This window comes from Salvelinus alpinus, chromosome 22 (genome assembly GCF_045679555.1).
Source record: "Salvelinus alpinus chromosome 22, SLU_Salpinus.1, whole genome shotgun sequence".
NCBI classification, from domain to species: Eukaryota; Metazoa; Chordata; class Actinopteri; order Salmoniformes; family Salmonidae; genus Salvelinus; species Salvelinus alpinus.
The window spans coordinates 11,831,086-12,092,029 of NC_092107.1; the positions used below are offsets into that span (position 1 = coordinate 11,831,086).

At 44.1% G+C, this 260,944-nt stretch overlaps 13 protein-coding genes and 4 pseudogenes across 27 annotated transcripts in view; 12 read left to right on the forward strand and 5 right to left on the reverse strand.

Annotated features, from left to right (window-relative positions):
* The window catches only part of LOC139549741 (numb-like protein), an 84,602-nt gene extending 34,160 nt beyond the window's left edge, over positions 1–50,442 (forward strand). For 2 of the 4 annotated variants that reach the window (XM_071360455.1, XM_071360456.1), the window contains exons 2-10: positions 22,412–22,609; positions 26,000–26,150; positions 34,080–34,154; positions 39,026–39,100; positions 41,039–41,179; positions 41,617–41,824; positions 44,246–44,509; positions 46,424–46,603; positions 47,055–50,442. In XM_071360455.1, the coding sequence (XP_071216556.1) occupies positions 26,025–26,150; positions 34,080–34,154; positions 39,026–39,100; positions 41,039–41,179; positions 41,617–41,824; positions 44,246–44,509; positions 46,424–46,603; positions 47,055–47,974 (1,989 nt within the window). In that variant the 5' untranslated portion in view covers positions 22,412–22,609; positions 26,000–26,024 and the 3' untranslated portion in view covers positions 47,975–50,442. The remainder of the gene's footprint in view (positions 1–22,411; positions 22,610–25,999; positions 26,151–34,079; positions 34,155–39,025; positions 39,101–41,038; positions 41,180–41,616; positions 41,825–44,245; positions 44,510–46,423; positions 46,604–47,054) is intronic. The other 2 variants (XM_071360454.1, XM_071360453.1) reach the window with 1 other exon arrangement.
* Positions 50,443–58,336: 7,894 nt separating this feature from the next.
* LOC139549006 (zinc finger FYVE domain-containing protein 1-like) lies at positions 58,337–80,838 on the reverse strand. The gene is made up of 11 exons (XM_071359041.1): positions 80,628–80,838; positions 65,280–65,784; positions 64,682–64,902; positions 64,344–64,450; positions 63,649–63,757; positions 63,289–63,386; positions 62,960–63,077; positions 62,424–62,594; positions 61,915–62,104; positions 61,342–61,440; positions 58,337–61,086 (listed from the first exon to the last, which is right to left on the reverse strand). The coding sequence occupies exons 1-11, from the start codon at positions 80,742–80,744 to the stop codon at positions 60,854–60,856; spliced, it is 1,968 nt and encodes a 655-aa protein (XP_071215142.1). The 5' UTR covers positions 80,745–80,838; the 3' UTR covers positions 58,337–60,853.
* Positions 80,839–88,432: 7,594 nt separating this feature from the next.
* On the forward strand, positions 88,433–137,759 carry LOC139549007 (zinc finger protein neuro-d4-like). The gene is given in 13 exon segments (XM_071359042.1): positions 88,433–88,495; positions 88,497–88,549; positions 106,166–106,195; positions 106,813–106,973; positions 107,893–108,000; positions 108,362–108,489; positions 114,065–114,160; positions 115,506–115,584; positions 116,051–116,182; positions 131,740–131,859; positions 132,120–132,232; positions 133,706–133,787; positions 134,141–137,759. Coding segments are annotated over 13 exon segments (1,236 nt in total). The 3' UTR covers positions 134,212–137,759.
* A 3,689-nt stretch (positions 137,760–141,448) lies between these two features.
* On the forward strand, positions 141,449–143,085 carry LOC139549009 (endonuclease domain-containing 1 protein-like; annotated as a pseudogene).
* LOC139549008 (TRPM8 channel-associated factor homolog) lies at positions 143,074–154,132 on the reverse strand. Of its 3 annotated transcripts, XM_071359046.1 has the most exons (9): positions 153,997–154,124; positions 151,605–152,367; positions 147,848–148,503; positions 146,601–147,592; positions 146,287–146,381; positions 145,919–146,132; positions 144,800–145,036; positions 144,003–144,340; positions 143,074–143,818 (listed from the first exon to the last, which is right to left on the reverse strand). In XM_071359046.1, exons 3-9 carry the CDS (start codon positions 148,477–148,479, stop codon positions 143,576–143,578), a joined length of 2,751 nt encoding a protein of 916 aa, XP_071215147.1. In that variant the 5' UTR covers positions 148,480–148,503; positions 151,605–152,367; positions 153,997–154,124; the 3' UTR covers positions 143,074–143,575. The 3 variants fall into 3 exon arrangements, with proteins under 3 accessions (XP_071215147.1, XP_071215146.1, XP_071215148.1); XM_071359045.1 differs by lacking the exon at positions 151,605–152,367 and having other exon boundaries at positions 153,997–154,132; XM_071359047.1 differs by lacking the exons at positions 151,605–152,367; positions 153,997–154,124 and adding an exon at positions 151,441–151,581.
* Positions 154,133–159,210: 5,078 nt separating this feature from the next.
* Positions 159,211–163,431, forward strand: LOC139549011 (bifunctional polynucleotide phosphatase/kinase-like). Of its 2 annotated transcripts, XR_011669814.1 has the most exons (13): positions 159,211–159,465; positions 159,784–159,830; positions 159,951–160,238; positions 160,428–160,694; positions 160,962–161,041; positions 161,184–161,241; positions 161,377–161,484; positions 161,614–161,685; positions 161,928–162,020; positions 162,146–162,242; positions 162,323–162,384; positions 162,469–162,849; positions 163,126–163,431. XR_011669814.1 is itself a non-coding variant. In XM_071359049.1 (12 exons), exons 1-12 carry the CDS (start codon positions 159,285–159,287, stop codon positions 162,601–162,603), a joined length of 1,488 nt encoding a protein of 495 aa, XP_071215150.1. In that variant the 5' UTR covers positions 159,211–159,284; the 3' UTR covers positions 162,604–163,431. The 2 variants fall into 2 exon arrangements, 1 of the variants encoding a protein (XP_071215150.1); XM_071359049.1 differs by having other exon boundaries at positions 162,469–163,431.
* Positions 163,432–163,455: 24 nt separating this feature from the next.
* Positions 163,456–164,970, forward strand: LOC139549012 (endonuclease domain-containing 1 protein-like; annotated as a pseudogene).
* Positions 164,959–176,013, reverse strand: LOC139549010 (TRPM8 channel-associated factor homolog). The gene is made up of 8 exons (XM_071359048.1): positions 175,879–176,013; positions 169,739–170,394; positions 168,482–169,473; positions 168,168–168,262; positions 167,804–168,017; positions 166,685–166,921; positions 165,888–166,225; positions 164,959–165,703 (listed from the first exon to the last, which is right to left on the reverse strand). Exons 2-8 carry the CDS (start codon positions 170,368–170,370, stop codon positions 165,461–165,463), a joined length of 2,751 nt encoding a protein of 916 aa, XP_071215149.1. The 5' UTR covers positions 170,371–170,394; positions 175,879–176,013; the 3' UTR covers positions 164,959–165,460.
* Positions 176,014–181,277: 5,264 nt separating this feature from the next.
* Positions 181,278–184,674, forward strand: LOC139549015 (bifunctional polynucleotide phosphatase/kinase-like). Its single transcript, XM_071359057.1, has 12 exons — positions 181,278–181,533; positions 181,852–181,898; positions 182,019–182,306; positions 182,496–182,762; positions 183,030–183,109; positions 183,252–183,309; positions 183,445–183,552; positions 183,682–183,753; positions 183,996–184,088; positions 184,214–184,310; positions 184,391–184,452; positions 184,537–184,674. The coding sequence occupies exons 1-12, from the start codon at positions 181,353–181,355 to the stop codon at positions 184,669–184,671; spliced, it is 1,488 nt and encodes a 495-aa protein (XP_071215158.1). The 5' UTR covers positions 181,278–181,352; the 3' UTR covers positions 184,672–184,674.
* Positions 184,675–185,523: 849 nt separating this feature from the next.
* On the forward strand, positions 185,524–186,999 carry LOC139549016 (endonuclease domain-containing 1 protein-like; annotated as a pseudogene).
* Positions 186,988–196,581, reverse strand: LOC139549013 (TRPM8 channel-associated factor homolog). Of its 6 annotated transcripts, none has more exons than XM_071359052.1 (9): positions 196,467–196,581; positions 192,637–192,748; positions 191,768–192,423; positions 190,520–191,511; positions 190,206–190,300; positions 189,838–190,051; positions 188,719–188,955; positions 187,922–188,259; positions 186,988–187,737 (listed from the first exon to the last, which is right to left on the reverse strand). In XM_071359052.1, exons 3-9 carry the CDS (start codon positions 192,397–192,399, stop codon positions 187,495–187,497), a joined length of 2,751 nt encoding a protein of 916 aa, XP_071215153.1. In that variant the 5' UTR covers positions 192,400–192,423; positions 192,637–192,748; positions 196,467–196,581; the 3' UTR covers positions 186,988–187,494. The 6 variants fall into 6 exon arrangements, with proteins under 6 accessions (XP_071215153.1, XP_071215152.1, XP_071215151.1 ...); XM_071359051.1 differs by lacking the exon at positions 196,467–196,581 and adding an exon at positions 195,284–196,111; XM_071359050.1 differs by lacking the exon at positions 196,467–196,581 and adding an exon at positions 195,120–195,274.
* A 4,702-nt stretch (positions 196,582–201,283) lies between these two features.
* Positions 201,284–207,138, forward strand: pnkp (polynucleotide kinase 3'-phosphatase). Of its 2 annotated transcripts, XM_071359059.1 has the most exons (18): positions 201,284–201,406; positions 201,719–201,842; positions 202,161–202,207; positions 202,328–202,615; positions 202,805–203,065; positions 203,330–203,409; positions 203,552–203,609; positions 203,745–203,852; positions 203,982–204,053; positions 204,477–204,525; positions 204,697–204,767; positions 205,089–205,181; positions 205,307–205,403; positions 205,483–205,544; positions 205,629–205,738; positions 205,922–206,009; positions 206,286–206,353; positions 206,649–207,138. In XM_071359059.1, the coding sequence occupies exons 2-18, from the start codon at positions 201,719–201,721 to the stop codon at positions 206,767–206,769; spliced, it is 1,797 nt and encodes a 598-aa protein (XP_071215160.1). In that variant the 5' UTR covers positions 201,284–201,406; the 3' UTR covers positions 206,770–207,138. The 2 variants fall into 2 exon arrangements, with proteins under 2 accessions (XP_071215160.1, XP_071215159.1); XM_071359058.1 differs by lacking the exon at positions 201,284–201,406 and having other exon boundaries at positions 201,520–201,842.
* A 9,003-nt stretch (positions 207,139–216,141) lies between these two features.
* Positions 216,142–225,701, forward strand: LOC139549020 (membrane frizzled-related protein-like; the record flags this gene model as incomplete). Its single annotated transcript, XM_071359063.1, is given in 12 exon segments — positions 216,142–216,250; positions 216,633–216,797; positions 216,960–217,179; positions 217,509–217,639; positions 217,759–217,884; positions 218,088–218,164; positions 221,723–221,871; positions 223,915–224,045; positions 224,346–224,480; positions 224,619–224,715; positions 224,717–224,744; positions 225,176–225,701. Coding segments are annotated over 12 exon segments (1,593 nt in total), but the record flags the coding sequence as incomplete, so codon positions are not given.
* A 199-nt stretch (positions 225,702–225,900) lies between these two features.
* LOC139549018 (uncharacterized) lies at positions 225,901–229,098 on the reverse strand. 3 transcript variants are annotated; one of them, XM_071359061.1, is made up of 5 exons: positions 228,870–229,098; positions 227,199–228,089; positions 226,871–227,003; positions 226,584–226,661; positions 225,901–226,490 (listed from the first exon to the last, which is right to left on the reverse strand). In XM_071359061.1, exons 1-5 carry the CDS (start codon positions 229,061–229,063, stop codon positions 226,305–226,307), a joined length of 1,482 nt encoding a protein of 493 aa, XP_071215162.1. In that variant the 5' UTR covers positions 229,064–229,098; the 3' UTR covers positions 225,901–226,304. The 3 variants fall into 3 exon arrangements, with proteins under 3 accessions (XP_071215162.1, XP_071215163.1, XP_071215161.1); XM_071359062.1 differs by having other exon boundaries at positions 228,699–229,068; XM_071359060.1 differs by having other exon boundaries at positions 227,199–229,068.
* Positions 229,099–239,364: 10,266 nt separating this feature from the next.
* On the forward strand, positions 239,365–240,163 carry LOC139548697 (E3 ubiquitin-protein ligase TRIM47-like; annotated as a pseudogene).
* Positions 240,164–242,409: 2,246 nt separating this feature from the next.
* Positions 242,410–248,332, forward strand: cbln20 (cerebellin 20). The gene is made up of 5 exons (XM_071358435.1): positions 242,410–242,421; positions 242,827–243,148; positions 247,384–247,479; positions 247,612–247,752; positions 247,905–248,332. The coding sequence occupies exons 1-5, from the start codon at positions 242,410–242,412 to the stop codon at positions 248,330–248,332; spliced, it is 999 nt and encodes a 332-aa protein (XP_071214536.1).
* A 4,936-nt stretch (positions 248,333–253,268) lies between these two features.
* Positions 253,269–258,878, forward strand: LOC139548699 (uncharacterized). The gene is made up of 5 exons (XM_071358437.1): positions 253,269–253,447; positions 257,342–257,487; positions 257,677–257,856; positions 257,964–258,095; positions 258,235–258,878. Exons 1-5 carry the CDS (start codon positions 253,269–253,271, stop codon positions 258,537–258,539), a joined length of 942 nt encoding a protein of 313 aa, XP_071214538.1. The 3' UTR covers positions 258,540–258,878.
* The last annotated feature ends 2,066 nt before the right edge of the window (positions 258,879–260,944 follow it).

Below are 260,944 nucleotides of genomic sequence, written 5' to 3' on the forward strand. Positions count from 1 at the left end.
GTCTGTAGTTAGAGATAGCATTAGCCTCGGTTATTATTGGCCATAGCCATTTCAGCAGCTGTCGAAACTGACGGGGCGTCTACTAGCTTATTCCAAGAGCTTATAGTTCTACCAGCTGTATTAGCCCCCACGCCCATATGGAGCAGATTAGAGTCTCAGTTGATATGCCAAAAGACCCAACATTTCTTTATGTGCCGAGTGTGCGGCATTAAATGTTTAGGGATGTTTTCATAGCAGAAAAGGATGACTCTTAGTCATCTTACCACTACCACAGAAGAACAACAAGTAACGCCAGCAAAAGCCATGTAGCCAAGCCAAGTTAAGCAGCCACAGGAGGAAAGCAGAGCTGTTTTTGTCTGTTTGAGTGATTGGCAAATGCAACACTTCTCTTATGTTGAGACGAGAGAGAAAAGAGAGGCGTTTTTCACACGTTGTTTCCTGTGTGTGGTGTGTGTGTGTGTGTGTGTGTGTGTGTGTGTGTGTGTGTGTGTGTGTGTGTGTGTGTGTGTGTGTGTGTGTGTGTTTGAGTGTTTGAGGAGGGTGAAATGTGAGTGCTGTCTGCACACTTGCTCTTGTCTGAATGACTCCTTAGGATTAGGCAGCCTGTGGCGGACGTCGTGGCGGACGTCCAGCCTGGGTCTAGCCTGGGTCTAGCCTGGGCAGATAAGGCATGGTAAAGAGGAGAGCGAGGATAGCATGCTGATAGGTCTGAGTGGTCTTCACATGTCTGCCACAGTTTTACATTAGCCCTGGGAGTGACCCCCCCCTACACACACACACACACACACACTCACACTCTGGACCAGCTGGATCGACCACGGCGGCCATACCCACTCTCTATCTCTCTCTGCCCGCCGCCAAGGGCACAGGGGGATTTAGGCGTTTTTGTTGTTAATCTCCATGTCTTTCATCGGGTCTTGGAGCAAACACACACAGACAAGCTTGTGTATCTCATCTTCACTCAGAGGCCCTTGGCTGAGGGCTTAGCCTGTGTTTGTGAAGAAAGGGAGGGACAGAGGAAAGAGGAGTGTGACAAAGCTATGAGGGCACAGCTGTGTGTTGGGGAGGGACATTAAACAGTCTTGGGGTAGGATTTACCCCACCCACACAGATAAGTCAAAATATTCTGATTTTGTAGCAGGTCTATGAGATGAGAAAAGATGACATGGCACATAGGTTCCACTTGCACCATATGGCTCGGTGCCCCTGGCATAGAACGTCTTACCTTCACATTGCAAACAGATACCGTACCGTATTACCGTTACCCTTTAGCTTGTTATTCCCAAGCCTTAAAGCTCCCTAACAGGTCTCACTGTGGCTGCGTCCCAAATCAGCACCCTATTCCCTATGTAGTGGACTACCTGGGCCCTGGTCAAAAGTAGTGCACTACATAAGGAACAGGCTGTCATTTGAGACGCAGCCACGTGTCTCTCTTTCTCTCGGTGATCTTATCCGAAAGGCAGAGACAATACTGGATCTTTGTTGGTCTCAAGTTGCTCCTGTCCTGTTTGACATTAATGTCCATGCTGAGTCATCGCTTTGACTTGGCAGAGATGCAGGGAAGTGATTGTGAAAGCAGATTGATTCGTGGCTTGAAAATGAAATGACACTGCTTAGACTCTGCTGTTGTATCTTTACTGTATATACATTATGATAAATGCTTTTTGATAAATTGGCACTAAATACTAATGACCGTATTAGGAAGTCAGCTTTCTCTCTCCTAGTTAGCAGTATGCATGCTTGGCAGTACTGGTCTTGGTGAGTGTATGTTTGAGAACTGGAAAGTCACTATGAAAATTCCAACTCGGCCTTGGCAGTTGGCACACTCACTCGACCACTTCTTCTTCTTCGATGATGGATATACAGTGGGGAGAACAAGTATTTGATACACTGCCGATTTTGCAGGTTTTCCTACTTACAAAGCATGTAGAGGTCTGTAATTTTTATCATAGATACACTTCAACTGTAAAAGACGGAATCTAAAACAAAAATCCAGAAAATCACATTGTATGATTTTTAAGTAATTAATTTGCATTTTATTGCATGACATAAGTATTTGATACATCAGAAAAGCAGAGCTTAATATTTGGTACAGAAACCTTTGTTTGCAATTACAGAGATCATACGTTTCCTGTAGTTCTTGACCAGGTTTTGGCCCACTCCTCCATACAGACCTTCTCCAGATCCTTCAGGTTTCGGGGCTGTCGCTGGGCAATACGGACTTTCAGCTCCCTCCAAAGATTTTCTATTGGGTTCAGGTCTGGAGACTGGCTAGGCCACTCCACTCCACTCCTTAGTTGCCCTGGCTGTGTGTTTCGGGTCGTTGTCATGCTGGAAGACCCAGCCACGACCCATCTTCAATGCTCTTACTGAGGGAAGGAGGTTGTTGGCCAAGATCTCGCGATATATGGCCCCATCCATCATCCCCTCAATACGGTGCAGTCGTCCTGTCCCCTTTGCAGAAAAGCATCCCCAAAGAATGATGTTTCCACCTCCATGCTTCACGGTTGGGATGGTGTTCTTGGGGTTGTACTCATCCTTCTTCTTCCTCCAAACACGGCGAGTGGAGTTTAGACCAAAAAGCTCTATTTTTGTCTCATCAGACCACATGACCTTCTTCCATTCCTCCTCTGGATCATCCAGATGGTCATTGGCAAACTTCAGACGGGCCTGGACATGCGCTGGCTTGAGCAGGGGGACCTTGCGTGCGCTGCAGGATTTTAATCCATGACGGCGTAGTGTGTTACTAATGGTTTTCTTTGAGACTGTGGTCCCAGCTCTCTTCAGGTCATTGACCAGGTCCTGCCGTGTAGTTCTGGGCTGATCCCTCACCTTCCTCATGATCATTGATGCTCCACGAGGTGAGATCTTGCATGGAGCCCCAGACCGAGGGTGATTGACTGTCATCTTGAACTTCTTCCATTTTCTAATAATTGCGCCAACAGTTGTTGCCTTCTCACCAAGCTGCTTGCCTATTGTCCTGTAGCCCATCTCAGCCTTGTGCAGGTCTACAATTTTATACCTGATGTCCTTACACAGCTCTCTGGTCTTGGCCATTGTGGAGAGGTTGGAGTCTGTTTGATTGAGTGTGTGGACAGGTGTCTTTTATACAGGTAATGAGTTCAAACAGGTGCAGTTAATACAGGTAATGAGTGGAGAACAGGAGGGCTTCTTAAAGAAAAACTAACAGGTCTGTGAGAGCCGGAATTCTTACTGGTTGGTAGGTGATCAAATACTTATGTCATGCAATAAAATGCAAATTAATTACTTAAAAATCATACAATGTGATTTTCTGGATTTTTGTTTTAGATTCCGTCTCTCACAGTTGAAGTGTACCTATGATAAAAATTACAGACCTCTACATGCTTTGTTAGTAGGAAAACCTGCAAAATCGGCAGTGTATCAAATACTTGTTCTCCCCACTGTATATAATGGAAACAGAGAGCAGAACATCACACACACACACACACACACACACACACACACACACACACACACACACACACACACACACACACACACACACACACACACACACACACACACACACACACACACACACTGAAGCGATCCCATCCACATACACACGCAGAAGGTTATTTTGACCTGTAGCCTTACAGAATAGCAAGACGTAGTTTACTGTGCCACACATTTCAATAGAATCAGGAAGAGCTCTGAGCTGTAAATTTGACTAATCTTCTGGAGAGAAAAATGCTGCCTTTGCACAAACAAGGCATATTTAATGCCTTTCAGCGTTATGACTTATGCATTTAATATTTGTTTGTTTTTTTGCACCCTCCGTCACACTAGCTGTTTGCGCTTGAAATGTGTCTCCACGGCCATAAATAATCAATAACGTGACAACTTTAAACGTATTCCCATGACTGTGTTGTTAGGCGTGTTCAGTACTATTATGGTGTTCTATTAGTGGGTTTGTGGGACTACTTCCAGAGAGTCCCACCACCTCACCTGTTGTCGTGGTGATGCACCTTATGCATGTACTTGTGCATGGCCGTGCTTCTACACCTGCATTGCTTGCTGTTTGGGGTTTTAGGCTGGGTTTCTGTACAGCACTTTGAGATATCAGCTGATGTATGAAGGGCTTTATAAATACATTTGATTTGATTTGATGTACTTTATATGCTGAGGAATCCCAGAGACCAGCAGAGCAGAGCAGTGTGAGTGACAGGCAGTCAGAGACCAGGGCAGGGCATCACTCATTATACTAACTGACTAACTCACTGACCAGCCTGTGGCTCAGTCTAATTGAGTTCGGGCCTTGGACCTTCTAAGCAGTGGTCTTCCCAGAAGCCCCTCGGCCTGTGGCTTCTTCTTCCTAATTGCATTAGATCCACAGGAAGGGCTGACTGTGTGTCGCAGCCTGTTTAAAGCAAATTATGTTCGTTGCCATGCCGAGGTACATTACATCAACTACTTGACCACCCGAACTGATGCCCTGTGTGTTCTGACTCCCACACCCATCCGGGTCAAGGATGTTTGGAGGTGTGGGTGAGAGGGGGGATATGTGTGAGTATGAGTGTGTGTATTAATGTTTGTTGTTCCCTGTGGTTGTGTTGTGTCAGAGATTTTACAGTGAATTCGGAAAGTATTCAGACCCCTTGACTTTTTCCATATTTTGTTACGTTACAGCCTTATTCTAAAATTTATAAAATTGTTTTTTTTCCCCTCATCAATCTACACGTAATACCCCATAATGACAAAGTAAAAACGTGTTTTCAGACCCTTTATTCAGTACTTTGTTGAAGCACCTTTGACAGCGATTACAGCTTTGAGTCTTCTTGGGTATGACGCTACAAGCTTGGCACACCTGTGTTTGGGAGTTTCTCCCATTCTTCTCTGCAGACCCTCTATAGCTCTGTCAGGTTGGATGGGGAGCGTCGCTGCACAGCTATTTTCAGGTCTCTCTAGAGATGTTCGATCGGGTTCAAGTCCGGGCTCTGGCTGGGCCACTCAAGGACATTCAGAGACTTGTCCCGAAGCCACGCCTGCGTTGTCTTGGCTGTGTGCTTAGGGTTGTTGTTCTGTTGGAAGGTGAACCTTCGCCCCAGTCTGAGGTCCTGAGCACCCTGGAGCAGGTTTTCATCAAGGATCTCTCTGTACTTTCCTCCGTTCATCTTTCCCTCGATCCTGACTAGTCTCCCAGTCCCTGCCGCTGAAAAACATCCCCACAGCATGATGCTGCCACCACCATGCCTCACCGCAGGGATGGTGCCAGGTTTCCCCCAGATGTGACGCTTGGCATTCAGGCCAAAGAGTTCAATTTTTGTTTCATCAGACCAGAGAATCTTGTTTCTTTAGGTGCTTTTTGGCAAATTCCAAGCGGGCTGTCATGTGCCTTTTACTGAGAAGTGGGTTCTGTCTGGCCTCTCTACCATAAAGGCCTGATTGGTGGAGTGCTGCAGAGAGGGTTGTCCTTCTGAAAGATTCTCCCATCTCCACAGAGGAACTCTGGAGCTCTGTCAGAGTGACCATCAGGTTCTTTGTCACCTCCTACCCCCGCCCTTCTACCCCCGATTGCTCAGTTTGGCCGGGCAGCCAGCTCTAGGTAGAGTCTTACATTTACATTTACATTTAAGTCATTTAGCAGACGCTCTTATCCAGAGCGACTTACAAATTGGTGCATTCACCTTATGACATCCAGTGGAACAGCCACTTTACAATAGTGCATCTAAATCTTTTAAGGGGGGGGGGGGGGTGAGAAGGATTACTTTATCCTATCCTAGGTATTCCTTAAAGAGGTGGGGTTTCAGGTGTCTCCGGAAGGTGGTGATTGACTCCGCTGTCCTGGCGTCGTGAGGGAGTTTGTTCCACCATTGGGGGGCCAGAGCAGCGAACAGTTTTGACTGGGCTGAGCGGGAACTGTACTTCCTCAGTGGTAGGGAGGCGAGCAGGCCAGAGGTGGATGAACGCAGTGCCCTTGTTTGGGTGTAGGGCCTGATCAGAGCCTGGAGGTACTGGGGTGCCGTTCCCCTCACAGCTCCGTAGGCAAGCACCATGGTCTTGTAGCGGATGCGAGCTTCAACTGGAAGCCAGTGGAGAGAGCGGAGGAGCGGGGTGACGTGAGAGAACTTGGGAAGGTTGAACACCAGACGGGCTGCGGCGTTCTGGATGAGTTGTAGGGGTTTAATGGCACAGGCAGGGAGCCCAGCCAACAGCGAGTTGCAGTAATCCAGACGGGAGATGACAAGTGCCTGGATTAGGACCTGCGCCGCTTCCTGTGTGAGGCAGGGTCGTACTCTGCGGATGTTGTAGAGCATGAACCTACAGGAACGGGCCACCGCCTTGATGTTAGTTGAGAACGACAGGGTGTTGTCCAGGATCACGCCAAGGTTCTTAGCGCTCTGGGAGGAGGACACAATGGAGTTGTCAACCGTGATGGCGAGATCATGGAACGGGCAGTCCTTCCCCGGGAGGAAGAGCAGCTCCGTCTTGCCGAGGTTCAGCTTGAGGTGGTGATCCGTCATCCACACTGATATGTCTGCCAGACATGCAGAGATGCGATTCGCCACCTGGTCATCAGAAGGGGGAAAGGAGAAGATTAGTTGTGTGTCGTCTGCATAGCAATGATAGGAGAGACCATGTGAGGTTATGACAGAGCCAAGTGACTTGGTGTATAGCGAGAATAGGAGAGGGCCTAGAACAGAGCCCTGGGGGACACCAGTGGTGAGAGCACGTGGTGAGGAGACAGATTCTCGCCACGCCACCTGGTAGGAGCGACCTGTCAGGTAGGACGCAATCCAAGCGTGGGCCGCGCCGGAGATGCCCAACTCGGAGAGGGTGGAGAGGAGGATCTGATGGTTCACAGTATCGAAGGCAGCCGATAGGTCTAGAAGGATGAGAGCAGAGGAGAGAGAGTTAGCTTTAGCAGTGCGGAGCGCCTCCGTGATACAGAGAAGAGCAGTCTCAGTTGAATGACTAGTCTTGAAACCTGACTGATTTGGATCAAGAAGGTCATTCTGAGAGAGATAGCGGGAGAGCTGGCCAAGGACGGCACGTTCAAGAGTTTTGGAGAGAAAAGAAAGAAGGGATACTGGTCTGTAGTTGTTGACATCGGAGGGATCGAGTGTAGGTTTTTTCAGAAGGGGTGCAACTCTCGCTCTCTTGAAGACGGAAGGGACGTAGCCAGCGGTCAGGGATGAGTTGATGAGCGAGGTGAGGTAAGGGAGAAGGTCTCCGGAAATGGTCTGGAGAAGAGAGGAGGGGATAGGGTCAAGCGGGCAGGTTGTTGGGCGGCCGGCCGTCACAAGACGCGAGATTTCATCTGGAGAGAGAGGGGAGAAAGAGGTCAGAGCACAGGGTAGGGCAGTGTGAGCAGAACCAGCGGTGTCGTTTGACTTAGCAAACGAGGATCGGATGTCGTCGACCTTCTTTTCAAAATGGTTGACGAAGTCATCTGCAGAGAGGGAGGAGGGGGGGGAGGGGGAGGAGGATTCAGGAGGGAGGAGAAGGTGGCAAAGAGCTTCCTAGGGTTAGAGGCAGATGCTTGGAATTTAGAGTGGTAGAAAGTGGCTTTAGCAGCAGAGACAGAAGAGGAAAATGTAGAGAGGAGGGAGTGAAAGGATGCCAGGTCCGCAGGGAGGCGAGTTTTCCTCCATTTCCGCTCGGCTGCCCGGAGCCCTGTTCTGTGAGCTCGCAATGAGTCGTCGAGCCACGGAGCGGGAGGGGAGGACCGAGCCAGCCTGGAGGATAGGGGACATAGAGAGTCAAAGGATGCAGAAAGGGAGGAGAGGAGGGTTGAGGAGGCAGAATCGGGAGATAGGTTGGAGAAGGTTTGAGCAGAGGGAAGAGATGATAGGATGGAAGAGGAGAGGGTAGCGGGGGAGAGAGAGCGAAGGTTGGGACGGCGCGATACCATCCGAGTAGGGGCAGTGTGGGAAGTGTTGGATGAGAGCGAGAGGGAAAAGGATACAAGGTAGTGGTCGGAGACTTGGAGGGGAGTTGCAATGAGGTTAGTGGAAGAACAGCATCTAGTAAAGATGAGGTCGAGCGTATTGCCTGCCTTGTGAGTAGGGGGGGAAGGTGAGAGGGTGAGGTCAAAAGAGGAGAGGAGTGGAAAGAAGGAGGCAGAGAGGAATGAGTCAAAGGTAGACGTGGGGAGGTTAAAGTCGCCCAGAACTGTGAGAGGTGAGCCGTCCTCAGGAAAGGAGCTTATCAAGGCATCAAGCTCATTGATGAACTCTCCGAGGGAACCTGGAGGGCGATAAATGATAAGGATGTTAAGCTTGAAAGGGCTGGTAACTGTGACAGCATGGAATTCAAAGGAGGCGATAGACAGATGGGTAAGGGGAGAAAGAGAGAATGACCACTTGGGAGAGATGAGGATCCCGGTGCCACCACCCCGCTGACCAGAAGCTCTCGGGGTGTGCGAGAACACGTGGGCGGACGAAGAGAGAGCAGTAGGAGTAGCAGTGTTATCTGTGGTGATCCATGTTTCCGTCAGTGCCAAGAAGTCGAGGGACTGGAGGGAGGCATAGGCTGAGATGAACTCTGCCTTGTTGGCCGCAGATCGGCAGTTCCAGAGGCTACCGGAGACCTGGAACTCCACGTGGGTCGTGCGCGCTGGGACCACCAGATTAGGGTGGCCGCGGCCACGCGGTGTGGAGCGTTTGTATGGTCTGTGCAGAGAGGAGAGAACAGGGATAGACAGACACATAGTTGACAGGCTACAGAAGAGACTACGCTAATGCAAAGGAGATTGGAATGACAAGTGGACTACGCGTCTCGAATGTTCAGAAAGTTAAGCTTACGTAGCAAGAATCTTATTGACTAAAATGATTAAGATGATACAGTACTGCTGAAGTAGGCTAGCTGGCAGTGGCTGCGTTGTTGACTTTGTAGGCTAGCTGGCAGTGGCTGCGTTGTTGACACTACACTAATCAAGTCGTTCCGTTGAGTGTAATAGTTTCTACAGTGCTGCTATTCGGGGGCTAGCTGGCTAGCTAGCAGTGTTGATTACGTTACGTTGCGTTAAAAGAACGACAATAGCTGGCTAGCTAACCTAGAAAATCGCTCTAGACTACACAATTATCTTTGATACAAAGACGGCTATGTAGCTAGCTATGTAGCTAGCTACGATCAAACAAATCAAACCGTTGTACTGTAATGAAATGAAATGAAAATGTGATACTACCTGTGGAGCGAAGCGGAATGCGACCGGGTTGTTGAGTGCGGAAGTTCTATTCGGTAGACGTTGGCTAGCTGTTGGCTAGCTAGCAGTGTCTCCTACGTTAAGGACGACAAATAGCTGGCTAGCTAACCTCGGTAAATTAAGATAATCACTCTAAAACTACACACTCTAAACTACACAATTATCTTGGATACGAAGACAGCAAAGACAACTATGTAGCTAGCTAACACTACACTAATCAAGTCGTTCAGTTGAGTGTAATAGTTTCTACAGTGCTGCTATTCGGTAGACGGTGGACGTTTGCTAGCTGGCTAGCTGCTGGGCAGATAGCAGTGTAGACTGCGTTAGGACGACGAAATACGATAATTACGCAATTATCTTTGATACAAAGACGGCTATGTAGCTAGCTAAGAAGAAATTGCTAAGATTAGACAAATCAAACCGTTGTACTATAATGAAATGTAATGAAAAGTTATACTACCTGCGGACCAAAGTGCGAATGCGACCGCTCGCCCCAACCCGGAAGTCCATCTTGGTGGTTCCAAACTTCTTCCATTTAAGAATGATGGAGGCCATTGTGTTCTTTGGGACCTTCATGCTGCAGAAATGTTTTGGTATCCTTACCCAAATCTCTGCCTCAGCACAATCCTTTCTCGGAGCACTACAGACAATTCCTTCGACCTAATGGCTTGGTTTTTGCTCTAACATGCATTGTCAACTGTGTGCCTTTCCAAATCATGTCCAATCAATTGAATTTACCACAGGTGGACTCCAATAAAGTTGTAGAAACATCTTAAGGATGATCAATTTTAACAGTATGCACCTGAGCTCAATTCTGAGTCTCATAGCAAAGGGTCTGAATACTTATGTAAATAAGGTATTTTTAATTTGCCAAAATTATGAAAACCTGTTATTACTTTGTCATTATGGGGTACTGTGTATAGATTTATAAAGAATAAATATAATTTAAATCCATTTTAGAATGAGGCTGTAACGTAACAACATGTGGAAAAAGGGAAGGGGTCTGAATACTTTCTGAATGCACTGTATTTCAGTATAACCTACCTCACATCAGAGTCCACAGTCCTGCTTGTCGCCCACACTGCCATCACAGCCTACGCAAGGCATGCATGGTTCATATTACCGTGTTGGAGGGTGATTGAATTACGGCATGGCCTTACTGACATGAATGTAGATGTGGAATGAGAGAGAGTGTCTGCTGGAAGAACTATGAGAGGGGATGTAGAGAGAGACAGGGACAGAGAGGGAGGTGCTATAGAGTAAGTGTGAAGGTGGAATGATGTATGGTGGGGATTGAGGAGAATATTATGATTTATTTTTTAACCCTTATTTTACCTGGTAAATTGACTGAGAACACATTCTCATTTACAGTAACGACCTGGGGAATAGTTACAGGGGAGAGGAGGGGAATGAATGAGCCAATTGTAAACTAGGGATGATTAGGTGACTGTGATGGTATGAGAGCCAGATTGGGAATTTAGCCAGGACACCAGGGTTAACACCCCTACTCTTAAGTGCCATGGGATCTTTAGTGACGACAGTCAGGACACCTTTTTAAAGTCCCACCCGAAAGACGGCACCCTACACAGGGCAATGTCCCCAATCACCGCCCTGGGTCATTGGGATATTTTCTATAGACCAGAGGAAAGTGTGCCTCCTACTGGCCCTCGACTTGCAATGTTTAGTTACACAATGATGGGTGAGAGAGTGGTGCTATGTGATGGATGGGGGTGCTACAGGCTGTCGCTAGCATAGTGACAGTGGTGGAGAGCGCTGTGTTATATTCATAACTTCTAGTTCCTCCCAATCCCGGATCCGGGAGCACCCCCCACAGTAAAAAAGCTGACTAGCATAGCCTAGCATAGCGTCACAAGTAAATACTAGCATCTAAATATCATTAAATCACAAGTCCAAGACACCAGATGAAAGATACAGATCTTGTGAATCCAGCCATCATTTCTGATTTTTAAAATGTTTTACAGGGAAGACACAATATGTAAATATATTAGCTAACCACGATAGCAAAAGACACAACTTTTTTTTCTCCACCATTTTTTTCCTGCATGGGCAGCTATCACAATTTCGACTAAATAAAGATATATATAGCCACTAACCAAGAAACAACTTCATAAGATGACAGTCTGATAACATATTTATGGTATAGCATATGTTTTTTTAGAAAAATGTGCATATTTCAGGTATAAATCACAGTTCTACATTGCAGCTGCAATCTGAAATAGCGTTAGAAGCAGCCGGAATAATTACAGAGACCGACGTCAATTACCAAAATACTCATCCTAAAACATTTCTGAAAAATACACAGCATACAGCAAATGAAAGACCAACATCTTGTGAATCCAGCCATCATTTCTGATTTTTAAAATGTTTTACAGGGAAGACACAATATGTAAATCTATTAGCTAACCACGTTAGCAAAAGACACCACTTTTTTTTACTCCACCAGTTTTTTACTCCATCAGTAGCTATCACTAATTCGACTAAATAAAGATATATATAGCCACTAACCAAGAAACAACTTCATAAGATGACAGTCTGATAACATATTTATGGTATAGCATATGTTTTTTTAGAAAAATGTGCATTTTTCAGGTATAAATCATAGTTTACCATTGCAGCCACTATCACAAAACTCACCAAAGCGACTAGAATAACTACAGAGAGCAACGTGTATTACCTAATTAATCATCATAAAACATTTCTTAAAAATACACAGCGTACAGCAATTGAAATACACAGATCTTGTGAATCCAGACAATATTTCAGATTTTCTAAGTGTTTTACAGCGAAAACACAATATATCGTTATATTAGCATACCACATGAGCTAACATCACCCCAGCATTGATTCAAGGCAAAAAGCGCGATAACGTTATCACCACCAAAATATATTAATTTTTTCACTAACCTTCTCAGAATTCTTCAGATGACAGTCCTGTAACATCATATTACACAATGCATATAGAGTTTGTTCGAAAATGTGCATATTTAGCATCACAAATCGTGGTTATGCAATGTAATCTGTCAAAACATGGCATGCATTCTGGCCGGCGCCATCTTGGAAAGGCACCTAAGTTTACGATTATTTATCGATTAGATTGACTAAATAAATACAGGTTGGACAGCTAATGAAAGATGCATTAGTTATTAATGCAACCGCTGAGTTAGATTTTTAAAATTAACGTTACTAGACATACAGTGTGCGTTACAGCCAGACTAGTGCCGCAACAATGGCCGACAAATGCGTTTACATTTTTCCACATAAATACGGAATAAAATCATAAATAGCTCTTACTTTTGGACGAGCTTCCATCAGTATCTTGGGCAAGGTGTCCTTTGTCCAAAAGAATCGTTGCTTTGTTGTAAAACGTCCTCTTCAACTTCGGAACTAGCAGCTAACAATAGCTACGTGGCACACACATGTCCAAATCCTCAAACGCAATACTACGAAAATTCAGAAAATAGCAATATACTCGCATAAACTGATATAAATCGGTTTCAAATAACTTCGTTATGATGTTTCTAACACCTATATCGAATTAAATCACAGACGGATATATCTTAGGCCGATAACAAGAGCTTTTCAACATGCCATTCTGATGTCCTCTCTTGCGCCTTGGCGAGCGTCCAAAAGAACGGACATGTCACTCCATTGCCTTTTATAAACTCTGAGAAATACGTAGAGACTCCATTCCACTTCTCATTGGTTACTGACATCCAGGGGAAGGCGGGTGCAGTTCATTTCGATCCATAGGGCACAAACAGAGCTTTAAACTGATCTGAGAACAGAGACTATTTCTCTGACCTTCGCATGTCCTGTCATGATTTTCGCTGTAGAAAGAGTTCTGGTTCACCCACAGACATAATTCAAACGGTTTTAGAAACTAGAGATTGTTTTCTATCCAATAGTAATAATAATATGCATATTGTACGAGCAAGAATTGAGTATGAGGCAGTTTAATTTGGAGACGATATTTTCCAAAGTGGAAACAGCACCCCCTGTATTGAGAAAAGGATAAGGACACGTAACCATTTTTTTTATACAGAAAATGGAAATGAGCATTTCTTATTGTAGGTATTCAGGTATTCCCTCCCTGTTTCATCCTGTGTTCTTCTCTTTGGTGTAAAATGAATAGGACCCAGGGCTGGTGAACTGTGGATGAACAGGGGTGATGGAGGGTAGAGAGGAGACCGTCCCAGGCAGACAGGAAGTCTGTGCTGGTTAGAGAGAGTGTCAGTACGTCAGGCTGAAGACTGCCTCTACACATGACAGCCTCTGTTCCAGCTGTCTCTCCACATTAGCTTTCACACACGCACGCACACGCATGCACACACACACGCACCAGCACACAGCCCACGCTCATTGTAATATGCATAACCATCCCATTCCAGTACACAGGCCTTCCTACTGTACTGTAACCACCAGAGCATTACTGTTGTATTTGTGAGTGTTGCCAGTACAGACTACAGATGATGGTCTATTAGCAGTGTTCCTCAACAGTTCTGGCCTGTCCTCTCCTCAGGGGTTTCTCTGTATCAAATGAACTATGGCTAACGTGACATCAGCAGAAAGGGCCGCTGACCCCAGAGTTGCGTATCACAGGAATGAAGTGGGGCCGACCTCTTCTCCCAGGGTCAGACAGCAGTCAAAACACTGCTGCCCCCGTTTATGTGGGCTTGGTTCCGCTCCCTCATTCCACAACCAGACACACACAGAGAAGGGATGGAGACAGGGGGAGTGGAAACAGCCGGGTTGTCGTGGGGATGAGCTGACTTTTCTTGCTCTGAGTCTCTCAGTATTACATGTTTTTGTCTGCATTGTCTGCAGCAATTACAGCCATGCAGACCTTTGGCATTCTAGTTGTCAATTTGTTGAGGTAATCTGAAGAGATTTCACCCATTGCTTCCTGAAACACCTCCCACAAATTGGATTGGCTTGATGGGCACTTCTTACGTACCATACGGTTAAGCTGGACAAAAAATGCATTTTCTTTAAAAAACAAGGACATTTCTAAGTGACCCTAAACTTTTGAATGGTAGTGTGTGTGTACATCCTCCAGCATGACCGGTTTGGCGGTGGGTCAGTCATGGTGTGGGGTGGCATTTCTTTGTGGGGTCGCACAGCCCTCCATGTGCTCGCCAGAGGTAGCCTGACTGCCATTAGGTACCGAGATGAGATCCTCAGAGCCCTTGTGAGACCATATGCTGACACATGCACATTTGTGGCCTGCTGGAGGTCATTTTGCAGGGCTCTGGCAGTGCTCCTCCTTGCACAAAGGCGGAGGTAGCGGTCCTGCTGCTGGGTTGTTGCCCTCCTACGGCCTCCTCCACGTCTCCTGATGTACTGGCCTGTCTCCTGGTAGCGCCTCCATGCTCTGGACACTACGCTGACAGACACAGCAAACCTTTTTGCCACAGCTCGCATTGATGTGCCATCCTGGGTGAGCTGCACTACCTGAGCCACTTGTGTGGGTTGTAGACTCCGTCTCATGCTACCACTAGAGTGAGAGCACCGCCAGCATTCAAAAGTGACCAAAACATCAGCCAGGAAGCATAGGAACTGAGAAGTGGTCTGTGGTCACCACCTGCAGAATCACTCCTTTATTGGGGGTGTCTTGCTAATTGCCTATAATTTCCACCTTTTGTCTATTCCATTTGCCCAACAGCATGTGAAATTTATTGTCAATCAGTGTTGCTTCCTAAGTGGACAGTTTGATTTCACAGAAGTGTGATTGCCTTGGAGTTACATTGTGTTGTTTAAGTGTTCCCTTTATTTTTTTGAGCAGTGTATATACTGTATATACAGTATATATTTTTTTGTTTGTTTGTTGTAAATATACAGTACCAGTCAAAAGTTTGGGCACACCTACTCATTCAAGGGTTTGTCTTTTATTTTTACTATTTTCTACATTGTAGAATAATAGTGAAGACAGCAAAACTATGAAATAACACATGTGGAATCATGCAGTAACCACATTGTTTTTAAACAAATCAAATATATTTTAGATTCTTCAAAGTAGCCAACCTTTGCCTTGATGACAGCTTTGCACACTCTTGGCATTTTCTCAACCAGCTTCATGAGGAATGCTTTTCCAACAGTCTTGAAGGAGTTCCCACATATGCTGAGCACTTGTCCGATGCTTTTCCTTCACTCTGCGGTCGAACTCATCCAAAACCATCTCAATTGGGTTGGCGTTGGGTGATTGTAGAGGCCAGGTCATCTGATGCAGCACTCCATCACTCTCCTTCTTGGTCAAATAGCCCTTACACAGCCTGGAGGTGTGTTGTGTCATTGTCCTGTTGAAAAACAAATTATTGTCCCACTAAGCGCAAACCAGATGGGATGGCGTATCGCTGCAGAATGCTGTGGTAGCCATGCTGGTAAAGTATGCATTGAATTCTAAATAAATCACAGACAGTGTCACCAGCAAAGCACTCCTACACCATCACACCTCCTCCATGCTTCACGGTGGGAACCACACATGCGGATATCATCTGTTCACCTACTTTGTAACCAAAATCTCAAATTTGGACCAAAGGACAGATTTCCACCGGTCTAATGTCCATTGCTCGGGTTTCTTGACCCAAGCAAGTCTCTTCTTATTGGTGTGCTTCAGTAGTGGTTTCTTTGCAACAATTCGACCACGAAGGCCTGATTCACAGCAGTCTCCTCTGAACAGTTGATGTTGAGACGTGTCCTTTACTTGAACTCTGTGAAGCATTTATTTGGGCTGCAATTTCTGAGGCTGGTAACTCTAATGAACTTGTCCTCTGCAGCAGAGGTAACTCTGGGTCTTCCTTTCCTGTGGTGGGTGTCATGAGAGCCAGTTTCATCATAGCGCTTGATGGTTTTTGCGACTGCACTTGAAGAAACTTTAAAAGTTCATGAAATTTTCCATTGTGACTGACCTTCATGTTGTAAAGTAATGATGGACTGGCGTTTCTTTTTGCTTATTTGAGCTGTTTTAGCCATAATATTGACTTGGTCTTTTACCAAATAGGGCTATCTTCTGTATTCCACCCCTACCCTTCTTTATCATTTCCCCCTTACCCTACCACCCCTCCCCTAATTGGAGTAAACTAATGGACAACAATACCTCAATGCTTCCACTTCCAGCTTATACATACTACATACATTTCACGGACAGTATGATTTACATTATTTATCTTTTGTTTGTTTTTAGTCCCAGCTTTCAGCTACTCTCAACCAATGTTCCCTCTAAGCTGTGTGGGACTACCACGCACCTCCCCCGGGACTGCCTCGCAGAAGAAATCTCAGCCCACAGAGAGAACCACGAGATTGAACTTCACTCAACTTTCTAGAGCAGTCGATAGCGATCTACTGGTCGATCTCCAAACATTTCTGTAAAAAATTCTACGATAAAGCCTGATGTTCCTATTTGTTTTTATTCGTCTCAGGCTGTTGGCATTATTCAAATCAAATCTTATTTGTCACATGCGCCGAATTACAACAGGTGTAGACTTTACAGTGAAATGCCGAATACAACAGGTGTAGTAGACCTTACTGTGAAATGCATACTTACAAGCCCTTAACCAACAATGCAGTTTTAAGAAAAATAAGTGTTAAGAAAATATTGACTAAATAAACTAAAGTTAAAAAAAATATCAAAAAATAACACAATAAAATAACAATAAGGAGGCTATACTGTATATAGGGGGTAGGAAAGTGTATCTATAGGCTTGCATTGTTGTTATTATTAGCGGCTTGTGTCTTTTTTAATATCGAGGATTATTTCACTTTCTCTGTTCATAGGAGTAACAACATGAATTTGTGCATGAGGCTGGAAGACGGTGTCCATTTGATGAAAGGGAGAGTGGAGGGATGTTGAGAGGCAGACCTTCAGTCTACTGCTCTCTCCCTCCGCTGAGACAGACCCTCAGTCTACTGCTCTCTCCCTCCGCTGAGACAGACCCTCAGTCTACTGCTCTCTCCCTCCGCTGAGACAGACCCTCAGTCTACTGCTCTCTCCCTCCGCTGAGACAGACCCTCAGTCTACTGCTCTCTCCCTCCGCTGAGACAGACCCTCAGTCTACTGCTCTCTCCCTCCGCTGAGACAGACCTTCAGTCTACTGCTCTCTCCCTCCGCTGAGACAGACCCTCAGTCTACTGCTCTCTCCCTCCGCTGAGACTGACCAACAGTCTACTGCTCTCTCCCTCCGCTGAGACAGACCCTCAGTCTACTGCTCTCTCCCTCCGCTGAGACAGACCCTCAGTCTACTGCTCTCTCTCTCCGCTGAGACTGACCCTCAGTCTACTGCTCTCTCCCTCCGCTGAGACAGACCCTCAGTCTACTGCTCTCTCCCTCCGCTGAGACAGACCCTCAGTCTACTGCTCTCTCCCTCCGCTGAGACAGACCCTCAGTCTACTGCTCTCTCCCTCCGCTGAGACAGACCCTCAGTCTACTGCTCTCTCCCTCCGCTGAGACAGACCCTCAGTCTACTGCTCTCTCCCTCCGCTGAGACTGACCAACAGTCTACTGCTCTCTCCCTCCGCTGAGACTGACCAACAGTCTACTGCTCTCTCCCTCCGCTGAGACTGACCAACAGATGCAGGCACCGTCTGCTCAGTAAAATAAAAAATGATGTGATCATAACCCTACCTCAAATTTTTTCTTTTAAATTTACAAAAATGGCCCGATCATCAATGCATTGGCAGGGCAATTCAAGCAAAGCCAATATGCGGTGATAATGTATAGCTTACTGCAAAAACATTACTGTTTCTAATTGGTTAATGTTGCATAGGCTTACATTTTTTTAAACTGATGTTAAATAGAATCTGAGCGGTAGATCTCGGCTTGCATTTTGACTCAGAAAGAGATCTTGACTCAGAAAAGTTTGGTGACCACTGTTCTAGAGTTTTCCCTGTTAACACTATCAACGTTTCCCTTTACTGTGGCAATTGTGATTGAATCAACGCAATGTTAGCCACTTTCAATGCAACATACCAAAACAAAACAAACTATGCAAGCGATATTGTTGTAGGCAGAACGCATCGGAATACGATTCTATCGCATTGACACGCACGACTCAGCCCATACTCTACACAGACCGGTGCGGCATAATCAATCAGAGCTGCAGGAGGCCTATATGCAAATAGACCATTGTCATATATGGATCTGTGCCATTCCCTTTGAACTGGACTGTGTTTACAGCATGAGCGGTTGAGTAGATGCGCTTGTTTTGAGATCAAGGTGAGAGCTGCATGTAGCCACGTGTGCACATTTTGTTCATATCCTTTGCTAGTTAGTGAGTTATTAGCCCAGTTATAGATCATTTGTAGGCAGCAATGGGGGAGTGATTGCATCCTACAAGAGCACAAAACGTGTACATTTCTAGACATCTTTGAAAAGTGAGTCAGGTAAAGAGATTTTGTTGTCTTAAAGAGGCAGTGTTGTATTTTGAGACAGGCTTGAATAATTTTGATTTGATCTGATTTATTAGGATCCCCATTAGCCGACGCCAATAAGCTAAATAGCCAATAGGCAAAGGGTAGCATAATTTGTCTGATTCTCTGTAATAATGGTATGAGAATAATAATCAATTTTATTTTGTAAAGTGGTATCTTGCATCAAACAACAACAACATGTCCAGTCACCTCCTTGTCTGAAGGACAAGTGGATAAAAAGGTTAATGTCAAGCCCTGCATGTTTCTTTTCAAACGTCTCCTTGAATCTAGGCCTACTTAGAACACCACACATTGGCTGCTACTATAGGCTGAACGATAGAACAGCTATTTCCATGTTAAAATGTTATGGGATGAATTTTCTCCATTGTTTTTGATGGTAGGCCACTCTGGTAGGCCTACATTATGATCAAATAGCCACAGTAGCCTACTTGGCCACTGTTAAAACTGTCACTTAAAGCGGGTACAGACTCAGTATTCACAGTAAACAAATGTTCACAACGTTCAAGTTTGAGCTCAGCAGACCTGACATTTTCTCAGTGACAAAAAAAATTAGAGGGAACATTGCGAAACATTGCCCTCAACCCCTCCCAACGATCTCTGAAGGCCATCCAGTTTTGATTTCTATCTGCCACATATTTTTCTGCTGTGCTGTGATGTTTCACAAAAGTTCTGAACCTTTCTATTCTCATAGTTTCTAGAGATTGTAAATTAAAGATAAACATATTTGCTAAGAGTATTATTATATTATTGATCGATTGACTATGACTTTTCAGATCACCCAGCAGTGCTATTTGCAGAGTTAGCTCCAAATACATGTTGCAATTTTTCAGCCATTCCTACATATGGGCAGTACCAAAGCAAGTGATCTAATGATTCTGTCTCTTCGCGGAAAAATCTGCAGAGCTGGGATGGTTGTATCCCCCACATATAGAACATTCTATTGGTTGCAAAATGTAAAAAATAACTCTAAGTTTTGAATCCGGCGTCGTTTTGTATATCAGTTCATAAACCATGTGTCATGGAATCGGTACATCGAAAATCTACTCCAAACTAATTTGCAACCTGTATGGCGCAGCTGTCAATTAGGTCCTTAAATGAAACTGGTATACTTTTTTATTTATCACAATTTTCTTAAGCCAATTTTGGTCTTTAATGCAGGTCCGACAGACAAGTTCCTTACCTTCTCCCCTTTCCCCTTGCCTCCTACATATTTGCAGTAATGCTGCAGTCAGTTGGTTGTAATTTTGGATAGAGCAGACATTTCCATATATTTTTGTTAACTGCATGTGTAACATAACTCCACCAGTCCTATTTATGATATTATTAAAAAAATAATCTAAGATAATGTTTTTTTATCGGTTAGTATATTTGAGTTTAACCATAATATTTGTTGTAATATTTGTTCTGTCTTTTCTGGTGGATGAAACTGTAACTGCAGCCAGCTCTGTATTGTTTGTTTTAAAAATAGAGATATTTTGGAGATGATTTCATTTGCAAATAACCGAAAGTGAGAGGCTGTAATCTGAATAAAGGGAAAAAGGCCATTCTTGAACACGGAGTGAGCCATTCTTACTAATCTGCTGGAGAACCAGTTCAGATTTAACTATAGTTTTTGTATGATTGAAGCCTTTCGTGAGAGGTTCAATGATTTAATGTTTAATCATTTTTGCCCTCCAACTTCATATTCATTATATAAATATCACTCAGTATTTACATTTGGTGTCTGAGAGGTCCCGAAAATTGGGTCATCCTGAGGCTGCATCCTGTGTGTGTGTGTGTGTGTGTGTGTGTGTGTGTGTGTGTGTGTGTGTGTGTGTGTGTGTGTGTGTGTGTGTGTGTGTGTGTGTGTGTGTGTGTGTGTGTGTGTGTGTGTGTGTGTGTGTGTGTGTGTGTGTGAAGGTGCATTGTGTGCGTGTCTTTTAATAAAATGTCTTTCTCCACATCAAATACACAGAGAAAGGCAGAGAAAATAGAATGGAGGTAACATCATAAAGATGCTTCCTGTTTTTATACATTAGAAGTTTTTTTCCTCACTACTCACCATTCCTCACCACTCTCTTTTTGACATGGCCGGGGAACGTTCCCGCAACGCTCCCCGACCTCCGGTAGAATCTAATCATTAGCTGTCTGTCACAGTGCGGCAGCGGCTTACCCCTGACGACGGCTAGTTGGTCTATTTCCCATTAGCTTTGCTAAACGTTTTCCCTGCTCCCTGCCCCGTGGTCAGGCTTTTCTAACTGTGGGAGACCATACTACTTATATTAAGAGAGAACTATATTTCTCTCTCTGAAGGCTGTGTGAATGTGAAACTCTGTTGTGCATCTATAGTTCTACCATTACTGAACGAACTAGTCCAATGTTCTGCAAACCTAGTGAGCATGTGGAGTGGTTTTGTCTCAAATTGTTTCCACAGGCTAGAACAGACGTACATTTTTTCCATAGTCAAATTGAAAGTAGGGGCCCTCTCAATTTAATTTAGGACAGTTTATCCTAAATTCACTATCTGTGTGTGTGTGTGTACTCTGATGTTCCACTATTGAGTGGCCTCAATGCTGTGTGTGTATGTGTGGTGGCCCAACTCTGTTTTACTGATGTTTTACTCTGCTATAGTCCATCCTAGTTTTATTTGGCTGTGTTTCACCACTATCTGTCTCTCTTTGTTTCTGTTCCCTATCCTCCCACTCCTCCTCTCTCTCTCACAATTCTCTTTCTCTCTTTCTCCATATGTTTCCCATCGTTTACCCCCACCCACTAATACACACACAGACACACACACACACACACACACACACACACACACACACACACACACACACACACACACACACACACACACACACACACACACACACACACACACACACACACACACACACACACACACACACACACACACACACACACACACACACTCCTGCCTGCTCTACTTCTCTGATTCCTGTTGTTAATATCTCAGGGGTTTATGTGCACTGTGACTGAGAGAGAAAAGAAAGCCCATGTAGCTGTAATCTAGTGCTCTGATTCCAGGCTTGTATATCTGTGGCTAGAGCAAGGTGAAGCGAGGAGGAGGGGATGGAGAGATGCAGTGGAGGAATATAGGTCACTGACAGAGATAGAGGGAGGAGGAAGGTTGATTAAATCACAAAGGAGAGAAAACCTTAGAAAAGGGTATAAAAACAGAGGTATTCAACACGCCATGGTTTGTATGACAGATGCACAGAGAGAAAGGGAGACATTCAGAGAGAGGGAGAGAGAGAGAGAGAAACAGGTTGTTTATGCACACCGTCACACACTAATACCCACCCCCTAAGCCAGCCCAGTCCCATGTTGCATGTGGAGACTGTCATATGAGGTGGTATGTTGCCCTAATAGCTGTGTGTCTGGACAGCTCAAGATAATGCTGGTAAGGTAAACACAGTGGGAGAGGACTGTCACTTTCACAGCTGCAGCTTGACTCTCTCTCTCTCTCTCTCTCTCTCTCTCTCTCTCTCTCTCTCTCCCTCTCTCTCTCCCTCTCTCTCTCTCTCTCTCTCTCTCTCTCTCTCTCTCTCTCTCTCTCTCTCTCTCTCTCTCTCTCTCTCTCTCTCTCTCTCTCTCTCTCTCTCTCTCTCTCCTCTCTCTCTCTCTCTCCTCTCTCTCTCTCTCTCTCTCTCTCTCTCTCTCCCCTCTCTCTCTCCCCTCTCTCCCCTCTCTCTCTCTCTCTCCCCTCTCTCTCCCTCTCTCTCACTCTCTCTCTCTCTCTCTCTCTCTCTCTCTCTCTCTCTCTCTCTCTCTCTCTCCCTCCCTCCCATGGAGCAGGATCAGCTCTCAGGGAGACACTCTTAAAGGGACAGGCCACTGCTGCATCTCCCTCCTGCAGCCTCAGACACAGACACAGGAGAAAGGAGGAGGAGAGCGAGGACATGGATAATCGAGAGAGGAGAGAGAGAAAGAGGGAGAGATAGAGGAGATGGAGAGAGAGGGGGAGAGAGGATAGTCCCTGCGTCCCTGCGGCTGGTAAATGGACATTTATAGCTGCTGTTTTGTGTTGATAAGGATGACAATGAATAACAGTAATACTATTTATTGGCTTTGAATGTATATCGGAAGCCCATCGTGCCTCACACTGTACAAGACAATACACATTAAGATGCGGGTGTGTGTGTCAAGTGTGTGTTAGGTGTGTGTGTGTGTGTGTCTCCATTAACTCTTGTGTGCCGAGCTGGGTTGGCTCTGTGTTTATTGGCCAGCTGTGTGGCGGCTCCTCCTGGTTATTTTGATTGGCTGTGATTGGTGCAATGATAGTCTGTCCTCAGGCTCCAGCTGTACCCTGTTCTAATGGTGCTGCTCTGGCTGAAGGGTGCACTCATCTCACACACACACACACACACACACACACACACGCACACGCACACGCACACGCACACACACACGCACACACACACACACACACACACACACACACACACACACACACACACACACACACACACACACACACTCCTCCCGCCAATGTAATAACTCTTATATTGTTGCTGTTTCATTCAAAGGTCTCCGTTGCCAAACATGGAGTGCTGTGCGGAATGTTTACATTGGTCTCTTAAACAGTGCTGTGCAATATTTTAGTAGTGTTTAAAAAACATGTTTCCTGCCTGATTAGTGTTGTGAATGTGAATCTCAGAGAGACCGAGAGAGAGAGAGAGAGAGAGGCTGAGAGAGAGAGGCATTAGAGAGAGGGGGAGAGATAGACAGAGAGAGAAAGGCAAAGAGAGAGACATGAAGTGAGAACCGGGACGAGGGAGGGGGCAAAACGGGAGGATGACTTCAGTCTACGGTAAACAAAAGAAAGACAAAAAGCCGTAAGTCATTCCCCGACCAATCGCACTTTCCCGTTACAATGTACTCCAGATGTGTCCATATGTAGGGTGGCAGATAGCCTAGTGGTTAGAGCGTTGGACTAGTAACCGAAAGGTTGCAAGATCGAATCCCTGAGCTGACAAGGTAAAAATCTGTTGTTCTGCCCCTGAACAAGGCAGTTAACCCACTGTTCCTAGGCTGTCATTGAAAATAAGAATTTGTTCTTAACTGGCTTGCCTAGGTAAATGAAGGTAAAATTAAAAAAATTCTTTAAATGAAAATATTGGGTGAGATGAAACTTGGCATGGGCCTATACAGTGTGTGTGTGTATGTTTTTGTTTTGTTTTACTATCCTTCGCCGATCCCCACAATGAAAAAGGCTCTTTTAGGCTCAGGGGCAAGGGTTAGAAGTTAGGGTTAGGTTAGGGGTTTGGGGTTAAGGTTAGAATTAAGGTTAAGGTTAGAGTTAGGGTTAGGGTTAGGGGTTAGGGAAAATAGGATTTTGAATGGGAATCAATTGTTTGGTCCCCACAAGGATAGTTAAACAAACGTGTGTGTGTGTGTCTGTGTCTGTGTGTCGGTCTGTCTGTACTCAGCCTTGGAGATGCATGTTTTGTAAAGCTACAGGGGTCTAGGCCTATAAGAAGTTAGACGTGAGAGGTTGGGGTGTAAAGGGGGATGGGGGATGTTGTCAAGGTTTCCTTCACTGCCCTCTGGCTGCAGTTTGGTCTGGCAGTGCCAGTGTGCCAACCTCTGAATGCTGGGTCTGTGCTGACTGGAGTGAGTGGCAGGGCGCTGGGTACAGGGGGTTGACACCCTGGCAGAGAGAGGCACGCAGCAACACTGGGACCTCAATCAGATGAGATTGAGATTTCAAAGTCCCCTCCCTCCCCCTCCCCCCTCCTCCCACCCCTCTCACCCCCATCTTCCCCTCTCCTTTTCCGACACTTTACCTCCCGCTCTCTCATTCTCATTCCTTCTCTGTTACCCTCTCTTACACTCCTCTCCCGCTCTCACTCTCTCCGTCTATACTTCTCGTTCTCTGTCCCTCTGCAGCCTCCTTGGCAGGAGCTCAGCCGTTAGATCACATGACCTCATAGCAAGTCGATTAGATCAGCCCTGAAACTGGAGCAGAACACCCAGAGCCCTGGCCCCTGCCTGGGCTGGTCCCCCTATGTCTCTAAGCCCACTCCCCTGCTCCTTCCCTGGGGAGACATCTGACGCCAGCTGCCCCTCGCCCCCCCCTCCCTGCACCTGTTCCAGTGGGGGCCGCCGGCCAGGTGCCGCGCTGCCAGCATGCTGCCCAGAAACACCCTCCCGCCTGGCCTCTGAGGGACCTGCCGCTCTTGGCAGAGGCCACATGCCAGCAATGCCAGCGACACCAGGCTCATTTCAACGCACCACGTAAACAGATCCCAATGTGCGTGTACACACACCCAACCTTACCCACACTTTCACTTCCGCCGTGCCATGCCTCACACCTGCTACCCATCCCGTAAGATGACAGAGCTTATGGGAAGCGGTGAGTGTGTGAATGTGTGTGTCATAGGCTTATCTAATAACAGTGTGTTTGAGTCAGTATATAAAGCTTGGACCGTGTGTTTACGGGAGGAGAACAGTTCTACAGGTCTGACAGATTGCTTTGGAAGAGATTTGTCTAGAACAGCTGATTATACTTTCTGATCATACTGTTGGAAAGACTTCAACACACCCACCAGACAAATACTTAGTGAAAGCCAGGAGAAAAGAATGCCAAAGCTTGGGGCAAGACCGCCGAGATGCCCAAGATGGTAAGATCATTTGAGAGGATGTCTGTTCCGCTTTAAACTGGGCCGTGCGATATTCTGAGATGTTTCTCTTTCTCTGGTTCAGTGTTCATACTTGTACAGCGAGAAACTGACTCCCACAAAAAAAGACTCATTAGCATTTTTAAACAGGACTTGTTTTGATAGTGTCATCATGTTTCATTATGAAGACGTTGAAATTACCAATGCAAATGAGGTATTCAGGCTGAATGGCCTAATTAAGTGTGTGTGTGTGTGTGTGTGTGTGTGTGTTTACATCCGGCAATAATTCCGATGTTCAAAGCCCACAGGATGAAAGGACTGTCTGGGCTTTGTGGGTTAGCTCTACCTGTAACCCTAAACATTGATGGAAATGTGATTAAACAAATTTAACAGATATAGCTCTGTATAGATATTTAATGATGATAATATGGATTAAATTGCTAGGTTGTAAAGGATAGTAGCGTTTTCACACACCTATCATTCATTTATCTCAGTTACAGCGTTGTCTACGGTGGCCCATAGGGGCAAACGCTTTCTTTCTTTTACATTTACATTTAAGTCATTTAGCAGACGCTCTTATCCAGAGCGACTTACAAATTGGACTTTAAAAAAGGGTTTGCCCCTCTGGGCTACCATAGTTGTCTCTCCCGCTTTCAGAGCAGAGGTGTCATTTCTTGTCACTGTCGTTTCGCCCACATGGCTGTCACGAGCACACACTTAACACATACTTACCTCGCCCCCCTGTCTGTCTCGGTCTCCATAGCAACAGGGAGCCCCAGACCCCGGAGATGAATAAGCTACGTCAGAGCCTGCGCAGGAAGAAGCCCACCTACGTGCCGGAGGCCAGCAGACCCCACCAGTGGCAGGCCGACGAGGAGGCCGTACGCAAGGGCAAATGCAACTTCCCCGTAAGGGTAAGACTGAGACCTCTGTCCTGGGACCTGGTCTTAAACTGACTCTTAACTCAACCTCAACCTAACTATTGTTACTCTTAATCTTTTGGTTCAAAATGTTGAGGTATAAGATTCAATTGGTTTACTATCTGGGACAGCAGGGAAGGAAGTTGTATTTCGTCTTACAAAATCACACCTAACTCTAGCCTTAGATCTAACTTAGTTCTGACTTTTACTTTTACACTTATCCTAAGTCCCGTGGCAGTGTGATCAGTGGAACAGAACAGAACCTGACAGTAATGATGATACTAGTTCTAGTGATGAGACTTAGCTGTCTCTAAGTCTTTCTGGAGGCCCAGTGAATGGGGAGAGATCAATAGTGAATAGTGCCTAAGGGTGGATGAGGAGAGATCAATAGTGAATAGTGCCTAAGGGTGGATTGGGAGAGATAAATTCTACCTCCTCCCTGGTGAAACTGCTGCGTGATTCTCTTCCACTCCTTTGTCTGAGGTGATTTGCCTTATACGACAGCCCAACTGCATTGTGGTATATAAGCACGCTCTTAGTAATTCCACTCTGGTTCCCCAAAATCAGCTGTAGTCTATGCGTAGGATGGATGGATCCTTATATGCAACTGTAAAGAACAGAATAGTGGAGGAGTAGATTCCTACTATCAGAGTGCTGCTCTAGGGTAGTAGAGAGGGGAACAGTAAGACAGAAGAGACAGAGAAAGAGGGACACAGGGGAAGTGAGGGACGAGGGCAGCGATAGAGAGGGTGAGTGAGATTGAAAGAGGGGGGGGGTAGAGAGGAGGGAACATTTCTAATGGAAAAGACCCTTGATGGCATGCTTCAGATCCCCAGCAGGAAAAGCTAGCAGCAGTCATTACCCCACTATCAACGCCTCTCTCCCCCTCACCAATCTGTCTCTCCTAGCTCTTCAGCTGCTTCCTTCAAAACAAGACTATAGTTTACCCAATTGTATGGCCCACTAGGTTTCAATTAATTAACATAGTGTAGTTTTAACGAACCGCTAGCTTGTGCAAGGCACATATTATCGACCTCATGTTGTGAGCTAGCTAGTGGTTTGTAGTAAAGCTAGCTGCTAGACTATACTACAAACGCTACTGGTGACACTTTGTGGGGATCATTTTGAACTGCATTTAATTACACCAGGATGACACATAACATGAAGCAAACAAATTGCAACTTTATTTCAAGCAACATGTATTTTGAAGTGACATCAAATGAACGTTAATATATTCCTTTCTGCACTACCTGATGATAGTGATATTTGCTAGTAATGTCTCTGACCTGTGCATGTCATCCTTAAGGCCTACCTTCATTACAGCCCTGACATTCTGAGTATCATTTGTGTTAGACGCTATTCATTTAACTATTCAATCAGCTCTTGTTTTGGAGTAAGATTGACGTCTAAACCCACTAACCATCTACTGTACATAGGCGTTCTTTGTATGATATGAAATAAAGTGTTGATTCTTTGAATTATGTACAGTGTATTTTTTGGTCATTGAACTTTTCCTGTTTGTCTGTTTTATTTGGTTGTCACATGGTTTTGGTAGGATAATGGACCCTGCTTTGTGGGTATGAAGTGCTGTTGTGGACAGGGTTTGCATCCTAGGTCAGCCATAAAGGGATTGTTACACCCACACCAATGATCAAGGACATCAGCTTCAGCTGCAGATCTGTGCAATATCATCAGACAAAATGAGTGACAACCAAATAAAACAGACAAACAGGGAATGTTCAATGACAAAAAAAACACACTATACTTAATTCAAAGAATCAACACTTTATTTCATATCATACAAAGAAGAAAGTTAAATGAATAGTGTCTAATACAAATAATCAGCAGAATGTCAGGGCTGAGCTGGAACCGAAACCTGCACACCCAGTAGCTAGATCTCTAGCAGCAAGGTTGGCCATGCATGTTCTAGATTTATGCATTGTTATTTTTAACAGTATTTTTGTAGTCTTACAACCAATTCTAACAGTAAACCAATAGTATACAGTACCAGTCAAAAGTTTGGACACACCTACTCATTCCAGGGTTTTTCTTTATTTTTACTATTTTCTACATTGTAGAATAATAGTGAAGATATCAAAACTATGAAATAACACATATGGAATCATGTAGTTACCAAAAAAGGGTTAAACAAATCAAAATGTATTTTATATTTGGGATTCTTCAGTGTAGCCACCCTTTGCCTTGATGACAGCTTTGAACACTCTTGGCATTATCTCAACTACCTTCATGAGGTAGTCACCTGGAATGCATTTCAATTAACAGATATGCCTTGTTAAAAGTTCATTTGTGGAATTTCTTTCTTTCTTATTGCATTTGAGCCAATCAGTTGTGTTGTGACAAGGTAGGGGTGGTATACAGAGATAGCCCTATTTGGTAAAAGACCAAGTACATATTATGGCAAGAAAAGCTCAAATAAGCAAAGAGAAATGACAGTCCATCATTACTTTAAGGCATGAAGGTCAGTCAATACAGAAGATTTCAAGAACTTTTAAAGTTTCTTCAAGTGCAGTCGCAAAAACCATCAAGCGATATGATGAAACTGGCTCTCATGAGGGCCGCCACAGGAAAGGAAGACCCAGAGTTACCTCTGCTGCAGAGGATAAGTTCATTAGAGTTACCAGCCTCAGAAATTGCAGCCCAAATAAATGCTTCACAGAGTTCAAGAAACAGACACATCTCAACATCAACTGTTCAGAGGAGACTGTGTGTATCAGGCCTTCATGGTCAAATTGCTGCAAAGAAACCACTACTGAAGGAACCCAATGAGAAGAAGGGACTTGCTTGGGCCAAGAAACACGAGCAATGGACATTAGACTGGTGGAAATCTGTCCAAATGTGAGATTATTGGTTCCATCTGCCTTGTCTTTGTGAGACGCAGAGTAGGTGAATGGATGATCTCCGCATGTGTGGTTCTCTCCATGAGGCATGGAGGAGGAGGTGCGAGGGTGTGCGGGTTCTTTGCTGGTGACACAGTCGGTGATTTATTTAGAATTCAAGGCACCCTTAACTAGCATGGCTACCACTGCATTCTGCAGCGATATGCCATCCCATCTGGTTTGCGCGTAATGGAATTTTAATGTTTGTGCTTTTCTTATAACTAATTTCTGTGTTCTATTCATATGCTGTTCTATAAACCAATTTCTGTGTTCATGCAAGTGGCTGACTGTACAAATCCTCACTATCAGTAGCTGCAATTTGGCAGTACGCCCAGACCTTGTTTTGTGAATGAACGAAAGATATCTCAGTTTCAAGATCTCAGCTTAGAGAGAAGAAGCCTCGTGAGGTATTTGTCTGTCACATGTTATGAACCAGTATTGGTCTGTCACCTGGATGAATGATTAATTATGCTAAATCATACAAATATAACTTGTCTGTGTATAGCCGTATATAAGACAACTGCTGGGACTGCCCCGGCAGAGCTCCTGATTGACATGTGTACTATGGTGCATTGAATTTGTTGGAACCTCTCCAGCGTGCTGACAATAAACAATAATTAATGGTTGACTTTGAGTGTGCCTCCGTAAGAATTTCCACGACATTTGACGTCACGACATTTGACGTCACAAACCGGATGATTACTTCTGCCTGCAGAGCTTTCCAGTGGGGGTCTGTCTGCGAGGAAAACCAGCGGTGTTTTATGAATCGTGAGGGAAATTCCTGTCTGACCAACAGAGGACGGGGACCCGCCCAGACCCGACTCTTACTGTGAGCTGCCCAGGAGGAGACGCATCATAAGAATTTCCACGAAAGGACTATCATTTGTTTTTCAACAGGACAATGACCCAACACACCTCCAGACTGTGTAAGGGCTATTTGACCAAGAAGGAGAGTGATGTAGTGCTGCATCAGATGACCTGGCCTCCACAATCATCCAACCACAACCCAATTGAAATGGTTTGGGATGAGTTGGACCGCAGAGTGAAGGAAAAGCAGCCAACAAGTGCTCAGCATATGTGGGAACTCCTTCAAGACTGTTGGAAAAGCATTCCTCATGAAGCTAGCCAACTGACGTTACCAAAATAGATAGTTAACTTCATAAACACTTTGCCAGTGTGCTACACATCATCCCGGCGCCACATCCTCCCGTTGCTAGCTTTACTATCCATGCATGCAATGCAGCCCGCTGCGATGCTTCTTTGGGAAATCTATAAACATTAATTTAAAAAAATAGATTAAACCCTGGTCGTCAGGACCTTCCCACTTGCAAATACTATGGTAATTCTAACTTTAACCTTGAGAAAACAACTAGACCAGGGGACTCCAACCTTTTTCCAGCATGAGAGATACTTTTAAAAAATTAAGCTAGCTACTCATTTTTCATAGCTTTTAAATAGGCACATTCTTCTCTTCTACTTTACCCTGCAACTTATCTCCGGGTCCTTGGTGTACAAAAGATGCCATTATAACTGGTAAAATAATGGTTAATAAACAGTATCTGGCATGAAAGGCCCCATGAAATTAGCTTTTGTATATTCCCAAATTCTGTTTTCGCTGCATTATTTTACCTGGTTTAGAATTGTTTTTATTTTTGTTCCTCTCAACAGTTTAATTATTCATAGAGAAATTAAACGAAAATGGATCTTCTGAGTCCACGTCAATGCGTAAATCACATCAGGAGATTGGATTTTTGAGTGTAATTCCCCTTTAATTGTGCATCTAGCAAGAGAGGAATGTGTTGGCATAGGGTTTCTAAACACAGAGGCACAACATCGCAAGACTTGCGGGAACACTTGTGAAATAGACCAAACAGACCAGGCCAGGGTTTGGGGTTTGAGAAGGAAATGAGAGAAGTGAAAAACTCTTCCTTAGAGTTGTTAATTGTCTTGAAATCTAAAGGCACATCCTAGATTCGACCCAATGTCTTAAGTAGTTGAACATGTTATTACTCCAACCTCGTGAGTGACAAACTGACACGTTTTCATTTTGGTCCAAAAACTACTTTACATCGAAATAGTGCCTTTAATTTGATGGCCTGCACATGTGCAGTTCGGTGTGCGATGACCGTTAGAACCGATTACGTATTTCTACGCATGAGCTTAGCTACCCAATGTCGCCATGACATCACCTACAAGTGTGTTCGGGGAGTCTTATCGGAGAAGCAGATTTAGCTTATCTTCATATTGGACTGTCTTTGGTGTCGGTCTAGCAATGTTTATGTTGCTAGGCCTACTGCTGCAGCACATGTCATGGCAGAGTTAAAAAAACAATGCCCACTCAATTGATATAACGAATCATGATATAGTTCTGTGAGGCAAGCCTACTTTGCAGTTATTGGGGAAGGTCTTTCTGTCTACCCACAAAACGGTTATCATTAGCATCGCTGTCTGGCTTCATGGAGTGATAATCAAACGCTCACACAATACAGACAGTCGGGCAATATTGCTGGATATTAATTGGCAGATATTATTTTATGTTTGGGTTTTTAAGCCAATAGTGGCAAACCTAGGGTGGGATAATGTAAATGTGGGTATGATTGGATAATAGCTGTGAGTTTTATGTTTATGACACAAATGAATGGTACATTGTAATGGTACAAATGAAAAAATGCATGTACTTTCATAATTGCTTGGCGAGCTACTCATAGCTGGGCTGTGAGCTACTGGTAGCTCGCGATCTACCCCTGAACTAGACTAAGTTAGCTGGCATAGCTCGCTTACAGCCGCAACCGAACAGCTGTTGTTTACAAACGCACCGCAAGTTCTTTGGGGTCCTCGTCAGAAAGCTGTTAAAAAGGTCTATAAAATTCTTACGTTTATTGGTCGCTTACACAGATTTCCAGGTGTTATAGCAGGTGCAGCGAAATGCTTATAGAGCTAGAAACAAGGCGAGCGTGTCTTTCGGTGCCGTCTTGCTACAAGAGCATAGTAGCAGTTGTTTGGAGCACCTAGTAGTAGTGTTTGGAGGATGGCCAAAGGCTACACAAGGTGTCTCTCTCAATTCAATTAAATTCAAGGGGCTTTATTGGCATGGGAAACATATGTTAACATTGCCAAAGCAAGTGAAGTAGATAATATACAAAAGTGAAATAAACAATACAAATGGACAGTAAACATTATAGTCTTGCTTAGGGGTCTCTTCTCCAGGTTCATCTCTCTGTAGGTGATGGCTTTGTTATGGAAGGTTTGGGAATCGCTTCCTTTTAGGTGGTTGTAGAATTTAAGGTCTCTTTTCTGGATTTTGATCATTAGCGTGTATCGGCCTCTCTCTCTCTCACTTTCTCTGTCTCTCTCTCTTTCTCCCTCTCTTTCTTTCTCTCTTTATCTCCCTCTCTCCAATGTTCCCTCTGAACTGCACGTAGGCACAGAGTTCTCCAGGTTGCACAGAATAAATATCAGCACGCGTGGAGTAGCATGCCCCTTTACTGTGGGAATTGTGATGGAATCAACCCAATATTAGCCACTTTCAATGCCACATACCGAAACAAAATTAAAAGACTGTATGCAAAACTAACTATACAAGAGATTTTGTTGTAGGCAGATCGCATTGGAGTAGGATTCTACTGCATTGACAAGCACATACTCTACACAGACCGGTGCAGCATAACCAATCAGAGCTGCAGTAGGCCTATATACAAATAGACCATTGCCATATATGGATCTGTGCCATTCACTTTGAACTGGACTGTTTTTACAGCATGAGCAGCCATGAGTAGATGCACTTGTTTTGAGATCAAGGTGAGAGCTACATGTAGCCACGTGTGCACATTTTGTTAATGTCCTTTGCTAGTTAGTGAGTTAATAGCCCAGATATAGATCATTTGTAGTCAGCAATGCTTCCTACAAGAGCACGAAAGGTGTGCATTTCTAGACATCTTTGAAAAGCAAGTCAGGTAAAGAGCTTTTTTTGTCTTAAAGGGGCTGTGTTGTATTTTGAGACAGGCTTGAATAAACTAAGTAGCCAATAGGCAGTAGCCAATAGGCAGAGGGTAGAATCTTTTGTCTAATTCTCTGTAATAATGGTATGGGAATAATGATGCATTTTATATTTTGTAAAGTGGTTTCTTGCATCAAACAGTTTCAGTCTGAATGACATTTTCTCCATTGTTTTGATGTTTAGCCACTCTGTTAGGCCTACGTTATGATCAAATATCCACAATAGCCACTTGATCACTGTTAAAACTAACTTAAAGCGAGTACAGCCTTTGTGTTCCCAGTAATCGTGCACCGAAAGTTGCACAGAATTTTCACAAGTGTTAAAGTTTGTGCTCAGAAGACCTGAAATTTGCTCAGTGATGAAATCTTTTTGATGGAACATTGCCCCTCTCTCTCTCTTTCCCCCTCTCTCTCTCTCTCCTCCCCCTCTCTCTCCCCCATCCTCTCTCTCTCTATCTCTCTCATTTTCTCTGTCACACACTCACTAAGCCACACATAACTCTAAATTGGGTAAATAAAGTGACTCATGCTTTCAAAAGGCCTACCGGTATACGGAAAGATAGTATACAATCTATTTGAGGCATCTTTTCGGTATGTTTTCCACTCTGCTGGCTTGGCTCAGAGGAATGGGTTTGTATTTGACAAAAAACATTCTGGCAACCTAATTGTCTCTCCAAGGGCCTCCGACGCACCACAGGGAACTCTGGGGGACTGGAAATCTAATCCTGTAAAAGGACTCTATCCTCCCTCATTCATCCTCATTATTAGCAGCTGACACAGTCTGGTGGCTCACTTTGGAATGGATTGACTTACACTGTTTTGTGATCATGTGAATGCAGAGGAGATTAACTACATTGCATAGGGTATTTGGGCATATTTGTGTGTTCATGCAGTTTGTAGAAATCTTCATAACAGCCTTTGCATCTCTGAGTTTTAATGTATCTCTCATTCTCTCTCTTTCTGTCTCCATCTCTCTCTCTCTCTTTCTCTCTCGCTCTCTCTCTTGCTCTCTCTCCATCTCTATCTGTAGTACCTGGGTCTGGTGGAGGTGGAGGAATCCAGAGGGATGCATGTGTGCGAGGAGGCTGTGAAAAAGCTCAAAATTGTAAGTATCGCTCCACTCTAACCCCCTGCTGATACCTCTCTTTTATGTATGTTTATGTAAGCTGCCATGTTTTGTTGTATAGGCTGGTATTCTTATCCTGGTGGAGTTATAAGATATCCTGCACCTTATACAGTAGTCCAACACACACATGCACACAAGCACTCACACACGCACACGCACACGCACACACACACACACACACACACCGATACCACTGCAGTCTCTTGCTCCCTGTCTTAGATTTTGTCTGCTTTTTTCATTTCACCTTTTTCATTTTTTCCCCATTCCAATTCCCACCGTTCCCTTATTCACCTCTTACCTCTTATCTCCAGATCCATATCTCCTCTCCTCTTCAGACCTCTACCTCTATTTTGTCTTGAAGCTCAGCCCAATCCCACCCCAATCATCTGCAGTAAATTCCTAATCTAAGCCCCTTGCTTCTCCTGTCGGGGCTGAGCCCTCCTTAGAATCAGTAATGAGCTCAGCTACTCAGACCTGACCATCCCCGTACCACAGCTTTAGAACAGACGCCTTCCGCTTGGCCCCCTGGGAAGGCAGGCTCGCCCAGGCCGTGCGAACAGTGTGACACAGAACAGGCCGGGTCACACAAGCACAAGCTACAAAGAGTGAAAAAGCGACCATAGCATGTGCTGCTGCCCGGGCCAGTGCTGCTGAGAAGCCTGGTATACTAGACAGGGTCTTGGGGATAGGGTGGCATGCAGTCAGAGTGGGGTCAGGAAGGAGGTGACACCCCCCTGTCAGCTCCCAGGCTCTCCCGCCCTCTGGGCTCTGTCTTTAGGGAAGGAGTCGGGACAGCAGGCCTAGACCCATGGAGAAGCCAGAGACGGCTCCAGTGTTTCACTGTCTTGTTTGTTTTCCCAGCCTGACTCCTTTTTCCCCCATCGTCTTCCATGGGCTTTGTCCACTGCTCAGCAGGGTAGTTATGTGTGTGTGTGTGTGTGTGCGTGTTCGCAATCTAGCGTGTGTGTGTTTCTTCTGTCCTTTAGCCTTTTTCCCTTCATCAGGAAGTCTGCTGCACCCTTGTCGTTTCCTTGGTCACTTTTTTTTAACCTGTCCATACACTTATTCCCCTCCCTCTCTCTCTCCCTCTCTTTCTCTTCATTCTGCAGTATAGCGATTGTCTGTCTGTCCTTTGGCTGGTAGTCAGGGAGGAACGCTTAGCTTCTCACAGAGGCTCTCCTCTTCCTCTCCCCCTACCTTCTCTCCATCGCGTTACCTTGTTTTTCACACGCTTCTCTATCTTTTACATCCTCCTACTCCTCCTCTCCTCTGGTTCATCTCTATCACTGCCTCAACTCTCTTCCTTCCCCTCTCCTTTACTCTCCCCTCGCTCTGTCTCTTCAGGATTATGCAAAATACTTACGCTTTATCGGTTTGCCACGCTTTTTTTTTCAAAGTCATTTCCTGCAGCACTCAGTCTCCCTCGTCTCTCACTCTTCCTCTCTCTCTCTCTCTCTTCCTCTCTCTTCCTCTCTCTCTCTCTTCCTCTCTCTTCCTCTCTCTCTCTCTCACACCCACACACACACACACACACACACACACACACACACACACACACACACACACACACACACACACACACACACACACACACACACACACACACACACACACACACACACACACACACACACACACACACACACACACACACACACACACACACACACACCCCCTCAGTTGGAGTGCAAGAGCACTGCTCTCCCAGCTACCCTCTCATGTTGATGGTATTTTTAACCTGGCCTTGTTCTGGTGCCCCCTGCTGAATAGATAAAGAGGCTTGTGAAGTGAGACAACCAGCTGGCTCCCCTCAGTAGGATACCCTCCTCTATTTCTCTTTATCTACTGCTTCCTACAGAGAAACAGAACAACTGGGACATGCATTCCACTATTGCCACTTGAGGACAATGAAAACCCTTAGATCTACTACACAGCCATATGTTTTAGGCCTCTGTTGATCTGACAGCACCAGCCCTGCAGCATCAGTCACATAAGTTCACAACTGCGGATGCCGGGCCAGAGTGACAGAATGGCTCTGTGGTGTGACTGGAAGCCCCTTGGTGCTGCCAGTGCCCCTAGTGTTGCAGCAGGGCTAAATCCCAGCCCCAAGACCAGGGACCACTAATAATAGACCTAGTGTGAGGATTACACTGCCTTACACCTGTCCTTTCTCTCTCCTTCTCTATCACTCTCTCTCTGTCTCTCTCTCTTTCTCCCTCTCAATTCAATTCAGTTCAAATTGCTTTATTGGTATGACGTAACAATGTACATATTGTCAAATCGTACTTTGGAAATTAAGTGATTCATTTACAATATTAACATAATTAAAATAATAATAATCAAGATTGTCAATGTGACAATCAGTAACAACAATAACGATAGCAATGGCATAGTGGACATGTTGGTTGGTCTGTCAGACACTGCCCCTCATCTTATGGCAGGCAGCAGTGTAGTGCACTGCCAACCCACAGCTCTCTGCGTCCTCCCCCAACTTGACAGGTAGCCTATTTTCATCAGAGAGGTCTTTGAAATCTTGAATAAGAGTTTCAAATTTGTGGAAATGACTCATTGTTTTATATTTTTCATGTTTTGTCAGGAAATGCAGCTCTGTCTCGGGTTCTGCTGTGGTTCAGTGGTTGCACAGCCTTTCCTCTACAGGGAGCCAGGTTTTCCTGTCTACCCTTCTCAATGGCAAGGCAGTGATCACTGAGCCTGTACTTTGTCAAGGTTTTGATCAGTAACCATGGCCAAATAGTTAGCCACGGTGTACTGTCGATTTAGGGCCAGATAGCACTGTATTTTGCTTTGTGCTGTGTTTCCCAATAGGTCATGTAGATTTGTTTAGACTGTATTGTAATTTGGTTTATTCTGATTGATTGGATGTTCTGGTCCTGAGTCTCCAGTGTGTTAGTAGAACAGGTCTGTGAACTCAGCCCCAGGACCGGCTGGATGAGGGTCCTGAGGCTCCAGTGTGTTAGTAGAACAGGTCTGTGAACTCAGCCCCAGGACCGGCTGGATGAGGGTCCTGAGGCTCCAGTGTGTTAGTAGAACAGGTCTGTGAACTCAGCTCCAGGACCGGCTGGATGAGGGTCCTGAGGCTCCAGTGTGTTAGTAGAACAGGTCTGTGAACTCAGCCCCAGGACCGGCTGGATGAGGGTCCTGAGGCTCCAGTGTGTTAGTAGAACAGGTCTGTGAACTCAGCCCCAGGACCGGCTGGATGAGGGTCCTGAGTCTCCAGTGTGTTAGTAGAACAGGTCTGTGAACTCAGCCCCAGGACCAGCTGGATGAGGGTCCTGAGGCTCCAGTGTGTTAGTAGAACAGGTCTGTGAACTCAGCCCCAGGACCGGCTGGATGAGGGTCCTGAGTCTCCAGTGTGTTAGTAGAACAGGTCTGTGAACTCAGCCCCAGGACCGGCTGGATGAGGGTCCTGAGTCTCCAGTGTGTTAGTAGAACAGGTCTGTGAACTCAGCCCCAGGACCGGCTGGATGAGGGTCCTGAGGCTCCAGTGTGTTAGTAGAACAGGTCTGTGAACTCAGCCCCAGGACCGGCTGGATGAGGGTCCTGAGTCTCCAGTGTGTTAGTAGAACAGGTCTGTGAACTCAGCCCCAGGACCGGCTGGATGAGGGTCCTGAGTCTCCAGTGTGTTAGTAGAACAGGTCTGTGAACTCAGCCCCAGGACCGGCTGGATGAGGGTCCTGAGGCTCCAGTGTGTTAGTAGAACAGGTCTGTGAACTCAGCCCCAGGACCAGCTGGATGAGGGGACTTTTTTTCTTCTCAGCTCTTGACATTGCAGAGTTTGGTAATTATATGAGAGGGGTTAGCTGTATTTTAGATGTTTCTAAAACTTAATTGCTCTTTTTAATTTTTTTTATTGTATTATTAGTGGATATTAACCTAATTCTGCCCTGCATGCATTGTTTGTAGTTTTCCTCTGGACATGTAGGAGAATCAGAACTCAGCATGCAGGGTTTCAATGGGGTGTTTGTCCCATTGGGTGAAATCTTGTGGACCCCACACCTCGCTGCCATAAAGTGCAATTGGTTCAATGACACAGTCAAATAGTTTTAGCCAAATTTGAATAGGTATTTCAATTTGGAATTCGTTTTTTAATGGCATATAATGCCCTGCCTTTCTCTCTTAGTTAATTCACTGCCTCATTTAGGTGTCCAGCTGAGCTTATTTAAACCTAAGTAATTGTAGTGTGTGCAGTACTCTGTATTTTGTACCAATTGAGAACTTTGGTCTAATTCCCTGAGATCTGGATCTTCTCTGGAAAATCAATATTTTAGTATTTTGGGGGTTTACTGCCAGGGCCCAGGTCTGGCAGTACTGCTCTAACAAGTCCAGGCTCAGCTGTAGGCCATGTGCTGTGGGTGACAGCAGGCACAGGTCATCTGCGAAGAGCAGGCATTTAACCTCTGAATTGTGGAGAATTAGACCAGGAGCTGAGGATTTGTCTAGAATAGTGGCCAATTCTTTGATGTAAATATTGAAGAACGCAGGGCTGAGATTGCAACCCTGGCAAAGGCCTCGCCCATGGTTAAAGAATTATCTTATTTTCTTGCTAATTTTGATGCTGCACGTATTGCCAGTCAGATTTAGTTGTCATATATTTTACCCCCTACACCACTTTCTTTGTAGAACAGTCTTGTATGGGTGGAAATATGATCAGTCATGCAATGTTTTGGTATAAATCCAATTTGGTTTTTACTCAAGACAGTGTGCTTATTAAGGAAGCTTGCATTTATAATACTACAGAAAACTCTCTCTCTCCCGCTCTCTCTCACTCTCCCTCTCTCTCTCTCTCCCCCTCCCTCTCTCTCTCTCTCTCTCTCTCTGTCTCTCTACAGAGTGGGAAGAAGACAGTGAAAGCAGTTCTGTGGGTGTCCGCAGACGGTCTTAGAGTGGTGGATGACAAAACCAAGGTAAGAGTGTGCCTGCAGGGCTGTTAGCATAAACGTGTGTGCTAATTATACATACAAACAAACACAGTCTGCTTCCAGATGTAAACAGTGGCTAAACATGATACAGTAGCCTGGAACCATAGATACCCCTGCTCGTGGTCTCTAGCTCTGTAAGTCCAGATTTCGTATGACAGAGCAAGTGTACAGAACTTTGCAGTATATTTGAGGTTTAAAAAGGCTTCTGAAGTTTGCAATTTCCACCTTAAAATGTCAGACTTGATGTTCCCTTACGAAAAATGTATCAACCCCTACAAACATTTCCATTAATTATAATCCACATAATAATTACCATTTCCTGTTGCTGCAGGATAATTATTCTGCTGTAGCAAACTGCCTCAAATTAAGATCCTACGTCAGTAGTAGGAAAAGTATGTTGGAAAGACAAAGAGAGAAAACTGCTCAGCAGGCGAGAAGCTGACAGTCACTCCCCAGTTACTCCCTCTACCTTCTCCCCCCTTCGGCTGCTGCTCTCCCGCCTCTCCTTACACACCCCGCAGGTCTCTCTCTACCCCAGCCCTTTCCCAGGTCACCTGCCATTCTCAGTCTGGCCTGAGATTGATGATGTCACCCTTCAGGCTCAGTGCAAAAGGGCCGCACCGCGTGCCTGTCCCGATGACTGTGTTTATCCTCGCAGGCCAGATTAGACTTGCTTTAGACCGGACTGTGAGTTTTCACACTTGACATGTGTTACTGATGGATGTCAAAGGGGGCTTTGGGTAGGGGAGGGAGACAGTACACACACACATAGTGTTTTATTTTTATTTGACAAACACACACAGAAACACACACACACCTCAGCAGGACTGTCTGGCCGCTAGGGGCCCCTATTGCGAGTGCAATTACCCACCTTTCTTTTCAGGCCAGAGAAAAGAAGGGGGGGGAGAAACAGTCCCACTAAGCAGTCTTTTTTGTTTCCTGTGGCAGTAGACAAATGGACCACCCCCATCCTCCCTCAGCATCCCTCCACCTCCCCCCTTTCTTGTAATCCCATCTCCTGGTCCTCTCAAAGTCAATGTCAAAGAACACCACCGCCACAGAGAAGAAAGCCCCATTTCCCTTCACCTCTGTATCTGACCCATGTGACATGACTCAGCACTGTGCCCCCTTTCAGTTTTTCTGTGACATGCCTCTGAGTGATCCTCCACCCCCCACAAACCCACACCCCTCACCTCTATCCACCCCTAGGCAACCCAGCACGCACGCACGTATACACACACACACACACACACACACACACACACACACACACACACACACACACACACACACACACACACACACACACACACACACACACACACACACACACACACACACACACACACACACACACACACACATAACCAGACGTTCACTTCCCCCACCAGCCTCTCTTCATCTACTAATTGGCTCTGAATGAAAATACTGTTATTTATTCCTTGCCCACTTCATTCATTCCCCTCTTCCTATTCCCCGATAGAAGAGTGGAAGGAAGTCCCTGGATGAGTGTGTGAGCCCCATTTCCCTTTCATCTTTTTGTTTTCCACTCTGACTCAAAGGGTGTCTGGGGCCACTAGTGGCATGGGGCGGGGGGGGGGGGGGTAAGAGAAGGGGCCCCTTCCTCACCCTATAGTCACTAGCCAAGACTCCTGAACGAGCTTGATACAGATTCTGGAACAAGAGAAAAAGTGGTTCTCCATGTTTTACAATATGTTTTGTAGAGCTGTAAACAAGATTTAGTACTTGAGAGTAACAAAGGTTGATTCTCGGGAGATTATCTTTCCTCGCCAAGTAATGACATTTTAGTAGGAGTGTTTTAATCACATGCATTCTCTGTAGGCTACCATGTTATGTGTGATATGTTTCATTTATGACGTGGTCAAATCAGCCTTCTCTAACACGCCATCTCTTTGACTTTAGGACCTCATCGTAGACCAGACCATTGAGAAGGTGTCCTTCTGCGCGCCCGACCGCAATTATGACAAGGCTTTCTCCTACATCTGCCGTGACGGCACCACACGCCGCTGGATCTGCCACTGCTTCATGGCCCTGAAGGACTCGGTGAGGGTGTGTGTGTGTGGGCCCAGGCCCAGCGACTAGATTAATCCAATCCCTGCATCGCTCGCCCAGAGATTAAGATTAGGATTACTCTAGGGTTATCTCTATCTCAATTGCTTCTTGGAGCGCTATCGACTGTGACCTTCTGGCACTCTGAGCCACATTTCCTCCAGGGTGATAACCACTTTTATAGCATAATGGAATGAAAACGGAGTGCCAAGTCATCCCTCACAGACATGGTTCTGGTTTGATAAAGCATTTTCCAGTAGGGAAATTGACTGGCTTTAGGCTATGTTCAGACTTGTCAATTGTGTATTTTTTTGTATTAGTGCCCATTCACACATAACAGAGTTTTACAGACACCCAAACACGCCCACGTACACAGACACACCAAAAGGGAATTGAGGAGGGGTGTTGACCGGGTGTGTTGTGGTCACCAGGGCGAGCGTATGAGCCACGCCGTGGGCTGTGCCTTCGCCGCCTGTCTGGAGAGGAAGCAGCGGCGCGAGAAGGAGTGCGGCGTCACAGCCTCGTTCGACGCCAGCCGCACCTCCTTTGTGCGCGAGGGCTCGTTCCGCGTGACGTCGTCCAGCCAGCAGGGTGGCGAGCGCGATGACATCATGAAGCAGCTGCAGGACAAGAAGAAAGGTATGAAGAGCAGCACAGACACACAGACACACAGACACACAGACACACAGACAGAAACATCTGTCACTCACATTCTAATGTATTCCTGGAAAGTTACTGGAAAGTCAAACGTGTCCTGTGTTATCGAGCTAACAGGAACAGGAGGATTCACTCACTGTTGATCGTTGTTGTTGTTCATCTCAATCACTCTGAAGTGTAACAACACATATACTGTATGTTGGCAGGTAGTAACCTTTATCAGTGTTATTGGCTGTAGTGGTTACTAGTTGTAGTCCAACATTAACCCAGGTCATTATAGTCCAACATTAACCCTGGTTATTGTAGTCCAACATTAACCCGGGTCATTATAGTCCAACATTAACCCGGGTCATTATAGTCCAACATTAACCCTGGTTATTGTAGTCCAACATTAACCCGGGTCATTATAGTCCAACATTAACCCGGGTCATTATAGTCCAACATTAACCCTGGTTATTGTAGTCCAACATTAACCCGGGTCATTATAGTCCAACATTAACCCGGGTCATTATAGTCCAACATTAACCCTGGTTATTGTAGTCCAACATTAACCCAGGTCATTGTAGTCCAACATTAACCCTGGTCATTGTAGTCCAATGTTAACCCAGGTCATTATAGTCCAACATTAACCCTGGTCATTATAGTCCAACATTAACCCTGGTCATGGTAGTCCAACATTAACCCTGGTCATTGTAGTCCAACCTGTTATGGCTGCAGCCCGACGCCGGTACACCTATGACAACATCCAGCTCAAGTGCAGGGCGCGAAATTCAAAATCTATTTTTTTTTAATATTTAACTTTCACACATTAACAAGTCCAATACAGCATTTGAAAGATAAACATCTTGTCAATCCAGCCAACATGTCCGATTTTTTAAATGTTTTACAGAGAAAACACCACATATATTTATGTTAGCTCACCACCAAATAAAAAAGCACACAGCACAAGTAGGATGCAAGTAGCATGCACAAGCCAACCTAACTAACCTAGAACCAACCTAAATAACCTAGAAAAAACTACCTCAGATGACAGTCCTATAACATGTTACACAATAAATCTATGTTTTGTTCAAAAAATGTGCATATTTTAGCTATAAATCAGTTTTACATTACTGCTACCATCATAGCTACAGTCAGAAATCGCACGGGAGTAGCCAGAGAAAATACAGACACCAACGTCAACTACTAATTACACATCATAAAACATTTCAGAAAAATATATGGTGGATAGCTAATGAAAGAGAAAGATCTTGTGAATAGAGCCAATATTTCCGATTTTTGAAGTGTTTTACAGCGAAAACACAATATATCGTCATATTAGCTTACTACAATAGCTAACATCACAACAGCATTGACTCAAGGCAAACGGTAGCATAGCACAGTTCGACAGATATATGAAAAAGCATCCCAAATTGGGTCCTTATCTTTGTTGATCTTCCATCAGAATGTTCTCCAAGGGGTCCTTTGTTCAGAAACGTCTTTATTTCGATCCAGAACGAACAATTTCCCTCTTGAATTAGCAAGCACACTGGCAGTGCGACGCTAACCTCTCCATCTTGAAAAAATTCTTGCGTCGCATCACGTCTAAAGTCCAGAATACATTTCAATAATATAATTAAACTATATTGAAATAACATACTTTAGGATGATATTGTGACATGTATCAAATAAAATCGAAGCCAGAGATCATATTCACCTTTACAGAGTGTTTTCCAGGAGCCGAGTCCAGGTCCTACTTCGCGCCCAGAAAAAAAAATAAAGTGCGCACACCTCACTCCAAGAGGTTGTGTTCAATCCCAGGACGAGATAATCAAGTCATTTCTGCTCTCACTTCCGCATGACACCCAGAGGAAGGCGTATGACGTGTTTCTACAGTCCTAAGTGACATGCCCTTTTATAGACAAGGTCTTGAAGAGCGACATCGATTTTGGAAATCTCACTTCCGGATAGGAAATGGGCTGTAAAAATAGTTCTGTTCCACTTAGAGAAATAATTAAAACGGTTTTAGAAACTAGAGACTGTTTTCTATCCAATAGTAATAATAATATGCATATTGTAAGAGCAAAAATTGATTAAGAGGCCGTTTGAAAATTTGCACATATTTTCCAGTTTTTCAATACGCCCCCTGCAGCCATAACAAGTTTAACCCAGGTCATTATAGTCCAACATTAACCCTGGTCATTATAGTCCAACATTAACCCAGGTCATGGTAGTCCAACATTAACCCTGGTCATGGTAGTCCAACATTAACCCTGGTCATTATAGTCCAACATTAACCCTGGTCATAATAGTCCAACATTAACCCAGGTCATGGTAGTCCAACATTAACCCTGGTCATTATAGTCCAACATTAACCCAGGTTATGGTAGTCCAACATTAACCATAGCAAATTGTACTCTCCAGAGCCCCCGTGTACTATCCCAGCCATCCCCCCTGGCACCTCCTCACCCCCTGAGGGAGCGGCCTCGCCTGTGGGGCAGGGAGTGGAGCACGCAATCCCGCGGCGCCACGCGCCCATTGAGCAGCTGGTGCGGCAGGGCTCCTTCCGGGGCTTCCCGGCCCTCAGCGGGAAGAACTCGCCGTTCAAGAGGCAGCTCTCGCTGCGCCTCAACGACCTGCCTTCCAATCTGCAGCGCAAGACCGCAGACTTCCAGAGCAAGAACCCAGGTTAGCTTCACCTCTTTATGTTAGCTTAGCTAAGTCTCTGCATTCTACGATCTAGGACAAAGAGTGGTTAGCCTCACCTCTTTATGTTAGCTTAGCTAAGTCTCTGCATTCTACGATCTAGGACAAAGAGTGGTTAGCCTCACCAGTCTAGGACAACATAGTCCTGCAATGCCACCCTTCCATGTCGTGTTCATCACTCGGAGGAAGCCTGGAAATCAAGGCTAATGTCAATCAGAGCCTGGAGTTTTCCTGTCTTCATGACCTGACCAAGGATAATTCAGGACTTTTTCCTGGTCAGATCATGGGCCAGGAAAAACTCTGAACCCTTATGACAAAGTATGGTGGTGTTTATAATTATTAGTATTTGATCAGGAACAAGTGAAGCCAGAGATTCATTGATTGGGGTCATAATAGCACTGAAGTTGATCATCAGTGTGTTATTAAAGCTGTGGCTGATTGCTGTGGCTGATTGCTGAGTCCGATTGCTGAGTCCATGTAATGGTTCTTTTTAACAAGTATAATCATTAGGATTCCCAGCACAGCTTTGTTCCTGCTGTAGTGAGGTAGATTAAACCTCTCAATTACATTGATTATAGTTATTATGAGCAGACCTCAGCTTTTAATCATTAATAAACACACATTTCACCTCTGATGGTTGCAGCACAATTGTACCTGACATCTATTTACATTCATGTATGCAGCAGTATCAGTATTAGCGTTGTGTCCAGAGATTCTCTCTTTCGTATAGGATCTGTACCTATTTGAATCCCACGCATGCATAGAAGACAGGCACCCACGCACACACTTAGCTAGCAATAGAAGCCACACAAGCATGAACACACAGCAAGCACAGGACACATGTACACACACCCACACACACAGTGGCAGTGTGTGATTTCACTACCTCCCCCCTCCCCAGTAGTCCGCCAGCTCTCTCAGTGAACAATGTGTCTATAAATAGTCTCCACTAGACCAGTCCCTCTACAGCCGTAGATCCAGGGATTGTAGTACACACACACACACACACACACATCCACACACAATGATGTACACACACTCACACACACACACAAGGATGCACACAGGCATACACACACACACTACACTACTACACAGAGAAACCCCACAGCTTCTCCCGTCCTCTTTGAACCCTATGGGCCAATCAAATGTTCAGAAAGAGAGACCTTACAAGGCAGGCCTGTCATGAACAAAGCAGTTCACACTGCTGTCTCCAGACAGAAAAACACTACATCTGCACTCGGAGTAGTTCTTCTAAGCAGGGTCATTCATTAGGCACCAAACAGAAGAAAACGGACTGAAACAGGGAGTGACTACTTAAACCTGTCCAATAATATATTGACATTTTCATTTTCCGTTGCAAAAGGTTTTGCTATGGTGTGCCCTAATGAATAGGACCCAACAGAGAGACAGTCCAGCGGGCGCTTCATAGGAATTACATCCACCACTGACCCCTCTGGTTCTGATTGGCCCCACAACTCTCTCTGCTCTCCACAGGCTTAGCTCACTGTCAGGGACAGAGAGAGTTGTTAGGAGATTTACACAAATGATGTGCTATTTTTTTTATCTACTGGCTATAGGTCAAGAGGTTTTCCCTCTGTTTTCTACACTAAGGATTTAGGCTATAGAGAATCTCATGCATGAATAACAGACTGGTCGGGTGGGTTACAGAATAACTTTTATTTTCTTACTTTGAAGTACAAAAGATGATGTAGACCTCATAGGACCACGGGAACAGATTACATTTCAATAAAGGGCTTAGAAATGTTTACATCCGGTGTCATGTACTTTAATTCTATATCATTATATAAGTGTATGTTTGGCCCAAGACTTTAATCTTGCCATCAAATCATCCAAAAGATAGCCAATCCTCAAAATCCTTCTCCCCCTCTGTAGTCCCAGAGATGGATCTGTCTGTGTGTGGCGAGGCAGACAGCAGCATCAACGCTCTGTGCAGCCAGATCAACCATTCCTTCACCAGGCCCTCTGAGGAACTCTTCTCCAACCCCACCCCCAACGGCCTGCCAGCCTGCACTGTGCCCCCAGCCATCCCCCCTCCACCCGCCCCCCTGCAAGGTAACTCATTGACTACCTTATCAGTCTCTCTCTATGAGCTCTAGTCTGGCTTAACATGTATTGTACAGCTCAACTCCAACTTTGCATTCGGAATGTGTTTTTATTTGTAATGTTTCTAATGCTTGTAAGGCTGATTTGCCTGAAAGGTGTCAGTTATTTGTGTGTATCTCTGTGGTATGCTATAGCGTAGGTCACTATACAGCCGGCAATGCAGCTTTTCAAAGTCCCTCTCCCTGATGTTTGTAGAGATCCCGTTCATGGTAAACGCTGCGCATGTCGGCTCAACCCTTGCATTGAATCCCGGCCCTAATCAGAAAAGGCTGCCGAATAGGATGTGTGTGTGTGTGTGTGTGTGTCCTCTGTGCTTGTCATGGTAAAGCGGTAGACAGATCCAGCAGCAGGGTTGATGTAACATGTGATTGACGTGTAGCTCTCTGCTTCTCTCCCACAGCCACATCCTCCTGGATGCAGGCGGAGCCCCCGGTTCAGTCCCCTGTCCACAGTGGACACAGGAGGACACCCTCCGAGGCTGAGCGCTGGCTGGAGGAGGTGGCCCAGGCCGTCAAGGCCCAGCAACAGACCCCCAACCTGCCCCCACCACCCATCCAGCCCACCCCTGCCATTCCAGGGCCACCCATGTCAAACGCAGCTATGTCTAACCCACTTATGTCTGGCCCACCTATGTCTAACCCACTTATGTCTGGCCCACCTATGTCTAACCCACTTATGTCTGGCCCACCTATGTCAGGTGTGCCCATAATGGGGGCATCCATGCCAGGGGTACCTGGCTCCCTGCCCACTTCCATGCAGCCCTTTCCCTTGGCGTTTGATGCCACTCCCACGCCCGTGGGCATGTATAACCAACCACCCCTGCAGCCAGCGTTTGTACCCATGCAGGCCTACATGCCCGCCCTGGCCAACAGCATGGTGTACTCCAACGCCAGTGTGCCTGTGGTGGGCATCACGCCTTCCCAGATGGTGGCTAATGTGTTTTGCACGGCAGGCGGCTCTACCGGCGGGCCTTCCATGGGCATGGGCACAGGGCCCAAAATGGGCACGCTCACCGGCGGGCACCGCCACTCTTTCTCCGGCCAGCCGGGCGGGTTCCCTATGCCACCCTTCGGAGCTCATCCCACCGTCAACGGCCTCCCCCACAACATTCCCACCTCCCCCGCCACCATCATGCAGAACGGCACCAGCAGCAGCTGGCCACCGGAGGGCGCACAGCAGGCCAACCCGCCGCCAGCCAATGCCCAGGAGGTTGATCGCTTCGAGGCAAAGTGGGCCGCGCTGGAGACCAAATTGCAACCCAAGGCGGCGCCCAACCCTTTCTCCAATGACTTGCAAAAGACCTTTGAGATCGAGCTTTAACTCTGTATTAACCCAGGTCGGGCCACTGCATAGACTATGATGATGCAGACACCCAACAACAATGAACCACTCCACTACCCCCCTCCAGCCCCCTGCCCCTAAATGCTGTCGCTCCCCCTCTTCTTGATTTTCTCCTCCTCTGTTGAGACCCCAGGATGTAAATTGGGTCTGAATGCAGGGGGGACATGATGACTGTGTATGGGGTTCCTCGCGATGCATTCCCTGGGATTTCTAGCAATCATGTTCTGCGTGGGGATCTGTGGAGGAGCCAGAGAATATGGATACATCACATGACACTGAGATGAGACACAGAGAGATTATGTTGATGTTACCCAAGCACAGCAAAGGCCCTGGTTGACTAGCCAATGACACGACTCGATGGTGGAGACCCCAAAGGAGGCATCGACCAATAAGAGTGACAGACAGTTTGATTGCCAAAATGGTTATATTTATGATTTTTACTTAGCTTTTAACCGTTATAGTTTTACATTGTTGTTTCTCCCTGTATTTATTTTTGTTGAACCTGAAAGAGAAGGAAAATAACTAGCAGCTGTAACTGTGTCAGCGGAGAGAGCAAAGAGAGGGAGTGAGTCATGAAACGAGAGGTTGGAAACGAGTGTAAATAGCATGCTTTTTTCACCCTCTATTTATTACCAATCCATGTATAACCGTCAATTTGCTATTCAACCCAAATGAGTCACTGTTAGCTAAATCACCATGGTGATCTCACCCCTCTGTCCCAGTGCCACTCCACCTGCAGGGCAGACACACTAGAACCCTAGAACATTCTGGAAAGGGTCCAAATAGTGCGGCACATTCCAAGTTGGTTGGTTGATTTGCATTATATTCTAAAACATGGTCACCCCCGTACGAGTGTAGTCAGTCAACACTATAAGAGTCTATTTGGAAGTGTTGAGCCTAAGATTTAAGAGATATGAGATGGGAGACCTTCAGCACTTCGTAAGATAAAGAGGGTAAGTTTGGGGTGAGTAATGATGTTGTTTTGTCACTGGGGCTGCGTTTGAAATGGCACCTTATTCCTGTATAGGGCCTTGGGCAAAAGATGTGCCTCCCAACAGGCACAGACGTCAATTCCACGATGGTTCAAAGCAATTTCATAGAAATGACGTATATACAACGTTGATTCAATCGGTGTGTGCCCAGTGGGCTGGGTCAAGCTGCCCTTCTGACATAAATGGACTACAGTCAGTTTGTAGAGGCTTCTGGATCCAGGCTCTTGTCCTGAGGCCAATGTGACGGGCAGAAGTTATGGCACCTGCTGTGTGTGGTCTACCAGGCTGAGTAAAGATGCCTAGAGGAAGTGATGAGTCATTTACCACTTTAAACAGACAGAGGAAGGCATCCATCTTTGTAGAGGGCAAACAAAGACATGAAAGTGACACGGATAGTCGGGGGGGAGAGAGAAAGAAAAGGAGAAGGTGAAAGATAGACGGAGAGAACGAGGGCATGTGAGAATGAGTTTGAGGATGTGGACTATTGAAAGGCTGTGATGAACTGAGAAAAGATGAAAGAAGAAAGGGGTGGATTAATCAAATACCATACAGGCAAACGGTACGTTAAACAGACTGGTTGTTTCATTCCTTTAAACTCCTTTCACTGCTCCCAAACAAAGGCACTTCTGTTAGAATTATAGTCACCATGCATTTAGAGCTCCATAGAAACAATACTTTACTGTTTGATCGTAATCTCAAAAGAGGCAAGCATTTCCTTCCGTGACTTTAGTTTAAAACACACAAAGACAATAAATATGCAGTATACTATAGCTACAACCCCATATTGGAATTTTAGCCCACTTGGCAGGACTTCCATTGGCAGGTCAAGACGGGGCAAACGCATGTGCTTAGATGAGATGGTTTATGCTATTTGCCATTATACTGCTTTATGTACGATCCTGCCCCAGACAACAGGAGTGTCTGGGAGTGAGACGGAGTGGGACCCAGGGGACCAGTGTTATTGAATGGACATCACAACTAGACAAACAGGCTCCATCCAGCCCGCTCTCCTGGTCATTAACTCCTTAGGACTCGGCCAATCAGGCTTTGTCATTTTTACATGCGGCACAATACTGGCTGACATCCATTCGCTTTCGCAAAGAAATAAATCACCAGTGAGGGGCCCATGTTTTTGCTCATTTAGACAAATCGATTTTCTAAATTAATTCTCTCCCCGTCTTTTAAGAGAAAAAACGTAGTCATTCATGAAATTGCTGTTTTCATTTCGTTAAATTCCCGTTATTTACACGCCCTCTAAATTAAAATGTAGGTTAATGACGTTCAGAATAAGAAACTAAATGACCTCATAAACTTGATTGTAAACCATAGTGTAGTGATAACAAACCAGTGGAGTTTATTTTTATTCTTTATTTACAGAATTTTGTATTTAAACCTACATATTTGTATTGTAATTACATTGTACAAAGATAAATAAATAATATAATATTAAACTTGTGTTGGTGTCTGTGTTTTTGCATTCTGTATCATGCTCGCCCTCCCTTTCTCCCAATGCAGGTCAGGTACCTGTCTTATCCTTATCCTCATAAGATCTTTATCTTCACCAGTACTAATAGATCAAATGTATCTGCACCCTGTGCCAACGGTGATGCATGTACCACTGGCATAAAAAACACTCATGTAAACTGTCTACTTCTAAAGATGGTCAACAGTTGAACAGCACCAGTCATTAAATGCAGTAAATTATCTCCATAACTGTATTTTATATCTCAAACCTACTGTATGCCCTGAAAGTCATGGAGTTAAGCGTTGAAGAATTCTCTCTTATTGAACGCATTGACTATGCTTGCCAACTCTACCACTGTTCACAGGACTCGTAGAGCAGCCTTCTCCAGTGTCTTGACAAAAGCTCAGGCCACTAATGCGACCAGACAAGGCCCCTTTTCTTCCCCAAGGGCCATGAAAAAGAGGACAGCCACGGAACACTTGAGTCATTTTAGTACTAACTCTCTCGTCATTGTCTTTCCCCAACTGCTCACTGCAGTGCTGAGGAAGAATCTGGACAACAAGAAACACAACAAAGACACAGTCAGAGAGAGACAGAACGAGGACAGGCCCCACTACTACAGAACAGTGCAAGGGAAATGGGTTGCCATGGACACAGCAGTGAAAGGGTAATTTATAAACACCCCAAAACTGCCAGAGTAGGCAGAAAAAGCGTGATACATATATAAATTAAACTGCCATAAGGAAAGAATGTTGCTAGAAATAATAAAGCAGACTAATGTGTTCACATGTAGGCCAAATCCTAGTGGTGTCTGTCTGGCCTGGGGAGAAGCTGTCATCTAAGACTCCTCACTGTTTCTATTATGGACATGCTGTACTGCAGGGCCCATATTCATAAAGCGTCTCAGAGTAGGAGCGCTGATCTAGCATCAGTTTTGCCTTTTAGATCATTATGAATCAGATTACATTGACAGGGGGGACCCGATCCTAGATCAGCACTCCGACCCGGAGATGCTTTATGACTACGGGCCCAGGTGTTTGAAAATGAATTCCTGCATTTAATGAGATGGGTGCATAATCCCCTAAAGTCATTCATTAAAACAACCCCCTAAACAATAAAAACCAGTGCAATTTTATGCAATCGGTTTTATCTGCTTTCCATCTGGTGCGTCTCACAGTGCAGTGAGTGTGTGATGGCAGTATGTGATAGAAGAATCAGAATCAGTAATCGTGTTTGTGTAATAGCTCTTACCCAGATAGTGGAATGAGCAGATAATACGTTCACTGCTATTGTTTCTAGTGTTTTTAGGATTGGTGCATGGATACTGTGGCACGTCTGTTTCCAGATCACATCTGTTAAAAGTTGCTTTACCACCGTTAGAATAATGTTGGTAATTGCTATGGATGTGAAATGTAAGCGCTCGCACGTGACCTTTAAAGTCCTTGAGGTAGAGAGGGGTGATTAAGTAGATTCATTACATACGTTGAGACATTGATCAGTTCAGAGTCCATTGTTCTCGCACGTACAGTCATTCAGCAAGGTCATTTGAACATATGAATGATGTATTTTAACATTTATTATGTTCCTTAAAGAATCCTTTATCTTCAGTGTAAAAATGGTGGTTTGAAGTCGGTTGGCACCAAGCAACCTCAACACACACACACACAGAGACACAGAGACACACACACACACACACACACACTCCACCATCCTAGAAGGTTGGTTGATATTGTTGCCTATGAGGCCTGACTGGTTGGATACTCAGTGCTTTTTCCTCACCCCCTCCCACTCTTTTCCCCACCATTGTGCCCAAACCTGGAGTTCTGACTGGAGCCTTGGCACTGCCCAACCGCACTGGCGCCATTTCATCCCTTGCCAGCTCCTACCGACCCCTGCCAGCAGCTGTCATTCATAAATACCAAGCCTGATTGCTGTTAGGGTGTCCCAGGGAGGACATGATGTCCACATAGACTACCCATAGACCAATATGGGTAGTCTACAGTATGTGGAACTGACAATATGCATACAACTAACCTATATGTACCTGTTCCAACAGGGGATTATCATTTATGACCATCATTGGGAATAAAATAGACTTCCATAGTTGGAACAGATGCCGACTACATTTGAACGTAATGCTTAGATTTTTCCACCACCTTCATTGCTGTCTGAATCTGAGTACACAACAGATGCAAGACGTTATGCAATTGTTCAAAGCTCCTGTACATTATGTGATGCAGTAAGGGTCATCACTAGTGTGTTTAATCTGCAGTCTGCCATCCTGATCTCATGCTGCCTGCTTCTACATGGGATTCATGTATTACAGTAAGCCAACATGGATAAACAGTTGGCATGTACATCATCATTCAGTCATCATTCAAAACAGACAATATTAAATTGAGTTAACCATTGCTGTCAAAACGTACTATGGTTCAATGATATCAGTAGATATCTAGGCCATAGTGGCTCGGCTGCCTACTTCAAGAAATCACTGTCCAATCACTGTCACTTTGTCAGCCACTGCGTTATGACGCTGCAGGCAGAGAATGACATTGCTGTTGATGTACCTCCACCTAGTGGCGAGAAAGGATTATTGCGCATTACACAACTGATCCATTTTGCATTAGTCATTGTAAGAGCGTCATCTAACATAGGAATCTCTTTTGTCCCATATCCTTCAGCAGGTTAACTCTGTCTTATGTCCACACTTATAATCACATTGATAAAATTAAGTCGTTGGAGTAGGAATCGTTGCGGTGTGTGTTTGGTTGTGTGCATGACCACACTACGTATTTCATTTCTCCCGTCATAATATAATATAGGCCCCATCACCTCTCCATTATGCTCCAAAACTCACACATCACAGTGGGCCGCACCTGCAATGTGCTACGTCATACATTAAGGGTCGGGTGGTGCTCTGGCTGCATGTGAAATGTGAAAAGATCTGATGTGATTAGTGAGAAAGAAAATCAGAATTCAGCTGCCTGTGTAAACGCAGCCTTAGATCCCTGCTATCCTGCTCACTGAACCCTCCTACTAATCACAATGCCACTAATGGATTAGTAGAACAGAACCATACATCAAGATCAATGTAACCTTCATGCTGGCTCAGGTTAATTTAATCCAGTATTTTATCTTAATCCAGACTCTTTTAGACCATAATGGATATACAGTAGGTGATCAGGTGCTGTACTTCTGACCTTCCTCTGCCTATATTATGCTACAGTCAGTCAATTCAGGAAGTGATTTCAATTTACATTTCTAAAATGTAAACAACTTTTGATATACAGTAGGTTCTCCATTTTAGTTTATTGAGAAGTCATTGGAAATATAAGCCCTTTATTCAATTATTGAATTGGAATTGTAATTTACTTTCTGAATTGGCTGACTTCGATTCCAATTGACCCCAACCCTGCTACAATGCTAAACCTATGAGACAGTTGTAATAATATACCTAGTTGTAAACTACTTCATATTCCTAATCAATCTATAGCACATTTCCTGTTTATGTCTCGTCTTTACATGGGAATAGAGGGTAAGAATGTGTTCCTTCCGTAAAGGAGGCATGTTTTCCACGAGGGGCATGAAACGCATCATGGCCAAATCCATGTATATACTGTAATTGGTCTGATCCAAGGAAATGGTTGTCATTTCATGGCTCTTAGTCTGATTACCACCATCTGTTATCCCTGAGAGAAACCTACACAGAAAAACAGACCAATCACCTTCACATGGCCTTGGTCTTTCAGGAACTAGCCAATCAGAGGAAGAAATAGAGCGATGGCCCAGGGCGCTCCGTCAACAGAACCTCCACCTATGTTCCCGGGTCAGATCTTATACCTTCACTCCACTGTGGCTGGTTTTCTACAGCTTGACCGGACATCACATCAGTTCTTATGCAATTCAATTCTTTCTAGCTTGACCTGACATTTATGAAGAAGGTTGAGGGTGGAATGATCTAGAGAAATTGCAGAGCTAATGGCCTATATGTACATAATGGAGACAACCTCACTGTAACACTGCTTTCTAGAGCCAGTACTGTTGGTCTGTCTGCTTGCCTATCCTCTTACTGATTGGCTGTGCTACTTGTGGTGTCATCTGAAAGTACATTAGCAGTGCCCTTAGTCAGAGAAAGGAGTGTAGGAAAAACCAATGATTTTGAGTGAAAACCTCCTTCCATCAGCAAGGGCATTGAAGATGAAACATGGCTGGGTCTTTCAGCATGACAATGATCCCAAACACACCGCCCGGGCAACGAAGGAGTGGCTTCGTAAGAAGCATTTCAAGGTCCTGGAGTGGCCTAGCCAGTCTCCAGATCTCAACCCCATAGAAAATCTTTGGAGGGAGTTGAAAGTCCGTGTTGCCCAGCAACAGCCCCAAAACATCACTGCTCTAGAGGAGATCTGCATGGAGGAATGGGCCAAAATACCAGCAACAGTGTGTGAAAACCTTGTGAAGACTTACAGAAAACGTTTGACCTCTGTCATTGCCAACAAAGGGTATATAACAAAGTATTGAGAAACTTTTGTTATTGACCAAATACTTATTTTCCACCATAATTTGCAAATAAATTCATTAAAAATCCTACAATGTGATTTTCTGGATTTTTTTTCTCATTTTGTCTGTCATAGTTGAAGTGTACCTATGATGAAAATTACAGGCCTCTCTCATCTTTTTAAGTGGGAGAACTTGCACAATTGGTGGCTGACTAAATACTTTTTTGCCCCACTGTAGTACTAAAACACTTGTGTCTCTCTTGATCCTAGGTCCTGGCAGAGTTGTGCAGACGCAGGACAACTGAGCTTTGGAGGTATACGCAGACTTAAAGAGGAGTCCGTAATTTGCTTTCTAATGATCATGATCTTTTCCTCAAAGAAGTTCATGAATTTATCACTGCTGAAGTGAAAGCCATCCTCTCTTGGGGAATGCTGCTTTTTAGTTAGCTTTGCGACAGTATAAAAAATACATTTTGGATTGTTCTTATTTTCCTCAATTAAGTTGAAAAAATAGGATGATCGAGCAGCAGTGAGGGATCTTCGATACTGCACGGTACTGTCTTCCAAGCTAGTCGAAAGACTTCCAGTTTGGTGTGGCGCCATTTCCGTTCCAATTTTCTGGAAGCTTGCTTCAGAGCTCGGTATTTTCTGTATACCAGGGAGCTAGTTTCTTATGACAAATGTTTTTTGTTTTTAGTGGTGCGACTGCATCTAGGGTATTGCGCAAAGTTAAATTGAGTTCCTCAGTTAGGTGGTTAACTGATTTTTGTACTCTGACGTCCTTGGGTAGGAGGAGGGAGTCTGGAAGGGCATCTAGGAATCTTTGGGTTGTCCGAGAATTTATAGCACGACTTTTGATGCTCCTTGGTTGGGGTCTGAGCAGATTATTTGTTGCGAATGCAAACGTAATAAAATGGTGGTCCGATAGTCCAGGATTATGAGAAAAAACATTAAGATGCACAACATTTATTCCACGGGACAAAACTAGGTCCAGAGTATGACTGTGGCAGTGAGTAGGTCCAGAGACATGTTGGACAAAACCCACTGAGTCGATGATGGCTCCAAAAGCCTTTTGGAGTGGGTCTGTGGACTTTTCCATGTGAATATTAAAGTCACCAAAAATGTGAATATTATCTGCCATGGCTACAAGGTCCGATAGGAATTCAGGGAACTCTGTGAGGAATGCTGTATATGGCCCAGGAGGCCTGAAAACTGTAGCTAAAAAATTGTTGAGTAGGCTGCATAGATTTCATGACTAGAAGCTCAAAAGATGATTTTTTTTTGTTTTTTTTGTAAATTAAAATTTGCTATCATAAATGTTAGCAACACCTCAGAATTTGCAGGATGCGTGGGGATATGGTCACTAGTGTAACCAGGAGGTGAGGCCTCATTTAACACAGTAAATTCATCAGGCTTAAGCCATGTTTCAGTCAGGCCAATCACATAAAGATTATGATCAGTGATTAGTTCATTGACTATAACTGCCTTGGAAGTGAGGAATCTAACATTAAGTAGCCCTATTTTGAGATGTGAGGTATCACAATCTCTTTCAATAATGGCAGGAATGGAGGTCGTCTTTATTCCAGTGAGATTGCTAAGGCGAACACCGCCATGTTTAGTTTTGCCCAACCTAGGTCGAGGCACAGACACGGTCTCAATGGGGATAGCTGAGCTGACTACACTGACTGTGCTAGTGGCAGACTCCACTAAGCTGGCAGGCTGGCTAACAGCCTGCTGCCTGGCCTGCACCCTATCTCATTGTGGAGCTAGGGGAGTTAAAGCCCTGTCTATGTTCGTAGATAAGATGAGAGCACCTCTCCAGCTAGGATGGAGTCCGTCACTCCTCAACAGGCCCGGCTCGGTCCTGTTTGTGGGTGTGAGTCCCAGAAAGAGGGCCAATTATCTACAAATTCTATATTTTGGGAGGGGCAGAAAACAGTTTAACCAGCGATTGAGTTGTGAGACTGCTGTAGAGCTCATCACTCCCCCTAACTGGGAGGGGGCCAGAGACAATTACTCGATGCCGACATCTTTCTAGCTGATTTACACGCTGTTGCACTATGTTGCGCTTGGTGACCTCTGAATGTTTCATCCTAACATCGTTGGTGCCGACGTGGATAACAAAATCCCTATACTCTCTACACTCGCCAGTTTTAGCTTTAGCCAGCACCATCTTCAGATTAGCCTTAACGTCGGTAGCCCTGCCCCCCGGAAAGCAGTGTATGTTCGCTAGATGATTTGTTTTAAGTCTAATACTGCGGGTATTTGAGTCGCCAATGACTAGGGTTTTCAATTTGTCAGAGCTAATGGTGGGAGGCTTCAGCGTCTTAGACCCCGTAACGGGAGGAGTAGAGACCAGAGAAGGCTCGGCCTCTGACTCGCTGCTTAATGGGGAGAACCGGTTGAAAGTTTCTGTCGGCTGAATGAGCGACACCGGTTGAGCATTCCTACAGCATTTCCCTCCAGAAACCATGATAAAGTTGTCCGGCTGCGGGGACTGTGCGGGGGGATTTATACTACTATCTGTACTTACTGGTGGCACAGACGCTGTTTTATCCTTTCCTACACTGAAATTACCTTTGCCTAACGATTGCGTCTGAAGCTAGGCTTGCAGCAGCTTCAGACGCAATCGTTAGGCAAGGGTAAGCTATCCTCGCCGTAAGGCGATCGTTTTCCTGTATATTATGAGTACAGCGACTGCAATTAGAAGGCATAATGTTAATGTTACTACTTAGCTTCGGCTGGTGGAGGTCCTGACGAACCACGTCCAGATAAAGCGGTCCGGAGTGAAAAAGTTGAATGAAAAAAAGTTGAGCGAGGGAAAAACAAAAATTATAAACGGTAATTAAAAAGTTAAAACCTTAAAGTTGTCAGGTAGCAAAGTAAGGTTAGCAAATTGATTTAATGGTGCTCCGTGGGATGTTCAACATTTCTGATATTTCTTTATAACCCAACCCTGACCTGTTTGGAGAGCTCCTTGGTCTTCATAGTGCCGCTTGCTTAGTGGTGTTGCAGACTCTTGGGCCTTTCAGAACAGGTGTATATATACTGAGATCATGTGACAGATCATGTGCACACAGGTGGACTTCAACTAATTACACGACTTCTGAAGGTAATTGGTTGCACCAGATCTTATTTAGGGGCTTCTTAGCAAAGGGGGTGAATACATATGCATGCATCACTTTTCCGTTTTTTTGAAACAAGTTATTTTTTTCATTTCACTTCAACAATTTGGACTATTTTGTGTCTGTCCATGACATCAAATCCAAATGAAAATCTATTTAAATTACGGGTTGGAATGCAACAAAATAGGAAAAACGCCAAGGGGTGTGAATACCTTAGCAAGGCACTGTATGTTATTGTGAGAAGAAAACTGGTCACACACTGGTTGAACTGTATTTCAACATACCTCTTTATTTAGGTTGATGGGATGACATTGACTCAATGACGTTGATTCAAATATACCATTTTAGTATCAACATTTAAAGATAAAATAAAACATCTAATCAAATATGAAATTCAACTTAATTTCAACCACACCAATATACTGTATATGGAATATAGGATGTGGAATTTTCAACGCACTTTCAACATAAACATAGTTCTGATGATTATGTTGAAATTCGATTGATGTAACAACCTGTTAGTCAGGTTAAGTCATTGTATTTAAGTTTTACCCTAATTTCAATGTTTACTATGCTGGTTGAAATGAGATGAACAGTACTGGTTGATGACTTTTTGGAAATCCAAATCTGTTTTCCACATACATTCCACGTCAGAATAGGTTGACAAATGACGTTGATTCAACCAGTGTGTGCCCAGTGGGATGGCTTCAGGTAATTAATATTCAGACAAGACTGATAAAAAAAAAAAAAAATCAAGATTGTCATATAGTATATCTCATAGTATATACACATTGAATAAAACAACAATTGGTTATGACTATACAGAAGGCCAGTATTATAGGATCCAGTACTTTGTAAAGAGAATAAAATCTGATGGAGAAATGAAATGGCCTTTTAGATTCGGATAACATGTCAGTCACATCAATGGATACTGGATAGATGATATTACTGCAAATGCAAATAATCTGTGCTTTACATAAGCAAGCGATTCAATTTGAGATTTCTTCCAATAATAACACTAGCTAATAATTCTAATAATAAAACTGGTTGTTTGGATCCTGGATGCCTGATAACAGTTCCATCATGACATGTTCATGTTGCTGTCCGAATCATCATCTCAACTCGCACATTATTTCCCCTTGCTTCCAGACTAGCATATATTTTGGTATAGCGGGGTTAATATAAACCTCGCTGTCTGCCTGTCCAACCTCGGAAACAATGTTTAACTCTTCAATGTCTCTGTGACCAGACGAGACAACCTTTTCTGAGCTAGGCGAAATCACGCATCAAAGCCATTATCATGAACAAATCCAAGTAAATGCCAATAGAAAACAGCTCAAACGAAAATGTAGCTAATGTACGGTCATTCCAGGTTCAATGTTTGACTTGACTGACCTGAAGTTGGCTAGCTAGTGACACGAAAGTTATCCTGCTTGCATAGCAACCATTTTGTTTAGTAGAACTGACGACCATCCTGTTGCATAGCAACTATGCAAAAATCTTTAACGACTAGGTCGCATCTGTAGCAACATGACCAAAAGAACAACCAGATTTTTGTCCGCACTATATCTCCTGGTAGAATAATGACATTTTTATGAATTTACTTATTAAAATAATGTTAATGAAAATATGTAATTCATTGTTATTTTAATATGTTGGTAACAGATTTCTAAAAACAATAAGGCACGCAAAGGCAGTGCTGTATCATGAATACAGTCACAGGCAAATGGGTCGACTCCGCTCTAGCGTCGGGCCGAACAACGCCATTTACCTTTGACTGTATTCATGATACAGCACTGCCTCTTGTGCCTTTTCACTAACTAAACCCTCAGTATTCATTAAAAATAATGTGCTTGTTTCAAAACATCAATGGATCCCAAAAGTGCCTACCTGTTCAGATACTATACCCCTTTCACACTAGTGAGCCGAGCCCAGCAGTACAGCAATGGTTAATAATCCACCCTAGTTGCTGGAACCATGCTGGAAAGGACAATGTTAAAGGAAAATACATGAGCCAGCACCGTATGGATGGGGTCAGCAAGACAGTGTGAAAAAGGGTACTAATGTCAACTGGAATGTCTGCATGTGACATCTTTATTCATTTTCCTGTCTTGTGCATCAACTCAAAACCATGGCACACTGCCCGAGATCACATTCAGGGAGGAAGAGCATGTTGTGATGTCACTTCATGTGTCGTCTCTGTCAGGTTACAGGGCTGTTACTTCTTGGTGTGGTCTGAGGCAAAGGCTTGGCTGGCCACTACAGCCCACAGCTGAATTATAATCTGATCTAACTCATCAATGTTCAGCCATTCCCAACAGGTAAGAATAATATTAAGTTTCTTCCCGGTCGCAAGTAGAGAGATCTGTGTGCAAACAGAAAAGTTGTCGGGCTAATGTCTTTCAGTGCAAACAGTGGGCTGTTTGGAGGAGGTTCTCTCAGTCTGGTAGGATTGCACATCTTCTACACTCAGTCATTTACAACTGTCGCAGCTTTCCAGTTGTCAGAAGTCCAGTTCTTGTCCCGCTAGTTTAGTTCTTGGTTTTTAGGCAGTCGATATCAGATGAGGCAGTCCCATGTTTAGAGTGCTACTTCAGCACATTACACTCGAGTGCCTTCCCCATAGGGCAGGGGTCACCTGAATTGGGTATTTTTCTCTTAAAAAGGTCAGTGGCTCATAGTGCATAGAGAAACAGAGATAAGCAAAATGTGGTGTGCCGTGGTGTCTCACTAGATTTCAGATACCTAGTAGCACAGTATCCCTGGTCTCTGCCCTGACCTCACAGGCTGCCCTTGAGGCTGGCGCAGTCGTCACAGACGCGGACAGGGTGGTCCCAGCCACGGGAGGGCACTGGGCGGCTCTTTGAGGAGCAACCGCTGCAGACACCCTGGCCACATGCCCGGCAGTGGTGCTTGGACATACTGGGGGTGAAGGCTTTGCTGCACTTGTGGCACTGCACGATCTGCTGGTCGGGGATCCAGTAGTCAGGCCGGGCCACTCCCTTCACAAAGCCTGGAACATGGAGGAGAGCGAGATAAATAAATAGCTGTTTATTGACAGTCAGAGCAGAGGATAAAGACTGTGTAATCTTTGTGAATATAATATTAAATGTTGTATCTTGTGGATTTCTGTCTGCATATGCGGTAAAATGTCTATGGTTCCTGGTGTGAAGTTTTTTCCAAGTGTTTTTGTGAATACACAGAGACATTTATACTAGCTAGCTTTATTTGTGATGCGTTTCTCAAATAAGACGCTAGCAGTACTCACACAGAGGGTAGTCCACTGCAGTGGTGACCATGTCTAGAGTAGACTGGGCCACCTCTGTCACCCTGCGGGCCATCAGCCCCCGCGGCTCCACCACAGACACTACAGGACACAGAGAGGGACCAACAAAGCCATCAGGATCACTGGAAAACATGTTATTTTAACTCTATATAACTAGGAAGTCCCTTGAGAGGAGTCGTCTTTCGAGGGAAACATGAATGAACACTCACTATTCACATCAAACACCTTGGTTGTCTCCCAAACTGAACCCTATTCTCTTTGTTAGTGTACTACTTTTGGCCAGAGCCCAATGGTTCCAAGTAAGTAAAGTAAAGTAAGATGGTAAGTCTTCGGCAAGTAAGCGTTGTTCGAGCCAGAATGGCCCACCTCGGTCAATAGTTCAGTATAAAAGGAACTGGGTACCATTTAGGACATGTCCCTCATTCATTACAAAATAATAATAATACATTTGACTAAAAACTGATCCTGAATCAGACTAAGTAGGAGGTAACATCAGGTTTTACATTAACATCCACGGCCCAACACTGATCCTAAAACATTAGCTGGTATCCTGACCCTGGTTGGTGGTGTCGGTCCCTCCCTGGCGGTGGCAGGTGTCACAGACCCGGACGGGGGTGCTTCCCCAGCCCCTCTCGGGTACGGGCATCCTGCGGGTGGAGCAGGCCTGGCAGAAGCCCTCGCCACACCAACGACAGTGGTGCTTCCTCTCTGCCTCCTCAAAGGGCTTCTTACAGCAGTGACACATCTGGGGGACAGGGACAGAGCACAATAATGATTAGAATGTCAAGAGCCAGTAGTAAAACTATACACCCACAACCATACCAAACTGTTCAGTGCCACATTTGAGAATTAAAACAGCCAATTGTTGGTTTTACTCACTATAATGATAATATATTGGGTTTAGAATTAATGCTGTTTCTTTTGGTATTGGGGCACTGGGTCTATCACCTTAATAAAAACAGCTATTCTTAGGGCTCTGCTATCTGTTCAAAAAGCCTGTGAGTGTGTTGCTGGTCTAGATGCCGTGTTAATGGTTCGATGATGCTGTGAGAGCGATGACTCACGGTGATGTCCGTGTTGGGTCTCCAATAGAGCGGGGCCACCTGGTCAGTGAGCCAGGACGTGACAGCCTTGGTGGGGCCCGTGCTGTACTCCGACACAGACTGGATCACAAAGTTCATCCCATCCAGCACCCTCTGCGCCGCATTCTGGTGGTCTGTCAGGAAGGCCTCAGACTGGACATAGAGACAGAGAGAGCAACGGTCAGAAGGAGAGGGAGGTCATCTTTGAATGTATTTGATATCTATGTTGGCAGTGCGTATTCATCCATTCATAATTGATGATGACCACGACACATTAAAGTACAGTATGCAGTGTTGATGTTGCCAGTGAGAGTAACATTATCTTTATTAACCTTTGATAACGGACATACTTTGAAAGTTAAATATATGCCAGACAGTTTGCATATAAATTCCAACCTGTTCAGTCGCAAATGCATCTAAATATTCTCACTGGCACTTCAATTGAGCTTGAGTGACTGTTTGTCTGTAGTTCCTGCCAGTACAATGAGGGGTGTGTAGGACTAGGCGGCTCAGCTCACCCCCTCCCAGACGTGTTTGACCTCGGGCCGCACCACGCCGCTCTCTGGGTCCTGGTTGCCCAGCCAGTACTGCCGGCTGCGGTAGATGATACCACAGCTGCCACACTCCAGGACATACCTGGCAGGACAGGTGCACCGTGGAGAGAGTGGAAGGAAATATATAGTGCATTGGCTTAGATGGCAGAGTGGATTCTATGTATCTGTGAATGAGTGGTACTTCATTGACTGGATGGTTGAAAGGGACATCTTTAATACCATCAAAAAGTAAGTATGTGTGTGTGTGTGTATATCAGTGTCTGCAAAGAGTTCAGATTACATCAACAACTCACCCAGACCAGGCGAACTTTGCCAACCCAAACCAGGGGTTGTCTGTGGAGGCTGAGGTTTTAGGAATGACAATAACCTCCCTGCCACCCTCATAGCACCTCTGCGTGGGTAGGACCAGATCAGGGAGAGAGCACACAACGTATGATTAATGCTAGCTTCATACCCTTGGTTCATGCATTTGCTAGTACTACAAATTGTTCAACACCATCTCCACAGGATTCAAGCCTATATCATACATAGAAGAATACTTTCTTGTCCATTTTCTTTTCAGATCACATTAATAAGTCTATATTGCTTTCAACCTAACTTAATGTATCTTTCTCTCTTAAGTCCCATCACAAACCATATGTGAAATGTCTTACCTTGCAGATGAGGACCTTGTTGTTGTACTGGTGAGCGTACTGACACAGTCCGTCTGCCAGGTGAGGGACCCTGTCTCTTAGATGGTTCATCCCGTTCTTACAGCGGATGCTGAGGGGAAAGAAAACAAGGACAATTAATCCATCCATCACATACTTAACATCTCTGATCATCTGCCATGTTGGTGGATGGCCAAAAGGCGTTGCTCCTTTTCTCCTAGCGGCATAAGATGTTAGACGTGCATTATAACACATTTATAACGGTGACAAACAAGGCTTCATACTCAAGCAGTGAGAGCCTGTTAAACCAATGTCTAATTCTGGATATGAACACCAATCAGTATGTTTAGGGAAAATTCGGTTTCTGATCTAGCTCAAATTTCCCAAGTTAAAGAAGACGCTGTACATAATGAAAACCCATAGAGATGTATGAGTTACATAGGACAAACAGACTTTTATGCTTCCTTTGTGGCAACCCATCTGGGAGGGACACATATCCTAGCACTACCTGCTCACGTGCAGCAGGTGAATACACCATTCATCAGCGGACACTGTAGCAAAGCATGGAAAACGGTTTGCATTGAAAACGAGAGCTTCAATTGGACAAATGCAGGTTAGTCCCTCCCCATTTAGTTTTGATTAATGTGATAGAGTTACTCTGAGCAGATACATGCAGCAGATGCAGGGAAGTCACTTACTTGCAGCTGAGGCAGACTGAAGAGCAGGTGAAGTATTCGTCAGGGAAGAAGGAGTAGAGGGGGATTTTGTCGTCTAAGATCTCCCCACAGAACCTGTCACTCAGGGCCTGGAGCGGAGGGGAGAAGGACAGGTGACGCCCAGGGGATGGAAGGGGAGGAGCCAAGCAGGGTCATGAGGTCAAAAAAAATAAAAAATCATTCATTCATTGGTTGGTTTTGGAAAGGCCTATTTACCCAGACAAGCACATAATTTCCATGAACATTAGCTAGTACCGGCATTACCTGTCTATCAAACTAATTAATTGTGCAACAATGCAAAGAGATAAACACACACAAACCTGCAGAGCGCTGAAGACGATGGCAGGTTGACGGGGCGATCGGGTGGCATTGTTCCTGACTTGCTGGCGTACAGCCTCCAGGAGCAGAGAGTAGTTGGTCGGTGGAGTGATGGTCTGTGTGCCCACGTACTGCACTGAGCTGAAGGCCTCTGTACCCAGGCCCAGGTCATGGAAGCGCCTCTGGAGCTGAGTGTCTGCATAGCCAGGGACATCTGTTCGCTCTGTGGGGACAAAGTAGAACAACGTCATGGATAGAGTTCACACACCCAACTGACTGCTGAGTAAATAGTGTAGTATGTGTGACTTTAGTAGTTGTATCTGTGGGTGTGTCTCACCCAGTGTAATGGCTGGGTGTGATTCTGAATTTAAATAATATGTTAGCGTGTTGTTGTTCAATTCAATAAAAAAAGTAATGTTATTTATACCCAAGGTGCAATTACTTTGGGCAAATGAGTCTGAAACAACATGACAGCATAATCTAAACATTCCACAATGTGTTGTCTAACACAACTCATGAGCAAATTGTTGTGTAACGCATGTATAGAAACATATGATTGCATGTGGTGCATGTTAGTGACTGGGCCTCTCCTGTACATACCATGGCCCAGTAGCTGGGTGTGGGTGGTCTCCTGGAACACGATGACCGCCGGCCCCAGGGAGGAGAGGGGAACGTCCATGCCACAGCGGCTGGAGAGGGCGCGCAGCTCGGGGGTGAAGTGCTTCAGGTAGGCCCCTGAGGCGCTGCTTAGGAACTGGAACATGTCGTTGTGCAGCCTCTCGGCCCGCGTGCGGTACACCACCACATCCGATACGGCCAGCACCTTCAGCAGCAGACGCATGCGCTGGTTCTGGTTGGCCGCCGCCCCCAGCAGGCCCTCTGTGTCCAGAGCCACCAGGCCCAGCCCGGGGTCAAAGCCGGCCCACACGCCCACTGTGCAGGAGCTGGGGGACTTGGAGGTGTAGAATATGGTATCCCCGCCAAACAGGATATGGTTGAGGGTGTGGGACTTGCCGTCGCCTGTGTTGCCAAAGATGGAGAGGACCTTGATGCCCTGCATGTCACCGCAGCCCAGCCTCTCCAGGAACTGAGCCTCATCGTGGACCTGGGTTAATGTTGGAGAGGATGGGAGATCAAGTTATGTTATAGTTAGCTGTAGGATGTTGTGTTGTCAAATACATGTCAAATAAATTTTCCTGTAGGAGCAATTTAGGCTTACTTATGTAGTTGTTGTGTTGTGGATATAGTTTATCTATCTTTATTCCACTTAATGTGTACACTAGAGGGCACTATATCGATTTGTGTCATGGGTTACATGTATCAGCAAACAGGGGACCAGGAAGTATGGAAGCAGATAGCTATGGAGAGAATACATGTAGATGTAATTACCGTAGGCGCATATTTTAGTTCCAATGTGTTAATGGCGAGCAGGGTAAGAACAACCACATAAACAGGACAAAATGGCTCCTACATTAGCATTTGGCCTAACAATTATGTTATCAAAGGTAACTTTACACTGACAAGTAGTCACAGGGCTCAACCTTACCCTTATTCATGACTCAAATTGCATTTCATTACAATGAGCCATTGGACATCCCCTTTAGCCTTGTGAGGAAAAATGTCCAGATGCTCCGATGATACTCAAATCCTCTGTCTAAATGCAAATACGCCTCACACGCGTTGCAGTTTTTGTAACATTTGTAATTGGAACTTAACATTCATATAAGCGAGCAATAATTTTCCTTATCCAAAAGATACTTACTGTATGCAGTTTACAGGGCTCTACAGGTGTAACAATTTGAATCGCATATGCAACTAAATATTTTTGCTGTGCGACCTGGAATTTGAATTTAGGAGCATCAGTGCACCTAGAAAAAACATCACCCAGATGATAATTGTTGCAATGATTACTTCACTGTACAGCAGCCCAGGTGCCATGCCCGTCATACCTGCACCATTACTACGAAGAAAGCGGCTTGTTACTTAAGATATTTGTCTTTGCGTCTTTGCCTAATTTCTTTGTGTGCTCCCGCATTTTTCAACTTAGGCACACACGTGCTCCCTGTAAAAAAAGGTCAGCGTAGAGCCCTGGTTGAGGAAAGTTTATTTTATTTTTTGTGACCCCCTTTTATTTAGTTGTCTTTTTTTTAAAAGGGTTACAGGTACAAAAAACAATCAAAGAAATGCATATAATGATCACCCCAACCTGTTCCATCCCTCAGTCCCCCATCCCTCCTTCCGTATCTTCCCTCCCCAACCAGAAACCATGCCTCCCACACCAGCAGTGCTGCCTGCTAGCGGTAATCTTCTATAATTCATTGAGAGATTCAAGGGGCTATTATCATTAAGTAACATAACTGATTCAAAGCATTGAATATTTAAATTCATGCACTTCTAAAAAATAAAAATAAAAATAAATTATTTTAATTGTATTTTTTACTTTGCCCCAGAAGCATATAACTGCGGGGCACTCCGATATCATATGAAGGAATGTGCTTACCTGATGTAGGGGACACAGTGAACAGTTGGGGACAATTTCAACGTTAAACATTTCCTTGGTGTTAAATACAGTCTGTGAACAAACTGAAAATGTATAAGTTGATGGTTCGGTTTACGGGATGCCAAGGTCATATTTATCCATATTCTATTCCAGTTAAACGGTCGTCCAGATTCAATTAGATCTGTGGACCATACTTTAATGGCTATCCCAGAATGACCTTTCAATTAGATCTGTGGACCATACTTTAATGGCTATCCCAGAATGACCTTTCAATTAGATCTGTGGACCATACTTTAATGGCTATCCCAGAATGACCTTTCAATTAGATCTGTGGACCATACTTTAATGGCTATCCCAGAATGACCTTTCAATTAGATCTGTGGACCATACTTTAATGGCTATCCCAGAATGACCTTTCAATTAGATCTGTGGACCATACTTTAATGGCTATCCCAGAATGACCTTTCAATTAGATCTGTGGACCATACTTTAACGGCTATCCCAGAATGACCTTTCAATTAGATCTGTGGACCATACTTTAACGGCTATCCCAGAATGACCTTTCAATTAGATCTGTGGACCATACTTTAACGGCTATCCCAGAATGACCTTTCAATTAGATCTGTGGACCATACTTTAACGGCTATCCCAGAATGAACTTTCCAAAAGTTGTTTCTATATATTTTAGAGATCAGTCCTTTCAGGAGCCCAGATCATTTATTTATAAATCCAATCATTGGATGGTTTGCAAGTTGGATTTCCCAAGGGATTCCACATGAAAAAAAGAAATAGTAAATATAGAAAAAAGAAGTTGCCTGGTAATGTGTATGTATCTTTCAAATTTTGGAATGTTCTCAAACCCTTGCTGTCCATGATATCAGTAAGGGTATGGGGATTACACATTTGGACCATTGGGGGGGGGGTGCAAAAGGCCACCTTCCAGATAACAAGACATTATTGTGAAATATTGGAGTATGGGCATGCCATTTTGATTCCCAGTTACATTGCTTTTCAATTTTGCGCCAAATAATAATAAGCCTTGAGGGTAGTTTTAATTATTTAAGGGATACTGTATATCAGTGAAGACCACTTCTTCCAGGTTAATAGGAGACACCATATTCTCTCTATACTCAGCCAGGGGGGCAGAATAATTATGTCTAAACCAATTTAGGATGGGGCGGAAATACAATTTAAAGTTTGGTTCGGATAGTCCTCCTACGTTTTTTCCTTTTTGTAAAATGTTTTATTTTATCCTGAGTCGTTTACATTGCCATATACACTAACGTTCAAAGGTTTGGGGTCACTTAGAAATGTCCTTGTTTTTGTCCATTAAAATAACATCAAATTGATCAGAAATACAGTGTAGACATTGTTAATGTTTTAAATGACCATTGTAGCTGGAAATGGCAGATTTTTTTATGAAATATCTACATAGGCGTACAGAGGCCCATTATCAGCAACCATCAGTCCTGTGTTCCAATGGCACGTTGTGTTAGCTAATCCAAGTTTATAATTTTAAAAGGCTAATTGATCATTACAAATCCCTTTTGCAATTATGTTAGCACAGCTGAAAACCATTGTTCTGATTAAAGAAGCAATAAAACTGGCCTTCTTTAGACTAGTTGAGTATCTGGAGCATCAGCATTTGTGAGTTCGATTACAAGCTCAAAATGGCCAAAAACAAAGAACTTTCCTATGAAACTGCCAAGAAACTGAAGATCTCGTACAACGCTGTGTACTACTCCCTTCACAGAACAGCGCAAACTGTCTCTATCCAGAATAGAAAGAGAAGTGGGAGGCCCCGGTGCACAACTGAGCAAGACGACAAGTACATTAGTACCCGCAAAACACCAGTCTCAACGTCAACAGTGAAGGAGGTGACACCGGGATGCTGGCCTTCTAGGCAGAGTCCCTCTGTCCAGTGTCTGTGTTCTTTTGCCCATCTTAATATTTTCTTTTTAATTTGCCAGTCTGAGATATGGCTTTTTCTTTGCAACTCTGCCTAGAAAGCCAGCATCCCAGAGTCGCCTCTTCACTGTTGACGTTAAGACTGGTGTTTTGCTGGTACTGTTTAATGAAGCTGCCAGTTGAGGACTTGTGAGGCGTCTGTTTCTCAAACTAGACACTAATGTACTTGTCCTCTTGCCCAGTTGTGCACCGGGGCCTCCCACTCCTCTTTCTATTCTGGTTCGGGCCAGTTTGCACTGTACGAGATCTTCAGATTCTTGGCAATTTCTTGCATGGAATAGCCTTCAATTTGGCATCCCAAACTGGATGATTGATTTTGCCTGTGGAGCTTTCCAGTGGGGGTCTGCGAGGAAAACCAGTGGCACATTTTATGAAGCGTGAGGGAAATTCCTGTCTGACCAAAAGAGGACAAGGACCCAGCCAGACCAGACCCTTACTGTGAACTGCACAGGGGGAGACATCATCTGTGAACAATTGAGGGACATGTCGACTGAATTCCAGTAAGTCAATTTAATAATGTTTTTTAATAAAAATTCTAATAAATGAAAACTAAATTAAGGCGAGTAACACATAAAAAAGGTACCCATAGTCTTATAGGAGAAGGCTATTCACTAGTCATGAGAAGACTAGAGCGAGGGCGTAACGGTACCATGGAAATCCCCACTGACAGCTGTCTGTAGCCATTTATTAGAGAAGTGTCTACGTGGTCTGCAGCCACTACTAATAGCATGTGGTGTTATTATATATGTGAAAGATACATGTGGTGAATAATAAGTAACGACAGATAATCATTGAAGATGCACATGGGGTAATAAGGGAGATTACCGAGTGTGTTTGGGAATAGTGCTAAGTGAATGTTAAAGTTGTGTGAGTGTGTAAAGGACGTGTTAAACTGATTGATTGAAATTTGGATATTAAGCTGATGAAACATGGATAATAAGAGGATTAAAATGTAGCTACTAAGTACTGAGTGAATGAGAGCTGTCAGGGGACTAGCTCCGGTGTGAAAGAGGTCTGAATGAATACCCCAACCAGTTCTGTGTGAGCTGAGTTTTTCGATCTATAACATTATCTACAGTTCTGTTATCTAGGGGTTTCGTCCACCACCACCCATCGTAGTCTGGGACTACTAGCACGAGGTGTTATTGAGCACGGGGTGTTTTATATATATATATAGGAAGTAGCGGCAAGATAACTGTGGTGCATAGGTTGCAACGATATACTTTTCTATGTGGTCTGAACCACTGATAATAGCACGTGGTGTTATTGTAGGCATTTAGGAATCGTTGAAGATGCACATGGGGTGGTGTGGATGTAAATACCTAAGTCCACCACCGCCCTTCGGATCTACAGGTAGAGGATAACATCTCAGGATCTCAATCGAGGATAACATGTCTCATTAGTAACGAGGATAACATGTCTCAGTGGAGTTTGATGGCATAACGTTATTATGTATGTGGATATGAAAGGAGAAAGTACTATTCCCGAATATGCTTTTACTAGGGATAACATATAAAGAGTATAATGGGTTACTAGAGATAAAGTAACATATGAAGAGTATAATGGGTTACTAGTGATTTGATGAAGTAACAATAGAAAAAACTATTGTTACTTGCACACCACCCGGAGACGTACGTATGTGGTCTAAAAAGTATTAAGAGAACTTAATAGTATAATGGGTTACTAGATTTGATAAAGTAACAATGTATCAATGCATCATGGGTTACTAGAGTTCAACTTGCTAGGTAGAGACTTAGTATGGACAGAGCATACCATCTATAGGGGACTGATAGACAGTGCCAGCCCAGTTACTGTGAAAGTTGATCCCAGAAAGAGACTCGTCTCGAAATCTACCTTAAAAAAGAAAGCTCCCTCCAAAATGTATCTCTTCCCTTCTGAATTGGCAGATGTATTTTATAAATTCAGCGCATTACATGTTAATCTTAAAATAATAGATATTTAATAAGTGTGAAGCAAAAATTTAATATCCAACAGAAATCGGTAATAAATATTAAGAGGTAACATTGTTAGGGTAGACTAAAATTAAAACAATGCCTTCCAATACAGAGATAGTTATCATGTTTGTTTTGTTTTAAATCTTGCAATAGGGGGAAAAGTAGAACATTGAGAGTGATCCGAGTGTATTAGCAGTAGAGATTGAGAAGGTCTTCCTATTGGGAAGAAGGGAGTCCTAGTCGAGGGAAACAGATATGGAGACTAGTGAAAGTAACAAAGTGAATGATAATTGGCTTTCAGATATCACTCTAATAATGCAATGTCTTAGTAATTTGAAGAAATAATGTTTCAATACAAGGTCACATGACGAACAGAGGGATTGAGCATTGGGACTGATATTAAATTAGAGGCCACCATCTGGTGTTTGGGTTAGCGATACGTTTCCTGTGAATCAGATAGCCGTCAGTACTCACTGAATTCAAACAGGCTGTAAGGGACTCAGTGGGACAGAGGTATGAATAATTGAATAAGAGACATTTTTGACAATTTCAAAGTATTATAACTCAATTCTACAGTTTGGGTAACACAAATGATTTAAGCAAGAAGGTAATGTCATCAAAAAAATATTCTGTTTCCATTATGTGGATCTGTGTCCAGAATTGAAGTAGATCCAAGCAAATGTTTTTAGTACTGAATATTGAGCACCAACTTTTTGAAGGTCCTAGCAGATTTGTTAAACAGGTTTCATATTTTGACTAGTTGAGTTTACAGGGACATATGTCAATGCAACAGGTCAAAAAGATAAGATTACATCCACATTGAACTCCAGATACAGACTGATCCAGTTTAATTTCCTCCATCAGCTCTATATCACCCCATCTAGACTGCACAAGTTCAACCCTGATATCTCCTCCCTATGTTTTAGATGTGGCTCAGATGAAGGAACATTCCTCCATTCCACTTGGCAGTGTTCAAAACTACACGGTTTCTGGCAGGGGGTATGCGATACCATATCCTCAATTCACGGGGTTGCATTCCCTTTAGACCCGGAGGTTTGTCTACTGGGTAACTTTACTAACTCCAATCTTAGGCAAAACCATACTATAAAGCTAACAGAAATATTGCTAGCGATTGCCAAGAAATGTAATGCCTTGAAATGGAAATCGGATTCCTCCCTGCCAGTTGCAATGTGGCTATCGGAAGTTAAAAGTTGTATCCCACTGGAGAAAATAACTTATTGCTTGAGGAATACGTTAAAGACATTTTACAGAATTTGGCAACCTTTTGACTATATGGAGAATCTCCCCCCACATCACATTGACTGAATCTCTATATAATCCTTATATAAAAGTTTCACACGTAATGTATAATATGTAGCTTACGGCAGGTGACCATATGATCCAATGTCTCATTATTATTATTTTTTATTTGACTCTTTATTATGACTTATTTATTGCATGTTTGTATATATAAAAAAAAAAATTGTTACGCTCGTCTGTTACTGTCACTTTGTCCTATTGTTGTCTAATATCTTTTCACTTTTGTTTTGAATGTTGGAAAATTGGAAAATGCAAAAATATAACATTTTTAAAAAGATAAGATTCCTAAGCCTATTCCGCTTAACAGGACACTGTCATCTGACGTGTCTGAAGTATACATTCTGTATATGCATGGTTTTATCAAGACTTCATGACAAAGACGCAGTAAACTCAAATAAGATTAAGAATTTTTAGGACTGATTAAGATGTGCAAACTAAGTACATGTTTATTTTCTTCCAGGATTTATGGAATGTCCACTACCAAGTTCTGATGAGTTGACCAATTATTCTGTATCTCTCCCTTTGAAATGCTTTCTGAGGCAGGTGCCTTGGGAGAACAGTTAGTATAAAGGTACCCGAATCTGGCTGTTAAGGGAGCTTCCAAAATAAGTAAGGCCTGGCAATTTTGTTTGTTTTTAGCACCCACACACAACCTACCTGTTAATTAATATTTGTTAGTGGTGTTAATACTGATTTGTTGTGTGGGGTCTTTTTATTTTTAGTGGATTTTTCACAGGTTAGAAAGGATGCACCTTAAACAAAGGCCATTTTCTGAAGTATCTATTGTCAGTTTTGGCTGCACACATGTAAATTATCTTGATAAGAAATGTACTGAAAAACCCAATGTAAACAAAATGCTAGGAATGTTAAATAACATCTGAAGTACAGGGAAAGAAAAGGGAAAGAAACACTCACTTAGTGGGCTTGAATGACCTCTGTTCTGACTTTCTGGTGAGGCCTGAGCACCCTCACTAGAAAGACTAGAGACATTTAAATGGGATATGTAAACACTAATAACTAGGAAGAAGTTTATAATTTAGCAATGGTCCTGTGTGTGATTCAGACCACGAGAAGGACAGAGAGAGAGCGCTGCCCCTGAATGAGGGACACTTGTCTCTAGTCTATTTTACCATTACCTTATGGGATACAATTATTTCCTTGTTTTTTTGGGACACATGAATCACGATGTGAGTCATGTGTTTAAATGGGGAATAACTAGTCCCCTGGGGCCCTTTTGTAAATATGCAAATAGATTTTCTTCACATGCCTGCCACTAAAATAAAAAAGATATGTTGTTAATGGTTGACAGTTACTCCAAATGGACTTAAGTTTTCCCCCCTCGAGTGATATATGAAAAAGTGTATTGAGTGATATATGAAGAAGTGTATCGCTGTTGTTGTTTTGTTTTCTTTGCTTTTGTCTTGTGTCAATAACAAATGTCACCAGATTGGGTCTGCTGGATGGTGGGGATTTTTCCCTAAGGATTAGCCCTCTAACTCCCTGACCCTGTAACTCCGCAGTGAGATCGCCAAGGTGATAGGGAAGTGTAAGCCAATTTGGGAGGGGAAAAATGGTTTCCCCTGTGTGTTGTTATTCTCTTTGATATTTGTCTTCGACATTTGTATTAAGAATATTGGAAGCAGTAATAATTTGTCATACAGTGAATAGTTTGTCTGGATTTCATGAATCAGAAATGCCCTAAACTAAAACTGTTGTTCTGGTCTGTCCTCTCTCGAGGTTATGGCGAAGGTGACCACAGATGGTATCTAGATGCATGGAAGGGATACTGGAGCCGACCCCCACGACATTGGGGGACCTAACAGCATAGGTGGAAGTCCCCTCGATGTCCAGGGGATCACAAATTGATCACAGAATGTAGGATTTTGTAGTAATGAAACATTGAAAAAGCCATCAGCTCTTTTATGAGAAACTGAAATTTGAAGTTGGCAGTAGAAGGTGTAGTGGTCAGACAAGCTCATGTCAAATGTGTATTTTCTTAAAGAAACTAGGGTTGTAGTTAGTAGTATGAAATAGATTTGTGGGAATGATTTACGCCTGTTTGACTAAAAAGTGTACTCTTTTGCCTTAGGAATATGTGCTCGTCAGGAATCAATGAAGTTGTAATCAGAGACTATATGCTGGAGAGCCTTGGTTGCGTCTGGATTGTAGTTATTCATATTAGATTTGTCCCACATGTCAATCATGTCTGTCCCAATAACCAGATGGAATTCAGCTAATTCTAACAATATGCTGTTCAGAAAATGAGAATTCAAAAAACGTAGGATCATATGAATTTGGAGCGTACACATTAATAAAAGGGCATTTTCTTTCCATTATGGATACATTTAAGGAAAGTGATTCTGCCTTCTTGGTCTTCCCCTTTACACAAGTTGGTAATTTTGAGTTTCTTATGTATCATTATGATTACACCTTTAGTTTTGTTTGGGGTTGATGAAAAAGCAGCCAGTTTGTACAAATGGTTCTTTATTCTATGAGTCCTTTTGGAGCAGGTGTGTTTCTTGGAGCATTGCTATATCTACATGGTTTTTTGATAGGATATCAAGACACCCAGAACGTTTAATAGAACCGTTTAGGAATTTCAAATTCACCCCTTCCTGGACTCTACAAGGTGTGTCAAATTGGCTGGATGTCCTTCGGGTGGTGGACCATTCTTGATACACATGGGAAACCGTTGAGCGTGAAAAAACCCAGCAGCGTTGCATTCCGTTGCATTCCTTGACACACTCAAACCGGTGCGCCTGGCACCTACATCCATACCCCGTTCAAAGGCACTTCAATATTGTGTCTTGCCAATTCACACTCTGAACGGCACACCATGTCTTAATTGTCTCAAGGCTTAAAATTCCTTCTTTAATTAGTGGATTTAATAAGTGACATCAATAAGGGATCATAGCTTTCAACTGGATTAATCTGGTCAATCGATGTCATGGAAAGAGTAAGTGTTCCTAATATTTTGAACACTCAGTGTATGTGCTTTTTAATCATGCTCATCTAGTGTGGAGGTTGACGGGAGAACAATAACAAAACCAGCTGATATTACCAATCATTTTGCAGATTTTCTTTTACAAAGAAAATGAATTTACTGAGTGATAACGTAAACACTCATTCTTCCAAACAAGCTATTGTCCAATGGATTGATGATCATATTATGACCAAAAACAACTGCTCTTTTAGCCTACAAATGGTGTCAGTAGAGGAGGTGTTAAACCTATTGAAGTCATTAACCGATGGAAAATCTACAGGTTATGATTTTATGGAGAAAAGAAAACTGCTATGCTGCTCCCCAGATTGCAGCTCCACTGAAATAGATATTTAATTGGTCACTGGAAAATGCATGGAAGCATGCTAAACTGTGTACAATCCCGAAAGAAAGCAAAGAACCCATTACTCCTGCTAATAGTCGACCAATTAGTCTACTCCTTCACTCAGTAAGATATTGGAGGGTATTGTGAGTAGACATATGGGAGTACATGAAAAATAATGATCTGATTACAGCCAATCAGCATGCTTATCGCAAAAACCATTCCACTACCACTGCATTGGTTGACATGACTGACAAGTGGCTCCTTGCTATGGATAATGGCAGGTTTGTGGGTGTACTATTTTTTAGATTTTAATGCAGCATTTGATTTAGTGGATCATTAAATAATTTTGACAAAATTATTGCATTATGGTTTAAGGCAGCAGCATTGAATTGAGTACAGTCAAATCTAACTGACAGGAAACAGTCCACCTATATCAATGGGTCGTTTTCTTCCCCTCATGCTTTAAACTGTGGAATACCGGAGGGCAGCTGCCTTGGGCCACTTTTTTACTTAATATATACCAAAGACCTTCCTTATGCCTTATCTGAAACTCAAGCTACTATATTTGCAGATACTACAATTTATACTGCAAGACAAATCAGTACAGCAAGCTCTATCAGTAATTCAGGGAAATATCAGGGACTGGGTTTGCCGGAACAAACTTGTTTTGAACACCAAGAAAACCAAGGTTATGTTGGTCTGTTCCACCAGGAAAAGGCCAACACAGTATGGGATACAATTAAGTATGGGGGAGTACAAATTGAGGAAGTGGCAGAAACCAAACTACTAGGGATGCAGCTAAACAACTGCTTATTATCATGGTCGTTTCAAATAACTCATCTATGTAATAAAACAAATTAAAACTGCATGCATGATTGGAACCATAGCTAAATAATTACCGGGAAAGATTCTTAACTTATGGATAGGGGGCAGCATTTTCACGTTTGGATGAAAAGCGTGCCCAGAGTAAACTGCCTGCTACTCAGTCCCAGTTGCTAATATATGCATATTATTAGTATAGAAAACATTTGGATAGAAAACACTCTGAAGTTTCTAAAACTGTTTGAATGATGTCTGTGAATATAACAGAACTCATATGGCAGGCAAAAACCTGAGAAAAAATCCAACCAGGAAGTGGGAAATCTGAGGTTGGTCGTTTTTCAACTCATTCCCTATTGAAGATACAGTGGGATATGGGTCATGCTGCATTTCCTAAGGCTTCCACTAGATGTCAACAGTCTTTAGAACCTAGTTTGATGCTTCTACAGAGAAGTGGGGCCGAATGAGAGGGGAATGAGTCAGAGGTCTGCCAGAATGCCTTGAGCTCGTGACGCTCGTTCACGTGAGAGCGAGCTCTGTTCCATTGCTTTTCTGAAGACAAAGGAATTCTCCGGTTGGAACATTATTGAAGATTTATGTTAAAAACATCCTAAAGATTGATTCTATACTTTGTTTGACATGTTTCTACGGACTGCAATATGACATTTCGTCTGAACTTTTGCCTGGACCTGCCCGCGCGTCGTGAGTTTAGAATGTGTACTCAACGCGCGAACAACAAGGAGGAATTTGGACATAAATGATGAACTATGGAACAAATCAAACATTTATTGTGGAACTGGGATTCCTGGGAGTGCATTCTGACGAAGATCATCAAAGGTAAGTGAATATTTATAATGCTATTTCTGACTTATGTTGACTCCAACATGGCGGATATCTTCTTGGGTTGTGTTGGTCTCTGAGCGCCGTACTCAGATTATTGCATGGTTCGCTTTTTACGTAAAGTTTTTTTTAAATATGACACAGCGGTTGCATTAAGGAGAAGTATATCTTTAAATCTGTGAATAACACTTGTATCTTTTATCAATGTTTATTATGAGTATTTCTGTGATTTGATGTGGCTCTGTGCAAATTCACGGGATGTTTTGGAGACAAAGCCAAATGTAAACTGAGGTTTTTGGATATAAATATGAACTTGATCGAACAAAACATACATGTATTGTGTAACATGTTGTCCCGGGAGTGTCATCTGATGAAGAATATCAAAGGTTAGTGATTAATTTGATCAATATTTCTGCATTTTGTGACTCCTCTCTTTGGTTGGAAAATCGCTGTATGCTTTCTGTGACTAGTTGCTGACCTAACATAATAATATGTTCTGCTTTCGCCGAAAAGCTTTTTTGAAATCGGACACTGTGGTTGGATTAACGAGAATTTTATCTTTAAAATGGTGTCTAATACTTGTATGCTTGAGAAAATTGAATTACGAGTTTCTGTTTCTGTTGATTGAAATTGGTGCCCTGCAATTTCATTGGCTGTTGGTGAGGGGTTCTGCTAGCGGAACCCCAGTCCTAGACAAGTCAAGCAAACAACCCAAGCATTAATTGGGAGTCAGGTGAACTACTGTCCTGTGTTCAAACAACCCAAGCATTAATTGGGAGTCAGGTGAACTACTGTCCTGTGGTCAAACAACCCAAGCATTAATGGGGAGTCAGGTGAACTACTGTTCTGTGGTCTAGGGAAATGCATCAGCAAGTTAAATTAGGAGGCTGCAGATTGCTCAGAACAAAGCAGCAAGGATTGATTTAAGGTGGAGATATGGTTATTCTGTTGTAGTCATGCTCAATGCTCTTGGTTGGTCATAAATCAACAAGATAATTGAAAAAAACATGCTTATTTTATTTCACAATGTACACCACTTAAAACGGCCAAACTATTCACACCAGTATTCAGTTGGTAAGAGGCAGACATTCAGTAAATACTAGGAATAGATTGTCCACCATCTGTGTTATCCAGACAGAAAAGAGAAATCGGCAAAATAACATTTTGATTTAGAGCAATAAAGAAATGGAATCATTTATCTGAGCAAACCAGAAACCTTTCAAAATATAAATTCAAACAATACTTTAGAACCATTTAAATATAATATAATACACTGGAAGGTATGGTAGATGAAGGAATCAATCTATCTTTTCAGACTGTTAAGGTATTTATCTGGTCAATATGTCAGTGTATTATGTCTGTTTGTAACAGTGTGTTATGTGAAAATGTGATCGTATTCTAAGTTGTATTTTAATGTTTAAGAACACCGCCTCCAAAGAGACTACACTTCCTCCCCTCCAATTTCCGCTTCAAACGACCCCAATGGAGCATAACTGGGAAGGAAGTTTAGGACCTCGGATGGGGGCTGATGGCTGTGCGTTTCATAATGCAACTTTGCTAAACTGCATACAGTAGGTGCATCTTTTGTAATCGAAAGACTCTTTCTCCTACATGTGAAAGTTAACTTCCATAGGTTTCCAAAACGGTATTGCACACTGGAAATGTAATGTTTCTAAATGTTAAAACAAAGCGTTGGGATTGTAGTTCATTGATCCAGCTGTGGTCCTGATGTTCAATTGAGAACTCAAGGGCTGGGTAGCTAGCCATAGCCCCTTGGGCTCTCGAGAGCTAGGCTCAACCCTACAAGGGAGTTAATTAGCTTCAGTCAAGACTTGAGTGGCTAGCTGCTTTCTGGAGCTCCCAATTGTATTGGGTGTTGCTCCCAATTGTATTGGGTTGCACAAAAACAGTACACGGGAAGCCAGAAGTTAAAAACAATTCCCTTTCAACTTACAGTGCCGGTGGGCAGGATGGTTGGTCATTATGATGGGGGAATTTGAGACAGAATATCTGAATAATCGTATTATTAAACAGACTTTCCAAACGTGGGTCTACGTAGACCCACTTTATTTTGACACGAGGTAAGCAGAGAAAAAGTGAGTCTGCAACAGACCCACGTTTGGAAAGTCTTTAATAATATGATCCTTGAAATATTTTGTCTCAAATACCCCCAGTCATCATGACCAACCATCATGCCCACCGGTACAGTAAATGAATGTGTAATTGTACTTAACTTCTGGCTTCCCGCGGACTGTTTTTGTGCAACCCAAAAAGACTGGGAGCAACGTGTATGTAAATACACCCGGGTTGCTAAAAGCAGCTAGAGTGTGGTGTTTGCACAGCCTGATTCATTAGGGACTTTCCTGAAAGGAAACTGAAACAAGGCCAGTCATGACAGACCATAGAGATAGATAGAGGACTAATATTTATACCTGTGCCATTATAGCGTCTGTGACAGCATGGGCAGCGCCATTGAGGCTACAACCCATAGGAATCCCCACCCAGTTGACTACTTTAAAATAGCGGAAGCCCTCAATGGCGCTGCCCATGCCAAAACTGCTTTTTGGTCACTAGAGGCCTCTATAATTCTCTATGTGACAGACATCAAGGGATAATACTCCTGCCCTTTTGAAAACATATATCTTTAACGTTAAGTATGACTAGCTAGTCAAAGTTACATGGCTAAGTTAGAGCATTCTTATCAAGTTAGCTGCGTGTCGACCATTTCGACAAAATGTCTACAAAATAATAGCCAGGGCTCCCAAGTGGCGCAGCATCTCAGTGCTAGGGGCGTCACTACAGACCCTGGTTCGATCCCGAGCTATATCACAACATAGTGCGGCGCACAATTGGCCCAGCGTCGTCTGTGTTAAAAGGTTTGGCCGGCATTGTAAAATAAGAATTTGTTCTTAACTGACTTGCCGAGTTAAATAAAGGTTAAATATTATTTTAACAATAAATAAATGTTCATTGGCTATCGTACCAAGGTTAGGTTCGATGAGGCCCATGTCAACATAACGAGTAACGTTAACGATAGCTAACTAACACCGTAGTTGGCTGTTACTTGTGCAAGACGGGATGGCAACGTGACATATTTCATTTTGTTAACACAAACATGAAAGCTGGCTAATGTTACCCTTTGGCCAACCAGTGTGGACTTTGTTTTCATTTTTCCTAGCTAGTTAACGTTAGTTGCGTGCTAGCAAACCGACGTCGTTACCTGCAGATTTTCTTGTTCACCAACCAAAAGAAAACTCCGACCATTTTCCGGGTGATCTTCTGTTTGTATGTGACAAAGCGATACCTCTTCCATTTCTTTCATCAGTACTTCGGACATTGTTATTAAACCATCCCTGGTAATAAAAACTTGCCCTACTCCCGAAAACAACAATACAACACATGGATTGGTGACGTAGGAGCCATCAGCAATGGAGCACGCAAAAGACAACGTAGTTACGTGAGGAGTGTTCTGTCGTATGCTCAGCAGCAGCACCATCTTGTGGTGAATATGCAAATTGACACGAACTCAATGAACACTGCATAATTTGTGAAAACCACTGAACGAAAGGGTAGATAGCAGAAAATTAGATGCTGGACCGCCTAGAGTCGGATTAGCATAATAAAAAATAAAACATCCAGAGATATGTTTTTTTGCATGGCTTGTGGCTCAATTTACTGCATCCGCCGATGTCAGCCTCCCGCATCTGGAGTGAAAGGTGACTGAGCTTTGTCAGACCATGAGACTTCCCGAAAATCGGTCTTCTCACGAAAACATCTGTAGCGTCGGAACTGTTATAACCACTAACTATTATGACCCCTCTATGCAAAGGTGAGAATCTCACAAACATGTAACCTACATGTCGGATTTGCTCTGGGATGCCCACAAGCCACAAAAGACTCATCTGAAGGTAGCCTGGTACCAGTTTTAAAAAATGAATGGAAGTACTGTATATATGTAAGGGAACACCCCCCTGAAATGGACAAAAATGAATGGGATGTTATTGGCACCGTACGAAACATATACACGATGTACAATACCACTCAATTGGACGTTGTTTCATTCAAAACTGATTGCAAATGCCATATGGCAAATGCCAAGTGTAACACTGCAAAAATCCAATAGATGGGGAGTGCGCTCCACCGTCATTTTTCATATTGCAAATGTAAAACAAGTCAAGACCCAACAATAAAATTTTGAAAATTTGAAAAAAAATTCTAAAACTTATCACCCGCTTAAAAAAGTGCTTTCTGGACCGTTTTTCGAAATTCTTTAGATTTTTTTGTCAATTACACATGTATAAGAACTGTATGAACATACTTTTGTCATATTTTATTATCATAATTATATACACTGCTCAAAAAAATAAAGGGAACACTAAAATAACACATCCTAGATCTGAATGAATGAAATATTCTTATTAAATACTTTTTCTTTACATAGTTGAATGTGCTGACAACAAAATCACACAAAAATTATCAATGGAAATCAAATTTATCAACCCATGGAGGTCTGGATTTGGAGTCACACTCAAAATTAAAGTGGAAAACCACACTACAGGCTGATCCAACTTTGATGTAATGTCCTTAAAACAAGTCAAAATGAGGCTCAGTAGTGTGTGTGGCCTCCACGTGGCTGTATGACCTCCCTACAACGCCTGGGCATGCTCCTGATGAGGTGGCGGATGGTCTCCTGAGGGATCTCCTCCCAGACCTGGACTAAAGCATCCGCCAACTCCTGGACAGTCTGTGGTGCAACAGTCTGACAGTCTGGACAGTCTGTGGACAGTCTGTGGTTGGTGGATGGAGCGAGACATGATGTCCCAGATGTGCTCAATTGGATTCAGGTCTGGGGAACGGGCGGGCCAGTCCATAGCATCAATGCCTTCCTCTTGCAGGAACTGCTGACACACTCCAGCCACATGAGGTCTAGCATTGTCTTGCATTAGGAGGAACCCAGGGCCAACCGCACCAGCATATGGTCTCACAAGGGGTCTGAGGATCTCATCTCGGTACTTAATGGCAGTCAGGCTACCTCTGGCGAGCACATGGAGGGCTGTGCGGCCCCCCAAAGAAATGCCACCCCACACCATGACTGACCCACCGCCAAACCGGTCATGCTGGAGAATGTTGCAGGCAGCAGAACGTTCTCCACGGCGTCTCCAGACTCTGTCACGTCTGTCACATGTGCTCAGTGTGAACCTGCATTCATCTGTGAAGAGCACAGGGCGCCAGTGGCGAATTTGCCAATCTTGGTGTTCTCTGGCAAATGCCAAACGTCCTGCACGGTGTTGGGCTGTAAGCACAACCCCCACCCGTGGACGTCGGGCCCTCATACCACCCTCATGGAGTCTGTTTCTGACCGTTTGAGCAGACACATGCACATTTGTGGCCTGCTGGAGGTCATTTTGCAGGGCTCTGGCAGTGCTCCTCCTGCTCCTCCTTGCACAAAGGCGGAGGTAGCGGTCCTGCTGCTGGGTTGTTGCCCTCCTACGGCCTCCTCCACGTCTCCTGATGTACTGGCCTGTCTCCTGGTAGCGCCTCCATGCTCTGGACACTACGCTGACAGACACAGCAAACCTTCTTGCCACAGCTCGCATTGATGTGCCATCCTGGATGAGCTGCACTACCTGAGCCACTTGTGTGGGTTGTAGACTCCGTCTCATGCTACCACTAGAGTGAAAGCACCGCCAGCATTCAAAAGTGATCAAAACATCAGCCAGGAAGCATAGGAACTGAGAAGTGGTCTATGGTCACCACCTGCAGAACCACTCCTTTATTGGGGGTGTCTTGCTAATTGCCTATAATTTCCACCTTTTGTCTATTCCATTTGCACAACAGCATGTGAAATTTATTGTCAATCAGTGTTGCTTCCTAAGTGGACAGTTTGATTTCACAGAAGTGTGATTGACTTGGAGTTACATTGCGTTGTTTAAGTGTTCCCTTTATTTTTTTGAGCAGTGTATATATTTTTTTACTTGTCCATAAGGCATATGTTTTGTTCATTTGCAATATGATTTCATAGGAAGTCAAAAGTCGAAAATAAAGATTATTTGAAAAACGTCCAAAATGACAAGGGGCCTATTGGATGGGCACGGGTGGAGGGTGCTCTCTACCCAACCGTAGACCCCTTGCTCCCCCCTAAAGGCATTAAAAACCATTTTAAAAATGTGCTTCTGGTAACACATTCCAATCACCAGGTGCACGGCTGTCCATTTGCAATATGTTTCAATGGGCATTTACCATCATGAATTTGACATGCTCAAAAATACTGCAGAAATGCAAAATTGACTGGCCCGATGAACTCAGGATGACCGGGCAGTGATAGTGGTTCCTCTCCATCGCTCGTTGTGTTGATTTCATCATGTCCATTTGGTGATGTTTTTTCACTGTTGAATCATATTGCAAATGTACTGTGCATTTGCAATATTTTTCAATGGGCATTTACCATCACGAATTTGACATGCTCAAAAATACTGCAGAAATGCAAAATTGACTGGCCCGATGAACTCAGGATGACCGGGCAGTGATAGTGGTTCCTCTCCATCGCTCGTTGTGTTGATTTCATCATGTCCATTTGGTGAGGTTTTTTCACTGTTGAATCATATTGAGTACAGACATCCATTTTTTAAAAACCTCCATAAATCACTCAAGCCAGCCCCCATTGATTTGGGGCCGTAGTATAGTGCTCCCATAGCAGGCATGGAAGTCTTGAATGCCCCCTAAAAGCATTTAAAACCGTATTGAAAATCGTGCCTGGTAACCCAAAAATAAAACCAGGTGCATGAAAAACATAGCCTAATTTCTGAGAAGTTCGGATTTAGAATATTTTTTGACTTTTTTTGAAAACCTCCATAAATCACTCAGGCCAGCCCCCATTGATTTGGGGCCGTAGTATAGTGCTCCCATAGCGGGCATGGAAGTCTGGATGCCCCCTAAAAGCATTTAAAACTGTCATACCTCCATGGCTTCAGGCTCTGCCTCAGGACAGCCAAAGGAGGGAGGTGAGTGGCGAGGTGCACGCTGACGCTCTGAAGAAGGTTATCCAGACGGATGGTCATCGCGATGAGAGCGTCCAAGGATATGTTGCCATCCCGACATGCCAACTCCGTTTGGACCTCTTCGCGCAGTCCACTGCGGAATAGAGTGAGGAATTCCCGGCTCATTCCATCTGCTGGAGGCTGCCACAGTCCGAAAGGTGAGGGCGTACTCCGCAGCGGTCAGGTACCCTGCCGGGGCTGTGAAAGTTGTTTGCCTCCCTCTCTGCCCTCTGGAGGATGGTCGAAGACCGCCCTGAACAGAGCCATGAATGAACCTCTCGTAGGAACCCAGCTTCTCCTCTCCCAGACGGCCGTAGCCCACTCCAATGCCCATCCAGTCAACAAGAAATTACCGTGGCAACCTTGGACTTCTCGTGTAGGGGGTTCCCGTCTGATAGGCAAAATAGAGGGAGCACTGGAGTAGGAAGCCATGGCATTTTGATGGAGTGCCGTCATACGGTACAGTCGGGCATCGCTGACCTGGGAGGACGGCTGGGTATGCTGGGGGACTGGCTCACTGTGACCACCCGTGGTAGAAGGCCCTCCGTCAGAGGTATGGAGAAGCTCGCTGGTGGTGTCGAGGCGGTGAACGCGGAGAACCTCCTTCATGGTCGTACCCAGTAGAGCCAGCTGGTCGTGGTGTTGGTGGAGTAGATGACCCTGTTCCTCGACGTTCTGGAAGATGGTTTTATCATCGGCTACTTCCATAATTACTTGGGCAGTATTCTGTAACGAAGACGCATGGAGTCAGGAAGCAGGTGCAGATGGTGAGTTTAATAATAATGAACATAGAGAGTTAGAAAACAAGAGAAGCGTCTGGACATGAAATCAGAACCAATGGTTGCCAGGTTTACAAATGTGGGTTGCCAGGACTGGTGGTTAGTAGACCGGCGACGTCGAGTGCCGGAGGGAGGGAGCAGGAGTAGACGTGACACAATTTTAGAATAAGGCAAAATGTGGAAAAAGTCAAGGTGTCTGAATACTTCCAAATGCACTGTATGCATGCATCTCGTGCATGTATTTTTTATCTTGTGCGCATGTTTTAGGTGATAGAAATCTGAACAAACTACCAGTGATTTGAAAAGTTGACGTAACTATACTTTCCTGTGGATATATCGTTTCACAATCATACCTCCAAAAGGACCAACCGCACAAACAACTGGTAAAGAACATCAAAATATAATTTTATTCCACATTCTGGCTTGTTGAGGTCGTGAGAGGAAACTTTCCTGATTCAAACCTTCATTTTTGCCTGGCCTAGAATTCAATGCAATTCAACATCGGGTTTCCAGACAATGCCCTACCAAGCAAAAGAACAGTAACTGCTAATTGAGTAGAACTGAGGGATCATTTTTATTGTCCAGCCAAATAAGTTGTAGGCATCTGTTATCTTCTGTAATTCTTTATTCATATTGACCCTGACCTTTGAGCCAAAATGGTAGTTACTGCCTTCTTGCATGGTACTCCCACAGGAATATGTTTCCATGACAATTTTTTTTTTAACACCACAAACTTGTGTTCATAGATTTATTTGTACGTGGCTGTCAGTTTCATATACACTATATATACAAAAGTATGTGGACACCCCTTCAAATGAGTAGATTCGGCTAATTCAGCCACACCTGTTGCTGACAAGTTTCTGCCCTGCTAGAGCTGCCCCGGTCAACTGTAAATGCTGTTATCGTGAAGTGGAAACGTCTAGGAGCAACAACGGCTCAGCTGCGAAGTGGTAGGCCACACAAGCTCACAGAACGTGACCACCGTGTGCTGAAGCGCATAAAAATTGTCTCTCCTCAGTTGCAATACTCACTACCGAGTACCAAACTGCCTCTGGAAGCAACATCCAGCACAAGAACTGTTCGTCAGGAGCTTCATAAAATAAAAAGCAGCCGCACACAAGCCTAAGATCACCAATGCGCAAAGCCAAACGTTACCTGGAGTGGTGTACAGCTCACTGCCATTGGACTCTGGAGCTGATAGTCCGCTTCACCATCTGGCAGTCCGACGGATGAATCTGGGTTTGGCGGAGGCCAGGAGAACGCTACCTGCCCCAATGCAAAGTGCCAACTATAAAGTTTGGTGGAGGATGAATAATGGTCTGGGGTTGTCTTTCATGGTTCGGGCTAGGCCCATTAGTTCCAGTGAAGGGAAATCTTAATGCTACAGCATACATTCATACATTCTGGACGATTCTGTGCTTCCAACTTTGTGGCAACAGTTTGGGGGAGGCCCTTTCCTGTTTTAGCATGACAATGCCCCAATGCACAAAGCGAGGTCCATACAGAAATGGTTTGTCTAAATCGGTGTGGAAAAACTTGACTAGCATGCACAGAGCCCTGACCTCAACCCCATCGAACACATTTGGGATGAATTGGAATGCCGACTGTGAGCAAGGCCTAATCGCTCAACATCAGTGCCCGACCTCACTAATGCTCTTGTGGCTGAATGGAAGCGAGTCATCGCAGCAATGTTCCAACATCTAGTGGAAAGCCTTCCCAGAAGAGTGGAGGCTGTTATAGCAGCAAAGGGGGGACCAACTCCATATTAATGGTCATGATTTTGGATTGAGATGTTCGACGAGCAGGTGTCCACATACTTTTGGTCATGTAGTGTAGTTTGATACTTGTATCAACAAAGAACAATCAATAATACCAAGTTAAAGCATAGACACTGCAGCCCAAAGATCGGTGAAACCAAGGTGAAAGGCAGTAACTGGCTGTTGATGCTTTTTTCCTTGGTTTCACTGTAACTATTTTTTGTGCAAACATGACCCCACATTTTCTCCATAACACAACACAATGGAGGCAGGATATTTGTCCACATGATAAAACATGTATTGAATGTGTGAAAAATGTCGGTAACATATTTTTGACCAAATGTGCAGTTACTGCACTTTTGCTTGTTATGACATGCACTCCACAGTAAATTCTGAACATTTTCTGCCTGGGTATATTCTATTGGAATAATCCTTCCATAGAATGAGCTTGCTAATGTTCATTAAATATTTGTGAGCAGAGATTTATAGAGAGTGGCTTCAGTGGCACCACTGCTGCAAAAATGACATGGAGAGAAATTCCATCACTGCTGTGCCCACTGTCTTGGTTCAACAGATGAAGAGGCAACTCCTAAAATAATCAATTATCCTCCCTACTCCACTGTCCCCCAAAATGATAAATTATTCAACCTCTTCAGCATCGGCTCACCTAGAATAGATTATATCATTATCAATTGGCCTATCAACACATTTTAGTTATCCCTCTTCCAGAAGCCCCCCCCCCCCCCCCCCCCCTCTGTCTATATTAAATCTAACAAGATGAAGTAAAGGACCCTTTAGTGTATTCGAAAGTCATCCAAAAAGTACATCTGATCTTGGATTCAAATTCTTGGAACATTTGGGGAGTGAAGATTATCACTGATGTTATTGTGGGAATGAGCCCAGCTAGTATAACCTTGCACAATCGATTTAAGAGAAGAAAAAAAAGTGAATACACAAATAGGTAATTCACCTTACATTCCAACCTGGGCACTGTCCAAGACAGGATGCAATTCTGATTTTGGTGAAACATAAATCTACAATTTAACATCCTATATTTGAAACAGTGTATCAAAAAAGTTGCTATTGTTACATTGAAACACAGAACAGAACTCTTTGTAGCATCCTCACTGAGAGATAGTGCGCGTACAGCCTCGCCCTTAAAATGTATTTCTATATCTGCAAGACAAGCAAACAATGCATCAATTAGAATGGCAGCTACAGACTGACAGTCCAGTAGCACACCAACCTTGACATTACAGTAGACGGTTTGGTTTACCCATAGAAGTCCAAGGCGGGACCGTTATACAGTTGACCGCGATACATCCTGGTAGTTGTAGTGCATTGACTCTCAGCATGTTACATATTGACATGTGCAAAAACTACATTTCCCCAGACCTGTCACTGAACGTTCCCGCTCCTATTGGCTGGCAGCCCCAGCCGCAGCCCCAGAGAATGAATGAAATTGAAATTGCTGGTATATTACATGTGCAATACGGGGATCTGCAGTGTTACATTGTATCTATCATACTATATCAAAATGGCCACAGTGGTACAGAACCCCCTGAAATCGTAAGTGCATACATTTTATCTTTTACATTTTTAGGGATACATTTGTGGATGCTGTCAGTCCATGTAGCCTAGCTAATCGTTGACAATGTTATGCATCGTAAATAAGTATCCTGCCTATAGGCTACATCGCAAGCATATATATAGCAAGCTACATATATTTCAATGGTAGTGTAGTAGCGATGGAAAGGTATATTTGAAACAGCTTCATTTTTTGCCGGGTTATGTTCCAAAATGCAGAGCTGCCTATGCATGCCTAGAAACAATTTCACTGAGCCATCAATTGCATGAGGACGCTATGGTGGAATGTTGAGGTACAATCTATTACCCGGTATCCTTAGTCAATAGACAAGATCGCAGCCAACTTGCATGGCAGATCGGGTAGCGGTTTTCTATCGAACAGACTCCCCAATAATAGCAAATAATAGCGAGTGGCAGCGGTTTTTTGAAAAGTTTGTGCTTGATACCTGTTCACATTATTGTGGTAGGCAAAACCAAGCCGGTGGTAGCCCGCGACGGCTGAAACCTAATACCTTTTGGATATAATTTTCTTGTAGACAGACCTCTTGGCAAAATAGCCTACGTGCTTTCGATTATAATGGCAGCAGTGTTTACAGGCAGCGCATTTTCGCTCCGACACCTGATAAAATATTGTGCAGCCTAGCATCATATAAAATGGTTAACTTATGTGCCGGGACTGGTTGCTTTTATTAGACTAGTGTTATTTCTGCCAGTCGCGTTGAACATTCCATCAAGTTTCCATTCGATTCCTTTGTGCAGAATTTACACAAGAACATTTCAACGTGCAGAATGCAGCCCGTGCTCGTGTCCAAAAGGTGGCTGTGCGTCTGTCAGCTTGGTAAAATGCACCCGAGAGACCTTTTCGATTAGAAATAATGGAAAACATAATAACTCGACTCTCGAAAATGTACTTTTGGAGTGTTCTTAGGTTAAATTTAGGCATTTGCAGCCTGTCTAACAAAGAACGTGGTAGCTTACTGTAGCGCAGAACACATCGGATGTTACCTGAGCGGGAATGTAGTTGCAATGCTGTGCTGTCAGCGCTATCTGAAATCCAGACAGGCGACATTTCATGTAATTCACAACGAACTACCCTAAGTATACGAATAGCCTATTATAAGAAACAGTGAACTGCTTTAATTAATGTATTTGTCTATAACACAATGTATTTGACTCAGTCGATGCGCGGCAGTGATGGCATTCTACTTATTGGGGAAACTAACACAAGTTAGGCTATTTGTTGCCATAGGATATGGCCAACTAGCCTAAATTATGCATAAATAAAATGGCAAATCGTGTGTGAGTTTTAGTAAGGCAAAACGGCACCTCTTAAAATGTCATTAAATCAGCCTATTGCCTACCGATAGTGATCGTGTACAGCACAGAGACCTGTGAGGTGAACGGTGGCGCTGGAGGCATCACCTATGCCGCTCATTTTCTCATTATAATATTCTCTGTTTAGGCTACCCCGTTGTTATAGGAGAGTAGCTAGAACGTTTTTATATGAATTTGTTGCTTTTGTGTTGCTGTTTTTAAATACATTTTAAGATGTCCAATTTCATCTTGTTCTAGAAAGCAGATAGAATACACAGTCACAAACTGTTTAGGCCAACCAGCAGTAGCCTACCACCCATTTTTGTCATTTATCAGTTGTTAATTGGGATTTAGCAACCCTCTACATATTCTGTGCTCCCAGTGATGGGAGCGGCCGAGTGCCTTTCTGCTGTCCGCCTTGTCTCTGGTTCCTCAATTACTGGGAACAAGTGGGGACATACATGCTCCCAGAGGCCTTTGCAAGGCCATGTCAAGGAGATTCGTTTGACTTATTTGCATGAAAATTACGAATGCAGGGAACAAAGGGAATTGCATAGGATATGAGCCATCACTGGACTGTGAACTGATTAATACTGACTTGAATGTTTCTCAGTAAGGGTCTAGTCTACTTAATATCCTCTACCACTGCTCCCGCTGCTTATATAATGTCATCTAGCCTACTGATTTGGAGTATTCGGAGCACACCACTCAACTGTTGTCCCATGCATCTCAGAGGTTCAAAGAGTTCAGTGTGTGGAGGCAAATCCTCCGAGAACCAACACTACTGGACATTCCCCTAACCTCTCCGCTAGTCCTCCTTTAATCTCTCTGCTACACCTTTTCTCTCTCTCTCTCTCTCTCTAGCTCACCCACCCCCTGCTGCCCTCATATTGCCACTGCTGACTCACAACTCAATTCTCAGATCTTTAGGGGTCTCTCTCTGTTAATTATCCTTCCATTCATCCTCAAACCTACCCCTACCCCTTGCCCTTATCATGTCTCTTGGTTTTTTAACTCTTTCTCTCTTCCTCCACTGACTACCTTTTTCCTTCTTTCCCCCCATCCTTTCCTTCTGTCACTCTACTTGGAGGAAGAGGCCATAGGCTGACTGACTGTTGTGATAGTTATTTTGCCATGCCTGACTGATCTGATGGATATTAATTCCACATAATCCTGTGTTCAGGCACTGTTTAAACGAACAGCCAGGCCTACCGAGTTCACTGAAGCCTGAGCATCCTCTCTCTAGCTCGCTCTCCCTTCTCTCTCTCTCGCTGTCTTTTTGTGAGGGCATTTCTTTTCTGGTTTATTGCCATCATTCCCCCCTTTTTTCCACATAGACCTTCTTCTCTTTGTCTTCATGCGAAGACGAGAGAGAGAGACACATAAGTATTTTTAGCTCTATGACCTATTTCTCCATTGCTACCTAACCAACTGTCAGTCACTTCCCTGTGCTTTGGGATCCTATATGGTCGCCAGCTGTAGTCTCGAGTTGTAGTTCAGGACAGGGAGAATAGGAACTACAACAACCCAATAGCCAAGTAGGCTATTCGAATAATTCACTTAGGAAACCTCCATCGAATGTGCAAGAAAGACACAGGAAGTAGTCCTAGTATGCATGCACAGCAATGAGGGGGCTATGATTCATCAGCCATGTGTTCCAACATAGTTTGACTGGTGCTGGAGTAGTAGGGCCATTTGGATAGGGCATAGGGCATAGGGCATATGACCGTGGGGGACGGTTGGGACATGGATCTAGCTGTGTGACTGGGAACATTCAGAAGAGCCCCTTAAAGAATCTGATTCAGGCTGACTGAAAGGAAGACAGACGTGTAATAATAAGGGTAATGAAAGGATTGAATGAAGAAGAGAGGAGAGTGAGGACGTAATTCCAAACATGCACGTAGTTGGATGGATGCCTATGGGCAGCTTTTGTTTTGTATGCATAAAATGCTTTGGGGTTATGAACGTGGTACCTTTGCTTTTAATGTTATTGCCTGTGACTGTGACAATGGCAGGTAGGGATAGAACAAACAGGGTGATGCAAGGTCCGCTGACAGAAGATGGGCTTGGTGCAGTGCATGCAATGCAACTGACTGCACAGAATAGGCTGCAGCAATAAACATGCTTGAATTGCATTGCACAGTTGCATGGCACAGACAGAAGGTCCCAGCTCACATTCATTATACATCACAGGGAAAGAAAATCCATTGGAAGAAACAATGTCACATACAGTTTGTAGACATTTGAGTCAGTGGTAAAGCGAGTGTTGTGTACATCCACATGACATAACAATCTACTTCTACCGGCATCCTTAACAGTCCTACTCTGTAATAATCTATAATAATCTCCAAATATTCCTGCTCGTCCTCTCCAGAAACATTCCTCTAATCCCACTCTCTGGACATTACTACAATCCTATTCTCTGGCAGACACGCGTGCCATGTGCACACACACACGCACACATAGACACGCGCCCACACCGACACGCGCGCATACACAGACACAAACACACACACACAAACATACACACACAATTCTATACATTCTGCAGTAATCCCATTCTACAGTACACTATTCCCTCTGAGGTAATTCCTTTAGTTCCATTGTCTCGGGCCAATGGTATGGATTTCTGCTAGAAATTGGTGGGTGGAGTCATGTAAAGCAAATGAGTATTTCCTCGTGCAGCAGGTTAATAACGTTAGAGAGAAAGATGGGGAGAGAGAGAGAAGGGAGGAAGGATTCATCCACATAATAACAGCAAAAGTGCAGAGTCAATAATCTTACCTGAAGGACCAGTGTTCAGCCAGGCCAATTGGATTGCCATGCACTGATGTACTGCCCGAAATGCACACTCAGACTCGTGGAACACATACACAGAATATACAAACACATACACTACCGTTCAAAAGTTTGGGGTGATTTAGAAACTTCCTTGTTTTTGAAGAAAAGCAACATTTTTTGTCCATTAAAATAACTTAAAATTGATCAGAAATACAGTGTAGACATTGTTAATGTTGTAAAAGACTATTGTAGCTGGAAACGGCTGATTTGTAATGGAATAACTACATAGGCGTACAGAGGCCCATTATCAGCAACCATCACTCCTGTATTCCAATGGCATGTTGTTAGCTAATCCAAGTTTATAATTTTTAAAGGCTAATAGATCATTAGAAAACCATTTTGCAATTATGTTAGCACAGCTGAAAACTGTTGTTCTGATTAAAGAAGCAATAAAACTGGCCTTTTTAGACTAGTTGAGTATCTGGAGCATCAGCATTTGTGGGTTCGATTACAGGCTCAAAATCGGCAGAAACAAAGAACTTTCTTTTGAAACATGTCAGTCTATTCTTGTTCTGAGAAATGCAGGCTATTCCATGCGAGAAATTGCCAAGAAACTGAAGATCTCGTACAACGCCGTGTACTACTCCCTTCACAGAATAGCGCAAACTGGAGGAGTGGGAGGCCCGGTGTACGTCCCTTTTTCAGGACCCTCTCTTTCAAAGAATATTCATAAAAATCCAAATAACTTCACAGATCTTCATTGTAAAGGGTTTAAACACTGTTTCCCATGCTTGTTCAATGAACCATAAACAATTAATGAACATGCACCTGTGGAATGGTCGTTAAAACACTAACAGCTTACAGACGGGAGGCAATTAAGGTCACAGTTATGAAAACTTAGGACACTAAAGACGCCTTTGTACTGACTCTGAAAAACACCAAAAGAAAGATGCCCAGGGTCCCTGCTCATCTGCGTGAACGTGCCTTAGGCATGCTGCAAGGAGGCATGATGACTGCAGATGTGGCCAGGGCAATAAATTGCAATGTCCGTACTGTGAGACGCCTAATACAGCACTACAGGGAGACAGGACGGACAGCTGATCGTCCTCGCAGTGGCAGACCACGTGTAACAACAGGATCGGTACATCCGAACATCAAACCTGCGGGACAGGTACAGGATGGCAACAACACCTGCCGGAGTTAAACCAGGAACGCACAATCCCTTCATCAGTGCTCAGACTGTCCGCAATAGGCTGAGAGAGGCTGGACTGAGGGTTTGTAGGCCTGTTGTAAGGCAGGTCCTCACCAGACATCACCGGCAACAACATTACCTATGGGCACAAACTCACCGTCGCTGGACCAGACAGGACTGGTAAAAAGTGCTCTTCACTGACGAGTCGCGGTTTTGTCTCACCAGGGGTGATGGTCGGATTCGCGTTTATCGTCAAAGGAATGAGCGTTACACCGAGGCCTGTACTCTGGAGTGGGATGGATTTGGAGGTGGAGGGTCCGGCATGGTCTGGGGCGGTGTGTCACAGCATCATCAGACTGAGCTTGTTGTCATTGCAGGCAATCTCAACACTGTGCATTACACAGAAAACATCCTCCTCCCTCATGTGGTACCCTTCCTGCAGGCTCATTCTGACATGACCATACAGCATGACAATGCCACCAGCCATACTGCTTGTTCTGTGCGTGATTTCCTGCAAGACAGGAATGTCAGTGTTCTGCCATGGCCAGCCAAAAGCCCGGATCTCAATCCCATTGAGCACGTCTGGGACCTGTTGGATTGGAGGGTGAGTGCTAGGGCCATTCCCCCCCAGAAATGTCTGGGAACTTGCAGGTGCCTTGGTGGAAGAGTGGGGTAACATCTCACAGCAAGAACTGGCAAATCTGGTGCAGTCCATGAGGAGGAGATGCACTGCAGTACTTAATGCAGCTGGTGGCCACACCAGATACTGACTGTTACTTTTGATTTTGACCCCCCCTTTGTTCAGGGACACATTATTCCATTTCTGTTAGTCACATGTCTGTGGAACTTGTTCAGTTTATGTCTCAGTTGTTGAATCTTGTTATGTTCATACAAATATTTACACATGTTAAGTTTGCTGAAAATAATCGCAGTTGACAGTGAGAGGACGTTTCTTTTTTTGCTGAGTTTAGATGAATGCAAACATATGTAACACAGACCTATAGATATCTAGAGACACCTACTGTACAGATGCATTCTCTCTCTCCACTTCATTCACATACACCCACACACGCACGCACGCATGCACGCACATACACACACACACACACACGCACACATAGTGAAAGGGGAAAAAATCGATACAGTTACATTTCACAATCATTTTTTTGTGTGTTAGTTGGCTGTACCTGCACCAAAACTCCAAATTTTTCCTTCATAGCTTGTTCTCCATCTTCTTTATAAATATGGAGCCAATATCAGCACTTTTATTTCCATGACTGATCAAAACTCATTTTCTCATGGCTCGCTCTTGTCCCTCTGCAGCAGACATGTGAGCAATATGTTTGGAACATCAAATCGCAATAACATCACAGTATTGAATCGCAATATATATAGAATGGTGAGAATCGCAATGCATATGGTATCGGCACCTAAGTATGGTGATAATATTGTATTGTGAGGTCCCTGGGGATTCCCAGCTCTACACACACACACACACACTATGCCAAGCTGTATTTGTCTCAGGGACATGGTACTTTAACAGATGAGCTGGTCGATAGTCCTACAGTGGTGCAGCTGTCTGTGTTGCTGTCTGTTGATGTGTCAGCATCAGCTCAACATCAGCACTGTGTGTGTGTGTATGACCACTCCTGGTGAACAACGCCACAGCCCCCTCAACAGCCCAATGTGTTCCAGCTGTTAGACTGGCAGATGCTAGCTGCCACACTTTTTACTGTACACACACACATGCCTACATACACACACACACAAGCCTGCATGCACTACCACACGAACACCCACACAAACACACATACACACCCCTGTCATCACAGCCTAGTCACTGACGGGCATCCTAGCCATGAATACACTTATGTTCCATGCTACATGGCTATGTCAAAGCCGTCTCCCAAAGTGACAAGAACTTGGTGTACTTGTCTGTGTACGGTTCTTTATTATGCACAATGTATGTTCACTGTCAACAGTTGGAGAGTGTAAAATTAAAAATTAAAATAGGTTGGGGAATTTGGGTGGATGCAGTACATACAGGCTATAATAGATTACGTTTGGATGGAATTATTATCTTTCCTGTACCACGCATTACATTTCTTTGCCCTCACCTGGTTTGATAATACTGCTAAGTATGTATTTTCTAGAGTGTGTACATGTCTGCCCTGATTTTCAGGGTCTGGTTGGGCGTGTGAGGCAGTGGCTGGGTTTGGTCTCTGTGCTGTTCAGTTCTGGGCTGTTCTGCTCACTACGCCAGGCCTTATAGCTTTACATCTCCTAGTCTTCAGCTGCACAGCAATCTACTGAGAGTACTGAGAGACCAAGAAAAGGCAGTCACATCTGTAGAGGGGGGAAAAAAACGAAAAAGATAAATCATTTCTCTGGGTACTGAGAAAGAGAGGGGGGGTGGAAGAGAGATGGAGGGGGGGGGGGGGGGGAAGAGTGATGGAGGGGGAGAGGAGGAGGGGGTTGAATGGTTAAGGGTATTATTGCATAGTGTGTGGGGGGATGGGTACACAGATTGCCTTTCCTCCACCAAGCGAGGCAGAGCCTGCCTCATACTGCTATGCTGTGTGGACCAGAGCAGTAAAGCATCAGTACTGAAGGCCTATGGCCATGGTCAGATGGCTAGTCTACGGAGGCTCTTCCCCACACTGCTGACTTCACACACACACAGGTCTACACACAGGTCTACACACCTGCCTGGCACACCTGGCCAACTCAGCGTAGGCCATCTACACACACACACACACACCAGAGTAATACAATATGTCTCAGTCATAGAATATGCATAAAGAGCAGACCGACCCTGCACACAACCCACCTCCCCATATGTGTGTGTGTAGGATATATTGGGACTACTATACTGAATGATACCAGGTTCAAACCTCATGATAGATATAGTGCTTTTATGAAAATATGATTTACTGTACGTAGCGGTCTCCTGAAGGCCGACTCCTTGATAATCCATTAGTTAAATGCCATATAATTTCTCTTGCAGGGTCATTATGTATACATCCCCTTATTAACCAAGTTAGAAATCCCCATTAGAAAGTAATCCCTTTTCCTAATTGCATTTTGTAGCATTGTAGCTTAGTTTTTAATAGTGAGGATTCATTTTCCAATGACCCGACTTTCCCTCTAGGTGGAGCCCTCTGTTTCTCTTTCATTCAAGCCACTGCTAATTGAGGCTAATTAGAGAGTGGTCAGGGGCTGGAGTTTTTGGTACTGTAGTTAGGAAATTGTGGTCGTAGCATGTACCCTGTGTAGATGTGTCATTCTGTGGACTGCAATTTATTGCGCTTGCTTCCAATGCCTTAGATAGTGGGTTAGATAGGGGGTTAGATAGGGGGTTATAGAGGGGGTTATAGAGGGGGTTATGGTGGGGGTTGTGCTATCTTGGAGGGTTGTGTGTGTGTGTGTGTTTTAGTGGGTGTGTGTGTGTGTGTGTTTTAGTGGGTGTGTGTGTGTGTGTGTGTGTGTGTGTGTGTGTGTGTGTGTGTGTGTGTGTGTGTGTGTGTGTGTGTGTGTGTGTGTGTTTTAGTGGGTGCGCTCCCAGCCATATGCTTCTCTCTTTGCTCTGCTTTTGTTTGGACCAATCACTCCCCTCTGTTTGCCTGGTGTCGAGACGCTCTGTGGGTTTAAGACTGTTAAAAAGGCACTTGATGCTCCAGGCTTTTTCCTATTTTATACTCCTTTGTGTGTTTTTGTGCGTGTTTGTGTCTGTTTTTTATTTCTGGCTTTATCTGGTGCTCTGATTGTGACGGGCTGCTGCTGTATGGTTATCTCACATTGTCCACCTTATCTAGTGGTGCTGCACTCCACCTGTTTAGAATCACACTGTCCACCTTATCTAGCGGTGCTGTACTCCACCTGTTTAGAATCACATTGTCCACCTTATCTAGCGGTGCTGTACTCCACCTGTTTAGAATCACATTGTCCACCTTATCTAGCGGTGCTGTACTCCACCTGTTTAGAATCACATTGTCCACCTTATCTAGCGGTGCTGTACTCCACCTGTTTAGAATCACATTGTCCACCTTATCTAGCGGTGCTGTACTCCACCTGTTTAGAATCACATTGTCCACCTTATCTAGCGGTGCTGTACTCCACCTGTTTAGAATCACATTGTCCACCTTATCTAGAGGTGCTGTACTCCACCTGTTTAGAATCACATTGTCCACCTTATCTAGCGGTAATGTACTCCACCTGTTTAGAATCACATTGTCCACCTTATCTAGCGGTGCTGTACTCCGCCTGTTTAGAATCACATTGTCCACCTTATCTAGCGGTGCTGTACTCCACCTGTTTAGAATCCATTGTCCACCTTATCTAGCGGTGCTGTACTCCACCTGTTTAGAATCACATTGTCCACCTTATCTAGCGGTGCTGTACTCCACCTGTTTAGAATCCATTGTCCACCTTATCTAGCGGTGCTGTACTCCACCTGTTTAGAATCACATTGTCCACCTTATCTAGCGGTGCTGTACTCCACCTGTTTAGAATCACATTGTCCACCTTATCTAGCGGTGCTGTACTCCACCTGTTTAGAATCACATTGTCCACCTTATCTAGCGGTGCTGTACTCCACCTGTTTAGAATCACATTGTCCACCTTATCTAGCGGTGCTGTACTCCACCTGTTTAGAATCACATTGTCCACCTTATCTAGCGGTATTGTACTCCACCTGTTTAGAATCACATTGTCCACCTTATCTAGCGGTGCTGTACTCCGCCTGTTTAGAATCACATTGTCCACCTTATCTAGCGGTGCTGTACTCCACCTGTTTAGAATCACATTGTCCACCTTATCTAGCGGTGCTGTACTCCACCTGTTTAGAATCACATTGTCCACCTTATCTAGCGGCGCTGTACTCCGCCTGTTTAGAATCACATTGTCCACCTTATCTAGCGGTGCTGTACTCCACCTGTTTAGAATCACACTGTCCACCTTATCTAGCGGTGCTGTACTCCACCTGTTTAGAATCACATTGTCCACCTTATCTAGCGGTGCTGTACTCCACCTGTTTAGAATCACATTGTCCACCTTATCTAGCGGTGCTGTACTCCACCTGTTTAGAATCACATTGTCCACCTTATCTAGCGGTGCTGTACTCCACCTGTTTAGAATCACATTGTCCACCTTATCTAGCGGTGCTGTACTCCGCCTGTTTAGAATCACATTGTCCACCTTATCTAGCGGTGCTGTACTCCACCTGTTTAGAATCACATTGTCCACCTTATCTAGAGGTGCTGTACTCCACCTGTTTAGAATCACATTGTCCACCTTATCTAGCGGTGCTGTACTCCGCCTGTTTAGAATCACATTGTCCACCTTATCTAGCGGTGCTGTACTCCACCTGTTTAGAATCACATTGTCCACCTTATCTAGCGGTGCTGTACTCCACCTGTTTAGAATCACATTGTCCACCTTATCTAGCGGTGCTGTACTCCACCTGTTTAGAATCACATTGTCCACCTTATCTAGCGGTGCTGCACTCCACCTGTTTAGAATCACATTGTCCACCTTATCTAGCGGTGCTGTACTCCGCCTGTTTAGAATCACATTGTCCACCTTATCTAGCGGTGCTGTACTCCACCTGTTTAGAATCACATTGTCCACCTTATCTAGCGGTGCTGTACTCCACCTGTTTAGAATCACACTGTCCACCTTATCTAGCGGTGCTGTACTCCACCTGTTTAGAATCACATTGTCCACCTTATCTAGCGGTGCTGTACTCCACCTGTTTAGAATCACATTGTCCACCTTATCTAGCGGTGCTGTACTCCACCTGTTTAGAATCACACTGTCCACCTTATCTAGCGGTGCTGTACTCCACCTGTTTAGAATCACATTGTCCACCTTATCTAGCGGTGCTGTACTCCACCTGTTTAGAATCACATTGTCCACCTTATCTAGCGGTGCTGTACTCCACCTGTTTAGAATCACATTGTCCACCTTATCTAGCGGTGCTGTACTCCACCTGTTTAGAATCACATTGTCCACCTTATCTAGCGGTGCTGTACTCCACCTGTTTAGAATCACACTGTCCACCTTATCTAGCGGTGCTGTACTCCACCTGTTTAGAATCACATTGTCCACCTTATCTAGCGGTGCTGTACTCCGCCTGTTTAGAATCACATTGTCCACCTTATCTAGCGGTATTGTACTCCACCTGTTTAGAATCACATTGTCCACCTTATCTAGCGGTGCTGTACTCCGCCTGTTTAGAATCACATTGTCCACCTTATCTAGCGGTGCTGTACTCCGCCTGTTTAGAATCACATTGTCCACCTTATCTAGCGGTGCTGTACTCCACCTGTTTAGAATCACATTGTCCACCTTATCTAGCGGTGCTGTACTCCGCCTGTTTAGAATCACATTGTCCACCTTATCTAGCGGTGCTGTACTCCACCTGTTTAGAATCACATTGTCCACCTTATCTAGCGGTGCTGTACTCCACCTGTTTAGAATCACATTGTCCACCTTATCTAGCGGTGCTGTACTCCGCCTGTTTAGAATCACATTGTCCACCTTATCTAGCGGTGCTGTACTCCACCTGTTTAGAATCACATTGTCCACCTTATCTAGCGGTGCTGTACTCCGCCTGTTTAGAATCACATTGTCCACCTTATCTAGCGGTGCTGTACTCCACCTGTTTAGAATCACATTGTCCACCTTATCTAGCGGTGCTGTACTCCGCCTGTTTAGAATCACATTGTCCACCTTATCTAGCGGTGCTGTACTCCACCTGTTTAGAATCACATTGTCCACCTTATCTAGCGGTGCTGTACTCCGCCTGTTTAGAATCACATTGTCCACCTTATCTAGCGGTGCTGTACTCCGCCTGTTTAGAATCACATTGTCCACCTTATCTAGCGGTGCTGTACTCCGCCTGTTTAGAATCACATTGTCCACCTTATCTAGCGGTGCTGTACTCCACCTGTTTAGAATCACATTGTCCACCTTATCTAGCGGTGCTGTACTCCACCTGTTTAGAATCACATTGTCCACCTTATCTAGCGGTATTGTACTCCACCTGTTTAGAATCACATTGTCCACCTTATCTAGCGGTGCTGTACTCCGCCTGTTTAGAATCACATTGTCCACCTTATCTAGCGGTGCTGTACTCCGCCTGTTTAGAATCACATTGTCCACCTTATCTAGCGGTGCTGTACTCCGCCTGTTTAGAATCACATTGTCCACCTTATCTAGCGGTGCTGTACTCCGCCTGTTTAGAATCACATTGTCCACCTTATCTAGCGGTGCTGTACTCCGCCTGTTTAGAATCACATTGTCCACCTTATCTAGCGGTGCTGTACTCCACCTGTTTAGAATCACACTGGCCGCAGAGTTATGCTGCTGAAATAGGTTCCCTCTCCCCCACAATCTGAAACATAGCCTGGCCTTCCCTGTCCACCTCTGACTGCCTCATAGAGTCCCTGCTAAGACCCTGGAGCTGAAAGCAGGCCAGACCACTAGTAGAGGCCCTCAGCTCTTCCATGTTGTAGTATGCCACTAGTAGAGACCCTCAGCTCATCCAGGTTGTAGTAGGCCACTAGTAGAGGCCCTCAGCTCCTCCAGGTTGTAGTAGGTCACTAGTAGAGGCCCTCAGCTCCTCCAGGTTGTAGTAGGCCACTCGTAGAGGCCCTCAGCTCCTCCATGTTGTAGTAGGCCACTAGTAGAGGCCCTCAGCTCCTCCATGTTGTAGTAGGCCACTAGTAGAGGCCCTCAGCTCCTCCATGTTGTAGTAGGCCACTAGTAGAGGCCCTCAGCTCCTCCATGTTGTAGTAGGCCACTTGTAGAGGCCCTCAGCTCCTCCATGTTGTAGTAGGCCACTAGTAGAGGCCCTCAGCTCCTCCAGGTTTAGTAGGTCACTAGTAGAGGCCCTCAGCTCCTCCAGGTTGTAGTAGGCCACTAGTAGAGGCCCTCAGCTCCTCCAGGTTGTAGTAGGCCACTAGTAGAGGCCCTCAGCTCCTCCAGGTTGTAGTAGGCCACTAGTAGAGGCCCTCAGCTCCTCCAGGTTGTAGTAGGCCACTAGTAGAGGCCCTCAGCTCCTCCAGGTTGTAGTAGGCCACTAGTAGAGGCCCTCAGCTCCTCCATGTTGTAGTAGGCCACTAGTATAGGCCCTCAGCTCCTCCAGGTTGTAGTAGGCCACTAGTAGAGGCCCTCAGCTCCTCCAGGTTGTAGTAGGGCACCAGTAGAGGCCCTCAGCTCCTCCAGGTTGTAGTAGGCCACTAGTAGAGGCCCTCAGCTCCTCCAGGTTGTAGTAGGCCACTAGTAGAGGCCCTCAGCTCCTCCAGGTTGTAGTAGGCCACTAGTAGAGGCCCTCAGCTCCTCCAGGTTGTAGTAGGCCACTAGTAGAGGCCCTCAGCTCCTCCAGGTTGTAGTAGGCCACTAGTAGAAGCCCTCAGCTCCTCCATGTTGTAGTAGGCCACTAGTAGAGGCCCTCAGCTCCTCCATGTTGTAGTAGTGCAACTAGTAGAGGCCCTCAGCTCCTCCAGGTTGTAGTAGGCCACTAGTAGAGGCCCTCAGCTCCTCCAGGTTGTAGTAGGCCACTAGTAGAGGCCCTCAGCTCCTCCAGGTTTAGTAGGTCACTAGTAGAGGCCCTCAGCTCCTCCAGGTTGTAGTAGGCCACTAGTAGAGGCCCTCAGCTCCTCCAGGTTGTAGTAGGCCACTAGTAGAGGCCCTCAGCTCCTCCAGGTTGTAGTAGGCCACTAGTAGAGGCCCTCAGCTCCTCCAGGTTGTAGTAGGCCACTAGTAGAGGGACTCTCTGGATGCTGACGGTGGTCAGGATAGAGAAGCTTGGTCATGTCTGTCTCTGTCTGGTTTCCCTGGTGATGTGGTATATACTCAGCTCTCCCAGCCTAGCATCCACTAACCCAAAATTGTTCTTTTTTAAGCCTTCAAGGGCAAACAGCCGCGGCGTAATGTAATGAGATTTCAGGCAGAAGCGACCAAACTGAAAGCAGCCATTTTCTACAGCTGTCAACTTCTTATTGAAAGGGGGCGACTTATTCCGATAGCTCGAATGGCAGCACCGGGATGACTGGTGGGGGAGGGGCTGAATTTGGGAGTGAGAGGGGGGGGTCGAGACGGATGGGCATGAGTGCAGTGGAGGGAGGGAGGGACGTAAGGGGGAGGGGAGAGGGTGGAACCTCCGGGGTTATAGCTGCTTTGCATTTTGAATGTGTTTTTCTCCTCTTACCCCATTGCATCACCCTCCCTCTGCAACTAGTACTAGTGCAGCCTTTCAGCCCAAGCCTATTTCCAAATCACAAACTTAATATTTTAAAAGCTGCGTGTATAGGTTTGCGTGCGTGTGCCGGTCCTTCTGCCTCTCTGCATTTAGGAGTATTTCTTATTCTCCCCAGCCAGCTTATCCACGAGGTTTGTCTAAAGGTGAAGATTGATGGGAAACATTGTCTGTGTTGTTATCTTCAAGATTGACACGTATCTAGTGATGACACCGATACTTCCACCCCACTTTCCACCGTCATCAAAGCTATGCTGTAGAATGCCAACAGTACAGTAGAACTCCCAGTATGTCAAGAGTATAATACTTCCATACACAGCCACAGCCACGACCCACCCGTCCAACACCACTCAGTGGAACTGATTTCCCTGCTACCACCACCATAGCTAACCTTCGTCCTAAATGTCACACTATTCCCTATACTGTATAGTGTACTACTTGGCTCTGGTCGAAGGCAGTGCACTATTATGCAATAGGGGATTGGGATATAGTCTAAGTCCCTCAGCCTTGTTCCAGTTCCCCCCTGCTGTGTGTCACATTCGGTTCTCTGGTATCCAGGCCTCCTCTCATCCCATAGAAAGCACCGGTGGGTGACCATAGGTTGGACTGCCAGGGAGGGAAGCGGGTCACAACATATCCCTTTTAATGCCCAGCCAGAAAATCTCTAATCCCCAGTGCAGAGGTCGGGTCTGATGGTATAGTATGGAGTGTGAGGTGTAGCCAGTCCCAATATTCTGTCTTGTCTGTTACACTGACATTTTTGCTATATTTACTACTGTATGGATGGCAAATGTATGTACTTTATAGCAGTATACTGTATGGTTAGGATTGGATGTACTGTATATAGTATACTGTATGGTTGCGAATCTATAGTTGAAGTCGGAAGTTTACATACACCTTAGCCAAATACATTTAAACTCAGTTTTTCACAATTACTGACATTTAATCCTAGTAAAAATTCCCTGTTTTAGGTCAGTTAGGATCACCACTTTATTTTAAGAATGTGAAATGTCAGAATAATAGTAGAGCGAATTATTTATTTCAACTTTTATTTCTTTCATCACATTCCCAGTGGGTCAGAAGTTTACATACACTCAATTAGTATTTGGTAGCATTGCCTTTAAATTGTTTAACTTGGGTCAAACGTTTCGGGTAGCCTTCCACAAGCTTCCCACATTCCTCCTGACAGAGCTGGTGTAATTGAGTCAGGTTTGTAGGCCTCCTTGCTCTTACACCTTTTTTCAGTTCTGCCCATGGGATTGGGATTGAGGTCAGGGCTTTGTGATGGCCACTCCAATACCTTGACTTTGTTGTCCTTAAGTCATTTTGCCACAACTTTGGAAGTATGCTTGGGGTCATTGTCCATTTGGAAGACCCATTTGCGACCAAGCTTTAACTTCCTGACTGATGTCTTGAGGTGTTGCGTCATTATATCCACATAATTTTCCTCCCTCGTGATGCCATCTATTTTATGAAGTGAACCAGTCCCTTCTGCAGCAAAGCACCCCCACAACATGATGCTGCCACCCCTGTGCTTCATGGTTGGGATGGTGTTCTTCGGCTTGCAAGCCTCCCCCTTTTTCCTCCAAACATAATGATGGTCATTATGGCCAAACAGTTCTATTTTTGTTTCGTCAGACCAGAGGACATTTCTCCAAAAAGTACGATATTTGTCCCCATGTGCAGTTGCAAACCGTAGTCTGGCTTTTTTATGGCAGTTTTGGAGCAGTGGCTTCTTCCTTGCTGAGCGGCCTTTTAGTTATGACGATATAAGACCTGTTTTACTGTGGATATAGATACTTTTGTACCTGTTTCCTCCAGCATCTTCACAAGGTCCTTTGCTGTTGTTCTGGGATTGATTTGTACTTTTCACACCCAAGTACGTTCATCTCTAGGACACAGAACGCGTCTCCTTCCTGAGCGGTATGATGGCTGTGTGGTCCCATGGTGTTCATACTTGCGTACTATTGTTTGTACAGATGAATGTGGTACCTTCAGGCATTTGGAAATTGCTCCCAAGGATGAACCAGACTTGTGGAGGTCTACAATTTTTTTTCTGAGGTCTTGGCTGATTTCTTTAGATTTTCCCATGATGTCAAGCAAAGAGGCACTGAGTTTGAAGGTAGTCCTTGAAATACATCCACAGGTAAACCTCCAATTGACTCAAATGATGTCAATTAGCGTTTCAGAAGCTTCTAAAGCCATGACATATTTTTCTGGAATTTTCCAAGCTGTTTAAAGGCACAGTCAACTTAGTGTATGTAAACTTCTGACCCACCGGAATTGTGATACAGTGAATTATACGTGAAATAATCTGTCTGTAAACAATTGTTGGAAAAATGACTTGTGTTATGCACAAAGTCGATGTCCTAACCGACTTGCCAAAACTATAGTTTGATAACAAGAAATGTGTGGAGTGGTTGAAAAACAAGTTTAATGACTCCAACCTAAGTGTATGTAAACATCCGACTTCAACTGTATGTGTTAACACTCTATAGTTGCAATTTTATATATTGTACAGGTGTAGCATCTTAATTTGATCACTCTTTTGTTGCTGAGAATTATAGATGAGCTTCGTGATTTACATACATTCACTGAAAACCCGCACGTTTATATTAACAGTATTGCACTTTTCATGTAGCCTCATTTTGACCGGTTAATAGCCTAACCACCAATCAAGCAACATTCTGGATTACACGTTCAAATCCTGTTGAAGGATTATTTTGCTGCGACAATATAGGTCAAATTAAGATCCTACATCTGTATAGTATACTGTATGGATAATGATCCTATGTACTACAGTACATATACTGTGATCTTATATGCTTTCTACTGTAAAATGTATGGTTGTGATCCTATATACTGTGTACTGTATGAACAATATGCTTCATGTCTGCCATGGCTGGCAACCTTGGTGTTGTGACTGTGTTAGAGAAGCACCAGGAATAAAATAGGATGATGAGGAGTGGAGAGGAGGAGGAGGAGGAGAGGAGAAGAGGAGAGGAGGAAGGTAGTGACTCACAGTGTCCCTCTATCTCTCTGTTCACAGGCAATCTGGAGGAACAGTCATTAAGAACAGGTAGGGAGGGAGGGGAGGAGGGAGGGAGGGGAGGAGAAAGGAGGGAGGAGGGAGGGAGGTGGGTGCACAAGATAACAGACTAAAGAAACTTTACAGGATACACTCTTACCCACATTCACATCTACTACATAGACTTGCATTCATGTACAGTACAGATATACACACATTACTCTAGCATTAAGTACACACACGTATAACTATACACACACACAGACATTATGTGATGTCTGGGAGGGAACAGTCTATTCTACCTCATCTGGCGATGCTGATAGCCTCTCTGTTCACACATTCAGAGCACTGTGTCTCACATTTCATCTGTCGCTACATCCACTGTGTGTGCGTGCGTGCGTGCGTGCGTGCGTGCGTGCGTGCGTGCGTGGGTGGGTCACTACTGATGAGTCTCTACATGCCCTGGCACAACACATCCCAGGCCCTCTGAGAAAACCACGGCCAGACACACAGAGAGAGACAGAGGAATGATGCTGTACTTTGGCAAAACATGTCTTTTCTCACTGTAGAGTGGGCATTATGCAATGTTGATCTGTGGGTCCTCAAATGACCTAGGTTAACAGGGCTCTGTGTCTCTCTCTGGCCTCCCTGTGCCCGCTGTGTGCCAGTCTGGGCGAGGAGTTCTACAGAGAGGCCATCGAGCACTGCCGCAGCTACAATGCCCGCCTGTGTGCTGAGCGCTCCATGCGCCTGCCCTTCCTGGACTCCCAGACCGGCGTGGCACAGAGCAACTGCTACATCTGGATGGAGAAGAACCACCGTGGCCCAGGTGTGTGTGTGTCTGTGTGTCTGTGTGCTTGTGCTTGTGTGTCAGTTCTAGGCTGCGTGTGTGTTCATGGAAAACATGTTAGTGTGTGTTCCAATGCATGCAGCCCTGTAATAAAACACAGGGTAAGAGGCAACATGAAGAGGTATGAGGCCTGGGGTAGGGAGGTCTGGAACACATCTTTGGTTTGCCTCTGCTCTCAGTAGCCCTTTGGTCTCTTTGTTGTTCTCTCCTCCCTCTCTCTTTCTTTCTCCCTCCCCCTCTCTCACACCCCTGTATAGTGTCAGTGTGTCAGTGTGTTTCACAGGAGGTTGGTGGCACCTTATTTGGGGAGGACGGGTTCGTGGTAATGGCTGGAGCCCTAATCAGTGGAATGGTATCAAAATACATGAAACACGTGGTTACCATGGTTACCAGGTGTTTGATACCATTCCATTTGCTCCGTTCCGGCCATTATTATGAGCCGTCCTCCCCTCAGCAGCCTCCACTGCTGTGTGTGTGCGCGTGTGTGTGTGTGTGTGTGTGTGTGTGTGTGTGTGTGTGTGTGTGTGTGTGTGTGTGTGTGTGTGTGTGTGTGTGTGTGTGTGTGTGTGTGTGTGTGTGTGTGTGTGTGTGTGTGTGTGTGTGTGTGTGTGTGCGTGTGTGTGTGCAGTATGCCTCAGAGTTTTGAGTGTGGATGAGTGAGACTGTGTTCTTTTTACTGACATAAAAGACCGATAGAGGTATTGCTTTGTCAAGCAAATTAACCTCAACCAAAGAATTGTGTTTCCACACATTTTTTTGGAAGTGGATATAAAATTATATTCACCCACAGAATCATTGCAATTAGACAACATCATATCCTTAACTCCTTCATCATAGCTGAGTCTGCAGTAGCAGCTTTTCACATGACTTCATTCCTTTGGCGTTGTTTGGCCCCCAGGTTTGGCCCCGGGACAGTTGTATACTTACCCTGCCCGCTGCTGGCGCAAGAAGAGACGGCTAAACATTCTGGAGGACCCGCGCCTCGGACCCATCGAGTTTAAGATCGGTACGAGACAGACAGGACAACTGGGAAAGGAGGATGAGGGGGGGGGGGGGCGTAGAAGGACAGAGAAAAGCCTCTGTACAGCACAGGAGGCTGGTGGCACCTTAATTGGGGAGGACTGCCTCATGGTAATGGCTGGAGTGGAATATGTGGAACGGTATGAAATACGACAGACACGTGGTTTCCAGGTGTTTGATGCCATTCCATCCGCTCCTTTCCAGACACTGTTATGAGCTGTTGTGTTAGTCTGTCAGGGCAAAGTGATAACTGGGGATGAATTCTAACATGTATTAGTAGGGGGAGTGTTACTGTTATGTGTGTATTGGTGGGGGGATACTAACGTATGGTGTGTGTGTGTGTTCAGACTACGAAGCGTCTCTGAAGAAAGAGGGGGGCTTGCCGGAGGGGCCGGTGTTGGAATCACTGCTCAGTGGAGAGACTCTGGACAAGAAGGTGGAGACCAAGGAAGAGGAACCTATGAGCGAGTGCCAGGTAAGAGGAGCTTAGAATCACTCATGGTGGCCCGCACACACACACGCACACGCACACACACACGCACACACGCACACGCACACACACGCAAGTTCTAGTTTCCATCTCCCGCTGACGTGTTCCTCTACATCTTCACCTTGGAGTTGCTGTGTAGTTTATTTCTTCTCCTCCCTCTCTCACTCTTTCTGCCTCTCTTGCTCCCTTTCTCCCTCTCTCTTTTCTCCTCTCTCTCCTTTCTCCTCTCTCCTCTCTTTTCTCTCCTCTCTCTCTCTCTCTCTCTCTTACCTCTCTCCTCTCTCTCTCTTTCCTCTCTCTTTTCTCCTCTCTCCTCTCTCTCTCTCTCCTCTCTCTCTTTCCTCTCTCTTTTCTCCTCTCTCCTCTCTCTCTCTCTCCTCTCTCTCTTTCCTCTCTCCTTTCTCCTCTCTCCTATATCCTCTCTCTCTCTCTCTCTCTCTCTCTCTCTCTCTCTCTCTCTCTCTCTCTCTCTCTCTCTCTCTCTCTCTCTCTCTTTCTCCCTCTCATGGCTCCGTCTGTAGTATCAGTGACTCTGGTTGGCAGTGACACATCCCCTGCATCCATGACACACCCCCACTGGCACAGTTCCTCTCCTCCTCCCCAGATAAAGTGTGTGTTTTGGACAGAGACTGTGTGAGTGTGTGTTTAGGAGGGAGAGAGAGAGAGCGCTGATGTGTGTGTTTCTGAATCTGTGTGTGTGCCTGCTTCCTCTTCCGGATGAGCTGTCATCTCCTCTGTGAGCTCTGTGTCTCCAGTCCCTACCCCACCTGCTCCAGACGAGACAGTCTTCCTTCCCTAAGGTCGACAATTAGCCAATTAGCGCTTCAATAAATGGCCCACACAGCAAGCCCGGGGCTCCGTTGGGGGTAGGCCTCTGACCCTGGGCCTCGCCTAGCTCCTGTACCCAGCAGGAAGCTAACAGAGGAGGGCTTTGGTTTCCTCCTCCATTACAGCTTCTCTCCATATGCTCCTTTTAGAGTTTGTTCTTTTGTCACTTGTGACACTTGTTTTTTTGTCACCTCTCTGTTATTTGTCAAGGATACTTTCACAGGCCCATGTGTTGTACTTTCTATTTGCAGAATATGTTGATACCTTTTGCCGATGAGAGGAAGTGTTTCTTTCACTCCTACATTTTAGGAGTGAATGAATAACAGCATAGTGTTCTCCTGGTCACTAGTAGTTGACATGGAGGGGGGGGGGTTGTGTTTAAAGGAGGGGAGGCCACCCTTACTGGTCTAATTTATTGATTGTCCTGTGCACTTACTTTCTCTGTGTCTCGGTGTCTCTCTGTGTCTCTCTCTGTCTATGTGTCTCTCTCTGTCTCTGTGTCTCTCTCTGTCTCTGTGTCTCTCTCTGTCTATGTGTCTCTCTCTGTCTCTGTGTCTCTCTCTGTCTCTGTGTCTCTCTCTGTCTCTGTGTCTCTCTCTGTCTATGTGTCTCTCTCTGTCTATGTGTCTCTCTCTGTCTATGTGTCTCTCTCTGTCTCTGTGTCTCTCTCTGTCTATGGGTCTCTCTCTGTCTATGTGTCTCTCTCTGTCTATGTGTCTCTCTCTGTCTCTGTGTCTCTCTCTGTCTCTGTGTCTCTCTCTGTCTATGTGTCTCTCTCTGTCTCTGTGTCTCTCTCTGTCTATGGGTCTCTCTCTGTCTATGTGTCTCTCTCTGTCTATGTGTCTCTCTCTGTCTATGGGTCTCTCTCTGTCTATGGGTCTCTCTCTGTCTATGGGTCTTTCTCTGTCTATGGGTCTCTCTCTGTCTCTGTGTCTCTCTCTGTCTCTGTGTCTCTCTCTGTCTATGGGTCTCTCTCTGTCTATGGGTCTCTCTCTGTCTATGGGTCTCTCTCTGTCTATGTGTCTCGGTGTCTCTCTGTGTCTCTCTCTGTCTATGTGTCTCGGTGTCTCTCTGTGTCTCTCTCTGTCTATGGGTCTCTCTCTGTCTATGGGTCTCTCTCTGTCTATGGGTCTCTCTCTGTCTATGTGTCTCTCTCTGTCTATGGGTCTCTCTCTGTCTATGGGTCTCTCTCTGTCTATGGGTCTCTCTCTGTCTATGTGTCTCTCTCTGTCTATGTGTCTCTCTCTGTCTATGTGTCTCTCTCTGTCTATGTGTCTCTCTCTGTCTATGTGTCTCTCTCTGTCTCTGTGTCTCTCTCTGTCTCTGTGTCTCTCTCTGTCTCTGTGTCTCTCTCTGTCTATGGGTCTCTCTCTGTCTATGGGTCTCTCTCTGTCTATGTGTCTCTCTCTGTCTATGGGTCTCTCTCTGTCTATGTGTCTCTCTCTGTCTATGTGTCTCTCTCTGTCTATGGGTCTCTCTCTGTCTATGTGTCTCTCTCTGTCTATGGGTCTCTCTCTGTCTATGGGTCTCTCTCTGTCTATGGGTCTCTCTCTGTCTATGGGTCTCTCTCTGTCTATGGGTCTCTCTCTGGGTCTCTCTCTGTCTATGGGTCTCTCTCTGTCTATGTGTCTCTCTCTGTCTCTGGGTCTCTCTCTGTCTCTGGGTCTCTCTCTGTCTATGGGTCTCTCTCTGTCTATGGGTCTCTCTCTGTCTATGGGTCTCTCTCTGTCTATGGGTCTCTCTCTGTCTATGGGTCTCTCTCTGGGTCTCTCTCTGTCTATGTGTCTCTCTCTGTCTATGTGTCTCTCTCTGTCTCTGGGTCTCTCTCTGTCTCTGGGTCTCTCTCTGTCTATGGGTCTCTCTCTGTCTATGGGTCTCTCTCTGTCTCTGTGTCTCTCTCTGTCTCTGAGTCTCTCTCTGTCTATGGGTCTCTCTCTGTCTATGTGTCTCTCTCTGTCTCTGTGTCTCTCTCTGTCTATGTGTCTCTCTCTGTCTATGGGTATCTCTCTGTCTATGTGTCTCTCTCCGTCTATGGGTCTCTCTCTGTCTATGGGTCTCTCTCTGTCTATGTGTATCTCTCTGTCTATGGGTCTCTCTCTGTCTATGGGTCTCTCTCTGTCTATGTGTCTCTCTCTGTCTATGTGTCTCTCTCTGTCTATGTGTCTCTCTCTGTCTATGTGTCTCTTTCTGTCTATGGGTCTCTCTCTGTCTATGTGTCTCTCTCTGTCTATGGGTCTCTCTCTGTCTATGGGTCTCTCTCTGTCTATGTGTCTCTCTCTGTCTATGTGTCTCTCTCTGTCTATGTGTCTCTCTCTGTCTATGTGTCTCTCTCTGTCTATGTGTCTCTCTCTGTCTATGTGTCTCTCTCTGTCTATGGGTCTCTCTCTGTCTATGTCTTTCTCTGTCTATGGGTCTCTCTCTGTCTATGGGTCTCTCTCTGTCTATGGGTCTCTCTCTGTCTATGTGTCTCTCTCTGTCTATGGGTCTCTCTCTGTCTATGGGTCTCTCTCTGTCTATGGGTCTCTCTCTGTCTATGTCTCTCTCTGTCTATGGGTCTCTCTCTGTCTATGTGTCTCTCTCTGTCTATGTGTCTCTCTCTGTCTATGGGTCTCTCTCTGTCTATGTCTCTCTCTGTCTATGGGTCTCTCTCTGTCTATGTGTCTCTCTCTGTCTATGGGTCTCTCTCTGTCTATGTGTCTCTCTCTGTCTATGTGTCTCTCTCTGTCTATGGGTCTCTCTCTGTCTATGTCTTTCTCTGTCTATGGGTCTCTCTCTGTCTATGTCTCTCTCTGTCTATGGGTCTCTCTCTGTCTATGTGTCTCTCTCTGTCTATGGGTCTCTCTCTGTCTATGTGTCTCTCTCTGTCTATGTGTCTCTCTCTGTCTATGGGTCTCTCTCTGTCTATGTCTTTCTCTGTCTATGGGTCTCTCTCTGTCTATGGGTCTCTCTCTGTCTATGTGTCTCTCTCTGTCTATGGGTCTCTCTCTGTCTATGGGTCTCTCTCTGTCTATGTCTCTCTCTGTCTATGGGTCTCTCTCTGTCTATGTGTCTCTCTCTGTCTATGTGTCTCTCTCTGTCTATGTGTCTCTCTCTGTCTATGGGTCTCTCTCTGTCTATGTCTCTCTCTGTCTATGGGTCTCTCTCTGTCTATGTGTCTCTCTCTGTCTATGGGTCTCTCTCTGTCTATGTGTCTCTCTCTGTCTATGTGTCTCTCTCTGTCTATGGGTCTCTCTCTGTCTATGTCTTTCTCTGTCTATGGGTCTCTCTCTGTCTATGGGTCTCTCTCTGTCTATGGGTCTCTCTCTGTCTATGGGTCTCTCTCTGTCTATGTGTCTCTCTCTGTCTATGGGTCTCTCTCTGTCTATGGGTCTCTCTCTGTCTATGGGTCTCTCTCTGTCTATGGGTCTCTCTCTGTCTATGTGTCTCTCTCTGTCTATGTGTCTCTCTCTGTCTATGTGTCTCTCTCTGTCTATGTGTCTCTCTCTGTCTATGGGTCTCTCTCTGTCTATGGGTCTCTCTCTGTCTATGGGTCTCTCTCTGTCTATGTCTTTCTCTGTCTATGGGTCTCTCTCTGTCTATGGGTCTCTCTCTGTCTATGGGTCTCTCTCTGTCTATGGGTCTCTCTCTGTCTATGGGTCTCTCTCTGTCTATGGGTCTCTCTCTGTCTATGGGTCTCTCTCTGTCTATGTGTCTCTCTCTGTCTATGTGTCTCTCTCTGTCTATGGGTCTCTCTCTGTCTATGGGTCTCTCTCTGTCTATGTCTCTCTCTGTCTATGGGTCTCTCTCTGTCTATGGGTCTCTCTCTGTCTATGTGTCTCTCTCTGTCTATGTGTCTCTCTCTGTCTATGGGTCTCTCTCTGTCTATGTCTTTCTCTGTCTATGGGTCTCTCTCTGTCTATGGGTCTCTCTCTGTCTATGGGTCTCTCTCTGTCTATGGGTCTCTCTCTGTCTATGTGTCTCTCTCTGTCTATGTGTCTCTCTCTGTCTATGGGTCTCTCTCTGTCTATGTCTCTCTCTGTCTATGGGTCTCTCTCTGTCTATGTGTCTCTCTCTGTCTATGTGTCTCTCTCTGTCTATGTGTCTCTCTCTGTCTATGTGTCTCTTTCTGACTCTGTGTCTCTTTCTGACTGTGTCTCTCTCTGTCTCGGTGTCTCTCTCTGTCTCAGTGTCTTTCTCTCAGTCTATCTCTCTGTATCTCTATCTCTCGCTCTGTATCGCTCTCTCTCGCTCTCTCTGTATCTCTCTCTCTCTCTGTATCTCTCTCTCTCTCTGTATCTCTCTCTCGCTCTGTGTATCTCTCTCTTTCTCTCTCTCTCTGTGTATCTCTCTCTCTCTGTGTATCTCTCTCTCTCTCTGTATCTCTCTCTCGCTCTGTATCTCTCTCTCGCTCTGTGTATCTCTTTCTCTCTCTCTCTCTGTATCTCTCTCTCTCTCTCTCTCTCTCTCTCTCTATGTATCTCTCTCTCTCTCTATGTATCTCTCTCTATGTATCGCTCTCTCTCTGTGTATCTCTCTATTTGTTTTTGTCCCATGTATGACGTGGTCCCTGTTTTATTGTACTGTTATCCAGTTGCAGCACCAGGAATTCACTTCGGTAGCTGCACGTTCTTTACTGGGGGGCTAGTGGAGGTGCTAGACTTATTTTGAGGGTGCTTCAGCACCGGCAAGCCCCTCCCCGGAGCTCCCCCCTGCTGGTATCTCCTCTGATGTTCTGGTGTGTCTTCTGCTTCAGAAGCTGCTGGTCGGTGATTTCCCCCATGAACTGGAAGCGGAGGAGATGGAAGAGGACGTCCCCAAACGCAAGAACCGCAAGAACCGCGAAGGACGGGTAAGACAAGTGAAACACACAGGAAGATACAGCCATCTACTGTACCTGTATGCTGTCACTGCATAGGGCAACATGTTCCTCTCGCAAATACACAAGTGCTATGAGTTAATGCACCGTAACATTTGACATAAATGGGAGATCTGAAACTTCCGCTTCCAATTGCATTGCATGTAGTGTGTATCCATGTGTATACCAAACCTGATTCAACTAAACTTCCTTCTCACATTTTGCTCATATTGTAATTTCACTCCTCCTGTCTATTTGAAATGTTACTGTATTTGAAATGTTACTGTATTTGAAATGTTACTGTATTTGAAATGTTACTGTATTTGAACTGTTACTTGAATTTCACTCATCCTCTCTTTTCTCTTTCAACTTCCCATTAACACTTTGCTATTTATCAAGAGAAGTAACTTTTAGAAAAAACATTTAATGGAGGTTAAACAGCCGGTCAGCTGATCCATCGCCCTGAATGAGACAGTTACAGGCTTCCTCCCTCCATCCAGTTCCCTTCACATTTCAGAGAGCTAGCTGACTCTCTTGTCTAGTACGTAGGACCCACTGCGAGTTATGCAAACTCCAGCCTCTCAAGTGGTGCTATCAATTCCTCATGGAAGCCCTCTCTCTCCTCCTGCTGTACTGAGATGGTGAGAGGGAAGCATCGGCAGCTCCTTAGTCCATTCTAGCTCCTCTCCTCTGCTCTGGCTGGCTCTCTTCTCTCCTCTTCTGTTCTCTTCTCCTTCCGGCTCCTCTCTCCTGCCCGCTCCTCTTCTCTCAGGCTGTCAGCGGTACAGTAGCAGCCGTGCACTAACTACCAAGAAGCCATCACCCCCCCCCCCCCCCCCTCTCAGCTGTAAAGATAATACACATATGCATTCATATCGCAGTTCCCTATACTCAATTCGTACATTTTGGGAGGGAGGGTGGGAACAAGTCATTATTGCAAGTGTATTAGTAGTGTATGAATTGTCGTGTGGGCATTAGATACAGGACATTGTATGCACAGTATTTCGACATGCAGTGAGTTATCAGATCACGTACGTGGACGCATTCTAAATAACTCTTATTAGACGAGAAAGGCGTCTCTCTCTCTCTCCGTCCTGTGTGAAGCCTCGCTGCAGGCTGTAAGACTGTATCTGTCATCCAAACAGCTATGTTGTTAATTGGAGCTTGAAGTTCCCTGGTAGGTGTCATCAACCCCGCCTGTCTGAGGAAAGAGTGATTAGAGTGAGGGGGGGGGGGGGGCACCTGTTAAAGTAGCAGATGATTATGGTGTGTAAGAGTATTGTGTGAGTGTATGTGTGTGTGTGTGAACTCCGTTCACCCGTCTGTGTTCTCGCTGCAGGCCTGTGGTGTAGGGGGTATGAAGAAGAGACAAGAACTCAGCTCCATTGAGGACAGGGACAAGCCGTACGTCTGTGACAGTGAGTATCACGCACGCACGCACGCACGCACACACACACACACACACACACCATGTCTAAGAGCCATAGACAACATTCTTACTGCAGCCTAAACTACGCTGGCAAGCATATGGCTGCTGTCTCGACTCTACACAAAGCAAGCAATTCTCTCACTGCCAATGTTATGAGGACAACTCCTCTAGTGGGAATGAGAGCGCTGTTAAGGCTGCTAGAACAACAAGCGTTTAACGGGAACACTATAGAGCAATATATAGAGCAATATTCAAACTGAAACGGCGACATGGCATTAGCTCGTGATGGATACAGCATGCATTCATTGTGAGTGTATCTATTTTCAGTGGCGCACGATGGAATTCACTCATCTTTTACTGATAGATGTGGTATAAGTATGTTATGCTGATTGTATTGGGCTACATTTAGTTATGTCTCTTGATTTTGTGCTCGTGTGTGTGTGTGTGTGTTCCAGTCTGTGGGAAGCGCTATAAAAACCGCCCGGGCCTGAGCTACCACTACACTCACACACACCTAGCGGACGAGGAGGGAGAGGAGGACTCTGAGCGACACACCCTGCCCTTCCAGCGCAAGAACAACCACAAGCGTGAGTTCATGTGTTACAGCGTGCTCTATGCTCTACCCTGAGGCTGACTGCTGCACTATGCCATGTGTTACAGCGTGCTCTACGCTCTACCCTGAGGCTGACTGCTGCACTATGCCATGTGTTACAGCGTGCTCTACGCTCTACCCTGAGGCTGACTGCTGCACTATGCCATGTGTTACAGCGTGCTCTACGCTCTACTCTGAAGGCTGACTGCTGCACTATGCCATGTGTTACAGCGTGCTCTACGCTCTACTCTGAAGGCTGACTGCTGCACTATGCCATGTGTTACAGCGTGCTCTACGCTCTACTCTGAAGGCTGACTGCTGCACTATGCCATGTGTTACAGCGTGCTCTACGCTGTACCCTGAGGCTGACTGCTGCACTATGCCATGTGTTACAGCGTGCTCTACGCTCTACCCTGAGGCTGACTGCTGCACTATGCCATGTGTTACAGCGTGCTCTACGCTCTACCCTGAGGCTGGCTGCTGCACTATGCCATGTGTTACAGCGTGGTCCACGCTCTACCCTGAGGCTGACTGCTGCACTATGCCATGTGTTACAGCGTGCTCTACGCTCTACCCTGAGGCTGACTGCTGCACTATGCCATGTGTTACAGTGTGGTCCACGCTCTACCCTGAGGCTGACTGCTGCACTATGTCATGTGTTACAGCGTGGTCCACGCTCTACCCTGAGGCTGACTGCTGCACTATGCCATGTGTTACAGCGTGCTCTACGCTCTACCCTGAGGCTGACTGCTGCACTATGCCATGTGTTACAGCGTGGTCCACGCTCTACCCTGAGGCTGACTGCTGCACTATGCCATGTGTTACAGCGTGCTCTACGCTCTACCCTGAGGCTGACTGCTGCACTATGCCATGTGTTACAGCGTGCTCTACGCTCTACCCTGAGGCTGACTGCTGCACTATGCCATGTGTTACAGCGTGGTCCACGCTCTACCCTGAGGCTGACTGCTGCACTATGCCATGTGTTACAGCGTGCTCTACGCTCTACCCTGAGGCTGACTGCTGCACTATGCCATGTGTTACAGCGTGGTCCACGCTCTACCCTGAGGCTGACTGCTGCACTATGCCATGTGTTACAGCGTGGTCTACGCTCTACCCTGAGGCTGACTGCTGCACTATGCCATGTGTTACAGCGTGGTCCACGCTCTACCCTGAGGCTGGCTGCTGCACTATGCCATGTGTTACAGCGTGGTCCACGCTCTACCCTGAGGCTGACTGCTGCACTATGCCATGTGTTACAGCGTGGTCCACGCTCTACCCTGAGGCTGACTGCTGCACTATGTCATGTACCCTCCGCTCTCATGTCACGTCAGAGCAACCCACGCTAGACGCAGTATCCTACAGGATGTTCAATGTAGTAGCATTTCTGTCTGTCTGCATGCCTGTCTGTGATGCTGTTTGTCTAGCCCGGCCCTGAACTGGACGGTGTTAATTGGCTGAGCAGGGACATTGAGAGGATGTGTGTCGGGGGGGGGGGGGGTTCCCCTCTCTACCCCGGCCCGTCATTTACTGGTCATTTACACTGAGCAAGGTTGCATCCCAAATGGCACTTTGTAGGGAATAGGGTGTCATTTGGGACGCAGACAGAAACACAGCTGTAGTCGTCCCCACATCAATGTCCTTGTAGAAAAATAGCCATTTACCTCCTGGAGTTAATTGGCTGAGTGCTGGTTTAGATTGGCCTGTCTTAGTGGATTGTCCGTCACTGGGTCCGGGTACTGATGCTTGTGTGTTCTGTGTTGTGTCGTGTGTGTGCTGCAGTTTTAGGACTCTGCAGGGTGAAAGAGAAGACATTGGTTGCATTTGAGAGGTTTATTATCCTCTCTTCTCCTCCTGCTACACACACACACACACACACACACACACACACACACACACACACACACACACACACCAATACATGCACAAAACTCAATCCTCTTGTGAAATGAAAATAGAAGCCTATTGTTTGTGTGGGTGTTTCTATCTTATGGTTTTCCCAATATGCTAAGTGTCAAGTTGCAGATGCACCCCCTCCTTTATATTACACCATATATAATCATATTAATATGAATGGTTATAATGGAACAGGTCCATACATTATTCATGTAATATTCTCCCTAAAAGATGGCTAGACTAGAGTCTGTAAGCCTGGTCCAGGCAAAGTTAAAGGAAAACTCCACCCAAAAAACTATATTTTAGTATTTGTTTCATTAGTCCATTGTTGATATAGTCCCAGAATGTTTTGCATGTCCGCCATCAAGTTTTCAAGACATATTTTGAAATGCAGAACTTTCAAAATGCAGAAACCCGAATGGAGTAGAAGATTTGCTGAAATCCAAAGTCTCTTTCTTCTTTTAAATTTAGTTATTTTACCTCCCATCATTCTTTCCCTCTCTCCGTTTCCCATCAGTTTGATGAATGACAGATTATTCCACAAGGAGATGAGATTCTCTCTTTCCCTCTCCTCTCTCTCACAGTTTACCATGCTTTCTTTCCTTTCCTTTCCCTCTTCTCTCTGACTCTCGCTCTCTCTCCATTTCTTTCTCTCTGCTTTTGTCTTATGATTTATCCATTGCTTGTTTTTTTCCTTCATTTTTTCCTATATTTATTTCCATTGCAGGATTTGAAGCCGATTGTTCAAATGAACTGCAGCATAAAAATTCATGGCTGCCTCTCGAAAAAAAAAAATCTTCATAAAGTGACAGAGGCAGGGGGGGTGCGGGCTGGGGCTGGTTTTGGGCATTGATGTGACGGGGGATTGAGGAGGGGGAGAGGAAGGGGAGGAGGGTGGGGTGTTTACTTTAGAGGTCGGCCCTCTGGTGTGCACCTGAAAATTGGTTTTGTGAGCAGAAAGAGTCCAGCCAGTTCTCGTTAAGTCCTCTCGCCAAAACAGATTTGAGATTCCGAGTCTGGTTTATCTGGACGGACAGACGGTCGGAGGAGTGAGAACAGGAGGGGGGATGGAGGGATGGAGGGGTGTAACATGTAATTGAGCCCTTTGAAGGTCAGCGTCCTTTTGTTCCTGTTTTTCTTTTTATATATTTATTTATTTTAAATTCTTTCCCAGTTTCACCTCGCTCACAAAATGGCTTCACTCGCCTTGTGCCGCCACTGTGAGAAGGAATCCTTGTGATCAGCTATAAGGACAAAATTAATTATGTATCAAACCTAAAATGGCGTCTCTTTTTTCTTTCTCTTTTTCTCGCTCTCTCTGTCTGTCTGTCTGTGGGGTAGACTACTATATGTGGAATGAGATCTATGGAGTCTGGTGGTTGGTTCTGTTCCAGCATATTCACATCTGATGAAAGTCCTGCAGTAAGAGAGAGAGCGAGTGGTCTTTTTAATGAGAGTCTGGTGACAGTGACAGTGGAGGGCCTGTGTCACTGTGTCATTGTAGGGACGGCGAACGTTCAGGCAGCTGCACAGACACTATAGAAGCTCCAGTCTAGAGTGCCCAGTTCAATTGTATGTAATTGTTGCAATATTTTGTGAGTGGGCAACATATACTATCATCCAAAATGGACAAGTTGAATTATTTTGCCATATTAAATGACTTTATAATGCACTAATGTGAACAGTTTGTGTTACTACCTTACACAAACTCGCATTTACAATTGAGTGATTTTTACCTCAAATTGTTGATGTTAATATAACAGTTTATGGTCATCAAGATAAAACTAAATCAATTTCTTTAAACAGATTAATACACTGAACAAAAATATAAACACAACATGTAAAGTGTTGGTCCCATGTTTCATGAGCTGAAATAATAAGATCCCGTACGCACAAAAAGCTTATTTCTCTCAAATTTTGTGCACAAATCTGTTAACATCCCTGTTAGTAAACATTTCTTCTTTACCAAGATAATCGATCCATCTGACAGGTGTGGCATATCAAGAAGCTGATTCAACAGCATGATCATTACCCAGGTGCATCTTGTGCTGGGGACAATAGAAGGCCACTAAAATGTGCAGTTTTGTCACACAACACAATGCCACAGATGTCGCATGCTGACTGCAGGAATGTCCACCAGAGCTGTTGCCAGATAATTGAACGTTCATTTCTCTACCATAAGCCGCATTCAATGTCGTTTTAGAACATTTGGCAGTACATCCAACCGGCATGACAACCGCAGACCATGTGTAACCACGCCAGCCCAGGACCTCCATATCTGGCTTCTTCACCTGCGGGATCATCTGAGACCAGCCACCTGAACAGCTGATAAAACTGAAGAGTATTTCTGTCTGTAATAAAGCCATTTTGTAGGGAAAAACTCATTCTGATTGGCTGGGCCTGGCTCCCAAGTGGGTGAGCCTATGCCCTCCCAGGTCCACCCATGGCTGCACTCCTGCCCAGTCATGTGAAATCCATAGATTAGGGCCTAATTAATTTATTCCAATTGACTGATTTCCTCATATGAACTGTAACTCAGTAAAATCGTTGAAATTGTTGCATGTTTCGTTTTATGTTTTTGATCAGTGTATATTTGGTACCATTGATTTACTCATACGCACCTGTCCGTCACATTATTTAAAACGCAGTTGTGAAATTCAAACTCAAATGGCAAGGGAAAATGGGGGCGCTCTCTTTATAAAATCCGCCGGCCACAAACAAATACGTGGATTTGACATTCAAGCTATCACTCAAAGAGCCCTGTATCTATTTAGAGCCAAATACATTTGAACTGAGTTTTTCATGGAGAGATGATTCAGGGAAATTATCCAATCAAAAAAGTGTTGTATTTCCTTCTGCTTATTGTCCAGCTACTGTAAACATTGTACCACAAGGAAGTGAGTTGATAAAACCAGGTTCTCATCCATCGACAGGTATATCTAGTATACCCAGAGCACAAATGGCACATGTAGTGGCAGTGAATTGTCCCAGTACCATTGATTTCCATACAATATTGACGTGAGTGATTCATCTGCGCACGCTATTGATTACAGTAGAACAAGCTAATCAATTTTAGTCTGGAATGACCGCTTGGTAAATTTGATGAAGTTAAGGTACTAATTTAGCAATATACAAGTTATCTGAACACGTGTGTGTGTGTGTGTGGGGGGGGGGGTAATTGTATGTATTAGTCTTCAACATATCACAACTTTTTTCAGCATATTGATTATGAATTTATTTTGACTTTTAAAACCGGCCTTTTGACACTCGGCTATATACAGTTGAAGTCGGAAGTTTACATACACCTGAGCCAAATACATTTGAACTGAGTTTTTCACAATTCCTGACATTTAATCCTAGTAAAAATTCCCTGTCTTAGGTCAGTTAAGATCACCACTTTATTTTAAGAATGTGAAATGTCAGAATAATAGTAGAGAGAATGATTTATTTCAGCTTTTATTTCTTTCATCACATTCCCAGTGGGTCAGAAGTTTACATACACTTAATTAGTATTTGGTAGCATTGCCTTTAAATTGTTTAACTTGGGTCAAATGTTTCGGGTAGCCTTTCACCAGCTTCCCAGTTGGGTGAATTTTGGCCCATTCCTCCTGACAGAGATGGTGTAACTGAGTCAGGTTTGCAGGCTTCCTTGCTCACACACGCTTTTCAGTTCTGCCCACAAATTTTCTATAGGATTGAGGTCAGGCTTTGTGATGGCCACTCCAATACTGTGACTTTGTTGTCCTTAAGCCATTTTGTCACAACTTTGGAAGTATGGTGGGGTCATTGTCCATTTGGAAGACCCATTTGCGACCAAGCTTTAACTTCCTGACTGATGTCTTGAGATGTTGCTTCAATATATCCACATGATATTCCTTCCACATATTTTGCCATCTATTTTGCCATCTATTTTGTGAAGTTCACCAGTCCCTCCTGCAGCAAAGCACCCCCACAACATGATGCTGCCACCCCTGTGCTTCACGGTTGGGATGGTGTTCTTCGGCTTGCAAGCCTCTCCCTTTTCCTCCAAACATAACGATGGTCATTATGGCCAAACAGTTCTATTTTTGTTTCGTCACACCAGAGGACATTTCTCCAAAAAGTACGATCTTTGTCCCCTTGTGCAGATGCAAACCGTAGTCTGGCTTTTTTAAGGCGGTTTTGGAGCAGTGGCTTCTTCCTTGCTTAGCGGCCTTTCAGGTTATGTCGATATAGGACTCGTTTTACTGTGGATATAGATACTTTTGTACCTGTTTTCTCCAGCATCTTCACAATGTGGGTGGCAGGCAGCCGGCAGGTAGCCTAGTGGTTAGAGCGTTGGGCTAGAAACCGAAAGGTTGCTAGATCGAATCCCCGAGCTGACAAGGTAAAGATCTGTCTTTCTGCCCCTTAACAAGGCAGTTAACCCACTGTTCCTAGGCCGTCATTGAAAATAGGAATTTGTTCTTAACTGACTTGCCTAGTTAAATAAAGGTAAAATATTTCTTTTAAATTACATTTGCTGTTGTTCTGGGATTGATTTGCACTTTTAGCACGAAAGTACTTTCAGAACGCGTCTCCTTCCTGAGCGGTATGACGGCTGGTCCCATGGTGTTTATACTTGCGTACTATTGTTTGTACAGATGAACGTGGTACCTTCAGGCATTTGGAAATTGCTCCCAAGGATGAACCAGACTTGTGGAGGTCTTGGCTGAGTTCTTTTGATTTTCCCATGATGTCAAGCAAAGAGGCACTGGGTTTGAATGTAGTCCTTGAAATACATCCACAGGTACACCTCCAATTGACTCAAATTATGTCAATTAGCGTTTCAGAAGCTTCTAAAGCCATGACATATTTTTCTGGAATTTTCCAAGCTGTTTAAAGGCACAGTCAACTTAGTGTATGTAAACGTCTGACCCACCGGAATTGTGATACAGTGAATTATACGTGAAATAATCTGTCTGTAAACAATTGTTGGAAAAATGACTTGTGTCATGCACACAGTTGATGTCCTAACCGACTTGCCAAAACTATAGTTTGTCAACAAGAAATGTGTGAAGTGGTTGAAAAACAAGTTTTAATGACTCCAACCTAAGTGTATGTAAACTTCCGACTTCAACTGTATAAAAAACAGGAAGCAGCAACAGTATAATTTTCAACATATGTTTGAGGAATCTATAATTGTACTTTTAACATTATTTTTCGACATTAATCAACTGAATCAGGTAAAAACTACTGAATGAACCCAAAAACTTGCTATGATTTATTGATTTTGATGCTATTAGTGAAATACTGAAAAATGAGTTTGTCCTGGCTAGTCATTGTGTCCGTACTGTAGCAGACAGGTACAGAACAGAGTAGCCTATAGAGGAGACTGAGTAGTGATACAGGCTGGGTTCAGAGCGAGAGAGGACATGGGTGGTGGGGGCGTGGCAGTACCGTCAAGACAACACAGACCCGGAACATACAAAACACACCACCTGAACACACTACATGATCAGCATAGTCAGTCCCAGTTGCTCAGTCCTTTGCTTGCTGTAAACGGGGCTGGGACTTTGTCTACCAGATTGCCTCACCTTGGTAAGGAATGTCTCTTATTAGAGTGAAAACCATTCTGGGCTTTACCAAGTTAATTCTTCAACCTCAACCATCACCTTTAGCTGTAATTCCGGTCTGGTTTCTTCCTGAACTTTCCACATGCTGGTGCCAGTGCCGGTACAGTAGCTTCCTACATAGCCAGACCAGCTCACGCTGCCTGCCGCCCCGCCACTGCTCTGCCTCCTCTACTGCAACAAAGCAGGAAGAGAAAACGGCTGTTGCCTAGCAATCTGGTTGCTATAGTGACAGGCTGGGTTCCCTCCTAAAGAGTATGTTGTTATGTACATTGAGCAGGGAGGGGAAGAGGGGAGGGAGTGAAATTTGGCTTTGGAGGGGTTGGAACGGAGGGGGCAGAGGAGTTCATTAAATGCAACAGAAAGAAGAAAGCGAGAGAGAGAGTGAAAGAAGGAGAGTGAGAGTAAAGAATTCTCTTTATGATTTATCATATATATTACCCCAGACAGGGAGAAGGCAGGCTGATATTGCACTGCTTCATTTGGTATTCTGTATTAACAGAGGAGAGGCTTGCTGGGTTAGGATTGGATCCTCAGTCATTTGGCCATCTTAGTATAACCCCCCCATCCTGCTCATGAAAACATGTCTGTCTGTCGGAGCCTAGACACACACACACACACATACACACACACAAACACCCTATATCTTACTAGGATATCTTATATGTACTGTACTGTATACCTATGTTGCTGTCTAAATTCCAGCGTTTCCTCAGTATTGATTGGGCGGGTCAGACAATGGGACCTAACTGCGGCTAAGAGTCTGAGTTTAGGGGCTTTTTAAACAGGATTTTACATTGTAGAATAATAGTGGAGACATCAAAACTATGACCAAAAAAAGTGTTTAACAAATCAAAATATATTTTATATTTGAGATTCTTCAAAGTAGCCACCCTTTGTCGTGATGATAGCTTTGCACACTCTTGGCATTCTCTCAACCAGCTTCACCTGGCATGCTTTTCCAACAGTCTTGAAGGAGTTCCCACATATGCTGAGCACTTGTTGGCTGCTTTTCTTTCACTCTGTGGTCCAACTCATCCCAAACCATCTCAATTGGGTTGAGGTTGGGGGATTGTGGAGGCCAGGTCATCTGATGCAGCACTCCATCACTCTCCTTCTTGGTCAAACAGCCCTTACACAGCCTGGAGGTGTGTTGAAAAACAAATGATAATCCCACTAAGCGCAAACCAGATGGGATGGTGTATCACTGTAGAATGCTGTGGTAGCCATACTGGTTAAGTGTGCCTTCAATTCTAAATAAATCACTGATAGTGTCACCAGCAAAGCACCCCCATAAAATCACACCACCTCCTCCATGCTTCACGGTGGGAACCACATGCAGAAAATAGGTCAAATAAAGAAAAACCCTTGAATGAGAAGGTGTGTCCAAACCTTTGACTGGTACTGGATATATATATATATAAATAAATACAGTTGTATGTACTGTTTGTGTATTTGCTACAGACAGAGGGAGCCTCTTATGCTGCCATTGATTTATTTTTAAAATTGTTAACCTTTATTTAACTTGGCAAGTCAGTTTTAAGAACAAGTTCTTATTTACAATGATGGCAGGGGCAGAACGACAGATTTTTACCTTGTCATCTCAGGGATTCGATCTTGCAACCTTTCAGTTACTAGTCCAATGCTCTAACCACTAGGCTACATGTCACCCCAGAGCATGTGCAGGTCAGTGTGATTACAGTGCAGCCAAAGATCAAGTTTTATTATGCACCAAAATCTCCACCGTCCTCTCGCTTTACAATGTCATTCTGTTTCAGACCCACAATGCACTGGGACTTACGCAACCTACTGACTGGACAGGGAAGAGAAACGAGCATGTTATTGCATCGCGTCTTGCTGGTGTGTTTGTGTTTGTGTGCGCGTGCATGTGTGTTTAATAGCGAGGAAGAGATAGAGAATGGAAGAAGGAGGTGGAGACAGATGGTGTAGGTATTTGTGTGACAATAGACGATTGCAGCAACAAAAAAAAGTCTAATTTCCTCTGTGAAAGAGAGAAGCACAGACAGGATGAGAAAGAGGAAACGTTCCTCATGAGATATCTCATCTGTGACTGACACTTTTCGTCTGACTGACTCGGTCTCTCTCCCTGCATAATACTGGATCCATTGTCTCTCTTTGTGTTCGTGCTGTGTGTGTGTGTGTGTGTGTGTGTGTGTGTGTGTGTGTGTGTGTGTGTGTGTGTGTGTGTGTGTGTGTGTGTGTGTGTGTGTGTGTGTGTGTGTGTGTGTGTGTGTGTGTGTGTGTGTGTGTGTGTGTGTTAGAGCCACAGTTATGGATGAAGATCATCATGAAAATAAAGGAACCATCATAATCATCACTTTTTTTTTTTTTAACTGCTTACTGAAGACTGGACGGCCGGGCATTTCTGCTGTAACATGGACTACAACGTGATGAAACTTTGTTGCTCCTTGCTGAAATAAGCGAGGTGTTGTATCAAACAAGTCTTCGGGTTGCCTAGGCAACGCCCTCCCAGCTCAAGCTTATATCATCAAATTCATGAAAACGTAGCCATTTAAGGTACACTACCGTTCAAAAGTTTGGGGTCACTTAGAAATGTCCTTGTTTTTGAAAGAAAAGCACATATTTTGTCCATTAAAATAACATCAAATTGATCAGAAATACAGTGTAGACATTGTTAATGTTGTAAAAGACTATTGTAGCTAGAAACGGCAAATTTTTTATGGAATATCTACAACGGCGTACAGAGGCCCATTATCAGCAACCATCACTCCTGTGTTTCAACGACACGTTGTGTTAGCTAATCCAAGTTGATCATTTTAAAAGGCTAATTGATCATTAGAAAACCCTTTTGCAATTATGTTAGCACAGCTGAACACTGTTGTCCTGATTTAAAGAAGCAATAAAACTGGCCATCTTTAGACTAGTTGAGTATCTGGATCATCAGCATTTGTGGGTTCGATTACAGGCTCAAATTGGCCCGAAACAAATAACTTTCTTCTGGAACTCGTCAGTCTATTCTTGTTCTGAAAAATGAAGGCTATTCCATGCGAGAAATTGCCAAGAAACTGAAGATCTTGTACAACGCTGTTTATTACTCCCTTCACAGAATAGCGCAAATTAAATAGTACCCGCAAAACACCAGTCTCAACGTCTACAGTGAAGAGGCGACGCCGGGATGCTGGCCTTCTAGGCAGAGTTCCTCTGTCCAATGTCTGTGTTCTTTTGCCCATCTTAATCTTTTATTTTTATTGGCCAGTCTAAGATATGGCTTTTTCTTTGCAATTCTGCCTAGAAGGCCAGCATCCCGAAGTCGCCTCTTCACTGTGGACGTTGAGACTGGTGTTTTGCGGGTAGTATTTAATGAAGCTGCCAGTTGAGGACTTGTGAGGCTTCTGTTTCTCAAACTAGACACTCTAATGTACTTGTCCTCTTGCTCAGTTGTGCACCGGGGCCTCCCACTCCTCTTTCTGTTCTGGTTAGAGCCAGTTTGCACTGTTCTGTGAAGGGAGTAGTACACAGCATTGTACGAGATCTTCAGTTTCTTGGCAATTCCCCGCATGGAATAGCTTTCATTTCTCAGAACAAGAATAGACTGACGCGTTTCAGAAGAAAGTTATTTGTTTCTGGCCATTTTGAGCCTGTAATCGAACCCACAAATGCTGATGCTCCAGATACTCAACTGGTCCCCCAACATGACCACAAACTTTTGAACGGTAGTGTATATTTACAATTATATTCATACTCGTGTATTAATTAACCTGATGCCTTTCATGAAGGTTTTTGATTACATTGTTGTTGTTTTTTTCATATTCGAAAACCTTAATCGATGAATGCAAATATAATTGTACATATCTTAAATGACCCCGTTTTCATGAATTTGATGATATAAGCTTGACGGCCATTCAAAAACAGTACGGGGCTTCCATAGGGTGTAGCAGAGGAGAGGAGAAAATGTGTGGAAAACAAAAACACTATAACTGTCATCCAAAATTCCATGACCGTCGCAGCCCTGGTGTGTGTATGCATTGGATGAGAGCTGATACTGAAGGATGGATTGGGGGCAGAGGGACTCTCATTCGTCACGTTAAAGAGAGAGGGTGGGGGTTGGGAGTGGAACAAGCCTTTAAAAGTTATTATGCAAAGACATGCTGGCTATAAATCTTGTGTGTTTGTGCGTGCGTTTGTCTCGGTGTGTGCTTGTGCGTGTATTGTGTATGAATGTGAGTGTATGTATACATTATATTAGTGTGTATCTGTATGTATGTGTGTCCTGGTGTGGTGCTCCCCTCATTAAGCAGCCTGGCGACAGGAGTGCAGAGTGTGTGTTTTCAACCTGATGCTTTGACACAGCAGCAGCCCACGTCTTCACTTCCCTCTCCTCTTCGTGTTCTGCCCTTCTTCTCTCCTCTTCCTCTCATCTTCCTCATCATCTTCCTCTCCTCTTCCTCCTCCTCTTCATCTTCCTCTCTCCTCTTCCTCCTCATCTTCCTCTCTCCTCTTCCGAGTCATCTTTCTCTCTCCTCTTCCTCCTCATCTTCCTCTCTCATCTTCCTCTCTCTTCCTCCTCATCTTCCTCTCTCCCCTCTTCCTCCTCCTTTTCCTCCATCCTCCTCATCTTCCTCTCCCCTCTTCCTATTCCTGTCCCCACTTCCTCTCCTCCTCCTCCTCTCTCCTCTTCTGTTCTATTTGCTCCCCTGCCATGCTGGAATGTGTTTTGTGTTGTGGGGAAGGCAGTGTGTAGGTGAGACTAGGAGCTGATCTGTGTCGCAGCATCATCACTGGTTAACCCTAGACTAGTAGGATTGCTTTAGTAAAACCCTTTTTTATTGTCAGGTGCAAAACCACACTAACTAAGCTAAGCTATCTAATAGTTGGCCCTGTGTATGAGTTTCAGCTCATTGTGCTGTGTGTTTGGACCTGTGTGAATAGGGTTATGTTCATTGTGCTGTGTGTTTGGACCTGTGTGAATAGGGTTATGTTCATTGTGCTGTGTGTTTGGACCTGTGTGAATAGGGTTATGTTCATTGTGCTGTGTGTTTGGACCTGTGTGAATAGGGTTATGTTCATTGTGCTGTGTGTTTGGACCTGTGTGAATAGGGTTATGTTCATTGTGCTGTGTGTTTGGACCTGTGTGAATAGGGTTATGTTCATTGTGCTGTGTGTTTGGACCTGTGTGAATAGGGTTATGTTCATTGTGCTGTGTGTTTGGACCTGTGTGAATAGGGTTATGTTCATTGTGCTGTGTGTTTGGACCTGTGTGAATAGGGTTATGTTCATTGTGCTGTGTGTTTGGACCTGTGTGAATAGGGTTATGTTCATTGTGCTGTGTGTTTGGACCTGTGTGAATAGGGTTATGTTCATTGTGCTGTGTGTTTGGACCTGTGTGAATAGGGTTATGTTCATTGTGCTGTGTGTTTGGACCTGTGTGAATAGGGTTATGTTCATTGTATGTTCAGAAAACAGAGTGAATAGACATGGGTGAGAGAGCAAAAGAAGGAATGAAAGTGTGGAGGAGAGTGAGAAACATAGAGAAAGTGAGAGCAGGCAACAGGTGCTTGTGGGTATTCCTGCGGAAGTGCTAATTCGATAAGGCTGTGGCCACTTTATCGACCAGCCAGTGCGGTATGGCTCTTAGGCTAGAGATTGTGCTAGAATGAGATTGTGAAAACTATAGGAGCAGGCTGTATTGAGAATGAGGGAGTGAGAAAGGGAGAGTGAGTTGGAGAGAAAAAGGAGAGCGCGGAGAGAGAGAGAGGGTTGGAGAGAGATCGGGAGAGTGAGAGATTGGAAAAGAGGAAGAGAGAGGGGATAGAGAGAGAGGCAGAGGGGATAGAGAGAGGTAGAGAAGCTTATACTTAGAGAGAGAGATAGGTAGGCGAAGAGAGGGGAGAGAGATAGGGGGAGAGAAAGTGAGAGATGGGAACGGAAGGGGGGGGAGAGATATGAGGGGGGTGTTTGAGGATTCATCTCTCTCCCCTAATTCCCAGTGGGTTCCGAGACACACTTAAAAGCTGTGAAGTGTGCTGTTCTGCCTGTATTCTCCCAGTAATTGGAGGGGTGTTACAGGAAAGGTGGAGCTGGAGTTGAGATGAAGGGAGGGAGGTGTGTATCACCCTTGACAACCTCAGGAACGTGCTACTGCTCTCGCACATGTTCTTTGTCTGTCTGCCTGTCTGTCTCTCTGTCTGGTTTGGTCTGTATGTCTCTGTCTCTCTGTCTGGTTTGGTCTGTATGTCTCTGTCTCTCTGTCTGGTTTGGTCTGTATGTCTCTGTCTCGCTCTTCCTCTCGCTTCGCTGTCTTGCCTCTCCCTCCCACCCTCGCTTTCTCCGTCTCCCTCCCCTCTCTCGCTCTCTTTTTCAATCCCTTGCTCTCTTTCTCTGTCCGTCTCAAGGATGTACTACCTCAGGTTAGCATCTCAAACTTTAAGCATGGCCACAGGCATTTAATCATCGATGGGCTTTCCTTTCTGAGCAGGCAGGCCAGCGGGCAGCCTGCTCACTCACAGATGTGTCAGGGCTTGCTGATTCACTCTCAAGGGTCCTCACAGCCTCACGGTCTGCAGAGCCCGAGTGCAGCACTGTTTGTAGTATGTGCCGTTTGGCATATATTTTTATGTAACTGTGTGTGTATATACAGTTTTGCCCATCAGTGACTGTGGTAAAGCAGAGTCAGCGGTAGTCTGTTGAAATAAAAGACATAGAGAGCCAAAGGCTTTTTTTTTTCTTAAACTCAAAGTGACATATTTAATTAATTAACCTACATGCATAAAATATGTACATATTGTATGTAGTCCATACATACCTCTATGCCCAGGTGGCAAGTGTTGTAGATGAATGTGGGGATAGTGGTATGTTTGCCACAGTCCCCTGATAGTACGTAATGTACCACTCCACTGTACATTACTGCTCATCATTATACAATCCAGTACAGAGCTGCCTGGCTGGCTGCTGCGCTGGTACCATGGACAGCTCCTCTCTTCTTTTCTGCTACCCCCCCCCCCCCCCTCATCCTGATCAGAGTTTTTTTTATTTTTTTCTCTAGGGATTATAGACCAGCCCTCTGGAGTAGAAAACTCAATCTCCCCTCCACCCCTCCCCCAGCCACCATCCACCCTGGGCTGGATTAATGAGGGCCCTGGCTCTCCAAATCACACACCACACAGCCACTGATTACTCCACCATGAACACTGCTGTGTGTGCATGTGGGTTTATGTATTCGAGATGAATTCCTGTGTGTGTTGTCTAGTATACTGTATGTCGGTTTGTCTTCATCTGTCTTATGTGCGCCACTGGTGAGTCATTGTGATGTTCCTGTCCATTGCATTACATCTTAATACAGGAAAAAAGGACATATACAAATAGACTGTCCTGGTTATGTGATCAGATCTATTAAAGGTATTATGCAATCGACTGCAGTCAGTGAGACCGAGAGGATGCATGCAGGGAGACTTTCTTCTCCTTTAATGGTTATTCTAAAATGGCTTCCCACCGCGCACCTGCCGCTTGATGCACAGCAGGTCTGTACCAGCCCCCCCACCACTCCTTTGACAATATTAAACAGACCCCTGGGCCTCCCAATGGATTTCCCTCCCCATCTTCCTCCTCCCTTCCCTGGCTGAGCACGAGCTGGCGAGTCCCAGGCTTCAGCGGGCCTGCTGCTTGCTTTACCAAAACCAACATATGGAGGAGGGAGAGTCTTATCCAGCTGGGATGCTCTGCTGGCTGGAAGTCTCATATTCGCCATCTCACTCAATGTTTCCTGTCTCTGCCTCTTTCCCTCGTTATTGCTTTCTCTCTCTCTCTTCCTCTTTCCCTCTCCAAACCAGCGATGTTCCTCCTACATCAGTCTAGTTCTAAGCCTGTTGAGTCCTCAGCTCTACACCAGCTTCAGTAACCCAGGTCATCAGTAACCACAGACCACAGCCATAGACTCAGTGCTCTAGGTCTGTGCTCAATGGAGCTTCATACAAATGCTGGATCAAAATAGAGCATAGAATATAAGAGTAATATGCAGCTTTTCTGTGAAAGAGTGTTTGTTATGGAAATAGCTCTATCGTATGTAACTAGTCCACCTGTGTGATTTCAGCTAAGAAAGCTGCAGACGGGTCGGTCATCCCTAACGGCTACTGTGACTTCTGCCTGGGCGGCTCCAAGAAGACTGGCTGTCCCGAGGACCTCATCTCCTGTGCCGACTGTGGACGCTCAGGTACGGGCAGACAGACACTCCTATGGACTCCAGTTTTAGTTGGTTTTAAATGTGTAATTATTACACAGCCGTTATTATGTTTTAGAGTTATGGAAACAAGCCTAACATGATGATGATAAGGAGTAACATGAAGCGTGTGTGTGTGTGTGTGTGTGTGTGTGTGTGTGTGTGTGTGTGTGTGTGTGTGTGTGTGTGTGTGTGTGTGTGTGTGTGTGTGTGTGTGTGTGTGTGTGTGTGTGTGTGTCGTTCTCTGTCCCCAGGTCACCCGTCCTGCCTGCAGTTCACAGTCAACATGACGGCAGCAGTACGGACCTACCGCTGGCAGTGTATCGAGTGCAAGTCCTGCAGCTTGTGTGGCACCTCCGAGAATGACGTGAGCGCCACACGCATGCGCACACACACACACAAGAACGCACGCGCAAACACACCCCTTCATACTCCCAAAACATCTATACTGAACAAAAATATAAACTCAACATGAAACAATTTCCAAACCTTTACCGAGTTACAGTTCATATAAGAAAATCAGTCAATTGAAATGAATTCATTTGGCCCTAATCTATGGATTTCACATGACTGGGAATACAGATATGCATCTGTTGGTCACAGACACCGTAAAAAAAGGTAATCACCATTTGTCTCATGCAGCGCGACACTTCTCCTTCGCATAGAGTTGATCAGGCTGTTGATTGTGGCCTGTGGAATGTTGTCCCACTCCTCTTCACTGGCTGTGTGAAGTTGCTGGATGTTGGCGGGAACTGGAACACGCTGTCGTACACAACGATCCAGAGCATCCCAAACATGCTTGTTGGGTGACAAGTCTGGTGAGTATGCAGGCCATGGAAGAACTGGGACATTTTCCAGGAATTGTGTGCAGATCCTTGCGACATGGTGCTGTGCATTATCATGCTGAAACATGAGGTGATGGCGGCGGATGAGTGGCACGATAATGGCCCTCAGGATCTTGTCATGGTAACTCTGTGCATTCAAATTGCCATCCATAAAATGCAATTCTGTTTGTAGCTTATGCCTGCCCATACCATAACCCCACTGCCGCCATGGGGCACTCTGTTCACAACGTTGACATCAGCAAAACGCTCACCAACACGACACCATACACGTGGTCCGCGGATGTGAGGCCGGTTGGACATACTGCCCAAAAAAACGACGTTGGAGGCGGCTTATGGTAGAAATTAAAATGTTATTCTCCGGCAACAGCTCTGGTCGACATTCCTGCATTCAACATACCAATTGCTGTGGCATTGTGTTGTGACAAAACGGCACATTTTAGAGTGGCTTTTTTATTGTCCCCAGCACAAGGTGCACCTGTGTAGTGATCATGCTGTTTAATCAACTTCTTGATATGCCACACCTGTCAGGTGGATGGATTATCTTGGCAAAGGAGAAATGCTCACTAACAGGGATGTAAACAAGTTTGTGCACAGAATTTGGAGAAATAAGCTTGCTGTGCGTATGGAACATTTCTGGGATCTTTTATTTCAGCTCATGAAACATGGGACCAACACTTTATATTTTTGTTTAGTGTATATCCCACTCTCCATTTACGCCAACACACGCTCGCCTGTACTCTCCTCCTCCAGTATGAGTAACACCCAATGCCACCTGTTTTTACAACAGGGAATTCAATATTGGGGACAGATCAAAAGGGTAAAGTAAAGGTTAATACCACACTGAAACAAATGGGTGCAAACGCGCAGCAAATCTGGGCCTATGTGTGGTAGGTGTAGTGTGTTAATCTGGTTAAACATTACAGATACATATTTGCTCCTATATTTGATTGATAATGTCATAACATTATTTGTGTTTGTGTGTTTCCTTGTTCCAGGATCAGTTACTATTCTGTGATGATTGTGACAGAGGCTACCATATGTACTGCCTGAGCCCCCCTATGGCGGAGCCCCCAGAGGGTAGGTACACTACAGGATATGTGGAGGATATAGGCCTAGCGTAGTCCTATAGAATACTGTATAGTATACCTATTGTCGGTAATTGATGACCATGCAATGGCTGGGTTCATAATGTCACTTATACAGTTGGTGAATTATAAGGGGAAAGTGCATGTGCTGAATGCTTGTGTCATCAGCATGTCCACTTGACATGGCAAAGAGATTGCAAATCTCCCACGCTGTTTGACCACAGTACGTGGTGTTGCACTCACAACAGTCAGCCAGTGTTCAATTTACAGTGTTCATTTATTCTGCTAGGATTAATCCTTGGGCTTTCAAGTAACCAGTGAACTTGTGAACTGTTGATCTTCCAGGGAGCTGGAGTTGCCATCTGTGTCTGCGGCAGCTTAAAGAGAAGGCCTCGGCCTACATCACCCTGACCTAATCTACACAGCCCACCCGCACCCACGTATGGCCCCCCCCTTCCAAACATGGCAACCGGACCAACTACAATGTGAGAAGACCCCCCCCCCCAACCCCCTGCAGTTTTTCCTCCTCTATGAACGACAACAGACGTCCATCTCTCCTGTCGTCAGGTCTCCCCGCCCCAGCTGTTTTAACATCAATGGAAGCACCTACTTCCCAGGGTGCACCATGCTCCATCCAGGTCTCCCCCAGTCTGTCCCTGCTGAGTCCCAGCCACCTGCCGCTGGAGTCCCCTCCACCTCTGGCCCAGAACGAACCACCTTCTACCCCAGCAGCATCAGGGACAGCATCTGATCATCAATAGTCTAACTGGCCCTTCACCATCTGTCTCCGAAGATCCGTTTATCAGCAGCCCACAAGGGCACTTTCTCCCCTGTGAAGGGTCCTTAGAGGAGCCCTAACGAGCATCAGCTGCCACTGTGGCCCTATACTCCCATAGCTTGGCCGTGGCCCTGGCAGTGGAGTACACACGGAGAGGGAGAGGCAGGCCGTAGTGACGCCTAGACACCTCGTTAGGTTTAAAGCAGCTGCAGCCCCGCCCCATTCCTCCCACATGGAGCCTCCACTCAAAGCCTTTGACGGTGAAGTACTCTGGGATTGATACCATCGCCCAGAGCTATTATGGCTTGATGACATTTACAGAGGAGAGGGAGTGAAGAGGTTGTCACTCTGCCATCAGCCACTTAGATCAAATTGTGTGTCCAAAAAAAGAATGAATTAGAGCAAACGTTTTCCCCAACTATGAACTTCTTGTTACCTTCATATCCTTAAAAAAAACCAACTGAAAAAGCCAACATGAGACTGCTATGACTTTGGTGGAGCTTGGTGTATTTTGGCTGTGTGTGTAGCAAGAATGTAGGTATGTTTTAAGTGTGGACAATGCAGATTTTAATGTCTGGCCTTGTCAAAAATACAGGGCCCAAACGTCATTTTTTTATTTTTTTTTAAACGTTATTTGCATGGTGTTAACATTATAGTTTTTAAAGATATTTTAAGGATAAAATGTATTGAAGAAAGCACACTTAATTCGCAATAATGTGTTTGTGACCCATTTGGGTAAAGTTGAGTGTGTGTGTGTGTGTGTGTCCATCTGTATGTGTGTGTGTGTGTGTGTGAGTGAGGGTAAATGTGCCCTCCTAAAACTGTGTGGAAGTGAGAGCCAACCGTAGCCAACCAGGTGCTAGGCAGGACCTATGGCAGTGTCGGGGAGCCGGAAGGGGAGGGGCTTCTGATGATTCTGATTCCTAGAAACACCACCATGACTTACTGTATTATGTTTTCTGTTGGACCAAACGAATTCAAGCCAGCTTGCGCAGTTTCTCTCTTCCCGAGCCCTTGTTTTTTCTCGAAGGATAACTCATTTTTGTGAAAAGTCATCAAAACTAGTAGAATGAGCGCTTTACTATCTGCAAGACTGCTTTGCGTGCTAGGACCTTGTAATATAATGTGCTTTCAAAGAGTAAGCTAAAAGCAGAGGACTTCTACTAACTGGGACGCCAGCATGTGTTTGTGAGCTTGCACTGAGACAAGTATTTTTTTCAACCCAAAGTCCCCTCCCCCAGTGGCCTATCTGACTGGACTATTGCATCACGCTGCAACTTTGATTGGTCCAATGATTCCTCTTCCTAGAGCTTTAAGTTGGGAGGCATTTTGCTGTACATAGATTGTCACTCTCTCTGTCTATCAAAAAGACTAATTGCAATTTCATAATTCACCGTCTCTCAGTGCACATCGAAATATGAACTCAAAAATACAATTTCTGTCTATTTTAATGCACTTAAAAGTGGTTATCATATTTGCCTCCATAGTTGGAATGTCTCTACTCTTCAAATGTATGTGTTTATATTCTACTATGGTATGATCCAACACACACAGCCATGTTGGGGAAAAGGTTACTACCTTCGCTACCCAAAATGTATGTACCATAATTTTAGCCATGTGATACCAGAAATCATCTCAATTTCATATTTTGATATCTACTTTATTTATTTTTCTCGAATAACTAGGGATGTTTTTACCTCTTCTCTCTCAGAATTGTTCTCTTATTTGTTTTTGTTGGTGTTTTTGTACTTCAAACATTTTGCACAGTGTGTTTGTTTGGCATGTGTGTGTACGTGTGTGTGTCTATGTGTGTGTGAGAGAGAGAGAGAGAGAGAGGGGGAGACACACAGGCAGACTTAAAGGCGCTGTCTGTCTGTGGGTCTGTTCCAAATTACACCCTTTCCTCTTTGTAGTGCACTACTTTGAACAGTGGCCATAGGGCTCTGGTGGAAAAATAGTGCACCACATAGGGAATAGGGTCCCATTTGGTATGCACACAGTGTCTCTTTAATCTAATAATGAGGTCATAGAAAAACAAACAAACAGTCAGTCGACGGTTATTATTTTTCAAACTTCCTCTCCATGACACAAGCTGCATGCCGATACATCCAAGACTACAGTTAACACTAGTGTACTGTGTTAGAATGGGTACTGCTGAGGCCTCAGTCCTTGTTACTGTAGTTGGCCCCGAATGACAGTAGCCTGATCCCAGATCTGTTTGTGCTGTCGCATGACAATGACCCTTAGAGTTGGCAAGACAGCACACAGATCTAGGATCGGCCAGAGTGACAGAATGTCATTCTACTGACTGTCAGTAGAATGTGTCATGATAGATTGTCCTTTTAATGGACAGACTCCTCAAAAGACAATGTGAAAACCTTCACAACATTACTGTTTCATCCTTTTATTTAAGTTTCCCACCAATATCCAATCAGAGTTGTGTTCAGAGCCGGTACTGAGGTAATAGCCAGGGGATGACATGTGATTCTGTGTGGGTGAGGTGAACTGATTTCAAAGTGTTTACTGATAATAAGCCTTTACTTCTGAATTTATTCCTGGCACTTATGAGGATGTGGTGGAGTCAGACTACTTTGATTGTACTCTCTGAGAGGATGCAGTTGCAGAAAGAGGGGTGACTCTAGCTCAGATATGACCTTTGACCCCCCCCCCTCCCCCAGAGACTGAGCTGAAAGATAGGGGGTCACCCAGTGATCTGTCCTGTTCCGTCTCAGCCATCCTTCACTCCCTCCCCATCTTTAGACTGGGGGTGGGATTAGAAAGGAAAGATTATTGGCCAGTCCTCAAACGAAGCAGGATTTTGGCCCTCTTGTAAATTATCGTGCTGTGATCTTGCTTGCACTTTTTATTACCCAAATAAGAAATTCCTGTGTGAGTGTGTGCACATTTTCCTTTCTTGTAACTGTCTGTTGGAAAAAAAGAAACACTGGATAAAATGAATTTGTTAGTATTTACCCTGATGGAGATCAAATCTTCCTGGACATGTGGGTTGTTTTCTCCTACCTACCTGGGAACGCTTTGAAATATTGACTGCAACTGCATAGCTGTCATTCATTCACTGTAAATTCATCTTGTCTTTCTCGGGGCACCCAATTTTTCCAAATTTTTCTCTCCTGACTTCTTTTTTCATTTACAAACAATCATAAATAAAAGTTGTAACTCCTGAAACCGTCTGCTGTGGTGTGTGTCTGTGTGGAGCCTCTGAACACCCACCAATTCAGCAATGTTTGTGTATTTCTGAGGAAAATGTGAGAAGCTGAAAATTCATCCCATTATGTGTTAAGTGTCATAAATATGTTATTTACAATAGATGGTTTGGAGCTTGGATCCATAAACCCACGTGGGCACTTTTCTCCCCAAAATATAATGATCTACCAAAGTATGATTGCATTACTTGAACCTCTTACAGCTTGAAAGTAAACAAGTTCTCTTTGAGCTACAATGTTTGTATGGGATAGATTGGAGAATAGGCATCTATCATACTGTAGTCCTGGAGACCTGGCAAGTGAAACAAATCCTGAATTCCATTCTTCACCTTCCAGATGCCAGAATCATCACTAGTGCACACTCTTTTCCTTGGGGGAAATGTGTAGATAAAAAATACATATATTCTTGGATACTGATTCTTCCATCCGTTCCTTGGCAAAATTCCCACTTCCACCTTATCCCAAATTCTGTAAATCCCTCCAACTCCCCACCCATCCAACAAACAGACTACTACTAGCCTATTCCCCTCTCTTCCTACTCACGTTATTCTGACCCCTTGCCTCCCTCTTCCATCTCTAAGGATGTCTGTGAAGCTTTTGTGTGTGTGTGGGTGTTTATAGTACTGTATGCATGTTTTGTGTTTGTGTGTATCTGTATGTGAAAGGGGGTGGGGGGGGGGGTTGAGACTCCCAGCCAATTACCACATCTACCAGACAGGCTCAGACTGCCTCTGTGCCAGCCAATCAGAGAAGAGCTGCGCATAGCTGGGCCCAGGGTGGTTGCCATGGTAACTCTGGGGCTGTTTGCATGGTGGATGATGGAACAGTGATGGATTACAGTAATGGGGTGTGGGGAGGGAGGGAGGGGGGACTCATACATAAATATATTGGAAATGTATGAATACATCTGAAATGAATTGACGTTAGGAAAGAAGAGGGAAATAAAGGGGGTGCAATGGGGTATTGGGGGTGCTTAAAATGTAGGCTACTTATTTTATTCTGTCTGTCTGGTCAAAGGCAGATATGGCTTAAAGAATAGTCTGGAATGCCATCTCACCTTTTGTCTCCTCAAGTCATTGGGACATTAGGAACTTAGACAGTGCTCTGAATGATTTACTCAGTCCAGCTATGGCCCACTGTAGGTCCAGCAGTAACCTAGCAGACAGGTAGATAGATGGGAATTCGTGGAAAGGGCTCAAGATTTGGAACACTCAAGCAGCTCAGTTGGTAGAGCATGGCGCTTGCAGCCCCAGGGTTGTGGGTTCGATTCCCATGGGGGACCCGTATGAAAAAAGTATTCAAATGTATGCACTTACTATTGCTAAATGACTAAAATGTAAAAAAACGAAGCACAGTTACGGTACAGTCAGTGGCCAGTACTGTCCTACACATTTTACGATACAGTATACATAACAATGGCTTGCAACTTACTAGGATAGCAGTACTTCTGAACAAAACATTGGCGTCCACACAGACAACTACTAAAGTAATAACCTGTCTGATCCATACGCATTATTTACCCATAATCCTTGTGATTAGTGACAACAGGCAATTAAAAAGGAATGGGACAATCAATTGAGTGACCAGGATCAATGTCAATGTCGGCACGTGGGCCTGTGAGTCACGAAAAGCCTATCCACATCCAGAAAGGCAGTCTTGACAAATTAACGACTGGGTCGTTAGAAACAGTTGTCATTATTAAGCTTTAATCGCGTTCACTTGTCACTCATGCTTTATAGCGGCAAATGAATGCCTGGCAAACATCAGCCCGTGTGTTCCGTGCGCTTGCTTTCCTGGAAAACCGAATCCTCCAGACAATAAATCTACACTTTTGAGATGTAGCACATTTCAATTCTACAACAATGCCTAGTGGATAAATATGTGGGTAGAAATTGGTACTGGTACTGCCTGCATTCTGGAATGTTGTACCATGATGACCATGGGACATATAGCCAGGCCTCCCGTTACACCCCAAACATCTGATACAAACCTGACATCTAGTGGCAGACTTTAAGAGCAGCACCAACCCCCATTACAATGTACTGTACTGTGTCTGTGTGAATGGGGCAACCAGACACAATATATGACAGCCAGTTACCGCTTTGAATGCAACATGGTGTGAATGATTTACATGAAAGATGTTGTGATGGCACGGCCAAAGCAAAGTACTTACTATACATGAGAAATCTTAGACTGTACCGTATACCGTAAATCTGAATTAACAAGGTTATATTCAAATTATTTAAGTGTCCTCATACAGTTATGGAAAAACCATGCCTGGTTAACTCCCTGGTTTTGATCTCTCTAATCTGATCTGCAGTATTTTCCCCTCGTGCCTCTTAGGGTTCGTGGGCGAGCGCGTGTGCCAAGTGGGTGGGACCAGACCAGGAATCTAGCCAGGTTGACCATTGCCTGGGAAACCAACATATGAGACTAGCGTTACACAACCAAGACTTAGCCATTGACTTTGACTACTTCATCAAAGCTCTACCGTAAGATTGAGACCAGAAGGAGAAATGTATTTGTCATTTAGAAGTTTGACCGGTACTGTACGTTGCGATCTAATTTCTGATTTTAATTTCTCAGCTAAATAGTAAATTAATGGTACCCAAGCTATCTACACTGACTGTCTTGCACTGGCCCTACACACTCAATAGACTTTATATACACACCATATGCACACCTAAAACCCTGACACATTCTCTCACACACACACACTTTTACACTCATTTGCTGCTGCTAGCTTGCTCTTCATTTAATTCTTATTATTATCTATCCTGAATGCCTAGTCACTTAACCCTGCCTTCATGTACTTATTTATATCAAATACCTCTGTCCTCTGCACATTGATCTGGTACTTCCTGCATATAGCTCCATTCTTGTGTATTTGATTTTATTCCTTGTGTTAGTTTAAAAAATATATTTATAAAAATCTGCATTGTTGGGAAAGGTTCGTAAGCAAGCATTTCACTGTAGTCAACACCAGTTGTAATCGGCGCATGTCATGAATACAATTAGATTTGTTGCTATAGGAATTGATTGTTATTGTTCCTAGGGCAGACTGCTTGTGTTAATTAAGACAGCTGCTTCCTGTACAGGAGGCATGATACCACACGGACATCATACTTATGACTAACATGAACACACACTGTACTGTACTGTATACACCTTCCAAACACAAAACAGTATACACAAATCTCAGTGCCCAAGTGGTGAGTACTGGGCTTCCTATTGAAGATCGGACGATCATTATATCAAACCAACTATATCTCCTGTATCTCACTCTGGAGAGAGAGACGACCTGACAGAGCAAGTCAAGTTCTCCTCACATCAACATTCTCCTCACCACCAATGAAATACAGCGAAAATACAGCATTACAAAAGTTGCAGATAAACAGAGTACACACAGCAAACGCATAACAGCTGGTCTATGTCACATACACACCACCTGAGAGAACCATGTACATTTGGATATATCCAGTCGCTGTAACATTCAAGTGTCAAGCGAGCAGGGATAGAGGAAATGAGAGTGTAACAAGTGGAAAAGCAGGTTAAAAAGGGGCAGTGCTGGTTAAACGGGCTATACAGGTTCAACCATTGGGCTCTGCTTCAGAGGCACAGCTTGGTGCTGGACAGGTGAGTGGACAGACACAGCTAGTCGTGACCAGAGAACACGAGGAGAAAGCAATGAGCTAGGAAGTAGGAACGTCCCATCCAATAATGTCGGTCCCGGTAACCCTGTGTGTTCTCCTGGCTGGAGCCCTGTCCCTCGTTGAGGGGGACGTGGTGGCCAACTTCGAGGACATCCCGGAGTGTGTTGAGTATTTCTACCAGGGGAAGGTACCGGGCTGGGGCGCTGCCCGCCTGTGCCAGCGCTTCTACAACAGGTACCACTTTGCCACGCTGTACGACACCAACCACCGCATTCAGCCTACCGCTTCCAGCCCAGCAACGGAGGAGGCAGGGAGAAGCGCTGGTTTGTGGAGCCACAGGTGGGTCATGAGAACAGGGCAGATGTGTCTGTGGCTAGAAACAGACATGCCATAGGCCGGTCTCCTCAACAACTCACATCAATAACTCTATGTTGGTGACCCAAATTCAAAAACGGCAGATTGTTGCCAAAATAAATTGGGGAACATTTTTTATTAGATGCCTAAAAAGTTGAGAAAGATCAATGATATTTTAGGTTTGAATTGATCTGAAGCTTGGGGTTGTAACAGCAGTTTACTTTCCTTCCCAGCTTGTGAACCTTACGTGGGGTGCAGAGATGAAGGATGGGTACTGGCTGGGGAAAGATCACCCTGGGGTTTACCTGGGCGAGAGACAGGCGCTCAACGAGGACTACACCCACTCTGGCTTCGACCGCGGCCATCTCAACCCCAATGGACACCATGCAGGTAGTCTACTCCACAATACCGGCTCTGCTTTGGACAGATTTCATGCAACAACATTTTAATTCCAATGTTCTTAGGATTCTTAGAATTGTTTCTTAGTTCAGTGTGGACTACTGTGAAGGTAAACTCAAGTTTATTTCCACAAACCAGCAAACACACAACGTTGCCTCAAAGTTGACTCTAAGTGGGCCTCAACATGCCATTGCTAATTTGTAACACTTACTAATTAATCTCATGACAAATTATTAAACCTAGAGTATATCCCCCCCTCTTTCTCTCTCCTTCTTAATCTCACACGGTCACCCCCTTCCTTTCCTCCCCAAGTCCCCAGTCGTAACGCCACCTTCACCCTGCCCAATGTGGTGCCCCAGAACCCCAAGCTCAACCAGAACGCCTGGGCCCGCCACGAGTCCCAGCTCACTGACCTGTTCAAGGCCCAGTGCGACCAGGCCTACGTGCTGGTGGGCGCCATCCCCTCCACAGACAACTGGATTGTCAAGGACAACGTCCGACGCGTCAATATCCCCGAGTACATCTGGAACGCCTACTGCTGTGTGGACAACAACGGTGAGCCGGTCCGTAGCGGTGGCGCCACCACCCTCAACACCGAGCAGAACCGAGTGGACCAGCGCTCACTGCTGGAGCTGAACGGTTTCCTGCAGCAGTACTCCAACGCACCAGTAGGGGAGCTGTTTAACAACAACTGCCAGGCAGTGCCCGAGGAGTAGTTTCTCCCACTCATGGGTTTCTAATCATTATTTGACAGTGGCAATGTGAGCTAAAACTTCAGTTCACACATCAGCACCAGTCTTTCAGCCAAGTCAAGTGCTTCCTACTGTGAAAATGACATCATGAACTACAGTGGATAAATAAAGAACTATGTTTGGAGAGATACATATTTTATTATTCTTTATATGTGCTTTCTAGGAATAAGCAAGAATAATATAAAGTATATAACAAGAGGTACATTTCTTTAGCTTTGTATACAGTATCAAAAACACATGAGACTTCAGAATAAGGTGCCTTACTGTGCACATAACTACATTTGGAATGAAAGACCTTGTAAAACATCCAACTTATTATAAATAAGGCACTTGCAAGGACTCGTCTGAAGTGCACTAGAATATACAACTGCATTTATAGCCAACAATAGACCCCCAATCTCCTCAGCCAGGCCTTTGTGACGACTTCAAAAACCGTTACAATGATTTATTTCGTTGCACAACAAACGCAACCATGATTCGTGCAGTAGCATTTCTACACCAGGCCAACACACTCCTAGTCACCACTCCTTTACCTTAACCTGTCACCAAACAGTACCTACCCTTCACCAGCAATCCCTGACCTGTGACCCCCAATATAAGGGGGTGACCTCCTCTATAGTTCAGCCATACTGTGTCATAGGGTGGTCACTCCACACCGGCATGTTAGAGAGCTTTTCCTCTGTAGCGGGCTCAATGGGCCAGCCCCAGGCCTTGAAGAAGGGAGCCAGGTTCCTATTGACCGTAAGGGAGAAGGTCTCAGCATACAGGTTCATCTTTCCCTGGTTGTCATTGGGCACGTTCTGCATGGTGTGGTAGGCAGCAAACACCTTCTTGAAGGCGTCCCAGCCAAACTGGTCCTGGAGCTGGTGGGAAGGAGGACGACAAAGAGAAACTGCTTACACAAACTCAACCCGAGATAAAGTAACTTTTTTTAAGCATCTATATTTTCCTATCGGTCTTTCACAAGCACTAACTGTAGGGTTTGTACACAACATACTCTGCAGCAGGGCGTACTACACAGTATACATCACTAGAATCTCCTGTCACCTGCATGTAGGTCTCCAGTGCCACCCACATGTCCCAGCTGGCCAGATTCCTGCCCCCTTTAGCGTACCCCTCGGCACGGCTCTGTCGGTTGGCCAGCGCCATGTTGGGGTGGGCCTGATCCCGTTTCACCCCCAACACCTCCTCGTGCACGTACACGGACCACAGGTTACATGTGCACTCAGTGGTGTGTGAGGGGAACTCCCAGACTCGTCTCTGCTGGTTGTGGCCCAGCTCGTGGATTGCTCCCCACAGGCCCGAGCTGCGGGCTGCCACAGGGTTCACCAGGTCTGGGGCGGAGGAGGAATGTATCATGATAGGGTAGCCTGCATGCATGAAGCCTGTGGGTGTGGGGGGGAGAGGGTCAGCTCAATGTCTGGATACTTGCAGGGCAGAGGTTGTGCAGTCCACTCCAATACACTCTTTAAAAAATGGTTCCAAAAGGGTTCTACGGCTGTCCCGATAGGTAGAACCCTTTAGGGTTCTATATTGAAGCAAAAATGGTTCTACCTGGAATCAAAAGTGTTCTCCTATGAGGACAGCCGAAGAACCCTTTTTGGTTCTAGATAGAAGCTCTTTTTATAAGAGTGTAGGTCACTCTTGCTCCCTTAGAAACTGTATAGGGCCTGTCCTACCTGACTCAAAATACATTTTTTAAATATTTGGGTCAATGTCTTTTCAGATCATTTCTCTTTTTCCTGTTCATATCCAGCAATTACATGATCCCTAGTCCCCTACCATAGTCAATACCAGTCAAGACAGTTTGTCCATGCTAAGAAATAAAAGGGACAGACGCTGACCATAGGAAATCTGGACGTCGGCCACAAAGCGCTCCTTGCGGGGGAACTTGGCGGGGACGGAGGCCAGGTCAGCTACCCCCCTCATGATGTCATCCCAGAGAGCTGCCACCAGGTCAGGCCGATCCAGACCTCGGACCACGTCAGAGTGGACGGTCAGGATGACGTTCTCAAACTCCATCTCTGCCCAGGGGGAAGGGGCGTTCCGCAGAACTGCCCAGTCTGCAGGTGTGGTCATGCCTAGAGAGGAAAGAGGCAAGGGTTGGAGGAAAATCCTGGATCATTTCACTGAATTTATTATTTTCACAAGGTGTTATGACTAGGCTGTGTACATCTTCATAATCAATCATGAAATCAATCGGCCTAGCATTGGTGAGCAACATACATTAAATGGCCTTCAAGATGAATATTACTAGACAAACATTTGGTACAGTGTGATTTCCTACCACAATGATGAGTAGCACATTGAAAATCAATTCTCATAACAGCAGGGAGTTCAGTTTTAATAACACAGCTGCAGTTACACAGTATCTGAGAGCATCGCTGTTCTAAGCTTAGTGTATCTCTGTATTCTACAGATGTTTCACGCAGAACAAAGGCTCTGTCATTTCCTCTTTAATCAGCCGTCATCATCGTACATTCAAAATGGCAACAGCGAGCAGGAAGCAACTCAATTATGTATTAGGAATACATGAATAGCAGATCAGAATACATGAATACAACTCTGGGAAATGAATAAAAAAACAGGTGAAAAGATATATTTTGCCTGGATGAAGTCAAAAGGGTCCCAGACAGACATTGTAAATGAGTAAATGAGGGGTCTGGATGGAGTAATGTACTTTGTTCTTTTATGATGTATGTACTTTGTGTTATCTTTTATTCACCTGGTATTTATCCAGGTTAGTCTCATTGAAATACCCTCTCTGTAACACTTTCTATGAGGCACGCACATATAATAATGGCACACTTGGCGCATTATAACACTTGCTATAAGCCGTCATGAGTTATAACAACTCATAGTTGTAACACCCTTGTAATACATCACTTGGATGCATTATAAGACCAAAGTGTAAAATGCATCATCGAGCCCCACCTCCCTCCCTCTCCCACCCACCCACTTACCAGTCTTGTAGTAGGGGGCCGGCACAGCCCCCTGAATGATGACCTCCAACCCCTCCACCTGGGTCTTAGGAGGGGCGATGAGATAGAGGAGACCGCCCCACAGGTTCCACACCTGCATCATCTCTGAGTCTATGGGGAAGCGCTCATGAACCACTGGCGCTCGCCTCAGCTCGTTCGAATTCCCAATGTTGTCAGTCTGACAGCCTATCTGGACCTGATGGTAACAGGGGCATCAGTCAGGCAATCAATCAATCCACAAAGTGCTTTTGCATCAACATGTAAAGGGCTTGATCTCAAAACAAATAAAACATTATTTGATTCAATAGACTTTAGAATGATAAGACATAACAAAAAGCAGTAATGGATACCTTCCAGCCCTGGTTGACGATTTGTGGTGGCATGGCCATGTACGTCCTCATCCCAGGGGAAAGGAACAGACCAGTGCTGAGCCACTCCTCTCCTCCTAAGACAATGTTCAGCAGTGGTTATTTTCAAACACAACTGTATAGAATAATAGTGAGTGTATGGTTAGAAACATGTATTCCCAAACTAACCAATGAGCTTGCACATAAGCAGAGTAGCTATGGCGAAAGGTATTTTCTTGCACCCATTGCTTCCCAAGACTTAACCATCTCCTTAACCATGATCCACTATTTTAGAGTGCAAATGAGAGCTAACTGACCTGCTGTATTACAGTTGATCCTAACCCTGGCATTGGACAAGGCGGGCATCATTGGCTGGTCCTTGATCAGGTAAGGCAGTAGGGCATCTGGGTCCTGGCACACCTTGTACACCTGCGCGCCAACATTGAGCAGCAGATGGTCCTTGGCGCTTATCACCGGGCAGCTGTGGCACACCTGGGGGATGCCCGTCTCCTTCAGCACGTCAGTGAGCATGGCCAGCACCGAGGTGTACGAGGCACAGTCGTGCGCCCGCATGTGCAGGTAATTGGCGCAGTCGCTGCCAAGCTTCTTCAGACCCGCCTCCTCATGCTCCGTCAGCGTCTCGCCCTGGGTCACGTGGCCGGCAAAGCGGCGCAGCAGGTGGCGGAAGTGGAAGCCCTCAGAGCAGGTCTGACCCGGGACTGGGGCCTTGTAGCAGCCTGTGTCCAGAGTGTTCTCCATCAGGCTGAGGCCCATCTTGTTGAGGATGTGGTTGCCTGGGTACTCTGTCATGGTGTTGTGGCCCGGATTTGTCTGGGCCCAGTACCAGGCGTGACCCCCGATCAGCAGACCCCCGCCCTCGGCCACAAAGTCCTGGATTTCATCGGCCTGGGCGTCGCTGTAGGAGGTGCAGACGTAGACGCTGAGCTCCTTCCTGAAGCCGCTCTTCTCACAGCGCAGGCCAGACTTCCTCAGCAGGGTGTGGGCGGCGCCGAGCTGGGGCAGGACGCCTACCAAGCCGTTACGGCCCTCGTCTAACCAGCGCACGGCATTGAGCATGAAGGGGGACATCTGCTCTCGGCCCAAGAATCCCTCGTGGGAGATCACGATGACTCGGCCCTGGCCGTAGTATGCCCCGGCCAGAAAGGCCCTGCAGTCCTTTGTGGTGCCGATGGGGAATGCGAGAGGGCCGTGTACCAGCACCTCTGAGAAAATAGACTCGCCCTGGATATCAAACTCAGTCACGCCCTCCAGCAGGAACTCCAGATCATCCTTGAAGTCCTTGCCTATCCTAGGGAAAGAAGAGAGTGAAAGTGTAGGTATGAGAACTTAGACACATAAAATAGCTCAAATAAACAATTGTTTTACATTTATTTAACCAAGTGATTTCTGGAGTTAAATAAAAACCCTTCTTTGTTTTCTTCACACCTGGTTCTAGGAGGTGATGAGGCACAAAATACCACCGTGTACACATTTCCGTTTTACTACAGTATCTCTATATTAATATGCCACCTTCTCTTCTCTCTATGAACTGCCCAATACTTACGCCACAGCCAGCCAGTTGGAAGGGATCTGTGGAGGCACAGGGAGAGTACCCAGCTCCCCAAGGTGCTCCGAGAAGTAGATGCCAGCCACACTGGAAACCTTGTTCCCAGGGAAACCCAGCAGGGTGTTCTGTTTGGGGTGTTCCTCCGCCCAGCTACACGCCTGACCAGCAATCAGCAGCCCGCCCCCCACCTTCAGGAACCCCACCAGCTCCTTCACCTCTGGGCCCACGCAGTACGCATCTGTGACATACACTCCCAGGCCCTCGCAGAAGCCCCCCACCTTGGGTTGGAGGCTGGAGTGGCTGAGGTTGTCGGCTACGGCCTTACAGCTCTGGTGGACGCCCACAGTAGTGCTGTCACAGGAGGAGCCTGTCAGCCAGGTGAGGGCATTCTCCACTAGGGTAGGAAAGGCGGTGAGGTAGCCCTCGTGGCCCAGCACCACCACCCGGCCTCGGCCGTAGAATGAGGCAGCCATCAGGACCTGGCCACAGGTGTTCATGGCCAGCGGGAAGGCTTGGTCGCCGATCAGTACTAAGTTGCTGGGTATGTTTGGCCCGCTGAGGTCCAGCTCCTTGACCCCCCTCATCAGGGCAGTGTAGGCCTCCTCACGGGACATGCTGGTTTGGGTCATGGCTTAGTCAGTAGGCTGACGATCCTGTAGGTGGTGGAGAAGAAATAAAAAGGATTTTAAAAGACAGATATGTATTAAACAGTATAAGTACTGGAGGCTGACAAGTCCATGTACATGCATTTAACTCTTTAAACTGTTGCTATGACAAAAACAAGTTTCTGAATTTTACGTTGCGGTAATCTCTACAACAAAAGCACAGTCTGAATGAAGGGAAGAAAGAGATCATCATATCAGCAAACCAAGCGAAAGGAGAAGGGAGGGGTGTGTGTGTGGCCAATGACTGGCAACTGTGACCAGTCATTGTGACCAGTCACGGCGGGGCAGGGGAAAGGGAGGCATCTGCCAACAGTGAGTCTGTATGAATAGCTAACAGTGTACTCACATGGGTGGAGTCCATCAGATACCAGCAGGGTTGCCTAATGCTTAATTTTTTATTTGTTTTATTTATTGCAAGAATAACAACAATAATGTTAATAAAATAGTTATGATCGGAATTACAAGAATAAGCATAATGCCATTTAACATCATTAAAGGTAAATTTAGGGAATTCTGGAGATTATATACACAACCATTAATGAATTTCAATCCATAGTTTACTAGCGGCATGAAACAAATAAATGCTCTATAGATTCTGAATCAGAGGAACAAAAAAACACAAGGCATTTTGTCAAAATGTAATATTTTGTGCAAGAAATCATTAACAGGGTATATGTAAGAAAATATAAAAAAATTGGTTTCTTTAAACTTTTGGGATAACTGGAAAATTAAGGTAAAGGGTAGTCGTTTTTAACCATAGCATGGGTTGGTCACTTCCATAGCAATATATTGAATTATAGTCACCAAAAATTACTTAATTAACTCCCAATCGTATCCACTTATTGTTGAATATTTTATCCAAAAGGTTCAAGTCATTCATTTGTAAACTTAGAAAAGAGAGAACAACCTCATAATATAACAAAGTGTTCTTAATAAGTCCAAGTAAAGGAAGTGGAATTACTTTGCAAACCTTAAATATATACTCTCTGAGTAGTATTAACCTGAAATTTACCAATGAACTCATCAAACGGCAGAAACTCCCCAGTGTTGCCTAACAAATCACATACAAAAGTAATACCCTTGTCAAACCAAAGGCGTTTGAAAATGGATTTCCTATTAATTTTAAATTACTCTATTATTCCAAATCAATGTTTTATGGAGGGAAAAATTGTGCGTGAATATCATTTTCCAGGAAAATACAATTTGCTGGTGAAATTTTGACAATTTCACAGGTAATTTTGGAGGGTCAAAGTCACATTTCATTAGGAATTCAAGTTTATTAAACTGACTGTTAGGGATATGATACCACATAGAAATAGAATTAGAAAGACATAAATTCAACCATTTCATTCTAAAAGTACCCACTAACGACTAAAAATCAATAGCCTGTAAACCTCCACCATCTTAAGTCTTTCACTAATTGAGATTTCCGAATATAATATCTTGTATTCCTCCAAACAAATCTAAATATTACAGAATTGACTTTAAAAAAAAATGTATTAGAAGAAAGAAAAAGGGACAGACTTGGGTATATGATTCTAGATAAACAATCAGTCTTGGACAAAATAATGCAACCCAAAATTGAGATATCACGTTGCAGCCACTGACTTAATGAAACTCTTATGGAATTAATCCTATTATCGTTGTTTAAAGATTCTCTATCTGAAATGTTTGGCATAGACATGGGCTAGTAACTTATAGCCAGTTGCCAACAACGTAATTGGTGTCCAGGTAAAGAGAGTCCTGCTTTGGTTTGGGAATAAGAACTATTAGTCCCTGTCTCAAAGAAGGTGGTAAGATAGCATTAGCAATACCCTCTTTGTATACCGAAAGCAATAACTCTAATATCAAGCCAGAAATGTCAATAGAATTCAGGAGTCAAGCCATCCGGTGCAGGAGATTTACCTATAGGATTTGTTTAATGGCTTGGTCCAACTCAGTCATATCTATATCAGAATCACAGAGTTTCTTAAACCTTGATTCTATAGGCTTAACAGAGTTATTAACTGAAACCATAAAAAGGAATCGAAGTCGCCTTCCGAAAGATGAGATTGATACAGCGTACTGTAGAAAGAGTGTATTTTCTTATTAATCACTTCAAGATCATCAGATAGTGTCATTTACATAAATGGATGAAATACTATTCCTAGCCTGCGTTTTCTTCACCTTTCTCAATCCATTTGCCCTTTGAGCGGATGAAGGCACCTTGTGCCTTATCGTTGTATATGTCGTCCAGTTCACATTGGCATTTAGCAAGCTTGGCTTTTTCATTTTCATTTAAATCAAGTTTATTGCTCAGCCTGTTAATATCAACAATAATAATATCTGCTTGGAGAATCTGACTGTATGTTATAACCATACATATTTACCAATATGTAACGTGACCCTTTATATTCGAAAACAATAGATATCCAGTGACCCTCATCATCACACCTGCTTTCTAAAACGGTACCTGGAAAACGTCTGAAAAGTATTGCCACACCAGCAGAATGAGATGAGCCATGGCTAAAAATGATCTTGTCACCACATTTTTTAAGTCAGCATCTGAGGAATGTGTCTCTAGAAATAAAAAAACAATTGGCCTTTAATGAATCTTTCCAAAAACTAAAAATAGCCTTGCGTTTTATATTGTTACGTAAACCCTTGGTGTTCAAGGATAAAAAGGAAAGATAAATATTGAAGAGTATCCTAGAAAAAAAGTTGTCTAAAATAAACAGGGGCCTGAATAATATAAAAGTAACATATGCCCATCAAAATGAACTTGACGAACAGTAACGACCATACACAGGAAAATAAATGGATAGATCGTGTAATAACACATCTTATATTAATAGTTTACATCTTCAATTGAACTCTCAAACTTAAAATAAATACATCTCTGAAGGCTAATCAAGCCATATTGAAAATAAATGGAGATGTACTTACATAATATCGATCTTGAAACAAAATGACGAACAAAAACCACATTTAGTATTATTACGTTCTTTAATGCTCACATCCAAAACTCGCCACTACAAACAAACATTACCGCCCTATGCAATACCACCTATATGCCGTGTTCAGATAAACGATTGCATGAATAAACTCACCAGTTGAAAAAGTATATGGCTTCAACTCGTAAAGCGTGAATCAGTCAGTCACGTGCCTCCACCCTGCGGCGGCCAATGACAGCAAACCCCTGGCGAAAGAATGCTTTTACCACCTGCGGCTTGCCACATCGACTTGTGGCCACAGCTTCGCACGGGCATCCCTGTCGCGCTTGCTCAATTCTTCTGCAAAGCGAATGCCTTTCTCCCTGCAGATCGGCGCCAGCTTCGCAGCTCTCCAAACATCGTCTCTCACGTTCCTCAACCGCTCAACGCAAACATAATGATGACCTGTCTGTCTGTTCTTCTCCTTTCTCTTGTCTCCGAGACTGTGTACAACATATACCGCGATGTTCAGGGTAGCAGTGATATGGAACAAACTTCCCAATAATGACAAGCACAATCCCTCTGATATTCTCACCATCAGTTTCAGGCAACCAGCCCCCATCGGCGCTTGTATCGGTCCTGTTCAGCACTGGCTTGTGCGCAGCTCCTCGTTTTCTTTTGTCAGGGCATCAATGTCATTTTTCAACAGTGGTGATACCCTTAATGCCTGCTACATTCAAATCTGTCGTTTTGGAAGCGTCTGCAATCTAGAGGGTCTTATTATGAATCCTCTCATTAAAGCCATTTAACCGAATAGCTTGTTCGTCAAATTTCTTGTTTAAACCCTGGATTGCCTTCATTGGTGATAGGCTGGGGTGGTTGAGTCACTTTCTCGTAATCTCTTCAGGTTGGAGGGTTTCGAAGGGGATTTATTGGACACCTGTACCGAAAACGAATTTACCGTTACTTCTGGAGGAGTGTCAAAATCTTCCAAATAGTTGACAGTATCCACCTCGGTTACGACAGCTCCCTCCACATTTTGCTAGCTTCCAGCTAATGTTACTAGCTAGCTAACACTGATTTCTTGTTAGCTAGTCTTCGCTAAACTTGCTTGAAGTATAACAAAGTGGAAAAGTGATGTTCGGTAAACCACCAAACTAATTGAAATAGGGGAAAAAATACAGTAAGAAACGTAACTTTAACTGTGACGGTCGTCAAACTCAAATTAGGGCTTGAATTCAATTTAAAGTTCAAGAGCTCAGTATATGGCTCACACATCAACACCATTATCCCAGAAAACCTAGACCCACTCCAATTTGCATACCTGCCCAACAGATCCACAAATGACGCAATCTCTATTGCACTCCACACTGCCCTTTCACACCTGGGCAAAAGGAACACCTATGTGAGAATGCTATTCATTGACTACAGCTCAGCGTTCAACACCATAGTGCCCTCAAAGCTCATAACTAAGCTAAGAACCCTGGGACTAAACACCTCCCTCTGCAACTGGATCCTGGGCCCACCCCAGGTGGTAAGGGTGGACTACGGGAAAAGGACTGAGCACGCCCCCATTCTCATCGACGGGGCTGTAGTGGTGCAGGTTGAGAGCTTCAAGTTCTTTGGTGTCCACATCACCAACAAACTAACATGGTCCAAGCACACCAAGACAGTTGTGAAAAGGGCACGACAAAACCTATTCCCCCTCAGGAGACTGAAAAGATTTGGTATGGGTCCTCAGATCCTCAAAAGGTTCTACAGCTGCACCACCGAGAGCATCCTGACTGGCTGCATCACTGTCTGGTATGGCAACTGCTCGGCCTCTGACCGCAAGGCGCTACAGAGGGAAGTGTGTACAGCCCAGTACATCACTGGGGCCAAGCTTCCTGCCATCCAGGACCTCTATATCAGGCGGTGTCAGAGGAAGGACCTAAAAATTGTCAAAGACTCCAGCCACCCTAGTCATAGACTGTTCTCTCTGCTACCGCACGGTAAGCGGTACCGGAGCGCCAAGTCTAGGTCCAAGAGGCTTCTAAACAGCTTCTACCCCCAAGCCATAAGACTACTGAACATCTAATCAAATGGCTACCCAGGCTATTTGCATTGTCCCCCTCCCCCCCTTTTACACTGCTGCTACTCTATTATTATCTATGCATAAGTCCCTTTAAAAACCCTACCTACTTGTATATATTACCTCAATTACCTCGACTAACCGGTGTCCCCGCACATTGACTCTGTACCGTTACCCCCTGTATATAGCCTCGCTATTGTTATTTTACTGCCGCTCTGTAATTATTTGTAACTTTTTTTTGTTGTGTATTTTTCTTAAAACTGCATTGTTGGTAAAGGGCTTGTAAGTAAGCCTTTCACTGCAAGGTCTACACCTGTTGTATTCGGTGCATGTAACAAATAACATTTTATTTTATTGGGACCACTCACTCCGCCATTCTGTCCCACCCCCCAGAAGGGTTGCCTAATACATCAAAATGGGGAAAAAGTCGCCCTAAAAAGATGCATGAGTCTCTACAAGCGAGAATGTTGAGTACAATTATATTTATAATTATCTCACCAGTTGTCCGTGCCGTTTGTCCTTTTGACGAAAGGTAGTGGAGATAAAATGTCCGCATGAAATAATTATTAACCAGACTTTTTGGGGCACTGGTCTGGCTGTCTGCTTGTATTTCCGGTATGTATTTTCAGTCTCCTGACGCATTGCACATTATGTAAACAATAGCCGAATGTAAACGAACATTGTCGTTGACCGAAGCACGTTTCCTTGCAAGTGGAAGTGATTGCAGTTTACTATAAATTAAAAGTCTAACAATGGTTAGACTCAGCTATTGTTTACAAATTGTACAAGTGTTTACATCGGGTCAGAAATGCATCAGTAACTAATTGAAACAACAAACTGACAACAAATCTACAGAACCATACAACTACCCTGCCTGCCCAAAAAATAGGTTTATCAAAACAGACATCTGACTATCCAGGTTAATGTACCTGGGCAACTCCACTGTAATGAACATACGCACGACTCCCTAAAATGTAGGCCAAACAAAAAACATTGTTTTCAAACGTTTCAAGAGGGGTGGGTATAATTTGTGGAACATTCCAACAGGAATCTGTTCCAGAAGCTTCGTAAATAACAAGGTTGCCAACAACAACGCATACAAAGTTAGGGAGTGGGCTATTTCATTACGTTTGTCACTCACCACGTTTATTACGAAAAATGTCTGTCTTCACTCTGGAGCCTATGGACAAACATTAATAATAAGCTACGTGTTGGGTTGATGCCTATTCAGCAACTAGTTAGCTAGTGTTAGGATTTATGTTTATGCACTATAGCCTGTTAGCATATTGTTTGAAGATGAATATTGTTTTGTTACACACACACACAAACAATACAGATAGGTGTGTAAGGACTGACCAACACAGGCCATAAAAGCTGTGGTCAGTCTGGAGAGGGGAGGGGTGCATCTCTAGGCCAACCAGGAGTTTAGATTACTGGACAATACCATATTAAGAACTGTTTCAGTGTAGAATCGACAGACACAAGACGGATCTAATCTACGCAACGACCAGATGCGGACATCTGAAAGAAGGGGACCAGTCTGAGTAACGGTGATAGGCTGAGCAGTCTAAACCGCGCTCAGCCTCTACTGTGATAGGCCAACAGACGCGTTGGAACTACGTCATCACGGTATAAGAACAGTTGTTGACGTACTTCCTGCCAGTTCCCTGTGTACCCTGCGTGGTGATACAGCGAACCCGTATATACGAAAATTGCATTTGCCATTCATTGTTGCGGTAATTAAACATAATTAAAGAAAGTTAGCAGACCTTGCTTTTTATTTATCCTGATACCGGATGTGTTACACGCAGCATTCACACTAGGTGAATTGATCATGCTACTCTGTATGCGTTGTTTGTTAGCAACCTTGTACTTTACGACGTTTTTGGAACATATTCCTGTTGGAACGTTCGACAAATTATACCCACCCCTTTTTGACAGTTCTTGCAAAGGTGATATTTATTATAGTAGTAAATCTAGCACATCTTGCCCCTAGCTGTTCAACTCTACCATTGAAATCGTGATTTCCACCTCATCTCACAGATGGGCGCATAGACTAGACGTCACATAGTAAACGTGAATCCGGGACACTCAAATGAAATGGGTTGCTTTAGGCAATAACAAAAGGAGGGTGGGCGAACAACTACATAGCATGTTAGCAAACCCTTCCCCTAAACTTTCGAACAACTACATAGCATGTTAACTAACCCTTCCCCTAAATGTAACCCTTTTAGCGAACTCTTCCCCTAAACCAGTCCTTCTCAAATAGTGGAGCGCGCCCCCCTGGGGGGGCTCGGAGCGATGCCATGTTCCCCGCGTGTGACCCCGGGGAACATGCTTTTTTTGCCGCAGGGAGTAGTTTTTTTTTGCATCGAACAAGAGCACACAGCACAGAGCAGGAGATATGAAGTGCAGATAACAAACCCTTAAGACGGAGATAATGAGACAAACGTAAGTCTCCCGAAAGCTAAGACGAGGAAATATGACGACGTAGCGCTTGGCATGACTGTGACTACGGTGGGAGAGGAGAAAAGACCGGTATGTTTACTGTGTCTAAAAATGTTGGCAGCGGACAGCATGAAGCCAAATAAATGAAGGCGTCACTTAAAGACATTACACCCCAATCACGCTGATAAGCCGCTTGAGTTTTTTCAGCGAAAACGTGCGGAATATTGTCGTCCCGCTTTGCAAAACGTTCTCATTAATCCTGACTTCCTCATTTTGATAAAAAAAATCAGCACAAATTGTTTTATTCATTTTTTGTTTTATAAGTTAAAGTGTTTCATATATTGTGCTCCTGAGTTAATGTTGCTGATCAATTTGAATTTATTATTATTTATTGATTATATTTTATTTTTCAGTATCTAATGGTCAAAAAATGTTTACAGTTTAAATAAGGCTTGAATTGTTTTTGTTTTTTTCAGGCAAAGTGATGCACTTTAAATCTTTTCTGTTACAGACTAAAAAACTATGTTAATAAAGTTATTCTTTGTTGTAAGTTGATCTATATTTCTTTCTTTTTTTGTTTTCTTTAATGTTAATAAGGATACAATGTTATGCAGAGGTGTACCTATAACACTTTTATAGACAAATTATACTATTTACAGTCGCGGCGGAGAGTTGGGGGGGCGCGAAATTTTACGCCTGCTGTGTAAGAGAGAATAATGCGAGATCAATAGGGGATACGTACTGTAGAGAGCAGTTGCTTTGCGAGGTATTGATATTCAGCAGTGGTGTAAAAATACTTGAAAGTACTACTTAAGTAGTTTTTTGGGGGTATCTGTACTTTACTCTTTATATTTTTGACAACTTTTACTTCACTACATTCCCAAAGAAAATTATGTACTTTTTTTCCATACATTTTCCCTGACAACCAAAAGTACTTATTACATTTTGAATGCTTAGCAGGACAATATTTTTTTTTATTTCACACACTTATCAAAAGAACATCCCTGGTCATCCCTACAGACTCTTATCTGGTGGACTCACGAAACATATGCTTTGTTTGTAAATTATGTCTGAGTGTTGGAGAGTGCCCCTGGCTATCCATAAATAAATAAAAATTAAACAATAAAATTATGCCGTCTGGGTTGCTTAATATAAGGACTTTGAAATTATTTTATATTTTTACTTTTGATACTTAAGTACATTTTATCAATTACATTTACTTTTAATACTTAAGTATATTTTAAGCCAAATAATTTTAGACTTTTACTCAAGTAGTATTTTACTGGGTGACTTTCACTTTTACATTTTCTATTAAGGTATTACTTTTACTCAAGTATGACAATTGGGTACTTTTTCCACCACTGGAATTCAGCAGTCATAAAAGTATGCCTTATTTACTTTGAATAACTACTAAAATAGTGATTGTAGTGATTTGCCTAAAATAGTGATTTGCCTCATGATGTGCCAACCCTTGCGCAATTAATCTGTGCTTCAGCTGCAGGTAGCCTAGAGAAGCCTATGCGCTCTGATCCCCTCTGGCCAGGTGAAACGAAGCAGTAATGTATTTATAGCCTAAAATAGGCCTTTATTTGTTTTAAGAGAATGTGAATGTGATCAAACTTTGGGTGGCTAGGCTACCTAGACCTTATCAATCCAAAATTATTGACTGTAATTAATCAATCAACACAATAGTGATGGCATACTGTGTGAGTAACTTTTTAATTACAGATGCAACGGCCTACACAATGCAACTCTGCATAAAGAAAACTCAGCCCTGTTAGTTCTATTGTCCAATCAGTAGTTGTCTATTTAAAAAAAACATATGACCTGATTAGAAAAAATATGGTCCCATCATAGCCTATATAAAACAGTTTTACAGCTGATGTATTACTATGTCATACCCTCCAACTAGTTTTACCTGGTTAGCCCAGTGGTTCTCCTCAGGGACCTAAGACATTTAATAATTTTGTTTTAGCCCTGAACTAGTTCACCTGATCCACCTAATCAAGGGTTAGTTGACAAATTTAATCAGGTGTGCTAGTTCTGTAATAGATCAAATACATGAACCGTCTGGGGGTCCACAACAAGAGGTTTGAGAACAACTGGGTTAGCCTATCCCCCATCACATCTTGGACCTGTGGTGCTACCACTGAAATCACACAATGTTACAAATGAAGAAACATATCCTTTAAATATGCTCTACTATGTCAAGGAGGATGAGGGTTATACATCTATAGTCGTTGCTACATCCATTTTAACAAGAAATAGTTGTATTTGTTTCCCAAATGCTATGACTGGTGGTGCAGTCTGCTAAAACAATTGTGAGTTCTAATCCCACATGGGGCATATATCTTTTTACGTTCTTTAAAAAAAATCCTTTATTTCTATATTAATCGCGTGCCCACACACTTCTAATTCTAAAAAGTGAAAGCATATCTGTGAGAGGGTCGCCCTGGTTGTAGCTGTAGGTTTTTATACAGTAACCAAGACCCAATCTGTGAGTTAATTTGACCATTGGAAAAAGAGCTACTGCGTAAATACTGCAATGCGGGTTGGATTGAATTGAGCCCTTAATCTTAAATGTCAATGTGATGCTTGCACTTTTCTTCCCAACACAATCGAGCTCGACACCTTTAGTCCTAAACCCGGAATAAATTACCTCAGGTTCGCTCAGCAATCCCCATGGGGATATTGAATGGGGAAAGAATAGGGTTTTTGAATAAATGCTGAAAATAAGGTCTGAGGGTAACACAGGTTTAGGAGATCATATAAGTTTTGTCCTATGAGATAATGGCAGTCAATTAACATGCCCTTAATGAATTATGAGCCTTTGTGCTTTTTTTTTTACAACATACATTCTTGAAAATTCACAAAGTGACATTAGCTGATGATTATCTCATAGAACAAAACGTATACAATCTAAGCCTGTGTTTCCCACATAATGTATTTTAGGAGTTTATACAAAACACCTAAAAAATTTGCATTTATTTTCTCCAGACCATGGCAGAGTTAGTGCCTAGAGAAATAGTAATGACGTCTTTCTGTAACACAATACCGCAATTTTAAGTGGAACATTTTAAAAGTATGAAACATGGAGATATGGCCTTGTGGGAACACGAACACTATTAAGGAGTGTAGTAATTTAACCTTTTGTTTTTTGGAAATAATTTATTGCTGATGTGAAAGATAACTTCCTTATGTAAGCTTTTTAACTTATAAAGCTAGCTATAATCGTTCAACACTTCGTAAAGTTACGTTTAGAATTGCTGCTCGGCTCTTGACTTAAGAAACATTTGACATGCCTAATTAATGTTACACCCATTGTAAACCGATATGTTATGGACACCGTACGTTATTTGTTTTTCCCTACATCCTACTGTCTCTTGTCTTTGCAGATGCAGCAGTGCACATTACTCAGTGCATCCGGCGCTCGTGTCCCACTAGCCGATGGCCGAGCCGTGATCCTAGGTCGTGGTCCAGAGACTGGAGTTATTGACAAGAAGTGCTCCCGACACCAGGGTAAGAGGACTAGCTAGCTAACGTTAGATACGTACCAATGGCCATGTTCTAATTATTTATCTTACCTCCCAAAGTGTGCACTTGTTCACTTTCCTTCATGGATTTAAAAATAAATTAATGGTATATGGAAACTCTATCTTGCCCATGCATACACCAATTCAATGTGTTTAAATGTGTGAAAAGTAGTGAATGAGTGTAAACTTCAGGAGAAAGGAGAGATTATTGGGATGCTGCTTTTTAAATGCGGTGTCCGGTGGGATTACTCCAGCCAGCTATCTAAACTGCACAACTATCTAAAATGTGTCATATTCCTTCGAGTGAAGCTGGTGGCCTGTTATGCAGACAAGGAGGTACTTGTAACACAGGTATGAAATGATTACATTGTGCCTGTTGTTGAGGCCAACGCTCTCTTATCTTAGTTTTACACTCAACACTACTGCTTAACCTGTCTGTAACTGCTGTCAAAGTATAGTTTTCCTCTTCAGCTTGGTCCCAACCCCTCATCCTTGGGCAGTGAGAGTCTTGGTAGAGGCCAGTCTGGCCGACTGACCCATGACAGCACCCTCTACCTGGTTAACCAGAGCCACCCCTTCAGAGTGCAGTTCTCTGCTTCCAACGAAACCTCCTCATCCTCTGCCCAGAAGGGGAAGGTTGTAGAAAGGTTGAAAGCATTGGATAAGACAAAAGGAGGAAAGAATGACAGAGGGAGGGAGGTTCAAAGCACAGGTCCCAAACGCAGCATCCAATACTTTTTTGCTTCCTCTCCCAAGAAGGTATGAGAACACGTTCATCTTAACTGAGAAAATGGCATGCATTTTAATTTGTCTAGCAATATTTAGAGTAACCGAAAGGACCTAACGTATCACTTCAACTGTTCAAAATACACCATGTTTTCTCAATGCCAACCTCCAATTTATGTGAAGTTTAGTTTGACCATGGTTGCATTTTTCTTTTTCACGCAGGCATCCAAGAGGTCACACAGTTCTGAGGAGGACCCGCAGGAGAAGCGTAGGAGGACTACAGGCTCCGACAGTGGGGGCGACGACGAGGCTGAGAAGCTTGCTGAGGAGAAGCTCCGACACCTCCAGGAGATGTCAGAGAGTGCTTCAGGGGCTAGCAGAGACTGTGTCCAGCAGCAGGCATCAGTCTCGGCCTGTTCTCGAAGCCAATGGCAGCAGATTGGAAACCTCATGCTCTACACTGCTGTTGGCGTCACTGGAAGCACCAAGGTAAGAGCTAACTAGGTAATTCTGTAAAACTCAATATTTGATTTAAGCCAATGAGTCTGTGTGTTGTTTGAATGAGATGCTGAATATGATTTTACTTTGTCCATCCAAGGATGAAAACATTTTAGCCCTACATTTGAGCGCTTTGGACATATATTGTTTCCACTAACAATCTAATTGTCTCGAAGTTCGTTTTCAACCAAGCAGTACAAACACAATTACTTTTAGTAACATCATTTTAAAGCCGACCCATCTTTCTTTCTGGCCCAGATTGCTGGGTTCGACATTGACGGGTGTATCATCACCACCAATTCTGGAAAAGTGTTTCCCACCAGCCCAGATGACTGGAGGTCAGTCAGTCTGCTGTTCTGTCAAGTTGCGGCTTTGCGTATGGCCTCCTCTCGCTTTGCTTGCTCTCTCCTCATCCCTCTTCCTCATCTCTTGACTTGAGTCATTTCCTTGCCTATATTTGTTCTCTTATCTCCTTTACAGGATTCTCTTTCCTGAGATCCAACCCAAACTGGCCAGCTTATTAAAGAAAGGCTACAAGGTAGAAGCAAACATAAATGTATTGTCAAGCATGGACACGGCAAAGCTGTTCTACGAGAAATATTTCTTATCCGTCCTTTTAATGGCAATATGTGGCTAGATGAATAGCTCATGATGTCTCTGTTGCCCCTCCCAGGTTGTGTTTTTCACCAATCAGATGGGTATATCTAGGGGGAAACTGAAGCCTGAGGATTTCAAGTCTAAAGTGGAGAACATTCTGAAGACATTACAGCTCCCCATACAGGTTAGTCAAGAAACATTTAAACACAAAGATGGCGCTTGAAAGCAGATTCACTATTGTATCTATGTGTTTGTCAGTGTTTTATTGTGTGTAAATCAGATGTGGACACCTTTAACTGTGTGTGTGTCTCAGGTCTTTGTGGCGCCTGGTCCTGGGATCTACAGGAAGCCAGTGATGGGGATGTGGGAGCACCTGTGTGAGAAGGTGAGACCATAAGGCACGCATCATATCAGACATTGTGAATAGGGATTACATGTAGACGATGATTGTTTCCTACAAACCACCTCAACACAGGTGTGTCGCAAAAGGTTCACAAAGCCAGCTCCATTTAGCATTGTCTAGTTGTTTGTCATCCACTCAGACCAGGTGTTGTACCATGCAGGCATTGCATATCTTAATAATGCCTGACACTGATTTTTCTCTCTCTCTCCCTCTCTCTCGACTAGTTTGCTCTGAACCTTGGACTACAGTTCCACACTCCAGAGGAGTTCTTCCTGGGCTGGAAGACCGCCCCCTTCAGTCTTCCTCCATTTGACCCTGTGAGTAACCGGGTGGATATCTGTGGTATTCTGTCTGCACAGAATACGTGTGAAGCTTTTGAAGCCTCTATGTATGTGTGTGCACTTGCACATCTGACTGTGTGTGTGTGTGTGTCTCTCTCCAGAGGAAATGTGACTCTAACGCCCGTCTATATGACCCGCCCAGTGCCTCCCTCACCTCCACCAAGCAGGAAGTAATCATTGTCGTGGGTTTCCCTGCTTGTAAGTGGACGTGCATTCCTTATTTTTCTGCCATCCTCCCTCTCTTTACTGACAACCCTCCCTTCTTTTTTTTTATCCAGCCGGGAAATCATCCTTTTTCCACACACACATCGTCCCCAAAGGTTACGTGTACGTGAACAGGGTGAGTGGATCAGTGTGCTGTTGGCTCTCTTGACATCCACACACACACGCATATACACACACTGACCTGACCTGTGTTTGTCAGGACACCCTGGGCTCGTGGCAGAGCTGTGTTTCGGCCTGTGAGCGGGCTCTGAAGGAGGGGCGCAGCGTGGCGGTGGATAACACCAACCCAGACCCTGAGTCTCGCAAACGGTACCCGTCTCTGTGCTCCTACTAGTGTGTGGAGCACTTTTGGTTTGCAGTTCATGAACAACCTAAACCACTTACATATCAGAGAGTGGTAAAGCTGCTACATGCATGAACCAAACCAAAGATATTTGATTGAGTGTGTTTGTAGGGAATAGCATGTAACTTCTATACGTTGTCAACATACCTGGAGGGGGACGTCAGCCAGAGTTTGGGCGTGTCCTGTCGGTGCTTCAACTTCTCTGCCTCCCTGGAGCAGGCCAAGCACAACAACAGAGTAGGTCTCCTCTCTTCCGCTACTGAACTGTATATACCAGACTACACATGATTAATTATTCAGCAGTTCAGAGTAGAGGGTGACATGAACTTGCGACCTGATCGTACACACAGAATAGCCCAACCTGGGACTTAAACGACAACCATCGGGTTCAATGTACACTTCTTAAACCTTATAATGTACAGGCCATGGGATACACCCAGTTCAATGTAGGCTCTGAGGTACTGCCCTGATGCATAGTGTTGTTCATTATTGGGCTCTTCCTGTGCTGTACAGTTCCGTGAGATGGCCCCCTCCACCACCAAGCACCTCAAAGTCAATGACATGATCTTCCACAGTTACCAGTAAGTGACATTGGATATTATCAAGGGACTTCACAGCATCACATTCTCAACGTAGGGATTCACTGGCCTCTACAATGGGTTGAAAGGATCAGAGCACACTAATATAACAAATATGTCTTTATGGCTGTGTTTACAGAGCCAGCCTAATTCTGATCTTTTGGCAAAAGAGCTGATCTGATTGATCTTTTTCCACTAATTGGTCTTTTGGCCAGAATTGGGTTGCCTGTATAAACACAGCATATACGTATGTCATATAAAATAAATGTCCAACTTCAAGGACATCCCGGAGTGTGTTGAGTATTTCTACCAGGGGAAGGTACCGGGCTGGGGCGCTGCCCGCCTGTGCCAGCGCTTCTACAACAGGTACCACTTTGCCACGCTGTACGACACCAACCACCGCATTGCTGTGTATTCAGCCTACTGCTTTCAGCCCAGCAACGGAGGCAAGGAGAAGCGCTGGTTTATGGAGCCACAGGTGGGTCATGAGAACGGGGCAGATGTGTATGTGGCTAGAAACAGACATGCCATAGGACGGTCTCCTCAACAACTCACATCAATAACTCTATGTTGGTGACCCAAATTCAAAAACGTTGCCAAAATAAATTATGGGAACATTTTTTATTAGATGCCTAAAAAGTTGAGAAAGATCAATGATATTTTAGGTTTGAATTGATCTGAAGCTTGGGGTTGTAACAGCAGTTTACTTTCCTTCCCAGCTTGTGAACCTTACGTGGGGTGCAGAGATGAAGGATGGGTACTGGCTGGGGAAAGATGGGCGAGAGACAGGCGCTCAACGAGGACTACACCCACTCTGGCTTCGACCGCGGCCATCTCAACCCCAATGGACACCATGCAGGTAGTCTACTCCACAATACCGGCTCTGCTTTGGACAGATTTCATGCAACAACATTTTAATTCCAATGTTGTTAGGATTCTTAGAATTGTTTCTTAGTTCAGTGTGGACTACTGTGATGGTCGACTATTGAGCTGAAAGTTAAGTACAAGGTAAACTCAAGTTTATTTCCACTAACCAGCAAACACACAATGTTGCCTCAAAGTTGACTCCAAGTGGGCCTCAACATGCCATTGCTAATTTGTAACACTTACTAATTAATCTCATGACAAATTATTAAACCTAGAGTATATCCCCCCTCTTTCTCTCTCCTTCTTAATCTCACACGGTCACCCCCTTCCTTTCCTCCCCAAGTCCCCAGTCGTAACGCCACCTTCACCCTGCCCAATGTGGTGCCCCAGAACCCCAAGCTCAACCAGAACGCCTGGGCCCGCCACGAGTCCCAGCTCACTGACCTGTTCAAGGCCCAGTGCGCCCAGGCCTACGTGCTGGTGGGCGCCATCCCCTCCACAGACAACTGGATTGTCAAGGACAACGTCCGACGCGTCAATATCCCCGAGTACATCTGGAACGCCTACTGCTGTGTGGACAACAACGGTGAGCCGGTCCGTAGCGGTGGCGCCACCACCCTCAACACCGAGCAGAACCGAGTGGACCAGCGCTCACTGCTGGAGCTGAACGGTTTCCTGCAGCAGTACTCCAACGCACCAGTAGGGGAGCTGTTTCACAACAACTGCCAGGCAGTGCCCGAGGAGTAGTTTCTCCCACTCATGGGTTTCTAATCATTATTTGACAGTGGCAATGTGAGCTAAAACTTCAGTTCACACATCAGCACCAGTCTTTCAGCCAAGTCAAGTGCTTCCTACTGTGAAAATGACATCATGAACTACAGTGGATAAATAAAGAACTATGTTTGGAGAGATACATATTTTATTATTCTTTATATGTGCTTTCTAGGAATAAGCAAGAATAATATAAAGTATATAACAAGAGGTACATTTCTTTAGCTTTGTATACAGTATCAAAAACACATGAGACTTCAGAATAAGGTGCCTTACTTTGCACATAACTACATTTGGAATGAAAGACCTTGTAAAACATCCAACTTATTATAAATAAGGCACTTGCAAGGACTCGTCTGAAGTGCACTAGAATATACAACTGCATTTATAGCCAACAATAGACCCCCAATCTCCTCAGCCAGGCCTTTGTGACGACTTCAAAAACCGTTACAATGATTTATTTCGTTGCACAACAAACGCAACCATGATTCGTGCAGTAGCATTTCTACACCAGGCCAACACACTCCTAGTCACCACTCCTTTACCTTAACCTGTCACCAAACAGTACCTACCCTTCACCAGCAATCCCTGACCTGTGACCCCCAATATAAGGGGGTGACCTCCTCTATAGTTCAGCCATACTGTGTCATAGGGTGGTCACTCCACACCGGCATGTTAGAGAGCTTTTCCTCTGTTGCGGGCTCAATGGGCCAGCCCCAGGCCTTGAAGAAGGGAGCCAGGTTCCTATTGACCGTAAGGGAGAAGGTCTCAGCATACAGGTTCATCTTTCCCTGGTTGTCATTAGGCACGTTCTGCATGGTGTGGTAGGCAGCAAACACCTTCTTGAAGGCGTCCCAGCCAAACTGGTCCTGGAGCTGGTGGGAAGGAGGACGACAAAGAGAAACTGCTTACACAAACTCAACCCGAGATAAAGTAACTTTTTTTAAGCATCTATATTTTCCTATCGGTCTTTCACAAGCACTAACTGTAGGGTTTGTACACAACATACTCTGCAGCAGGGCGTACTACACAGTATACATCACTAGAATCTCCTGTCACCTGCATGTAGGTCTCCAGTGCCACCCACATGTCCCAGCTGGCCAGATTCCTGCCCCCTTTAGCGTACCCCTCGGCACGGCTCTGTCGGTTGGCCAGCGTCATGTTGGGGTGGGCCTGATCCCGTTTCACCCCCAACACCTCCTCGTGCACGTACACGGACCACAGGTTACATGTGCACTCAGTGGTGTGTGAGGGGAACTCCCAGACTCGTCTCTGCTGGTTGTGGCCCAGCTCGTGGATTGCTCCCCACAGGCCCGAGCTGCGGGCTGCCACAGGGTTCACCAGGTCTGGGGCGGAGGAGGAATGTATCATGATAGGGTAGCCTGCATGCATGAAGCCTGTGGGTGTGGGGGGGAGAGGGTCAGCTCAATGTCTGGATACTTGCAGGGCAGAGGTTGTGCAGTCCACTCCAATACACTCTTTAAAAAATGGTTCCAAAAGGGTTCTACGGCTGTCCCGATAGGTAGAACCCTTTAGGGTTCTATATTGAAGCAAAAATGGTTCTACCTGGAACCAAAAGTCTTCTCCTACGAGGACAGCCGAAGAACCCTTTTTGGTTCTAGATAGAAGCTCTTTTTATAAGAGTGTAGGTCACTCTTGCTCCCTTAGAAACTGTATAGGGCCTGTCCTACCTGACTCAAAATACATTTTTGAAATATTTGGGTCAATGTCTTTTCAGATCATTTCTCTTTTTCCTGTTCATATCCAGCAATTACATGATCCCTAGTCCCCTACCATAGTCAATACCAGTCAAGACAGTTTGTCCATGCTAAGAAATAAAAGGGACAGACGCTGACCATAGGAAATCTGGACGTCGGCCACAAAGCGCTCCTTGCGGGGGAACTTGGCGGGGACGGAGGCCAGGTCAGCTACCCCCCTCATGATGTCATCCCAGAGAGCTGCCACCAGGTCAGGCCGATCCAGACCTCGGACCACGTCAGAGTGGACGGTCAGGATGACGTTCTCAAACTCCATCTCTGCCCAGGGGGAAGGGGCGTTCCGCAGAACTGCCCAGTCTGCAGGTGTGGTCATGCCTAGAGAGGAAAGAGGCAAGGGTTGGAGGAAAATCCTGGATCATTTCACTGAATTTATTATTTTCACAAGGTGTTATGACTAGGCTGTGTACATCTTCATAATCAATCATGAAATCAATCGGCCTAGCATTGGTGAGCAACATACATTAAATGGCCTTCAAGATGAATATTACCAGACAAACATTTGGTACAGTGTGATTTCCTACCACAATGATGAGTAGCACATTGAAAATCAATTCTCATAACAGCAGGGAGTTCAGTTTTAATAACACAGCTGCAGTTACACAGTATCTGAGAGCATCGCTGTTCTAAGCTTAGTGTATCTCTGTATTCTACAGATGTTTCACGCAGAACAAAGGCTCTGTCATTTCCTCTTTAATCAGCCGTCATCATCGTACATTCAAAATGGCAACAGTGAGCAGGAAGCAACTCAATTATGTATTAGGAATACATGAATAGCAGATCAGAATACATGAATACAACTCTGGGAAATGAATAAAAAAACAGGTGAAAAGATATATTTTGCCTGGATGAAGTCAAAAGGGTCCCAGACAGACATTGTAAATGAGTAAATGAGGGGGCTGGATGGAGTAATGTACTTTGTTCTTTTATGATGTATGTACTTTGTGTTATCTTTTATTCACCTGGTATTTATCCAGGTTAGTCTCATTGAAATACCCTCTCTGTAACACTTTCTATGAGGCACGCACATATAATAATGGCACACTTGGCGCATTATAACACTTGCTATAAGCCGTCATGAGTTATAACAACTCATAGTTGTAACACCCTTGTAATACATCACTTGGATGCATTATAAGACCAAAGTGTAAAATGCATCATCGAGCCCCACCTCCCTCCCTCTCCCACCCACCCACTTACCAGTCTTGTAGTAGGGGGCCGGCACAGCCCCCTGAATGATGACCTCCAACCCCTCCACCTGGGTCTTAGGAGGGGCGATGAGATAGAGGAGACCGCCCCACAGGTTCCACACCTGCATCATCTCTGAGTCTATGGGGAAGCGCTCATGAACCACTGGCGCTCGCCTCAGCTCGTTCGAATTCCCAATGTTGTCAGTCTGACAGCCTATCTGGACCTGATGGTAACAGGGGCATCAGTCAGTCAATCAATCAATCCACAAAGTGCTTTTGCATCAACATGTAAAGGGCTTGATCTCAAAACAAATAAAACATTGATTCAATAGACTTTAGAATGATAAGACATAACAACAAGCAGTAATGGATACCTTCCAGCCCTGGTTGACGATTTGTGGTGGCATGGCCATGTACGTCCTCATCCCAGGGGAAAGGAACAGACCAGTGCTGAGCCACTCCTCTCCTCCTAAGATAATGTTCAGCAGTGGTTATTTTCAAACAAAACTGTATAGAATAATAGTGAGTGTATGGTTAGAAACATGTATTCCCAAACTAACCAATGAGCTTGCACATAAGCAGAGTAGCTATGGCGAAAGGTATTTTCTTGCACCCATTGCTTCCCAAGACTTAACCATCTCCTTAACCATGATCCACTATTTTAGAGTGCAAATGAGAGCTAACTGACCTGCTGTATTACAGTTGATCCTAACCCTGGCATTGGACAAGGCGGGCATCATTGGCTGGTCCTTGATCAGGTAAGGCAGTAGGGCTTCTGGGTCCTGGCACACCTTGTACACCTGCGTGCCAACATTGAGCAGCAGATGGTCCTTGGCGCTTATCACCGGGCAGCTGTGGCACACCTGGGGGATGCCCGTCTCCTTCAGCACGTCAGTGAGCATGGCCAGCACCGAGGTGTACGAGGCACAGTCGTGCGCCCGCATGTGCAGGTAATTGGCGCAGTCGCTGCCAAGCTTCTTCAGACCCGCCTCCTCATGCTCCGTCAGCGTCTCGCCCTGGGTCACGTGGCCGGCAAAGCGGCGCAGCAGGTGGCGGAAGTGGAAGCCCTCAGAGCAGGTCTGACCCGGGACTGGGGCCTTGTAGCAGCCTGCGTCCAGAGTGTTCTCCATCAGGCTGAGGCCCATCTTGTTGAGGATGTGGTTGCCTGGGTACTCTGTCATGGTGTTGTGGCCCGGATTTGTCTGGGCCCAGTACCAGGCGTGACCCCCGATCAGCAGACCCCCGCCCTCGGCCACAAAGTCCTGGATTTCATCGGCCTGGGCGTCGCTGTAGGAGGTGCAGACGTAGACGCTAAGCTCCTTCCTGAAGCCGCTCTTCTCACAGGGCAGGCCAGACTTGCTCAGCAGGGTGTGGGCGGCGCCGAGCTGGGGCAGGACGCCTACCAAGCCGTTACGGCCCTCGTCTAACCAGCGCACGGCATTGAGCATGAAGGGGGACATCTGCTCTCGGCCCAAATATCCCTCGTGGGTGATCACAATGACTCGGCCCTGGCCGTAGTATGCCCCGGCCAGAAAGGCCCTGCAGTCCTTTGTGGTGCCGATGGGGAATGCGAGAGGGCCGTGTACCAGCACCTCTGAGAAAATAGACTCGCCCTGGATATCAAACTCAGTCACGCCCTCCAGCAGGAACTCCAGGTCATCCTTGAAGTCCTTGCCTATCCTAGGGAAAGAAGAGAGTGAAAGTGTAGGTATGATTTGACAAGAGAACTTAGACACATAAAATAGCTCAAATAAACAATTGTTTTACATTTATTTAACCAAGTGATTTCTGGAGTTAAATAAAAACCCTTCTTTGTTTTCTTCACACCTGGTTCTAGGAGGTGATGAGGCACAAAATACCACCATGTACACATTTCCGTTTTACTACAGTATCTCTATATTAATATGCCACCTTCTCTTCTCTCTATGAACTGCCCAATACTTACGCCACAGCCAGCCAGTTGGAAGGGATCTGTGGAGGCACAGGGAGAGTACCCAGCTCCCCAAGGTGCTCCGAGAAGTAGATGCCAGCCACACTGGAAACCTTGTTCCCAGGGAAACCCAGCAGGGTGTTCTGTTTGGGGTGTTCCTCCGCCCAGCTACACGCCTGACCAGCAATCAGCAGCCCACCCCCCACCTTCAGGAACCCCACCAGCTCCTTCACCTCTGGGCCCACGCAGTACGCATCTGTGACATACACTCCCAGGCCCTCGCAGAAGCCCCCCACCTTGGGTTGGAGGCTGGAGTGGCTGAGGTTGTCGGCTACGGCCTTACAGCTCTGGTGGACGCCCACAGTAGTGCTGTCACAGGAGGAGCCTGTCAGCCAGGTGAGGGCATTCTCCACTAGGGTAGGAAAGGCGGTGAGGTAGCCCTCGTGGCCCAGCACCACCACCCGGCCTCGGCCGTAGAATGAGGCAGCCATCAGGACCTGGCCACAGGTGTTCATGGCCAGCGGGAAGGCTTGGTCGCCGATCAGTACTAAGTTGCTGGGTATGTTTGGCCCGCTGAGGTCCAGCTCCTTGACCCCCCTCATCAGGGCAGTGTAGGCCTCCTCACGGGACATACTGGTTTGGGTCATGGCTTAGTCAGTAGGCTGACGATCCTGTAGGTGGTGGAGAAGAAATAAAAAGGATTTTAAAAGACAGATATGTATTAAACAGTATAAGTACTGGAGGCTGACAAGTCCATGTACATGCATTTAACTCTTTAAACTGTTGCTATGACAAAAACAAGTTTCTGAATTTTACGTTGCGGTAATCTCTACAACAAAAGCACAGTCTGAATGAAGGGAAGAAAGAGATCATCATATCAGCAAACCAAGCGAAAGGAGAAGGGAGGGGTGTGTGTGTGGCCAATGACTGGCAACTGTGACCAGTCATTGTGACCAGTCACGGCGGGGCAGGGGAAAGGGAGGCATCTGCCAACAGTGAGTCTGTATGAATAGCTAACAGTGTACTCACATGGGTGGAGTCCATCAGATACCAGCAGGGTTGCCTAATGCTTATTTTTTTATTTATTGCAAGAATAACAACAATAATGTTAATAAAATAGTTATGATCGGAATTACAAGAATAAGCATAATGCCATTTAACATCATTAAAGGTAAATTTAGGGAATTCTGGAGATTATATACACAACCATTAATGAATTTCAATCCATAGTTTACTAGCGGCATGAAACAAATAAATGCTCTATAGATTCTGAATCAGAGGAACAAAAAAACACAAGGCATTTTGTCAAAATGTAATATTTTGTGCAAGAAATCATTAACAGGGTATATGTAAGAAAATATAAAAAAAATGGTTTCTTTAAACTTTTGGGATAACTGGAAAATTAAGGTAAAGGGTAGTCGTTTTTAACCATAGCATGGGTTGGTCACTTCCATAGCAATATATTGAATTATAGTCACCAAAAATTACTTAATTAACTCCCAATCGTATCCACTTATTGTTGAATATTTTATCCAAAAGGTTCAAGTCATTCATTTGTAAACTTAGAAAAGAGAGAACAACCTCATAATATAACAAAGTGTTCTTAATAAGTCCAAGTAAAGGAAGTGGAATTACTTTGCAAACCTTAAATATATACTCTCTGAGTAGTATTAACCTGAAATTTACCAATGAACTCATCAAACGGCAGAAACTCCCCAGTGTTGCCTAACAAATCACATACAAAAGTAATACCCTTGTCAAACCAAAGGCGTTTGAAAATGGATTTCCTATTAATTTTAAATTACTCTATTATTCCAAATCAATGTTTTATGGAGGGAAAAATTGTGCGTGAATATCATTTTCCAGGAAAATACAATTTGCTGGTGAAATTTTGACAATTTCACAGGTAATTTTGGAGGGTCAAAGTCACATTTCATTAGGAATTCAAGTTTATTAAACTGACTGTTAGGGATATGATACCACATAGAAATAGAATTAGAAAGACATAAATTCAACCATTTCATTCTAAAAGTACCCACTAACGACTAAAAATCAATAGCCTGTAAACCTCCACCATCTTAAGTCTTTCACTAATTGAGATTTCCGAATATAATATCTTGTATTCCTCCAAACAAATCTAAATATTACAGAATTGACTTTAAAAAAAAATGTATTAGAAGAAAGAAAAAGGGACAGACTTGGGTATATGATTCTAGATAAACAATCAGTCTTGGACAAAATAATGCAACCCAAAATTGAGATATCACGTTGCAGCCACTGACTTAATGAAACTCTTATGGAATTAATCCTATTATCGTTGTTTAAAGATTCTCTATCTGAAATGTTTGGCATAGACATGGGCTAGTAACTTATAGCCAGTTGCCAACAACGTAATTGGTGTCCAGGTAAAGAGAGTCCTGCTTTGGTTTGGGAATAAGAACTATTAGTCCCTGTCTCAAAGAAGGTGGTAAGATAGCATTAGCAATACCCTCTTTGTATACCGAAAGCAATAACTCTAATATCAAGCCAGAAATGTCAATAGAATTCAGGAGTCAAGCCATCCGGTGCAGGAGATTTACCTATAGGATTTGTTTAATGCCTTGGTCCAACTCAGTCATATCTATATCAGAATCACAGAGTTTCTTAAACCTTGATTCTATAGGCTTAACAGAGTTATTAACTGAAACCATAAAAAGGAATCGAAGTCGCCTTCCGAAAGATGAGATTGATACAGCGTACCGTAGAAAGAGTGTATTTTCTTATTAATCACTTCAAGATCATCTGATAGTGTCATTTACATAAATGGATGAAATACTATTCCTAGCCTGCGTTTTCTTCACCTTTCTCAATCCATTTGCCCTTTGAGCGGATGAAGGCACCTTGTGCCTTATCGTTGTATATGTCTTCCAGTTCACATTGGCATTTAGCAAGCTTGGCTTTTTCATTTTCATTTAAATCAAGTTTATTGCTCAGCCTGTTAATATCAACAATAATAATATCTGCTTGGAGAATCTGACTGTATGTTATAACCATACATATTTACCAATATGTAACGTGACCCTTTATATTCGAAAACAATAGATATCCAGTGACCCTCATCATCACACCTGCCTTCTAAAACGGTACCTGGAAAACGTCTGAAAAGTATTGCCACACCAGCAGAATGAGATGAGCCATGGCTAAAAATGATCTTGTCACCACATTTTTTAAGTCAGCATCTGAGGAATGTGTCTCTAGAAATAAAAAAACAATTGGCCTTTAATGAATCTTTCCAAAAACTAAAAATAGCCTTGCGTTTTATATTGTTACGTAAACCCTTGGTGTTCAAGGATAAAAAGGAAAGATAAATATTGAAGAGTATCCTAGAAAAAAAGTTGTCTAAAATAAACAGGGGCCTGAATAATATAAAAGTAACATACGCCCATCAAAATGAACTTGACGAACAGTAACGACCATACACAGGAAAATAAATGGATAGATCGTGTAATAACACATCTTATATTAATAGTTTACATCTTCAATTGAACTCTCAAACTTAAAATAAATACATCTCTGAAGGCTAATCAAGCCATATTGAAAATAAATGGAGATGTACTTACATAATATCGATCTTGAAACAAAATGACGAACAAAAACCACATTTAGTATTATTACGTTCTTTAATGCTCACATCCAAAACTCGCCACTACAAACAAACATTACCGCCCTATGCAATACCACCTATATGCCGTGTTCAGATAAACGACTGCATGAATAAACTCACCAGTTGAAAAAGTATATGGCTTCAACTCGTAAAGCGTGAATCAGTCAGTCACGTGCCTCCACCCTGCGGCGGCCAATGACAGCAAACCCCTGGCGAAAGAATGCTTTTACCACCTGCGGCTTGCCACATCGACTTGTGGCCACAGCTTCGCACGGGCATCCCTGTCGCGCTTGCTCAATTCTTCTGCAAAGCGAATGCCTTTCTCCCTGCAGATCGGCGCCAGCTTCGCAGCTCTCCAAACATCGTCTCTCACGTTCCTCAACCGCTCAACGCAAACATAATGATGACCTGTCTGTCTGTTCTTCTCCTTTCTCTTGTCTCCGAGACTGTGTACAACATATACCGCGATGTTCAGGGTAGCAGTGATATGGAACAAACTTCCCAATAATGACAAGCACAATCCCTCTGATATTCTCACCATCAGTTTCAGGCAACCAGCCCCCATCGGCGCTTGTATCGGTCCTGTTCAGCACTGGCTTGTGCGCAGCTCCTCGTTTTCTTTTGTCAGGGCATCAATGTCATTTTTCAACAGTGGTGATACCCTTAATGCCTGCTACATTCAAATCTGTCGTTTTGGAAGCGTCTGCAATCTAGAGGGTCTTATTATGAATCCTCTCATTAAAGCCATTTAACCGAATAGCTTGTTCGTCAAATTTCTTGTTTAAACCCTGGATTGCCTTCATTGGTGATAGGCTGGGGTGGTTGAGTCACTTTCTCGTAATCTCTTCAGGTTGGAGGGTTTCGAAGGGGATTTATTGGACACCTGTACCGAAAACGAATTTACCGTTACTTCTGGAGGAGTGTCAAAATCTTCCAAATAGTTGACAGTATCCACCTCGGTTACGACAGCTCCCTCCACATTTTGCTAGCTTCCAGCTAATGTTACTAGCTAGCTAACACTGATTTCTTGTTAGCTAGTCTTCGCTAAACTTGCTTGAAGTATAACAAAGTGGAAAAGTGATGTTCGGTAAACCACCAAACTAATTGAAATAGGGGAAAAAATACAGTAAGAAACGTAACTTTAACTGTGACGGTCGTCAAACTCAAATTAGGGCTTGAATTCAATTTAAAGTTCAAGAGCTCAGTATATGGCTCACACATCAACACCATTATCTCAGAAAACCTAGACCCACTCCAATTTGCATACCTGCCCAACAGATCCACAGATGACGCAATCTCTATTGCACTCCACACTGCCCTTTCACACCTGGGCAAAAGGAACACCTATGTGAGAATGCTATTCATTGACTACAGCTCAGCGTTCAACACCATAGTGCCCTCAAAGCTCATAACTAAGCTAAGAACCCTGGGACTAAACACCTCCCTCTGCAACTGGATCCTGGGCCACCCCAGGTGGTAAGGGTGGACTACGGGAAAAGGACTGAGCACGCCCCCATTCTCATCGACGGGGCTGTAGTGGTGCAAGTTGAGAGCTTCAAGTTCTTTGGTGTCCACATCACCAACAAACTAACATGGTCCAAGCACACCAAGACAGTTGTGAAAAGGGCACGACAAAACCTATTCCCCCTCAGGAGACTGAAAAGATTTGGCATGGGTCCTCAGATCCTCAAAAGGTTCTACAGCTGCACCATCGAGAGCATCCTGACTGGCTGCATCACTGTCTGGTATGGCAACTGCTCGGCCTCTGACCGCAAGGCGCTACAGAGGGAAGTGTGTACAGCCCAGTACATCACTGGGGCCAAGCTTCCTGCCATCCAGGACCTCTATATCAGGCGGTGTCAGAGGAAGGACCTAAAAATTGTCAAAGACTCCAGCCACCCTAGTCATAGACTGTTCTCTCTGCTACCGCACGGCAAGCGGTACCGGAGCGCCAAGTCTAGGTCCAAGAGGCTTCTAAACAGCTTCTACCCCCAAGCCATAAGACTACTGAACATCTAATCAAATGGCTACCCAGGCTATTTGCATTGTCCCCCTCCCCCCCTTTTACACTGCTGCTACTCTATTATTATCTATGCATAAGTCCCTTTAAAAACCCTACCTACTTGTATATATTACCTCAATTACCTCGACTAACCGGTGTCCCCGCACATTGACTCTGTACCGTTACCCCCTGTATATAGCCTCGCTATTGTTATTTTACTGCCGCTCTGTAATTATTTGTAACTTTTTTGTTGTTGTGTATTTTTCTTAAAACTGCATTGTTGGTAAAGGGCTTGTAAGTAAGCCTTTCACTGCAAGGTCTACACCTGTTGTATTCGGTGCATGTAACAAATAACATTTTATTTTATTGGGACCACTCACTCCGCCATTCTGTCCCACCCCCCAGAAGGGTTGCCTAATACATCAAACTGGGGAAAAAGTCGCCCTAAAAAGATGCATGAGTCTCTACAAGCGAGAATGTTGAGTACAATTATATTTATAATTATCTCACCAGTTGTCCGTGCCGTTTGTCCTTTTGACGAAAGGTAGTGGAGATAAAATGTCCGCATGAAATAATTATTAACCAGACTTTTTGGGGCACTGGTCTGGCTGTCTGCTTGTATTTCCGGTATGTATTTTCAGTCTCCTGACGCATTGCACATTATGTAAACAATAGCCGAATGTAAACGAACATTGTCGTTGACCGAAGCACGTTTCCTTGCAAGTGGAAGTGATTGCAGTTTACTATAAATTAAAAGTCTAACAATGGTTAGACTCAGCTATTGTTTACAAATTGTACAAGTGTTTACATCGGGTCAGAAATGCATCAGTAACTAATTGAAACAACAAACTGACAACAAATCTACAGAACCATACAAATACCCTGCCTGCCCAAAAAATAGGTTTATCAAAACAGACATCTGACTATCCAGGTTAATGTACCTGGGCAACTCCACTGTAATGAACATACGCACGACTCCCTAAAATGTAGGCCAAACAAAAAAACATTGTTTTCAAACGTTTCAAGAGGGGTGGGTATAATTTGTGGAACATTCCAACAGGAATCTGTTCCAGAAGCTTCGTAAATAACAAGGTTGCCAACAACAACGCATACAAAGTTAGGGAGTGGGCTATTTCATTACGTTTGTCACTCACCACGTTTATTACGAAAAATGTCTGTCTTCACTCTGGAGCCTATGGACAAACATTAAGAATAAGCTACGTGGTGGGTTGATGCCTATTCAGCAACTAGTTAGCTAGTGTTAGGATTTATGTTTATGCACTATAGCCTGTTAGCATATTGTTTGAAGATTAATATTGTTTTGTTACACACACACAAACACACACACAATACAGATAGGTGTGTAAGGACTGACCAACACAGGCCATAAAAGCTGTGGTCAGTCTGGAGAGGGGAGGGGTGCATCTCTAGGCCAACCAGGAGTTTAGATTACTGGACAATACCATATTAAGAACTGTTTCAGTGTAGAATCGACAGACACAAGACGGATCTAATCTACGCAACGACCAGATGCGGACATCTGAAAGAAGGGGACCAGTCTGAGTAACGGTGATAGGCTGAGCAGTCTAAACCGCGCTCAGCCTCTACTGTGATAGGCCAACAGACGCGTTGGAACTACGTCATCACGGTATAAGAACAGTTGTTTACGTACTTCCTGCCAGTTCCCTGTGTACCCTGCGTGGTGATACAGCGAACACGTATATACGAAAATTGCATTTGCCATTCATTGTTGCGGTAATTAAACATAATTAAAGAAAGTTAGCTGACCTTGCTTTTTATTTATCCTGATACCGGATGTGTTACACGCAGCATTCACACTAAGTGAATTGATCATGCTACTCTGTATGCGTTGTTTGTTAGCAACCTTGTACTTTACGACGTTTTTTGAACATATTCCTGTTGGAACGTTCGACAAATTATACCCACCCCTTTTTTTACATTTACATATACATTACATTTAAGTCATTTAGCTGACGCTCTTATCCAGAGCGACTTACAAATTGGAAAGTTCATACATATTCATCCTGGTCCCCCTGTGGGGAATGAACCCACAACCCTGGCGTTGCAAGCGCCATGCTCTACCAACTGAGCCACACGGGACCACGTGTTCTTGCACCTTCTTGCAAAGGTGATATTTATTATAGTAGTAAATCTAGCACATCTTGCCCCTAGCTGTTCAACTCTACCATTGAAATCGTGATTTCCACCTCATCTCACAGATGGGCGCATAGACTAGACGTCACATAGTAAACGTGAATCCGGGACACTCAAATGAAATGGGTTGCTTTAGGCAATAACAAAAGGAGGGTGGGCGAACAACTACATAGCATGTTAGCAAACCCTTCCCCTAAACTTTCGAACAACTACATAGCATGTTAACTAACCCTTCCCCTAAATGTAACCCTTTTAGCGAACTCTTCCCCTAAACCAGTCCTTCTCAAATAGTGGAGCGCGCCCCCCTGGGGGGGCTCGGAGCGATGCCATGTTCCCCGCGTGTGACCCCGGGGAACATGCTTTTTTTGGCCGCAGGGAGTAGTTTTTTTTTGCATCGAACAAGAGCACACAGCACAGAGCAGGAGATATGAAGTGCAGATAACAAACCCTTAAGACGGAGATAATGAGACAAACGTAAGTCTCCCGAAAGCTAAGACGAGGAAATATGACGACGTAGCGCTTGGCATGACTGTGACTACGGTGGGAGAGGAGAAAAGACCGGTATGTTTACTGTGTCTAAAAATGTTGGCAGCGGACAGCATGAAGCCAAATAAATGAAGGCGTCACTTAAAGACATTACACCCCAATCACGCTGATAAGCCGCTTGAGTTTTTTCAGCGAAAACGTGCGGAATATTGTCGTCCCGCTTTGCAAAACGTTCTCATTAATCCTGACTTCCTCATTTTGATAAAAAAAATCAGCACAAATTGTTTTATTCATTTTTTGTTTTATAAGTTAAAGTGTTTCATATATTGTGCTCCTGAGTTAATGTTGCTGATCAATTTGAATTTATTATTATTTATTGATTCTATTTTATTTTTCAGTATCTAATGGTCAAAAAATGTTTACAGTTTAAATAAGGCTTGAATTGTTTTTGTTTTTTTCAGGCAAAGTGATGCACTTTAAATCTTTTCTGTTACAGACTAAAAAACAATGTTAATAAAGTTATTCTTTGTTGTAAGTTGATCTATATTTCTTTCTTTTTTTGTTTTCTTTAATGTTAATATGGATACAATGTTATGCAGAGGTGTACCTATAACACTTTTATAGACAAATTATACTATTTACAGTCGCGGCGGAGAGTTGGGGGGGCGCGAAATTTTACGCCTGCTGTGTAAGAGAGAATAATGCGAGATCAATAGGGGATACGTACTGTAGAGAGCAGTTGCTTTGCGAGGTATTGATATTCAGCAGTGGTGTAAAAATACTTGAAAGTACTACTTAAGTAGTTTTTTGGGGGTATCTGTACTTTACTCTTTATATTTTTGACAACTTTTACTTCACTACATTCCCAAAGAAAATTATGTACTTTTTTTCCATACATTTTCCCTGACAACCAAAAGTACTTATTACATTTTGAATGCTTAGCAGGACAATATTTTTTTTTATTTCACACACTTATCAAAAGAACATCCCTGGTCATCCCTACAGACTCTTATCTGGTGGACTCACGAAACATATGCTTTGTTTGTAAATTATGTCTGAGTGTTGGAGAGTGCCCCTGGCTATCCATAAATAAATACAAATTAAACAATAAAATGATGCCGTCTGGGTTGCTTAATATAAGGACTTTGAAATGATTTTATATTTTTACTTTTGATACTTAAGTACATTTTATCAATTACATTTACTTTTAATACTTAAGTATATTTTAAGCCAAATAATTTTAGACTTTTACTCAAGTAGTATTTTACTGGGTGACTTTCACTTTTACATTTTCTATTAAGGTATTACTTTTACTCAAGTATGACAATTGGGTACTTTTTCCACCACTGGAATTCAGCAGTCATAAAAGTATGCCTTATTTACTTTGAATAACTACTAAAATAGTGATTGTAGTGATTTGCCTAAAATAGTGATTTGCCTCATGATGTGCCAACCCTTGCGCAATTAATCTGTGCTTCAGCTGCAGGTAGCCTAGAGAAGCCTATGCGCTCTGATCCCCTCTGGCCAGGTGAAACGAAGCAGTAATGTATTTATAGCCTAAAATAGGCCTTTATTTGTTTTAAGAGAATGTGAATGTGATCAAACTTTGGGTGGCTAGGCTACCTAGACCTTATCAATCCAAAATTATTGACTGTAATTAATCAATCAACACAATAGTGATGGCATACTGTGTGAGTAACTTTTTAATTACAGATGCAACGGCCTACACAATGCAACTCTGCATAAAGAAAACTCAGCCCTGTTAGTTCTATTGTCCAATCAGTAGTTGTCTATTTAAAAAAAACATATGACCTGATTAGAAAAAATATGGTCCCATCATAGCCTATATAAAACAGTTTTACAGCTGATGTATTACTATGTCATACCCTCCAACTAGTTTTACCTGGTTAGCCCAGTGGTTCTCCTCAGGGACCTAAGACATTTAATAATTTTGTTTTAGCCCTGAACTAGTTCACCTGATCCACCTAATCAAGGGTTAGTTGACAAATTTAATCAGGTGTGCTAGTTCTGTAATAGATCAAATACATGAACCGTCTGGGGGTCCACAACAAGAGGTTTGAGAACAACTGGGTTAGCCTATCCCCCATCACATCTTGGACCTGTGGTGCTACCACTGAAATCACACAATGTTACAAATGAAGAAACATATCCTTTAAATATGCTCTACTATGTCAAGGAGGATGAGGGTTATACATCTATAGTCGTTGCTACATCCATTTTAACAAGAAATAGTTGTATTTGTTTCCCAAATGCTATGACTGGTGGTGCAGTCTGCTAAAACAATTGTGAGTTCTAATCCCACATGGGGCATATATCTTTTTACGTTCTTTAAAAAAAATCCTTTATTTCTATATTAATCGCGTGCCCACACACTTCTAATTCTAAAAAGTGAAAGCATATCTGTGAGAGGGTCGCCCTGGTTGTAGCTGTAGGTTTTTATACAGTAACCAAGACCCAATCTGTGAGTTAATTTGACCATTGGAAAAAGAGCTACTGCGTAAATACTGCAATGCGGGTTGGATTGAATTGAGCCCTTAATCTTAAATGTCAATGTGATGCTTGCACTTTTCTTCCCAACACAATCGAGCTCGACACCTTTAGTCCTAAACCCGGAATAAATTACCTCAGGTTCGCTCAGCAATCCCCATGGGGATATTGAATGGGGAAAGAATAGGGTTTTTGAATAAATGCTGAAAATAAGGTCTGAGGGTAACACAGGTTTAGGAGATCATATAAGTTTTGTCCTATGAGATAATGGCAGTCAATTAACATGCCCTTAATGAATTATGAGCCTTTGTGCTTTTTTTTTTACAACATACATTCTTGAAAATTCACAAAGTGACATTAGCTGATGATTATCTCATAGAACAAAACGTATACAATCTAAGCCTGTGTTTCCCACATAATGTATTTTAGGAGTTTATACAAAACACCTAAAAAATTTGCATTTATTTTCTCCAGACCATGGCAGAGTTAGTGCCTAGAGAAATAGTAATGACGTCTTTCTGTAACACAATACCGCAATTTTAAGTGGAACATTTTAAAAGTATGAAACATGGAGATATGGCCTTGTGGGAACACGAACACTATTAAGGAGTGTAGTAATTTAACCTTTTGTTTTTTGGAAATAATTTATTGCTGATGTGAAAGATAACTTCCTTATGTAAGCTTTTTAACTTATAAAGCTAGCTATAATCGTTCAACACTTCGTAAAGTTACGTTTAGAATTGCTGCTCGGCTCTTGACTTAAGAAACATTTGACATGCCTAATTAATGTTACACCCATTGTAAACCGATATGTTATGGACACCGTACGTTATTTGTTTTTCCCTACATCCTACTGTCTCTTGTCTTTGCAGATGCAGCAGTGCACATTACTCAGTGCATCCGGCGCTCGTGTCCCACTAGCCGATGGCCGAGCCGTGATCCTAGGTCGTGGTCCAGAGACTGGAGTTATTGACAAGAAGTGCTCCCGACACCAGGGTAAGAGGACTAGCTAGCTAACGTTAGATACGTACCAATGGCCATGTTCTAATTATTTATCTTACCTCCCAAAGTGTGCACTTGTTCACTTTCCTTCATGGATTTAAAAATAAATTAATGGTATATGGAAACTCTATCTTGCCCATGCATACACCAATTCAATGTGTTTAAATGTGTGAAAAGTAGTGAATGAGTGTAAACTTCAGGAGAAAGGAGAGATTATTGGGATGCTGCTTTTTAAATGCGGTGTCCGGTGGGATTACTCCAGCCAGCTATCTAAACTGCACAACTATCTAAAATGTGTCATATTCCTTCGAGTGAAGCTGGTGGCCTGTTATGCAGACAAGGAGGTACTTGTAACACAGGTATGAAATGATTACATTGTGCCTGTTGTTGAGGCCAACGCTCTCTTATCTTAGTTTTACACTCAACACTACTGCTTAACCTGTCTGTAACTGCTGTCAAAGTATAGTTTTCCTCTTCAGCTTGGTCCCAACCCCTCATCCTTGGGCAGTGAGAGTCTTGGTAGAGGCCAGTCTGGCCGACTGACCCATGACAGCACCCTCTACCTGGTTAACCAGAGCCACCCCTTCAGAGTGCAGTTCTCTGCTTCCAACGAAACCTCCTCATCCTCTGCCCAGAAGGGGAAGGTTGTAGAAAGGTTGAAAGCATTGGATAAGACAAAAGGAGGAAAGAATGACAGAGGGAGGGAGGTTCAAAGCACAGGTCCCAAACGCAGCATCCAATACTTTTTTGCTTCCTCTCCCAAGAAGGTATGAGAACACGTTCATCTTAACTGAGAAAATGGCATGCATTTTAATTTGTCTAGCAATATTTAGAGTAACCGAAAGGACCTAACGTATCACTTCAACTGTTCAAAATACACCATGTTTTCTCAATGCCAACCTCCAATTTATGTGAAGTTTAGTTTGACCATGGTTGCATTTTTCTTTTTCACGCAGGCATCCAAGAGGTCACACAGTTCTGAGGAGGACCCGCAGGAGAAGCGTAGGAGGACTACAGGCTCCGACAGTGGGGGCGACGACGAGGCTGAGAAGCTTGCTGAGGAGAAGCTCCGACACCTCCAGGAGATGTCAGAGAGTGCTTCAGGGGCTAGCAGAGACTGTGTCCAGCAGCAGGCATCAGTCTCGGCCTGTTCTCGAAGCCAATGGCAGCAGATTGGAAACCTCATGCTCTACACTGCTGTTGGCGTCACTGGAAGCACCAAGGTAAGAGCTAACTAGGTAATTCTGTAAAACTCAATATTTGATTTAAGCCAATGAGTCTGTGTGTTGTTTGAATGAGATGCTGAATATGATTTTACTTTGTCCATCCAAGGATGAAAACATTTTAGCCCTACATTTGAGCGCTTTGGACATATATTGTTTCCACTAACAATCTAATTGTCTCGAAGTTCGTTTTCAACCAAGCAGTACAAACACAATTACTTTTAGTAACATCATTTTAAAGCCGACCCATCTTTCTTTCTGGCCCAGATTGCTGGGTTCGACATTGACGGGTGTATCATCACCACCAATTCTGGAAAAGTGTTTCCCACCAGCCCAGATGACTGGAGGTCAGTCAGTCTGCTGTTCTGTCAAGTTGCGGCTTTGCGTATGGCCTCCTCTCGCTTTGCTTGCTCTCTCCTCATCCCTCTTCCTCATCTCTTGACTTGAGTCATTTCCTTGCCTATATTTGTTCTCTTATCTCCTTTACAGGATTCTCTTTCCTGAGATCCAACCCAAACTGGCCAGCTTATTAAAGAAAGGCTACAAGGTAGAAGCAAACATAAATGTATTGTCAAGCATGGACACGGCAAAGCTGTTCTACGAGAAATATTTCTTATCCGTCCTTTTAATGGCAATATGTGGCTAGATGAATAGCTCATGATGTCTCTGTTGCCCCTCCCAGGTTGTGTTTTTCACCAATCAGATGGGTATATCTAGGGGGAAACTGAAGCCTGAGGATTTCAAGTCTAAAGTGGAGAACATTCTGAAGACATTACAGCTCCCCATACAGGTTAGTCAAGAAACATTTAAACACAAAGATGGCGCTTGAAAGCAGATTCACTATTGTATCTATGTGTTTGTCAGTGTTTTATTGTGTGTAAATCAGATGTGGACACCTTTAACTGTGTGTGTGTCTCAGGTCTTTGTGGCGCCTGGTCCTGGGATCTACAGGAAGCCAGTGATGGGGATGTGGGAGCACCTGTGTGAGAAGGTGAGACCATAAGGCACGCATCATATCAGACATTGTGAATAGGGATTACATGTAGACGATGATTGTTTCCTACAAACCACCTCAACACAGGTGTGTCGCAAAAGGTTCACAAAGCCAGCTCCATTTAGCATTGTCTAGTTGTTTGTCATCCACTCAGACCAGGTGTTGTACCATGCAGGCATTGCATATCTTAATAATGCCTGACACTGATTTTTCTCTCTCTCTCCCTCTCTCTCGACTAGTTTGCTCTGAACCTTGGACTACAGTTCCACACTCCAGAGGAGTTCTTCCTGGGCTGGAAGACCGCCCCCTTCAGTCTTCCTCCATTTGACCCTGTGAGTAACCGGGTGGATATCTGTGGTATTCTGTCTGCACAGAATACGTGTGAAGCTTTTGAAGCCTCTATGTATGTGTGTGCACTTGCACATCTGACTGTGTGTGTGTGTGTGTCTCTCTCCAGAGGAAATGTGACTCTAACGCCCGTCTATATGACCCGCCCAGTGCCTCCCTCACCTCCACCAAGCAGGAAGTAATCATTGTCGTGGGTTTCCCTGCTTGTAAGTGGACGTGCATTCCTTATTTTTCTGCCATCCTCCCTCTCTTTACTGACAACCCTCCCTTCTTTTTTTTTATCCAGCCGGGAAATCATCCTTTTTCCACACACACATCGTCCCCAAAGGTTACGTGTACGTGAACAGGGTGAGTGGATCAGTGTGCTGTTGGCTCTCTTGACATCCACACACACACGCATATACACACACTGACCTGACCTGTGTTTGTCAGGACACCCTGGGCTCGTGGCAGAGCTGTGTTTCGGCCTGTGAGCGGGCTCTGAAGGAGGGGCGCAGCGTGGCGGTGGATAACACCAACCCAGACCCTGAGTCTCGCAAACGGTACCCGTCTCTGTGCTCCTACTAGTGTGTGGAGCACTTTTGGTTTGCAGTTCATGAACAACCTAAACCACTTACATATCAGAGAGTGGTAAAGCTGCTACATGCATGAACCAAACCAAAGATATTTGATTGAGTGTGTTTGTAGGGAATAGCATGTAACTTCTATACGTTGTCAACATACCTGGAGGGGGACGTCAGCCAGAGTTTGGGCGTGTCCTGTCGGTGCTTCAACTTCTCTGCCTCCCTGGAGCAGGCCAAGCACAACAACAGAGTAGGTCTCCTCTCTTCCGCTACTGAACTGTATATACCAGACTACACATGATTAATTATTCAGCAGTTCAGAGTAGAGGGTGACATGAACTTGCGACCTGATCGTACACACAGAATAGCCCAACCTGGGACTTAAACGACAACCATCGGGTTCAATGTACACTTCTTAAACCTTATAATGTACAGGCCATGGGATACACCCAGTTCAATGTAGGCTCTGAGGTACTGCCCTGATGCATAGTGTTGTTCATTATTGGGCTCTTCCTGTGCTGTACAGTTCCGTGAGATGGCCCCCTCCACCACCAAGCACCTCAAAGTCAATGACATGATCTTCCACAGTTACCAGTAAGTGACATTGGATATTATCAAGGGACTTCACAGCATCACATTCTCAACGTAGGGATTCACTGGCCTCTACAATGGGTTGAAAGGATCAGAGCACACTAATATAACAAATATGTCTTTATGGCTGTGTTTACAGAGCCAGCCTAATTCTGATCTTTTGGCAAAAGAGCTGATCTGATTGATCTTTTTCCACTAATTGGTCTTTTGGCCAGAATTGGGTTGCCTGTATAAACACAGCATATACGTATGTCATATAAAATAAATGTCCAACTTCAAGGACATCCCGGAGTGTGTTGAGTATTTCTACCAGGGGAAGGTACCGGGCTGGGGCGCTGCCCGCCTGTGCCAGCGCTTCTACAACAGGTACCACTTTGCCACGCTGTACGACACCAACCACCACATTGCTGTGTATTCAGCCTACCGCTTTCAGCCCAGCAACGGAGGCAGGGAGAAGCGCTGGTTTATGGAGCCACAGGTGGGTCATGAGAACGGGGCAGATGTGTATGTGGCTAGAAACAGACATGCCATAGGACGGTCTCCTCAACAACTCACATCAATAACTCTATGTTGGTGACCCAAATTCAAAAACGTTGCCAAAATAAATTATGGCAACATTTTTTATTAGATGCCTAAAAAGTTGAGAAAGATCAATGATATTTTAGGTTTGAATTGATCTGAAGCTTGGGGTTGTAACAGCAGTTTACTTTCCTTCCCAGCTTGTGAACCTTACGTGGGGTGCAGAGATGAAGGATGGGTACTGGCTGGGGAAAGATGGGCGAGAGACAGGCGCTCAACGAGGACTACACCCACTCTGGCTTCGACCGCGGCCATCTCAACCCCAATGGACACCATGCAGGTAGTCTACTCCACAATACCGGCTCTGCTTTGGACAGATTTCATGCAACAACATTTTAATTCCAATGTTGTTAGGATTCTTAGAATTGTTTCTTAGTTCAGTGTGGACTACTGTGATGGTCGACTATTGAGCTGAAAGTTAAGTACAAGGTAAACTCAAGTTTATTTCCACTAACCAGCAAACACACAATGTTGCCTCAAAGTTGACTCCAAGTGGGCCTCAACATGCCATTGCTAATTTGTAACACTTACTAATTAATCTCATGACAAATTATTAAACCTAGAGTATATCCCTCTTTCTCTCTCCTTCTTAATCTCACACGGTCACCCCCTTCCTTTCCTCCCCAAGTCCCCAGTCGTAACGCCACCTTCACCCTGCCCAATGTGGTGCCCCAGAACCCCAAGCTCAACCAGAACGCCTGGGCCCGCCACGAGTCCCAGCTCACTGACCTGTTCAAGGCCCAGTGCGCCCAGGCCTACGTGCTGGTGGGCGCCATCCCCTCCACAGACAACTGGATTGTCAAGGACAACGTCCGACGCGTCAATATCCCCGAGTACATCTGGAACGCCTACTGCTGTGTGGACAACAACGGTGAGCCGGTCCGTAGCGGTGGCGCCACCACCCTCAACACCGAGCAGAACCGAGTGGACCAGCGCTCACTGCTGGAGCTGAAAGGTTTGTTTCACAACAACTGCCAGACAGTGCCCGAGAAGTGGTTTCTCCCACTCATGGGTTTCTAATCATTATTTGACAGTGGCAATGTGAGCTAAAACTTCAGTTCACACATCAGCACCAGTCTTTCAGCCAAGTCAAGTGCTTCCTACTGTGAAAATGACATCATGAACTACAGTGGATAAATAAAGAACTATGTTTGGAGAGATACATATTTTATTATTCTTTATGTGCTTTCTAGGAATAAGCAAGAATAATATAAAGTATATAACAAGAGGTACATTTCTTTAGCTTTGTATACAGTATCAAAAACACATGAGACTTCAGAATAAGGTGCCTTACTTTGCACATAACTACATTTGGAATGAAAGACCTTGTAAAACATCCAACTTATTATAAATAAGGCACTTGCAAGGACTCGTCTGAAGTGCACTAGAATATACAACTGCATTTATAGTCAACAATAGACCCCCAATCTCCTCAGCCAGCCCTTTGTGACGACTTCAAAAACCGTTACAATTATTTATTTCTTTGCACAACAAACGCAACCATGATTCGTGCAGTAGCATTTCTACACCAGGCCAATACACTCCTAGTCACCACTCCTTTACCTTAACCCGTCACCAAACAGTACCTACCCTTCACCAGCAATCCCTGACCTGTGACCTGTGACCCCCAATATAAGGGGGTGACCTCCTCTATAGTTCAGCCATACTGGGTCATAGGGTGGTCGCTCCACACCGGCATGTTAGAGAGCTTTTCCTCTGTAGCGGGCTCAATGGGCCAGCCCCAGGCCTTGAAGAAGGGAGCCAGGTTCCTCTCGACCGCCAGGGAGAAGGTCTCAGCATACAGGTTCATCTTTCCCTGGTTGTCATTGGGCACGTTCTGCATGGTGTGGTAGGCAGCAAACACCTTCTTGAAGGCGTCCCAGCCAAACTGGTCCTGGAGCTGGTGGGAAGGAGGACAACGAAGAGAAACTGCTTACACAAACTCAACCCGAGATAAAGTAACTTTTTTTAAGCATCTATATTTTCCTATCGGTCTTTCACAAGCACTAACTGTAGGGTTTGTACACAACATACTCTGCAGCAGGGCGTACTACACAGTATACATCACTAGAATCTCCTGTCACCTGCATGTAGGTCTCCAGTGCCACCCACATGTCCCAGCTGGCCAGATTCCTGCCCCCTTTAGCGTACCCCTCGGCACGGCTCTGTCGGTTGGCCAGCGCCATGTTGGGGTGGGCCTGATCCCGTTTCACCCCCAACACCTCCTCGTGCACGTACACGGACCACAGGTTACACGTGCACTCAGTGGTGTGTGAGGGGAACTCCCAGACTCGTCTCTGCTGGTTGTGGCCCAGCTCGTGGATTACTCCCCACAGGCCCGAGCTGCGGGCTGCCACAGGGTTCAACAGGTCTGGGGCGGAGGAGGATTGTATCATGATAGGGTAGCCTGCATGCATGAAGCCTGTGGGTGGGGCGGGGAGAGGGTCAGCTCAATGTCTGGATACTTGCAGGGCAGAGGTTGCGCAGTCCACTCCAATACACTCTTTAAAAAATGGTTCCAAAAGGGTTCTACGGCTGTCCCGATAGGTAGAACCCTTTAGGGTTCTATATTGAAGCAAAAATGGTTCTACCTGGAATCAAAAGTGTTCTCCTATGAGGACAGCCGAATAACCCTTTTTGGTTCTAGATAGAAGCTCTTTTTATAAGAGTGTAGGTCACTCTTGCTCCCTTAGAAACTGTATAGGGCCTGTCCTACCTGACTCAAAATACATTTTTGAAATATTTGGGTCAATGTCTTTTCAGATCATTTCTCTTTTTCCTGTTCATATCCAGCAATTACACAATCCCTAGTCCCCTACCATAGTCAATTCCAGTCAAGACAGTTTGTCCATGCTAAGAAATAAAAGGGACAGACACTGACCATGGGAAATCTGGACGTCGGCCACAAAGCGCTCCTTGCGGGGGAACTTGGCGGGGACAGAGGCCAGGTCAGCTACCCCCCTCATGATGTCATCCCAGAGAGCTGCCACCAGGTCAGGCCGATCCAGACCTCGGACCACGTCAGAGTGGACGGTCAGGATGATGTTCTCAAACTCCATCTCTGCCCAGGGGGAAGGGGCGTTCCGCAGAACTGCCCAGTCTGCAGGTGTGGTCATGCCTAGAGAGGAAAGAGGCAAGGGTTGGAGGAAAATCCTGGATCATTTCACTGAATTTATTATTTTCACAAGGTGTTATGACTAGGCTGTGTACATCTTCATAATCAATCATGAAATCAATCGGCCTAGCATTGGTGAGCAACATACATTAAATGGCCTTCAAGATGAATATTACCAGACAAACATTTGGTACAGTGTGATTTCCTACCACAATGATGAGTAGCACACTGAAAATCAATTCTCATAACAGCAGGGAGTTCAGTTTTAGTAACACAGCTGCAATTACACAGTATCTGAGAGCATCGCTGTTCTAAGCTTAGTGTATCTCTGTATTCTACAGATGTTTCACGCAGAACAAAGGCTCTGTCATTTCCTCTTTAATCAGCCGTCATCATCGTACATTCAAAATGGCAACAGCGAGCAGGAAGCAACTCAATTATGTATTAGGAATACATGAATAGCAGATCAGAATACATGAATACAACTCTGGGAAATGAATAAAAAAACAGGTGAAAAGATATATTTTGCCTGGATGAAGTCAAAAGGGTCCCAGACAGACATTGTAAATGAGTAAATGAGGGGGCTGGATGGAGTAATGTACTTTGTTCTTTTATGATGTATGTACTTTGTGTTATCTTTTATTCACCTGGTATTTATCCAGGTTAGTCTCATTGAAATACCCTCTCTGTAACACTTTCTATGAGGCACGCACATATAATAATGGCACACTTGGTGCATTATAACACTTGCTATAAGCCGTCATGAGTTATAACAACTCATAGTTGTAACACCCTTGTAATACATCACTTGGATGCATTATAAGACCAAAGTGTAAAATGCATCATCGAGCCCAATCTCCCTCCCTCTCCCACCCACCCACTTACCAGTCTTGTAGTAGGGGGCCGGCACAGCCCCCTGAATGATGACCTCCAACCCCTCCACCTGGGTCTTAGGAGGGGCGATGAGATAGAGGAGACCGCCCCACAGGTTCCACACCTGCATCATCTCTGAGTCTATGGGGAAGCGCTCATGAACCACTGGCGCTCGCCTCAGCTCGTTCGAATTCCCAATGTTGTCAGTCTGACAGCCTATCTGGACCTGATGGTAACAGGGGCATCAGTCAGGCAATCAATCAATCCACAAAGTGCTTTTGCATCAACATGTAAAGGGCTTGATCTCAAAACAAATAAAACATTATTTGATTCAATAGACTTTAGAATGATAAGACATAACAAAAAGCAGTAATGGATACCTTCCAGCCCTGGTTGACGATTTGTGGTGGCATGGCCATGTACGTCCTCATCCCAGGGGAAAGGAACAGACCAGTGCTGAGCCACTCCTCTCCTCCTAAGATAATGTTCAGCAGTGGTTATTTTCAAACACAACTGTATAGAATAATAGTGAGTGTATGGTTAGAAACATGTATTCCCAAACTAACCAATGAGCTTGCACATAAGCAGAGTAGCTATGGCGAAAGGTATTTTCTTGCACCCATTGCTTCCCAAGACTTAACCATCTCCTTAACCATGATCCACTATTTTAGAGTGCAAATGAGAGCTAACTGACCTGCTGTATTACAGTTGATCCTAACCCTGGCATTGGACAAGGCGGGCATCATTGGCTGGTCCTTAATCAGGTAAGGCAGTAGGGCATCTGGGTCCTGGCACACCTTGTACACCTGCGCGCCAACATTGAGCAGCAGGTGGTCCTTGGCGCTTATCACCGGGCAGCTGTGGCACACCTGGGGGATGCCCGTCTCCTTCAGCACGTCAGTGAGCATGGCCAGCACCGAGGTGTACGAGGCACAGTCGTGCGCCCGCATGTGCAGGTAATTGGCGCAGTCGCTGCCAAGCTTCTTCAGACCCGCCTCCTCATGCTCCGTCAGCGTCTCGCCCTGGGTCACGTGGCCGGCAAAGCGGCGCAGCAGGTGGCGGAAGTGGAAGCCCTCAGAGCAGGTCTGACCCGGGACTGGGGCCTTGTAGCAGCCTGCGTCCAGAGTGTTCCCCATCATGCTGAGGCCCATCTTGTTGAGGATGTGGTTGCCTGCGTACCCTGTCATGGTGTTGTGGCCCGGATTTGTCTGGGCCCAGTACCAGGCGTGACCCCCGATCAGCAGACCCCCGCCCTCGGCCACAAAGTCCTGGATTTCATCGGCCTGGGCGTCGCTGTAGGAGGTGCAGACGTAGACGCTAAGCTCCTTCCTGAAGCCGCTCTTCTCACAGCGCAGGCCAGACTTGCTCAGCAGGGTGTGGGCGGCGCCGAGCTGGGGCAGGACGCCTACCAAGCCGTTACGGCCCTCGTCTAACCAGCGCACGGCATTGAGCATGAAGGGGGACATCTGCTCTCGGCCCAAATATCCCTCGTGGGTGATCACGATGACTCGGCCCTGGCCGTAGTATGCCCCGGCCAGAAAGGCCCTGCAGTCCTTTGTGGTGCCGATGGGGAATGCGAGAGGGCCGTGTACCAGCACCTCTGAGCAAATAGCCCCGCCCTGGATATCAAACTCAGTCACGCCCTCCAGCAGGAACTCCAGGTCATCCTTGAAGTCCTTGCCTATCCTAGGGAAAGAAGAGAGTGAAAGTGTAGGTATGAGAACTTAGACACATAAATATAGCTCAAATAAACATTTTTTTTACATTTATTTAACCAGGTGATTTCTGGAGTTAAATAAAACCCCTTCTTTGTTTTCTTCACACCTGGTTCTAGGAGGTGATGAGGCACAAAATACCACCATGTACACATTTCCGTTTTACTACAGTATCTCTATATTAATATGCCACCTTCTCTTCTCTCTATGAACTGCCCAATACTTACGCCACAGCCAGCCAGTTGGAAGGGATCTGTGGAGGCACAGGGAGAGTACCCAGCTCCCCAAGGTGCTCCGAGAAGTAGATGCCAGCCACGCTGGAAACCTTGTTCCCAGGGAAACCCAGCAGGGTGTTCTGTTTGGGGTGTTCCTCCGCCCAGCTACACGCCTGACCAGCAATCAGCAGCCCGCCCCCCACCTTCAGGAACCCCACCAGCTCCTTCACCTCTGGGCCCACGCAGTACGCATCTGTGACATACACTCCCAGGCCCTCGCAGAAGCCCCCCACCTTGGGTTGGAGGCTGGAGTGGCTGAGGTTGTCGGCTACGGCCTTACAGCTCTGGTGGACGCCCACAGTAGTGCTGTCACAGGAGGAGCCTGTCAGCCAGGTGAGGGCATTCTCCACTAGGGTAGGAAAGGCGGTGAGGTAGCCCTCGTGGCCCAGCACCACCACCCGGCCTCGGCCGTAGAATGAGGCAGCCATCAGGACCTGGCCACAGGTGTTCATGGCCAGCGGGAAGGCTTGGTCGCCGATCAGTACTAAGTTGCTGGGTATGTTTGGCCCGCTGAGGTCCAGCTCCTTGACCCCCCTCATCAGGGCAGTGTAGGCCTCCTCACGGGACATGCTGGTTTGGGTCATGGCTTAGTCAGTAGGCTGACGATCCTGTAGGTGGTGAAAAAAAAGAAAATGATTTTAAAAGACAGATATGTATTAAACAGTATAAGTACTGGAGGCTGACAAGTCCATGTACATGCATTTAACTCTTTAAACTGTTGCTATGACAAAAACAAGTTTCTGAATTTTACGTTGCGGTAATCTCTACAACAAAAGTATCATAAATAATTCAGAACAAAAGAAGGCATCTGTAAAACCTACCTAGATACAAAGGAAAACCAACCGCCGACGATCAGAATCAAGAGGAAAATGGAGTTCAGAACAAGCAGAGCAGCAAGCTGTGTTACATTCCACTTAGCATACTTGGAACAGTCTGAATGAAGGGAAGAAAGAGATCATCATATCAGCAAACCAAGCGAAAGGAGAAGGGAGGGGTGTGTGTGTGTGGCCAATGACTGGCAACTGTGACCTGAGCAGACAAGGCAGGGCAGGGGAAAGGGAGGCATCTGTCAACAGTGAGTCTGTATGAATAGCTAACAGTGTACTCACATGGGTGGAGTCCATCAGATACCAGAAGGGTTGCCTAATGCTTATTTTTTATTTGTTTTATTTATTGCAAGAATAACAACAATAATGTTAATAAAATAGTTATGATCGGAATTACAAGAATAAGCATAATGCCATTTAACATCATCAAAGGTAAATTTAGGGAATTCTGGAGATTATATACACAACCATTAATGAATTTCAATCCATAGTTTACTAGCGGCATGAAACAAATAAATGCTCTATAGATTCTGAATCAGAGGAACAAAAAAACACAAGGCATTTTGTCAAAATGTAATATTTTGTGCAAGAAATCATTAACAGGGTATATGTAAGAAAATGTTAAAAAATTGGTTTCTTTAAACTTTTGGGATAACTGGAAAATTAAGGTAAAAGGTAGTCGTTTTTAACCATAGCATGGGTTGGTCACTTCCATAGCAATATATTGAATTATAATCACCAACAATTACTTAATTAACTCCCAATCGTATCCACTTATTGTTGAATATTTTATCCAAAAGGTTCAAGTCATTCATTTGTAAACTTAGAAAAGAGAGAACAACCTCATAATATAACAAAGTGTTCTTAATAAGTCCAAGTAAAGGAAGTGGAATTACTTTGCAAACCTTAAATATATTCTCTCTGAGTAGTATTAACCTGAAATTTACCAATGAACTCATCAAACGGGATGAGATGAGATTTCCGAATATAATATCTTGTAATCCTCCAAACAAATCTAAATATTACAGAATTGACTTTTTTTTAAATGTTATTAGAAGAAAGAAAAAGGGACAGACTTGGGTATATGATTCTAGATAAACAATCAGTCTTGGACAAAATAATGCAACCCAAAATTGAGATATCACGTTGCAGCCACTGACTTAATGAAACTCTTATGGAATTAATCCTATTATCGTTGTTTAAAGATTCTCTTTCTGAAATGTTTGGCATAGACATGGGCTAGTAACTTATAGCCAGTTGCCAACAACGTAATTGGTGTCCAGGTAAAGAGAGTCCTGCTTTGGTTTGGGAATAAGAACTATTAGTCCCTGTCTCAAAGACGGTGGTAAGATAGCATTAGCAATATCCTCTTTGTATACCGAAAGCAATAACTCTAATATCAAGCCAGAAATGTCAATAGAATTCAGGAGTCAAGCCATCCGGTGCAGGAGATTTACCTATAGGATTTGTTTAATGCCTTGGTCCAACTCAGTCATATCTATATCAGAATCACAGAGTTTCTTAAACCTTTATTCTATAGGCTTAACAGAGTTATTAACTGTAACCAAAAAAAGGAATCAAAGTAGCCTTCCGAAAGATGAGATTGATACAGCGTACTGTAGAAAGAGTGTATTTTCTTATTAATCACTTCAAGATCATCAGATAGTGTCATTTACATAAATGGATGAAATACTATTCCTAGCCTGCGTTTTCTTCACCTTTCTCAATCCATTTGCCCTTTGAACGGATGAAGGCACCTTGTGCCTTATCGTTGTATATGTCTTCCAGTTCACATTGGCATTTAGCAAGCTTGGCTTTTTCATTTTCATTTAAATCAAGTTTATTGCTCAGCCTGTTAATATCAACAATAATAATATCTGCTTGGAGAATCTGACTGTATGTTATAACCATACATATTTACCAATATGTAACGTGACCCTTTATATTCGAAAACAATAGATATCCAGTGACCCTCATCATCACACCTGCTTTCTAAAACGGTACCTGGAAAACGTCTGAAAAGTATTGCCACACCAGCAGAATGAGATGAGCCATGGCTAAAAATGATCTTGTCACCACATTTTTTAAGTCAGCATCTGAGGAATGTGTCTCTAGAAATAAAAAAACAATTGGCCTTTAATGAATCTTTCCAAAAACTAAAAATAGCCTTGCGTTTTATATTGTTACGTAAACCCTTGGTGTTCAAGGATAAAAAGGAAAGATAAATATTGAAGAGTATCCTAGAAAAAAAGTTGTCTAAAATAAACAGGGGCCTGAATAATATAAAAGTAACATATGCCCATCAAAATGAACTTGACGAACAGTAACGACCATACACAGGGAAATAAATGGATAGATCGTGTAATAACACATCTTATATTAATAGTTTACATCTTCAATTGAACTCTCAAACTTAAAATAAATACATCTCTGAAGGCTAATCAAGCCATATTGAAAATAAATGGAGATGTACTTACATAATATCGATCTTGAAACAAAATGACGAACAAAAACCACATTTAGTATTATTACGTTCTTTAATGCTCACATCCAAAACTCGCCACTACAAACAAACATTACCGCCCTATGTAATACCACCTATATGCCGTGTTCAGATAAACGATTGCATGAATAAACTCACCAGTTGAAAAAGTATATGGCTTCAACTCGTAAAGCGTGAATCAGTCAGTCACGTGCCTCCACCCTGCGGCGGCCAATGACAGCAAACCCCTGGCGAAAGAATGCTTTTACCACCTGCGGCTTGCCACATCGACTTGTGGCCACAGCTTCGCACGGGCATCCCTGTCGCGCTTGCTCAATTCTTCTGCAAAGCGAATGCCTTTCTCCCTGCAGATCGGCGCCAGCTTCGCAGCTCTCCAAACATCGTCTCTCACGTTCCTCAACCGCTCAACGCAAACATAATGATGACCTGTCTGTCTGTTCTTCTCCTTTCTCTTGTCTCCGAGACTGTGTACAACATATACCGCGATGTTCAGGGTAGCAGTGATATGGAACAAACTTCCCAATAATGACAAGCACAATCCCTCTGATATTCTCACCATCAGTTTCAGGCAACCCGTTCAGTCTCAGCCCCCATCGGCGCTTGTATCGGTCCTGTTCAGCACTGGCTTGTGCGCAGCGCCTCGTTTTCTTTTGTCAGGGCATCAATGTCATTTTTCAACAGTGGTGATACCCTTAATGCCTGCTACATTCAAATCTGTCGTTTTGGAAGCGTCTGCAATCTAGAGGGTCTTATTATGAATCCTCTCATTAAAGCCATTCAACCGAATAGCTTGTTCGTCAAATTTCTTGTTTAAACCCTGGATTGCCTTCATTGGTGATAGGCTGGGGTGGTTGAGTCTGCCCGGCGTCACTTTCTCGTAATCTCTTCAGGTTGGAGGGTTTCGAAGGGGATTTATTGGACACCTGTACCGAAAACGAATTTACTCCGACGTCGGTACCGTTACTTCTGGAGGAGTGTCAAAATCTTCCAAATAGTTGACAGTATCCACCTCGGTTACGACAGCTCCCTCCACATTTTGCTAGCTTCCAGCTAATGTTACTAGCTAGCTAACACTGATTTCTTGTTAGCTAGTCTTCGCTAAACTTGCTTGAAGTATAACAAAGTGGAAAAGTGATGTTCGGTAAACCACCAAACTAATTGAAATAGGGGAAAAAATACAGTAAGAAACGTAACTTTAACTGTGACGGTCGTCAAACTCAAATTAGGGCTTGAATTCAATTTAAAGTTCAAGAGCTCAGTATATGGCTCACACATCAACACCATTATCCCAGAAAACCTAGACCCACTCCAATTTGCATACCTGCCCAACAGATCCACAGATGACGCAATCTCTATTGCACTCCACACTGCCCTTTCACACCTGGGCAAAAGGAACACCTATGTGAGAATGCTATTCATTGACTACAGCTCAGCGTTCAACACCATAGTGCCCTCAAAGCTCATAACTAAGCTAAGAACCCTGGGACTAAACACCTCCCTCTGCAACTGGATCCTGGGCCACCCCAGGTGGTAAGGGTGGACTACAGGAAAAGGACTGAGCACGCCCCCATTCTCATCGACGGGGCTGTAGTGGTGCAGGTTGAGAGCTTCAAGTTCTTTGGTGTCCACATCACCAACAAACTAACATGGTCCAAGCACACCAAGACAGTCGTGAAAAGGGCACGACAAAACCTATTCCCCCTCAGGAGACTGAAAAGATTTGGCATGGGTCCTCAGATCCTCAAAAGGTTCTACAGCTGCACCACCGAGAGCATCCTGACTGGCTGCATCACTGTCTGGTATGGCAACTGCTCGGCCTCTGACCGCAAGGCGCTACAGAGGGAAGTGCGTACAGCCCAGTACATCACTGGGGCCAAGCTTCCTGCCATCCAGGACCTCTATATCAGGCGGTGTCAGAGGAAGGACCTAAAAATTGTCAAAGACTCCAGCCACCCTAGTCATAGACTGTTCTCTCTGCTACCGCACGGCAAGCGGTCCCAGGGCGCCAAGTCTAGGTCCAAGGGGCTTCTAAACAGCTTCTACCACCAAGACATAAGACTACTGAACATCTAATCAAATGGCTACCCAGACTATTTGCATTGTCCCCCTCCCCCCCTTTTACACAGATGCTACTCTATTATTACCTATGCATAAGTCCCTTTAATAACCCTACCTACATGTATATATTACCTCAATTACCTCGACTAACTGGTGCCCCCGCACATTGACTCGTTACCGGTACCCCAATTTATAGCCTCGCTATTGTTATTTTACTGCTGCTCTGTAATTATTTGTAACTTTTATTTTTTTAGGTATTTTTCTTAAAACTGCATTGTTGGTAAAGGCTGGTATGCGTTGTTTGTTAGCAACCTTGTACTTTACGACGTTTTTGGAACATATTCCTGTTGGAACGTTCCACAAATTATACCCACCCTTTCAAGACTAAATTTCATGAAAAAAAATACCTGATGTTTTAGGCTTAGTTATAGTCGAACACATCAATTCTGGTCTTTTTGACAGTTCTTGCAAAGGTGATATTTATTATAGTAGTAAATCTAGCACATCTTGCCCCTAGCTGTTCAACTCTACCATTGAAATCGTGATTCCCACCTCATCTCACAGATGGGCGCATAGACTAGACGTAACATAGTAAACGTGAATCCGGGACACTCAAATGAAATGGGTTGCTTTAGGCAATAACAAAAGGAGGGTGGGCGAACAACTACATAGCATGTTAGCAAACCCTTCCCCTAAACTTTCGAACTACATAGCATGTTAACTAACCCTTCTCCTAAATGTAACCCTTTTAGCGAACTCTTCCCCTAAACCAACTCATTGTGCTGAGGGATTAACCTAAATGTTGCTTATTTTTACGTTTTTAAACAACTAATTGACTGACGTCAGTTAAATTATTTGAATTTAATTTCGTTCCTTTCTGTGAGCTCAATGCGCACATTGCACTACAGTTTGTGCAAAAATAGATCAGATCATGCCCGAACTGTGCAATGTAATAGGGAGTTGTAGTTTCCAAAAGGCCAATGTTCTACATAGTGCAGAAAACATGATTATTAACTACAATGACCATAATCGATTGCGTGGTTACTTGTCTGGTCTGATTCTTTTACGCCTGCTATGTAAGAGAGAATAATGCGAGATCAATAGGGGATACGTACTGTAGAGAGCAGTTGCTTTGCGAGGTATTGATATTCAGCAGTGGTGTAAAAATACTTGAAAGTACTACTTAAGTAGTTTTTTGGGGGTATCTGTACTTTACTCTTTATATTTTTGACAACTTTTACTTCACTACATTCCCAAAGAAAATTATGTACTTTTTTTTCATACATTTTCCCTGACAACCAAAAGTACTTATTACATTTTGAATGCTTAGCAGGACAATACATTTTTTTATTTCACACACTTATCAAAAGAACATCCCTGGTCATCCCTACAGCCTCTTATCTGGTGGACTCACGGAACATATGCTTTGTTTGTAAATTATGTCTGAGTGTTGGAGAGTGCCCCTGGCTATCCATAAATAAATAAAAAATTAAACAATAAAATGATGCCGTCTGGGTTGCTTAATATAAGGACTTTGAAATGATTTTATATTTTTTACTTTTGATACTTAAGTACATTTTATCAATTACATTTACTTTTAATACTTAAGTATATTTTAAGCCAAATAATTTTAGACTTTTACTCAAGTAGTATTTTACTGGGTGACTTTCACTTTTACATTTTCTATTAAGGTATTACTTTTACTCAAGTATGACAATTGGGTACTTTTTCCACCACTGGAATTCAGCAGTCATAAAAGTATGCCTTATTTACTTTGAATAACTACTAAAATAGTGATTGTAGTAATTTGCCTAAAATAGTGATTTGCCTCATGATGTGCCAACCCTTGCACAATTAATCTGTGCTTCAGCTGCAGGTAGCCTAGAGAAGCTTATGCACTCTGATCCCCTCTGGCCAGGTGAAACGAAGCAGTCATGTATTTATAGCCTAAAATAGGCCTGTATTTGTTTTAAGAGAATGTGAATGTGATCAAACTTTGGGTGGCTAGGCTACCTAGACCTTGAGAAGCTTATGCACTCTGATCCCCTCTGGCCAGGTGAAACGAAGCAGTCATGTATTTATAGCCTAAAATAGGCCTGTATTTGTTTTAAGAGAATGTGAATGTGATCAAACTTTGGGTGGCTAGGCTACCTAGACCTTATCAATCCAAAATTATTGACTGGAATTAATCAATCAACACAATAGTGATGACATACTGTGTGAGTAACTTTTTAATTACAGATGCAACGGCCTACACAATGCAACTCTGCATAAAGAAAACTCAGCCCTGTTAGTTCTATTGTCCAATCAGTAGTTGTCTATTTAAAAAAAAACATATGACCTGTTTAGAAAAAATATGGTCCCATCATAGCCTATATAAAACAGTTTTACAGCTGATGTATTACTATGTCATACCCTCCAACTAGTTTTACCTGGTTAGCCCAGTGGTTCTCCTCAGGGACCTAAGACATTTAATAATTTTGTTTTAGCCCTGAACTAGTTCACCTGATCCACCTAATCAAGGGTTAGTTGACAAATTTAATCAGGTGTGCTAGTTCTGTAATAGATCAAATACATGAACCGGCTGGGGGTCCACAACAAGAGGTTTGAGAACAACTGGGTTAGCCTATCCCCCATCACATCTTGGACCTGTCGTGCTACCACTGAAATCACACAATGTTACAAATGAAGAAACATATCCTTTAAATATGCTCTACTATGTCAAGGAGGATGAGGATTATACGTCTATAGTCGTTGCTACATCCATTTTAACAAGAAATAGTTGTATTTGTTTCCCAAATGCTATGACTGGTGGTGCAGTCTGCTAAAACAATTGTGAGTTCTAATCCCACATGGGGCAGATATCTTTTTATGTTCTTTTAAAAAATCCTTTATTTCTATATTAATCCCGTGCCCACACACTTCTAATTCTAAAAAGTAAAAGCATACCTGTGAGAGGGTCGCCCTGGTTGTAGTTGTAGGTTTTTATACAGTAACCAAGACCCAATCTGTGAGTTAATTTGACCATTGGAAAAAGAGCTACTGCGTAAATACTGCAATGCGGGTTGGATTGAATTGAGCCCTTAATCTTAAATTTCAATGTGATGCTTGCACTTTTCTTCCCAACACAATCGAGCTCGACACCTTTAGTCCTAAACCCGGAATAAATTACCTCAGGTTCGTTCAGCAATCCCCATGGGGAAATTGAATGGGGAAAGAATAGGGTTTTTGAATAAATGCTGAAAATAAGGTCTGAGGGTAACACAGGTTTAGGAGATCATATAAGTTTTGTCCTATGAAATAATAGCAGTCAATTAACATGACCTTAATGAATTATGAGCCTTTGTGCTTTTTTTTTTTTACAACATACATTCTTGAAAATTCACAAAAAGTGACATTAGCTGATGATTATCTCATAGAACAAAACGTATACAATCTAAGCCTGTGTTTCCCACAGAATGTATTTTAGGAGTTTATACAAAACCCCTAAATAAATGGCATTCCTTTTCTCCAGACCATGGCAGAGTTAGTGCCTAGAGAAATAGTAATGATGTCTTTCTGTAACACAATACCTCAATTTTAAGTGGAAAATGTTAAAAGTATGAAACATGGAGATATGGCCTTGTGGGAACACTAACACTATTAAGGAGTGTAGTAATTTAACCTTTTGTTTTTTGGAAATAATTTATTGCTGATGTGAAAGATAACTTCCTTATGTTCCAAAACCGTACTGCAAGCGATGCATTTTAACATTCAGAACGAGCGTCGGGGATCTTAACAAAACACCCCCGACCAGAAGATAATATGTCAATATGTGCTAAAGCATTCCCGACCAGAAGATTATATGTCAATATGCAGTTAGCGTCTATGAATGAGGTAAACCTCGGCTAGTCAGATGTCTGTTTTGACAAACCGTTTTTTCGGCAGGCAGGGTATTCTAATAGCCCTTCTGAGACTGACTCCACCAGTGTGAACAGTCCTATTGGGAAAACGAATAGTTCACTGTAGGGTAAGATGACAAAACATGGGGAAAGAGCAGCCCAGACTAGGGTCGGAATCAAATATGAGATGGATGTTTCTAAACGAAAGTGTTTTTGTGACGGACCAATGAAAGTTGGAACGTGCTACCTTTAAAGTGTTCCGCCTATTTTTCGGCAATATTCCATTCCTCCTCTTGTCTGGTTGTGATTGTGAACTGAAAACGTTGAGTACACTTTTGAATGACTGATGTGGATGTGTTCACCATGCAAAGCTTGGCTTTGGCTTTTAACCATGGATGATTTAGAAGAGAAGAATCCTCTTACTCATACATGGCTAGCCAGTAGCTAGCTTTTTAACTTATAAAGCTAGCTATAATCGTTCAACACTTCGTAAAGTTACGTTTAGAATTGCTGCTCGGCTCTTAAGAAACATTTGACATGCCTAATTAATGTTACACCCATTGTAAACCGATATGTTATGGACACCGTACGTTATTTGTTTTTCCCTACATCCTACTGTCTCTTGTCTTTGCAGATGCAGCAGTGCACATTACTCAGTGCATCCGGCGCTCGTGTCCCACTGGCCGATGGCCGAGCCGTGATCCTAGGTCGTGGTCCAGAGACTGGAGTTATTGACAAGAAGTGCTCCCGACACCAGGGTAAGAGGACTAGCTAGCTAACGTTAGATACGTACCAATGGCCATGTTCTAATTATTTATCTTACCTCCCAAAGTGTGCACTTGTTCACTTTCCTTCATGGATTTAAAAATAAATTAATGGTATATGGAAACTCTATCTTGCCCATGCGTACACCAATTCAATGTGTTTAAATGTGTGAAAAGTAGTGAATGAGTGTAAACTTCAGGAGAAAGGAGAGATTATTGGGATGCTGCTTTTTAAATGCGGTGTCCGGTGGGATTACTCCAGCCAGCTATCTAAACTGCACAACTATCTAAAATGTGTCATATTCCTTCTAGTGAAGCTGGTGGCCTGTTATGCAGACAAGGAGGTACTTGTAACACAGGTATGAAATGATTACATTGTGCCTGTTGTTGAGGCCAATGCTCTCTTATCTTAGTTTTACACTCAACACTACTGCTTAACCTGTCTGTAACTGCTGTCAAAGTATAGTTTTCCTCTTCAGCTTGGTCCCAACCCCTCATCCTTGGGCAGTGAGAGTCTTGGTAGAAGCCAGTCTGGCCGACTGACCCATGACAGCACCCTCTACCTGGTTAACCAGAGCCACCCCTTCAGAGTGCAGTTCTCTGCTTCCAACGAAACCTCCTCATCCTCTGCCCAGAAGGGGAAGGTTGTAGAAAGGTTGAAAGCATTGGATAAGACAAAAGGAGGAAAGAATGACAGAGAGAGGGAGGTTCAAAGCACAGGTCCCAAACGCAGCATCCAAGACTTTTTTGCTTCCTCTCCCAAGAAGGTATGAGAACACGTTCATCTTAACTGAGAAAATGGCATGCATTTTAATTTGTCTAGCAATATTTAGAGTAACCGAAAGGACCTAACGTATCACTTCAACTGTTCAAAATACACCATGTTTTCTCAATGCCAACCTCCAATTTATGTGAAGTTTAGTTTGACCATGGTTGCATTTTTCTTTTTCACGCAGGCATCCAAGAGGTCACACAGTTCTGAGGAGGACCCGCAGGAGAAGCGTAGGAGGACTACAGGCTCCGACAGTGAGGACGAGGCTGAGAAGCTTGCTGAGGAGAAGCTCCGACACCTCCAGGAGATGTCAGAGAGGGCTTCAGGGGCTAGCAGAGACTGTGTCCAGCAGCAGGCATCAGTCTCAGCCTGTTCTCGAAGCCACTGGCAGCAGATTGGAAACCTCATGCTCTACACTGCTGTTGGCGTCACTGGAAGCACCAAGGTAAGAGCTAACTAGGTAATTCTGTAAAACTCAATATTTGATTTAAGCCAATGAGTCTGTGTGTTTGAATGAGATGCTGAATATGATTTTACTTTGTCCATCCAAGGATGAAAATGTTTTAGGCCTACATTTGAGCGCTTTGGACATATATTGTTTCCACCAACAATCTAATTGTCTCGAAGTTCGTTTTCAACCAAGCAGTACAAACACAATTACTTTTAGTAACATCATTTTAAAGCCGACCCATCTTTCTTTCTGGCCCAGATTGCTGGGTTCGACATTGACGGGTGTATCATCACCACCAATTCTGGAAAAGTGTTTCCCACCAGCCCAGATGACTGGAGGTCAGTCAGTCTGCTGTTCTGTCAAGTTGCGGCTTTGCGTATGGCCTCCTCTCGCTTTGCTTGCTCTCTCCTCATCCCTCTTCCTCATCTCTTGACTTGAGTCATTTCCTTGCCTATATTTGTTCTCTTATCTCCTTTACAGGATTCTCTTTCCTGAGATCCAACCCAAACTGGCCAGCTTATTAAAGAAAGGCTACAAGGTAGAAGCAAACATAAATGTATTGTCAAGCATGGACACGGCAAAGCTGTTCTTCGAGAATTATTTCTTATCCTTCATTTTAATGGCAATATGTGGCTAGATGAATAGCTAATGATGTCTCTGTTGCCCCTCCCAGGTTGTGTTTTTCACCAATCAGATGGGTATATCTAGGGGGAAACTGAAGCCTGAGGATTTCAAGTCTAAAGTGGAGAACATTCTGAAGACATTACAGCTCCCCATACAGGTTAGTCAAGAAACATTTGAACACAAAGATGGCGCTTGAAAGCAGATTCACTATTGTATCTATGTGTTTGTCAGTGTTTTATTGTGTGTAAATCAGATGTAGACACCTATAACTGTGTGTGTGTCTCAGGTCTTTGTGGCGTCTGGTCCTGGGATCTACAGGAAGCCAGTGATGGGGATGTGGGAGCACCTGTGTGAGAAGGTGAGACCATAAGGCACGCATCATATCAGACATTGTGAATAGGGATTACATGTAGACGATGATTGTTTCCTACAAACCACCTCAACACAGGTGTGTCGCAAAAGGTTCACAAAGCCAGCTCCATTTAGCATTGTCTAGTTGTTTGTCATCCACTCAGACCACATTACCCTGGTGAGTCATGACATAGACCAGTCACTGCTTCAACATTTACATTACATTTAAGTCATTTAGCAGACACTCTTATCCAGAGCAACTTACAGTAGTGAGTGTTTCCATTTTCATACTTCAACAAGGGCATGGTGTGGGAAATAAATAGAATGGGAATAGAAATTTGTCCATCTGCTTCCAGCTAGAAATGTATTTTTCCCTGCTCCCAACCCCCCCAAACTACAAACATGGTCCAACATGTTTTTCCTCTCTCAGGATAATGGCGGTGTGGCTGTAGACAAAAGCCAGAGTCTCTATGTGGGAGGTGAGTCAACAACAACAGAACAACCCATAGCAACATAACGTCTTCCTCTTACTTAGCCTATTCTTATCCTGACTCTTGTAAGTGATGTGCTGCTTATGGTCATGTTTGATGAACTTGTACTCGCCCTCCAGCAGCTGAGAGCCTGAGACCTTTCTCTCTCCTCTGTCACAGATGCAGCGGGACGGCCTGTTAACTGGGCTCCTGGCAAGAAGAAGAAGGACTTTTCCTGCAGTGACCGACTGGTGAGAGGACCTGTACTAACCTCTAGACCAGTCTGTTCACTTGTCGACAAGTCTGTCCTGACCTCTAGTTCCAGTGCATCTTCATACACACCAAACAGAAAAATGACCCAAATAGTGGGCTGAAATGAGGAATTTCAATATGCTAAAACTCAGTAGAGACAAATCAGCAGAGAATAATGTTCTGTGTCTACTGACTGTATGAAAGGTCATTCTTGCTATGGTGTAGATACAGTTTATGACCAGGTGTTGTACCATGCAGGCATTGCATATCTTAATAATGCCTGACTGATTTTTCTCTCTCTCTCCCTCTCTCTCGACTAGTTTGCTCTGAACCTTGGACTACAGTTCCACACGCCAGAGGAGTTCTTCCTGGGCTGGAAGACCGCCCCCTTCAGTCTTCCTCCATTTGACCCTGTGAGTAACCGGGTGGATATCTGTGGTATTCTGTCTGCACAGAATACGTGTATGAAGCTTTTGAAGCCTCTATGTATGTGTGTGCACTTGCACATCTGACTGTGTGTGTGTGTCTCTCTCTCCAGAGGAAATGTGACTCTAACGCCCGTCTATATGACCCGCCCAGTGCCTCCCTCACCTCCACCAAGCAGGAAGTAATCATTGCCGTGGGTTTCCCTGCTTGTAAGTGGATGTGCATTCCTTATTTTTCTGCCATCCTCCCTCTCTTTACTGACAACCCTCCCTTCTTTTTTTTATCCAGCCGGGAAATCATGCTTTTTCCACACACACATCGTCCCCAAAGGTTACGTGTACGTGAACAGGGTGAGTGGATCAGTGTGCTGTTGGCTCTCTCGACATCCACACACACACGCATATACACACACTGACCTGACCTGTGTTTGTCAGGACACCCTGGGCTCGTGGCAGAGCTGTGTTTCGGCCTGTGAGCGGGCTCTGAAGGAGGGGCGCAGCGTGGCGGTGGATAACACCAACCCAGACCCTGAGTCTCGCAAACGGTACCCGTCTCTGTGCTCCTACTAGTGTGTGGAGCACTTTTGGTTTGCAGTTCATGAACAACCTAAACCACTTACATATCAGAGAGTGGTAAATCTGCTACATGCATGAACCAAACCAGAGATATTTGATTGAGTGTGTTTGTAGGGAATAGCATGTAACTTCTATACGTTGTCCCCCTCCAGGTATGTTGACGTCAGCCAGAGTTTGGGCGTGTCCTGTCGGTGCTTCAACTTCTCTGCCTCCCTGGAGCAGGCCAAGCACAACAACAGAGTAGGTCTCCTCTCTCCCGCTACTGAACTGTATATACCAGACTACACATGATTAATTATTCAGCAGTTCAGAGTAGAGGGTGACATGAACTTGCGACCTGATCGTACACACAGAATAGCCCAACCTGGGACTTAAACGACAACCATCTGGTTCAATGTACACTTCTTAAACCTTATAATGTACAGGCCATGGGATACACCCAGTTCAATATAGGCTCTGAGGTACTGCCCTGATGCATAGTGTTGTTCATTATTGGGCTCTTCCTGTGCTGTACAGTTCCGTGAGATGGCCCCCTCCACCACCAAGCACCTCAAAGTCAATGACATGATCTTCCACAGTTACAAGTAAGTGACATTCACAGCATCACATTCTCAACGTAGGGATTCACTGGCCTCTACAATGGGTTGAAAGGATCAGAGCACACTAATATAACAAATATGTCTTTATGGCTGTGTTTACAGAGCCAGCCTAATTCTGATCTTTTGGCAAAAGAGCTGATCTGATTGATCTTTTTCCACTAATTGGTCTTTTGGCCAGAATTGGGTTGCCTGTATAAACGCAGCATATACGTATGTCATATAAAATAAATGCATGTCTGAATATATTTGCCCACTCTGAACAGACTTTCTCTCCACACAGGAAGAAGTTTGTGGTCCCCAGTCTCTCGGAAGGCTTTTCAGAAATCCTGCAAATTCATTTTGTCCCAACCTTTACAGACAGCCAATCAGAGGCCCTCTTCAGGCAGTTCTCTGAAGGCTGATTGGGTGGCTGGTATTCTAACCTAAGATTCATCAGATTGTTATTGGTGGAAAATAATCTGGCAGTCGTACCAGTCCAACATTTTTCTATGCTGTGGCTGTATGTAGACAAACTATTTAGTTACCTGCTGCTAATCAACAAATCATTGCTATTACGCTACATACATTTTGAAGGTGCAGATGTTTTAACTAAATGTAACCACAGCAGACAGCACACATCAGTATTTTTGTTTGATTGGCTTGAGTTTCATATTTTCGTATCATGTTTTCTGGTCAGATATACAGTACTTGTTTCCAGAAAGCCTAAAAAGTAAAAAACCATGAGCAATGTTTTATTAATTGTATATTTTAATAAATTGTTATTCATTTCATTTGTTTTACAATGGATCTTATTCTGTAAAGTAGGGAAACTGAATGCATGTTTTTCTGCTAGTGTGCCACCGTAAAGCAATATTTGTAGCTTTGCATGACAATCCTAGTTGAAACTCAGCTGTCCACATATAGGTAGAAACTCCAACTCCTTCGCCAGGTGCTGTTTTACCCATGGCACTAATGTGGAAGTCGCTTGCATCAGGAGGGGCCTGTCACTTCTGTCTTGGGCTTCGCACACATTCTTGGTGTCCCAGCTCACTACTCCAGCCTGCAGGAAAGATCGAATAGAACTGCGGGTGTGGATGAATTCCAATAATGCCTGGTCATTGAATAGAGTCATACAAAAAGTAGACTTAGCTTTGCATAATGGAACCAAACACCAGATACCGGTAGATTGTTATTGTTCTGTATGCTTATGGAGAAGATTTAGTGGAAGGGGAGTTCCTCACTTGAGGAACCCGAACAGAGAAACCTGTCTGGCACGTATTCATTCAGAGTTGCATCGTGAGGAATTAGAAGTGTGTTCTCAGCCTGTTTAACACAGTCAGGCCTCCTCTGCAAATAGGAACATCAAACAATGGGGCTGCTAATTAACACTCCACCCTTCACAAACATGCACATCAATTAGACATCATTTACAGGCATACCGTACATGAAGACAAACAAAACTTATTCACACTGAACATTTGTACCACTGTTCACTCTTCATATACAAATAGTGGTAAATGTAGAGCCAACGATAGAGATTACACTGTAGAAGGCCTGTTAGATTTGACCTATGACCTTTGTGAATGTGTGTTTGGTTGTTGAGCACCGCTAACCTTACTCCCTGTATGAATGTGTGTTTGCTTGCATTTCGCATCCCTGACTGTAGACCCATTGTTGATGGAGTAGGCTCCGGTCTCCTCCAGGCATAGCAGGGTTCTCTCTGCAGACACACACACATTAACCAGTTATCATACACTCGGCAGGTTATTTATTCAACCACTCACATCAACGAGCTGTTTCGCCCACAGGACTGCCGCTGACTGGATGTTTTTGGTTTGGTACTGGAAAGATCACCCCGCGCTCAAAGTCGCTTAGGTCACTTTGCCCATTCTAACGTTCAATCGAACAGTAACTGAATGCCTCGATGCCAGTCTGCCTGCTTTATATAGCAAGCAACGGCCATGTCACTCACTGAGCGATCCATTTTCATGAACGTGGTGGTGGGTGTATATACTAGACATAGAGCTTAAGTCAAGCCTAGACATGATCTGATTCATGGGTGGATGACACCTGTCATGTCCAGCAGTACTCTGATTGTTTTCGCTCTATTAGGAACGAGTTCAGCTTGGATAACTAGTTGAGTTGGGCTTGTCAAGCTAAAAAAGGTATTGCACTCCGTCTACTTGTTGAGGAGGAGGAGCAATCATCTTACCGTGTTGTTCACAGAGTTGGAACTCATCTTCATGGCTCGGCTGGCGTGCTTGGTGCACGTCAAGAAGATGGGCCTGTAGAGAACACATACCAGATTAACAACACAGGGAGGTACAGGAAGTCATGTAGTTACACAAGAATAGAGTGCAATAAAGTACTCATGTTAATATTGTAACAGTGCGTAACAATGTCATTGCTGGTGAATGATTTGGCCAAGTAGATGGAATTGTGGTGGTTTGGAATGAGAGTGATTCATAAGGGAATTATTTCATGAGCTAGTGTTGCTGCTCAACCCACCTTGCTGTCCATGACAGCTTGATTGTTTCAACCTTAACCAGAGCAATGTCGTAGTCATAGAAGTCTTTCACGTTTTTGTCGCTGAGTCCATCAATGTTGTACTGTGGGTGCGGGATTACAGACAACACCTTCGCTACCACCTTTCCTTCATAACCTGGGGGACATTGGCATGAGTTTGATACTTACTAGTAAGCATTACTTATGAATGAAAGGCAGAATAGACATCACCTTTTTAATAATCTGAATAATCAGTAGTCTTATCTAAATAATCAGTTGTCTGTTATCTATAATCTGTGCTCTAGATTGGTATTTCTAAATGGGCAGACACATTGCCAAATGACCCATAAACATTTTGAGGTCAATGCAGAGACCAATGTGCAATTAGGTAGGGTACTGACCATGCTTCACAGCCACTTTCTCTTGGTCCACGTTCTCCTAAATTCTGATGGCAGAAAAGCAGTGAGCTGTGGTCAGGATCCAGTTCTGGGTCACGATGGAGCCTTGGCAGGTCTACCTGAGAGTAGAGGGATGAATGGAGGATTTCATTTTACTGTAGATTCATCAGTACTGTATTTAGGTATGTCTATGATAGTGTTTATTGTGTACAGTCTTCCATGTTATGTTAAATAATGCTTACAGTGATGACGTTCACATGCCACAGCCTGGTATAGCCTTTCTTGGTGGATCCAAACACGTGGTCACACTTTTATGTGTCATCACTACTACATTTTTGACTTCATTCTACCTGGTTCAGCCATTCTATTGCTAAATATACCACATACAAAGACTTTAAAACAGAATTTGTTTTAAAGAAAAATTATAAAAATGCACTTGTCACTGAAATACAGGAATCTCACTGAAATACAGTCACATATTACTGAAATACAGACACATTACTTAAATACAGTCACATTACTGAAATACAGTCACATATTACTGAAATACAGACACATTACTTAAATACAGTCACTTTGATATTTTTAGTAGAAATTGTGCACCGATATTGCATTTTAAAAGCCTGTTATATTAAATAAAGTGCCCTTTACTATAGACCACATCGGGAATTCAATAAATCAATTTTTTAAAATGAATAAAGACTTGCTAATGTGCCAAAATTCTGTCCCTCATGAATCATTTGCGTCTGTCCCTCATTTTAAGGTCAACCCTGTGACGTGAACTGAACTCTTGTTTTTATATGGTGAAAGCTTCCTTTAACAATGTTTTTTTCTAAAGAAACATTGAACATCTAATAGTCAAATCATGTAAAAGCAGGTGAGCTGGTTCTGCTCTTCTTGGCTATTTTCTGGTGTTTAGTGTCAGAAAACTGAGTGGATCGAGCATAACAGGTCTACCCTGTTATCCATAGATAGGCAGGCTAGAAATCGTTAAATTGCCACTCCCTGTTGCACACAACAAGCTCCCTTTCCCCCTGTCACAAGGGGATTCATGACTGATTTAAGATGAAATCATTCATCTTGTTACGGTCAACCCTGTTACTTTATTTTGCACTTTTAACAGGTCCTTACTATTGTCATTTTTTTATTTAACATCTTCAGATGGGAAAACTTGTTTTTTATGAAGTTGAACATGTGCTCTTTATGACAAAATGTTATAATACTAGTCAAAAGTTTGGACACATCTACTCATTCAAGGGTTTTTCTTTATTTTTACTATTTTCTACATTGTAGCATAATAGTGAAGACATCAAAAATATGAAATAACACATATGGAATCATGTAGTAACCAAAAAAGTGTTAAACAAATCAAAATATATTTTATATTTTATATTCTTCAAAGTAGCCACCCTTTGCCTTGATGACAGCTTTGCACACTCTTGGAATTCTCTCAACCAACTTCATGAGGTAATCACCTGGAATGCATTTCAATTAACAGGTGTGTCTTGTTAAAAGTTAATTTGTGGAATTTCTTTCCTTCTTAATGCGTTTGAGCCAATCAGTTGTGTTGTGTCAATGTATTTTATTTTATTTAACCTTTATTTAACTAGGCAAGTCAGTTAAGAACAAATTCTTATTTACAATGATGGCCTACCAAAAGGCAAAAGACCTCCTGCGGGGACGGGGGATAAAAATAAATAAATATATATATACAGTTGAAGTCGGAAGTTTACATACACTTTAGCCAAATACATTTAAACTCAGTTTTTCACAATTCCTGACATTTAATCCTAGTAAAAATTCCCTGTCTTAGGTCAGTTAGGATCACCACTTTACTTTAATAATGTGAAATGTCAGAATAATAGTAGAGAGAATGATTTATTTCAGCTTTTATTTCTTTCATCACATTCCCAGTGGGTCAGAGTTTACATACACTCAATTAGTATTTGGTAGCATTGCCTTTAAATTGTTTAACTTGGGTCAAATGTTTTGGGTAGCCTTCCACAAGCTTCCCACAATAAGTAGGGTGAATTTTGGCCCATTCCTCCTGACAGAGCTGGTGTAACTGAGTCAGGTTTGTAGGCCTCCTTGCTCGCACACGCTTTTTCAGTTCTGCCCGCAAATTTTCTATAGGATTGAGGTCAGGGCTTTGTGATGGCCACTCCAATACCTTGACTTTGTTGTCCTTAAGCCATTTTGCCGCAACTTTGGAAGTATGCTTGGGGTCATTGTCCATTTGGAAGACCCATTTGCGACCAAGCTTTAACTTCCTGACTGATGTCTTGAGATGTTGCTTCAATATATCCACGTACTTTTCCTCCCTCATGATGCCATCTATTTTGTGAAGTTCACCAGTCCCTCCTGCAGCAAAGCACCCCCACAACATGATTCTGCCACCCCCGTGCTTCACGGTTGGGATGGTGTTCTTCGGTTTGCAAGCCTCCCCCCTTTTCCTCCAAACATAACGATGGTCATTATGGTAAAACAGTTCTATTTCTGTTTCATCAGACCAGAGGACATTTCTCCAAAAAGTACAATCTTCCTTGTTGAGCGGCCATTCAGGTTATGTCAATATAGGACTCATTTTACTGTGGATATAGATACTTTTGTACCTGTTTCCTCCAGCATCTTCACAAGGTCCTTTGCTGTTGTTCTGGGATTGATTTGCACTTTTCGCACCAAAGTACGTTCATTTCTAGGAGACAAAATGCGTCTCCTTCCTGTGCGATATGACGGCTGTGTGGTCCCATGGTGTTTATATTTGCGGACTATTGTTTGTACAGATGAATGTGGTACCTTCAGGCGTTTGGAAATTGCTCCCAAGGATGAACCAGACTTGTGGAGGTCTACAATTATTTTTCTGAGGTCTTGGCTGATTTCTTTTGATTTTCCCATGATGTCAAGCAAAGAGGCACTGAGTTTGAAGGTAGGCCTTGAAATACATCCACAGGTACATCTCCAATTGACTCAAATTATGTAAATTAGCCTAACAGAAGCTTCTAAAGCCATGGCATAATTTTCTTGAATTTTCCAAGCCGTTTAAAGGCACAGTCAACGTAGTGTATGTAAATTTTTGACCCACTGGAATTGTGATACATTGAATTATAAGTGAAATAATCTGTAAACAATTGTTGGAAAAATTACTTGTGTCATGCACAAAGCAGATGTCCTAACCGACTTGCCAAAACTATAGTTTGTTAACAAGAAATTTGTGGAGTGGTTGAAAAACCAGTTTTAATGACTCCAACCCAAGTGTATGTAAACTTCCGACTTCAACTGTATATATAAATATAGGACAAAACACACATCACGACAAGAGAGACAACAAAACACTACATAAAGAGAGACCTAAGACAACAACATAGCAAGGCAGCAACACATGACAATCTAGAAGAAAAATAAACGCACACCTATTTAGGCGAGGTGCTGGCTAGCGGAGTAGAAAACTTACAAATAAAACTTACAAATAAAGGAGAGCCGCACACTCTAGGAGCTCAGATGCAAAAAATATTTAATTTACCAACGTTTCGACAGGCAAGCTGTCTTCATCAGGGTACAAAACACAGCATGGTAGCAACACAAAATGACAACAACATGGTAGCAACACAACATGGTAGCAGCACAGAACATTGTACAAACATTACTGGGCACAGACAACAGCACAAAGGGCAAGAAGACAACAATACATCACGCAAAGCAGTCACAAATGTCAGTAAAAGTGTCCACGACTGAATCTTTGAATGAAGAGATTGAGATAAAACTGTCCAGTTTGAGTGTTTGTTGCAGCTCGTTCCAGTCGCTAGCTGCAGCGAACTGAAAAGAGGAGCAACCCAGGGATGTGTGTGCTTTATGGGACCTTTAACAGAATGTGACTGGCAGACTGGTAGTGGTGGTATACAGAAAATAGCCCTATTTGGTTAAAGACCAAGCCAATATTATGGCAAGAACAGCTCAAATAAGCAAAGAGAATCGACAGTCCTTCATTACTTTAAGACATGAAGGTCATTCAATACGTAACATTTCAAGAACTTTGAACGTTTCTTAAAGTGCAGTCACAAAAACCATCAAGGAATATGATGAAACTGGCTCTCAATAAGGAACGCCACAGAAAAGGAAGACCCAGAGTTACCTCTGCTGCAGAGGATAAGTTCATTAGAGTTACCAGCCTCAGAAATTGCAGCCCAAATAAATGCTTCACAGAGTTCAAGTAACAGACACATCTCAACATCAACTGTTCAGAGGAGACTGTGTGAACCAGGCCTTCATGGTCGAATTGCTGCAAAGAAACCACTACTAAAGGACACCATAAGAAGAGACTTGCTTGGGCCAAGAAGCATGAGCAAAGGACAATAGACCGGTGGAAATCTGTTCTTTGGTCTGATGAGTCCAAATATGATATTTTTGGCTCCAACCGCCGTGTCTTTGTGAGATGCCGAGTTGGTGAACTGATGATCTCCGCATGTGTGGTTCCCACCGTGAAGCATGGAGGAGGAGGTGTGGGGGTATTTTGCTGGTGCCATTGTCAGTGATTTATTTAGAATTCAAGGCACACTTAACCAGTATGGCTATCACAGCATTGCTCGTTGCTCGTGGCCCAAGCAAGTCTCTTCTTATTATTGGTGTCCTTTAGTAGTGGTTTCTTTGCAGCAATTCGACCATGAAGGCCTGATTCACACAGTCTCCACTGAACAGTTGATGTTGAGATGTGTCTGTTACTTGAATTCTGTGAAGCATTTATTTATACTGCAATCTGAGGTACAGTTAACTCTAATTAACTTATCTTATGCAGCAGAGGTAACTCTGCGTCTTCCTTTCCTGTGGCGGTCCTCATGAGAGCCAGTTTCATGATATTGCTTGATGGTTTTTGCGACTGCAATTAAAGAAACTTTCAAAGTTCTTGAAATTTTCTGGATTGACTGACCTTCATCTCTTAAATTAATGATGGACTGCTGTTCCTCTTTGCTTATTTGAGCTGTTCTTGCCATAATATGGACTTGGTCTTTTACCAAATAGGGCTATCTTCTGTATATCAACCCTACCTTGTCACAACACAACTGATTGGCTCAAACGAATTAAGAAAAAAATAAATTTCACAAATAAACTTTTTACAAGGCACACCTGTTAATTGAAATGCATTCCAGGTGACCACCTCATGAAGCTGGTTGAGAGAATGCCAAGAGTGTGCAAAGCTGTCATCAAGGCAAAGGGTGGCTACTTTGAAGAATCTAAAATCTAAAATATGTTTTGATTTGTTTAACACTTTTTTCCATATGTGTTATTTCATATTTTTGATGTCTTCACTATTATTCTACAATGTACAAAATTGTAAAAATTAAAAAAAATCCTGGAATGAGTAGGTGTGTCCAAATTTTTGACTGGTACTGTATATTTAAGCTGTATATACAGTGCCTTCGGAATGTATTCAGACCTCTTGATTTTTTCCACATTTCTTAGGTCACAGCCTTATTCTAAAATTAATTTAATAGTTTTTTCCCCTCATCAATGTAAACACAATACCCTATAATGACAAAGCAAAAAGCAGGTTTTTAGAAATGTTTGCTAATATATTAAAAATAAAAATCTGCAATATCACACAGTATTCAGACCCTTTACTCAGTACTTTGCTAAAGCACCTTTGGCAGCGATTACAGCCTTGAGTCTTCTTGGGTATGATGCTACAAGCTTGGCATACGTGTATTTGGGGAGTTTCTCCCATTCTTCTTTGCAGATCCTCTCAAGCTCTGTCAGGTTGGATGGGGAGCATTGCTTCACAGCTATTTTCAGGTCTCTCCAGAGATGTTCGATCGGGTTCAAGTCCGGGCTCTGGCTGGGCCACTCAAGTTCATTCAGAGACTTGTCCCGAAGCCACTCGTATGTTGTCTTGGCTGTGTGCTTAGGGTTATCCCCACAGCATGATGCTGCCACCACCATGCTTCACCGTAGGGATGGTGCTAGGCTTCCTCCAGACATGCCGCTTGGCATTCAGGCCAAAGAGTTCAATCTTGGTTTCATCAGACCAGAGAATTGTGTTTCTCATGGTCTGGAACAAACTCCCTCACGACGCCAGGTCAGCGGAGTCAATCACCACCTTCCGGAGACACCTGAAACCCCACATCTTTAAGGAATACCTAGGATAGGATAAAGTAATCCTTCTAACCCCCCCCCCCCCCCCCCCTTAAAAGAGTTAGATGCACTATTGTAAAGTGGTTGTTCCACTGGATATCATAAGGTGAATGCACCAATTTGTAAGTCGCTCTGGATAAGAGCGTCTGCTAAATGACTTAAATGTAAATGTAAATGTCTGAGAGTCTTTAGGTGCCTTTTGACAAACACCAAGCGGGCTGCCATGTGCCTTTTACTGAGGAGTGGCTTCCGTCTGGCCACTCTACCATAAATGCCTGATTGGTGGAGTGCTGCAGAGATGGTTGTCCTTCTGGAAAGTTCTCCCATCTCCACAGAGGACTCTAAAGCTCTGTCAGAGTGACCATCAGGTTATTGGACACCTGCCTGACCAAGGCCCTTCTCCCACCATTGCTCAGTTTGGCCATTTAAGAATGATCCAATCTATATGGCACAGCTGTACATTTTTTGGTCTTTAAATGAAACTGGTATCTTTTTTTATTTATCACAATTTTCTTTAACCAATTTTGGTCTTTAAGGCAGGGCCAACAGACAAGTTCCTTACTTTTTCCCCCTTCCACTTGCCTCTTCCATTTTTGCGGTACAACTTAGTTTCCTCAACCACCCATGTCTTTCCTCCCATCTTCCTCCCTGTGTGTGTGTGTGTGTGTGTGTGTGTGTGTGTGTGTGTGTGTGTGTGTGTGTGTGTGTGTGTGTGTGTGTGTGTGTGTGTGTGTGTGTGTGTGTGTGTGTGTGTGTGTGTGTGTGTGTGTGATGCGTCTGCGGGGTCCGTGGTGTAGCTGGGGGGCCGTGGTGGTCTCTGTTGCAGCTGTGCTCCTGGTAGCAGACCTTGGCCTGGCACTGGTGCTCATCTTCACACGTGAGTGAGTGACAGAGGGAGGGGGGGGGGGGGGGGGTAGTGGGGGGAGTGGGACCACACATATACTAAAAATCCATGTAATTCTATGGGTGGAACAGTGGGGCCTCTGATCCTCAACAGGAAGTGTTCACTGAGCATGATGTACATACATTTCACTCATCTCTCAAAAAAGCTGGAAGAACCCTAATGAAAAAAATCTCAATCTCATAGACACCTACATAATTATGGACACAATGTCCTTATTTAAACTAGCATTGCCAATTCATACACTATATGGTCCCTTGAGCATGGAATAGCAGTGCAGTACTTGTGCACATCACAAGCTTGTGTCATTCACTAATGTCCTCTTATTCTATCTCTCACTGGGTTCTTCACCCCACAGAGCTAAAGGGGCAGAGTGTGGATGGGGAAGTGGTGTCACCCAATCCCCTGGACTTGTTGACTGGAGATGGACTGCCTCGTGGTCTACCCACAACCCCCACCAACCACAGTCAGAGGGACAGTACAGTGGCCCCACAGCCAGCCAGATACCCTACCCCTGAAACTAGTGAGTATTTTTCTACTACAGTTGTATCCATAGAAATAGAATAAGTAGTTATATTCCAATGATTGTACCTTACAGATGTGTACTTACCAACAGATACATACAATACAATAATAATACAGTAATACACTACCCTGTACTTCTCTCACTGTTTGTCTGTCTCAGGATGTGGGGGCGTATTGACAGACTCAGAGGGCAGCTTTAGCTCCCCCAACCACCCTGGATCGTATCCCCCGGACTCGCTGTGTGTCTGGGTGATCCAGGCGCGCCCTCCATCCCTGATCCAGATCCATGTGTCCTGTCTGACCATAGAAGGACCATCCCCCTGCCTCTTTGACTGGCTGGAGGTTCAGGAGGAGACGGAGCAACCTTCTGTTGTCACCAGGTGGGTCAAACGTACTGTATCTAAACTTGTTCGAGGTGGAAGATGCCTCTAATCACAGATCCAGGATCAGATTAACATAAGTGACTACGGGCATGTTTTACACACTTCTGAATCTAATGCATGACAGCCTCTTGAAAAATCATACTCTTCATGACACACTGTGGCAACTAGGTGGCATACAAGTTCTGTATAGATGGCAACTCTGCCTACTTTCTGGCCCTGAATTCTTTGCGGTTCTGCTGTTATGGGTTTTTAAGTGAAGAATAAAGATGAATTATGATTGCCTTTTGGGGCTGACATTTTAAAAGTTAACGTTATCTCCACCCTAGGTTCTGTGGCAACGTGGCACCCCCTACTGTGAACACCAACAGCAGCACTGTGTGGGTGACATTCCGCTCCGACGGTAGTATCGGAGGCAGTGGCTTCATCGCCCAGTACCACGCCATCACACTTGAACAGAGTGAGTACTGGGTCAGAGGTAGAATCAACAGACACACTGAACTGATCTTTGCTTCAGGAAACATGTATTTTCACAGTACATTAACATATACCATCAGAAATGCGTGTGTCTGTTCTCAGAGAGCTGCTCCAGGGAGGAGTTTATGTGTGACCGCGGGCGCTGCATCCTGCCTGTGTCAGTGTGTGACGGCCAGCCCAACTGTCATGACCACTCTGATGAGGCCAACTGCAGCCACAAGCACAAAGGTAAGAACAGGGTGTACAGCACAGTACACACTCAGCATCATAGTGACTTATCTGCATACATACAGCAGCTCCAAGCAAAATAATGCAAAATCGCTCATCACAAAGTCGTGAGGAAGCCTGGTAATCAATTCTAGTAAAAGGGCAATCGTTTGCTTATCTATGCGAAACTAAACATCACCGTTTTTTGCTATGTTGTTGAACAGAGTGTGGGGGCTAAAAGACTGGACTCTACGGCTACCTGGCGAGTCCAAACCACCCAAAGCCTTACCCTCAACAACAGGTACCTACCTACACCGGATCTAGTAAACCATCACCAACATCACCAACATGCATCGTATCTAATTGACATACCCAGCCATATACCCAGAATAGACTTCATGAAATCCTACCATGTGTCACGTTCCTGACCTGTTTTCTGTTAGTTTTGTATGTGTTAGTTGGTCAGGACGTGAGTTTGAGTGGGCAGTCTATGTTTTCTGTTTCTATGTTGGTTTAAAGGGTGACCTAATATGGCTCTCAATTAGAGGCAGGTGTTTTTCATTTCCTCTGATTGAGAGTCATATTAAGGTAGGTGTTTTCACACTGTTTGTGGGTGGTTGTCTTCCGTGTCTGTGTCTGTGCACCACACGGGACTGTTTTCGGTTTGTTAGTTTTATGTAGTCTGTTCCTGTTCATGCGTTCTTCACGTTATATGTAAGTTCGTGTTCAGGTCTGTCTGCATCGTTTATTTGTTTTGTTAGTTTATTCAAGTATAGTTTGTTTTTCGTCGTGTTCTAATAAATCATTATGTATTCACAACCCGCTGCGCCTTGGTCGAATCACTACTCCTCCTCTTCGTATGAAGAAAGAGAGGAAAACCGTTACAGAACCACCCACCAAATAACCAGAACCAAGCAGCGGTGTAACGGGAGGAAGGGACAACGCAAGAAGGAGGAATGGACATGGGAGGATGTTTTGGACGGTAAAGGTTGCTACACATGGGAGGAGATCCTGGCTGGAAGGGATCGCCTCCCATGGGAACAGCTGGAGGCACTGAGGAGAGCAGAGGCAACCGGAGAAGGGAACCGGCGTTATGAGGGGACGCGTCTAGCACGGAAGCCCGAAAAGCCCGTGAGTACTACCCAAAAATTTATTGGGGGGTGGCTAAGAGGTAGTGGGCCAAGGGCAGGTAGGAGACCTGCGCCCACTTCCCAGGCTAACCGTGGAGAGCGGGAGTACGGGCAGACACCGTGTTACGCAGTAGAGCGCACGGTGTCTCCTGTACGTGTGCATAGCCCGGTGCGGGTTATTCCACCTCCCCGCACTGGTAGGGCTAGATTGGGCATTGAGCCAGGTGTCATGAGGCCGGTTCAACGCGTCTGGTCTCCAGTGCGTCTCCTCGGGCCGGCATACATGGCACCTGCCTTACGCATGGTTTCCCCGGTTCGCCTACATAGCCCGGTGCGGGTTATTCCACCTCCCCGCACTGGTCGGGCAACCGGGAGCATTCAACCAGGTAAGGTTGGGCAGGCTCAATGCTCAAGAGAGCCAGTACGCCTGCACAGTCCGGTATTTCCGGCGCCACCTCCCCGCCCCAGTCCAGTACCAACAGTGCCTACACCACGCACCAGGTTTCCAGTGCGTTTCCAGAGCCCTGTTCCTCCTCCACGCACTCTCCCTATGGTGCGTGTATCCAGTTCGGTGCCTCCAGTTCCGGCACCACGCACTAAGCCACCTGTGCGTCTCCAGAGCCCTGTACACACTGTTCCTTCTCCCCGTACTAGTCCTGATGTGCGTGCCCTCAGCCCGGTACCTCCAGTTCCGGTACCACGCACAAGGCAAAGAGTACGTTTTGAGTCCAGTGTGCCCTGTCCCTGCTCCCCGCACTAGCATGAAGGTGCGTGTCCTTAGCCCGGTGCCTCCAGTTCCGGCACCACGCACCAGGTCTACAGTGCGCCTTATCCGGCCAGAGCCATCCGTCTCCCCAGCGCCATCTGAGCCATCCGTCTCCCCAGCGCCGTCTGAGCCATCCGTCTCCCCAGCGCCGTCTGAGCCATCCGTCTCCCCAGCGCCGTCTGAGCCATCCGTCTCCCCAGCGCCGTCTGAGCCATCCGTCTCCCCAGCGCCGTCTGAGCCATCCGTCTCCCCAGCGCCGTCTGAGCCATCCGTCTCCCCAGCGCCGTCTGAGCCATCCGTCTCCCCAGCGCCGTCTGAGCCATCCGTCTCCCCAGCGCCGTCTGAGCCATCCGTCTCCCCAGCGCCGTCTGAGCCATCCGTCTCCCCAGCGCCGTCTGAGCCATCCGTCTCCCCAGCGCCGTCTGAGCCATCCGTCTGTCCCGAGCCATTAGAGCCGCCAACCAGACAGGATCTGCCAGAGCCGCCAACCAGACAGGATCTGCCAGAGCCGCCAACCAGACAGGATCTGCCAGAGCCGCCAACCAGACAGGATCTGCCAGAGCCGCCAACCAGACAGGATCTGCCAGAGCCGCCAACCAGACAGGATCTGCCAGAGCCGCCAACCAGACAGGATCTGCCAGAGCCGCCAGCCAGACAGGATCTGCCAGAGCCGCCAGCCAGACAGGATCTGCCAGAGCCGCCAGCCAGACAGGATCTGCCAGAGCCGCCAGCCAGACAGGATCTGCCAGAGCCGCCAGCCAGACAGGATCTGCCAGAGCCGCCAGTGAGCCATGAGCGTCCAGAGCCGTCCGCCTGCCATGAGCGTCCAGAGCCGTCCGCCTGCCATGAGCTTCCAGAGCCGTCAGCCTGCCATGAGCGTCCAGAGCCGTCAGCCTGCCATGAGCGTCCAGAGCCGTCAGCCTGCCATGAGCGTCCAGAGCCGTCAGCCTGCCATGAGCGTCCAGAGCCGTCAGCCTGCCATGAGCGTCCAGAGCCGTCAGCCTGCCATGAGCGTCCAGAGCCGTCAGCCAGCCATGAGCGTCCAGAGCCGTCAGCCAGTCATGAGCTGCCGCTCAGCCCAGAGCGGCCATTAATCCAGAACTGCCCCTCAGTTCAGAGCTGTCTCTCTGTCCGGAGCTGCCTTTCAGTCCGGAGTTGCCCCTCTATCCTGAGCTACCTCTCTATCCTGACCTACCTCTCTGTCCTGTGCTATATCTCTGTCCTGAACTACCTTATCCCGGTGCTGCCCCTTGTCTCGATGTTACCCAGGAAATTTAGTGGGTGGAATAGGAGGGTGGTCAGTCGTAGGGGGAAACGGAAGCTGGGATTGACTATGGTGGGGTGGGGACCTCGCCCAGAGCCTGAGCCACCACCGTGGTCAGATGCCCACCCAGACCCTCCCCTAAACTTTGTGCTGGTGCGCCCGGAGTTCGCACCTTAAGGGGGGGGGTTATGTCACGTTCCTGACCTGTTTTCTGTTAGTTTTGTATGTGTTAGTTGGTCAGGACGTGAGTTTGGGTGGGCAGTCTATGTTTTCTGTTTCTATGTTGGTTTAAAGGGTGACCTAATATGGCTCTCAATTAGAGGCAGGTGTTTTTCATTTCCTCTGAGAGTCATATTAAGGTAGGTGTTTTCACACTGTTTGTGGGTGGTTGTCTTCCGTGTCTGTGTCTGTGCACCACACGGGACTGTTTTCGGTTTGTTAGTTTTATGTAGTCTGTTCCTGTTCATGCGTTCTTCACGTTATATGTAAGTTCGTGTTCAGGTCTGTCTGCATCGTTTATTTGTTTTGTTAGTTTATTCAAGTATAGTTTGTTTTTCGTCGTGTTCTAATAAATCATTATGTATTCACAACCCGCTGCGCCTTGGTCGAATCACTACTCCTCCTCTTCGTATGAAGAAAGAGAGGAAAACCGTTACACCATGGTAAAGTATGTTTAATCTACTCTTATTTCTCTGTCAGTTGTGCACATGGCAGATCTCTGTCGAGGAGGGTCATGTGATCAGGCTGAGTTTCCGTAACTTCAGTCTGGAGACTCAGGACGTGTGTGAGTTTGACTATGTAGAGGTGCATGACAGTGCTGATACCGGGGCCGGCAGAGTACTCGGACGGTAAAACCTATTATAATAGCTTCCCAATGTTTTTATTTCATACACTACCAACGAATTAGTTCAGAAGGGTTGAAAAAGGAATGCTCAAAGCAAGTACATCCAGTCAAATGAAATTTTCTAAAATCAAGCATAGGTGTTGTATGACAGTATATGACATTAATACATGTCACGCTCGTCGTCCTCCTCATCTGAGGAGGAGTAGTTGGAAGGATCGGAGGACCAATATGCAGCATGGTAAGTGTTCATCTTGATATTTATTTAAAAAGAGAACACTGAACGAACTATACAAAAATAACAAACAACGAACGTGAAGCTATCGAATAATAGTGCTGACACAAAACACTACACATAGACAATCACCCACAACCCAAAATGACAAAACAGGCTACCTAAATATGGTTCCCAATCAGAGACAACGACTAACACCTGCCTCTGATTGAGAACCATATCAGGCCAAACACAGAAACAGACAAACTAGACATACAACATAGAATGCCCACTCAGATCACACCCTGACCAAACAAAACATAGAAACATACAAAGCAAACTATGGTCAGGGCGTGACAATACAGAACCAGTCCAAAGTTTGGACACACCTAGTCATTCAAGGGGTTTTCTTTATTTGTACTATTTTTTACTATTTTCTAAGTCATCAAAACTATGAAATAACATGCAGGATCATATATTAACCAAAAAAGTATTAAACAAATCAAAATATATTTTATATTTGAGATTCTTCAAAGTAGCCACTCTTTGCCTTGATGACAGCTTTGCACACTCTTGGCATTCTCTCAACCAGCTTCATGAGGTAGTCTCCTGGAATGCATTTCAACTAACAGGTGTGCCTTGTTAAAAGTTAATTTGTGGAATGTATTTCCTTCTCAATGCGTTTGAGCCAATTAGTTGTGTTGTGACAAGGTAGGGGTGGTATACAGAAGATAGCCCTATTTGATAGCCCTATAAGACCAAGTCCATATTATGGCAAGAACAGCTCAAATAAGCAAAGAGAAACGACAGTCCATCATTAATTTAAGACATGAAGGTCAGTTAATAAGGAAAATTTCAAGAACTTTTAAAGTTTCTTCAAGTGCAGTCGCAAAAACCATCAAGCCTTATGATGAAACTTGCTCTCATGAGGACCGCCACAGAAAAGGAAGACGCAGAGTTACCTCTGCTGCAGAGGATAAGTTCATTCGAGTTACCAGCCTCAGAAATTACAGCCCAAATAAATTTTTCACAGAGTTCAAGTAACAGACACATCTCAACATCAACTGTTCAGAGGAGACTGAGTCAGGCCTTCATGGTCGAATTGCTGCAAAGAAACCATTCCTAAAGGACACCAAAAATAAGAAGAGAGTAATGGACGAGCAATGGACATTAGACCGGTGGAAATCTGTCCTTTGGTCTGAGTCCAAATTTGAGATTTATGGTTCCAACAACCGTGTATTTGTGAGATGCAGAGTAGGTGTACGGATGATCTCTGCATGTGTGGTTCCCACCATGAAGCATGGAGGAGGAGGTGTGATGGTGTGGGGGTGCTTTCCTGTTGACACTGTCAGTGATTTATTTAGAATTCAAGGCACACTTAACCAGCATGGCTACCACAGCATTCTGCAGCGATGCGCTTAGTGGGACTATCATTTGTTTTTCAACAGGACAATATATTTTGATTTGTTTAACACTTTGTTGGCTACTACATGTCATATGTGTTATTTCATAGTTTTGATGTTCATTATTATTCTATAATGCAGAAAATAGTAAAAATAAAGAAAAACCCTTGAATGTGTAGGTGTGGCTATCTTTTGACTGGTACTGTATGTGTACCATAAAACATTCACAACAGTAACAGCACTCTTCCTTGATAAGACAGTGCCTGTAGTAACCTAGCCTGTGGTGGGGATTCCTATGGTTGCAAAACAGAACATGGTCACAAACAGATCTGGGACCAGGCTAATTGTACCCTACTGTACAACAGCCTGTAACGCAGTACTACTGTTACTGTACCACAGCCAGCTCTAGTGTTCCTTCTCTATCCTGTCGCAGGTACTGTGGAACCAGCCTGCCTCCTGAGCTGACCTCCTCTGGGCCTCAGATAACCATGGTATTTGTGGCTGACGAGGGTGTGGCAGACAGTGGCTTCAACGCGTCCTACCAGGCCATCTCCCTCTCCGAGAGTGAGTCCCCCCCCCCACACACACATCGGTATTGTTCAGTAGGACAGACCGTAGCAAAACGTTTAGCAGCAATAAACAAAACTTGGACAATTTCAGGTAGGACCATCCTCGTTTCACTCTGTTTCAAAACGTTTCCTCCTTACTGAACATCACCCAAATCGGTCTCCCTGTATCTAGTCTGTTATGCTCTTGTAAACGTAGAAAATAAGCCAATTTATTAAAACATCTAAAAGTGGTTTAGTTAAAGGAATTACACTGGAAATATGAGGAGTGGATCACCTGTTTCCTTGTTTGTGACAGGAACATGCAGTCCTACTCAGTTTACCTGCAGCAGTGGGGAGTGCCTGCACCAGGAGTGGCTGTGTGATGGCTGGACTGACTGTGCAGACGGGACAGATGAGCACGACTGTGACAACTCGACCTATCCCACTTTCAGTGAGCCAACAATACACAACACACACATATTTGTTTGATTCCTACAGCAATAACACAACTGCTAAGCTTTCAAGTAGAATGACTCCATTATGACAGATTAGTAACCTTTTCTGTATTTGTATCATACCTCTCCCCCAGGCTTGTCCTGTGAGCCCATCGAGGTGGAGATGTGTCAGGGCCTGAGCTACAACCTCACCTCCTTCCCCAACATTTGGCTGTCCATCGCTGACCAGAGAGGCAGCCACGCTGCTCTGTCAGTACATGGTGAGAACGCACACCTGGCCTGTCAACACACAACCACACAGAACAATATAGATTTTTCTTTCATGTGTTTTTAGTTAACTTGAACATTGTTTGTAACATAATATACTGTAGGTGCATAGCAGTGGAGGCTGCTGAGGGGAGGACGACTCATAATAATGGCCAGAATGGAATCAAACACATGGTGTTCATGTGTTTCATACCATTCCATTCAAGCCATTCCACTCCATTCCAGACATTATTATGAGCCGCCCTCCCGTCAGCAGCCTCCACTGGTGCATAGCAATATGTTGTTTCATCCACGATAAACCAACTACACACTGAAAAAGACCATAAAAGGGATGTGCAGACCTTTAGGTGTTTGATTCTGATGGAGGTAGATACTGTACATCCGCTCTATAACTCTCTCCCCTGTGGTTTGTGGTTATTACCAGGTGCTGATGGAGCTGGCGTGTTTCCAGCCCCTGCGCAGGCTGGTGTGCGGGATGTTCATGCCCCACTGCAGCCCTCAGGGAGGGGTGCTGCAGCCCTGCCGGTCAGTGTGCTCCTGGGCAGCGCAGCAGTGTAGTCAGGCCCTGAACGTCTTCACCTTCAGCTGGCCCTTCAACTGCCACCTGCTGCCTGACTCCCAAGACCCTATGGAGTGCTCCAGCCCTTGAAGTATAGCACCTGCCCCATTCATTTGCTACAGTACAACCATAGTTATGAGATGAATCCATCACAGGACTATAAGAACAATCTTTTCAAGGAATCTTGGGAGTCTTGCAGTCTCGCTTGGACACTGAACATCATCATCAAAGGACCTTTACATACAAAATAATCACAATGTTGCTTTTCTGCAGACTCTATATGGTTCTAGCCTTGTACAGCATAATACAGATGTATGGAACAGAACCGGTTGGAGTTAACGTGGGAATAGAAAATGAATGTACATATTAATTAAAACAATGCTGATTTTGACATACTGTAGCTTGATGTTTTGCAAATGTGTGTGATTGAACCATACATTTTTTTGTGTAATGAATTTGACCGAGACAATACCTGTATGTTCTACATCAAATGCTATTTTTTTGCACTATATTTATTTCTGTCTGCATGTCATATAAAATAATGATTGGTCCTGTCCAGAAACCTAAGGAAATAACATTTCAAAAAAGGATAGAATCGTAAAACATTTTTATTGCATTTTCTGACCAAAACATGGTGCCTTACCTTCATAAGGTTAGTGAATGAATGAACTGTAAAGATTTGACCTTTCCAAGGAGAACCTCAGATTTTTATGTCAGTATGACAAAATATAGTGACATTACAATCCAAAGTGACTTTGACATGGAAGTTGATTGTTCCTTACATGACCCTACCTGATATCTCATTTATTCAATATATCACTTCTGACATGTATGCTTACAGTATATGGGATACACTGATTATAAGAAGTCCTCAATTGATACATAAGCCACAATGATCAATTTCACATATGAAACAAATAATCAAATTATTCCGTAATCACACATACACTATACTTTACAAAAAAACAGTAGTGATGGCTGCAATGATTGGTTGTCATGGCGGCGCGATGAGTTTGAGCGTGCGTTCGAGGGCCACGGCAGTGAGGCCCCACACGCGGTGCTTCCCGTTGCGGAACACGGGCAGGGTGTATCCGTAGCGCTCACCGGTACGGAAGTGGGTGTATCCCTGATTCTGGGGACTGCATACATGGGAGAGCGACAGGGTGAAAATCTCTTCTACCTGAGAGAGAATGAGGAATGTAATTTTAACTCCATGTTAGTTGGTATTCGTGTTAGTTCAGCCCAAAGGCAAACAAAGTTCTTGTAACTGTACCTCGGCAGGATTTGGCTTGAACGACAGCGCCTCCAGGGGGCCGAGGTTGGCCAGTACAGGGGCTATCATCATTCCCGACTGAGAGAAAATGTGCAATGATTAGGAAAAGCGGCAGATCAACAACTTACATAATGAAGACATACTCATATTAAGAAATGTTTCACTGAAAGAATACTACCCCATCTCAACTGATCTAGCACAGAGGGGAGCTACTAGCTGTCTGTCAGTGCGTCACATAGAGATGAATGGGGATCATGAAGGATTATGGGTAGGGTTAAGGTCCTCACCATATCCCGGATTGGTTTCAGCACGCCCCACACTTGGTTTGTTGCCACAGTGATGCCCAGTTCCTCACAAGCTTCTCTCAGGGCGGTGTCCACAACGTCCTTGTCCGAGGGGTCACGCTTGCCTCCTGCAAAACTGGACATTCACACAGCACTTTGTCAATTTCCAGCCTTCTATACAACTTCATACATTCATTTATATGACAATGTTTTTCTCAAAACACACGAACAAAGTTGTCATTTTCAGAGTTGTTAAGTTATGTCATGACATCATATGTCAAACATTAAATAGCCCAAAAGCAGTGGGAATGGTGCAGGAGTCTGTGGTTACCTGACGTCGCCCTTGTGTCTGCCCTTCAGTGCTGTGGATCTGAGGGTGAACAGGAAGGCAGGCTCTCCCTCCACAGAGCAAAGAGAGACCAGCACAGACGCCCACTTCCCCTGGGCCTCACTGGGCCCCCTTTCCCCCCGGACGTCTTTCTCATAGAGAGCCACATTAGGCTCCAGGCTCTGCCGGCAGCGCGCCTCGTTCACCAGCGAAAGGCACTCCCTCAGGGCACCCTCAGGGCCGGAGGCAGCAGACTGGTGCAGGCCGTGGCTCTGGAGTGAAAGGAGTCGCTGGGGATCCACAGTCCACTGTTTGGGTGTGGACACAAGCAGTCTGTGAAAAATGTCCTTGTGAATCTTGCCACTTTTAACACTGAATGTGATGTTGACCTTCACCTCAGCAGACAAACATTGGCTACCATTGCCAGTTTGCCTCCTTTGTAGAAGGCACTTACGGTCGCTAGAACATTCGATGGCTTTGGAATTGTCCAAATGTTCCAATGAAGTGGTTTTCCAAGGGTCACATGCTACTATCACCAGCAGTCGTGGTGTATGTTTCAAAGAGACAAAGCTAGAGTCCTGAGACAATTGAGGTCGGTTGGGAGGGGTGGCTTTTTGTAAGGGGTGTTGAGGTGCGGTGTTTAGGAGACAGCTTTCACAACCGGAGGTGCTTCTGCTAACAAGGTGTGAAGAGATGGCTGAAGAGAGGGGCACTGCCTCCTCCCCTCCACCATTCCCTCCATCCCCCTGACAGAGACTTCTCCCTGCTTTGGGTCCATTCCACCTATGACAGGCGTGTTCAGGTAGGGCAGGCACGTGGGGGTCTCTGACAGACAGCAGCAGCAGGGGTCTGACAGGGCATGTCAAGGCCAGAATTTGTGGACTCCTGAACATTCTTGAAAATAGAGATGAGACAAAATAATAATTTCCTTTGCTCCACTAAACAAGGCTCAATGGTTAACTTATGTCAATAAAAAAAAGTAAGCCTATTTTGACATGAGTGCAGTACAAATAAATAGGTTGTCCTCACTCTTCCCTGCAGCAGTGATTCTCAAACCTCTCCTCTGGGACCTCCCGCAGTTCCATGCATTTCCAAAGCTAGTACACCTGATTAAACTTGCCAATTAATCAAGCCCTTAATTAACTTAAGTAAATCTGGTGTGCTAACGTTACTTCAGTACAACACAATTTTGACACGTCTAGTGGTCCCCGAGGTGAGGTTTGAGAACAGCTATTTTAGACTACTGCAAAAAAAAAATATATATAAAATAAGTGTAACATGGGTCATTTTCCTGATTGCACATTCTGTAATCTGTAGCTAACATTGTGCAACAACGCTGCAAATTCAAGTTGCTGTCAGCAAGCAAGCTAACGTTAGCTGCCAGCCCAATGCATACTCAATCTGGCAAATGGCTAGCTAGTTTTACAACCAACACTATTCAACGTTACGTTTCTTAGAATTCAGATACTTTTACAATTGTTTGAAGTTAACATGAGCTATTACCAAGTTGTCAAACAAATCCAATTCTCGTCATTGGTGGCTAGCTATAGATAACCTTGTAGCTAGCTGGTTAGGCAATGTTCCCTAGCTGTCAAACACATTTTGCTAGCCGGTTAGCAAATGCTATCAAGTTTTTTTAGCATGCAACTAGTACGAAAAAATAAAGTTAATCACATCTCAAAAGGATCCCAATCATATTCCAGGTCCAGTAAGAAACTGAGGTTAATGAAACCCCCGGTGCACCTCCCAACAACCTCTCTAAACAACAATATAAATATTGCATAGCGGTAGACGCCTCCCCTTGAACATCTATAGTAGCTAGCTACTGCGCCAGTACCAAATATGTCCCTGAAAAAGCTTTCTGTCATCACTTGCCCTCACGAGGTGAAACGATATCAACCATTTAGAGATGCCATACCACACATAATATAAGGCCTGTCAAACCATTAATTAAATATGATACATTTATGTGAAGTTATTATTTACAAAAGAAAATAGCTAGGAGTTTACTCATTTCTTATTTGAAGCAGGGCAATTCCACGGTGACAGAATTTCTATGAGCCTCATATTTTTCACAAAAATGTATACCAAACAAAAAACATAGATTTGTATATGTTTAACAAACCACACAGCTCTAATCACAATGACAACTTTGAACAATTTACACTGAATATTTTACAAAACAACATTTACTGGAAGAACTGGGCAGATGCAAAGTTTGATAACAGAATTTCTGTAAACTCTCCCTCAGTTTTTTACATTTATGTGACCACGTTTTACAAAAACTCTTAACTCACTTGTTCCCAACTTTTCCCAGACTTGCCACTATGCAAATCTTATGCCATTAGAATGCCATAATCCTATCATGTAATTCATATTCTTTTTATATATGTGTGTGTATACACAAAAGTTAGTGGATTTGGCTATTTCAGTCACACCCTTTGCTGACAGGTGTATACAATTGCGCATACAGCTATGCATTCTCCATAGACAAACATTGGCAGTAGAATGGCCTTACTGAAGAGCTCAGTGACTTTCAACGTCATATGATGACACTTTTCCAAGTCAGTTTGTCAGATTTTGCCCTGCTAGAGCTGCCCCGGTCAACTGTAACTGATGTTATTGTGAAGTGGAAACCTCTAGGAGCATTAATGGCTCAGCAGCGAAGTGGTAGGCCACACAAGCTCACAGAACGGGACCGCCTGTCCTCTGTTTAAACACTCACTACAGAGTTACAAACTGCCTCTAGAAACAACATAAGCACAATAACTGTTCGCCAGGAGAACCCTACCTGCCCAAATGCACAGTGCCAACTGTAAAGTTTGGTGGATGAGGAATAATGGTCTGGGGCTGTTTTTCATGGTTTGGTCTAGGCCCCTTAGTTCCTGTGAAGGGAAATCTTAACACTACAGCATACAATGACATTCATAATTTCTTTGATCATTCAGCAAGTTTCCTCTATCAGCCCAAAATCCTATCCAGCCCAAAATCATTGTGAATAGGCTTGGAAGTTCTTTCAAAAAGATGACCCGCTGAAATAAAATGGTGATTCAATCAAATGTATTTATAAAGCCATTTTTACATCAGAAGATGTCAAAGTGCTTATACAGTAACCCAGCCTAAAACCCCAAAGAGCAAGCAATGCAGATGTAGAAATACAGTGGTTAGGGAAAAACTCCCTAGAAATGCCAGAACCTAGGAAGAAACCTAGAGAGGAACCAGGCTCTGAGGTGGCCAGTACTCTTCTGGCAGTGCTGGGTGGAGATTATAGGAGTACGTGGCCATTAAGGCATCTTTAAGATGTTCAAATGTTCATAGATGACCAGCAGGGTCAAATAATAATCACAGTGGTTGTAAAGGGGGCAACAGGTCAGCACCTCAGGAGTAAATGTCAATTGGCTTTTCAAAGCCAAGCATTCCGAGGTCAGGACAGCAGGTGCGAGAGAGATGGAAAGGGAGCAAGAGAGAGGGTTGAAAACAGCAGGTCCAGGACAGGATGGCACGTCTGGTGAACAGGTCAGGGTTCCATAGCCGCAGGGAGAACTGTTGAAACTGGAGTAGCAGCATGAACAGGTGGACTGGGGACAAGGACAGCCAGGCGTCGTCAGGCCAGGTGGTCCTAGGCATGATGGGTAGGAGCAAGTCCATGTAATGCTTTGTAGGTTAACAGCAAAACCTTGAAATCAGCCCTAGCCTTAACAGGAAGCCAATGTAAAGATTAGCACTGGAGTAATATTATCAATTTTTGGGGGTTCGTCAAGATTCATGCAGCCGTATTTAGCGTAAACTGAAGTTTTATTAAGTGTTTATCTGGGTAGCTGGAGAGTAGAACATTGTAGTAGTCTAATCTAGAAGTAACAAAAGCATGGATGAGCTTTTCTGCATCATTTTTGGACAAAAAGTTTGATTTTTGCAATGTTACAAAGATGGAAAAAAGCTGCCCTTTCTTGATATGTTTGTCAAAAGAGGGATCAGGGTCCAGAGTAATGCAGAGATCCTTCAGTTTTATTTGAGACAGCTGTACAACCATAAAATGAATTGTCAAATCAAACAGCAGATGTCTTTGTTCCTTGGGACCTAGAACTAGTATCTTTGTTTTGTCCGAGTTTAAAAGTAAAACATTTACCACCATCCACTTCCTTATGTCTGAAACACACAGGCTTCCAGGTTAGTCAATTTTGGGGTTTCATCGAAATGTACAGCTGTGTGTCGTCTGCATAGCAGTGAAAGTTGGAAATGTGTTTCCCGATGACATCACCAAGATGTAGAATATATAGGGAAAACAATAGTGCTCCTAAAACGGAACCTTGAGGAACACAAACATCCTTGCTTTGTCAGAGGACAAACCATCCACAGAGACAAACTATCTTTCCGACAGATAAGATCTAAACCAGGCAAGAACTTGTCCGTGTAGACCAGTTAGGGTTTACAATCTCCACAAAAGGATGGGGTGACCGATGGTGTTAAAAGTGGCACTAAGGTCTAGGAGCACGAGGACAGATGCAGAGCCTTGGTCTGACGCCATTAAAAGGCAATTTACCACCTTCACAAGTGCGGTCTCAGTACTATGATGTGGTCTAAAACGAGACTAGCGCATTTCGCATACATTATTTCTCTTCAGGAAGATAGTGAGTTGCTGCTTTAAAAAAAATGGAATGGGAGGAAATTCAAAATAGACATATTCAAAAAGGAGTCTGTAATTTGCTTTCTAATGATCTTTTTGTCAAAAAAGTTCATGAATTCATCACTGCTGAAGTGAAGGCCATCCTCACTTGGGGAATGCTGCTTTTTAGTTAGCTGTGCAACAGTATCAAAAATAAATTGGGGATTGTTTTTGGAAAAGTAGCTTGGAAAAGTAGGCTAATCGAGCACCAGTAAGGACGCTTTGATATTTCAAGGTACTGTGAAATATTTTTATAACTAAACCAAGATAGACCACAGCCCGTCGTTTCAAATGGGAACAAATTAGTCATAATGGGCAAAACAAGCATGGAGGTGGGCAGAGCTAAGCATGAGCTAGCAAGATCCTATTGGTGCGTTCTATCATGCATGCGCATTTTTCCATTAGGGAACACCTACTCTGTGAAGTGCACGTGTGCAATAACTAAATCTGCCTTTGCACTCCTTCTAAACAACGCAATTTTTGAAACTTTGGCAAAGAGTAAAGTTTACAAAACTTAGTCCACTCTGTTCGTAACATATTCTAATTTTGGGAACAGAAAATAGTATTGAGATCCCAAGTATAGTATTGAGAAAATGTGCAGAATGTCAGCCAAAATCCATCTCATTCCATCTTCTCCCACTGCCGCAACTGGGCTTCCTCTCAATACCATAAGTTTTGGTATTGAGTGGAAACGCCAAGCCGATGCTTCACATTTATACATCTGGTGAAATATCTGTCTCATTGTTCTGTCTGTGGTCTTTCCAAGCTAGTCGGAATACTTACAGTTTGTTGGCACGCCATTTCCGTTCCAATTTTCTGGAAGCTTGCTTCAGGGCTCTGGTATTTTCTGTATACCAGGGAGCTCATTTCTTGTGACAAATGTTTTTTTGTTTTTAGAGGTGCAACTGCATCTAGGGTATCACGCAAGGTCAAGTTTGTTGATAAGTCTATGTTGATAGATAAGATGCATCCTCCAGCTTGGATGGAGTCCGTCACTCCTCAGCAGGCCAGGCTTGGTCCTGTTTGTGTGGGGATCCAAGAGAGGGACAGTTATCTACAAATTCTATATTTTGGCAGGGGCAGAAAACAGTTTTGTTTTCAACCAGCGATTGAGTTGTGCGAGTCTGCTGTAGAGCTCATCACCCCCCCCCCCCCCTAACTGGGAGGGGGCCAGAGACAATTACTCGATGCCAACACATCTTTCTTATCTAAGTTACACTCTGAAGTTATGTTGCACTTGGTGGCCTCTCACAGTTTCATTCTAACATCGTTGGTGCAGACGTGGATAACAATACCCCTACACTAGCTACACTCGCCAGTTTTAGCCTCAGCCAGCACCAATTTTAGATTAGCCTTTAAGTCGGTAGCCCTGCCCACTGGTAAATAATGTATGATAGCTGTGGTATATCACACACCACGAGTATGAAAAAACATTTATTTTTACTGCTCTAATTATGTTGGTAACCAGTTTATAATAGCAATAAGGCACCTCTGGGTTTGTGGTATATTATATATTTTCAATTTGTCAGAGCTAATGGTGGGAGGCTTTGGCGGCTCAGACCCCATAACGGGTGGAGAGACCTGAGAAGGCTTGGGCTCTGACTCCGACTCGTTGCTTAGTGGGGAAAACCAGTTTAAAGAGCAACACCGGTTGAGCATGCCAACAGCATTCTTTCCAGAAGCAATGAGAAAATTGTACGGCTGAAGGGACTGTGCGGGGGGATTAACACAACCTGTATTTACTGGCGGCACAGACGCTGTATCCTTTCCTTCACTTAAATTTCACTTGCCTAACGATTGCGCCTGAAGCCGAGCATGCAACTCGGCTATCCTCACCATAAGGCGATAGTTCTTCTGTAGAGCGACTGCAATGAGAAGGCATAATGTTATGTCCGGGGTAGCAAAAGTGGAAAAAAAAAAATTGAGGACAAAACTAAGACGTTGGTAAACTTGTTAGATACAGAGTTTGATTAAATAGTTAAGAGTAAAAAACTAAAGGTTTGTCAGGTAGCCAAGTACGGAGACAATGCGGAAGTGCTTTGCGGCACCAGTCATGTGAACAATGCCACTTAATATAATGTTTACCCTACATTACTCATCTCATATGTATATACTGTACTCGATACCATCTACTGCATCTTGCCTATGCTGTTCTGTACCATCACTCATTCATATATCTTTATGTACATATTCTTCATCCCTTTACACTTGTGTGTATAAGGTAGCTGTTGTGAAATTGTTAGGTTAGATTACTCGTTGGTTATTACTGCATTGTCGGAACTAGAAGCACAAGCATTTCGCCACACTCGCATTAACATCTGCTAACCATGTGTATGTGACAAACAAATTTTTATTAAATGTATCAAATATGGATTTTTTTCCCCGTAATGAGGCCAGTGTCTGAATTAATTGGTTGTGGCCGAGAGGTGAAAGTAGAACCCTTCAGGGATTTGACAGTTTTCCAGAATTTAGCTGGGTTCCCATTACAATCCGAAAGAGCGGTTACATAATAATCCACAAAAGTATTGAAGACATCTGCAAAAAGGCTCAAAGCTAAGTCAGGTCCAGGGATAGCTGAAATGCAATCAAGGTCACTAAATTGTGTTAGTTTGTTTGCGTTTTGTGTAACTTATTTAACTTATTGTTTACATAATGTTGCTGCTACTGTCTCTTATGACCGAAAATAACTTCTGGACATCAGAACAGCGATTACTCATCGCGGACTGGAAGAAACTTTTTCCTTTAACGAGTCCGACGAGAAGGATATACTGCTTTCACTGGAACAGGCCCAGATCCCCGCCTTTTGCGTAAAGAGCAGGGAAAGGGTGTCACGTTCCTGACCTGTTTTCTGTTAGTTTGTGTATGTGTTAGCTGGTCAGGACGTGAGTTTGGGTGGGCAGTCTATGTTTTCTGTTTCTATGTTGGTTAATGGGTACCTAATATGGTTCTCAATTAGAGGCAGGTGGTTTTCATCTCCTCTGATTGAGAATCATATTAAGGTAGGTGGTGTCACATTGTTTGTTGGTGGGTGGTTGTCTCCTGTGTCTGTGTCTATGTTTGCACCATACGGGACTGTTTCGTTCGTTCGTCGTTTTGTTTGTAGTAAGTACTTGTTCGTTCGTTCTTCGTGTTTCATGTAAGTTCGTGGTCCAAGTCTGTCTACATTCGGTTTGTTATTTTGTTTAGTTGTCAAGTATAGTTCGTTTTGTCTTGTTCAATAAATTCATTATGTCTTATTCCAACGCTGCATTTTGGTTCAATCCATGCTCCTCCTCTTCGGATGAAGAGGAGGAGGAACGCCGTTACAAAGGGGCCGCAGATCGGGCAGCCTTCTGAGAATCCGTAGGCGAGCGAGTAAACTCCCACTGCCATCTGTTCTTCTTGCTAACGTGCAATCATTGTAAAATAAAATTGATGACCTACGATTAAGATTATCCTACCGACGGGACATTAAAAACTGTAATATCTTATGTTTCACCGAGACGTGGCTGAATGCCGATATGGACAATATAGAGTTAGCGGGATTTTCCATGCACCGTCTGCGCGATGTCTAATATTAAAGAAGTAAGATAAGCTGTAGACCACACTATCTAATGAGAGTTCTCATCTATATTATTCGTAGCTGTCTATTTACCACCACAGAACGAAGCTGGCACTAAGACCGCTCTCAACCAACTCTAAAAGGCCATAAGCAAAGAAGAAAATGCTCAACCTCAACCAGAAGCGGCGCTCCTAGTGGCCGGAGACTTTAATGCAGACACACTTAAATCAGTTTTACCAAATTTTTACCAGCATGTAACATGAACAACCAGAGGAGAAAAAAATCCTAGACCACCTTTACTCCACTCACTGAGATGCATACAAAGCTCTCCCCCGCCCTCTATTTGGCAAATCTGACCATTTTCTATCCTCCTGATTCCTGCTTACAAGCAAAAACTAAAGCAGGAAGTGCCAGTGACTCACTCAATACGTAAGTGGTCAGACAACACGGATGCTACACTACAGGACTGTTTTGCTAGCACAGACTGGAATATGTTCCGGGATTCATCCAATGGCATTGAGGAGTACACCACCTCAGCCATCGGCTTCATCAATAAGTGCATTGACGACCTCCTCCCCACAGTGACTGTACGTACATATCCCAACCAGAAGTCATGGATTACAGGCAACATCCGCATCGAGCTAAAGGCTAGAGCTGCCGCTTTCAAGGAGCGGGAGACTAATCCGGATGCTTATAAGAAATCCCGCTATGCCCTCAGACGAGCCATCAAACAAGCAAAGCGTCAATCCCTGTACCTTTTGCAGAATATCAGTCTGTCCCTGATGTTTTTCCTTGAGAGAAGTGGCTTCTTTGCTGCCCTTCTTGACACCAGGCCATCCTCCAAAAGTCTTCACCTCACTGTGCGTGCAGATGCACTCACACCTGCCTGCTGCCATTCCAGAGCAAGCTCTGTACTGGTGGTGCCCCGATCCCGCAGCTGAATCAACTTTAGGAGACGGTCCTGGCGCTTGCTGGACTTTCTTGGGCGCCCTGAAGCCTTCTTCACAACAATTGAACCGCTCTCCTTGAAGTTCTTGATGATCCAATAAATGGTTGATTTAGGTGCAATCTTACTGGCAGCAATAGCCTTGCCTGTGAAGCCCTTTTTGTGCAAAGCAATGATGACGGCACGTGTTTCCTTGCAGGTAACCATGGCTGACAGAGGAAAAACAATGATGCCAAGCACCACTATCCTTTTGAAGCTTCCAGTCTGTTATTCAAACTCAATCAGCATGACAGAGTGATCTCCAGCCTTGTCCTCATCAACACTCACACCTGTGTTAACAAGAGAATCACTGACATGATGTCAGCTGGTACTTTTGTGGCAGGGCTGAAATGCAGTGGAAATGTTTTTGGGGGATTCAGTTCATTTGCATGGCAAAGAGGGACTTTGCAATTAATCTGATCACTCTTCATAACATTCTGGAGTATATGCAAATTGTCATCATACAAACTGAGGCAGCAGACTTCGTGAAAATTAGTATTTTGTAATTCTCAAAACATTTGGCCATGACGGTAGGCTTAGTCACCAGCGGGGTTGGGTTTAGATCATTTCACATGTCTGTTAGATTGTCTGAAGCGTGCATTTCCCATTCATAAATTAGGTCACCCAGGATAATAACTTCTGATTTTAATAAAAGACTACAAACTAGTTAACTCCTATAACAGTCATGTATACATTTTTCCCCAGACAAAGGCTTAAATATAATAGCAAAAAAAAAAGTCACCGGAAATGGATTTCAGTTAAGAGAGCGTTCCAGAGAACGCGTTTCCACTGCTCCAGAGTCCAATGGTGGCGAGCTTTACACCATTCCAGCCGATGCTTGGCTTTGCGCATGGTAATCTTAGGCTTGCCACCTAAGATGGTTTCCATGGTTTCTGCTTGGCCATGGAAACCCTTTTCATGAAGCTTCCGACAAACAGGTATTTTGCTGACGTTGCTTCGAGGCATTTTGGAACTTGGTAGTGATTGTTGTAACCAAGGACAGATTAATTTTACGCCCTACGCGCTTCAGCACTTGGCGGTCTCATACTGTGAGCTTGTGTGGCCTACCACTTCCCGGCTGTTTCCACTTAACAGCATTTACAGTTGACCGGTGCAGCTCTAGCAGGCAGAAATATGATGAACTGACTTGGTGGCATCCTATGAAGGTGTTCCATTGAAAGTCGTTGAGCTCTTCAGTAAGGCCATTCTATTGCCAATGTTTGTCTATGGAAATTGCATGGCTGTGTGCTCGATTTTATAAACCTGTCAGCAACTAGTGTGTCTGAAATACCCAAATCCACTAATTTGAGGGGGTGTCCACATACTTTTGTGTGTATATACTGTAGGTTGGCGAGGAATCCACTAAAAGTCAATCCACACAGTGTGATGGTCAGTTAGAATTGAATCAGAGTTTGTAGGATCACCACAGTTATAGGCAGCAAACCAGAACCCAACCACAGACTAGAAAACAGCCAGCACTAGGACCCACAATAAACACAATCAAGGCACACAACTCGCCATCATAACAGCAAGGAGAGAGCGGTGACTCACTTAATGTGATTAAATGCTGTGGCCCATCAAAACAGCAATGCAGCGGAGGCCGTGTTGCCAGTATGATAGCCAGGAGAGAAGCACCTCGAAGGGGCTGTAGTTTCCGTTGGAAGCCGGGAGGGAGGCAAGCGCTACACGGTGGCCGCGGGACATTAAAAAAAGTAGGCTAGTTCAAGTTTCGCAGTAGTCCAGAAGCATCCAAGGCACAATGTCAAGTGGAAGGATAAAAGCAGCAGTAGGCAGGTGTCTGCTCAGATAATGCCCCAGTGCAGAGTAGGGTGCCCAGGTAGGCCTCAAATGTTTCAGCAGAACTGTTTTGTATGTCTCCTTAAAAACTCGATGCAATATTGCACTATTGTCCAATGTGTTCACAGCCAGATGAAAAGATTTTCAGCTACAAACACTGATCAGAAAAAAATACATGCTTGCAAACCATCTTGAAAAGTGGGTGTTTTAATTGTAAGTCAAGGGCAGAGGTCATCTCCTCACAAACAATCTCTTATATAGTAGTGGCAAGCTCTTTCTGTTGCCTGGTGACAGCCGCCATGTTCCCACAGTTGAATTGTGGATGGAGAAATTGTAGCTGCTGGAGTGTAATGTGTATAAATGCCTTAATTTCTCAAGAAGATGGACTCTTACCTTTCATTTGACACCAAATTTGACATTTGGTGCTCATGAGTCCTTTTTACATGGAAATGACCAGCAGCTTACACAGTATAGCCATTTCTGTATCCATTGTATTGTTTATCATTGTTGACACAACCACATTACTGTGGACAGTGTTTATTTCAACATTTGTACAATAACTATGCTTTTTATAGCCACAGAGAAGGTGAAAAATGTGGTTGTATCAACAATGATAAACAATACAATGGATACGGCAGAAATGTCTATACTGTGTAAGCTGCTGGTCATTTCCATGTAAAAGGACCCATGAGCACCAATGTGAAAATGGGGAGGGGGGGTTAAAAAGTGTACAGTGTATATATGCCTTAATTTCTCCAGAATATAGACTCTTAGTTTCCATTTGACACCAAATTTAGCATGCTCCTATTAACTTCACATGTTGGAGGTCATGTGTCCTTTTACATGGACGATCAGTTTACACAGTATAGCCATTGTATTGTTTAACATTGTGAGGTACAACCTTATTATTGTGGACACACAGTGTGTGTGTATTTTTAACAATAACTAGGCTATTTATATCCACAAAGAAGGTAAAAACGTGGTTCCTTCTTGGAGAAGGTGAAAAACCTGTCGGTCTACCACTTTGAGATTGTTTAAAAATCTAGACCACTGACAACCTGCAGTGCTTCTGCCTCATCCATGTGACTGTGACATCAGTCAGAATGTTTTGGAAACTCCTCACTGGTCTTATCTGTTTTTCCTGCCTCGCCCAAGGCCAGCCCATTTAGGTTTTAACCAGCATGCTATGACATTTCGGAAGCATTGGCAGTCTTACTTACAAAGTTGACCACAATCTCCAGGACCTACATTTCCCAGCTCCATGGCCGCTGCCGCATGGCCTGAGGAGGAGTTTGTGTGCTCTGTCTGTCTGGAGACGCTACGTGACCCCACCACGCTGCCCTGTGGTCACACCTACTGCCTGTCCTGCATCCAGAGGCACTGGGACCAGAATGAGGCCAAGGGTCAGTTTAACTGCCCCCAGAGTAGGCAGGTCTTCACCTGACGACCCTCTCTGGCCAAGAGCACAGTGCTAGTGGAGGCCATGGCGAAGCTGAGAAGGAAGGGCATCCAGGAGTATCCCTACCTCTCCATCTCGTCTGCCCCACCATCCATGTCTATCTACCTGGAGGTGTGTGCAGACACAGGCCTTCGCCAAGGGGGGATGTTCCCCCAACTGCCCGTCGTCAGCCCCAGGCTTTGCCCTCAACACCAGCGGCCCCTAGAGCTCTACTGCCATGATGATAAGGAGTGTTTGTGTGACGAGTGTTGTCGTGATGGACACAAGGGCCACCGTGTGGTTAAGCCGCAAGAGGAGTGGAAGGAGAGATGGGTAAAGAACTGACTGTTGTTTTGTCTGTTGCCACAGCTATTTTATTTGAATATAGCAGCTTTATTTGAATTTTAGAAAATACTGGGTGCCTGAGAGAATCCTGTGTTTCTGTATACTGTGTCCCTGTGTGCAGAGGGAGCTAGTTCCAATGCAGGCCGAGACACAGAGGAGGATCCAAGAGATGGAGAAGGAGCTCAAGGAGTTCCCATAAACTGCCCAGCTCCACAAAGTAAGGAAACCCCTCATCAATGTAAAATATGTTGTGGTTACATAATTTGTTTTCAGTGTGTTGTGGAAATTCTTACACAGGGACACCCATAGTCAATCTTAAATGAATCATTGTTTATTGTCAGAGGGGTTCCAACAAACTCAATGCACCAAGTACACATGTCGATGAGGAGCTCTAACGGGGCAGTCCCGTTTAGTTCCCTTTTTATGCTGGTTACAGACATGTTACATAGGCATAGTTCATAGGAGACGGTGCCAGACACATGCCGGAACCAACCCTATCTTAACTTATAGAACAGATTCTTGGTGTTCTGCCAAATAGTCTAAAGGAGGAGGTCATGACGGCCCTCCCTCATATCTTTACCAGGCACAGGCAGGAACAAAGGATTGTTTGACACCAAAGACAAGATTCACAAAGTAACATTTCCATCACAAGAGCCTAGTAGTTAGTCACTGTTTCATAACACTCTGCCCCCTCTTTCACTTCCTCCTTGTCTCTCCACCTCTATCCATCCCTCCATTTTTGCTTTGCTTCTCTCCATGTCTGTGTCCTCTCTCTTCTCAGAGCTCAGTCCAGGCCCTACAGAAGGAGGGTGTGGAGCTCTTCTCTGAGCTGGTGAAGAGTGTGGAGCTGATGGGTACCCAGGTCGGGGAGTTGCTTTGTGCCCATGAGGCCTCCATGGGCAGCCGGACCAAGGGCCACATCCACAAGCTGGAGCAGGAGCTGGCCCAGCTCAGCAGGAAAGACCAGGAACTCAGCCGACTGGCCAGCATGCAGGACCACATCTGCTTCTTAAAGGTACAAGGAAAAAAGATAATGGGATTGAGATGACCATCCTCACCACTAGGCGTTATTGTCTTCATCTATCATCCTCTACAGAATATCTTCACCCTGGAGCTCCTCACACATAATGGGGATAGGGCTGGGTGAGGAGGCCCTTGTGTCTGAGATTCAAACTGTGATGGAAGAGCTAAGAGATGGACTACAGGATCTCTGTAAATCCAGCATGGCCAAGATCTTCAGAACTGGTGAGTCCATGTGCATTTTCAATGGCCTAAAATGTATACAGGGAGATTAGGACCTGTTTTACTATTTTCCCTTTTTATTTTGCTGGTTCTGTTGAGACTGCTCAATGGTTGAGCAGTATATATGGTTATTAATATTACTGAGACTGTTTTCTTGCTTGTAGTGAATGATGCCAGTCTTGGTCCGTCTCAATTGTTCAATGGTCAAGCTGCAGGGAACGGAGCATCTACTGACAACAATCAGGTGGCTTCACAAAATGCAGGTAAGCATCTACAAGACATGTTAAATGAAAACTAAAAAACTAAGTTGCAGTTGCCATTTTCTATCAGAATGTTAATCTTTTTTTCTCATTACTCTCTGTAGCATCCAAAGTGCAATCAAACCCTCAACTGAACACAGGTACATGTTTAATTCAGTCTTTGTATGAGATGATCAAGATGCTTTCCCCTGTTGCATTTTAGTATGTGAAATAACATCAAACCCTTCACCTCTACCTAGCTGATTAAACTCAACTCCACGATTTACGATGGATTTGCGCAGTGACTAGCTGTAAAAACAGCTTTCTTATTTTCTCACCTCTATTGCTTTTCTTTCGTGAATGAGGTGACATCAACAAACATTCTACCTCAACCTCCATTACCTACAACTGTACCTCAAGGTAAATATATGAACAGCGGTCTGAGGATTCTTCAGTGTAGTTCCAAAGTTGGCATTATAATGCAAATAAAATGTTGTCAATAAGAATAGTTTATTTTCTCTCACAACTTTTAGTGAATCAGGTGACCACTGTTGGTTTGGAAAACCCAGAGCTGAAAACCAGAAAAGAAATGCTCAAATGTGAGTAGCCCTTTTACTGCTTTTCACCCTTTTAAAGAGTTATAGAAATGTAGTCATAAGCAGCATTGAAGCGTCTTCAGATCTTCAGACAATTGGACGCTTGAACAAAAAAGTGAGTGTGGACTACAAAGGATGACAATAGCATCACCAGTCTTTCCTGTCTTTCTCCATGTAGTTCGCTTTAATCTGACATTTGACCCCAACACTGCTTACCGCCACCTGAAACTGGCTGATGGGGACCGTAAGCCACTCTGAAGGCAGAGAAGCAGAACCAGCCGGAGCACCCCGACCGTTTCATCTACTGGAGACAGATACTGTGCAGGGAGCCCCTGACTGGAAGCCCCTATTACTGGGAGACAGAGTGGATGGGCCAGAAGGTGGGTTATTACTGCCATAGAAAAAGAATTACTAGAAGGGACAAAGCTTCTCAGGCTACGACCACATTTGACTGGAACACTCATGGGTACACACCAGAGGAGGCTGCTGAGGGAAGGATGGCTCCTAATAATGGCTTGAATGGAGTTGATGGAATGGTATCAAACTTGTTTGATATCATTCCATTGGCTCCATTCCAGCCATTATTAGGAGCCGTCCTTCCCTCAGCAGCCTTCACTGGTACACACTTAATATAATTTATATGGTTGCTCCCTCATCATTAAGATCACGTCAACTTATGTTATGTACTTGAGAGATGCCCTTGATTTGAATCTGTCATCAATTGACTAGTATTCACTATTTTGGCTTTGAGTTATTTTACTTAGTTTTTATTATTTGTCACTCAGATCACTATCGGCGTGGCCTACAGAGACCTGGACAGAAAGGAGGCTGACGACAGCAGCAGGCTGGGCTACAACGAGCACTCTTGGAGCCTGAACTGGTCTGGGACGGGCTTCTCAATGTGGCACGCTGGGAAGGAGACCCAGCTAAGCTCAACCAAGGCTCGCAGGCTAGGGGTGTACCTGGACCAACATGAAGGAGTACTGGCCTTCTACAGGATCTCCAACAACCAGGCCCATCTCATCCACTCCCTCCAGACAGACTTTACTGGCCCTCTCTATCCTGGGTTCTGCTTCTGGTCAGGGGTTGGGGCATCTGTGACTCTATGTCAACTGGACTAGTTTATACAACTGATAGGAATGTTCCAGTATTAGATGCTGATTTGCTGATAGCTTGTTCCAGCCATATCTTAGCTGCTGTCCTATTGTCATGTGCCCTTTTGGTTTGTAAGAATTATATTCAAATGCATGATTGATAAAAACATTTTTTTTAGCATAAACAAAGTTGCTTGAAGTGAATTTGAGTTGTTTTCAAAATACCAGTAGAAACGTATCTTCTGTTTGAAATTAGGCCATTTTCAGTTTAACACAAATGAGTTTCCTGAATAAGATGATATGTTATATAAATCCAGGGGCGCAACATTTGTTTTAGAGGTGGGGGGGACATATATATTCACAGGTTTTTATTTATTTGTACTATTTTTTCCATTGTAGAATAACAGTGAAGACATCAAAACTATGAAATAGCATATATGGAATCATGTAGTAACCAAAAAGGGTCAAACAAATCAAAATATATTTTAGGTTCTTCAAAGTAGCCACCCTTTGCCTTGACAGCTTTGCACACTCTTGGCATTCTCTCAACCAGCTTCATGAGGAATGCTTTTCCAACAGTCTTGAAGGAGTTATGCGCATCACCGCATAACACGGTGCCTGACCGGTCACACGCTCCCCACGGTAAGCCCGGGGAGTTGGCTCAGGTCTAAACCCTGACTCCGCCAATCACCCCGTGTGCCCCCCCCCCAAAAAAAATTGGGGAGCTGCCTCTCGGGCTTCCGTTGTTGTCTCAACTCCTCATAGTGTCGCCGTTCCTCTCTCGCTACCTCCGCCTGCTTCCATGGCAGGGTCTTGTCCCCTGCCATTACCTCCTCCCAGGTCCAGGATGTCCTCCACTCCCTTTTCTCCCGGGCCCAGGATCCCTGCTCCTCCTGGCCACGCTGCTTGGTCCTTTAGTGGTGGGATGTTCTGTAACGGCTATCGTCGGAATGAGACCAAAGCGCAGCGTGGAAAGTGTCCATGATTTAATGTTCAAAGAACACTCAAACAAAATGACAAAAGGTGAAAACGAAAGCGCACAGTTCTCAGGAAAAAACACTAAACAGAAAACAACATCCCACAAAACCCAAACGGAAAATTACAACTTATATATGATCCCCAATTAGAGACAACGATAGACAGCTGCCTCTGATTGGGAACCACACTAACATAGAAATAGAATGCCCACCCTAGTCACACCCTGACCTAACCAAAATAGAGAATAAAAACCTCTCTATGGCCAGGGCGTGACCGCATGGTCCTAAAGCACAACGTTGCCTCGTTTTGTATCACATTCCAATGATAAAACTGGGATTGACAAAAATGCTATTTCAAAATGTGGGGTAGACCTGTCCCCAGCGAAAGTTGCGCCCCTGTATAAATCTGTCCACTTAGCTTGCTTAAATAAGTTGCTGATATACAGTGGGGAGAACAAGTATTTGATACACTGCCGATTTTGCAGGTTTTCCTACTTACAAAGCATGTAGAGGTGTGTAATTTTTATCATAGGTACACTTCAACTGTGAGAGACGGAATCTAAAACAAAAATCCAGAAAATCACATTGTATGATTTTTAAGTAATTAATTAGCATTTTATTGCATGACATAAGTATTTGATACATCAGAAAAGCAGAACTTAATATTTGGTACAGAAACCTTTGTTTGCAATTACAGAGATCAGACGTTTCCTGTAGTTCTTGACCAGGTTTGCACACACTGCAGCAGGGATTTTGGCCCACTCCTCCATACAGACCTTCTCCAGATCCTTCAGGTTTCGGGGCTGTCGCTGGGCAATACGGACTTTCAGCTCCCTCCAAAGATTTTCTATTGGGTTCAGGTCTGGAGACTGGCTAGGCCACTCCAGGACCTTGAGATGCTTCTTATGGAGCCACTCCTTAGTTGCCCTGGCTGTGTGTTTTGGGTCGTTGTCATTCTGGAAGACCCAGCCACGACCCATCTTCAATGCTCTTACTGAGGGAAGGAGGTTGTTGGCCAAGATCTCGCGATACATGGCCCCATCCATCCTCCCCTCAATACGGTGCAGTCGTCCTGTCCCCTTTGCAGAAAAGCATCCCCAAAGAATGATGTTTCCACCTCCATGCTTCACAGTTGGGATGGTGTTCTTGGGGTTGTACTCATCCTTCTTCTTCCTCCAAACACAGCGAGTGGAGTTTAGACCAAAAAGCTCTATTTTTGTCTCATCAGACCACATGACCTTCTCCCATTCCTCCTCTGGATCATCCAGATGGTCATTGGCAAACTTCAGACGGGCCTGGACATGCGCTGGCTTGAGCAGGGGGACCTTGCGTGCGCTGCAGGATTTTAATCCATGACGGCGTAGTGTGTTACTAATGGTTTTCTTTGAGACTGTGGTCCCAGCTCTCTTCAGGTCATTGACCAGGTCCTGCCGTGTAGTTCTGGGCTGATCCCTCACCTTCCTCATGATCATTGATGCCCCACGAGGTGAGATCTTGCATGGAGCCCCAGACCGAGGGTGATTGACCGTCATCTTGAACTTCTTCCATTTTCTAATAATTGCGCCAACAGTTGTTGCCTTCTCACCAAGCTGCTTGCCTATTGTCCTGTAGCCCATCCCAGCCTTGTGCAGGTCTACAATTTTATCCCTGATGTCCTTACACAGCTCTCTGGTCTTGGCCATTGTGGAGAGGTTGGAGTCTGTTTGATTGAGTGTGTGGACAGGTGTCTTTTATACAGGTAACGAGTTCAAACAGGTGCAGTTAATACAGGTAATGAGTGGAGAACAGGAGGGCGTCTTAAAGAAAAACTAACAGGTCTGTGAGAGCCGGAAATCTTACTGGTTGGTAGGTGATCAAATACTTATGTCATGCAATAAAATACAAATTAATTACTTAAAAATCATACAATGTGATTTTCTGGATTTTTGTTTTAGATTCCGTCTCTCACAGTTGAAGTGTACCTATGATAAAAATTACAGACCTCTAAATGCTTTGTAAGTAGGAAAACCTGTAAAATCGTCAGTGTATCAAATACTTGTTCTCCCCACTGTATCTAGATTTTTTTTTAATATATTTTTTAAATATATATTTTTAAATTTGTTTACTTCAGTTTATTTAGTAAATACTTTCTTAACACTGATTTTATCTTAACTGCATTGTTGGTTAAGGCCTTGTAAGTAAACATTTCACTATAAGGTTGTATTCGGTGCATATGACAAATAAAAATTGATTTGATTTGATTGGCACTTGCCTCCTTATATAATAAGATGAACAGTTTATGACAGGAAACTCCTTAATCTCCACATCATAATTGCTGACCTTGCTCCACTCGTTCTGCCTCAGTCTATTCTCTTTAACAGCGTCATCTGCATTATTCCCCATTGCTTTCCATATAGGAAGATCAACACTGTTCTTATACAGAAAAACCCTGACAATCTACTCCCCTTGCCTTCTGCGCTCCCCTCCCAACATGCTATGCTGGGAATGAGTTCACTGTTTTTCACCTCTCGCCCATTGCATCAGGAAAGGGTCCCCTGCCGACTACCTGACACTCTTTCCATCGCCCATTAACATACACAATGAGCAGGTGGAAGCTGCCTGACACCTGAAAACACAGGTAAAGTGTCATTGCAGTTCAATGGGAACTCCATGGTCCGGGTGACAGACAATACCTGTCCCACATATGCAGGACACAAAGCCTGCCACTGCCCTGCCCACAGAGGACAGACAGTGGGAGGTGGCATTTACTCAGGGTTTATAGACCGAGTTCATCTCCTGGTGACAGTCTATCCATCCCATCCGACTGTCTGTGAACATCGACTGCCATCTCCAAGCTGCAAAATGAGAGGTGGGCATCTCTATGGTTTCCTATATGACAGGGAAGCATAACTGCAGATGTAGGCTCCAGAGTGGTTGAATGAGGACAGAGGAGTTAAGCTTTTGGTCTAGAGTAGCCAAGGGGGTGCACAACTCCTGTCCTGGAGGGCAGCAGTCCTGCTGCTTTTTGTACGGGGAAATGGGCTCCGCAAGGGTACAGTTATAAATATTACTGGAACATGCTGCTAGATCAGGTAGTCTAGGAAAGATTGAAGTTACATGTTTATACTTTCCCTATTCAAATACAGTCTGTTCGGTTATGAGTAGTGTTGATTCTCTCTGCATGCACCATTTGTCTAAGATGGTGTGTGACGCTGCAGGTGTGTGTACAGTATATGGAAGAGTGCATACTGTGGTGTAACTGTGTGCTTTACTCTGCTCTCTCCTCCTACAGCTATCGTACTGCTGTGCTTGCTGGGGGCCGCTCTGGCCAATGAATACAGCTGGAATAGCCCTGGAGAGACAACAAAGGACTCCAAAACAGAGAACTGTAAGGGATAGAGAGAGTAGGAAGGGGAGAAAGGGAGACACTAAACACACTGAGGATGGCAAACAGCGAGGAGTGTTGAGAACCACTGTCTAATCCTTTGTCCTGTCTGTCTGTGTGTCTGTGTCCACACAGTGTGTCTGGCGGACCAGGCCTCCTGCGGCTGCTGCCTGATGCAGAAGCAGATGTGGAGGATGGAGCAGTTTTTCAACATGAGTCTGAACGAGCTGCAGAAGGGCCTGGAGAAGGCAAAGGCCATGGTCAACAACGTCCGCGGTGAGACCACCTGACCGCAACCACTATCTCCACTACCACATCAACACCGGCCAATGTGTTACATTTTGACTGGAAACCAAATGGCTTGCTGTTATTTTGTCTCATTGTATATTCATTTCACTATCTTTCCCTCTCTCTCTTTCCATCTACAGCTAGCCGAAGTGCCTTCTCCGTGGCCCTGACCAACACACGCCGTTGCGAGGGCCCCTTCCGTGAAGCTAAGACCATTGTCTACCAGCACATCTTCGTCAACCTGGGCGAGGGCTACAACAACCGCACCGGCATCTTCACTGTGCCCCGCTCCGGTGTCTACAGCCTGGCCCTGACCGTGTACAGCGACTCGGGCGCCCCCGGCGCCAACCTGGCCGCTTGCGCCAGCCTGATGGTGAACGGGCGCCAGGTGGCGGGCTGCAGCGAGCAGAACCAGCAGGACCAGGAGGACAGCACCACCACGGTGATGGCCGTCCAGCTGCAGGCCGGGGACAAGTTGTCCGTCACCCTGCCCATCGGATGCTTCCTGTGCGACGAACAGAGCCACTACAACACCTTTTCCGGCTTCCTGCTCTACGCCACCGACTAAGTCTAAGCTGAGGCTGCTGAGGTTACCACACCCCACCACCTTCGCCCTGTCTTTAACTCCTTTGCCCAGTCCTGCTTCTGGAAGGGAACTTGGAGCTGGTCTTGAGGCTCTGTGATGAGTGTTTGATCAGAGGCCAGCTCCTCCAGTGAATGTCAATCAGAACCCCATTCATCTTTCTAGGACCAGAACTAGCCCCCCCCCCCCCCCCCCCCCCCCCTCGTCTTGACCATCCCCCCAACAACTTTGGGTAACAACTTCTTACCCAATCAAGTTAACTGGTGATGTATACAGTGATGGGAAAAAAGCTGTTTGCATGTGTTAGAATTTTTTTGAAAATAAACCATGATTATACAACAAGTACTTGGTCTGTGTTCTTTTATCTCTCTCTGAATACAGTAGTGCAATAACACTTACTAATACTAACATTACTTAATGATCCTAAGGGTCCACAAATAGAGACAAACGTTTAATGTACTGGGATGAGTGAGGTAGAAGTACAGCCTCTGCGCAATGAAGATAAATGCCAAATGAGCATTTGAGATTTTTTTGAAAATGTTTCCATTTATTTTGGGGAGTCGACCGTAGAGTTTTATATTGACCCTATCTCGTTAACCTTTTCCTTGAATGAATCAAATGTGTCACAAAAGTGACAAACTCACCTCACCTCAACTCAACTCACCTTTGTATCTCTAAGAATTAACATCAAGACCAAATGTTCACACATTAAAAGAATACATTGTCCTCTTGAGTGAAATGGATTCATTTGACACCACTTTACGTAATCTGATAATATTTTTCAACTTGTTATCTGACCTCCGTACCATACATCTATGCTCAACACGTTGTCAGGGATGTACAGGCTAGGGGTGTACAGAGCAGTAAAGTTTAGCCATAAGCATTAATACTGTGGTCAGGTGCCACAAAGAGGAATTTAGGAAAATTACAAATGGCCCAGAACAGGGCAGCACAGCTGGCACTTAAATGTACACGGAGAGCTAATATTAATAATATGCATGTTAATATCTCCTGGCTTAAAGTAGAGGAGAGACTGACTTCATCACTACTTGTATTTGTGAGAAGTATTGACATGTTGAATGCACGGAGCTGTCTGTTTAAACTACTGGCACACAGCTCAGACACCCATGCATACCCCACAAGACATGCCACCAGAGGTCTCTTCACAGTCCCCAAGTCCAGAACAGACTATGGGAGGCACACGGTACTACAGTACATAGAGCCATGACTACATGGAACTCTATTCCAATTCAGGTAACTAATGCAAGCAGTAGAATCATATAAAAAACAGATAAAAATACACCTTATGGGATTGTGAAGACACATACACACACACATGCTAACATACTAACAGTGGTGTAAAGTACTTAAGTAAAAGTACTTTAAACTACTACTTAAGTCGTTTTTTGTGGTGTCTGTACTTTACTTTACTATCTATATTTTTTACAACTTTTACTTTTACATTCCTATGTAAAATAATGTACTTTTTACTCCATACATTTTCCCTGACAACCAAAAGTACTCGTTACATTTTGAATGTTTAGCAGGACAGGAAAATGGTCAAATTCACATACAAATTCAAGAGAACATCCCTGGTCATCCTTACTGCCTCTGATCTGGAGGACTCACTTAAAACAAATGCTTCGTTTGTAAATGATGTTGTAGTCTGGCAAAAAAAAAAATTAAGTGCTGTCTGGTGTGCTTAATATAAACAATTTGAAATGATTTATACTTGTACTTTTGATACTTAAGTATATTTAAAACCAAATACTTTTAGACTTTAAGTCAAGTAGTATTTTACTGGGTGACTTTCACATTTTCTATTAAGGTATCTTTACTTTTACTCAAGTATGACAATTGGGTACTTTTTCCACCACTACTTACTATACACACGTCCACATGGATTTTGTGTTGTAGATATGTGGTAGTAGAGTAGTGGTCTGAGGGCACGCACTTAATGTGTTGTGAAATGTATTGTAATGTTTTTAAAGTTATAAAAACGGGTTATAACGGCTTTAATTTTGCTGGACCCTAGAAAGAGAGGATCCATAACAAATACAAATACTGTATCTATCTCTATTGCCATCAGACTCCACACTTGACAGATTTAACCTCAATGACCTCAGTGAATCAGAGATAATGTGACTGAAAATCCAATCCAATCCAATCCAATCTGTTATGGACTAGAGTATAATTTGCATGAATCTGAACTATAGAGGTGAACAAGTACAATACAATGTGTATTTGGCTCAACAATATTGGTGTTCCTCTGACATATGAATATCTTCACAGTTTTCCTTATGTCACATTCGGCAGCACATTACTTAAATGCTATGAACTAGCTACATACAGTATGTAGCACAACCAGTTCTCGGGACTCCAACTATTATGTATATATCATATAGCATACACATTCAACGTACAGACAGGGTTGGGGAGTATGTAAGGGATTACAAAAAAACTGTAACCTGTTACGTTACCAGCTAAAATATTGTAATCAGATTATAGATACTTTTGAAAAACGAGATGATTACTTCGAGGATTACTTTTAAATTCAGAAAGAATGTTTGCGAGAAAAAAACCTCAATGACATTCAAATCAGCATTGAAAAAAAGGCGCAAGTTTAAGTTTGTTCCACCTGAGCGAGTCTGACCACACATCAGAGACCACTAGGATGACACACCAAATGCATTTGATGGATCGAGAGAAAAGAGCAGGAATAGGCTTTTGTAGGCTGCAGTCCAAGCTATGACTTCCAATGGTACGACTGCTGTCGGCATCCAAAGATTAACCAATTTGAATAAACGCTTGGAGGTAAGGATAAGAGCAGTGGAGTAGTCTACGGCGATACGGATATCACTTATTTTTTATATTTTTTCTTTTTTATTCATTTTTAAATACATTTTTATTCATATACAAAAATCAACAACTTACATTGCTACATCAAACATGTCTAACAATACAAAACACAAATATTAACAATAAAATACTAAAACATACAAAAATATAAATAAAATAATTTAAAAAACAATTCTAATGCAATTGTATTCACTCTGAAAAAATCTCATTATAATGATTCAGGAAGATTATATTCTTGTTGTTATTCACTAGGGATAATGTCTTATTAACAAGATAATTAAATTCAATCAAAAATATGTGTAACTTGGTATATAATTCTGGAATTTTATTTTGTGTATAAAGTATTTACCAACAAGAATTTAAAAAATCACAATAACTTCAATGGTCTTGTTATCATTGCAATAGTAACATATTATATCCTTCATGTCAAAAACATGGGTAGTTTTCATAATGGTAAATAAGTATTCTGCAAGGTTTTCTCCAAATTCTGACACAAATATACATTCAAAGAACAAGTGAATCAGATTATCTTATTTTTCACAGAAAACGCAGACATCACCAATAGCCACAAATTTGGACAATATAGAATTTACATGGATATATCTTATGTAGAATTTTAAAGTGCACTTCCTTAAATTAGTTTGGTATACAATATTTGTAAGGCCTTAACCAAGGTTTTTTAGAGACAATGTCAGGAATAGGGACGGCAGGTAACCTAGTGGTTAGAGCGTTGGACTAGTAACCGAAAGGTTACAAGATCGAATCGCTGAGCTGACAAGTTAAAAATCTGTCGTTCCGCCCCTGAAAAGGCAGTTAACCCACTCTTCCTAGGCCGTCATTGAAAATAAGAATTTGTTCTTAACTGACTTGCCTAGTTAAATAAAGGTAAAAAATAAGCATGTTCCTCTAGGCGTAAATTGGTTCTGTGAATGAAAAATGTGTCTTATATATTTATTACAACAAGATTTCTCAAGTAAGGCCACGCCTTCCAAACTGAGTTCTGGATAAACTTTGTGATCATCACCAAAGCTAAGATGACTTTTCATTAGTGTAGTTAGACCACTGGGAACGACTTTGATCACAGATATAAACTCTCTGAAAGGTATTGGAAACTCATTCAATGTTATAAATTGTTCATATGTAAGAATATTACCCCTGTTGTCAAAAACATCAAGAACAATGTCAATATTCCTCTCATGCCAGCTGGGGTAGAACAATGACTTATTCCTTACAGTTATATCTGAATTATTCCACAAAATAGCTTTATGTGGGGAAAAAATGTGCAGAAAACATTTTCCAGGACATTAAAACTTGTTGGTGAAACCTAGCCAATTTAGCGGGTAATCTTTCAGGAATATAATTACATTTCAGTAAAAATGTAAGACCCCCCAATTTATTAAACAAATTATTTGGAATGAAATACCATATTGCATCAGTATTGATCAAACATCTTTTCAACAAGTTGATCTTGAAAGTGTTATTTATGTCAACAAAACCCAACACTTCCAGACCTCCTTCAGGTCTTTTCTTACACAGGACTGACTTTTTTAGTTTGTGAGACTTATTTTTCCAGATGAAGTCAAGAAAGGTCTTATTGATCTCTTTACAGGTAGAGGGATTTACAAATAAAGATAATGAGGGGTACACAAAGCGAGACAGTCCCTCTGCCTTGGACAGAAGTACTCTCCCAAGTATAGAAAGATCCCTTTGTAGCCAATTATTCAATATATATATTTTTTTCTTAATTTTAGGAGAGAAATTAATATGTTGTCTGTTTTTTTTATGACAAATGTATTCCCGAAATATTTAACACAGTCCTTTACAGGAATATTTTCTATTTCTTTATCATCGGAGTCATATAAACAAAAGATTTCACATTTAGAAACATTTCGTTTTAATCCTGATGCAATAGAGAATGCAGTGATAGCATTAAGGGCATGGGCGACCTGGTCTTTGTCTCTTAAGAAGAGATCGACGTGGTACATCGACTTGGGAAACAAAGATCTGATGTACCCCCTCGCAATGTCATCTTGCTCTTAAAAAATGGAAATACTCGTGGAAAATGGCCAAGGGGAACAAGTTTCTGAACGAGAAGAAGCTCCGCATCAAAGATGCTCTGATACCGCAGGATCAGACTGCCAGGGAGAAACTGTGGCCGCTTATACAGAACGCACGACAAGAGGGAAAGAAGGCTGGGTTCAAGGGCCCACACGCGTTTATCGAAGGAAGAATGATTACTGGGTAACTCTGTTGACATGAACCATACTGGAACTGTGAGTACTGCCAAGAGTACATTTAATGTACTGCCACGAGTTAATGTACAGTGTGAACTACAATTTATGAACACTTGCCAACTCAAAAAAGGAGGAAAAAAAGAGATTTGTTATACTGTTAACCAACGCTACTTCAGCTGAGGGTAGTTTTCAGTCAGAGTAATCCTCTCAAGGTTCACTGTTTGTTTTATTGTTCACATTATTACTTCTGTTATCTAGTTTGTGTTCTGTCTTTTTTTAAATTCAACTCACTCAACATCGTTAGTCTGAATGCTCGGGGTTTGGGAGATCTTACAGAAAGGAAAGCCTTATTTTTATATTGTAAACGCAGTAAAGCAGATGTCCTTCTTCAGGATATCACTCATTATTGATATCTACACAGCGCATTGATGTGAATCACACTGCTGCTCTCTCATTTAGCTATTTGCACCTCATGGATTGTGGTTGTTGTGGATGGCTGTTCACAAATCTAAATGTGTATCTGAACCCAATAATGGTTGAATTCAAGAAGTTTAAGCTGCCTATCAATCATTGTTTTTGAAACCAGTGAACAGCCTGTGAAAAATGCCTACTGGGGATTTTATTGCTCAATCTAATTCATGCTGATAAAAAATAAATCCATAGGCCTAATGGACACACGCTCAAAGTTGCACACTTTTTAAATACTTAAAGGGACATTCTGTAGTTGCTACATCAATTTTTGGACTTGACAGCCAATTTTTTTTCTGAGGTCTTGGCTGATTTCTTTTGATTTTCCCATGATGTTAAGCAAAGAGGCACTGAGTTTGAAGGTAGGTCTTGAAATACATCCACAGGTACACCTCCGATTGACTCAAATTATGTAAATTAGCCTATCAGAAGCTTCTAAAGCCATGACATGATTTTCTGGAATTTTCCAAGCTGTTTATAGGCACAGTCAACTTAGTGTATGTAAACTTCTGACCCACTGGAATTGTGATACAGTGAATGATAAGTGAAATAATCTGTCTGTAAACAATTGTTGGAAAAATTACTTGTGTCATGCACAAAGTAGATGTCCTAACCGACTTGCCAAAACTATAGTTTGTTAACAAGACATTTGTGGAGTGGTTGAAAAACGAGTTTTAATGACTCCAACCTAAGTGTATATATACAGTTCCAACTTCAACTGTATATATATATATATTCTTGAAGAATATTGAAGAATATTCTTGAAGAATATAAGTTATAAATCCTTCATGAGTTTAGTTCAACTGTCACACTCCATGAGAACCCAAAGTATTAGTTTGTTTTACTCCAATGTTTGTAAACATTGTAAATGTAAACAAACACTGTACAGCCTCATAACATGGTTCAAACAATAATTGTTATATCATGGATGGTCAGTCCTTGCATCCATAGCTCTGTCAGAGGCGGGGCATCCGTTTTGGTATTGTTTCATCTGTAGATTTGCCCTTTGAACAGCTGCATATTATCAAGATATCAAAGTGTCACCAACACAAAGGTAAACAATAGGTCTACAGCAAATGCAGCAGATGGCATTCATTTTTTCACATGTAAATAGCACTTTCAGTAGTGGTCAAAGCATCAAATTCCATGAGCGCAGCATTTGTTTTTCAACACAAATCAATTGGCGGCAGGTAGCCTAGTGGTTAGAGCATTGGGGCAGTAACCAAAATGGTTGCTAGATTGAATCCCCGAGCTGCCAAGGTAAAAAATCTGTCGTTCTGCCCCTGAACAAGGCAGTCAACCCACTGTTCCTAGGCCGTCATTGTAAATAAGAATTTGTTCTTAACTGACTTGCCTGGTTAAATAAACATTAGGGCTGGCTAATAAGTCTTCAGTTTTGGGGTTATGCTCAGACAAAATGTTTTGTCTAATCTATACTTCCATATTTCCAAGTCCTATTCTTGAAGATCAAGGGGTATAACATTTATTGGAATGACTGGAATTCTGATAGACTTTGATTTTTAATGTAAAGACATAATTTAATCGTATTATTATTTGTAGTAGAAAACGATGGGTTAGAAGAAGCCTACATAACCAACCCATAAAGTAAAATGTAACATCTGTATATGGCCAGCTATGTAAACTTTAACATTGATTTATCCTGCAATAGATGTCGTTCAATTGGTAACATACATTTTTGTCTTCTATCTTCTAATGCCTCTTAAGGGGAAAGTAATCTAAAAGTAACGGAACGTAATCAGATTACGTTACTGAGTTTGGGTAATCCAAAAGTTACGTTACTGATTACAATTTTGGACAGGTAACTAGTATCTATAACGGATTACATTTAGAATGTAACCTACCCAATTCTGCATACAGACAGACATACAATGCAACATTTATATAAACCTATACTGTATGTATGTGCATTTAAAAAAAGTAATTGGTAATCATCAGCAGCAGCAGCACTACTGTAAGATAGACCCTATGACCTCCCTGTTATTCTCTGTCTAGGGTCGCAGTTGGATGATGTTATCGAATGACATAAACCAACCCAATACTTTGACCTCCATTCTCTGATTCGCCTCAAAGGAAATGGATAGCATCTGAAGAACCGGGTCGCTCAACAGGGGACATGTGACAGTCAGCAACGCTGACAAAACAACAATCAATACTGTATATGATGGTCAACAATAAGTGGAGAACAGAAACTCTCTCCACCACCTCCGCCCACACCCAGGTGTGAGAACCAGGTGACACTATATCTGGGTCTCCTGATCCACTGATAATGCCTCTCAATGAGACAGCAATAAACCCACGTATATTTGGGAAACGCCATTCAAAATCCTCCATAACAATCTATTCAATAGTAGCACGAAACACTGTGTCCACTGGGAGTTTTAGGGAAACCAGACACCGGTGTCCTTTTAAAAACCTACCATTTTCACACAACGGCAAAGATGAGCTGGCTTCTTCCAGGACCTCTCATTCACACCCAAGGAAGAAACACTGACATGGCATTGTCTTTAACTTGTCACATGGGAGACTATTGAATGTGTTCTAGGTGCCCTCCGTTAGGAACCCTACTTCAGCCTGTGTTTTGGGGGTTGGGGTTTGTGTACATGGAATGGCCGTGGAGCTTTTCTCATCCATCTGCGGAAGGGTGGGTCCTCAGACAGGGAACCAATAGCACGGCAGCACCACCCCGCCTGCATTAAACTCCTACATAGTCTTAGAAGGATTCCCAAGTCTGCTCACCTACTGTAAGAACAAGGAAACAAGACGTGGGCTTCTTACAACGATACAGTAAGTACTGCCTTTCCTCCCTTCGCCCTCAGACTGTCTGGAGGCTCTCAGGTCTGGTGAGATAGGAGCTATGCAATGGTTATGGAATATACATAAAGCAATACGCTAATGATACTGAAGTTCTATATTGTCCATTTTGATGAGTGACCGCTTTGGATAAGCAAAAAGGCACTGTGTTGATAATATTTTACTTGAAATGTAAAAACCAATCCGATGGGAAAAGAACTGTAGATGAAAAAAAGTTTTAGAATGGGTGTAGGCTGCTTTAGCAAAATGCTTTATACGCAGAAAATAAAATCTGGGTACTGAGATCAACTATTGTTTACATGTTTTTATCAAAGATGGTGGAATGACCTATGAATATCAACCATTTTGCAGTTGACTAAACCAGTCAGGAAATGAAGGAGGTTGATGTAACTTTAGAGCACCATCTTGACGAAGCATTCTCAAAAAACTAACTAAAACTTCAGAGTCCTGAACGGGTTGAGTAGACTGTGAATGTTAGTCATCATGACCAGTGTGTGAACTACAAATATATTATGTTTCATGCAGCTGGTTCTCAGCAGAGAGCATAGCCATGCGATGCTTATAAACATTTTCAAAAGTCTCTTTTCATTGTAATTTGAAGGTATGCTGTAGGACCAACAGTAACTATCTATGTATTACAGATAATGAAGTTTGTTGCAGTGTCTGCTCTGTGCCTGTGGGGGGTGCTGTGCCTCTGTGCCAGTGTGAAGGCCATGGGGACTTTAGAGCTGATGCGGGATGCAGCAGGTAACAGAAAACCTCATGACGCCTCAGTTTTTTCTCTTTTCTTTTGTATGTTATCCACCCCAAACATATCTTAACAATCAAATGTAATGTCAAACTATTGGTCCTGCTTTGACAACTTTTGACCCCTACTCTCTGCCTCCCTCTACCTCCCCTCCCACCTTCCTCCCCTATCCTCCCCACTGTCCCCAGTGAGCTGGACTGGGGCCCTGCCCTGTGGGACGTGGGACTGTGAGTGTGCTTTCAACAGCCAGCGGGGCTGCTGCTGTGTGGCCAATGAGATGAGTATGCTGGAGGACCACACCTTCATGCGCATGGTGGACATGTGGGAGCAGCTCACCCGATTGGACAACGACATCAAGGAAGTCACAGGTACTGGAAAATACATCTGTTTCCTAGTTTGATTAAGTCAAATCCCTAATGTTCAAGTCCCAGGCTTCTAACTTCTTCTGTTCTCCTTCCCTCGTTCTGTGACTCAGGCAACAATAAGATTGCGTTCACCGCGGCGATGAGATCTAGAAGCGACTGCTTCGGGCCCTTCACTAGCAACGTGCCAATCCGCTACTACGCCATCTCTCTCAACCAGGGCAATGGATACAATGACGCTCTGGGTAGGACGCCACACTGCGTTGTCGCATCATTTCCCCACATACTTACTAGATAAATAACATAATACAAAATAAAACACACATACACACACTCACCCATTCACACTCCCTCTCCATCTCCCTGTGTGTGTCCTCTATCCAGGTACCTTCACCTCCCCCCGCGCTGGCCTCTACTCCTTCTCCTTCACGGCCTACTCCAACGTGGGCGTGGACGGCGAGCGTCTTTACCACAAGGTGCAGCTAATAAAGAACAACGAGGTGGTGGCCTCTGTGTGGGAGGACAACCGGGAGGACACGGAGGACAGCGCCACCCATTCGGTGCTGGTGTCTCTGCGCCAGGGCGACCAGGTGTACGTGGAGCTGCTCTCCGGCAGGAGTCTGTGTGGCAACACCAAGGAGTACAACAGGTTCAGCGGATACCTGGTCTACCCCTTCACACAGGAGTAGAGGACAGAGTTACACACACATGAACACACACATGAACACACACATGCCAAAACAAACATGAAAACACACATACATGCATGAATGCACACAAATATATACTGATATGGCACTCACACACACATAATGTTCCAGGTGTGTGTATTGTGTGTGTGTGTGTGTGTGTGTCTGTGCACCATTGTAACCAATGATATTCCATGTGCAGTTAAATTCAGACAGTCTGCCTGTGAAATAGTATTGCTTTGAACAAAATAAAAGCTGATTTGTTACATGAAGCAGGACATGTGTCATCTTGTGCTGTTTATAGTTTTTTTTAATGGTCCTCCACAGGTGTAGTCTCATAGCGTCTAAATGAATGAATCTCTAAATGAATGCTGAGTTAATGAATAATAATGGTACGTATCACCAAATAGGCATACAAGTGGATGATAATGATTCTTAGGCTAGCTAACCTACGTGTTATTAACATTGGCTTGTATTTTGTTGTAGTTAGCATTATTATTTTGAATTTAATCAGGGTTCCCACAAGTCAGGGATTTTCTGTAATATCATGGCATGTTTAAATGTGCATTTCAGACTGGAAAAGTAATGCGATTTAATAGAATAATTGCAAAAAAAATGGGAATTGTAGGTCCTAATACGGATCACCGTTTGAAAATGAAATAAGCCTATCTTGTGTTTGCTGTTGTTTTATCACACTGCAATGCCCATTGTACTTTTGGTCTTTGTCTTAAAAATTCTTATTTGTAAACGCAAGTCAATTATTTTTTTTATGTATGAATGGGAAACCTGTTTAATAAAGGCCACCAGTCCGTTTATTTAATACAAAAAAGTGAGATCAAATTTAGATGAGACCGTAAGCGTTCAGCTGCTTGGGAATTTTGGTCAAAAACCACGCCCGCACATTTACTTTGACGATAGACGCATAACGCTTTGATTGGACAGCAAAATGATTGTGGCGCGCGAAAGTCAGATCAGAGCAGGCTTCCTCAGGCAAGGGCTGCAGTCGAAACACGTTATTTTTACCCCCTCAGTCCTTGCACTATCCACTTTCCCTCGGGGGAATCCCCGTCGAAACCAGATGCAGTTTGATTGCCATCTTAAGTGGAGGTCCAATTCACAAACGTTACCCCCTCTTTGGTCACTTGCGAGGTTGATATGACCCACAATTCAATGCAAATTGTAGTCACATGTCAAACTCTGGTGGCTGTGAAGTGTCAAATGTAATCGACAAGGCTTCATTTTCAGCATGTCAGAAAAAAGTATGAAGCTAGCTTGCTAAATATATATATATATATATATATACATAGATTTTAGCGCTGGCAAATTGGCTTAGTCTCGTAGTGAGGAGCCTATAAAACTTTGCTAGATTCATAAACATTTTTTTGCAATTCTGAAATGTATTGGAATAAATTACCAAACTATAAAACTAGCAAGCCAGCTATGGGTAACTGTAGCTAGCTACCTGACAGGAGTGCTGGCTAGATACGTTAGCTTACTAGGTACATTAATACTTGTGAAGGATGGTTTTGTTCTCTTTTTAACAAAAATATATGCCTTATAGAAATAGGACATGTTAATCACAAAACATAGTGTGTTGCTAACCCAGCTATTATAGTGTTGCACAAACATAGCGGGAATGCAGTAAGGCTGTTGCTAATCTAGGGTGTCGACTGTGCTAACCACAAGGTTGAGACAAGATGGAAAATTACTGAATAACAAGAAAACAGGAACTGAGCAATGTAGCAACCGACAACTCAGCTCAATCTTCACAACAAACACTTCTGGATCCTGTGTGCTGTGAGGCTGGGACCAGCCTGGGCACCACCGATAGGCTAGCAAGTTTAAACCACGCTAAGCCTCTACTGTGACAGGCCAACTCTAAAGTTGGAACTACCTCTGTCGCAGTATAAAAGAAGATGTCTGTACTATTTCAGTCAGTTCTCTGCTTTACCCTGCGTGGTGATACAGTGAACCCGTATATACGAAAATTGCATTTACCATTTATCGCTTGTGTTAAATAAAAATACTTAAAGTATATTCGGTGACTCTGAATCACATGTTATCCTGATACCAGATTTGATTGACGCAACCCTTTACATACTGTAGCTAGCTACCTGACAGGAGTGCTAGCTAGATACGTTAGCTTACTAGGTACATTAATAGCTTTAGATTGGTTGTTTTTAAGCTCAACTTCAAGATTTCCTCCAAGGATGTTGCCTCTCCGATCATCACTCTCCCTCACTTGGGCAAGGGACATTTAAGGTACACTCGGATGTGACTATGTAAAACGTAATTCAGGGTTTAGGGCCGAGGGCTGTCTACTTTGAGTTTGAAACGCAGCCAAGGTGTCTTTGCTGCAAGTTTTGATCAAAACGGTAGGATAATGATTGTAGTCAATAACTTAA

Bases quoted from the DNA above. Each gene is read 5' to 3' on its own strand.
- LOC139548699 (XM_071358437.1), top strand. From the start codon at position 253,269: ATGGCCAAGGGGAACAAGTTTCTGAACGAGAAGAAGCTCCGCATCAAA. The intron at 257,857-257,963 runs GTACTGGAAAAT...TCTGTGACTCAG, and splicing joins CGACATCAAGGAAGTCACAG to GCAACAATAAGATTGCGTTC. The intron at 258,096-258,234 runs GTAGGACGCCAC...TCCTCTATCCAG, and splicing joins TGGATACAATGACGCTCTGG to GTACCTTCACCTCCCCCCGC.
- LOC139549006 (XM_071359041.1), bottom strand. From the start codon at position 80,744: ATGTCCGAAGTACTGATGAAAGAAATGGAAGAGGTATCGCTTTGTCAC. The intron at 64,451-64,681 runs GTTTGTGTGTGT...CCTCCGCTCCAG, and splicing joins TCGTCTTCAGCGCTCTGCAG to GCCCTGAGTGACAGGTTCTG. The intron at 63,758-64,343 runs GTAAGTGACTTC...CTTTCCCCTCAG, and splicing joins TCAGTCTGCCTCAGCTGCAA to CATCCGCTGTAAGAACGGGA.
- cbln20 (XM_071358435.1), top strand. The intron at 243,149-247,383 runs GTCAACTGGACT...CTCCTCCTACAG, and splicing joins TGGGGCATCTGTGACTCTAT to CTATCGTACTGCTGTGCTTG. The intron at 247,480-247,611 runs GTAAGGGATAGA...GTGTCCACACAG, and splicing joins GGACTCCAAAACAGAGAACT to TGTGTCTGGCGGACCAGGCC.
- LOC139549008 (XM_071359045.1), bottom strand. From the start codon at position 148,479: ATGACCCAAACCAGCATGTCCCGTGAGGAGGCCTACACTGCCCTGATG. The intron at 146,382-146,600 runs GTCAGTTAGCTC...ACATTGTCTTAG, and splicing joins GATCAACTGTAATACAGCAG to GAGGAGAGGAGTGGCTCAGC. The intron at 143,819-144,002 runs GTGACAGGAGAT...CCTTCCCACCAG, and splicing joins CACTGGAGACCTACATGCAG to CTCCAGGACCAGTTTGGCTG.
- LOC139549015 (XM_071359057.1), top strand. From the start codon at position 181,353: ATGGACACCGTACGTTATTTGTTTTTCCCTACATCCTACTGTCTCTTG. The intron at 182,307-182,495 runs GTATGAGAACAC...TTTTTCACGCAG, and splicing joins TTGCTTCCTCTCCCAAGAAG to GCATCCAAGAGGTCACACAG. The intron at 182,763-183,029 runs GTAAGAGCTAAC...TTTCTGGCCCAG, and splicing joins GCGTCACTGGAAGCACCAAG to ATTGCTGGGTTCGACATTGA.
- LOC139549010 (XM_071359048.1), bottom strand. From the start codon at position 170,370: ATGACCCAAACCAGTATGTCCCGTGAGGAGGCCTACACTGCCCTGATG. The intron at 168,263-168,481 runs GTCAGTTAGCTC...ACATTATCTTAG, and splicing joins GATCAACTGTAATACAGCAG to GAGGAGAGGAGTGGCTCAGC. The intron at 166,922-167,803 runs GTAAGTGGGTGG...TTTCCTCTCTAG, and splicing joins GGCCCCCTACTACAAGACTG to GCATGACCACACCTGCAGAC.
- LOC139549011 (XM_071359049.1), top strand. From the start codon at position 159,285: ATGGACACCGTACGTTATTTGTTTTTCCCTACATCCTACTGTCTCTTG. The intron at 159,466-159,783 runs GTAAGAGGACTA...TATTCCTTCGAG, and splicing joins GAAGTGCTCCCGACACCAGG to TGAAGCTGGTGGCCTGTTAT. The intron at 160,695-160,961 runs GTAAGAGCTAAC...TTTCTGGCCCAG, and splicing joins GCGTCACTGGAAGCACCAAG to ATTGCTGGGTTCGACATTGA.
- LOC139549018 (XM_071359061.1), bottom strand. From the start codon at position 229,063: ATGACAGAAAGCTTTTTCAGGGACATATTTGGTACTGGCGCAGTAGCT. The intron at 228,090-228,869 runs GTGATTAACTTT...TCTATTTTCAAG, and splicing joins GATTGGGATCCTTTTGAGAT to AATGTTCAGGAGTCCACAAA. The intron at 226,662-226,870 runs GTGAGGACCTTA...ATTTTCTCTCAG, and splicing joins TGAAACCAATCCGGGATATG to TCGGGAATGATGATAGCCCC.
- pnkp (XM_071359058.1), top strand. From the start codon at position 201,662: ATGGACACCGTACGTTATTTGTTTTTCCCTACATCCTACTGTCTCTTG. The intron at 203,066-203,329 runs GTAAGAGCTAAC...TTTCTGGCCCAG, and splicing joins GCGTCACTGGAAGCACCAAG to ATTGCTGGGTTCGACATTGA. The intron at 205,182-205,306 runs GTGAGTAACCGG...CTCTCTCTCCAG, and splicing joins GTCTTCCTCCATTTGACCCT to AGGAAATGTGACTCTAACGC.
- LOC139549013 (XM_071359052.1), bottom strand. From the start codon at position 192,399: ATGACCCAAACCAGCATGTCCCGTGAGGAGGCCTACACTGCCCTGATG. The intron at 191,512-191,767 runs GTAAGTATTGGG...TTCTTTCCCTAG, and splicing joins TCCAACTGGCTGGCTGTGGC to GATAGGCAAGGACTTCAAGG. The intron at 188,260-188,718 runs GTCAGTGTCTGT...CCCCACCCACAG, and splicing joins CGACGTCCAGATTTCCCATG to GCTTCATGCATGCAGGCTAC.